The sequence below is a fragment of the Anabrus simplex genome, chromosome 7, assembly GCF_040414725.1.
Source record: "Anabrus simplex isolate iqAnaSimp1 chromosome 7, ASM4041472v1, whole genome shotgun sequence".
NCBI classification, from domain to species: domain Eukaryota; kingdom Metazoa; phylum Arthropoda; class Insecta; order Orthoptera; family Tettigoniidae; genus Anabrus; species Anabrus simplex.
The window spans coordinates 309,781,861-310,070,218 of NC_090271.1; the positions used below are offsets into that span (position 1 = coordinate 309,781,861).

Sequence of the window (288,358 nt, forward strand, 5' to 3'; positions counted from 1 at the left end):
TTAACGGACCGTTTTCGGGTACAAGTCCCACCGGACTTAACTCAAGAGCTGGTGCGTGTAAAGCGTATTTTTTACAACTTGATAACTACTGAAGATATTTGAGTCAAACTTTACATTAACATCCACCTGTCCAACGGTAGGTGTTAATCGTCAATAACATTTCATGTTCCCGGAATGGACTGGCGGTTTTTTAGGGAACCGAAATGATGATTTTACTCTTACACAATATATACAGTGCAAGACCAACCTGACTGGAAATTGACCAAACGTGATACTTTTTTTCATGTGCATTTTTTCGACAGGAGGATTAATAAGGGAGATATCATAAACGGTCCGTTTTTCAGGTTAAGTCCAGCGGATATAGCCCAAAAGGAGCAGGTTCCTTATCTATCTATGTAAATACAATCGTAACGACTGTGTGCCTGTACATTGACTATTTTGGCGAAATTTACGTACAGCTACACGTTTAAGGGGTAATAATGTCCATCTGCATATTTTTTTTTGTTTAGTTTCTTGGAAGTCCTCATTTTTACACTCCTCACCGAAAACCCAGATTGCGGCATAATCTGCCAGTCGAAGAAGGATATTGAAATTTGGCAACATTATACGTTTTATCCTGTAACGGATGGAAAACTTCCAAGGTCTTTAAATTTTTTCCTTTTTATCCCGAAGAATATCGAAATATGGAGGCAATTTTAATGATGGTGCAGACCTTCGGGAAGTATTATCACATAACGGATGGCACAATCCCCGTTCAATTTGGAGTGATCTACAACCTTAGTCTTACGACATTTTGTCGTATTTCTATCCCTTTTACGTTTGATTTTTCTCTATTTCTCGATGTTAAGTAAATTTGGACTTTTCACATACATAATTCATACCTTCCATCATTTATAGGAAAGACAGAATCATCAAACTCTACACGAAAATTGGTCCACCCAGTAGCCATATATGAGCCAAATGCTATGTATGTAGCTGTCACTTAATTATCCGAAAAGCAATGCAATGTGAGATAATCTTACACAAATTTTACCCTATTCCACGTTTCTAACTCAATCTGACCCATGAATAGATGATATATCATAAGACCAACAATTTAGGCCGCTAAATCCGGCGTCTTATGGTACAATCCTTTCTCGATATGATGTACCGTTTAGCAGCAGTTAATCTGTAAATGAAGGTCTGCAATATTGTAAACAAGCACATACTTTCGTACGTCGAACTATATATATTCAATGATGTCGATTTTGTAGCGATCGAGAAAAATTGTGTCTGCTATTGTAATCAGTACTCCCCACACCGACTTTGACTAGTAGTAGGAATGGGGTCCTTCTCCAATTCCTGTCAAGGCAAGAGAGCATGCAGTTTTGTTCAAAACTCCCCTTACCCGATTGTTTTTGGCTGTAGGCAAGCGTTCCCGCAGTTATAAACAGATGTACCCATCTAAAATGTGACTGGCATTAGGCATACTGGCCTGCTATTTTGATGGAAACTCACCAACTTGGTGTGACTGGCAGTAAGCTGGCTGGCAGTTGGAAAAGGGGCCTGCTGTCATTATAATGATAACTGCACAACTCAATTTTGACTGGTTGTAGGGAAGTTTCCTGCCATTATAATAAAAACTCCTCAATTAGTAATATGTCTGGAAGTAGGAAAGGGGGCTGCCATTGTAACGGATACTCCCCAAATCGATCGTGACCGCGCATTAGGCAATGGGGCCTGCAATTATAATGTAAACTTCCCAGCTCGATTGTGAATGGCAGTAGGCAAGTGAGACTGTCGTTATCATCACAAATCCGTAACAAGCACTTTACATTGGAAACAACGTATGGGGACCTCTCCATACTGTTTCTTGGATAACGCTAAGAGACATACTATTTTAAAACAATCTTATTTACTGCATGTACAGTATTTACTTCAATATTCGTATACAATGCAGAATATCGTAGCGAAGCACGGGTACATTTCGAATAAACGAGCTTTTAGTATAAAAGTGAATTTAAATATTTCACAATATAATGGAAGTCATGTATAAGTAATTAAGTTTTTAATACTCAAGATACGCTATAGTCTATATCTCAAATTTGGCATGTAATAGGTCGTAATATTAAACCTGATATGCCGTTGACGTCACTGCTACTAAATTACGGTGCACACAGTCCAATTACTCATAGTTTATTGAGTGCTACATCCGTGTTCGAAAGGTGTAATCTAAAAAGACCGTTCCATTAATTAGTGTGACGTTTAATTAAAAGTTAACTTCATTCAGGACATGCTTATAGTTAAATACTGTAATAAGGATAGCGATAACTTAACATTAATGTGAGCATGCTGATTGCCGAAATGGTTGTTAACGTCATGTCAATTACACCTCTGTTTATAGGTCAGAATATTCTCATAATTATTAATCACAATGGTCGATGCATTAAATCAAAATGATTTCAATGCATGTGCGATTTTCAAATGAAAAGTCACGCTCCCGGTATTTATTATCTCCACGTAAAACAGGAAGTGCCAGCCTTCTTCGTACCTGGAGGCTCCGGGTTCGACTCCTGCCAGGTCAGAGATTTTTACCTGGATCTGAAGGTTGCTTTGAGGTCCGCTCAGCCTTCGTGATTACAATTGACGATATATCTGACAATCAGATAGCAGGCCCGGTCTATAAAGCCAAGAAAACGGCCCAGAAAATTCGTCCTCCATATCACACGACACCTCGTAATCTGCAGGCCTTCATGTTGAGCAGCGGTCGCTTGGAAGACCATGGCCCTTAGGGTCTGTTGCACTATGGGGTTTGGTTTAACCCGGAAGTTCTATGGCCGTGATACTCGAGTCACAAAAATATCGTTGCTCCGACAATATCGGGAACCAAATATCGATTTATTATTATTATTATTATTATTATTATTATTATTATTATTATTATTATTATTATTATTATTATTATTATTACTATTGTACCGCTTTTCCCCAAACTTGCGGGGTCGCGGGTTTGAACTGTCACATACACGCACTCGTGGATCTGGCCCTGTTTTACGGCCGGGTGTCCTTCCTAACGCCAACCGTACATGGAGGGATGTAATCACTATTGCGTGTTTCTGTGGTGGAGTTAAACGGGGAGAAACGCTGGTAATTTCACGACTGAAATGGTCTAAATAACTTCAATGGTTTTAAGTTACGTTTCTTTCAATTTTAAGTTCTATTTCTACGTAACAAGTAACACACTCTCCTTTACATTACTACTACATCCCCTAAATACCCTCATAACAATATGAAGAGATGTGTACCCTTTATTTACAACCTCTTTAATGTGATTACCCCAATGAAGACCTGTCCTTACATTAACAACTTACGGTCACCCCACCATGTAGAAAATTGTTTATGCTATTGAGAGCTGAATCCTTGCATCTGCCATGTTTGTCCTGACTCTATTTAGTGTGGTCCACATCTTAGTTATGCCGTAGATGGATTGCGCTGGGCGGGTGCTCACTCAACAAGATGTGAAGAGAAATGTCTATAGCAATTGTTCAACCATATCCCCATTCCTGTACAGGGTCGAACTTATTAGTGTTAGGTGTCCTCGGAATTTTGAGAGCAGGGATGTGTCTTTTAGGACAGGCAGTTGACGGTAAGTGTATATCTTCTCGTACTCTCTGACGTGGTTGCTTATGGTTATGAAATCAGGTGGAATGTTATCTGCAGAACTAAGAGCTAATGAAGTGGTGTGTACTGGATAGCACCAGATATTAGAAGCATACTTGAGGACATAATATCCAAAACCCGCCAAGTCCAATTTCTCACATTTTCAAGCTGGATACGCCATTATGTGCGCAATGGAGAATTCTTTGTTTATATTTTATTATTCATAAGCCAATCCCGCCATTTTATGTTATAAATGCATGTAGAAATTGGCAGTTTCAAGCAATAACCGGCAAGTCCTTCGGGTCATGGCAAGCAAGAACCGCCAAGTCCACAGGAGCCAATGAAACTGCTTATCCATCTCACGTAACATAGTTCATAGGTTTTATTTCACAAAGGTTTAGCAGGTCGTAATATCACATACATTTGTTTGAATTACCAATAAATATATTAATAACATGGAAGATTGTTCTGTTAAAATAACTCCATGTCAGATCAAGAGAATAACACTGAGAAAAAACAAGCAGTGGAGTTACAGTTCAGGGTGAAATACATTACCGCACTGATCAATATTTCCCTAAAAGTATTCTCAAGAATGGAAAGAGGTTAGGAAACAATATTCTTCCAAATGGTGTCCATGTGAAAAAAGGAAAAGCTCATAGACATAGACAACCTACTGAAAAAGCGATAGAATGGAATAGCAAGAAATGCAGAGTCTCAAATTCTACAAGGACCTCAACGATGCTTCCAATGAAAATTTACCTGAATTAGTGGAAGATGAACCTGCCTGTGAAGGGAACGGGAGTGAATGTGTGCCTGATCTGAGAATTTAAAACAATGTGAATGGTTTTCGATTGTCAAAATCGGTAAACCATAACTAATTCAATTAAAACATTATTTAAGTCCATCAATACTTTATTAACGTCTGCATGTATTCAAACGACCCGTATTCAATTATTTGTATCCACAAATTCAACTTTTTCACAAATTCTTGAATCGTGTCCATGATGGACATTATCTTTGTAACATTCTTTTTGCTATTTGTTTTACGTCGTACCGACACAGATAGGTCTTATGGCGACGATGGGACAGGAAAGGCCTAGGAATGAGAAGCAAGCAGCCGTGGCCTTAATTAAGGTACAGCCTCAGCATTTCCTTGGTGTGAAAATGGAAATCTGCGGAAAACCATCTTCAGGGCTGCCGACAGTGGGGTTCCAACCCACGATCTCCCGGATGCAAGCTCACAGCTGTGCGATCCTAACCGCACGGCCAACTCGCCCGATCGTAATATTGATGTTCTTCTTTGAGCTGTTTGTCCTTTTAATACTCTTTATTTGAACTTCCACTTGCTTTTATGTCGTTCATATTAATATTCTAAACATGTGATGTTTCTATCAAAAATTAAGTTACTGGGCGAGTTGGCCGTGCGGTTAGAGGTGCACAGCTGTGAGCTTGCATCCGGGAGATAGTGGGTTCGAACCCCACTGTCGGCAGTCCTGAAGAGGGTTTTCCGTGGTTTCCCATATTCACACCAGGCAAATGCTGGGGCTGTACCCTAATTAAGGCCACGGCTGCATCCTTCCCACTCCTAGCCCTTTCCTGTCCCATCGTCGCCATGAGACCTATCTGCGTCGGTACGACGTAAAACAACTAGCAAAAAAAATTAACGACCGCAAATGTTAAAAACCATTCAAGATCTTTAGGGATTTTCAATCTTGGAATTACCAGCATTTCGCCCCAGTGTAGCAGTGGGCTCATCAGTTAGATTGCCACAACTTTCCAGACGCTGGCGGCTAGTGCGTCGTTGAGACGCCACTGCAAGCCTCCTTTGTAAGACAAGGAAGTGACGGTGCACTAGGGCAGATATGTACCTCCACTTATATACACACCTGTCTTTGTCTGAGCCCACTGCTACAATGGGGCGAAATGCTGGTAATTTCACGATGGAAAAGGTCTAAATAACTTCAATGGTTTTAAGAGATGTTTCTTTCGATGTTGTGTTTTATTTCTGCCTAACGAGTATTAAAGTACTTTACTATTTATATAGAGTAATTCAAACCGAGACGGCCTGAAGTTAAAGAATGGCAACATTTTATTTATTCCCATGGTTTTGTCACCAGCCAGGCCTAACCAATCGAGACCAATATTTTGTACCTCTAACCTGTCTTTCATCTCTCGCGATATTCAGTAGGTACAGTATGTATAATACGCCGACACGACGTAAGCATGTTCAGTGCATTATGAGGTCGTCGGAGTCACCGACATGTTGGATCTATAACCTACACTTTCATTTCTTCATTATATGAAGACAAATACACACATTCCATTCCAAAAGAAAAACCAGCTAAAAGTATTCTGCTTCAGCAGTGGATATATGGAAAAACAGCCTTACACGTAGAAGAAAAACAAGTATTTTTCAGAATATGCTTTTCGGCGTTAAGTCTGCAAGCCTCTGTGAATTTACTAATCGCCGCTACACTCTTCTATTATTTGCAAACATTGCTGTGGCCTCATTTAGTTCTATACCTCATATCCTTAAATCGTTGGAAACTGAGTCTAACCATCGTCGTCTAGGTCCCCCTCTATTCCTCTTACCCTCCACAACTATCTATCTAGGTATTCTGCCTTATGGCAGGTCTTGTCATGGGATGAACCTCTTCCACTGTTGCCTGTCCTGCGCCAAGTTTTTCATGTCCTAATATATATTTCCTTGGATATTGTCCAACATTTGATATTTTTTCCTTCCTCTTCCTCGTTTGCCTTTCGCCATTCCTTCTATTCCTTCTTTCAGTAAACAGTCCCTCCTCAAACAATGTCCGATCCAGTTCATTTTTCTCCTTCTAATGATTTGTAACATACTTCGTTCTTCCCCAACTCTTCGTAATACCTCCTCATTCCTTACCTGGTCTTCCCATTTCACTCGTTCTGTTCTCCTCCATACCCACATCTCTAGTGCCTCCAATCTTCTCTCATCTTTCTTTCTCAATGTCCAAGTCTCTGCACCATACAGCGCTATGCTCCAAATGTAACACTTAGCAAGTCTTTTCCTCTAATCTTTGTTTAGTGGTCCACAAAGTAATTTTGATTTTTTCCTAAAGCCTTCTTTTGCTATGGCAATTCTTTTCTTAATTTCTGTTGTGCAATACATATCATCTCTGATCATACTTCCCAAATACTTGAAGTTACTGACTTGCTCTATTTCTTCTCCCCCTATACAAATATGACAACTTCTACCTTTTCCTCCAATTATCATACTTTTGATCTTCTTCTTATTAATTCTCATTCCAAATTCTTCTAGTTTCATGTTGAGTTTATCTAACATTTGTATCATTTCACGTTCGCTTTCTCCCTTCACAACCATATCATCTGCAAATCTTATACATTCTACTCTCCTACCTCCAACACAAACTCCACTACTTCCATTAAAACTTTCATTGATTATTTCTTCGAGATAGATGTTGAACAGTGTCGGTGATAAAGAGCAGCCCTGTCTTACACCTCTTCCTAATTCAATTTCTTCACTCAACTCACCTCCTATTCTCACCCTTGTTCTCTGGTTTAAATACAAATTCTTTATTAGCCTTCTATCCCTCCAATCAGCTCCATGTTTCTTCAGGATTGTCATCAATTTGTCCCATCTGACACAGTCAAATGCCTTCTTAAGGTCAATAAATATAGCATAAACCTTCCTCTTTTTCTCTATGTACCTCTCTATCACCCTCAGAAGTCCAATGGCGTCTCTTGTTCCAACTCCTCACCTGAAACCAAACTGTTCTTCACCTATAAAGTTATTCAGCTTTCCATATATCCTTCTGTTGAGCGTCCGCAGTAAGACTTTGGCTGCATGTGAAATTAGACTCAATGCCCTATGTTCTTCATATTTTTGGCTGTTCTTTTTCTTTTCCATAGGGATTAAGATGATTTCACTAGTCCTTTGGCCATTTTCCTGTCATGTATATTTGATTACAAAATCCAATCAACTCCTTTCTTCCTTCGTTATTTAACGCTTTTAACAGAGTGCATTATTATCCTGGGTAACATATCCTCCTCCATTCGCGCCTCACATGAGCCCATCACCAAAGCCGGTTTGTAAGTACAGCTTCATCCATGGAATTCATTCCTAACTTAGCTCCTCATTCCGAGTACTCTCCCGCCATTTTCCCACCTGTTTGTACCAGCAACCATTCTCGATACTTTCATGTCCGTTACTTCTAGCTTATGAATAAGATACCCTGAGTCCACCCAGCGTTCACTCCCGTAAAGCAAAGTTGGTCTGAAAACAGACCGACGTAAAGATGGTTTCGTTCAGGAGCTGACTTCCTTCTTACAGAATACTGTTGATCGCAGTTGTGAGCTCACTGAATTAGCTTTACTGTGCATATCATGTGAGTGCGTATTTTATATAAACTTTATTGCACAGACGTTGTGCATATTAATACATTATTTAATACAGAGGTCTATGATTTATTTCACACGGTTTTTACACGTCACTACGTCGTATCGGTCACAATGTTTTCCACAGAATCCACATATGCACATCGATCGAGTCCGGGTCATGGTATGTCTTCGTCCTGCAGATTATGTGATGGTAGCCGTGGACTACCATGGAATTTACAAAGTATCTCAGCTCCTGGTTTGTGCCGGTCCATGCTCTGTTCATCATGGCCTCTGAAGAGTAGAATTCTGGCCATATCTCTTTTCTTTTTCTTCTCCCTCTCTAGCCGCAGTTTCTTCCAGTTGTCTGTGCAGGGCAGGTTGAATTTCCATCTCAGGTCCTATATTATAAATGTTTCTCTCGCTAGTTCGTACGCTAGTCTTGACTTGGTGTACTTTGAAATTCCGAGGGCTGCTTTCAAGAGATGCGTATTTTAGTTTTAAATGAATCCACCTGCTATTAATCATAAATCATATTGCTAAAAATCGTCACTTTTTAACCTGCGTTTTTATACGAAACACACACCAAGTGTCACATGTATTCTTACGTTCTATATTTCCATTTAAATGGTACCTCAACCATTCTGATCGATCTTTAGTTCCGGAGCTATAAGCCCGGATAAAATCTCATTATTTCATTGCACCAAGGTTCGAATGTATGCAAACAGATTTGATTGGTGCAGTCATGTCAAAATAATGATAACTGTAAAATTATAATACGGAAAGGAGCTATAATTTAAAGATATATTTTCACTTCTTGTTTTAAGATATAAATTTCAGAGTACAACCTTTGTAAATGTTGGGATATGGACCGTTGCCAAGATTGAGATCAGCCCTCAGAATGAGAGACCCGTGTACTGTTCACGTGATGAAGGGAAGTTCCACTAATTACCTTCAGCCACAGTTGTAGTCGTGTGTTTTCTGACAGTTAAGAACTTTACTCTGTTCAGACGCTAAATATACACCGAACTTTGTCTAACAAATGTATCAAAGGCGTCATACAAGGAAAATAGCAAGTGACTGCGTTAGAGAATAGCTCTCGTAAGAAACTCTACACCCAAGAAAGTGATATGAAGAGATGGTAATGGTTGTAACTTTAGCAGAAAAGCAAGTGTATTATCAACACATCGTGGCATTTATTCGGTGTAGAATAGGAAGGATTCCGACACTTTGAAAAATGATGTCATCGAGTAGTGAGCAGAACAGGACACTCCTGTCCCACAGCCTCGGATCACCTGAAATGTATTGTAATCCAAAATTTGTTTTAATACATGCATTCATTTCCCTTTTACAACATTTACAATTGTACTTATTAACTATTTCAATCAAATTTCTAAATTGTAATTTGTTTTTCTTTAAAGGTATTTATTTATATTTGTCCTTGACGTTAACAGAGTTACGTAGTCTAGGACAAACATGTGTCTTACTCTCCCTAAGTTGTATTAGTGCTTAAGGGGAGTCATCCCTGAAATTTTTAACTTATACAATTTATCTCTTATCAAAACTACACAATCACATATTAAGAACATACAGCTCCACACAAATTTTGGAATTGATTAGTTAAGTGGTTGCAATGTTATTGACAAATAATATTTTTTTTAGTGGCACAGTGTTCTTTTACGGGGGGCGTGGGGCTATAATATAGCAGACTTGTCTAACATACTCATTTATTTAAGAACAACTCCGGATTTTTCAGTCAGGTATAAACTATTGGAGATATTATTTTTCAGGTTTTCATTATTCATTCCATAGAGAAAACTCTAGTTTCGTGCTACTTCAGGAGTAAAGATATGAAGGTAATATTCAACTAATAATAAAATGCAGAAATTAATGTTTGTGGGTTACTGTAGTCACGTCCTAGTTCGTGAACCATGGGCAACGGCTGAGTGGCCAATTAAGTGGTCCTGAGAGTCGGGATACCAGTTGCTATGGCATGGGAGTGGGCATCTCGGACATATTCTGAGTCGTGGCCCTCCTTGTGTTCAGGCGGCTAGGACTATACAATTCACCGGTGGTCCATAAGCCGTTAGAGGAGAGATCCTCACTTGGGCTATATGCAAGTAGGGCAGCATCCTGCTTCATGAATTTACCGAGCTCAGAACACTTTAAGCAAGCCTCGGACCTATGGGAGTAATGGAGTCCCACTCCCATTTGACAGGCGAGGGACTCCTTGGAAACAACTTGGCGAACTAAATGGAATTCGATGGGGAACTATCAATATTAATGGGGCTTATGGAAGAAAGAAGGTAGAACTGGCTGAGTCAGCAAAGAGGATGCATCTGGATGTGCTAGGAGTAAGTGGTATTCGGGTAAGGGGAGATAATGAGGAAGAGATAGGAGATTATAAAGTGTACTTGACGGGTGTTAGAAAGGGAAGGGCAGAGTCTGGGGTAGGGCTTTTTATCAGAAATACCATTGCACGCAGCATAGTTTCTGTTAGGCACGTAAATGAGCGAATGATGTGGGTAGATTTGTCAGTGGGAGGAATTAGGACAAGAATTGTATCCGTGTATTCACGTGTATGCAATGAGGATGAAGTTGACAAGTTTTATGAAGCATTGAGTGACATCGTGGTCAGGGTCAACAGCAAGGACAGAATAGTGCTAATGGGCGATTTCAATGCGAGAGTTGGGAATAGAACTGAAGGATACGAAAGGGTGATTGGTAAATGTGGGGAAGATATGGAAGCTAATGGGAAAGGGAAGCGTTTGCTGGACTTCTGTGCTAGTATGGGTTTAGCTGTTACGAATACATTCTTCAAGCATAAGGCTATTCACCGCTACACATGGGAGGCTAGGGGTACCAGATCCATAATAGACTATATCTTAACAGACTTTGAATTCAGGAAATCTGTTAGGAATGTACGAGTTATTCGCGGATTTTTCTATGAAACAGACCACTATCTGATCTGTAGTGAACTAAGTATCTGTAGGCCTAGGGTAGAGAAAGTGAAATCTGTCTGCAAACGAATAAGGGTAGAAAGTCTCTAGGACGAGGAAATTAGACAGAAGTACATGGATATGATTAGTGAGAAGTTTCGAACAGTAGACAGTAAACAGGTTCAGGATATAGAAAGTGAATGGGTGGCATACAGGGATGCTGTAATAGAAACAGCAAGGGAATGCCTAGGAACAACTGTGTGTAAAGATGGGAAAAGGCGAACATCTTGGTGGAATGATGAAGTGAGAGCAGCCTGTAAACGTAAAAAGAAGGCTTATCAGAAATGGCTCCAAACAAGAGCCAAGGCAGACAGGGATTGGTACGTAGATGAAAGTAACAGAGCAAAACAAATAGTTGTTGAATCCAAAAAGAAGTCATGGGAAGATTTTGGTAATAACCTGGAAAGGCTAGGTCAAGCAGCAGGGAACCCTTTCTGGACAGTAATAAAGCATCTTAGGAAGGGAGGGAAAAAGGAAATGAACAGTGTTTTGAGTAATTCAGGTGAACTCGTAATAGATCCCAGGGAATCACTGGAGAGGTGGAGGGAATATTTTGAACATCTTCTCAATGTAAAAGGAAATCATCATGGTGGTGTTGCAAACAGCCAAGCTCACGGGGAGGAGGAAAAGGATGTTGGTGAAATTATGCTTGAGGAAGTGGAGAGGATAGTAAATAAACTCCATTGTCATAAGGCAGCAGGAATAGATGAAATTAGACCTGAAATGGTGAAGTACAGTGGGAAGGCAGGAATGAAATGGCTTCATAGAGTAGTAAAATTAGCGTGGAGTGTTGGTAAGGTACCTTCAGATTGGACAAAAGCAGTAATTGCACCTATCTATAAGCAAGGGAACAGGAAGGATTGCAACAACTATCAAGCTATCTCATTGATTAGTATACCAGGCAAAGTATTCACAGGCATCTTGGAAGGGAGGGTGCGATCAGTCGTTGAGAGGAAGTTGGATGAAAACCAGTGTGGTTTCAGACCACAGAGAGGCTGTCAGGATCAGATTTTCAGTATTCGCCAGGTAATTGAAAAATGCTACGAGAGGAATAGGCAGTTGTATTTTTGTTTCGTAGAACTAGAGAAAGCATATGACAGGGTACCGAGGGAAAAGATGTTCGAAATACTGAGGGACTATGGAATTAAAGGTAGATTATTAAAATCAACCAAAGGCATTTATGTTGACAATTGGGCTTCAGTGAGAATTGATGGTAGAATGAGTTCTTGGTTCAGGGTACTTACAGGAGTTAGACAAGGCTGTAATCTTTCACCTTTGCTGTTCGTAATTTACATGGATCATCTGCTGATAGGTATAAAATGGCAGGGAGGGATTCAGTTAGGTGGAAATGTAGTAAGCAGTTTGGCCTATGCTGACGACTTGGTCTTAATGGCAGATTGTGCCGAAAGCCTGCAATCTAATATCTTGGAACTTGAAAATAGGTGCAATGAGTATGGTATGAAAATTAGCCTCTTGAAGACTAAAATAATTGATGTCGGTAGGTAAGAAATTCAACAGAATCGAATGTCAGATTGGTGATACAAAGCTAGAACAGGTCGATAATTTCAAGTATTTAGGTTGTGTGTTCTCCCAGGATGGTAATATAGTAAGTGAGATTGATTCAAGGTGTAGTAAAGCTAATGCAGTGAGCTCGCAGTTGCGATCAGCAGTATTCTGTAAGAAGGAAGTCAGCTCCCAGACGAAACTATCTTTACACCGGTCTGTTTTCTGACCAACTTTGCTTTACGGGAGCGAAAGCTGGGTGGACACAGGATATCTTATTCATAAGTTAGAAGTAACAGACATGAAAGTAGCAAGAATGATTGCTGGTACAAACAGGTGGGAACAATGGCAGGAGGGTACTCGGAATGAGGAGATAAAGGCTAATTTAGGAATGAACTCGATGGATGAAGCTGTACGCATAAACCGGCTTCGGTGGTGGGGTCATGTGAGGCGAATGGAGGAGGATAGGTTACCTAGGAGAATAATGGACTCTGTTATGGAGGGTAAGAGAAGTAGAGGGAGACCAAGACGACGATGGTTAGACTCGGTTTCTAACGCTTTGAAGATAAGAGGTATAGAACTAAATGAGGCCACAACACTAGTTGCAAATCGAGGATTGTGGCGACGTTTAGTAAATTCTCAGAGGCTTGCAGACTGAACGGTGAAAGGCATAACAGTCTATAATGATAATGTATGTATGTATGTATGTATGTATGTATGTATGTTAATTCCAGTACATATTGAAACTTAAACAGAAAATTTCAAGTGAATTCGATAAGAAGTCTGTCGCAAGGAGCATTATATGCATAGCAAAGAGCTGAAAAAGTTTTAAAGCAGATTCAATCGATTGGAAGTTTTAAGAAACCTACTTACCTTAAAACTGCCCTGGGCTGTAAATTACTCCCTCAGAAGTCTTTCTCCCCTTACGCACAACGCAGGTGTACGACAAGGTAAATATATTACAGGGGCATTTTTGAGCTGGTAGTCCGAAAGAAGTTTGAAGCAAATTTTCGCTGACAGTAAGGGGCGTGGACGTGTTCTATATACGAGGAATCGCTGCCCTGTAAATCCGGCATTCAGAACTTTAAAAATGGCGTGATAACGGGATTTGAAAGAGGAAGAAATGGAGATTTTTAAGTTAAAATGTTTTGTCAAAAATCGCGACATTTTAGTCACGACTCCTCTTAATTGTGTCATCAGTCTTTATAGAGTTATCCTACAATTACAACATATATTTTGATTGAATTGAATGACTGGAAGAATGACTGAGTTGCTATATTAAGTGATGACGGAATTGATTTCATCAATGAATTGTGTTCGTGCATGAACGAATGAATAAACACTCTGCCCACCCAGTCACGGATAGCCACCAGCTCGGGAGAGAGCATTCGCGATTGAGTGGATGAAATAAACAACTCTAGAAAATGAAAAGTCCTCTCTCCCAGTCACGGATAGCCACCAACTGGGGAGAGAGCATTCACGATTGAGTGGATGAATTAAAGAATTGTATAAAAAAATAACAAAGTCCTCTCTCCCAGTCACGGATAGCCACCAACTGGGGAGAGAGCATTCACGATTGAGTGGATGAATTAAAGAAACGTATAAAAATAAAAAGTCCTCTCTCCCAGTCACGGATAGTCACCAACTGGGGAGAGAGCATTCACCATTGAGTGGATGAATTAAAGAACTCTATAAAAACAAGAAAGTCTCTCTCTCTCAGTCACAGATAGCCACCAACTGGGGAGAGAGCATAACGATTGAGTGGATGAATTAAAGAACTCTATAAAAAATAAGAAAGTCCTCTCTCCCAGTCACGGATAGCTACCAATTGGGGAGAGAGCATTCACAATTGAGTGGATGAATTACAGAAACGTATAAAAATAAAAAGTCATCTCTCCCAGTCACGGATAGCCACCATCTGGGGAGAGAGCATACACGATTGGGTGGATGAATTACAGAACCGTATAAAAATAAAAAAGTCCTCTCTCCCAGTCACGGATAGCCACCAACTGGGGAGAGAGCATTCACGATTGAGTGGATGAATTAAAGAACCGTATAAAAGTTAAAAAGTATTCTCTCCCAGTCAACTTGGGAGAGAGTAACATGAATGAATGAATCTAATTTAATGAATGAGTAAATTGGATCGAATGAATAATTCTATACTTGAATGAATGAATGAATGAATTGAATTGAATTGAATTGAATTGAATTGAACTGAATTGAATTGAATTGAATTGAATGTATAGGTGAATGAATGAATGAATGAATTGAATGTATGAATGAATGAATTGAATTGAATTGAATTGAATGAATGATTCCATGATTGAATCTTGTGACACCGGGTAGTGAAACGAATTAATTCAATGTTATTGTTTTTACGTCCGACTGACTACTTTTTGGTCGGTTTTCGGAGACGCCAAAGTGCCTAAGTACTGTCCCGCAGGAGTTCCTTTACGTGCCAGTAAATCTACCGACACAAGGCTGACATATTTGAGCACCTTCAAATACCACCGGAGTGAGTCAGAATCGAACCTATCAAATTGGGGTCAGAAATCCAGCGCCTCAACCGTCTGAACCATTCATCCCGACGATAGTGAAACGTAGGAGTGATGGAAGGTACGAATACGAAAGACTCGCTAGGTTTCACAAAAGAGATATAGTTTGGGTCGGAAAAGAGAACTGCAGCTGTGCAAGAGAGGAGAGGACTCAAACACAATTAGTGCATTTACATGTACGATTCAGATTGGTTTGGGTCCCGGCAACGCTATGTGAACGGGCACTCAGTCCCGATTGAGTCTCGAGGTCGATACTGTAAAATCTGGCATCGTATCGTACTGATATCGTATTGAGTCCCACGTAAACGCAGATCGTACTGAGATCGTATTGAAAACTTGTATAAAGAAATTGAAAACAAGAACATGTTTTTCGCATGGGAGTGGAATAAACAAAAATTAACAAGGAAAATATATTACTTCAGTTACAATTTGCTCTACGTCGCACCGAGGCAGATAGATTTTATGGTGACGATGGGAGAGGAAAGGGATAGGAGTCGGAAGGAAGCGGCCATGGCCTTAATTAAGGCACAGCCCCAGCATTTGCCTTGTGTGAAAATGGGGAAACAACGGAAAACCATCTTCAGGGCTGCTGACAGTAGGGCTCGAACCCACTATCTCCCCAATGCAAGCTCACAGCTGCGCACCCCTAACCGCACGATTAACTTGCTCGGTATATATTACTTCACTTTGGTTCGTTTTTAGCATAGAGATATTAAGAGACTACCATCACAACATGAGACTAAACATGATACCTTGGAACATTCGAAATTATCACGTCGCGATAGATTATATTGAAAGACTGATCAAAGAACTGGAGTCAATCTTGAGGCAATAGGTAACATCGATCTTCCCGCGATTCTTTATCGTTCATAGTAGGAGTAGGAGTAGTTTTGATAGAAATATTTGAGAAATTATTGTAGACAACCTAGTATTTTTCAGTAGGCCTAACTAAGGACACTTTTATTCTCCGTCCCGTGGAGTAGGGAAAATAATAGTAATCCACCAGCTGTAATAATCACATAACCACATTTCAGTAGAATTGTAGTGAAGATAAGATATAATATATTAGATAGTATCTAGCCAGTTATATACGTGTTTTTCTTCGTGTACGGCAATCCTTTCGCTACTTAAGTATTTAAATAAACTCAGTGTAGTGTACCGGTAGTGTAGATACATTGTAGTATAGATACAGTACATTTAGATAGGGCAGTATCTTGCCTGCTATATTCGTGTGTTATCTTTCGTGTGTATTAGACCGTAATACTAATAATAATTTGTCTAAGCATTTATCTTCGTTAGTAATCTTTGAGTACAGTAGTTCTTGCAAATTTCATTTCTGTTTGTGCTTAGTAGTGAGATACGGTACCGGTATTGTAATTAGGATACGTCTGAAAGTAGTTTAAAAATTACTGTAGTGTACTGTACAGTAGTATACGAGTAATATCCTATTAGAATTTAGTGTGCTTATTTTATTATTGTAAAATACACTGACTGACAGAGCAAATGCAGCACCAAGAAGGAGTGGTCAGAACTTTATGCCAATTGCAGGGTAGACTGACGTCACTGAGGTATGCTCATGATGTGAAATGCGCCGCTGTGCTGCGCACGTAGCGAACGATAAATGGGACACGGCGTTGGCGAATGGCCCACTTCGTACCGTGATTTCTCAGCCGACAGTCATTGTAGAACGTGTTGTCGTGTGCCACAGGACACGTGTATAGCTAAGAATGCCAGGCCGCCGTCAACGGAGGCATTTCCAGGAGACAGACGACTTTACGAGGGGTATGGTGATCGGGCTGAGAAGGGCAGGTTGGTCGCTTCGTCAAATCGCAGCCGATACCCATAGGGATGTGTCCACGGTGCAGCGCCTGTGGCGAAGATGGTTGGCGCAGGGACATGTGGCACGTGCGAGGGGTCCAGGCGCAGCCCGAGTGTGTCAGCACGCGAGGATCGGCGCATCCGCCGCCAAGCGGTGGCAGCCCCGCACGCCACGTCAACCGCCATTCTTCAGCATGTGCAAGACACCCTGGCTGTTCCATTATCGACCAGAACAATTTCCCGTCGATTGGTTGAAGGAGGCCTGCACTCCCGGCGTCCGCTCAGAAGACTACCATTGACTCCACAGCATAGACGTGCACGCCTGGCATGGTGCCGGGCTAGAGCGACTTGGATGAGGGAATGGCGGAACGTCGTGTTCTCCGATGAGTCACGCTTCTGTTCTGTCAGTGATAGTCACCGCAGACGAGTGTGGCGTCGGCGTGGAGAAAGGTCAAATCCGGCAGTAACTGTGGAGCGCCCTACCGCTAGACAACGCGGCATCATGGTTTGGGGCGCTATTGCGTATGATTCCACGTCACCTCTAGTGCGTATTCAAGGCACGTTAAATGCCCACCGCTACGTGCAGCATGTGCTGCGGCCGGTGGCACTCCCGTACTTTCAGGGGCTGCCCAATGCTCTGTTTCAGCAGGATAATGCCCGCCCACACACTGCTCGCATCTCCCAACAGGCTCTACGAGGTGTACAGATGCTTCCGTGGCCAGCGTACTCTCCGGATCTCTCACCAATCGAACACGTGTGGGATCTCATTGGACGCCGTTTGCAAACTCTGCCCCAGCCTCGTACGGACGACCAACTGTGGCAAATGGTTGACAGAGAATGGAGAACCATCCCTCAGGACACCATCCGCACTCTTATTGACTCTGTACCTCGACGTGTTTCTGCGTGCATCGCCGCTCGCGGTGGTCCTACATCCTACTGAGTCGATGCCGTGCGCATTGTATAACCTGCATATCGGTTTGAAATAAACATCAATTATTCTTCCGTGCCGACTCTGTTTTTTCCCCAACTTTCATCCCTTTCGAACCACTCCTCCTTGGTGTTGCATTTGCTCTGTCAGTCAGTGTATTTGTGTAGTACTGGTGTAGTAGAGGTATCCGTAGAATCTCGTACTAAAATACTGTTGTAATTAGGATAGGCTTAATTGCAGTTTGGAATTATGTAGTTCTTGTGTATTACTTTCGATATTCAGTAATTAACAGCAGTTTTTAGCCTGTTAGGGGTTGTAGGATAAAAAAATAGAGCACGACTAAGTAGTATTGTAGTGTAGCTGTATATTAATTACCTTATTGTGTGATCTTTGAGTACTATCCCAGACAATATATCTCTCCGTTCATTTATTTTTTGCAAATAAGTTATTTTATTTTTAATTTCATTTTTCCGTAAAGAATGGCTAAGGAGCGCGAGTGTACGAACTGTGGGTGTGGCGAGGCATTGAGGGGTATGAGGGAGGAGTTGGAAAGTTTGAGGGAGATAATTAGGATTCTCACAGAAGACAGGAAGGAAGATAGGACTCCCTCAAACAATGTACAGGTTACAGTAGGTGTACAAGAGGCAGGGGAAGGAAAGGGGGGAGTTGTAGAAGACAGGTGGTCTAATGTTCTAAGGGGAAGGAGATTGCAGGCTAAGGGCTCTATTCAGGATCAGAATTCAGGACAGGTGTCTGTGCGAAATCGGTACGAGTCACTCCAGGTAGAACAACAGAGGGAAGATGAAGGACAGGGAACTGTTAGTGAGATGTGTGGAAGTAGGAGGAAGAGAAAAGGTAGGAAAGGGAAATACAGAGTAGAGCATAGGAAAAGACAGGTGGAACAGGGTCATGGGAAGGAGAAAAGGGAGGAGGAATTAGCATCTGCAGCTATCAGGAAAGATAGGGCTGACCAGGAGGGGAGGAGATCAAATGAGGTGGGTAGGGTTGAGGCTCTGGTCATGGGGGATTCCATCGTTAGACACGTGGGGAAAGTGTGTGGAGGAAACGGAACCAGGGTAGAATGTTATCCAGGAATTAGGTTGAAGCAGATGTTGAGGAAAGTAGAAGAGAGGGAGGAGGGGAAGGAGAGGGTGGTAGTGTTTCACGACGGTACCAACAACGTAAGGCAAGCTGATATAAGTATCAACATAGTTGGAGATGTGTGGGATCTGGTAAATGCAGCACGGGTGAAGTTTAAGAAAGCTCAGATTGTTATTAGCGGAATACTGTGTAGGAGGGATACTGACTGGAGGGTGATTGGGGATTTAAATAAGACTACGGAGTGGGTATGTGGGAAACCGGGAGTGAAATTTCTAGATCCTAATGAGTGGGTAGGAGATAGGGATCTGCGCTCAGATGGCCTTCATTTAAACCGCAGTGGTACGTATAAGTTAGGAAATTTGTTTGGAAGGGTAATAGGGAGGTACATTCAGGGAAACGGGATGGCCTAGGGAGCGGTGATAAGGGAACAGGGAACTGGAAATCAAGTAGGGATGACATAAAATTGTTAGTGTTGAACTGTAGAAGTATTGGAAAGAAAGGAATAGAATTAAGTAATTTAATAAATATATGTTTACCAGATATTGTAATAGGAGTTGAATCATGGCTGAAAATTATATAATGGATGCAGAAATTTTCTCACCGCACTGGAGTGTGTATCGTAGAGATAGGATAGGAATGGTGGGAGGGGGAGTGTTCATTCTGGTGAAAGAAGAATTTGTAAGCTACGAAAAAGTTAAAGATGAGACACATGAAATTCTAGGTGTAAGGCTCATTTCTTAAGATAATAGGCAACTTGATATATTTGGAGTGTACAGATCGGGAAAGGGTAGCACTGACGCGGATTCGGAATTATTTGATAGGATAGTCAGCTATGTGGGAAACGACATGGAAAGAAATGTGATTGTAGCGGAAGATCTGAATTTACCAGATGTCAATTGGAAAGGAAATGCGAACGACAGGAAGCATGACCAACAAATGGCAAATAAGTTAATATGGGAAGGACAGCTGATTCAGAAAGTGATGGAACCAACCAGAGGGAAAAATATCCTGGATGTGAAGCTGATAAAAAAAGATGAGCTCTATAGGGAAACTGAAGTAATAGATAGCATTAGTGATCATGAAGCTGTTTTTGTGGTAGTTAAAAATAAATGCGATAGAAAGGGAGGTCTTAAAAGTAGGACTATTAGGCAGTGCCATAAGGCTGATAAAGCAGGCATGAGGCAGTTTCTAAAGAGTAACTATGATCGGTGGAAAACGGTAAATAAAAATGTTAACAGACTCTGGGAAGGGTTTAAAGAAATTGTTCAGGAATGCGAAAGCAGGTTTGTACCTTTAAGGGTGGTAAGGAATGGTAAAGACCCACCTTATTATAATAGAGAAATAAAGAGACTAAGAAGGAGGTGCAGACTGGAAAAAAATAGAGTTAGAAATGGCTGTGGAAGTAAAGAGAAATTAGCAAAGAAGGCAGCTAAGGATAACATGATGGCAAGCATAATTGGCAGTCATACAAATTTTAGTGAAAATGGAAGGGTATGTATAGGTATTTTAAGGCAGAAACAGGTTCCAAGAAGGACATTCCAGGAATAATTAATGAACAGGGGGAGTGTGTATGTGAGGATCTTCAAAAGGCAGAAGTATTCAGTCAGCAGTATGTAAAGATTGTTGGTTACAAGGATAATGTCGAGATAGAGGAGGAGACTAAGGCCAAAGAAGTAATAACATTTACATATGATAACAATGACATTTACAGTAAGATACAAAAGTTGAAAACTAGAAAAGCGGCTGGAATTGATCAGATTTCTGGGGATATACTAAAGACAATGGGTTGGGATATAATACCATATCTGAAGTACTTATAAGTACTTATTTGATTATTGTTTGGTCGGAGGAGCTATACCAGATGAATGGAGAGTTGCTATAGTAGCCCCTGTGTATAAAGGAAAGGGTGATAGACATAAAGCTGAAAATTACAGGCCAGTAAGTTTGACATGCATTGTTTGTAAGCTTTGGGAAGGCATTCTTTCTGATTATATTAGACATGTTTGTGAAATGAATAACTGGTTCGATAGAAGGCAGTTTGGTTTTAGGAAAGGTTATTCCACTGAAGCTCAACTTGTAGGATTCCAGCAAGATATAGCAGATATCTTGGATTCTGGAGGTCAAATGGACTGTGTCGCGATTGACCTGTCTAAAGCATTTGATAGGGTGGATCATGGGAGACTACTGGCAAAAATGAGTGCAATTGGACTAGACAAAAGAGTGACCGAATGGGTTGCTATATTTCTAGAAAATAGATCTCAGAGAATTAGAGTAGGTGAAGCTTTATCTGACCCTGTAATAATTAAGAGGGGAATTCCTCAAGGCAGTATTATCGGACCTTTATGTTTTCTTATATATATAAATGATATATGTAAAGGAGTGGAATCGGAGGTAAGGCTTTTTGCGGATGATGTTATTTTCTATAGAGTGATAAATAAGTTACAAGATTGTGAGCAACTGCAACGTGACCTCGAAAATGTTGTGAGATGGACAGCAGGCAATGGTATGTTGATAAACGGGGTTAAAAGTCAGGTTGAGAGTTTCACAAATGGGAAAAGTCCTCTCAGTTTTAATTACTGCGTTGATGGGGTGAAAGTTCCTTTTGGGGATCATTGTAGGTATCTGGGTGTTAATATACGGAAAGATCTTCATTGGGGTAATCACATAAATGGGATTGTAAATAAAGGGTACAGATCTCTGCACATGGTTATGAGGGTGTTTAGGGGTTGTAGTAAGGATGTAAAGGAGAGGGCATATAAGTCTCTAGTAAAACCCCAACTAGAGTACGGTTCCAGTGTATGGGACCCTCACCAGGATTACCTGATTCAAGAACTGGAAAAAATACAAAGAAAAGCAGCTCGATTTGTTCTGGGTGATTTCCGACAAAAGAGTAGCGTTACAAAAATGTTGCAAAGTTTGGGTTGGGAAGAACTGAGAGAAAGAAGAAAAGCTGCTCGACTAAGTGGTATGTTCCGAGCTGTCAGCGGAGAGATGGCGTGGAATGACATTAGTAGACGAATAAGTTTGAGTGGTGTTTATAAAAGTAGGAAAGATCACAATATGAAGATAAAGTTGGAATTCAAGAGGACAAACTGGGGCAAATATTCATTTATAGGAAGGGGAGTTAGGGATTGGAATAACTTACCAAGGGAGACGTTCAATAAATTTCCAATTTCTTTGAAATCATTTAGGAAAAGGCTAGGAAAGCAACAGATAGGGAATCTGCCTGTTGCCATTTCTTGATGGATGCAGTATTTTTGTATCCGTCTCTTGACACAGGCCAGAGCAAAGTGTAGCTTCCACCAAAGTCCCAGTCTCATCCATGGCTGTGACAATATGGAAGCTGCTGGGGTATGAGTGGTGCTGAGTAATGACATTTGGAGCACAACTAGTGTCTGAGTGTTATGAAAGGTGTTGCACATAGGATCAGTCGTGCTGCAGTAATACCTTCTGGTCCAGTGAGGAAAGCAATGGCAAACTACCTCACTCCTCATCTTGCCTAGTACGTCTCATTTGGGCTCTGCCATTGGTTTTTGTGGTTTTCCTATAACTGCACAGCCTTTGGTGGTGCTATTTGAGGATCCAACCAGCCTCTGGGCTGATGACCTGACAGACACAGACAGGGAATCTGCCACCTGGGCGACTGCCCTAAATGCAGATCAGTATTCATTCATTCATTCATTCATTATGTCGATCTTGCTTTCCAGATTCAGTGCGATACTGAATACCACATGTAAATAGGGATCGTATTTAGTGCGGTAAGAGGACTCAAATCGAGTTCAATCCCCATGTAAACGTAGTATATAAGAAATAGCTGGGGCTCCATGAATTCCACATACGTGTTCAAATTTTCAACCCATAGAGGACTACCAGAGGAGGCTACCTTAATTAAACCAAGTTTACGTAAATGTGTTCTGCATAATCAGATTTGAATATAACCATTTTCTTAGTCTGTCGAACAGATGAAATGAAATGGCGTACGGCTTGTAGTGCCGGGAGTATCCGAGGATATGTTCGGTTCGTCAAGTACAGGTATTTTGATTTGACTCCCGTAGGCGACCTGCGCGTCGTGATGAGGATGAAATGATGATGAAGACGACACACACACCCAGCCCCCGTGCTAGAAAAACTAACCAATAATAGGTAAAATTCCCTACCCAGCCGGGAATCGAACCCGGGACCCCTGTGACCAAAGGCCAGCACGCTAACCATTTAGCCATGGAGCCGGACTGTCGAACAGATGATACACATTTATAATACAGCAGCACAAACCTGAACAGCAGAACTATTTTCAAAAGACATCCGATTACCACAAAGGTCTTGATTCTTACAGTTTAGACGATAATAATGATAATTTCGTGTGGCTATTTCTAGCCGAGAGCAGCCCTTGTAAGGCAGACCCCTGATAACGGTGGGCGGCATCTGCCATGTGTAGGTAACTGCGTGTTATTGTGGTGGAGGATAGTGTTGTGTGTGGTGTGTGAGTTGCAGGGATGTTGGGTACAGCACAGACACCCAGCCCCCGGGCCACTGGAATTAACCAATGAAGGTTAAAATCCCCCACCCGGCCAGTAATCGAACCTGGGACCCTCTGAACAGAAGACCAGTACGCTGACCATTCAGCCAACGAGTCGGACATATTGTAAAGAAAGATTTTACGATTTGCTTTACGTCCGAAGGGCCTCCGTGGCTCAGGCGGCAGCGCGCCGGCCCTTCATCGCTGGGTTCCGTGGTTCAAATCCCGGTCTCTATATGTGAGATTTCTGCTGGACAAAGCGGAGGCGGAACAGGTTTTTCTCCGTGTACTCCGGTTTTTCCTGTCATATTTCATTCCAGGTACACTCTACAATATCATTTCATTGTATTTGTCATTCATTAATCATTGCCCCAGAGGAGTGCGACAGTCTTCAGCAGCCGGCATAATTCCTATCCTCGCCGCTAGATGGGGGCTTCATTCATTCCATTCCTGACCCGGTCGAATGACTGGAAACAGGCTGTGGATTTTCATTTTCTTTGCGTCGCACCGATATAAATATAAATAGATTTATTTAAAGTTAATTACAAGAAGGAGAAGAGGTCCCTTTGGCTGTGGCTAACTGCCACTTTAACTTAAATGTATAAATTAATATACAAAAACTAATAAGAATAATACATAAAAAAGCGTAAGATACATTTTCCTACTGAGGATAAAAATATAAGACTGAAAACTAAACATCTGGGTTTTGTTTTTGTTTTTTTGCTATTTTGCTTTACGTCGCACCGACACAGATAGGTCTTATGGCGACGATGGAATAGGAAAAGCCTAGGGGGCCTTAATTAAGGTACAGCCCCAGCATTCGCCTGGTGTGAAAATGGGAAACCACGGAAAACCATCTTCAGGGCTATCGACAGTGGGATTCGAACCCACTATCTCCCGGATGCGAGCTCACAGCTGCGCGCTCCTAACCGCACGGCCAACTCGCCCAGTAACTAAACATCTACGAGATTACAATATTACTTTTACCATTTCATAAACATAGACTATACTAACAAGGAAGAGAAGACATGAGAAACCTAAGAATTTTAATGCCGAGGATGAAATGAGGATAAAACTGAGCTTCTAAAATGTATTATACTGTATTTCGAACTATTTAATTAATTTGAATTGAGAAATGAATTATGAATCACCTCGCTGAAATGAGTGTGTTTCTATGTGAAGCAAATTGAGGGTTGAAAGTTATATTTAAAGGGACGAAATGGTCTTCCCCTTACAGCGTAAATGTATGTCTTATGGTGACGAAGGGATAGGAAAGGGTTAGGGATGGGAAGGAAGCGGCCGTGGCCTTAATTAAGGTACATCCCCAGCATTTGCCTTGTGTGAAAATAATAAACCACAGAAAACCATCTTCAGGGGTGCCCACAGTGGTGTTCAAGCCCAATGTCTCCCGGATGCAAGCTCACAGTTGCGCGCCCCTAACCGCACGGCCAACTCGCCCGGTAAAGAGAGAAAACACTAGGAGTAGTATAAGTGATTATTTAAAACAATAACTGAATCTTTTAAAATATGCTCTTTTTTTTTAGAGGCGTGTGTTGGATTCCAAGCTTTTTTCAAGATTCGCCATGTATGCTTTAGGCACACTGATTCTGCTTCCAAATAGCAGACCATCACGGACCAGATTTCTGGACGAATGTTACGTCTCTCACTCAGATATGGGATGCATTTTTCATAAATACTATTCTTTTCCTCGTCAACTTCACTGGCCTGAGATAAATCTCTTTCGAACCGGATGGTTATTATTAATGGAACCTAGTTAATTAATAAACAGTTTTCTTGTTCAGGTATGCAGTAGCGTTTTATGAATTTGTATGTTGTATTCGACACATTGATAAACTTAAAGGTTTATATAAATAAAATAAGATGTTTGTTCGTATTTTGGTCAGAACTATCATGACCAGAATAACAAGGAAATGCAATTTTTAAATTTCCGTCATGTCTTTTTATATGTTTGAGACGCATCACGGGAAAACGCTGGGCAGAATTCGATGAAAATCGGTATTTAAGACCTAGAGAGGAGGCAATATAATCTACATTATAAATAATTATATCCACGCTGGGTGGAATAGTAGTTTAGGGGAAGGTCTAAATACAAAATTATCAAGAATCTTCGTTAATACTGAACCTGTTTATAAATTCCCCACAACAGAAGTTGTAGAAAATAAAATGTTCCATCTTTCATGAAGTAAAAACTGATTTGAGGACGCCGGGTTGAGTGGCTGAGATGGTTGAGACGCTCGCCTTCTGACCGCAACTTGGCAGGTTCGATCAGGCCGGTGGAATTTGAAGGTGTTCAAATATTGTACGCTAGCCTCGTGTCGGTAGATTTACTGGCACGTAAAATAACTCCTGCGAGACTAAATTCCGACACCTCGGCGTCTCTGTAAACCGTACTTAGTGAGACGTAAAGCTAATAACATTATTATTATTATTATTATTATTATTATTATTATTATTATTATTATTATTATTATTAATTGATTTTAGGATGTATAATAGGCTAAAGGAAATATTTAAGATTTTTTATTTCATGTTGAGCTTACCAAAGAATAATTTGTAACAATGAAAGGAGGAATCTTCCACACCTCATACATATCATCGGTTGCCAGTCCTGACACTTGAACGTATTGCATATGTCTATCCTAAGTGGACCGTGAGCGGTCTATATGAGGTGCAATCTGGGGGTGTTATATCTCACCGAGTGAAACAACCTGTCTGAATATTGGCGTGCAGGTGCTGGGGAGTTGGATAACTTGAAGGTTATAAGTCGACATTGAAAAAGCAAGGCTTCCGTCTTAACCAGATGTTCATGAAGCAATCATTAAGGGCCATGTTTTCATTTGATGGTGGTAATAAAGATGATGATGATGATGATGATAAATGTTTGAATGGGTCAAAAATCTAGGTTACCTTCTACGTAACCTGCCCGCTTCTTACTCAAAGAACCCGTGTTCGATTCCCGGGCCAATCTAGGGATTTTTAATTTTGGACTGAAAGCTGCAACGTGATTCACACAGCCTCGTGAGACCAATTGAGGAGCTGTCTAATACGAGAGACAGCGAACCTAGTCAAGAGATCAAAATAACTGTCGTCACGCTGACCACCTAGTTCTTCAGTAGCTAAATCCTCTAACTGGGCAGTAGTCGTCAAGGCAAGCCAAGGTTGTAGCGCGCTGTTGTGCCACTGGAAGAAATATCGAGGTCAAGGATTGCGACTATTTATTGCTATATCTTTTACGAGCCGTCAAACACCAGAAGTTTGCCCTGTAATGGTATGGGAAGAGTCTGTCAACTTATTAAATAAACAAAAGTACAGGTCTAAATTGGTTTATGCGTCGTCTATAAACTTTCACACTACGTGAATAGCTCTCGAGGCTGAAGTGTCACTGTTCGTGGTCATTAGTTGACCAGTTGTTACCAACACAATAATTCGCTATTTTTGATGAACCAAACGTCTGGTTTTTATTTTTTCCTTCCGTAATCATGTATTTTAAGAAACTTATGGTTCTAGATTCATAATTCTAGTAGCCATATTTGTTAAGTCATTGGTTGTTGCCATTATTTAATTTATTTATTTATTTATTTATTTATTTATTTATTTATTTATTTATTTATTTATTTATTTATTTATTTATGTAAGTGGGTCATCTTTATCTTGTTGCAGAGTCATCTGGAGAAAATCCTCGAGCGCCCCAATAGGACCATGCCGGAACGGAAGCCGCTTTGTCGTAGGGAAGTAAGTGAAACTTCTTTACTGTCCTATAAAATATACAGAGTAGATGATATTTTACAATCGCATCTCTAATGCTCATTCTTTGTTTCTAGAGTAACAACGTCAATATCGAGGATATCTTCCAGTCGAAGGTGAGCATCACAATTTTTCACGGCTAGCAGGTATTATACATTATTCACTATATTTTTCTTGTTTATCAAGTGCAATAAACATTCTTATTATCTCAGTAAGAAAATAAAGCAGGAGTCGGTAGATGCGGAGTGAGTCTTGGCCCAGAAATGGCCACGGCTGGTCCGTGGTCAACAGCTCTGCTCTCCGACCGACCAACCGAGCAGATGAGGGGTGGCCGCGGCTCTACCGTAACTCTACGCCTCTGCATTCGGGAGACGGAGAAGGGCTGGACCCCACCGTCGACCGTCCTGAGAATGGTTTTCCATTCTCCTGCACTAAGGCGAATGACGGGACAGTATAGACCACGGCTTCCAACCCTCTCACTTTCTCCGCACATCTCCTTCAACGTAGCAAATCTCCCTGGACTGAGAGGAGGCCCGCCGACCCCTTCACGGACAGAATGAAAACGTTTTAGTAGTACTAGCATGACGAACATAAGACCAAGTGTGAGGTCCCGGTCGCGCCACTGCAAGCACTCAAGCGATTATATCCAACACGTGCTCCAGTAGTCCCGGCAACCCGGGTATAGAAAAGTGCGGGAGACGTTACTGTACGAGATATTTCAGTGAATAAGTCGAATTTTCTTTGCTTTCAGTTCCTAAATTCAGTTCACTGTGTGTTGACTACTTCAAGCATGTATCTTGTGTGCCTTGATTAATTTAATAATTCAACATGCCGTATTGTTTTGTGCCTGGCTGTAGGTCAGGCTATGGTAGAGTAGTTGAAGATATGCGATTTTTCACCACCGAAGGATAGAAATCAATTTGAAAAAATGGGCCAGAGCTATCATTATCTGAACTGCCAATTTTTCTTCAGAACGAAGGAAATCCAGGGAGATTTAAAATCTCGGACATTGGTCAAATCTTCAAACAAGCTTTCGAAAGTCCAGTAACCAACAAATTGAGTTGGTAAGTAGAGTATTATACCAATATAAATGGTCCGGTATTAGACATTATAAATTTTCAGATAAGTCATCAATTTTTGGTAAGGTGACGAAGTCTCTCATAGTGCATTGGCACTGTCGGTAGCTTCAAGTAGCCTACGCAGTGGCCTCCGCGGTATGCACTAGCCATGCGTCTTGGTGGGTGTGCTAAGTACCAACTGATGAGCCCAACTTAGCACACGGGGGCGAAACGCTGGCAACCAGGAATGAGTTAGCTGGAAAATTTATAATGTCCAATAACGGACCATTTATATTGGTATTATAAATTTACTCATTCGGGACAAACATTTCAGGTTCCCTATGGGAATCAACATCGATACCAAGTAGAGTATTACCTTTATATAGTTCATGCGTGTTTGTTTTAATATGCTGGGAGTTACGTGCTATTTACCTGTATGTGTAAACTCCAGTAACCTGCGCTTTCCGCAACATGATGAAGGCCGTAGCTCTTATTTCCATGTGTGTTTTGTTTTTTTTCGTTGTACCCTGCCGAGGTATTTTAATTGTAATCTCTGATTGTTTTTTAAAAGATAGTGAATATACTTATCAGTTATGGAGTAATACCATTCCTCTGGCATCATTCCTAAGACCAGCTGATCGGTACTGTGGAGCTTACTCACTCTAGCGCCTGGCGGGGCGCGCTTGAACTTGAGGAGTACTCACACTTGTTCTTATATTCGTCATGGTACTAGTAAAGCGGGATGCCTTACGCAACTTGAAGGTTGGTGCAGCGCCTCCTAGGAGGTGCTGGTTGGTTCACCCAGCAAAGATAAGAAATCATTGATCAAGCACAGTGACCCGGTGTTTTGTATTAGGGTGGTCTTTTCCTAATTCTCCGTAACCAACAGCACCCAGACTACCCATCGAAGTGCTGCTCTTACCCTAGGATTTGTTTTTACAATACCATTTGTTTTTACGTTGCACCGACACAGATAGGTCTTACGGCGTCGATGAGAGAGGAAAAGCCTTGGAGTGAGAAGGAAGCGGCCGTGGCCTTAATTAAGGTACAGCCCCAGCATTTGACTAGTGTGAAAATGGGAAACCACGGACATCTATCTTTAGGGCTGCCGACAGTGGGGTCGAACCCACCATCTCCAGGATGCAAGCTCACAGCTGCGCGCCCCTAACCGCACGGTCTTACCATATATTGCCTAACCGCGGAGATGATACGACATTCGATGTTAATGATCACATCGTTGGCTAACGCAATACTCTTCTCTCCGGTCTTCCCTCAAGTACTAGCAGTCAGTATTACACGTTAATTTAGCCAAGTTTTGCAGCCTGATGCCTTTTCTGACACCACTGAACAAGGAGGGTTTTATTCACTATTACGTTTATTCCATGGAGGTGGGTAATGTACTGTATACGAAGAGGGGGATGTCTTAAGACGAACACTCAAACTCGCTCCCCGAACCGGAGGAATTAACCAGACACAGCTAAAAATCCCAGCTTGAAGGAAGTTGAACACAGGCTACCTGACTATTTTTTTTTTTTTTTGATTTAGAGTTTAATGCTAGTTGCTAGTTGCTACTTTGCTGGGCTGAGTGGCTCAGACGGTTAAGGCGCTGGCCTTCTGACCCAAACATGGCAGGTTCGATCCCGGCTCAGTCCGGTGGTATTTGAAGGTGCTCAAATACGACAGCCTCGTGTCGGTAGATTTACTGGCTCGTAAAAGAACTCCTGCGTGACTGAATTCCGGCACGTCGGCGTCTCCGAAAACCGAAAAGTTAGTTAGCTCAATTGGTAGAGCAACCGACGCGAAATCGGGAGGTTGTGGGTTCGGATCCCACTGGTGTCTGGTTGGCCATTTTTGTTCTGTACTTAACATCTCTTCAACACGTACTAAATGTACGTAACACGACCTAATAGGTTGAAAGTAGGTTTCGATTAATTAAATAACATTATTAGTTGCTACTTGTTTTTAACGTCGTACTAATACATCGAAGGTTTTCGGTGATGGAAGGCTGGGAAAGGGCTACGATTGGGAAGGTAGCGGCCATGGCCTTAACTGAGGTAAAGCCCCAGCATTCGACTGGTGTGAAATTGGGAAACCACAGAATACCATTTTCAGGGCTGCCGATGATGGGGTTCGATCCACTATCTCCCGAATGCAAGCTCAAAGCTGCGCGACCCTAACCGCAAGGCCAACCAGTTCGGTTGCGCTTAATGAATCGTACAGGAGGCTACTCTGACTTAAATGTCCGAATATTCTTATCTGTAGTAAATTATCTGAATTTACGCAGCGTCTTAGACGTTTTAGCATGTTATTATTTATCAATAAAAATAAATGTCCTAAAAGACTCTTTAATTTAATTCCTTACTTCTTATTTCATAAAATCATGTTCACATTTACTCTCTTTGTATGCATTATAAGATGAGAAGAAGAAGAAGCAGCCCCCCCCCCCCCTTTCGCAAACTTTTCATAGGCAATGCACACATATTACCATCGCCCCACCTACTTCCCCTACCCGCTCCACGAAACAGAGTTATTTCCTACTCAATTTCTCCTCGCCCCCTAATTAGCTTAAGGTAACGGACGATAGCAGCTAAGTACACATAAAAGTCAATCATTTACTGAAGTAACAATAGAGGACTGATATGTTCATTATTTGCTCATAACTTCACCAATGTCCGCCTCTGTGGTGTAGTGGGTAGTGTGATTAGCTGACAGCCCCGGAGGCCCGGGTTCGATTCCCGGCTCTACCACGAAATTTGAAAAGTGGTACGAGGGCTGGAACGGGGTCCTCTCAGCCTCGGGAGGTCAAGTGAGTAGAGGGGGGTTCGATCCCCACCTCGGCCATCCTGGAAGTGGTTTTCCGAGGTTTCCCACTTCTCCTCCAGGCAAATGCTGGGATGGTACCTGACTTAAGGCCACGGCCGCTTCCTTCCCCCTTCCTTGTCTATCCCTTCCAATCTTCCCATCCTCCGACAAGGCTCCTGTTCAGCATAGCAGGTGAGGCCGCCTGGGCGAGGTACTGGTCTTCCTCCCAAGTTGTATCCCCGACCCAAAGTCTCACACTCCAGGACACTGCTCTTGAGGCGGTAGAGGTGGGATCCCTCACTGAGTCCGAGGGAAAAACCAACCCTGGAGGGTAAACAGATTAAGAAGAAGATGAACTTCAGCATTTCATAATCACTGACTAATTTACACAACTGAGCAATATTTCACATATTTATATGCATATTGTTTAAAGTGATTTCATAGAATCTGAGAAAGTTCTTGTAGAAAAATGTTGAGCCTAACCATGGATCGAAAGTTTCAGCCGATACGGCTCATCTATCTCACTAGTTCTAAAATATTTTAATATAAAAACATAACCGTAAGGGTCCGACTCATTGGCTGAATGGTCAGCGTTGAGGCCTTCGGTTAAGAGGGTCCCGGGTTCGATTCTCGGCCGGGTCGAGGGTTTTAATCGCCTTTGATTAATTTTTCTGGCCCTGGGACTGGGACTGGGTGTTTGTGTTTGTCCCAACACTTTCCTCTTCATATTCAGACAACTCACTACACCACTAACCACCACAGAAATACAGTACGCAATAGTGATTGCATCCCTCCACACAGGGTTGGCGTCAGGTAGGGCATCCGACCGTAAAAATGGGTTAAATCCGCATGTGCGACACAGTTCGCACCCGCGACCCCACAGGTATGGGGAAAACGTAGAAAAAAAGAAGAAAAACATAACTGTAAGGAAAAAGAGACTGCGATTAAACGTGTCATTTCTTTATGTTATTTTTTATTTTTATTTTCTGCTAGCTGTTTAACGTGGCACTGACACGTCGAATGTTTTCGGCGACGCAAGGGTTGGAGAGGCTTAGGTTGAGAAGGTAAAGGCCGTGGCATTCTTCTTCTTCTTCTTCCTCTTCTTCTTATTCTTATTCTTATTCTTACTTTATTCATGGGGTCTCTTTATAAAGTTCCTTTTTAGCGTCGACCTCGAAGATCTTTTGCTACCATCTGTTTTCCTTCATCCACACCTAGGTATACCTGCTCCCTTCATAAAGTTGCAGGTCCGCATTGGGTCTTCTCGGATGTTTCTTCTCTCATCGCCATGTAGTCCCAGTACGGAGATTCTGATTCTTCACAGCGTCTCACATTCAAAGAGTATGTGATCAGCTGATAAGGGACCGTGGCCTTAATTAGCGTACAGCCCCAGGTCTGAAAATGTGAAACCACGGGCTGCCGACGGTATTTTTATGTAAATATGCCGATGCTATATAAATGTTTACATAGTCTATGCGTTAAATGCTTTCGTATTATATTGAGACATATTGTTCTTGTTTTCTTCTAAACTCTTAGCTTGCTAATATGTATAAAACGTATCAGCTTAATTTGATATTTTTAGTATGTCAAATTTTTAAATATTCGTTATAAACAAGTAAAATAATAAGCCGTAAATAAAAATAAAGTAATTTAAATATTTTAATTTATTTCTTGTTGATGTAAAGTATTTTTTCGATGTCTTTCTTTCCTTCTTTCTTTCTTTCTTTCTTTCTTTCTTTCTTAATCCGTTTAACCTCCAGGGTTGGATTTCCTCTCGGGCTCAGCGAGGGATCCCACCTCTACCCCCTCAAGAGCAGTGTCCTGGAGTGTGAGACATTGGATCGGGAGATGAAACTGGGGAGGAAGACCAGCACCTCGCCCAGTCAGCCTCGCCTGCTACGCTGAACAGGGGGGATGGGAAGATTGGAAGGGACAGACAAGGAAGAGGGAAAGAAGCGGCCGTGGCCTTATGTTAGGTACAATCCGGCATTTGCATGGAGGAGAAGTGGAAAACCACTTCGAGGATGGTTGAGGAGGGAATCGAACCCCCCTCTACTCAGTTGACATCCGGAGGCTGATTGGACCCCGTTCCAGCCCTCGCACCACTTTTCAAATTTCATGGCATAGCCGGGAATCGAACCCAGGCCTCCGGGGAAGGCAGCTAATCACGCTAACCACTACACCACAGAGGCGGCCAGTAATTTCTTCCCTGAGCCTTAACTCACTTGCTCAGTGGTGCTCTGTGGTTTGATAAAGGGTGCCCAAGGGTAACTTAGGTACCATTTCACTTGCTGTCAAGTCTGCGCGTTATTCATTTGGAAGATCAAGCGTGTTCTCAGCGTTCATTACAGCGTTTGACACGCCGTCTCATTTAGCACCGGAAATCTTTGAGCGGTGATATTGAAACCAGTTACGGAATCAACCCCCCTTCAGAAGGAACTCTATAATGAGTTTCTGTACCGTGAGAATCCGCGGGGTTGTTACATATTTCTCTTTAACATTTGTTGTCATCAGTTGGACGCGAAGGACCCTCGAATCATCAGCAATATTTATTGCAATCAGAATGCTATCGTAAAGGAAGGTAGGGAATTCTCTGAAGACGTGGTAATGAAACGTGGTGTTAGACAGGATTGTGTCCTGTCTGCTATGTTGTTTAACCAATACTCACAGGAAACAATATAAGCAGCTTTAGCGGAAGAAAGAACAGGAATTTAAGTTAATGGAAAAACAATCAACAACTTAAGGTTTGCAGACTACACATTGTTGTTGGCAGAAAGCCTACAAGATTTTCAGCGACTGACCAACCGAGTCGTAAGTAAGACACGTGTTAGGAGCAAAACTCTGTCGATCCCCCGCCCTATAATGGCGGGTGTTCCCCATGGTGGAGTTCTCTCCCCGGTTCTTTGGCCGACATACCTAAGCAGACGCACGCGAAGGTCTACTTGTATGCTGATGATATGGCAATTGTCTCTGTCTCTTGGTAACCACCTGGAGCAGTAAATTACATCCAAGATGCCCTCTCCACTCTCAAACCGTGGCTTCGAAAGTGGAGAATCAAAATTAACGTTGACAAAAACAATGCAACTCTGTTTTTAAACGCACCAGTACTAACCCTCTCCCACTGGTCTTTTTTTGGTGAAGTGATCCGTGGAGAAATACAACTAAATACCTAGGAGTTATCCAAGGCAGAGGACCCACTTTCAATGACCATATTAATTCGATTTAGTCCCAAGCGAATAGACGCTTATCTGAAATTATACCCCTTATGAAAGCCGATCAAGGCCTTAATCTAGAAAACAGGCTCACACTGTACAAGACATCCCTTCGACCAATTCTAGAGTATGCCAGTTCGGTCTGGGGAATGGCAGCCAAAACCCACCTGGATAAGGTGCAGTGCATCCAAAACCGTGTGCCACGTCTCATCTCAGGTGCACAATGGTTTGAACGGAATCAGGACATCCATCAATCCCTAAAGATGGATGAGATTAGAACCAGAATAAAGAAGACGTCCCGGAAATTCTCTTCTGGACTAATCCACAAGCCCTATCCTCTCATCACTACGTTAGGCAATTATGATACCCTTGGCCTCCGCTATAAGCGACCCAAGGTCATTCTAAACTAGTCGCCCCTAAAAAGGGCGCAGGTCGCATTCTGACCCGCTCCGATTCCGTTCCAACAGGTCCCCTCACCTTCACATCAATGCAGCCCTAGTTGGACAAGTCATGAAATAGCACCCAAGACCCTTACAGGTCGGAGGGGTAAAATCCTCATCAGAAACGGCGCGCCCGTATTCTGTTTGAGACTTGAGGCATGGTGTCCCGAATACACCACCAAGAGAGCTTGATGATCAGTGGAGAGACAGTACAGCAAGTGACAAAATACAAGTATACAGGAACAAGTGTGAACTACAACATTGACTGTAATATAGAAATAAAGTTTAGGATCAGCCAAGCCAGAAATCCATTCAATAAAATGAGGAGAGTGTTCTGTAGTGGAGACCTTAGTTTAGATCTAAAAATTAGATTTTTGAGATGTTACGTATTCTCCACCTTGTTCTCTGGAGTTGAGACCTGGGCCATAAAGAAAAGAGAAATTGACAGATTAGAGGCACTTGAGTTATAAATGTACAAAAGGATACTGCGGTTGAGTTGGACAGAAAAGGTCACAAATGATGAGGTTATGAGGCGAATGGGAAACAGAAAGAAGTATTAAATACTGTCAAAATCAAAAGGCTGCAGTATCTCGGTCATGTGATGCGAGGAGAGAAATATCATCTACTGCAGCTCGTCATTCAAGGGAAGGTACAAGGCAAAAGAAGATCGGGAAGAAGACTCATTTATTGGATTGATAATATGAAAACTTGGTTGAACTGTTCCACTATCGAGCTGTTTCGCTCTGCATCATCTAAAGCAAGAATCTCAGTGATGGTAGCCAACCTTCTGAGAGGATATGGCACTTGAAGGAGAAGAAATTATTCTGTTAGACTAAACAGTGCTAAAGTTTGGCAACGGTGTTGTAATATCTTCTGCCAGGAGAGTTAGGGTTTACGGACTGCACACTCTAGTTGCCAACTCGTCTCAGTGACAGAGCAAACAGGCTGAAGACAAGGACGCGTACACCGTGTGGACTACACCTGTCAGCTGCAGGTTGGTTATAAAGAAGAGGAAATGATAAGGAGAGTTACGTAACTGAATGATCTTCTGTAGGCCTACTATTAACTCTTCAGTGAACTTGTATAGAATTACTAGCTAGTATTTAATTGCATAGCTCTTAACGTTACCCGAATAAAGCGATGGGGAAGTTAGCAAATGTCTTTTCTCATGTGAAGACTGGGTTAGGGAATTTTCATTGTAATGGTAGGCCCTCTTGCCTACAATCAGTCGCAATCAAGTTGGGGAGTTGTTATTATAATGGCGGACTGCCACTCTACACTAGCCTTTTTACACCATCAGAAAGACTGTATTAGTGGTTTTCCCAACTGAAATCAATATAGGTCATAAAAATGACGTCAGTAGGAATGTCGCGAATCGCGATTAAAAGCGATTCTATCATATTAACTACTCGATCAAATATAAAACTACCGGGCGAGTTGGCCGTGCGCGTAGAGGCGCGCGGCTGTGAGCTTGCATCCGGGAGATAGTAGGTTCGAATCCCACTATCGGCAGCCCTGAAAATGGTTTTCCGTGGTTTCCCATTTTCACACCAGGCAAATGCTGGGGCTGTACCTTAATTAAGGCCACGGCCGCTTCCTTCCAACTCCTAGGCCTTTCCTATCCCATCGTCGCCATAAGACCTATCTGTGTCGGTGCGACGTAAAGCCCCTAGCAAAAAAAAAAAAATATAAAACTGCACCTTATCTTCATCTAATGAATAGTACTATCCTGCCGATCTAACAGTCCAAAGTTCCAGAACTGGAATGATCAGGCCACAAACAGCCGTAAGTTGTGAACACTCCTCTGCCATTATTCCATTAAGTATGGACACTGCTCATTCTAATGAGCGCCTCAGAGTAGGTATCGAATAGCTGGAATACTATGATGAACCATTGTGTTACGTACCAGCAATATCAGAAAATGTATGAACCAGAGGAATGACATGCTAAAGAAGAAAGTTATCTAACTCCTAGCTATTTCCCGCCAATATTCAGACAGGCTGTTGTACTCGGTACGCAGCAGTAATGCCATCTATCGGAGATGAGTGGCAGCAGAACGAATAAAGAACATCACCACAAACGATGGTCAATGTAATGTTATTGTTGATGAATTTTATGAGCTTTCAATATTGTAGGCCTTCACATTTAGTTTTCTTCCGACTCTGAAATATCACTCTTATCATAACTGTTACGGTAAATGATCGGAAATTGCATTCTCTATAACTTTTGTTATGTAGTACTTTTCGATAGGATCAATAATAATTACATGTATTTCAAAATTAAATTTTAGGCACCTTCCCATAAACTACAATTTAATCCAGAGTGAATAAAATCATTTATAGCTTACACTGTGTGTAGTTTCTTATTCCCCAACTCTATATACCGAGTTTCATTAAATTCTGTTTACCCATTTTCTCGTGGCTTGGAGTTGATATGGACTTGGCAACAAAAATACAAATTCATGAATATATCTGTTATCACAGCCGATAGCCTACGGCAAAGATGTGTAAGGAATAAATGATCGGAAATTAAATTATTTAAAACTTTAGTTAAGTAGTATTCACCGACAGGACCACTAATAACATAAATATTTGAAAACTAAATTGTAGGCCTTCCCCTAAATTACCATTTCACTCAGCGTGAATAAAATGATTTATAGCTTAGATTGTAGTGGCTCGTTCCCCGACTTCACGTACCGATTTTCATTAAATTCTCTTCAGCCATTTTCTCATAATGCGCGTACATACATACAGACAGGGATGACGAAAAGTTAAAAAGTGCATTTCCTTGTTACTGAGGACAAGTCCGATACAGAAATACCATTCTTTTTAAATTCTGAGCAATGTACACACAAAACTCTTATTTTATATATATAGATAATTTCTACCAGTGGCCTGTTGCAGCAATAGCTGCGAACAAAGACCAAAAATAAAACTGATATTAAAGAAAATGAGAGAAAAGTAACGGAAAATATACTGAACTGCAGAAGACCCTTTGTTTGCTTTTGAACTGACGCTTACGTTGTGACTCCTTAAAACTTCCTGGGATTAGGTGAAGAACGTCTTCATATACGTTGTTTCAGTCATCATTGAAAGGTCCGGCTCATTGGCTGAATGGTCAACGCTGAGGCCTTCGATTGAGAGGGTCTCGGGTTCGATTCCCAGGCCGGGTCCGGAGTGTTAATCGCATCTCATTAATTATTTTGGCTCGGGGGCTGGTTGTTTATGTTTGTCCCAACACTTTCTTCTTCATATTCAGACAACGCACTACACAATCAACCACCGCAGAAACACGCAACAGTAATTATATCCCTCCATATAGGGTTGGCGTCAGGAAGGATATCTGGCCGTAAAACAGGGTAGAAGAAGAAGACAGTCATCACTGAAGGGACTTGGAATTGCTCTGTCGTTGTAAGTTGAAAAATGGAAGTCTATACAACTGCCGGAAACGTGACTTGCCAATCAATCGTTACTTATGAAGTCATTGGGAACCATTATTATATAATTTCCTATTTCAATTTTTATTTCATTATTTCATAATTGTAGCAGCCGTGCCACGAATTACTTTTCGGAACGTTTTGCTTGCATATTTGTTTTCAAGTGTAACCCTTTAATTTTTTGCCATATTTGAGGTTTCTGGATACTTGTCTCAATTAGCTAAGGTTTTCCACCTTTAGACACCACAGGAATAACTTGGCGAAAATTCCCCCATATGTGACAATCCTACCACTCATTTCTTTTCCACACCTCATAATATCCTTTAATAGGCAATCAATGCAATTTACTGCTAATGCAGGAATCATCGAAGCTTCATCAGTAATAATAATAACGGTTGATTTTCGCAAAACGTCTGCTTCTGAGCTGTTCCATTCAATGCAAGAAAGTGAACTTTGTTACTGGAACAGGCAAACCAAAAGTTTCGCAAATTGTCTTACCATAGAGAGACAACTTTCACAGAGCCCTATATCAGGCTGGCATAGACAGATCAGTGGAGACAACTTTCATAGAGCCATCTACTGGCGAACACAGTTAAATGCAACGCCCTAAGCATCCTATCATTCGAATAAAAAATAAAGGATTTATTGAAATAAATAATAATTTTTTAGTAATCTTGAGATGGAGACCTTTCTTTAGATGTAAAATACATAGCTGTTAGTATTGCAGTTTTCTCACAAGTTCAAATTATATATAGAAAATTATTTGCTCTATACAAGTGGGACGAAAAGGACCAAAGTAATGGTCATAAGCAAACATGTCATTCAACATGTTAACTTGACAGTAGGTGGCACGGTACATCACTGGAGCAACTCCAACGCTTTAAATATATCGGCAGCGTACTTGATCACAGCTGGAACAACGCTGTTGAAATTAGATACGGGATTGAACTCTTTCGTTCCTTTGTCCCAATCCAAATTCTCCTACTGTACTACCTTCTCTTCCTTGGCCTACCACTGCATTCCAGTCTCCCATCACAATTAGAGAATGAGCAAACTGCTGTGTAACAGGGACTGATCAATCTCCGTCTCCGTTTACTTCGGTGCTATGTATTTTCTGTCTTATTTTATGGTGCCGAGACTTGGGCCCTAACAGAGAACACAAAGTACTTGTATCTTTTGAGATGTGGTGCTACCGACGTCTGCTCAGAATATCATGGGTTGACAGAATGCGAACACTGAAGTACTACAACGCCTGAACAAAGAGCTAGAGGTAATGCACAACATCAAAAAGAAGACACTTGAGTACATAGGCCATATCATTCGAAATGATAAATATTAACTCCTTCAGCCTATCATCTTTCTTTCTTTCTTTCTTTCTTTCTTTCTTTCTTTCTTTCTTTCTTTCTTTCTTAATCTGTTTACCCACCAGGGTTGGTTTTTCCCTCGGACTCAGTGAGGGATCGCACCTCTACCGCCTGAAGGGCAATATCCTGGAACGTGAGACTTTGGGTCGGGGGGGTACAGCTGGGGAAGAGGGCCAGTACCTCCCCCAGAGGGCCTGCTATACTGAACAGGGGCCTTGTGGGAGGTTAGGAAGATTGGAAGGGATAGACAAGGAAGAGGGAAGGAAGCGGCCTTAAATTAGGTACCATCCTGACATTTGCCTGGAGGAGAAGTGGGAAACCACGGAAAACCACTTCGAGGATGGATGAGGTGAGAATCGAACCCCCCTCTACTCAGTTGACCTCCCGAGGCTGAGTGGACCACATTCCAGCCCTCGTACCACTTTTCAAACTTTGTGGCGGGGCCGAGAATCGAACCCGGGACTCCAGGGGTGGCAGCTAATCATGCTACCAACTACACCACAGAGGCAGACTTCAGGTTATCTTACAAGGTAAAATTAAAGGTAGGAGAAGTAGGGGAACGAGGAGAATATCTTGGTCACGGAAAGTACGAGAATGGTATAGGCTCAGTAACACCCCCCCCCCCCACCCCCCCACCCTCTCCAACTCTTTTCCGGGTTGCTGAGAACAAGAACCAGATCTCGCTGACGTCAGCCGACATCCAATGAGGATATGGTACAAGAAGAATACAAGTGGGCATAGTGACTAGTTATAAGGATCATAAGTTCCTATTTAATTCCATTGTGAAATATGTTTTTAACGGGTTGGCATTTTTTTGTTTGCAGCAAAACATCCACTTCACAACGGTGTTCGAACTACGAGCTGCAGCTAAGGAGGCACAGGTGTTCAGGCCAGGACAGGGGCAACTGGAGAACTCCAAACTTGCGCAAATCGCGCGCTATGTGGCTGCTACTGGACAGGTAAGCTCTCACAAGCAGTTCTGAAGACACTATGAATACATTTCCAAGATAGTGTCATAAAATGATATGCTGCGACTTTATTTCTTCAACTAGAGTCTAGGTGTTCCTTCTGTTGTGCGAGGGAAACGTGCTCCATTGAGAAATGGATTCCTTTAGTCGGGCAAAGGCTCACAATGATTGCCGTACTTTACGATACCATTACTGAAATAATTAATTTTCAGTCAACAGTACTAAAGAGATGAAGATATTTTAGCGGAACTTAGTGTAATAATAATAATAATAATAATAATAATAATAATAATAATAATAATAATAATAATAATAATAATAATAATAATAATAATAATACACTGTTCTGTATCCATACAATGCCTCTGACCCACATGCAAATCACCAAATATCCCTGCAGGAGAAAGAAAGGACATGGCGAGAGAAGACCCTCCACGGAAAATACTACAGCAATCTAAACCAACAGAGCATAGACAAGAATGCGTCGTGTATGTGGTTACAAAGTGGGCGCTTATTTGGGGAGACAGAGGGATTTGCAGTTGCTATACAAGACCAAGTAATAGCTACAAACAATTACAAAAAGTACATCATCAAAGACACCAGCGTACTCTCCGACAAATGCAGACGATGCTCCGTTCATCTCGAGACCATCGACCATATCACTGCGGGCTGCCCAATACTTGCCCCCGTAGAATACACGAGACGACACAATCTTGTCTCGGGAATCATACACCAGGCACTTGCTCAGGAAAACCAATTAATTCAGGAGCGTATCCCTTATTACAAGTACCATCCAACACCATTCCTGGAGAACGAGTCGATTAAGCTTTATTGGGACACTGCTGTAGTGACAGATAAAACAGTCAACCATAACAGGCCAGACATAATACTGGTAAACAAGAAAACTGGGACGACTTTCATTATTGACATCGCTATCCCCAATGACACCAATATTGACAGGAAGTACAGTGAAAAAATCTCCAAGTACAAAGAACTTGCAGAAGAGATAAAGAGGATCTGGAAGATGAAACTGGTACGAATAGTTCCTGTGATTCTGTCAGTCAACGGCCTCATTCCACATACACTTCACAAGAGTCTGCGAGAACTGGGTCTTCCACCGAACATCTACAGAATTATGCAACATTCTGTCCTCCTGTCAACATGCAACATTGTGCGATCGTTCTTCTCCCAAGAATGAAGATCCCGTGATCTACAGTTTTGTATATACCTGTACATCAACGTTTGTATTATAATGTGTAAATACTTTAATTATGTAAGGCACTTGGTGCATCCCGTGCCCCATTACTACCCATATTTCCTTGTGGAGAAGTGTATGAATAATAATAATAACAATAACAATGATAATAATAATAACAATAATAATGTCCGCCTCTGTGGTGTAGTTGTTAGCGTGATTAGCTGCCACCCCCAGAGGCCCGGCCCGGGTTCGATTTCCGGCTCTGCCACGAAATTTGAAAAGCGGTACGAGGGCTGGAACGGCGTCCACTCAGCCTCGGGAGGTCAAATGAGTTGGGAGGCGAGGGTAGATTCCCACCTCAGCCATTCTCGAAGTGGTTTTCCATGGTTTCCCACTCCTCCTCCAGGCAAATACCGGGATGTTACCTAACATATGGCCACGGCCAATTCCTTCCCTCATCTTTTCCTAACCCTTCCAATCTCCCCATCCTCCCACAAGGCCCCTGTTTACCATAGCAGGTGAAACCGGCTTGGTGAGGTACTAGTCATCCTCCGCAGTTGTATCCCCGACCCAATGTCACACGCTCCAGGACACTGCCCTTGAGGCGGTAGAGATGGGATCCCTCGTTGAGTCCGAGGGAAAAACAAGGAAAAGGGAAAGAAGCCTTAAGTTAGGTACCATCCCGGCATTTGCCTGGAGGGAAGTGGGAAACCACGGAAAACCACTTCGAGGATGGCTGAGGAGGGAATCGAATCTCCTCTACTCAGTTGACCTCCCGAGAATGATTGTACCCCGTTTCAGTCGTCGTACCACTTTTCAAATTTCGTGGCAGAGCATGGAATCAAACCCGGGCCTGAGGAGGTGGCAGCTAATCACATTAATTACTACACGACAGAGGCGGACAAAATTGAAACTACTACAATAGCACAAATAATAATCTAAACAAACACTGGAATAAAATTGAAAGAAACTAAATTATAGCCTAATACCGGAAAATGTTTAATGTTCTTACTTAGTAATTTATACAAATACTTTTTTTTATACCAGGTAGGACTGAAAATATAACTTCCTGAGTTTTTGTTTAAATTGATTAATAGTTGAAATATACTTCATAAGGTAGTTCGTTGTATATTTTATACAAATAATTATTTGTACCATAAGTTACTGTACCTGATTGACAGGTACAAATATTCAGATTTTTGCATGCGTCTTGCTGATGAATATTTCTATTATATTGTATGGTAAGATTGTTATGAATTTTATTTTGACATTTTTTAAATATAAATATGTAGAAACCAAATACAGAAAAACGTAACACTTGTCAGAGGGACAGTATTTCGTTTGAGGAAAGTCTTGTTGTGTGCTTAAGGTAAGTAAAAATGTTTATTTCAATGGAAATGTTTTATTGATTTCATTGACGAATATTCTTAAGCAGAATTGTAAAAGAAATGTTTTAATGAACATATTGTATGGATAAACAAACATACTACGCTTTTAAATCAGTGGTGATACCTTCTGATGCCTGAACACGTCTGACGAAAATCTGGCATTCCAGATCTTGGGCTGACGCGTGTCAAGATTATGTTCACCCGCATTGTGACGTCAGATGAGCACATGTCACAACACGACACATCAGGACAATCGGAGTGCTCCAATATAGGGACCTGCGAATGGCGAGTGGTGCGCTCTTGCGACTACCTCAGAAAACATTTGATGGGGTAAGCTGCAGGCCAGCGCTCGAGTTAGTTTTAGACGGTGTTAACTGAAAGAATGGAGAGTCGAACGTGTAAAAGTAAACAAAACTTTCACTCATCTCCCAGCAAGGAATTGACATTAACATTTACTGAAGGGGACTTCTCCTTCAAATTAAAATGAACTAGCCTCGTTGTGTTCAACCCTGTTTTATTATGAGACATAAAGTGGATTTTAAAGCATGGTAAGCCTCTCAACATTGGCCAAAAAAGAGAAAGCAATGTCTCCTCAACCCCTGAAAGCGTTTGGGACGAATACAATGTATCTTTGTTACTGTTAGTTCTCTGCATTGAAAACTTTGAAGTACGTCAGTGAGCAAAAAAGATAAAAGTGCATACACGTGCCCCTCAATGTGACACTACCGGTACCCGTAACGACATATTCCGAATTAATGGCAGATAATACTGAAAATAAAACCTTTCCAGTAAGGGAATGACAGTACACAGGAATTGCTCATGCCTTGAAATTTTCACAGTGATACTTCCTTTAGGAGAATATACAAACAGTTCACATAAGTTGGTTCAAAACATACATGGATATCTGCACTTGGGTGTAGTAGACGTGACTATCTACAATATTAATTTCACCTTGTTATGTCACATACAAATACGGTACATTGCTCCGTTTCTCTTGAATAATAGGCTTTACTTTACACGAAAAAGGACACTTAATTTCCAAGAGAGAAAAGCCATTGGGACGAAATACTATCCCGTCTGGACTCGAACACAGCAATGGCTGCTCTACTTTGACGCACACTCCCACCTGTTTTACAAAACAGTCGTTGAGTTTGCAGTACTCAGCTACCGCTAGTTGTTCAGTGTTCCAACGTACCTCGTCGCAGGTGTGTTAAGGGATGTGGAAATTAGAAATGACCTTGCAAGCTGATCATAATCACCACTTCTCAATATCTTAATCTGATGAGCTTGCTGGCTGGCAGACAAGCGTAATTTTCTTTGTTTGAACCATGCAGCACAGCGATATTGAAACCTTGAGTCAAATACAATTTTGTACATCTGTTCTGTTGTAACTGTAACATTTGCTATATAAAACAGTTACACATCTTGAGGCAAGAAATCGAGATAATTCACGGGTTTGATTGATAATCTAACTGCGGACATTTTCGTAACAAAATAGCACCGATGGACTGCATGGGTATTCTGATTTGTACTTTGTTCAGACACTTGATCAAATCCTCAATTTCGCTACGTTCTACAGCATCATCTATAACGTTTCGTAGAATGGAACTTGCCTCCACGTAATTTTCACTCTCACATTCGGCTTTAAGCATGTCAGTGAAGGCACACTCAATATGTTTTACTCGTTGGTACAAACAAGTTTTATTGAAAGTGGTTGATTCTGTTTGTTGAGCAACGTGGACGTATGGTTTCAACAGTTCTGCTATCTTCTCTCCTTTCGAATATAGATCGTTACGAGTACATTTAGGTTTATTTTTCGCATTGCTGCACTATGGTTGTTTTGGAGGAGTCCCTCTCGGAGTTAATAAAGGAACACAAAGCAGCAATGTGCTTACAGCGTTTCGACTGACCTGTTTTGCATTCACAATCACCGTCAACAATGTTCCTGTTAATGTCAATCTGAAAATAAATAAAAATATTTATAATGAAGAGTTAATTATCGCATCACCTTTAGGACTTAAATATTTTTGTTATAATCCTTGAACCATCTCATCATCATTCATAGCTTATCCCGCCTGCGCAGGGGAAGTACACTCAAGAAGAAGTTGTCGCCATGAAGTACGAGGTGGTTGACCTTCCTCACTTATTATTTATAAACTGAAAATCTGTCGGGATTTGAACCACAGTCGCCGGAACTTGAAGCAAGCCGCTCGCTACCTCCTTTATAATAGTAGAATAACTGATAAAAACTGGCTTGCTTTTCCTATGTTAGCTTTGCTGCTAGCCTCTGACTTTAGTGACCGTGGTTTGAACCCCAGTGTCACTGAAGTGCGATTTTCAGTTGAAAGAATTGTGTTTCGGGAAAGGCATCCGACTCTAAATTCATGATTACAATTCTTACAGGACTCAGTGTATGCAATGGCCCCGCGCAATGATTCAATAATTTATAACTAAAGTTATTGCGAATTAATAATTAATTAACAATTTTCCGAAATATGAATAAAATATAGTAAAATACCTTAATTTCAACGTTGTATGGTGGCTGATTAATACTCGTTTCCCTTAGACACTTGCCGTATATCTCTTGTCCTAACCTTTCCTTCACGTCAAAGACATGGTTACTGCTATTTAAATCTTCACCTTTCTTTAGCGTGGATTCCCGGAAATAATCTGAGTGTTGCACTGTCTGAAACCCTACATAAATTATAGCGGTCGCTGCTACAGTCGAAGCCATTATTGTCCGGTTTTACCTCTTTATTTTACAATCACAAGTCAAAGTTTACTGCCCTTGTTGTAATGAACTGCACTGTCAAGGGTCTCGTGAGTGCCCCAACAAACGACTGCAGCTGTTTCCGTTAGGGGCGCTAGCTACTAAAAATCTCGTGCGTGCACGGTCCCTCGACTGCATTAAATAACACGTCATACCACATGTTAAAACTGGTTAACATGAAACTTCAGTCACAGTGGGTATGAAGGAGACCTTCCCATACTGCAGTCTGCTCGCCTCGTGGCATGGGTTCTACGATGCACACGTTCGGCCCACGGACAAAACATTCCCCTGCCGATTACTGTCGATCCTCGAAGGGTCGAGGTCTAGGTGCGCCCCTGTTCAGTTTCTCCATTGCTTATGTTCAACCGCTCGTTTTTTTTATTTGAATTTCCTTCTTAATATTAACATGTATCAAAATTACATTTTTTTACAATATGTTGTACGTCACACCGACACAGAAAAGTTCCTTATGGGAACACTGTAAGTATCTAGGTGTTAATATAAGAAAAGATCTTCATTGGGGTAAGCACGTAAATAGAATAGTAAATAAAGGGTACAAATCTCAGCACACGGTTATAAGGGCATTTAGGGATTGTAGTAAGGATTCAAGGAGAGGGCATGTAAGTCTCTGGTAAGACCCCAACTAGAGTATGGTTCCAGTATACGGGACCCTCACCAGGATTACTTGATTCAAGAACTGAAAAAAGAAAGGAAAGCAGTTCGATTTGTTCTGGGTGATTTCCGACAAAGGAATACCTTTACAAAAATGTTGTAAAGTTTGGGCTGGGAGGACTTCGGAGAAAGGAGACGAGCTTTATCGACTAACTGGTATGTTCCGAGCTGTCAGTGGAGAGATGGCATTAGTTGACGAATATGTATGAACGGTGTTTTTAAAAGTAGGAAAGATCACAATATGAAGATAAAGTTGGAATTCAAGAGGACAAATTGGGGCAAATATTCGTTTATAGGAAGGGGAGTTAGGGATTGGAATAACTTACCAAGGGAGACGATCGATAAATTTCCAATTTCTTGAAATCATTTAAGAAAAGGCTACGAAAACAACAGATAGGGAATCTGCCACCTGGGCGACTGCCCTAAATGCAGACCGGGATTGATTGATTGACAGTCAACAACCAGGAGAGAGGATTTAATTAACTAGCAATTCCTTTCTGTGGGAAACCTTCCTACTTCCCTAAGATATGAAAATGGAAGGGATTTTCTCAAATAAAACAATAAAACATCATGTGGACTCTGAAAGCTTGTGAAGGATGCTTGTCGCTTAGACATTCACGTTACACTGTGTAGATGGAATACTAATGACGCTATTAAAGCAGGAGCCAACTTAAAGGAAAATCCTTTGCCTTCCGGTCAAGATGATTTCATAATTTAAACGGGCTGCAACGCACAGTGAAGCTATTTCCGTACGACAAAGCGAACGCCTCAGTGCAGATATTAAGTATTAACTTCTTCAGGAGTCTTGTATGGTCTGTATAACAAACCGATGTAAAAACATGTTCAGTGTAACGGATTAGCGCGATAGCAACTTTGTTCGCCAATCACTTCTAATTAAGGTTACCACGGCTCGATACTTGCCTATGTATTTGTCGCCTACATCTGTCAATGAACTTCGGGTATTTCATATCAAGTCCGCCTCTGTGGTGTAGTGATTAGTGTGATTGGCTGCCACCCCCGAAGGCTCGGGTTCGATTCCCGGCTCTATCACTAAATTTGAAAAGTGGTGCGAGGGCTGGAACGGAGTCCACTCAGCCTCGGGAGGCCAACTGAGTAGAAATGGGTTCGATCCCCACCTCAGTCATCCTCGAAGTGGTTTTGCGTGGTTTCCCACTTCTCCTCCAGCCAAATAACGGGATGGTACCTAACTTCAGGCCACAGCCGCTTCCTTCCCTCTTCCTTGTCTACCCCTTCCAATCTCCCCATTCCCCCACAAGGTCCCAGTTCAGCATAGCAGGTGAGGCCGGCTGGGCGAAGTACTGGTCCTCTTCCCAGGTTTTATCCCCCGTCTCAAAGTCTCACGGTCCAGCACACTGCCCTTGAAGCGGTAGAAGTGGGGTCCCTCGCTGAGTGCGAGAGAAAAACCAACCCTAGAGGGTAAACAGATTAAGAAAAGAAAGAAAACAGATAACAGTTGGGGATATTTACATTAACAACGAGCTCGTCGGCTCCAAGAACTCATTGGACTTAGAAGTCCTTAATCATGTACAAAATTAATCGGGAGAACTCCCAGTCGTTAACTGACATATGAGAAGAACACAATTGCTCCGAATAGGTACAATATTATAGGATTCTCAGCTCCCAGATACAATAGAGGCCAGCATCAATCAAGCAAACAGTTGCTATTTACATTCTCAGTTACACTCAGTAACCTCTAGGGCGATCCCACTTCATAGTGTTCATACACCACCGAGCTCGATAGCTGTAGTCGCTTAAGTGCGGCCAGTATCCAGTATTCGGGAGATAGTAGGTTCGAACCCCACTGTCGGCAGCCCTGAAAATGGTTTTCCGTGGTTTCCCATTTTCACACCAGGCAAATGCTGGGGCTGTACCTTAATTAAGGCCACAGCCGCTTCGTTCCCACTCCTAGCTCTTTCCTGTCCCATCGTCGCCAGAAGACCTATCTGTGTCGGTGCGCCGTAAAGCAACTAGCAAAAAAAAATGTTCATACACCGGTTGCCTCATGTTGCGCTGATCTATTAAAAAGTTGCACAGTGAGTTCAAGTAGTGTTCCCAAAGAGAACAAAAATGTAGACACGGTTACCCTAAGAGCTATAAAGAATAAACGGGGGCATAATTACCCATACTACAAGGCCTTAAGAATAAAAAGGAAAGGTTACACACAACAGGCCATTGACGAAAGGCAAAGAGGGGAAACACCATCACTCCTTAACGAACATTCTGGAAGAGATTAAGACCTAAGAACTAATCCCATACTAGAAAGGGTGACTAAAGTGGAGAACAAAAAATTCGAGACAAGATTTCCAAAATTTACAGGTTGAAAACTGTAGTCACCCAGCTCAAAAGTTGAAGGAGAGAGATCCAAGGGTCACTACTCGTGCTCCCTTACCTTAAATGTTTTCCCAGTAGAGAATATAAATAGAGTCCGAAGACTGCGCAAAGGCACTACATTTCAGCTCAAAAGAAAAGATTACACATTAGAATTTAAGAAAACTGCTGAAACATTCCCTTCGAATTACCCGCCAACACAATCACATGTTTAGGTAAATTCTGCCATTACCTTACAGCGCTGGATCTCCTTCAAGCCGGCCGCATCCTGCCTCCTGCCCTCCGTTAAGTCTCGCCCTCAATATCCGGAGTAGATCAGACAAGACTGCCCTAAAGTGCTCTCCTTAAATAGCTCCGTATCCAGTATTCGGGAGATAGTGGAGTCGAACCCCACTGTCGGCAGCCCTGAAGATGGTTTTCTGTCGTTTCCCATTTTCACACCAGGCAAATGCTGGGGCTGTACCTTAATTAAGGCCACGGACGCTTCCTTCCCACTCCTAGCCCTTTCCTATCCCATCGTCGCCATAAGACCTATCTGTGTCGGTGTGACGTAAAGCAGCTTGCAAAAAAAGAAAATAGCTCCGTAGGGGGAAGTTCAAGATTAAATTAAAATACAAAGCACTGGTAGCCTAAATTTCCATACACACCCCCGGGTTTGACTGGCTAGAGAACTTAGTTACAGGCACGTTAGATGCAGATTACATTAGAGGAGAAACCATGTGAAGTGTTGACAATTCCGATACCAGTACATAAAGAATAATAATCAAAATGAAGGTTCAGCAACTGCAACAACAAAAATATCTTCATCAATTAATTTATGTTTAATCCAACAGATATCGCTAAAGAATAGATGGCAGAGCCATCTAACCATCGGAGAAAAAAGTTTTAGAAATTTTCTAAAAGTTCGTGTTCACAGACATAGATGGCCGTAGAGAAGGAGCGCGATTTAAATATCCAGAGAAGGTGTACCCCTGGTACAATAATAAAAGCGTGTGGCTTCCAAAGAGGCTTAGTGCAGATCTTTCGAGCTAACACCGTATAGGCGACTGCATGTCTGTGGGGATGGAACCCTACCTATGATGAATTCTAATGATGAAGACGGCACCAAAACCCAGCCCCCGAACCATAGGAATTAACTAATGAAAATTAAAATCCCTGACCCTACCAGAATCAAACCCGGGACGTCTCGGATCAAAGGCCAACATGCTAACCATTTATCCATTGAGCCGGACATAAGGCAGTTTATCATCTGTAATTCAACAGACATATTTACATAAGCTCTGCATCATAATGGTATTAAGAGCAACTGTACTTACAAAACAAATTAATAATAAATAATAATAATAATAATAATAATAATAATAATAATAATAATAATAATAATAATAATAATAATAATAATGTTTTACGTCCGACACTAATTTTTGACGGTTTTCGAAAACGCCGAGGTGCAGGAATTTTGTCCCGCAGGAGTTCTTTCACGTGCCAGAAAACCTACCGACACGAGGCTGACGTATTTGAGCACCTTCAAATACCACCGCATTCAGCCAGGATCGCACTTGCCAAGTTGGGGTCAGAAAGCCAGCACCACAACCGTCTGAGCCACTCACTCCGGCAAACAAACAAAAAATAAACTGCTGAACCACATGATAGCAATGAAACAAAGGTAACTGCATTGAGTTCGGAGTATGGTTCATACAGTACATAAAAGGTTTCATAATCAAAAAATAAGGTTCCTAGAAGGAAACCATAATTTAATTTCATCGATTGCAGATGTTAAAAGTCTGCCTCCGTGGTGATTAGCTGCCCGGAGGTCCGGGTTCGATTCCCGGCTCTGCCACGAAATTTGAAAAGTGGCACGAGGGCTGGAACGGGGTCCACTCAGCCTCAGGAGGTCAAGAGGTAGGTTCGATTCCCACCTCAGCCATCCTGGAAGTGGTTTTCCGTGGTTTCCCACTTCTCCTCCTGGCAAATGCCGGGATGGTACCTAACGTAAGACTACGGCCGCTTCCTTCCCTCTTCCTTGTTTATCCCTTCCAATTTCCCATCCCCCGCAGGGCACCTGTTCAGCATAGCAGGTGAGGCCGTCTGAGTGAGGTACTGGTTATCCTCCCCAGCTGTATCCCCCGACCCAAAGTCTGAAGCTCCAGGACACTGCCCTTGAGGCGGTAGAGGTGGGATCCCTCGCTGAGTCCAAGAGAAGAACCGACCCTGGTGGGTAAAACAGATTAAGAAGAAGAGGAAGAAGAAGAAGCCCACTGCTACACTGGGGCGAAACGCTGGTAATTTCACGATTGAAAAAGCCTATGTCCGCCTCTGTGGTGTAGGGGTTAGTGTGATTAGCTGCCACCCCCGGAGGCCCGGGTTCGATTCCCGGCTCTGCCACGAAATTTGAAAAAGTGGTACGACGGCTGGAAAGGGGTCCACTCAGCCTCGTGAGGTCAACTGAGTAGAGGTGGGTTCGATTCCCATCTCAGCCATCCTGGAAGTGGTTTTCCGTGGTTTCCCACTTCGACTCCAGGCAAATGCCGGGATGGTACCTAACTTAAGGCCAAGGCCGCTTCATTCCCTCTTCCTTGTCTATCCCTTCCAATCTTCCCATCCCCCCACATGGCACCTGTTCAGCATAGCAGGTGAGGCCGCCTGGACGAGGCACTGGTCATCCTCCCCAGTTGTATCCCCAGACCCAGCGTCTGAAGCTCCAGGACACAGCCCCTGAGGTGGTAGAGGTGTGATCCCTCGCTTAGTCCGAGGGAAATACCGAGATTAAGAAAGAAAGAAGTAAAGAAAAAAAAGTTTAAAAACTGAAAGATCTTAAAAGTTTTTAGGTTCCATAATGTTCCAAAAGAAAATTCTCGAACGGAGCGTACTTCTCCAACTAATTACAAAGTGAGTACTGTTGAACATACTCTTCAACATTAAGTTAATGTTCTGTCGAACCTATTTCCAATGTTCTTACATAAAACCATACTGGAAATTAATAGAGTAAAGGGGTATACTGGCAATCAGAGCAGAAGAGCATACAGGGCTACGAGCCCGACACATACACACAGGCATTACAAGCACTTACCCCATTTATACGCCCAGTCCTTGCCGCAAGCACCAAGCTTTCATTCAACATTCATTCAAAATTTTCAGTGCACTCCGATGCTCCCAACCCACCAACCTTAGATTCGAAAGGAACTCCTAACGAGACAAATAATCCAAAAATGAGAATGAATCACTGGACGCAGCCACCACCAAGAGAAAGGAAGGGGAAGGAACAGGAGAGAATAACCAATAAAGAAATATAACCGACGAGCTGTTACCGCGGCTTCGCTCGCGTGGATTTCGTAATTACATAAAAGTAATCGTTCTTCGGTACTGCACTATTGTACATATGAAATGATTAGGATGCCGAACTTTAGATTCCCAAATTGGGGCGGCTATCAGGTGGATTATCTCTCTGAAAATCCTTGAAGTATAAAAACTCGCCGAAAAATGTAGCTTCATTCTCCCCAGAACCTCTTTGTACACCACGTTTGTGGTATTGCCTTATGGGGCTAAGATGATCAGGCTACTCGCAGAGCAAACTCTGGAACATGCGAGATGTGAGAAAGTCGTCTCTAGACTCGAAAACAAAAAATACGTGTTTATTTAATTTTCAAGGAGATTCCAAATACCTATTTCCATTTGTGTAACATCTTCAGTTTTTGAGATATAAATATCCCCAAAAAAGAATTCAACCTCTTTTCTGGTCCTTTTCACCCCCCTAATTGGACTTTCTAACAAAACAACGTGTTTCTTTATTTTTAAGGAGATTCAAAATACCAATTTTGACGTCTGTAACATTTTTTGAGATATAAGTATCCCAATTAAAGGATTCAATCCCTATTGCAATCCTTTTCACCCCCCTTAAGAGTGCAACCTTATCAAGAAAAGCACCAAACAACAACGAAAACCAAACTCAATACTTACCATAAGGGCAGTAGCACCAAATACGAAGCGTGGAGGGCAAAATAGGGAGTAAAAGGGCAGGATCTTACGTTAACATTTGACAGGTTGGCAGGTCAACATTGTTAACTACTAAATGACAGACGAAATAAAATTGTAAATAAGATGTTTACTTAAAGAGAAAAAAAAACAATTCATAGCATTTATGGTTAAATAAACACTTTCTTTCAAAAAAAAGGGTAAATAACTTTCTTTCAAAACACTTAACATTTAAATAAATGAACTGAATTCATTAAAACTAAATGGTACTAACTCAGACCAGTAGCAGAATTATAATACAGAAGAGGATTACAATCTTATTAACAAATGCCTTTTGTAAAAAAAAAATATTATTTTTAATTTTAATATTAGACTTTAAACTTTAAGGTATAGCATTGTAAATTAATTACTGGCCATAGATAATTAACTTGTTGCAACAAGGATTCAATCTTCCTTTTGTCAATCACTAGGCAATACACACCATACACACAAACCCGAAATATGTGGCAAGCAGAACCAAAATTACAAAATAACTTAAAGAAACGAACCAAAAGTTAATAACTAGGAACCAGAAAAATATTCCCCAAATTCATACAGTATTACAAGGGGAGAAAAAAAATGATGTTCCACAATGTAAAACGAACAACCACACACGCTAAAGGTCCACTAGCAACTCACGACCCAAGCTATTAAAATTTCATTTAATAATAGGCAAAGCCTGCCAAAATTTTAGCGTTTACCAGATAATAAGTATTTAGGCTAGTGACGTAACAAAACTACGTAAGAATAAGGAATGTGAGCGTTAATCACCCCGAAGTTCATGAACCGGGCAAAGAAATTTCAGATTTCTACAACCGAGGAGTACTGACATGACTAATAATAATAATAATAATAATAATAATAATAATAATAATAATAATAAATTATAATTACATGTATCATGAGATTAAATTCATAGAAGGTGGCATTTCCTATAAAGAATAATTTTACATAAGACCAAGATGGTCGTTATTAAATTTACTTCGAGGCGGCCTTGGAACCACAACAATGAGCACATGAGAGAAGACCGAACGCGGGAGATATCGGCAAGAAAGGACTACATAGCAACATGACACAATTCGGAAAATCACACTAAATACGATACAATCAGAGTACGCATTTCAAAATCAGAGAAAACAGGCAAAGAGAGAAACACACCGAGCAATAATAATAATAATAATAATAATAATAAAATAACAATACGAACAACCAAAACAATACGCACACCGTATATGGAGCAGAAAACCAAAAACGTACAACAATCTCAATAACAGCAAGGAAGGAATGACATAAAGCACATATGCTCACCGCGAGTTTCCAATTCGCCTCGTAATTAAATTTACATATCACTTTTACATGAGAATTTTATCAATAGTGATTTAAATTTTCCAGTCGGCTAGTAAATTTCCAAATACCGGGTATAGAGTTCAAATTCAATTCACACTACATTGGCGATAACTCGAGGTAGGCCTAAAATTAAATAACAGTGATAACGTTGGTTCGTTAACGGACAAGATAATGTTTTTGAAAATTCCAAGACGACGGTTGTAAACAATGTCTCCTCCAAGTAATCCACTGAAGTACGCGTTGCTCCAAGATAATTTTTGAATAAATATTACTTACATGCTGGTGGTTTTATATCCAAATTAGTGCAATCCTTTATCACAACTTACACCAGACACATGTTTTCAGAGGTAACCTGCCTGCCTTGGCACGCAGGCTCACAGCCAACACTCACATAGTAGAAATAAAAGAATCACCAAAATACAAAGTTACTATCACTAGTGGAACATAACAAGACAGAAAACGTATTCAGGCCATTGCCTATTCTATCTCCCGTCTAACCGGGAGTATCTAACTCCATTTCGCCAGTCTTCAAAGTCTTTTAAGGAACAAGGCTAATGGCGTCCAACTCACTGCTCGGTCAGAACAAGACTTCTTGCTCGCTAGTTGACGAGACAGCAAAACAACTGCAGAGCGCTCCCTTCAGGAGAGACACTACGCATGCTCAAGTCAAGGATTAGCTTATTGGGCCAATAAGGAAAATCAAAATTATTGACGTAATAATGGATTTTAAATGCATTTTAAATACCCACAGTACCGGCACATAATTTAACGGCAGTTCAACAATGGCCGATAATTGCAGATAAAAGTCCCCACACACAAATATACATGTCCAACAAATGAGGGTATCGTAAATTATTGTCTCAAAGAGGATTTACCGAAAACAAAAAATTACGTGTTTCCTTTTCTAATGGAGATTCCATGTACCAATTTTCACGTCCTTAAACTGTTAAATTTTGGAGATAGAGATATACTCATTTTAAAAATACAGTCCCCTTTTCACACCTTAGCAAAGGAATATCCAAAAATCAATGTATCCCGAAAATTTCAATTCTCTATGTCCAGTAGGTTTGCTCGGCGATGATGAATCAGTCAGTCAGTCAGTCAGTCAGTCAGTCAGTCAGTCAGTCAGTCAGTCAGTCAGGACATGTTATTTTATGTGTATAGAAAACAATATGCTCGTCCGTCTCTGTGGTGTAGTGGTTAGTGCGATTAGCTGCTATCCCCGGAGTCTCGGGTTCGATTCCCGGCTCTGCCACGAAATATGAAATGTGATACGAGGGCTGTAACGGGTTGCAGGGGTTCGATTCCCACCTCAGCCATCCTCGAAGTGGTGTTCCGTGGTTTCCCGTTTCTCCTCCAGGCAAATGCCGGGATGGTACCTAACTCAAGGCCAAGGCTCCTGTTCAGCATAGCAGATAAGACCGCCTGCGCGAGATGCTGGTCCTCCTTCCCAGTTGTATCCTCGACCCAAAGTCTCACGCTCCAGGACACTGCCCTTGAGGCTGTAGAGGTGGGATCCCTCGCTGAGTCCGAGGGAAAAATACAACTTCAAGTGCCTGTTGAGCGTGTTTGAACTACATATAATATTCCGGATGTTATTCCTTGCTATGCAATGTTTTGAGATTATAAGTCATGGAAAATACATTCATGACAATACCCATTTTACAATTTGTTTTATTAAATGTTAAACAGTTATTAACTATCTACTGGGGGATGAAAACACACGTAGGCAATCGCCAGAATCCCTAGGAGCGCTAAATGTAGGTGGCCACGGATAAGAGAGGGAGTGATGGCATTACTTCGTTATGACTGTAGCAAAGATATGTCCGTTGACGAGTTGCCTATATAGATATTTCCATTATTTCTTCACAAACCATCCCGATAACCCTAATATAAGAAGGTCAGATATTATTTTAAAGGCTTAAGTAGCCTATCTTAGCTTTCTATATCTCTCCAAGCTTCTGTGAATGTTGCTACCGGAAAGCAAGCAATTTAGTACTTTAAAATGACAATTCCTCTCAGCTATTTATTTCCACCTTTAGGGTGCTGCCTGTTGCAATTCGAGGGCCCTAAGTGCTGAAATCAGTAACGGAGAGAAGTGCTCAGGCAATAATCACGGTCCATGCAGTGGTGTGAGTTAATGATGTTACGTGCACCAGAGAGCAGACAATCCAGCTAATGAAGCTCAGCACAATGACTTAACCTGACTTACACAACCGTTCAGAGCAAAATTAAACGAGCTTCTGCGCGGCGACCGAAGAGGTCGCGCTCGTAATCAGTGAATATCTCATTACTGCACAAAGCCAAATCTAGTGGGTACTATGTCCCAAGATTGTGGATACTTAAAACGCTCGGAGATTGATAAACTAACCATGACTAAAGGGCAGGCTACATCACTTTTGTTTATCAGCCAATCCAGTACAACTCAAATCAAACACAAGTTCTCCTGTAAAAAAAAGAATCCATAGTTGTAGCCCTTCAAGCAAGCAACTCAATGTTGAAAACAGCCTAGGGATATGATCAAGACTAAGTGGTATGTTTCGAGCTGTCAGCGGAGAGATGGCGTGGAATGACATTAGTAGACGAATAGGTTTGAATGGCGTTTATAAAAGTAGGGAAGATCACAATATGAAGATAAAGTTGGAATTCAAGAGGACAAACTGGGGCAAATATTCATTTATAGGAAGGGGAGTTAGGGATTGGAATAACTTACCAAGGGAGATGTTCAATAAATTTCCAATTTCTTTGAAATCATTTCGAAAAAGGCTAGGAAAGCAACAGATAGGGAATCTGCCACCTGGGCGACTGCCCTAAATGCAGATCAGTATTGATTGATTGATTGATTGATTGATCTACGAATTTTAGGTAAATAAAATAGAATGAAGAATGAGAATATATTCTTTATTTAATGTTGCGATTCTTTCTTTATTTATTTTATTTTATTTATTTTATTTATTTCTAAAATTTACAATCCTTTTCTTAATGATCGTTATCCGGTCAATTAGATTAGCAGCTTGCCTTTTTCTACCACTAGGAGCGCTAATGTGAGTCAATGCATTGTTTCACTTAAGCAACACTACGAGCGCTAATGTGAGTCAATGAAGAGTTTCACTTAAGTCCTTATAACTATATTCGGTGTGGATATTTTTCAAAAAATCAAGAATCTCCTGAGAGCATCGAACCAAGGAACATATTACAGAAAGAATTATGTAAATAAGTTAATTTGGCTAGGATTTGAATAAAAAAAGAAGTCGAGTAAAGAAACAAGCAGTTTTCCGGAACTGCATTTAGGCAGGAAGTGATTTTCGAAATGTGTTTCCTAGTTTGATACAGCTATCCAAGACTCACAATTTTAAACCTTTTTGGTCCCTTTAGCTCTTTAACTTTCGGCACAATTGAGGAAATTGCTTAATTTTCCGTTGTTGCTTTTTTTTTTTTCTGCTGAAAAATATTTTCAACATTAAAACTGACGGGGATAATTTTATCGCACGTCACTTGAAGGATTTTCTCGAACTTATCATTCAATAAATTCCCAGTATTCTTATAGAGATATGTTGGTTAACAGTAGATGCAATACTGGTAATGTCATTAAATCTACTCAGGCAGGTCAGATTCAAGGAAGGCCGCACTCTAGACTGGAGTTAGAACATAACAAGCGTCTGTTGGATAATTCACTCGTCACTTCACCCTCTCAAAACTCGTCTCGCCGGGCTGAGTGGCTCAGACGGTTAAGGCGCTGGCCTTCTGACCCCAACTTGGCAGGTTCGATCCTGGCTCAGTCCGGTGGTATTTGAAGGTGCTCAAATACGTCAGCCTCGTGTCGGTAGATTTACTGCCACGTAAAAGAACTCCTGCGGGACTAAATTTCGGCACCTCGGCGTCTCCGAAAACCGTTAAAGCGTAGTTATTGGGACGTAAAGCAAATAACATTATTATTATTATTATTATTATTATTATTATTATTATTATTATTATTAAAACTCGTCTCGTCGCCATAAGACCTATCTGTGTCGGTGCGACGTAAAGCCCCTAGCAAAAAAAAAGCAAAACTCGCCAATTTATCATATTTATATACAGGAAAGCTTGATCAATACGGAATCGCAATGAACCAAAAAACAATCCGAATTAGACAAGTTTACATTATAGTAAAGAGTTATTTAAAATATCATTTACAGCTTACCTGTATCTGCCTACGCATGACGCTCGGCTATCTGCATTAATGTACGTAGTAGTGTAGTACACTGATTTCTTAATTATTACTACTATTACTCTGCTTTATTACTACACACGGAATGATGCACAATACATATTTTGGGCACTATGACAACACTACATTATACTACTTATTTCAGAATACTGAATATACACTCCTTAAACTTATTTCAATCAGAACACACTATACAGTACTTCACAACACTAAGCTTTCTTCCAACGGGCGAGTTGGCCGTGCAGTTAGGGACGCGCGGCTGTTCGCTTGCTTCGAGGAGATAGTGGGTTCGAATCCCACTGTCGGCAGCTCTGAAGATGGTTTTTCCTGATTTCCCATTTTCACACCAGGCAAATGCTGGGGGTGTACCTTAATTAAGACCACGGCCGCTTCCCTCCAACACCTAGCCTTTCCTATCCCTTCATCGCCATAAGACCTACATGTGGCGGTGCGATGTCAAGTCACTAACAAGAAAAAAGCTTTCTTCCACAGATCAAGCAGAGAAACTTGTTTCTTCTTTATAATCGTGTCCTTCTCAATGCAGTCCTGAGCTGACTACATTAGTTCAAGAAGAGTGGAAGAGTTTATGTAATGGCAAATTGTTTTACGTCACAAAAGCACTGTGGGCCTGTTCGTGGGCCAGGATCTTGATCTTCTTGCTCGTCTCCTTCTTCTTTCGTTTCCTCCTCTTTCTCGGCCTTCCTTCCTGCTAAGAGGGCTCTAGCTGTTTCGAAAATGTGATGTGTCGTAAGTTCTTCATCACTTCGAATGAAGTTCTCTGACTCGCAGGGAACGTGTCTTGCTTGACACAAGTTGGATATTGCCGATGGGTTTTCAAGCACTTCATTCGCTCCACTATCCGTATTATGATTCTCTCCAAACACGTGAATCGATTTGTCCAAACAATGACATTGATCATACCAGTACCAGAAATGTGCAACTATTGTTCGTAGGACTACATGGGTTCGTAATATTTTTCTCGTTGTACAAGTAGATTTTAAAGAATTCTGTCATTTTTCGTTCCGTTTCCGCGTTGAGGACATTCTGCGTTATTCAAAAGTATGAACATCCCCGGAGTTCCATTAAAAGAAAGGAAACGCGTATTTTTTGTTTTTGACAAATCCTCTTAAGGTGGGTGAAAAGGACCCTAAGCTTCGCTGGAACCAAGAAAATATTCCGTAGTAGACAAGTTTCCGGTTTATTCAAGTTCCGTTTTGAGCACGTTTTACTGTATTTGAAAACTGTCTCCCATTGGGGATAGTCCCATCGGTGTCAATACAATCCCAAAATAGTTTTTACAGTGAATCATGTAAAAAAGAAAAGTATTTTATGTATGTGATGCACTAAAATTTGGCACGATTTCGTCTCCTCAAGATTGAGGTAATCCAAATTTCTTCCACACAGCACGATCAAGAAGTCTGTCTGATGTCTATATGTAATTTATCTTTTTTACGGTTCTTCTGCATAAAACAAACAATATTGATATATGTTTTACAATGCAAAATGTGCTATTTTGATATTCATTGAGAAATGTACCTTGTTTTGGGAGCGATTTATATGATATATTGGTTTGTTTGGTCTTCAGTAGGGGCTGCCTGGCCGAGGCGGTAGAGGCGTGCTCGGTTCGCCCGGAAGGACGTGGGTTCGAATCCCCGTCAGGAAGTCGTAAAATTTAAGAAACGAGATTTCCACTTCTGGAGGTACATATGGCCCGGAGGTTCACTCAGCCTACACCAAAAATGAGTACTAGGTTAATTCCTGGGGACAAAGGCGGCCGGGCGTAGAGCTAACCACCCTACACCATCACGTGCCGAGGTTACGAATGGTGGAAGCCTTTACGTTCCACTCCTCCAAGGGCCTTCATGGCCTGTGCGGAGATGACTTTGCTTTGCTTTGCTTAGTCTTCAGTGTTTATCTTCTTGACAACTAATTGTTTAGTCATCATTCTTACCTTTTATAATCTGCCATGTTTTATATTTTATCATCATCGCCATCATCTGTTTACCCTCCAGGTTCGTCTTTTTCCTCGGACTCAGCGAGGAATCCCACCTCTACCGCCTCAAGGGCAGTGTCCTGGAGCTTCAGACTTTGGGTCGGGGGATACAACTGGGGAGAATGACCAGTACCTCGCCCAGGCGGCCTCACCTGCTATACTGAACAGGGGCTTTGTGGAGGGATGGGAATATTGGAATGGATAGGCAAGGAAGAGGGAAGGAAGCGGCCGTGGCCTTAAGTTAGGTACCATCCCGGCATTCGCCTGGAGGAGAAGTGGGAAACCACGGAAAACCACTTCCAGGATGGCTGAGGTGGGAATCGAACCCACCTCTACTCAGTTGACCTCCCGAGGCTGAGTGGACCCCGTTCCAGCCCTCGTACCACTTTTCAAATTTCGTGGCAGAGCCGGGAATCGAACCCGGGCCTCCGGGGGTGGCAGCTAATCACACAGCTACACTACAGAGGCAGACTTTATATTTTATTATCAGTTAAATATGTGTTATTGTGCTATTCTAAACAATATACTTCGTTAACATTGAGTAAATTATCGATAACTACATACAGTATGCTAACCTAGTCAAGAGCAGCCTACGGCACAGATATATCTGAAAATCGCTGGTTGTTCGACCTAAACTTTTTTCAACGTAAATTGTTCAGGCTAAATTAATCTTACTTCTGTGTTCCTACATTCTCTGTTCTATATTTTTGTAGTAGTCGTGTCTATTGGACTGGTATGAAACAGTTTGTGTTTGTATAAGATACGTAAGCACTGTATAGATGTATACTTCGATTACTTGGTGAATTTCCTGCAAATAATTGTGTTAAAGGCCCACCCCAGTGCTGTCCTAACCCTCTTTCTTTTCCGTGCCACCGGTGTGTCGGAATGTGAAAGCTCCATACCTAAAAAAGGACGTGAAATTGCTTGTAAATATTATATATGGAAGATAATAAATATGTCAATAACTACTCCAATAACCTCTATTGGCTTTCCTAAGAGCAATGTAGAAAGCAGATATCAGAACAACAATCTACGATCTGCGGGCAGCAACACTCTAGGCTTCATTCACCGTAACAATCGGGACTCAGGGTGACCCGAAGCGATATGAATGGAAGATGAAAAAAACTTCCTTCGGGTCAGCGATGGGCCGATCAAAACTAGCAGTATGCCTCGATCCTTTGCTTCAATTGCAATACCATGTTGCCATTAGTTAACGGAAATTCGTAACTAGGACGTAATTACTTACTTCGCAATTCTGGGAAGTTCGCACCGACGGATAAGAGTAACATGTTTCGAGGCACATGGTGACCCGAACCGCACGCAGCGTGTTAATAGCACTTTCCTAGGATTAAACGTGTGTTGAAACTTAATATTGCATTATTTATAGGTATGATTTATGTGAAATTTAACCTCGATCACCGTGAATGAAATGGCTTTAATAGTGATTACGTGACCAAATTCTCTCCTGTGGAAATTAGTTGAACATGCTAGGATCAATGTCATACTTAAACTGCTCTTTTAATACGCCGCTGGATTGTGGATTAGAATTCACTCACGGTAACCTCAGCCTGTCGTAGAAGGCGACTAGAAAGGGAAGCTGAGTGACTTCCGAGATAAGGAGTCCTTCTCCACCACGCCATCGGCCTCTTTGGAGGGTGGATGAGCAGGTGAAGGTTCAGGGCAATCTCCTGTCCTTGGAATGGGAAACCGTCCCTAAAGGCGGAAAATCCTATAGGTCAACAACATGAGGATATAGAAAGCTTTTCTTTTGCTAGTGAATTTACGTCGCACCGACACAGATAGGTCTTCTGGCGACGATGGGATAGGAAAGGGCTAGGAGTTGGAAGGAAGCGGCCGTGGCCTCAATTAGGGTACAGCCCCAGCATTTGTCTGGTGTAAAATTGAGAAACCACGGAAAACCATCTTCAGGGCTGCCAGCAACGGGATTCGAAACCACTATCTCCCGGATGCAAGCTCACAACTGCGCGCCCCTAACCTCACGACCAACTCGGTGATGTAGAAAGCAACGAGAAACTACTACATTAAAGATCGTAAGAATATCCCATGTATATTAGCCATGGGGAGTTCTGATGATAAAGTTGATTCTGCTGATCAGGGAAATAGGAAGCCAAGATCCGGCTGGAGTGGGAATAACAGCGAGGCGTCTCCTGTCGTCATGCCGTAAAATCCTCGCAAGGAAAATAATATATTCCTTTTTGGCACATGGAATGTAAAAACATTGCTCAAACTGGGAAGATTGGAGGAACTAAATAATTCAGTGATATTTTTTTTGCTAGGGGCTTTACGTCGTGCCGACACAGATAGCTCTTATGGCGACGATGGGATAGGAAAGGCCTAGGAGTTGGAAGGAAGCGGCCATGGCCTTAAATTAAGGTACAGCCCCAGCATTTGCCTGGTGTGAAAATGGGAAACCACGGAAAACCATTTTCAGGGCTGCCGATAGTGGGATTCGAACCTACTATCTCCCGGATGCAAGCTCACAGCCGCGCGCCTCTACGCGCACGGCCAACTCGCCCGGTAATTCAGTGATAAAGAACAGATTAGATGTTCTAGGTGTATGCGAAACAAGATGGGCCGCCAATGGTGACTTCAGATCTGAGGACTTTAGAATAATTCATAGTGGCAACAATAGAACCGGAAGTAGTGAATTGAAAATCGTGTTGAGAGGTAAATGGTTCCACAACTTTGAGAACACTTATCATATCAATAACAGAATCCTAATGGTGAATGTAAAAGCCAGACCAGTAGACTTGGTATTACTGCAACTGTATTTCCCCACTACAAACAGTAAGGATGACATTGTAAAAGAGATGTATGAAAACATCAAAGAACTATTTGAAACTGAAAATAAGAACTCCAATGTTATTTCAATGGTTCTGTAGGTTCAAATGAAAATGTTCAATACAGTGATAAATTTGGTCTGGGAAAAACAAATTCAAAAGGCTGAAGACTGTTAGAATCTCGTGAGCAGTACGAAATGGTTATATCAAACGCATGTTTTGAGATTCCCAGAAGAAGACTTGGAAAGCCCTGTAGATACAATAAGACACCAGACTGACGATATAGTGGTTTAACAGATATACAGAAATCAAGTGAAATTAAGTCATAGTTATCCAGGTGCTGAAATCGACAGTGATCACGCTCTTGTTACAGATAAATGTGATGTCAGATTCAAGATGTTCCAAACACTCAGACAGAAAAATTGGTACGTAAATAAACTTCGAGATTCTAGTGTGTTACAAACATTCAAGGATGCTACCAAAGTGAAGAAATGTAACTTGGGAAGAGATGATATTTTTTAAAAAGTGGCTTAGAAATACAGTAGCTGCTACAGAAGTCCTCGGTAGAGCAAAATATTAGAACCAAGAAAACCATGGATGACCTCACATATTCTAGAGCTCATTGAAGAAAGGGACAGATTAAGGAAAATAACATTTGAACAACTCAAAGAATTAAAAGCTTGATAACAATGAAATGCCGACTAGCCAAGGACAGCTGGGTGAAAGAAGTAAGTGGAGAAATCGAAAATGATTTGAAGATTGGATATTCTGATAAAACTTACTTTAAGATGAAATCTCTGGGCTACAAGAAAAGAACTAAAATAAATGTGGTAAAAAACAAAGATGAAAAACTGCTCTTTCAAATTGAAAATGTAAGTGACCTATGGAAAGAATACCTTGAAAACATATGATGGAGAAGATATTGCCAGTATTGAAGATTATTTGGAGGATGTGAAATCAGTTCAAGAAGTCGACAGATGTCCGCCCATTAATACTGCAGAGTTCGTGGCAGCACTCTCTAAACTAAAATAACAAATCCACTGGTGTAGGTGCCATTCCAGCAGAACTCTTGAAAAACTGTGATGATACCATGAAAAACGGTTTGTTTGAAGTGATTATTGAATACTACGAACAAGGAACCTTACCAACTGATGTTATTAAAAGTAGAACAGTTACACTCCCAAAAAAAAAAAGCGAAATTCACGCGATTGTTCGAATTATAGAACATTAGTGATCCTTTTTCACGCTTCTAAGAGTTTACTTATCATCAAGGCAGATTTAGGAGGAAAATAGAACAACAATTGGATAACGATCAATATGGCTTTAGAACACAGAAAGGAACTAGGGATTACATGAAATTTCGGAAAGAAGTCAACAGGAAAACTTACGTAACATTTATTTACTTGAAAAAAATGCCTTCGATAATGTTGAGTTGAAATTTCTTTTTCAAGTAATGGGGAATATGGGACTTGACAGGAAAGACAGGCGCCTTATACAAAGCTCAAACCACGGAAGTTAATATTAATAGGTACTACAAGAGAAGAAAAAATTAGAAGAGGAGTATGATAACAAGGTTTCCCACTGTCACCATTTATCTTTAATCTTTTCTTATAAAATGCAGTTAGAGAAATGAAAGAGAATACTAAAGGGGTAAATTTTAATGGTATTCAGGTGCACAATATCCGCTTTGCATATGATAGTGCTATCTTAGCTAATTCGGGAAGGATATGAGTAAGAAGTTAAGAACATTCAACAAATCCTTAGAAAAAATTAAACTAAACACAAATATAAAGAAAACAAAATCCATGATAGTAAACAAAAAGAAAAACTAACATTAAATAACACACCGATAGAACAAGTCACTCATTCTCTTATTTGGGTGTGTTATTTCCTATGAAAACAGGTTCCTTTTGGAAATCAAGAAAAAAAAATAGTGGTAGCAAAACAAACCTTCCGAAATAAGAACAACTTATTGCTAAACAACCATCTCAGTTTGGAGACAAGAAAATCATTTCTCGAGATTTTTATTTGGAGTGTGCTACTGCATGGATGCGAAACCTGGACGTTAGGGAAACAGGAAGAAACAAAACTTTAGGCTGCAGAAATGTGGTTTTGGAGAAAAATTGCAAAAACAAGTTGGATGGATAAAAACAAATGACCTTGTTTTAAAGAACGTAGAAGAGGATCTATGTTTATTAAATACGATAAAGAAGAGGAAAATAAAGTTCATTTGACACGTACTCAGACATGACTCTCTTCTCCAAACCATCATTGAAGGTAAAGTACTGGGGAAGACACCCAGGGGACGACCAAGGATGCCATACATCAGGAACTCCGTCGGTGAACGGGCATGTGATTCATACAGCAACATGAAGAGGCTAGCAGAAGATCGTCAGATGTGGCTACAGCGACAAGGCATTGCCTTTAGTAGATGATGATGATGATGATGATGAGCATAAAAATAAACTTATCCAAACCATCGTATTTCCCATACTTAATTACTGTGATATTGTTATGATTGATACCACCGTGGAACAAACACTGAAACCACAGAAGCCAATGAACTCGTGTATTAGGTTTATATTATCAATTACATTTTCAGTACACTTAACGAAATTCTCTCCTAGTTAAAACATCGGCAAACTCCGATATCTTCATGTTGCGACTCTAATTTTTTTCGACAATTGAATGAATCAAAACCTCATTATCTGTCCTCAAAGTTTAATTTCCTCTCTTCCTCTCATTAACATGACACGTGATCAACTTCTTCACTTACAATAACTGTGCATTGTTCATCAACATATGACCGCTCCGTGCATGTGTTCGGTGCAAGTCTATGGAATTCCCTTCCAGTTAGTGTTAGGAATAGTACATTTTTTTAGCTTCTTTTAAGTGGTCTTGCCGAGATTACCAATTAAATATGCAACCAGCTTGTATGCATGTTAGTATGAATGTGGGTAGGATTTTCGATTATTCGCTTATCACAACTGCGCGCCCCTAACCGCACGGTCAACTCACCCGGTAAAAAAAAATTCTATATTAATCTGAAGAAAGTAAACATATGGAATTTGACATAGTATGAAATATTGTTTCATAACTGAGAGGGCAGGACATTTTTTGTCCCTCGTTCAAATGTAGTGACATTACAGTACTCCGCCATTCAACAACCTTGTTTGAAGCTTAAGGTATCCCAGTTTTTAATGCATGTTTATAACCAATAATCCTCTCTTGAGCTCCTTTACTTTCCAGAATGACAATCTCTTTCCTAATTAAGTTGTTAATCTGAAAAGTTATGTAATTAACTTCATTGCTAATAGAATGTTGCTTAACTCTTTGTCAAAGCTGGTTAAAAATCTGAAAGTAATACGAAGTTCTGCCATTGTAGTTGAGAAAGGAGGTGCACACAGTGCGGTGGTAACAGCCACGCGGGATAGCTTCTTATTACAGCAACTTGATATTTTTAGTGAAACCATTAACAGAAATTCCAAGTTACTAGCTTTGAAAATCTGTACTTTAAAATATCAGAGACATACCGGTATTCTTGTCCATGGATTTAAATGTATTTCTTTCCAAACTCGCAGGGGATAATGCTTTATATGGGTTCTTCTGAAATTAAGTTCAATTTTAGGTATGAAATTTATACAAAAATGTATATTCAGATATCTTTGTATATTTACCTTTAGCTCTTTAGGTTGGTAGAATGAGAAATAACACGCAAATGACCTAAATAAAAACTTTGTTTAAATCAATATTTTGACATTTGAAGAGGCATGGAGGTAACACTCTTGAACATAAAAGTGACGAGTGATCCATTTCACTGATCAGCTTCAGACTCGGCTTTCTGACTCACTGTTTCGTGCTTTTTCCATTAAACATTTAACTGTTTACTTCTTTTCCACCTAACGCAGTTCTTCTTTTTTTAATTTCCTCTGGTTATAGTTCGTGCAGTCATCCGGATGATAATGGGTTCAAACCCCACTATCGACAGCCCTGAAAATGGTTTTCGGTGGTTTCCCACTTTCATACCAGGCAAAGGCTGGGGCTGTTCCTTAATTAAGGCCACAGTCGGTTGCTTCCCACTCCTAGGCTTTTTCTTGATCCGATTGAGGCAGGATGCCATTAAGCATATGAGCTAGACGTTATTCCGCGTATGTTTACCATTTTTCTCTATCTCCGTAAGCTCCTTTAAAAATGGACGGCCGGGCTGAGTGGCTCAGACGGTTGAGGCGCTGGCCTTCTGACCCAAACTTGGCAGGTTCAATCCTGGCTCAGTCCGCTAGTATCTGAAGGTTCTTAAATATGTCAGCCTCGTGTTGGTAGATTTACTGGCACGTAAAAGAACTCCTGCTGGACTAAATTACAGCCCCTTGGCGTCTCCAAAAACCGTACTAGTAGTTAGTGGGACGTAAAGCAAAATATTATTATTATTATTATTATTATTATTATTATTATTATTATTATTATTATTATTATTATTATTATTATTATTATTAAAAATGGACTTGCCTGATGGTTCCAACCATCTCCCCGAGAGTTTGTCCGCAAATTTGCTAATTTACTTTCTGTTCTACTTTTGATGCCATTACTTCTGTGAAAGACAGAGGAAAGTAAGCACGGTAGTTAAAGAGGTATCCTTTAAGTACTGTTATTTGGTGATACATGAGATAATCTCGGAACTCAATGATCAGCGATGAATCCAAAACCTCTAGAACAGGGCCACTCAAACGCCAAAAATCTCACGCGTGCGAACAGCAGTGCAGAGTTCCTGGGCGCAGTGCATCGATCCCGCTCGGCTCGGACCAACGCTTCGTCTCTGGGCTACTCGGCTAAGCTCGGCTCAACTCGGCTCGGATTTGGAGCGCTACGGAGCAAGTGAGGAAGAGGGAGACAGGCGGAACGAGCGAGACAGGCGTGGGGAAAGAGAGAGACAGCGCTATTGCTCCAAATCGAGGAGTGGGGGTCTGCACTCTGTTCAACCAAGCGAAGTCGTCTTTTGCACCGCACCAGGCGCATGCACCCTGAGAGACCCTGCTCTAGAAGGAGAACTTCCCCATTCAGGAACTCCTTCTCGTCATATATACTGAGGATGATTGCCCAGTTAACTGTATCTTAACACAATAACTACCACCTCCTCCTCGTATTTAAAACTGCTTACTGATTTAATCTGTTATAACTAACAGGCGGCACATTTATTTACAAAATTCCCTAACCATTCTGTACGCAGACAGTAGGGGAGAGTCCTACAGTACCGGCCACCTTAACTCTTTCTCTTATAAAAAATAAAATACTCTACAGTATGAGATTTTCATACAATAATCTTGTACTTTACTAAATGCTTTTTCAATGTAAGGATATGATTTCCATAAAATCTTACCAAAAGTTAATAATATTTAAAAATACAATAAAGCTTAATTTCCAAGGACTACAAAAATCTTCTTCCAGTACCGGCCAGTTACAATTTTCTAAGATATATATGTCTAATACATTACTAATAGTAAACAAACACAGAAAGAACTCGACAACACATAATTATTGGAATTGACATCCACTAATTTCAAGTTTGGTTTATTTTTTGCAATAATTACAAATAAAATACAAAATATTCTCTTAATCTACACATCCAACATGCGCCCAGTCTTCGCATTTGGTACACTGCACCCATTCTTGATCCAATGACTCACAACAAATAATGCATACTGTGTCTTCTTCCATTTCCTTAGTATTTACATAACAATCGTAATAAAACTGCTTTCCGGCAGTTTTGTTTTCTTTGTTGAATTGGTGAGGTACTTTTGAATGCTCGGCCAAAGCGAATGCTAATTGTACATTTTTTTTTTTTTTTGCCCAGGGACATGAAGATTTTCTAGATCCTTCATATAAATAACCAGCTGATTTTACATATCGTAATAAAAGGATTTTTTAATTCCTCTCATCTGAGGAGTTAGATCCACAGCCACCACCCACTCTAAGTGCTCTCGGACGATCTCCTAACGTACTTCTTGGCGCACAAAAAGCCTCAGCAGCTTGCCTTGCAGTCATTTTGTTAGAAATAATTGAGTTCAGTGTCATCTTCATCCCGTCCTCGATCCACTTTCATTTTATTTTACCCCCTTTCTCTGTCATTTCACTATGGAAAGTGATAAGAAATGGATATAATTTTATTTCTTTAAAAGTCCTATTGGCCGGTACTGGAAGACATTCTCGTGAAGGAACTTCCCCAACTGGATATTGTTTAATAGACGATGTCGTGAAACACTTACCAGCTATAGCGTCCTCAAGGAATGTATATAATATATAAGTAAAAACAAAATCAACAACTTACCTGGAAATAGAGTACCTGGGGCTTGAAAATAACTTTTCGCGCGCGATCGTAAGCCGGCCAATGTACAACACTCACATCTCACACAAGACTTAACGCTAAACGAAACCCCCAAAGTGTGACACGCGGGAATGTAGGATCCTGCATATGCCACCTGTAAGCTACTGCCATATAGCACCTAAAACGAGAACCAGCAATGGCCGGTACTGTAGGACTCTCCCCTATTAGCTTAACATACAGATCTCAAGACCTCCAGACTAAGGCACCAAACTGAAAATGAACAGTTCTTCCTCTTAAGTCGAATACTGTAAAGTAGGGTACAAACATACCAGGTGTATGGTGGTGTATGCCACGGCCGACTTGATGTGTCGCTCTAGATAGCTCCAGCTGTGTCCGGTTTCACTAAGCGATGGCGCCAGCGAACAGTATGCGGCGTATGAATTTGACACATACGTCAGTTTATTCGTCTCACATTAACCTACCAACACACACAAGTTCAGTCCGCCAATTACTAGCGTCTTTGTTGTATCGTTCAGTGATCATGTCGATGTTTAAGCCTGAAAAAAGAGCATTTGCGGCACGCATTGCTTTTCTTATTTAGTCAAAAGAAAAAGGCTGTGGAAAGTCATCGTTTGCTGGTAGAAACATATGGTGAACACGCTCCATCGAGACAGATAGTTACTCCTATAAATATTCGGTCACTCTGATTTTTGATACACTTTTATTGGATAATTATTCTTACACTGTAATGATAATGTATTATACAACGAAACATGTAGGAAAATATAATACAACGTTATAGACACATCGTGATGTAAGTCAAACTCTTCTGGCAGTCATTAGTACGCCATCTGTCGTACATTTAAATATAAGCAATAATTCCAATGCCGCCTCAAGAATATTCGGCCATTGTACAAAAAAGCAACATAAACTCGCATAATTCACAACCCTGTTACACATTCAGTACTTTGTAGGTCCACCATCATGTTTTATGACCTCTTCCAGTCGATTCGGCATACTGGCGATAACTTTCTTGATATAATCAGGGCTTAATGCCGCCCATTCTTGTAACAGTCTCCTCTTCAAGTCTGTGAGGGAACTTGTCGGCAGGAATTGCAGAGCTGCCTTCATTTGACTGCACACATTCTCGATGGGGTTCAGGTCGGGTGATTGTGGTGGAGTCTCCAAAACCTTCGGGCAGTTGTACAGCAGCCACTCGCTGACAAGTTACGACTTGTGCTTGGGGTCGTTATCTTGGTAGAATTTGAAAGTACGCTGTGTACCAAGTTGTTCCGCAGATTGTCGCAAATTGTTTTTGAGGACAGCCAAATAGCCCTCCTTTGTCAAAATATCTTCAGTGAAACTCAGTGCACCAACCCTGTTCGATGCAACACATCCCCACACCATTGCACTTCCTTCACCATGTTTTACCGTTGCTTGTAAATTGCTTGTTTTCAGTACCTCGTGACGTTTCCGCCACACCAATTGATTTCCATCGGACCCAAACACGTTGAACTTTGACTCATCAACAAAGAACACATCCTCCCACCAAGCACTGGGTTTGGTTACGTAGGTTTTGCGAACTCTAACCGCTTCTTTTCATATACCGCGCTAATGAATGGTTTCCTCCTAGCGCTTCTCCCAAGTAACTCATTCCTTCGCAGTGCTCTTCGCACGGTTGCAGTACTCACTTTCTTTCTACACTCCTCTAAGACAGCTGCTACCACTTTCTGAGCGCTAATTTTTGGATTTCGTTTCCCATTTCGAAGCACAAACCGCTCCTGTCGTTCTGTCAGCCTTCTTGGCCTGTCTGTGTGAGGAACCGAATCAATTCTGTCTTCATTTTTGAATCGTCTGATTATACCCAACTATTATTCTGCTATGTTAAGCATCTGCGATATCTTTCTATGCAATTTCCCTCGAGCATGATGGAATATCACGAGCTGACGTTCTTCAAACGTGGTATTGTGTTGTCTTTTGCACCCTATTTGATGCCTGTCCGCAACACTACAGCGAATGACTTCGGCACGATGGGTCTTGCGGCACCGCATTTCTGAACTGAAAGTTTTGCAACGCTATCTGCCCTGTCTCTGTCAATGAACACAACGGCAATCCTGGCCTTTCCGGGTGACCGAATATTTTTGAGGCGTGTCATTTCACCCATGTGAGCAATATCTTTTCTTTTACAGCATAATGTAAATCAATGCTCCCTGATTCCTCTTCGGCATAAGCAACCACATGTAGTTCCATTACTTAGACACGTTTGGTTTCACTTCCTGCTCATGGTTGCGTTGTTGTCATCACTTTTTCGCGGATTTTATCAGTGGCCGAATATTTATGGGAGTGACTGTAGTTTCAAAAATTTAAACGTGGTGATTTCAATGTGAAAGACAGTGCGCGCTCTGGTAGCGGTATTGTGTATTATGAAATCTTGAAGCCCGGCGAAACCGTTAATGGACAGCGCTATCGCCAACAAATGATTAATTTAAATCACGGATTGATCGAAAGACGACCGGAATGGGCCAGAAGACATGGCAAAGTGATTTTGTTACACGACAATGCGCCGTCTCACACAGCAAAACCAGTCAAAGACACCTTGAATTCACTTGGATGGGACATCCTTCCGCACCCGCCGTACTGCCCCGACCTGGCGCCATCTATCACCTCTTCGCATCAATGTGGCACACGCACGCAGAGCAACACTTCAGCAATTTCCAGGAAGTTTGAACATGGCTCGACGAATGGTTTGCCACAAAAGACAAGCAATTTTCATGGCATGGTATTTATAACTTTCCTGAAAGATGGGCAAAGTGTGTAGAAGACGATTGCCAATATTTTGAATAAACAAATAATGAAATTCCCTTGAAAATTACGTGTATTCTCTACCACGAAAACCAGCACAAACGTATGCATACAGCTAGTAACTCTACTTACAAGAAGTCATATTGGCCTGAACCGCAAAGTGTAGTTACATAGTATCGCACTGTGGTTGAGTGAACAAGTCTGCATACAAATTCATTCAGTACGTCCAACAATCGCAAGCGCTGTTTTTATCACCTCCACAGTTCCGTTTATCCACGGAAGTCACTTCCATGGAGATGACCGATTTCCTTCTTACCTCCAGCACAATATAACCTCTGCATGGCTTTGTCTTGAGGTTTTCGCGTAAACTAAGAATGTGCATAAAATGCAATAAAATTGATAAAACTGAAAATGTAAAAACAACATACATTATTGAAAACATGGAGGTGACAGTCAACATACAGCCTGTTATCCCTACGTATTTTTGTAACCCCCCGCCCCCACATGGCACTACAGCCCTTGAAGGGCCTTGGCCTACCAAGCGACCGCTGCTCAGCTCGAAGGCCTGCAGATTACGAGGTGTCGTGTGGTCAGCACGACGAATCCTCTCGGCCGTTATTCTCGGCTTTCTAGACCGGTGCCGCTATCTCACCGTCAGATAGCTCCTCAATTCTAATCACGTAGGCTGAGTGGACCTCGAACCACCCCTTAAGTCCATGTTAAAATTCCTGACCTGTCCAGGAATCGAACCCGGGGCCTCCGGGTAAGAGGCAGACACGCTACCCCTACTTCACGGGGCCGGCGTATTTTTGTAAAAGGCAACAATAAAATATATCTTACCTAGCAATACAAAAATTCTCACACAAAATAGCTTAATAGTATTTAGAGTGATGGTTCCACGGCTATGTTGATAGACATGTAGTTCTTTTGGGATAATGAGTGTAATTGGACTAGACAAAAGAGTGGCTGAATGTGTGGCTACATTTCTAGAAAATAGAACTCTGAGAATTAGAGTAGGCGAAGCTTTATCCGACCTTGTAATAATTAAGAGGGGAATTCCTCAAGGAAGTATTATTTATGTTTTCTTATATATATAAATGATATGAGTAAAGAAGTGGAATCAGAGATAAGGCTTTTTGCGGATGATGTTATTCTGTGTAGAGTAATAAATAAGTTACAAGATTGTGAGCAACTGCAAAATGACCTCGATAATGTTGTGAGATGGACAGTAGGCAATGGTATGATGACAAACGGGGTTAAAAGTCAGGCTGTGAGTTTTACAAACAAGAAAAGTCCTCTCGATTTTAATTACTGCGTTGATGGGCTGAAAGTTCTTTTTGGGGATCATTGTAAGTACCTAGGAAAGATCTTCACTGGGGTAATCACATAAATGGGTTTGTAAATAAAGGGTACAGATCTCTGCACATGGTTATGAGGGTGTTTAGGGGTTGTAGTGAGGATGTAAAGGAGATGGTACGTAAGTCTCTGGTAAGACCCTAAGTGGAGGAGTATGGTTTCAGTGTATGGGACCCTCACCAGGATTACTTGATTCAAGAACTGGAAAAAATACAAAGAAAAGTAGCTCGATTTGTTCTAGGGTATTTCCGACAAAAGAGTAGCGTTACAAAAATGTTGCAAAGTTTGGGCCGGGAAGACTTGGGAGAAAGAAGACGAGCTGCTGTACTAAATGGTATGTTCCGAGCTGTCAGAGGAGAGATGGCGTGGAATGACATTAGTAGACGGATGTTTGAGTGGTGTTTTTAAAAGTAGGGAAGATCACAGTATGAAGATAAAGTTGGAATTCAAGAGGACAAATTGGGGAAAATATTCGTTTGTAGGAAGTGGAGTTAGGGATTGGAATAACTTGCCAAAAGGGATGTTCAATAAATTTCCAATTTCTTTGCAATCATTTAAGAAAAGGCTAGGAAAACAACAGCTAGGGAATCTGCTACCTGGGCGACTGCTCTAAATGCAGATTAGGATTGATTGATTGATTGATTGATTGATTGATTGATTGATTGATTGATTGATTGATTGATTGATTGATTGATTGATTGATTGATTGATTGATTGATTGATTGATTGATTGATTGATTGATTGATTGATTGATTGATTGATTGATTGATTGATTGATTGATTGATTGATTGATTGATTGATTGATTGATTGATTGATTGATTGATTGATTGATTGATTGATTGATTGATTGATTGATTGATTGATTGATTGATTGATTGATTGATTGATTGATTGATTGATTGATTGATTGATTGATTGATTGATTGATTGATTGATAAAAGAGTTTTCTTTTACGTTTCGCTGTGACTTTGCTCTGTGTCTTCAGAGGAGATGTCATTGTTAGATAAGTCTTCGTTTGAGACAGACGTGGTTTCTCTTCGCAAAACTTAAAGAATTTCTTTTTGTTTTCTTTGACACTGCATAATCCCGAGAGATGATGATGCCTGGCTTACTACCGCTCTCTCTAAACACATGTCCATCTACCAGTAGTCCTTTTACTGAACCAGCAACGCAATTCTTTGGAGGTGTCCCAATTACCCTGGACACTACTTCGTGGAATTTGCATGAAGGAATTTGATATACTTTTCGTTCAGACTTACACTGACTGACAGAGCAAATGCAACACCAAGAAGGAGTGGTCAGAACTTTATGCCAATTGCAGGGTAGACTGACGTCACTGAGGTATGCTCATGATGTGAAATGCGCCGCTGTGCTGCGCACGTAGCGAACGATAAATGGGACACGGCGTTGGCGAATGGCCCACTTCGTACCGTGATTTCTCAACCGACAGTCATTGTAGAACATGTTGTCGTGTGCCACAGGACACGTGTATAGCTAAGAATGCCAGGCCGCCGTCAACGGAGGCATTTCCAGCAGACAGACGACTTTACGAGGGGTATGGTGATCGGGCTGAGAAAGGCAGGTTGGTCGCTTCGTCAAATCGCAGCCGATACCCATAGGGATGTGTCCACGGTGCAGCGCCTGTGGCGAAGATGGTTGGCGCAGGGACATGTGGCACGTGCGAGGGGTCCAGGCGCAGCCCGAGTGACGTCAGCACGCGAGGATCGGCGCATCCGCCGCCAAGCGGTGGCAGCCCCGCACGCCACGTCAACCGCCATTCTTCAGCATGTGCAAGACACCCTGGCTGTTCCAATATCGACCAGAACAATTTCCCGTCGATTGGTTGAAGGAGGCCTGCACTCCCGGCGTCCGCTCAGAAGACTACCATTGACTCCACAGCATAGACGTGCACGCCTGGCATGGTGCCGGGCTAGAGCGACTTGGATGAGGGAATGGCGGAACGTCGTGTTCTCCGATGAGTCACGCTTCTGTTCTGTCAGTGATAGTCACCGCAGACGAGTGTGGCGTCGGCGTGGAGAAAGGTCAACTCCGGCAGTAACTGTGGAGCGCCCTACCGCTAGACAACGCGGCATCATGGTTTGGGGCGCTATTGCGTATGATTCCACGTCACCTCTAGTGCGTATTCAAGGCACGTTAAATGCCCACCGCTACGTGCAGCATGTGCTGCGGCCGGTGGCATTCCCGTACCTTCAGAGACTGCCCAATGCTCTGTTTCAGCAGGATAATGCCCGCCCACACACTGCTTGCATCTCCCAACAGGCTCTACGAGGTGTACAGATGCTTCCGTGGCCAGCGTACTCTCCGGATCTCTCACCAATCGAACACGTGTGGGATCTCATTGGACGCCGTTTGCAAACTCTGCCCCAGCCTCGTACGGACGACCAACTGTGGCAAATGGTTGACAGAGAATGGAGAACCATCCCTCAGGACACCATCCGCACTCTTATTGACTCTGTACCTCGATGTGTTTCTGCGTGCATCGCCGCTCGCGGTGGTCCTACATCCTACTGAGTCGATGCCGTGCGCATTGTGTAACCTGCATATCGGTTTGAAATAAACATCAATTATTCGTCCGTGGCGTCTCTGTTTTTTCCCCAACATTCATCCCTTTCGAACCACTCCTTCTTGGTGTTGCATTTGCTCTGTCAGTCAGTGTATTAACAGCAATGGCGGCTCGTGACAAAATTTTCAGGGGGTTCAGAGCAACATATCTGTTAAAGTCTCAAATGTACCAAAGTGGAATGCAAATCAGTACAATAAAACGTGCTTAAATAATTTCACTAAAAGTTCCTGGTGTTCCTTCTCCACTCATAATGTGCTGGAACCCTTACAACCGAGGATGCATTTTTTCCGATACATCTGTGAATGTACAACAAAACTAATATTATGACTGCCGAGACGGTTGAGGCTCTGGCCTTCTGACCCCAACTTGGCAGGTTCGATCTTGGCTCAGTCGGCTGATATTTGAAGATGCTCAAATACATCAGCCTAGTTTGGTAGATTGACTGGCACGTAAAAGATCTCCTGCTGGACTAAATTTCAACACCTGGGCGTGTCTGAAAACCGTAAAAGTAGTTAGTGGCACGTAAACGCATTATTATTATTATTATTATTAAATTAAAATTACTACTATTAAAATGTTTTTATTCCGTACCCTGGTGGTGCGCCTCCTACAGGGTGACGTCTTCTCTTATTTTTTTTTTTTTTTTTTACTACTTGCTTTACGTCGCGCCGACACAGATAGGTCTTATGGCGACAATTGGACAAGGAAGGGCTGGGAGTGGAAAGGAAGCGGCCGTGGCCTTAATTAAGGTATAGCCCCAGCATTTGCCGGGTGTGAAAATGGGAAACCACGGAAAACCATTTTCAGAGCTGCCGACAGTGGGGTTCGAACCTACTATCTCCCGAATACGGGGTACTGGCCGCACTTAAGCGACTGCAGCTATCGAGCTCGGTCGTCTTCTCTTAGACCAGGAGATATCCTGCGATCCTGTGAGAAAAACGTGAGAGAGGAGCGACCGTGTTGTATAAAAGGAACTGTTGATGTATTTCACCATTAGTTTTAGTGAGGAGAATGGAAAACCACGGAAAATCATTCTCAGAACAGCGGACAGGAGACCAACCCCACCGCCTCCCGAATGTACTGTAGATCTGAAAAGCCACGGTAAATCCGTGGTCGAAGCTACTGATCTCGGCGAAAGTAAAATTCACAGCAACTTTGCTACAATGCTGTATTGTAGTGAATATTAAGAGATGCGAACATTATTCTAGGTTTTATATGGCAAAAAATTCACCTAGGTATGACAACAAGCATAAAAATAATACGTACTGTTACCACGTTTACCGGTACTCAAATCAAGTTCACTGGAAATGATTCTCCACCCACAATGTAAAGCAAACTTCTTCCCGCGATTACGAACACCTGTTCAGAGTTACCTACTGGCTAAATCGTCCGGCAATGCACCGGTAATGCAGTAGTAACTTCTGTGAGCTGTGGCCAGCAGTAACAGGGGAGGTGGCAGAACCTTGTGGTCAACCGTAATACTATCTCTGGTTTGAGGGTGGCTGTGTAGAGACGGAAAGGTACATAACCTCACCGTGCTCCCCACTCATGGGTTATCTGTGCATAAACCATGACGTAATCTGCATGCGCATGCGTATAGTCGTCAGGCTTGTAGCACAACCTCAGTGTGTTTCCTGCATTTTCAGTCAAAACGAACAACTGTCGATATAAGTCGAATGCTTGGGCTCGATTGATGAAATCAGGTCGAAACAAAGGAAACGATTTTGAATTATCCATGAATGCGTGAATATGCATTAGAATTGGGTATTCACGTGCTCATGTGCTCCCGAGAGTCCACCGCCACTGATTAAAAGAATATTAAATGAAGTACTTTTTGTTTGTCTATCCCTTACTATCGTTTGCTAATACGCGGTCGAGCATAAGGTGAGATTAATAAATATGCCATGTTCTACGGCCGGATGTCCTTCCTGACGTCAACCTCGGCTGAAGAGGTAATGATGGTGAATGAAATTGGGTGAAGAGATGGGAAAGAATCGGCTGTGGCCTATGAATTGGAATTGTCCCGCCATTTGCCTGGAAGCGAAAATGGAAAGCCACGGCCAATTCCTTCCCACTCCTAGCCCTTTCCTATCCCATCGTCGCCATAAGACATATCTGTGTCGGTGCGACGTAAAGCAACTTGTAAAAAATGATGATACAGCTCCAGCATTTGCCTGGTGTGAAAATGGAAAATCACGGAAAACCATCCTCAGGCCTTCCGACAGTGCAAGCCAATGCAAGCCCACAGCTGCGCGTCCCTAACAGCACGGCCAACCTGCTCGGTGACCTTATTGTCACATCCTGTATATTCCTTAAGAACAACTTTCAAAAGATGCTACATGAAACGTCTCAGTTCCAGGCGCAACACTACGGCGAGATAAGCAACCACGCTGGCGCTGAGCCAGGACTCCCTTCGCTCTAGAGCAGAGGTGCTCACGCTGGCCATCCCGTTCCGCGGGCGCCTAGCACTGTAAGTGGGCGGGCAGGCAGGCGATGAGCGCAGCGTATGCTATTCAACCATAGTGACGTCAAGATTGATCACTGCCGCGATACCCGAGTCGGAAAAGGAGGCAGAAAACAATGAAAGAAAGAGGGCAGAAATCCGCGTCATTTTCAATTTACCATGTAAGAAATAAGTTACGTATGTCCATTGCAGTTTATGTATTTTGACCGGATACAATACAGAGTCAGGCCTACAACCTCAAATATTTGATAATGTACGTAATGAATTACAATTTTCACTATTACATTTTAAGAGGTGCTTTAGAAACAGTTCTAATATAATACGGAGTTAAGGTGGATGAAATGAAATAGCGTATGGCTTTTAGTGCCGGGAGTGTCCGAAGACATGTTCGGCTCGCCAGGTGCAGGCTCTTGATTTGACTTCCGTAGGCGACCTGCGCGTCGTGACGAGTATGAAATGATGATGAAAACAACACACACACACGCACACCCAGGCCCGTGTCAGCGAAATTAACCACTGATGGTTAAAATTCCCGACCCGGCCGGGAATCGAACCCGGGACCCCTGAGACCAAAGGCCAGCACGATAACAGTTTAGCCATGGAGCCGAACTTAAGGTGGATAAGCTGTGGCTTGTGGTTGTTTGGGTTTAAATTATCTGATAAACGCACCAGCAATCCAATCATGCTTACCGGGAATAAAATCAATGAGGTTATTTATTAGAAGGCATACTGTGCATCTATCTGGTAGATACATTAACGTTGTTGTTGTACTTTAATCTTCGAGAGTAGCCTAAATATCTATGTTTTCACTCGTGTTGATCCCTCCGGGCGAGTTGGCCGTGCAGTTAGGAGCGCGCAGCTGTTAGCTTGCATCCGGGAGATAGTGGGTTCGAACCCCACTGTCGGCAGCACTGAAGATGGTTTTCCGTGGTTTCCCATTTTCATACCAGGCAAATGCTGGAGTTGTATCTAAATTAGCCACGGCCGCTTGCTTCCCACTCCTAGCCCTTTCCTATCCCATCGTCGCCATAAGACCTATCTGTGTCGGTGCGACGTAAAGCAACTAGCAAAAAGGAAGTGATGATCCCCTTCGCCATTTAGAAGCTAGGTATTATCACCGGACGCCTGTTAAATTTTAAATATTATTTTTAGAAATTCAGTGAACATGGAAAGTCGCACAACACTACAACACTGTGCAACATCATTGTTGTATTATGTAATTATATTACCTTTTGCTTAATGAATAACAGGGATTTTACTTCTTTCTCAATGAAAATACTGTAATTCCCATACAAGGAATTGCTAATCGTAGCCTGTACTCTTAAAAGTGTCAGTTTTCTTTGAATGAATACATATTAAAAAATAAAACTGACTATTTATGTCGAGCGCAGTATAAATCAATCCGGAATATCTTGAAAAGGACATTTTTTGTTGTTACGATTATAGAGTTTTATATAAATAAACCGAGCTCGATAGTTGAAGTCGCTTAAGTGTGGCCAGTATCCAGTATTCGGGAGATAGTAGGTTCGAACCCCACTGTCGGCAGCCCTGAAAATGGATTTCCGTGGTTTCCCATTTTCACACCAGAAAAATGCTGGGGCTGTACTTTAATTAAGGCCACGGCCGCTTCCTTCCCACTCCTAGCCCTTTCCCGTCCCATCGTCGCCATAAGACCTATCTGTGTCGGTGCGACGTAAAGCAACTAGCAATAAATAATGTTTCCCAATCAGCACTTCGCTGGGGAGTGGAAGGGAGGTTCGTAATCACAATCGAACGTAAATCTCCCTCGTTTCCCTGCAAAGTGTGTCAGCTCTCTCGCTTCACTGCGACATATGCTTGCTACGTAAGCTGCCCGCATTTACGTCACGCCAACTCGGCCTCACTGGGCTAGCCTCAACGGGCGCCCAGCTGAGCACCTCTGTTCTAGAGCATATTTTTTGTTTTATTACATTAGCGTAGGCTACGTCTTCAGGTAAAAATTCTTTGCATGCCTAATTTGCCAAGGTTTAATGACAACGGCTAGACCACGGCAATAGTCATGTTTCACTATGCCGGTAATATTACCACTTCATCTACAGCATTGGTTTAAACGATAAGCAGTTGGTTGTAATGAGCTTGCTACACATTCCTAGAAAATAAAGACGGTTCATAAAATGTTAATTCTCTCTTTCCCAGTTCACTGTAGCTCAAATCTGCCCCATGTGCGTCTCACAGCTTCCTCCTGAGAGCTTAAGTGAAGACTTATCTGAAGACTGCAATAATCTGTGATGGAGTGTTATATCTTCAGTTTTATGGCCACATTAATGGTCTTCCTCAATAATTGAACATACCAGCCACACCGAAGTGACAATAACTTTTCTTATGTCCAATTCGCGGTATATCAAAACCGACATAACGATTCCAATGAATTTCATTATGATGTCACCTTCTCAAGATGTGTGCTGTGGAACGAACGTCCTTACTGCCACCGCGCTGCCGTCTAGCAGTTATATAGTTTTATTATTATTAACAAATACATCGCAATTGGCAATGGCAATGATCACTTACTGTAGTGTGATAATAAAGTAAGGTTAAAACATAAATACCCTACAACAACAACCAAAGTACAACAAGCAATCCCATGGAAATAAAACATTACAAGAAATGCTACTAGTTTAATATTCAAAGGGGGTGGTGGTAGTTATTGTTTTAAGAGGACGTACAACTAGGCAACCATCCTCTATATAACACTAGCCAGAGAGAGAAAAATGGAAGGGATCCGACAGTTCGAAAAATGAAGGTATTGGCCAAAGGAAGACAAGGGCCACGAAGGGTGTGAAAATTAAAGACTCCCTAGGCCTCGAGTGCGCTAATGCCATCGAGATCGGAAAAGAACAAGAGTTGACCAAGGGAGGTCGGATAGGATAGATGAAAGTGAGGGGCCTGGCACAAGTAAGTGGAAGCAATGCCAGGACTCAGTTAAGGACCCCGTGGTCTCCAACTCACGCTGAGAAGTACAGAATCCCTGAGGCCCCTTTTAGTCGCCTCTTACGACAGGCAGGGGATACCGTGGGTGTTATTCTATCATCCCCAGCCACAAGGGGATTTATTATTCAAAATCCAGCATCGTCATATACAAATTCACACACAACTTAAGTATTTCCAGTGCTTAACACTACGGCTTACAATACCGTAGGTTCAGCTTACTACTAGCTTACAATTACAACATTGTTATATACAAATTCACACGAAATTTAAGTATAGATTGAGCTTGCTACTAGCTTAACATAACAAGTTATAATAAAGTTAAAACAGAATTACCCAACAACAAAAACAACAACTACAACAACAAGGGTACAACAAGCTATTCCATAGAAAGAAAATATTACAGGAAATATTACTAGTTTAACATTCTAAATCCAGCAGAAAATCACAAATTCAGTGTCCGTCATGTACAACTTTTACTTTTCACTTTACACTAGCAATAATGATCTTAAACGTTTTGATACCGGAAGGGAATCTATCAAAGGCTGCCGCAGGTAATTATTCCAATCCCTTATGGTCCTGTTTACGAAGGAAATCTTGCCCACATCCTTATGCTGGTTTCTAGCCCTAATTTTTGCTTCTGAGCATTTCTCGATAAGTACGAGGGAGGCCCACCTATTCCTAATACTACTCCAGGCAGCCCTTTCCGTGTAGCTCTTATAAATACCACATAGACGAGCTCTAATTCGTCTAGATTCAAGACTTTCCCAATTAATGGTATTCCTCCTACTCCCGTCTACGAAACGCGCCGCTCTTCTTTGAACTTTTTCTAGGGAATTTATTAAACCTACCCTTTACGGATCCCAGCACGCACATCCATATTCGAGAATCGATCTTTCCCAACATTTATAAGCTTTACTTTTGGCATCAGAATTAGCTTTCTTGAGATTCCACATGAAATGATATGGCGTATGGCTTTTAGTGCCGGGAGTGTTCGAAGACATATTCGGCTCGCCAGGTGCAGGTCTTTTGATTTGACTCCCGTAGGCGACCTGCGCGTCGTGATAAGGATGAAATGATGATGAAGACGACACGTACACCTAGCCCCCCGTGCCAGCGGAATTAACTAATTATGGTTAAAATTCCCGACCCTGCAGGAAATCGAACGCAGGACCCCTGTGACCAAAGGCCAGCAAGCTAAACCATTTAGCCACGGAGCCGCATAGTAAAATGTAACGATCTCCAGGATTTCTTAACATAATTTTCCACTTGCTCTGATCAGTTTAAGTCTGTTTAATAGTAAGGCCTAAGTGATGGGGTTGAGTGGTTGAGATGGTAGATTGCTGGCTTTCTGTTGCCCTCAAAATGTCAGATCAGTCCTAGCTCAGTACAACAGTATATGAAGGTGCTTAAATACTCGACTTTCTGTCAATAGATTCACCAGCACGCAAATAAACCTCTACGAGACAAACTTTCTGGCACTTCTGTATCTCCGAAAACTAGTGGACGTAAACCCAATGACATTATTTTATGGCGTTTCAGCCGAGAACCATCAAGAATGGCTTCTCAGCAAGGCGGTTGCCGTCTGAATCCCAGGCAATGTAATGGAAAGTAGCGTCTCGGTGGTTCGGATTCCATGAAAAGCTTGAGATCCCAATTATATATTCATGTCATAGACAGTACCATTAAAATACAAGCTTGTTATAGCTTCTGTTTACTTACACTAGACTCCTTTCTTTCTCCCTTTTAATCCGACATCTACTGCTTATTCAGAGGCATAAATTCGAAACACACGAACGCATTTTAAACACAAGAGCATGGTAAAATAGAAATTCAAAAGTCCATGTTTAAAATTAAGTTACTTGCACTGATTGTTCACTTACATGATTTGAAATTACCTTTTGACCCATTGCACGTTACTTTGAAATCAAACATTATTTCGAAATTTGTGGTGTATATTTTCCAAACTGACATCAGTTCACAAATGTGCGTGAGCACGAGGATTCTGAATTCTAAATGAAAGCCAAATTATTAGAAACAAACAGAATAAAATGATAGACTACAATGTTGTGAATAGCACATATCAGAATCTGTAAAATGTCGAGATCTATGCATAATAGATTTATTTATTTATTTATTTATTTATTTATTTATTTATTTATTTATTTATTTATTTATTTATTTATTTATTTATTTATTTATTTATTCTCCGCATCCAGCAATGACGTCTGCTGTGCGTACTTCTCAAAGCGTACTGTGGGATCCAACAGAAGACATTTGTTCTCCTTAGACTTAGGACATTAGTAACTTTGTATAGGGTAATTCCGGGAGAGTTGCCCGCACTTTTTATGTCTTTTGTTATATCTCGGTATATTTACTTTAAAAATTCTTGCAAATTCATCGAGCATAATTCGAAAACATGTACATTTGATCAGGGATGAACAAAATATTGGCAATTGAAAGTAAATGGGAGAAAGGAGTGAACAAAGGAATTGTTGCATCTGCGGCGTCTCTCCCTGGATCCCGGTATAGATGCCGACTTTGCTCGGGAGAGATGCCGCGAGTAAAATAATTAATGACAAAATCAAATTTAAGCCAATTTCTTCAACTTTAATATAACCGAACACTAGAACGTACTACAAGACAATTATATCCACATAATATAATCATTCAATGGAAAAAATCTATCTGATAATTTACAACATTAAAATCATATTTTAATTTCGATTTACTATAAATGTGCATGTGCAATGGATTCTTCACTGTGTTATATAAAACCCCACGGCACTTAACACCCTTGAAATGGCTCTGGCCTGCACAGCGACCGCTGCTCAGCCCGAAGGCCAACTATCAGGGAGAGACGCCGCACCCTCCTGTTTTCATACCTCAAGGCTATCATGGCCCAAAATTAGCTTACTCTCAACTACAGTTACGTTTCTGACGTCTACTATACTAAAAACGTCTGATTTAAGCATTTGAAGCCAACTTAATATACAATAAATTAACACACGCAAAAACTTTGTCAGGAGGAAACATGTACTCGCCTCATGATATCGGCTATAATTGGCGTAATATACGAGCAAATTTCGTCACACTCGCAGACAGTAGTTCTTCCTTAGAAACTGAAAAACCACACATATTGCCATCTAGCTGTAACGATGGGAACCTTTAGCTACAGTGTATGCGGTATCTCTACCGGGGCTTCATCTGTCCCGGATTTACCTTATATTAGTAAAAGCAAAGTCATCACCGTACAGGCCGTGAAGGCCAATGTTTCATATATACAGGATGGTCGGAAGAAACTTAGGTAAATGAGTGCTGAGGGATTGGTCATACTGATATTTCGCTATCTCGCGTCGTTGTCATTGTATCAGTTGCTGAAGTTAGCCAAACAGATCGCTTCGCGGGCGAATTCAATGGACTTTGCGAGGCGATATTGCTAAATCTGAACGTGGTTAAACACCTGCTTGAGAGCACGAGAGAGAAACCGAGTGCAAATAGCTGCTCGTCCAGTCATCCAGTTTGGTTGTCTTCCGACAATGAGAGCTTCAGTGGCATACTCCGTACAAGTCTATGAATCAATCACTACTGATCTGCATTTAGGGCAGTCGTCCAGGTGTCAATTCCCTATTTGTTGTTTCCGTAGCCTTTCGTTAAATGATTGCAAAGAAATTGAAAATTTATTGAACATCTCCCTTGGTAAGTCATTCCAGTCCCTAACTCCCCTTCCTACAAATTAATATTTGCCCCAATTTGTCCTCTTGAATTCCAACTTTATCTTCATATTGCGATCCTTCCTACTTTTAAAAATACCACTCAGACTTACTCGTCTACTAATGTCATTCCATGCCACCTTTCTACTGACAGCTTGTAACATACCACTTAGTCCAGCAGCTCGTCTCCTTTCTCCCAAGTCTTCCCAGCCCAAACTTTGCAACATTTTTGTAATGCTATTCTTTTGTCGGAAATCACCCAAAACAAATCGAACTGGTTTTCTTTGGATTTTTATTCCAGTTCTTGAATCAGGTAATCCTGGTGAGGGTCTCACTCACTGGAACCATACTCTAGTTGGGGTCTTACCAGCTACTTATATGCCCTCTCCTTTCCTTACTACAACCTCTAAATACCCTCATAACCAAGTGCAGAGATCTGTGCCCTTTATTTACAATCCCATTTATGTGATTACTCCAATGAAGATCTTTCCATACGTAGGCCGCTCCTAGTGGACTTTGACTGAACTAAAAATCACCGTAGATAAATTTTCTTTGCCGAGAGAGAAAAGCAGCAGAAAAAAGTAAAGATGGAGTGAGCTGTTTTTGTATATTTGTGTAACGATAATTGTGGTGTAAAATAAAAGTGTAGCTAAAGCGGATTCAGTGTGTTGCGTACTTCACTACATAACTGGTGACCCCGACGTGATTCAGTGACGGAAGTGCGCAATAAACATCGCGAAGTGCATAAGTGTAGTGTAAGCGTGAAGAACAATGGATGAAAACAACACAACGGGTACGCCAACGGCAAACGTATCTCATTCAGGGCACATGGTGGGTAAATGAGTCCAACCACACCATTCAAGAAGAAGAAAAAGCAGAAGAAGAAGACACATGGTGGGTGAAGCTAACAAGGTAAGCATCAAGATCCCTCCTTTCTGGATAGAAAAACCTGAAATATGGTTCTTTCAAGTGGAATCTCAGTTTTCTATCTCAAGAATTACCCAAGAGGCCACTAAATTTAACTACCTTGTGTCTCAGCTCGAACCTAAACATTTCGAAAACATTTGGGACATTATCAAAAGTTCGGAACTGAATAAATATTCCGCGGCTAAAGAACGCCTTCTAAATATCTTCAAGGAAAGCGAAGATAAACAAATAAAACGCTTGGTAACAGGCCTAGAATTAGGCGATCTGAAACCTAGTCAGCTTTTAAGGAATATGCAGTCCTTAGCAGGCGTGAATGTTTCCGAAAAAGTGCTTCGTACCTTGTGGCTTGAGAAATTACCGGACTCTTTCAAACATGTTCTAATCGTATCTGACGAAAACTTGGAAAAAATCGCAATTATGGCCGAAAAAATCATTGAAATGAATCCCTGCAGTAAACTCTACAGTGTGGAAAATAGCGGTACTGATGCGTCCGTAAGTAACGACGCTATCACGAAACTCTCTGCACAGATAGCCGCCCTAGAACAACAGATAGCTTCAATTCGCACTTTTAGGCCACACAGTCGAAGTTCGAGCCGAAACCGAAGCAAAAAGAAGTACGATCCAAACGGAAAGTACTGTTACTACCACTTCAGATTTGGTAATAAGTGCTTCCCTGCCAAATGCAAGCCTCCATGCTCGTGGAAAAATTTGGAAAACACCAAACAGTAGTAGAGTTGGCAGCAAGCTCCACTGCTGAAAGTAGTAAGGATTTCTGTAAACACCGTTTATTTGTACGTGACAAAAACACGGGTTTGCACTTCCCAGTGGATAGTGGAGCCGATGTTTCAATAATCCCTGTCACTTCCAGTAACAGAAGCTGTGACACAGATTTTAAATTATTTGCAGCTAATGGCGCAGAAATCCCAACTTATGGACTTAGAACACTGAGTATAGATTTGGGACTCCGTCGACAATTCCAATGGCCTTTCGTAGTAGCTAAAACTGGCAAGGGTATATTAGGTGCTGATTTTCTGAAAAAGTTCAACTTATTGACCTAAATAAAAAGCCGTTAATTGATGGCGAGACTAAACTCTCTGTCATGGGTGAAGTAACAGCTATCACAGCTGATAATGTTGTTAGCACAATGTCAAATGCACAAAAGCTTGCCGATCTCTTATCCAGTTACCCAGATTTAATGAAACCAAACTTACTACTTACTCAAATCAAACACGACATTCAACACTTCATCCCAACTGAAGGCCAACCAGTATATTGCAAGCCCAGGCAGCTGGATCCTCGGAAGCTACACATTGCTAAACAGTAATTCCAGCTTATGCAAAACAGTGGAATTATTCGACCATCAAAGTCGCAATGGGCTAGTCCTCTCCAACTGGTCCTCAAAAAGGATGGAACTTTTCGACTATGTGGTGATTACAGACGACTGAACGTACAAACTATCCCAGACCGATATCCAATTCCTCGGATTGAAGATTTTCAACATATTTTGAGGAGTAAGAAAATATTTAGCAAGCTCGACCTCTTCAAGGCATATTTCCAAATCCCTGTAGCAGAGGAGGACAAACCTAAAACCGCTATTATCACTCCGTTTGGGTTATATGAATTTAATGTGATGCCGTTTGGACTCCGTAATGCACCATGCAGCTTCCAACGTTTCATTAATGAGGTATTTAGAGGCCTAGACTTTAAAACGGAACTTTCACCCCATCAAAGCAGTAATTAAAACTGAGAGGACTTTTCCTATTTGTGAAACTCACAACCTGACTTATCATACCATTGCCTACTGTCCATCTCACAACATTATCGAGGTGATTTTGCAGTTGCTCACAATATTGTAACTTATTTACTACTCTATACAGAATAACATCATCCGCAAAAAGCTTTATCTGTGATTCCATTTCTTTACTCATATCATTTATATATACATATAAAAAACATAAACGTCTAATAATACGGCCTTGAGGGATTCTCATCTTAATTATGACAGGGTCAGATAAAGCTTCGCCTACTCTAATTTTCTGAGATCTATGGAGGTCTACGGAGGTCACTCTGCGGTATATTTTCCCATTCTTCAATGAGGGCCTGCGAAAGTTCTTGGAGAGTGTGTGGTACAACAGGACGAACACAAACACGACTATCAAGGATATCCCACACGTGCTCAATGGGATTCAGGTGTGGACTACCGCTCGCTATTCCTTCACTTGAATGTGAAGCATTCTCAAGACGTCCCTGGTGTCGCTCGCTAAATGCGCCCTGGCATTGTCGTGCATGAGAAGGAATTCAGGGCCAGCATGGTATGCAGAAATCATCACATGGTCTAACAAGATCTGACTGACATACTCCCTGGCGGTAAGGTGACCACGTATGACGACAAGATCTGTATAGCTGTCGACACTAATGCCGCCTCAGACTATCACTGAACCTTGTGCTCACCAGAGCCTCTCCATACATGTACACGAACTTTGAGTCAGGGGAAATCGTAACTCGTCGCTAAATAACACAGCTCTCCAGTGGCGGAGTTGCTAATTGACGTGGTTAGAGGCGAATAGGGCAAGCAGCTTGATGTTGCCGAGTTAAACGAGGCACACGATCAGTTTGAGTGGGTCCTAAGTTCCTTTTTCGTAACCTGTTCCTCACAGTCTGATCGGAGGCCCCGTTGCAGTTCTCTGGCACTGGCAGTACGACAATGCCGTGCAGAAATTACGCGATATCGGTCGTCCTTTTGGGTTGTGTCATGTCGACGACCTTGTCCAGCTCTCATTGTGAAACTGGCTTGCCTCATTGTATCGATCCCATCGAAGTCCTCGGCAATATGACAGAAAGTCCATCCTTTCTGGATCAAAACAACTGCTCTTGCGACTTGTATGTTGTTAAAATGTCTCATTGCATGTGCTCGAAGGTAAACGAGCTCCACAAATGAAAACCTCAGTCAGTTTACCTCCCTACGACACACTACTTTGTTTTGAGGGATTTCGTGGCAGTGCAATGAAGACCTTAGAGACAGATGCTTCTTGCTTTGAATGCACAATGTCCATGAAATAAAGTCACACGTACCAAATGTGTCAAAAGCACTGAAGCCTACCAGACGTTCAAATACGTTCCGCTAATCCTTTTGGACAGTGTATAATCCCTAAACGATTTTTTTAATTGTCCTCTGTTGGAAGCGGCATCAAGTTGTCAGTGAAAGTGGCGTCTACATATTCCGAAGAAAACGATGAAGGCCAAAAAACAAATTAAAAACATGTTTTAGTTATGTTTGCTTACACCATTGTGTTCGACCCAAGGTTCCCGAATTTTCCCATACCTACATTTAACAGCTTAGTACACCCCTTGTAGGACGCATCTGAAGTACCTTTGAATTTCTACCTGAAAATAGTAAAGAACCGACGAAGACCCAACAAGAGACGCAACATACCTGGTCTCCTTTATTTTGGCTCAGTACCAAATTTATTGAGTTATTTTGAAAGAAAATAGGATGATAATTTGTACAAGAATTTTTTTTGCTATTGGCTTTACGTCGCACCGACACAGATAAGTCTTATGGCGACGGTAGGAAAGGAAAGGGCTAGGACTGGGAAGGAAGCGGCCGTTGCCTTAATTAAGGTACAGCCCAAGCCTTTGCCTGGTTTGAAAATGGGAAACCACAGAAAAGCATCTTCAGGGCTGCCGACAGTGCAATTCGAACCCACTATCTCCCGCATACGGGATACTGGCCGCACTTAAGCGACTGCAGCTATCGAGCTCGGTATTTGTATAAGAATGAGTACCCCATTGTTGTAGATACCTTTCGATGAGTTTCACCAAGTATCTCCTTGGTTAGGCAGACGAAGAGAACTTGGTGTGTGCTGTGCGTGTGTATACAGTTCAACTGATTACACAGGATGCAATTAAGGAAATTACCCTCATAATTAGCATAAGGAGTGACGGTTAGTGTTGAGAAGGAGTTAATGGATGAAGGAAGCAGAGAGTAGTCTAAGTGAGCCCTAGATACAGTGGATGCGACTTGAAAGTTACTGGCTGCACTTATGACTTTTAATTACGTAGGATACTAATCTATTAACCGCAGAACACAAAGTATCGTAATTTTGACTACAGCTATTTGGCAGTAATGCGTTATTTGTAATTATTTCGCGCACCAAATTATTGTCCATTGTAGCAGCTTCCTAGCTCATCAGAGAAGTTGCCGTGATGTTCTCTTATCCTCATTTTGTTCGTTTATAAGTAAAGAAGTGAGAGTGAGAATCACGTCGTAAATAGTACGAGCTTTTGTATTAACGTACTACAATTACAGAAAGGTTCGTTTTTATCTCATAGTATGCAGCTTATGTTTGTGATATATAATAATGATCTAGGGAGTTTTAGATTTACAGTTAGACCTAATGAAGTGGAAGCTGGATCCAGTGGCACAAGGAGGACAATTTACCACATATCCATCTAAGACGAGGTGCATCACATTGCAGTCAAGTTGGCGGGCTTATAGCAAACTTAGTGAATATCAGTGTACGAATTGTTTCCGATAAATGAAGTTGTCGTGTTCGATATTTTTGTAGACCTTCCTCAAGCAGAAGAGGGTCGCCATCCTAATGAACATAGTTATTTCCAAATCAATTTTTTTTCGGAAAGACGCAGTGTTACAGTGCACAATTTCATCAACCTCTCAACTTTGACTTTGATATTATTCAATTGACTGGGGTATGAATGATGCACACAGCCATTCCTTGTGATTAATGGTGTGAAAATGTCACTCAAAGGTTTGATTGGTGAAGTGCGACTGCTTGTCGACTAATATTTAATAGCACCTTCTGGCTCCGTGAGAACAGCGCCGGGAAACTACTTTACTCCTCATAATCCCGGTACGCCTCTTCAGTACCGCCTAGGTTATCTGTGACAGCAGGCTGACGGTGGATCTAACAAGCCTTTGGGATGGAAACACAACATACATAATAAACACTTGTATCTAATCATATACAATTAGAAATCTCGCAAACTAAATCTCAAAGGCATGAATTCGGAGTGTGGAGGTGGTCCTGACTGAAGTCTTCCAAAATTCGACCAATATTACCCCGAGCAAATGCTGAAATGATTTCCTTTATAGTACTACAAAGTATTTAGCCTATTGCAGATTGAAGTAATTGTATTTATATACCTTAGAAAAGTAACAACTGCAGTCTCGTCGTGTATGGAATAATGTCTACTTCTTACCCAGAGGACCCGGGGCCGATTCTCAGGTCGCTCAAGGATTTTAATGCCAAACTAAGGGTTGTAATGGCTTTCACTAAAACTTGTTCGTCTACTAATGTCATCCCACCATCTCTCCACTGATATCTTGGAACATACCACTTTGTCAAGCAGCTCATCTCCTCACCCCCGAGTCTTCCCAGGCCAAAATTTGCAACATTTTTATAACACTACTCTTTTGTCGAAAATTACATACACCACAAACGGTGCCGTTTTTTCTTTGGATCCTTCCTGGTTCTTGAAACGAGTAATCCTGGTGAGAGTTCCATACACTGCAACCATTCCCTAACTGAGGTCTTACCAGTGACTTATACGCCCTCTCCTTTACAACCTTACTTCACCTCTGAATACCCTCATAACCATAAAACCTTTACTTACAATCCCGTTTATATGATTACCCCAATGGAGATATTTTTAATATTAAAACATAGGTACTTACAGAGTCCCCGCGACGTATAATCACTCCGTCAACACAGTAATTTAAACTCAGACGGCTGTTCTTCTTGGTGACTTTTCATCCTGTTTATCAACGTGCCTAATTTTTGATTCCAGTTATTTACTCATATCATATATACTGTATATATATGCAAGAAAACATAAGGGTCCAATAATACTGTCTTATTATTATTATTATTATTATTATTATTATTATTATTATTATTATTATTATTATTATTATTATTATTATTATTATTATTCTAGGGACCGCGAGACAATTTCAATGCTTCATCCTTTGTTGTTCTTTTTCCTCCTCCAAAACTTCTTTATCTGCTCACTATGCCTCCTTTTCCTCTGCTCAGACCATTTTTAGCCTGTTTCCTTTCCCTCGCAACCTTAGAATCTTTCCACATTTAACACTTTATTTCAAAAAAATCTCTCTCTCTCTCTCTCTATCTCTATCTCTCTCTCTGTTGCTTCTTCTTCCCTTGTGTTGTTTCTTTACAAATCTTCCTTGATTTCATGAATCCAAGTTGTTGTTGATTTCTTGTTCCAAAGATATTTCAAGATCTGTTTGGTTAACCTATTGCCATCTGTTCTGTATAAATGTCCAAAAAATATCAATCACCTCTTCCGCATTGTATCTGTTATGTTTTCTATGTTCCGGTATATTTCATAATTCTTGATTTCCAAAATTCTGTAGTTCTTAACGGGCCGAGTATTTTAAACCGCAGTGGTACGTATACGTATAAGTTAGGAAATTTGTTTGGAAGGGTTATAGGGAGATACATTCAGGGAAACACGGTGGCCTAGGGAGCGGTGATAAGAGAACAGAGAACTGAAAATCAAGTGGGGATGACATAAAATTGTTAGTGTTGAACTGTAGAAGTATTGTAAAGAAAGGAATAGAATTAAGTAATTTAATAGATATATATTTACCAGATATTGTAATAGGAGTTGAATCATGGCTGAGAAATGAAATAATGGATGCAGAAATTTTCTCGCGGAACTGGAGTGTGTATCGTAGAGATAGGATAGGAATGGAGGGAGGGGGAGTATTCATTCTGGTGAAAGAATAATTTGTAAGCTACGAAAAAGTTAAAGATGAGACACATGAAATTATAGGTGTAGAGCTCATTTCTAAAGATAATACGTAACTTGATATATTTGGAGTGTGCAGACCGGGAAAGGGTAGCACTGACGCGGATTCGGAATTATTTGATAGGATAGTCGGCTATGTAGGAAACGACAAGGAAAGAAATGTGATTGTAGCAGGAGATCTGAATTTGCCAGATGTCAATTGGGAAGGAAATGCGAATGACAGGAAGCATGACCAACAAATGGCAAATAAGTTAATATAGGAAGGACAGCTGATTCAAAAAGTGATGGAACCAACCAGAGGGAAAAATATCCTGGATGTGGTGCTGATAAAACCAGATGAGCTCTATAGGGAAACTGAAGTAATAGATGGTATTAGTGATCATGAAGCTGTTTTTGTCGTAGTTGAAAATAAATGTGATAGAAAGGAAGGTCTTAAAAGTCGGACTATTAGGCAGTACCATATGGGTGATAAAGCAGGCAAGAGGCAGTTTCTAAAAATTAACTATGATCGGTGGAAAACGGTAAATAAAAATGTAAACAGACTCTGGGATGAGTTTAAAGAAATTGTTGAGGAATGCGAAAACAGGTTTGTACCTTTAAGGGAGGTAAGGAATGGTAAAGACCCACCTTGTTATAATAGAAAAATAAAGAGACTAAGAAGGAGGTGCAGACTGGAAAGAAATAGAGTTAGAAATGGCTGTGGAAGTAAGGAGAAATTGAAGGAACTTACTAGAAAATTGAATCTAGCAAAGAAGGCAGCTAAGGATAACATGATGGCAAGCATAATTGGCAGTCATACAAATTTTAGTGAAAAATGGAAGGGTATGTATAGGTATTTTAAGGCAGAAACAGGTTCCAAAAAGGACATTCCAGGAATAATTTATGAACAAGGAGAGTGTGTATGTGAGGATCTTCAAAAGGCAGAAGTATTCAGTCAGCAGTATGTAAAGATTGTAGGTTACAAGGAAAATGTCGAGTTAGAGGAGGAGACTAAGGCCAAAGAAGTATTAAAAGTTACATATGATAACAATGACATTTACAATAAGATACAAAAGTTGAAAACTAGAAAAGCGGGTGGAATTGATAAGATTTCTGGGAATATACTAAAGACAATGGGTTGGGATATAGTACCATATCTGAGGTACTTATTTGATAATTGTTTGGTCGGAGGAGCTATACCAGATGAATGGAGAGTTGCTATTGTAGCCCCTGTGTATAAAGGAAAGTGTGATAGACATAAAGCTGAAAATTACAGGTCAGTAAGTTTGACATACGTTGTATGTAAGCTTTGGGAAGGCATTCTTTCTGATTATACACTGACTGACAGTGACAATGCAACACCAAGGAGGAGTGGTTCGAAAGGGATGAAAGTTGGGGAAAAACAGAGACGGCACGGACGAATAATTGATGTTTATTTCAAACCGATATGCAGGTTACACAATGCGCACGGCATCGACTCAGTAGGATGTAGGACCACCGCGAGCGGCGATGCACGCAGAAACACGTCGAGGTACAGAGTCAATAAGAGTGCGGATGGTGTCCTGAGGGATGGTTCTCCATTCTCTGTCAACCATTTGCCACAGTTGGTCGTCCGTACGAGGCTGGGGCAGAGTTTGCAAACGGCGTCCAATGAGATCCCACACGTGTTCGATTGGTGAGAGATCCGGAGAGTACGCTGGCCACGGAAGCATCTGTACACCTCGTAGAGCCTGTTGGGAGATGCGAGCAGTGTGTGGGCGGGCATTATCCTGCTGAAACAGAGCATTGGGCAGCCCCTGAAGGTACGGGAGTGCCACCGGCCGCAGCACATGCTGCACGTAGCGGTGGGCATTTAACGTGCCTTGAATACGCACTAGAAGTGACGTGGAATCATACGCAATAGCGCCCCAAACCATGATGCCGCGTTGTCTAGCGGTAGGGCGCTCCACAGTTACTGCCGAATTTGACCTTTCTCCACGCCGACGCCACACTCGTCTGCGGTGACTATCACTGACAGAACAGAAGCGTGACTCATCGGAGAACACGACGTTCTGCCATTCCCTCATCCTAGTCGCTCTAGCCCGGCACCATGCCAGGCGTGCACGTCTATGCTGTGGAGTCAATGGTAGTCTTCTGAGCGGACGCCGGGAGTGCAGGCCTCCTTCAACCAATCGACGGGAAATTGTTCTGGTCGATTTTGGAACAGCCAGGGTGTCTTGCACATGCTGAAGAATGGCGGTTGACGTGGCGTGCGGGGCTGCCACCGCTTGGCGGCGGATGCGCCGATCCTCGCGTGCTGACGTCACTCGGGCTGCGCCTGGACCCCTCGCACGTGCCACATGTCCCTGCGCCAACCATCTTCGCCACAGGCGCTGCACCGTGGACACATCCCTATGGGTATCGGCTGCGATTTGACGAAGCGACCAACCTGCCCTTCTCAGCCCGATCACCATACCCCTCGTAAAGTCGTCTGTCTGCTGGAAATGCCTCCGTTGACGGCGGCCTGGCATTCTTAGCTATACACGTGTCCTGTGGCACACGACAACACGTTCTACAATGACTGTCGGCTGAGAAATCACGGTACGAAGTGGGCCATTCGCCAACGCCGTGTCCCATTTATCGTTCGCTACGTGCGCAGCACAGCGGCGCATTTCACATCATGAGCATACCTCAGTGACGTCAGTCTACCCTGCAATTGGCATAAAGTTCTGACCACTCCTTCTTGGTGTTGCATTTGCTCTGTCAGTCAGTGTATTAGACATGTTTGTGAAATTAATAACTGGTTCGATAGAAGGCAGTTCGGTTTTAGGAAAGGTTATTCCACTGAAGCTCAACTTGTAGGATTCCAGCAAGATATAGCAGATATCATGGATTCTGGTGGTCAAATGGACTGTATCGCGATTGACCTGTCTAAAGCATTTGATAGGGTGGATCGTGGGAGACTACTGGCAAAAATGAGTGCAATTGGACTAGGCAAAAGAGTGACTGAATGGGTTGCTATATTTCTAGAAAATAGATCTCAGAGAATTAGAGTAGGTGAAGCTTTATCTGACCCTGTAATAATTAAGAGGGGAATTCCTCAAGGCAGTATTATCGGACCTTTATGTTTTCTTATATATATAAATGATATGAGTAAAGGAGTGGAATCGGAGGTAAGGCTTTTTGCGGATGATGTTATTCTCTATAGAGTAATAAATAATTTACAAGATTCTGAGCAACTGCAACGTGACCTCGATAATGTTGTGAGATGGACAGCAGGCAATGGTATGGTGATAAACGGGGTTAAAAGTCAGGTTGTGAGTTTCACAAATAGAAAAAGTCCTCTCAGCTTTAATTACTGCGTTGATGGGGTGAAAGATAAAGTTGTAATTCAAGAGGACAAACTGGGGCAAATATTCATTTATAGAAAGGGGAGTTAGGAATTGGAATAACTTACCAAGGGAGACGTTCAATAAATTTCCAATTTCTTTGAAATCATTTAGGAAAAGGCTAGGAAAACAACAGATAGGGAATCTGCCACCTGGGCGACTGCCCTAAATGCAGATCAGGATTGATTGATTGATTGATTGATTGATTGATTGATTGATTGATTGATTGATTGATTGATTGATTGATTGATTGATTGATTGATTGATTGATTGATTGATTGATTGATTGATTGATTGATTGATTGATTGATTTTCGGTATATTTTTTCTTTCCAGGACTTCTAATTTATTCAGCTTCTTATTTCATACCAGACATTCACTCGCGTATAGGCATTAGTGCTAGGCTAAACAGTTGCTATTATACAGCGGTTGCCGCCGAAACAGTTGTGCGGAGACAACCGTTTTATAAAACCGTTGCAAAATAACGTACAGTATTCCTACCGATATAGATAGAAATGTGCTAGTGTATCAACCTCGGCAACGTCTCACGACTTTCCCTGTATCAGCCAGTCAGTGATCCGTAACATTCTATAGAATACAATTAGAAGTTGACATAAAATAAGTGGATTTATTTACGTATTTCATGTCATGCAGCACAACATTGGATAACTAAAGATTACAATGTGATGAAGAGCGCAATTTTCCAACCACCCTGAGCAAAAAAAAAAAAAAAAAAAAGTCTTACAAAACGGATAACAGCGTTTTCCTTGGATGTATAAATTCTGAAATTTATAAACAAAATATAAAACATTCCATCGTACATTGTGTTAATATATGTATTCGATCAGATGTGTTTCCGGAGACCCAGAAATGCCGGAATTTTGTCCCGCAGAAATTTTTTAACGTGGCCGTGAATCTACCGATACCTACTAGGCTGACGTATTTGAGCACCTTCAAGTACCACCGGACTGATCCAGGATTGAACCTGCCAAGTTGGGCTCAGAAGGCCAACGTTCTTTCGTCCGAGCCGTTGAGAGTGTGTTTGCCATTACAGAGACGGAATTGAAGTCGTGTGCTTTCGTATTAGTTTTAAATTATAGATGTTGTGGCATCTAAAGATCCATTAGTTCTATATTTCACGACCAAGTGCAGTGCAATTAGAATAATCAACAAGATTAACTCAAAGTATAGTCAGCTAATTGTACGTTGCAAAACTCGAGCCACTGAATCCGGCGCAGCACTGTATTCTCACTCTCGGTGACGTTAGTCGCATCAGCCAATAGTAATGCAGCTCTTCGGAATGGCCTACCTGATCTGTGAGTTATTCTACTTACATTGGAAAACCCTATTTTTGAGAAATGTAATAATTTCGTACGACTGTTTTGTACACATACTCTTTGTGAAACTGTGAAACGGCGCTGGCAAAGAACGCAACAACAGAGCGGCACTACAACTGCAAACTGTTATATCCTTGCAACTGTTTCATTCATCAACGGTTGTGTTCCCGAAACGGTTGCGATAAAACAGTTGCGTAGTATCTGGTCCAGCTCTAATAGGCATTTCGGTTTGACTACAGTACTGTGTTGTAGTGTTGTATTTTGATGTATTTAGATAAACATTTTTGTTGTAGATATTCCTAGTTATACCGTATGCTCTTTCCATTTTGGGTATCCTTACTTCTACAGCGGATTTTTCAAAACCATTTTATTATTATTATTATTATTATTATTATTATTATTATTATTATTATTATTATTATTATTATTATTATTATTATTATTATTTGCTAATTGTTTCAGATTCTCAACATTGGTGACGTGTCTTCGTGGATGAACCAGGAAGTCCGAGAAGATGAGGACGGCTTCGTTGCCAAGAGCATTCTCTGTATGCCGATCGTGAACGGTCAAAAAACAGTAATCGGAGTGGCACAGCTCATCAATAAGGTACAGTGAAACCGCAGTTATACGCTTTTCAAATGACATGGCTAAAATAATGTCTAAATGACAAAATGTGCAAGTACAGCGTACAATATCCGAACATGAAATGGAACAGTTTCACAGGACACTTGTATTACACTGATGAACTGATTACCATTCAGTAGGCACTCACCAACCCCATGATTCAAATCGTATTATGTAAAACGGTAGGTATTTGGTTAAACACATCGAACAGTTAATGATCTGTTGAAGGCGGTAAAAATGCTGCTTAGCTGTGAAAAAACACCATGAAAGTGAGTTTGCAAGAGCTCAAAATATTTTAATGCCCGGCTGTAATTCATCGTTCCGATAAATTGCTGCCGTCTCGGTAGGCTATTACCAGTGGTGATTTAACAAGCAGTTCTGTAACACAAAGACATACCTACATGATAATAATACATCACACTCACATCATATTGATAGAAAACTCCATATTCCTCTTTGATTGCCTGAAATTTGCTGACCAGCTCGTTTCTCCTTTATTCTTGAATCATCTGTCGGTCAGTCATTCAGTCACTAAATCAATCAATCAGTCAGTACTGATATGCATTTCGGGCTGTCGCCGAGGTGGCAGATTCCCTTTCAGCTGTTTATCTAAACATTTCTTAAATTATTTTAAAGAAATTGAAAATTTATAGAACATTACCTTTCGTACATGATTCCAACCCAGGGGCGGCTCCTTTAAGGGGGTTGCGAGTTTGTACAACTAACAGTTTTTTTCTGAATTCCCGCTTCTCTTACTAGAACATTATTTTATAGTCTTCATTTATGATTCTCTGTACCTGGCGTCCTGTTTTGTTATGTTTTAGGTTTTCGGAGATTCCAAGGTGCCGGAATTTTGACCCGCAATAGATCTTTTACATCACATTAAGAAGATTGTTTGTATTGTTATGAGGGCATTTAGGGGTGGGAATGTACATAAGAGGGCGTGTATGTCTATGGTAAGATCCCAATCAGAGTATGGTTCCAGTGTATGGGACCTACACCAGGATTACTTGATTTGAGAACTGAAAAAGATCCAAAGGAAAGCAGCACGATTTGTTCTGGGTGATTTCCGATAAAAGAGTAGTGTTACGAAAATGTTGCAAAATTGGGCTGGGAAGACTTGGGAGAAAGGAGACGAGATGCTCGACTAACTGGAATGTTCCGTGCTGTCAGTGGGGAGATGGCGTGGTATGGCGTTGGTAGACGAATAAGTTTGAGTAGTGTTCTAAAAGTAGAAAAGATCGCAATATAAAGTTGGAAATCAAGAGGACAGATTGGAGCAAATGAGGAATTAGGGAATTAAATAATTTATCAAGAGAAATGTTATTTGAAATCATTTAGGAAAAGACTAGGTTAACATTTGATAGGGAATCTACCATCTGAGTGACAGTCACTGGTGATTGATTGATTGATTGATTGATTGATTGATTGATTGATTGATTGATTGATTGATTGATTGATTGATTGATTGATTGATTGATTGATTGATTGATTGATTGATTGATTGATTGATTGATTGATTGATTGATTGATTGATTGATTCCAAGTTAGGAATGAACTCGACTGATGAAACTATACATATAAACTCTTCGAATGGGGTCATGTGGAGCGAATGGAGGAAGGTAGGTTACCTACGAGAATAATGGACCAGCCACAGAGGATCAGAGAAGAAGAGTAGACTAACACAATGATAGTTAGACTCAGTTTCTAATGGTTTAAAAATAATAGGTTTGGAATTAAATAAGACCACAGAGCTAGTTAGAAATAGAGTATTATGGAGACTTTGCTTTACCTTACTTACTGTACTAGCATCCTGCGAGAATTCTTCTTCTACCGCTTTTCCCACACTGTGTGAGGTGGCGGGTGCGAACTATGTCCCGTTTGGGAATTTCACCCTGTTTTATGGTTGGATGCCTTTCCTGACGCCAATAGTATATCGAGGGATGTAATCACTATTGCAGTTGGTAGTGTGTTGTGTTGTCTGAATACAAAGAGGATTGTGTTGGGACAAACACAAATAACCAGTCCTCAAGACAGAAGAGTTAATCATGCATGATTAAAAATCCCACGACCCGGCCGGGAATTGAACCCGAGAACTTCTGAACCAAAGGCCTCATTGCTGAACATTCAGCCAAGAAGTCGGACACCATCCTGGGAGAATACAGATCCTAAATATGTGAAATAATTTACCTGTTCCAGTTTTGTATTCTCCGCCCTTAGGTTTCTTCACTACCGACACCATTTCAGTCTTGGATAGGCGAATTTTCATACCGTACTCGTTGCACCTGTTTTCATCACAATCTGCCATTAAGATCAAGTCATTGGCATAGGCCAAATTGCCAGTAGAACATTTTCACCTAACTGAATGTCCGCCTCCATAGCGTAACGGTTAGCACTATTAGCTGCCGTCCTGGGTGACCCGGGTTCGATTTCTGGTACTGCCAGAAATTTACGAATGCCAGGAGGGCTGGTATGTGGTTGAAAGAGTACATGCAGCTTACTTCCAATGGGAATGTGCCTGAAAAGAGTTGTATCACCTCAGGATGAGGACATGAGTTTACTTTACCTAACTGAATCGCTATTATTATTATTATTGCCTTAGAGAAACAGGAATCCTGGCATACTCAAGGAGAAATAGGAAAGAAATGCACCATGAAACTGGCTTACGGCAAACGAATGGCACAATGGCAGCAAAGATGTGAGGAAGATGCACGAGGGAAATGGACTAAGCGCGGTGTATTTATTGTAATGATGCTGCCGATGTACTTCACACCGTTTTTGTATGTGAGCACGGGTCTACACAAAGAAGACATTTAGAAGTTGAACAAGGAGAACTAACACCAGAATCTATTGTTCTAGTGTTGTTACGGAACCAGGAATGTTGGGATTTGATAGCTGCATATGCAGAAAGTATCCTACGACAGGAAAAGAGGGATCTGGATGCTCATGAATGTCAGTAAAGGAGAAAGGAAGAAAGAAGAAGCCTAATAGGGTAAAAGCATAATGACGCCCTGAAGTAATGCAAGAGCGGTTCCGGAGTGGAGATGCACATCATGGTAAAAGGGTGTGTGGTGTTTAGTGGGTAAGCATCCCACATGCTTGTGGAGTGCAAACCCTTCTCAAGTGTCTCATGAAAGATTTTCCATACTCCATCGTAAAAATATATATATATTCAAACCTCTACCCTTCCAGCCTTTGAAATATGGCACCAGCAAACATCCCAGGGTCGCTATATGGGTGATCCCCAGAGACATCATCGAGTAGAAATAACTAATCTTAAATTACTAAGCAGGAAGGATAAGAGAGAAGAAAATTAAATAAAAAGATATGAATGCGAACTTTTGTTGCAAAACAAATTTATTAAAGAAGAAATAAACTTCGGCAAAATAAAAGACGAATATAAAATAAAAATGAATAACACTTCTATATACAAATTTGTCACTCACGCACTAGATCAACTGAAACCCTTAATAATTTATCCATTATAAAATTGATCTAATCCACTTAATTATTTATTCCAATCAATCACCAATGGTTTCATTTATTGAATTTTACAAGTCAGCCTAATTTCAAACTACAGTAAAACAATTCCAATCCTAAATTATTAACATAAAACAAAAATCTTTTCTCATAAACTCAAAATCCAGATAAATGCATATCAAGTGATTAATACAGTATTACATCTCTTAACAAATTCATTGTGACAACATCATTACAATAAATACTGCCGACGTCAATTTAATTAATTCATTCTTTTAATTACAACCTATCAGGTCTCGTTATTATTTACTTATTAATATTTTTCCAAAAATATAGTTGACCTGTGTTATCTACACCAAATTCACTTGAGTGACATTTCAATCCAATAATATACTTACATTTCTTCTATACATGAATTGTTTAATCGATATTAAATCATAATCTTCTCTCATGGCTTCATACTTTCTGTCTACAAACACCTAACATGAAACGGATCCAGACCGACAAGTATATCTGACGTGACTACTACGGACTACAATCTCAAGACAGATATTAACTCCACACATACATAATCAGCTGTTTCTCTTTACATTAAATAAACACAGACTTGTAGCGAAGGGCCCTACAACTAACACAAAGTCCCCCAAAAGCTGATCTACACTGAGTCTACAGCAGTAGAACAGAACCTCTGCTTCAAAAATGACACTCACATGAAATCAAATCCACAAATCAAAAACATTACAACCACGAATCAGAATTTACATTGCCATAATGTACAATAAACACAATTCACATATCCCAACAGAATAAATCGTCCATCAATAATAACCATCAGGAAATCCCAGATCCATTTACCTGGTCGGGAGTCGAAGTAACGACCATCAGGAATGTGACATTACAGTGGCCTGAAAATCCCTACCTTTAATTGGAGCATTGCAAATAATATTGAATCTTTAAATCTCTATGTGCTGTTACCTAACTGGTCAATATGAATTAACTAGTAAATTACATCGTAACTATCCTTTGATGACCCTATTTCAACGGGGTTTATTCTTTAACACAAAACACAGAGCGGTAGAGAAATCTTATCTGGAAACTTAACCACATTTATTTCCCTCACACCTTCAAAAGTATATCTGTCAACACAACCAATATCTCCATGTCCTTGATAATTCATATAATTCCTCTCAAATCATACTCCACATAACTTAGCCTTCACTGGCTTATAATCTCAATTTTTCCTTTGCACTCAGCATTTCAAAATACACAATATCTAACATATAATCCACATATCCACTGGTTCAAATCTCACCAGGATTCACGTCATCATTCTCATTCATCGAGAACACCTAATTTCTTTGCCTGCAATATTCTTAATAGTACGGTACCTCATTCCATATTATCATTGGTTCACTGCCTACCACTAGCGTTTTTAATGTTAAAGAGCCTTATCCCAAACTAAGCTCGAAACAAATTACAAGATTACAAGATATAAAAAAATATAAAGTACCTCACAGCACATTATCATTAGCCTGATAAAATCAAATTACTTATCGATGAACACAACTCTAAATATTCACTTTAATGTCCATAGCTGGTCACTGGTTCATATCCGCAACATAATATCAATGAACTTTCTCGAAGATTATGAATATTCATGCAACAAGGCACTTATTATAATTTACATGCCCCAATAACTACTAAAAATGTACTAAATGCCATCTATCCTTATCACTATATTCACACACATGAGTATTATTTCAGAAGATCGCATGCTTATATTATTATAGAAGATCATATAACACAATACGCGCTTATAAAAATTATATTAAAAATCACAATAACATCAACACACGCAAATCATATATACAAAATACTCACTCCCCCAAGGCATTAGTACTATAAATGAACTATCTAACCCTAGCTAACCCTTGCTACATTTAGAATAAAAATGAAATTAACCACCACATGCAAGAAAATATTATTTACAAATTTATATAACAACTGATCATGCATATGTGAGTTATATAAAATCAGAATATACTCACCTTAGTCCGGTTTTGTTCCATGTTCAGCCACACACCATCTCGGCCGTCAGGTCGGCCCACTGATATTGGGCTCATTCGATCATGACGGTGGCATTACCGTCTGTGAAAATTCTCTTCTTGAGGTCCGTGTCCTTGATACAGTTTACGTATGGCATCACACAAATTGTCTGCACACATTTAATACACTGAACATACAAAAAGAAAAATGCAAGTTAATTATATTACAATTATACACAAATTAACAATCTTCTCACTCGCGTAAAATTCCCATAACAGTTTGATTAGAATTATATCTCAGCAAGAATCCACGCTTCCATGATAAACTGCACTGCAAAGCATCCTACAACTTCATTTAATTACGTTTGTTGCTGCTCGGGGAACAGGTTTATCGGCACTCGATACTTAATATCTCATATCTATGGCGATTTGAATATCTAAATTCCCTTATGGGAAGGGAATAAATCCTGCGGATTAAGTTCTGCATTAGCAAGTTAGTATTCATCAAATCAAGTGTCCGGCTCCATGGCTAAATGGTTAGCGTGCTGGCCTTTGGTCACAGTGGCCCTGGGTTCGATTCCCGGCAGGGTCAGGAATATTTGCCATCATTGCTTAATTTCCCTGGCATGGGGGCTGGGTGTATGTGTTGTCTTCATCATCGTTCCATTCTCATCAAGATGTGCAGGGCACCTACGGGAGTCAAATCAAAAGGCCTGCACCTGGCAAGCCAATCCCTTCCAGGGATTTCCCGGCACTAAAAGCCATACACCATTTTATCAAATCAAGAAATGCTCAGGTCCAGGTTTCTCTGACGGTGATCACATAGACATGCCTGAACCATTCCAAAGTAAGTAGAGAAGTGCGTATCTTCTTCACCACTTGGCGTTCTTCCATCCGCGTTCCTCGTGGCACAGTATCTGGGGAATCCCCTTACCAGTTTCATCATATCCTGCTTTCAGTAGCCACATATTTAAATTAAAAAGGTTTGCCAGGATATTTCAACTTAATTTTTCCAACTATGTAAAGGTCTTATTTATCTTTTATAATATCTTCTTGTGGATTTAGGCTAATATCGCAGCACATTGACATTGGTGTCCCTGCTGCTGCTTCACTTAGCTCCTCGCGTGCTATCCTGTGAATTGCTGGTTCAAAAATTCTGCCAACTTAAATATGGATATCTCTATCACCTAACTCTTACACATGTCTCTCTAGAGTGGAAGATTCCATTGCCTTCTCTCTTATGCAATACTGGACTTATAAATTTAGCAAGCTGATTACAACATTCATCCAGCTTCCCATACAGACTTTGCCTCATATAATATTACTTCTATACAATTTTTACAATTACATGCCAATAAAATGAACCAATTGGGTTCAATATATGTACTGCATTATTACAACAGTGATCTTGTAGCAGATTCCAATCTCATTGATATTTGGTGGGGCTTTCAGTTGGAACAGTGTGTACTTCACCATCTTTAAGTCTTTGTAAATATCCTATATCAAACCTAAGTGCTCCACTAACCCTGCAAAAGTAGGGAAAATGACATGAAACAAAAGCTCAGTGCTCATCAATTGTTAGTAGTTACTTCTGAATTTAAGTGTGAGAAAATTCTAAGTAATATATTGATGCAGTACCTACCAGTATTCCATTCTTTTATAACAGCAGAGATCAAATTGAACAAACAAAAACGGTAAAATTTTATTAATATTGTTGAATGTATGCTAGAATATAAATTTCAGACAAGACAAATTATGACTTACTTTCATTTAACTACTAATGAGCTAATGATTTTTTATTTCATATTTTGCTTCCAGGCAAATGGTACCCCTTTTACAGACTGTGATGTTTCCATCTTTGAAGCCTTCGCGATATTTTGTGGATTAGGGATACATAACACGCAGATGTATGAGAATGCCTGTAAGTATTTCTTTATTTATTTATATATTTAAATATCAGTCACTCCATAAATTATGAGTTGTGTATCTCGAAGTAGCCTAATACAATATTCCAGTGTGGCAGATGGCCTCAAAGTAAGGAAAGTAAATTCTTATAAGGTGTTACAAATGTTCTAAGTGACTTACCTTAGCAACCTGATCAATACTGAGTAGAAAGACAAAATTCTTACACACGTTCACGAACATGTCAGTTGTAAAATTCATGACAAGTAACAAAAGAAAAGATGCTTCACAGTTCGCTACATTTATTAGTAACTTATGTAATGTATGGTATGTAACGATCTCAAATACTGTATATCCTGGGAAAAAAGTTCATGGCATAATATCAGGTGATTTTGAGAGCCAATCACAAAACACTAAGTTAAGGGGCTGAAGAAACCATTCCCAGGGTGGGAAAATGACATATAACAACATTCCAATGGTGTAGAGTTCCCTGCAGTCACTATTTGTTCCATGACATAAATAAAAGAGACAAGTCCATTATGTTTGTAAGTGAGTTAGAGTGAGAACAGAAAGGAGACACAAGTGCAAAAATAAAAACATAAAAGGTTGAGGACAAAACTTTACATTTTCACACCCATTCATCTTCATAGGTTGACTCCCTCCTCATTCTATTCCATTTTAAGTCCTGTGAGCTAGACATGCAAGTGTCCCTGCCAGTTTTGTTAAAATCTAAAACAGATTTTCTCATACCGGTAGTTTCATTTTTTTTTTATTTTATTTTTTTTTTTTTCCGTATCTTTGTACATTGCATTGTCTGATTTCTTCTAGGTAAATTGATGGCAAAGCAAAAGGTTGCTTTGGAATGTTTATCATACCATGCAACTGCTTCTGCAGAAGATACAGCCAAGCTTAGTCAAGATCAGATACCTTCAGCAGAGTCCTATAATCTATACAGGTAAGGTTACGTGGTGTAAGTCCAACGTTTTAATCATTCTTTGATATATTAGACATGTACAATTACATGAATGTCTGTCAAAGTATAGAATTCTGTCAAGAATGCTTTCATGAGACAGAAAAATAATATTTTGATCTGAAACCACATATAACAACTTCAGCCAAAAGTACACTTCGTGAGTTTCCCTTTAAATGTGCTATAATGTTGTCTGTGAAGTCTGTTAAATCTTAAATTATTTTACATGCATATTTAAGTATTACCATGCAGGTATGTACTACCATTTCTTCATCGTAGAAACATCATAGTATCAATTACTTGTTTTGTTTATGAGTTCTTTAAAAATTACATTTTTATGAACAATATAAAAATAATTTACAATCATGGGAGTGTTTCTTTCTGATGTACTTAAAGTGAAACCAAACCATAGGTCACTCCCAGGTCAAAATAATGGAAAAAATAATTCTTGTTTGTCTTACCCTCTAGAATAAATAGGGTTATAACACTATGTATCGAACAGTTAAGGTTATATCTATGAATTATTGACCAGTATTTTTTTCCAGTATAGAACAGGCTTCTGAAGTAATTGTAAAACCTTATCGGAACATCCATTGGTTGCAACTAGCTTGTTCAGGCTTTTTAAATGTATAATTTGTAGGCTTGAGGCGCCCTTAAAATCAACAGTTTTATTCCTTCATATATCAAACGGTCTGCATTATATATCGATCAGTAAGATCTTGTTTATCAATCATTATTTTTATACATCAAATGGAAAGGTTTTAAATACTGAACATAAATATTTATTATAAATCACTTTATCTTTAGACATTATATGATTGTAATAACATGAACAAAAGATAATGATCCTTAAATATAAATCACAAAAGTAGAGAATGCAATATTAATGCATATTAAAATGTCCTGAGAAACACAAAATTCTGTTTCTTATCTTTATCCTTCCACAGAGAGTGGAACATGTCTTTAGTCTTCCTTGTTTCTTTTCTTTCTCTTCAATTCTTCTCGGTACTCCTTCGAAGATAACGTGTATGTTTTCCTTAATCTAAACTGATGAGGTTTTTGTGGTACTTGAGGAACTTTGAGAAAATGTTTGAAAGAATCCTCGCTACTACTTCAGGTGGGTGAGCCAGCAAGTTCTGAAGCAATTTCATGCTCATTCAATAATTTTAGCTTGTGAACTTTTACTCCACTCTTCAAAATGACGGCACCAGGAAGATCCTTCTTGGGGAAGGTACATACACCTCTAAACATTCATCATTCCACGTGAAATCATCTCTGCTCTGATCACCATTATCTTCTGATGAACTGTCTGTCATCATTTCATTTCATTCTGATTAGCCAATATTGTTTCACGTGTAGCATTGTACTGAGTTGTAACACTTTTCCAATAAGCATACAAATCTGTTTCACTATCATTCTGTTTTTCTGCATCATGTCTTAGTTTTTCATTGAACTTATTGAGAATACAAGAAGCAAGAACTGGAAGTGGAAAGGGATGAAGAGCTGCCTTCGTCACTCTCCTGCTGTTGTCTTCCCACTGGTATTTTCAAAATATCTGCAACACATTTTGTGTAGTCCATAGTGTTGGGATCTAGTGGATAGAGACCACACTTATGAAAGGTGCTTTTCACAATATCTGGCCTAACAGCATCCCAAACTTTCTTTATCATGGGTGCAAAATTTACCTCAGTTACTGATGCACAGTGAGTTTGTATTTTTTCATCTTGAAGAGCATTTTCCCACATCTGCTGGTTGCATAAGATAGGTGGCGTTAGGGAAAAGGTGGTACAATATCATTCCATGGTCATGACAATATTCACTGACTTGAAGGGATAAGTGACTCCCGTGTCCATCAAGAACTATTTTTTGTTATTTGCTTTACATCACACCGACACAGATAGGTCTTATGGTGACAAAGGGACAGGAAGGGCCTAAGAATGGGAAGGAACCGGCCCCAGCATTTGCCTGTGTGAAAATGGGAAACCACGGAAAAACCATCTTTAGGGCTGCTGACAGTGGGGTTCAAACCCACTATCTCCTGGATGCAAGCTCACAGCTGCGCGCCCCTAACCGCACGGCAAAATCGCCCAGTCCATCAAGAATTAGAATAACAGGAAATGTAATTTTCTCTACCTCTAGCCATGACCTAAAGTGTTGAAGGTAGTTCAGAAATGTTGGGGCCTTCATCCAGCCACTTTCAGTTTCTCATAGATCCAAGGCTCAGCTACACTATCTCAGATAAGTTGCTAAAGTCGTATGTTGCTATAGACGATCATTGTTGGGCCACAATGCCTGTCAGGACAGAAATTTCTGAGCACTGTTATGCCTTCTTTCTCTTTGGAGATTGCCATAATTTGAAACTGTTCCCCTCTGACTCTAAGGTATTTTCATGAAACCTTATGGAACTGAAAATTTGTCTTGTCTGCATTGAAGATCCTGTATGGGTCTTTCATAATTGATCTTACATCCTCAGATTCCAGGTAGCATGACAGTCCAGCAAACCAACCACATATTCTCTCTTGCGAGACAGCAGCCCTCCCCTTGCTAATGGTTTCAGCCTTGTTCTGAGACAGGGAAGGATGCCATCCCATAAAACATTTTAACCAGGTTTTACCAGATCTTTCATACTCGAACAGTGTGCTCCTTCCTGATGACTGCACAATTTGCTGAAAAGTGTCAAGTAAATTCTTTTCCTTCAACGGAAATCCTCTCTTAACCATGTTGATTACCCATTCACTAATGCGCTCTTCTTCTCGTGGACTCCGGCATGGCTTCCGGCCAAGGGCAGTCCGAATCTTCTGACTTCCAGATAGTTTGTTGGTTAATGTTGTTAAAGGGACCTGGTATGTTTTAGATGCCTACCTTTGGGACATCATACCGGACTTAACCTGTTGAACAGCTTCAGTCAAGGCAGATTATGAATACTAACACCGTTTCACTTTTTCAACAGGTTGAACTTTGGCTTTTGGTACATTTCCCCCATTGGGCCTCTTCATTTTGACCATTGTCAAGCTCTGAGCACTAGTTAAGGAAAATAAGCAAAAACTGCAAAAACGATCATTTTCTGCTTTCTAGTTTTAAATAGCTAAAATGTAATAAAAATGTATTTTTTCAAAGAGTGTGGGGTAACTTCCCCCTCACACCCCCTCCTGTCACTGCCACTTCATTTGCTGATAACGAGAACCCTTGGAAAGTGACAGGATTGTTAAATAAAGTGATTAGCACAACGTACGGCATCAAACAGAGACAAGACATTGTAAAAGAAATCTAACTATACAAGATGAGGTTCAAATTCAGGCCCTCTCAAGTTACAGATAAACGCCTCAGCAGTCATGACCATGGAAATCTGGATTTTGGTGCTAAAAAAAACAATACTACAAATTAAAATCATAAAAAGCCCATTAATTTTCAGTGGCATTTGATATTAAGGATTGTTTTTATATTAAATGAACCTCATTTATCGAACGTCGTTTCGATATTATAAATGAAATGAAAACCTACAACCTGTTTTCCAGTCAGTAACCAGGTCAGGGATGGAATGAATGAAGCCCCCATCTTGTGGCGAGGGTAGGAATTGTGCCGGCTGCTGAAGCACTCCTCTGGGGCAATGATTAATGACTGACAGATGAAATGATAGTGGAGAGTGTTGCTGGAATTAAAGATGACAGGGAAAACCAGAGTACCTGGAGAAAAACCTGTACCGCCTCTGCTTTGTCCAAAACAAATCTCACATGGAGGGACCGAGATTTGGACCACGGAACCCACGAGTGAGAGGCCGATGTGCTGCCACCTGAGCCACAGAGGCTTGCTCGATATTATAAAATGGGAGTCAAATATTGAACAGTATTTTATTTTAGAAATAAATATGAAGATAGGTGAAAACTCACAACACAAAAATTAATAAACATGTATGTATGTTAATATAACGTATTATTTAAAAGATATCTTCTGAAGACACTATTTTACTGGCAAAAACAGGTAATCACAGGGACACTGCCCCTTAGTAACAATACAGCGATCTTATTAAAATCCTGCCAACTCCAAAGTTCTGAGACTTCCCCGCGCTCACCAGCACGGTAACGACTTTGACCTATCGATTGACACAAACCTAAGTTTGGAGGGGTGAATTTAGAAATCTCAGATGTTGTATAAGTGTATCAATATCCTTATTTTGTAACAAAATGTGTGAAGCATTTGATATTTAAAGGACGTTTGATACATAGTGCCATTACCCTATGTTAACTGAACTAAGTTTGGCTAATTTGATTTCTTTTATTATTCATAAACTGAAATTTAAAATACATTTTAAAATTTCTTTTTGGCATAAGTATGCTTTTGGGCTGGGGATCTATCCAGAATTAGTATCATCAATTTTGCTTGGATATAAAACCATCACCGTGGTAACCAGTGTTTGTCTGTCTATATTAAGTCTTCATCATTTTCTCCCTCACATTATTACCATGCAACAGAACTCTGCCTTCCATGTACATTACAGTAGGTATAAATGGTGCCATGTTTTAAATGTATTTCCATTGTCTGGCGTTTTGTCTAGGGTCACAGTAAAGCCCTTACACATGGCAACGTCACTGAAGGCAGCAGCATTTTTCTCATAATACGTATCTTGCCAGTATTTATGGTCATAAAATTGTGAAATCAGCAACTATTTTGTTGGCTGTAGATCTTGTGACATCATCAATGTCCCACTCCAGTCACCTGGGTGTGGTTAACAAGCCTCCTCCACACCTTTCTACCCTTCCACTTTTCCTGCTCCATTACTTCCACCACATCCAATCCAGCTTCTCTAATGTCCTTCCAAATCTGATCCATCCACCTTCTTCTCAGTCTTCCAACTGGTCTCGTTCCCTTAACTTTCTAATTCTCTTTTTGCAACCCGTTCCTTTCCCCTTCTTTTTACATGTCCAAACCATCTCAGTCTTGCTTTCTGTATGTTCTGTACTAACAGTGATATATTTAGCTCTTCTGTGATTTTAATAATTATAATTCTATCTCTTCTTGTCTTTTTAACCGATGTTCTTAAAAATTTCATTTCTACTGCTTGGATCTTACTATCTTGTCTCTTATTAGTTACCAGCAATTCTAGTCCATTGGTATGAAATACTGTTTATATAATGTTAATTTCGTTTTCTTGGGTACTTTGTCATCCCATAAAAGCTCTCTGACTTGATGATAAAATGTTGTACATTTACTTAGTCTGTTGTTCATTTCAGGGTTGATTTCATTATTTCCATTAATAATCCTACCCAGATATGTAAACTGTTTTACATTCTCTTACCGTTCTCCATCTATGTTCACTTGGCTTCTCTTTTTTTAATACCAACAAAAATGGTCCGTTATTGAACATTATAAATTTTCCAGCTAACTCAATCTTGGATGCCAGTGTTTCGCCCCAGTGTGCTAAGTTAGGCTCATCAGTTACGTCTGGTCAGTTCCTCTCACTCAAAGGCTGGGTGTTTATGTTTATCTTAATTAGGGAAAATCAGATGTCCCTATTTTCCCAGGACAGTCTCATTATTTTGTCTTAAGATGCCAAAGGTTTTTTCCAGTATCTTCCAGTATTCTAACTAGTTCAGGACAAATATTTCAGATTCCCAATGGGAATCAACAAATATATCTTCTCTCTTTTTTTTTTTTTGACATGGCATGGGAATGTTTTGTGCTTCATCAGCTGACATATTTTTAGACATAGATCATGATTCTACATATTTCTTTTGATTTATCAGAATTCGTTATCTCCCATTGTGGGTGGAATGAAAGGATCTGTATCCCCAGCATGTCATAAGAGGCAACTAAGAGGGGAATGACCCAGGAATCTGTGGTTGTTCTCTTGACTTCTAAGCCCAAAAGGATATTATAAGTCTATGCTTCCCCATGTAGCAGAGACATTTACAAATATCATTCTTGTTTCAGTTTCAAGTTCATTGACTTCGATCTGACTGATGAAGATACATGCCGTGCCACTGTACGGATGTTTTTAGAATGCAACCTGGTGAAACAGTTTCAAATTCCATATGATGTAAGTCTTCTATGCATTCATTATATAATTTCAAATTTCTTAGGTTTTAAATTTTTAGAGAATTGTTTCTGACAACAGAAGCAATGGGAAATCATATCAGTTCCTTGGCAAAAAGTCAGCGTATTACGCTTTGATTGAGAAGGCACCTGGTTTGATTCCCAGCTGTGCTAGGGATTTTAATTGCGTCTGGTTAATTCCTCTCACTCAAAGGCTGGGTGTTTGTGTTTATCTTAATTAGGGATCTCAGATGTCCCTATTTTACCAGGACAGTCTCATTCTTTTGTCTTAAGATCCCAAATGTTTTTCTCCCAGGCTGCTAAATATTCAAATGTATTATAATACTTTTTAAATTTTAAGCCTAATTTCTTTCTGCTTATAAGCAAAGCTGACAAACTGTGACTAATTTAAAATGCTTGCCGCTAGGTCAAGCCATTAAACTGTTGTTGACACATCAGGAAAATATTGTTAGGAAAATGTTTATCTATTTGAATAGTTTATTGGTGCTGGTAGCATAAATGAAGTGCTAGAAACTACTTTCATCTTCCAGAATCTGTTTTGACCAGAGAGCAGTTTGTATACATGCATCCAACACAAATGCATGTAGATTAAATAAAGTTAAGAATTCTGTTCATTGTTTTACATGTTCAAATTCCCAACCATGTCTTACTGACCCGTTGAAGGAACAGTTTCCCTTTTTAAAGTAAAGTGGTTCAAAATTAGAATGTACTTCTGTTGCACCATGTTTAGCATTGCTCATGAAGGGAAAGCTGATATAATGGATCACATAAGGCCCAAAACTAGCAGTGAGGATACGAATTGTACAGGCTGTTGAAGTCTGTCACACACCTCTGGGGTAATCTATATATATAAAGTAACTTGTCCTGACTGACTGACTGACTGACTGACTGACTGACTGACTGACTGACTGACTGACTGACTGACTGACTGACTGACTCATCATCGCCGAGCCAAAACTACTGGACAAAAAGGAATGAAATTTTGAGGATTTTGAGGTGCTCGCTAAGGGAGGATTTTTGGATATTCCGTCGCTAAGGGGGTGAAAAGGGGGTGTGAAATTTCAAAATGAGTGTATCTATATCTCAAAACTTTAAAAGTTTACAGATGTGAAAATTGGTATTTAGAATCTTCTTTAAAAATAAGGAAACCCGTATTTTTTTATTTTCAGAAAATCCCAATAGGATGGGTGAAAGAGGGTGAAAAAGGGGTTGAATGCCTTTTAATCAGGATACCGGTACTTATATCTCAGAAACCGCAGACATTACAGAGCTGAAAATTGGAACTTTTGTTCGTTTTTAAAAATAAAGAAGCACGTATTTTTTTGTTTTTGGAAAATCCAATTAATGGGAGGGTGAAAAGGGGGGTGAATTTTTGAAACGAGTGCATCTATATCTCAAAACTTTTAAAGTTTACAGATGTAAAAATTCTTATCATTAAAAATAAAGAAGCACGTATTTCTTTGTTTTCGGAAAAGCCCAATAGGAGGGGTGAAAAGAGGTTAAAAAGTGGTTGAATGCCTTTGAAGAGAATACTTACCTCAGGAACTGAAGATATTACAGACCTGAAAATTGGTGTTTGGGATCTCCTTTAAAAATAAAGAAACACATATTTTTTGTTTTTGGAAAATACAATTCATGGTGGGGCTGAAAAGGGGGTGAAATTTTAAAATGAGTGTATCTATATCTCAAAACTTTTAAAGCTTATAGATGTAAAAAATGGTATTTAGAATCTCCTTTAAAAATAAAGAAACATATATTTTTTTGTTTTCGGAAAATCCCAATAGGAAGGGTGGAAAAGGGTGAAAAATGGGTTGAATGCCTTTAATGTAGCTACTTATATTTCAGAACCTGAAGATATTACAGACCTGAAAACTGGTGTTTGGGATCTCCTTTAAAAATAAAGAAACACGTATTTTTTTGGTTTCGGAAAATCCAATTAATGGGGGGGGTGAAAAGGGGTCGAATTTTTAAAATGAGTGTATCTATATCTCAAAACTTTTAAAGTTTATAGATGTAAAAGTTGGTATTTAGAATTTCCTTTAAAAATAAAGAAACATGTATTTTTTTGTTTTCGGAAAATCCCAATAGGAAGAGTGGAAAAGGGTGCAAAAAGGTTGAATGCCTTTAATGAGGCTACTTATATTTCAGAACCTGGAGATATTACAGACCTGAAAATTGGTATTTGGGATCTACTTTAAAACTAAAGAAGCAGATATTTTTTCGTTTTTGGAAAATCCAAATAATGGGGGGGGGGGTGAAAAGGGAGGGGTTAATTTTTAAAATAAGTGTGTCTACATCTTAAAACTTTAAAAGTTTACAGATGTAAAAATTCTTCTTTAGAATCTCCCTTAAATATGAAGGAAAACATAATTTTTTGTTTTCTGTAAATCCCAATAGGAGGGGTTTAAAATGGTGAATAATTGGTTGAATGCCTTTAATGAGGATACATATATCTCAGAAACTGAAGTTATTACAGAACTGAAAATTTGTATATGGGATCTCCTTTAAAAACAAAGAAAACATATTTTTCTGCTTTTGGAAAATCCAATTAATGGCGGTTAAACAGGAGTGACAAATTGGGGTGAATTTTTTGAAAGACTATATCTACAGAACATCTGAGAAACGTAAAATGTTGCAAACATAAAAAGTGTGTATTTGGAATCTCCTGTAAATGTAAAGAAACATAGGTGATTTGTTTTTGGAAACTCCACTTAAAGGGAACAAAAAGTGGTGAAATTTTAAAATGAGAATTTCTACAGTATATCTAAAAAAAGTTAACATGTAACAGAAGTGAAAAATTGTATTTTTTATCTTATTAAAAATAAAGAAATGTGTATTTTTAGTTTTCGGAAATACCACTTGGTTGGAAGGGGGGGTTAAATTGACTGAAGATAGTGTTGATTTATTTTAATTAGGCTACTGATATCTTAAAAATGAGGATGTTACAGACGTGAAATTTGATATTTGGAATCTGCTTTAAAAAGTAAAGAAACGCGTATTCTCGGAAAATCCAATGAGGGGGTGTGAAATTATTGAAAAATTAATTGACTTAATTGTATGAGAATACTTGCATCTAATAAAAACTATATTTGTTACAGGCATGAACATTGGTATTTGGATCTCCTTTAAAATCAAAGAAAAACGCGTTTTGGTGGGGGGGATTAATCTTGGGGGGCGGGAGTGAAAAGGAGTTGAATCCTTTCATGAGGACACATAAATCAAAAACTGAAGAGGTTAGAGTCGTGATAATTGGTATTTAGAAGATCCTTTACTATTAAAGAAACGAGTTTGTTGCAGGAAAATTCACTTAGGGGGTGGGGAGTGTGAAAGATGTGAAAAAAGTGAATTATTTTTATGGGGATACTTATATCTCAAAAATGAAGGTTATAGACGTGAACATTGGAGTTTGGAATCTCTTTTAAACATAAAGAAACACGCCTTCTTTTCATTTTTGTGGGGGGGGGGGGGAATGAAACTAACGACGGTGGGGTGTAAAAGGAGGTTAGACCAATTGATTTTACTGTTTATTCATTCCATTCCTGACCCTGTCGAATGACTGGAAACAGGCTGTGGATTTTCGATATACTTATTCTGATCATAAACCGATCATTTTTAATCTTTCCTGGGTTCGTTTTCCAGAGCCATCTTTTGCTTGGTATTCGGGAGATAGTAGGTTCGAACCCCACTGTCGGCCCTGAAAATGGTTTTCCGTGGTTTCCCATTTTCACACGACGCAAATGCTGGGGCTGTACCTTAATTAAGGCCACGGCCGCTTCCTTCCAACTCCTAGCCCTTTCCCGTCCCATCGTCGCCATAAGACATATCTGTGTCGGTGCGACATAAAGCAACTAGCAAAAAAAAAAAAAAAAATCTTTTCCTTGGGAGAACGTTCTTAGATTACAGTAGATTCTCCTGGCATATAAATAAAAATTAAAAACATTTGAAATAAACGATAGGAATGAGACTGATTGTCCAATTATTCACCTCTATAATAAGGTCAATAATGCACGGAAGTATGTCATTCGTATCGCCAGAAATTTCGCGTACTTGCCTACGCGCGACAATGGTGCTGGTCACAATGTCAAAAATGACAATGGCAGAAGATGGAATTTACCACCAATTTGCGGTCTTGCATCTTGCTGTGGGATCCAGAACATCTATAGTAATAATAATAATAATAATAATAATAATAATAATAATAATAATAACAATAATAATAATAATAATAATAATAATATTCTGGACCGTCGTCAAATGTGAGGACCGCGCTGGAAATGGGTCTGGACGGGTAATGACTACAAATGCAGTCCGGCCGCGGGTTCAGTACTGGCAAGGCACCCAAGAAGACACCACGCCGAATCTCCTCAAGAATTTGATCCATATTAAAAATGCTTATAGGAAAAGATGGCAAACATTTATGGATCGAACTGACCGGGTGGAATACGTGGTCCTAGCCCGGGAAGTACGAAATCGATTGCTGGAAAGAAAGATTGAAAAATGGGAGGGAACTTGCCGTAATCTCTCAGAAAACGAGTCAGATCTCGAATTTTGACGGATTATATATAAATCGATATCCATTCAATTATAAATTTCAGTATAATACCATAGCGAAGCACGGGTATCTTGCTAGTGATTAATAAGTGACAAATGAAATTAAATGATAATGGGAGTGTGTCATAGGAATGAAAGATGACAAGGGAAACCAGACTACCCAGAGAAAATCCTGTCCTGCCTCAGTTATGTCCAGCACAAATCAAATGTCACATGGAGTAACCAGAATTTGAACCACAGAACCCAGCGGTGAGAGGCTGGTGTGCTGCCACCTGACCCATGGAGGCTACAAGATAGCATAGGATAGAATATCATTTTTGTCATTAAACAGCTTACATTGTAAGAGACCCTGGCCAACAGCCAGAAACTATATATGATGATGATGATGATGATGATGATGATATTGTAAGAGACAAAGTCAAACAATCCACGAATATTATGTGAGATTTTCAGTAACAAGCAACCTTTCTTCCTCTTGCTGTTTCTAAGATCACAGATACGAGTCTTTCCACAATCTGTGATACCACAGGTTTTGAAGAGAAAAAAAAAAAATTGATCTTCTGCTTGGAAAACTTTCCATTTGCCAGACTGGAAAGTTGCTGAACAGCAAAATAAAGAACTTGTGAATCTTTGTAAATGAAGTTTTGATGACAGAAGCTACTTTAAATAGTACTGCAATGAAGAACATTCAGTAATGGACTAGCCAGTAATTAAAATTGTTTTCATTAATGCAATGGGTTTCCTTGGCATTGCATTTTACCTTGGAAAAAGAAACTGTATGTGACAAAGAAATTAAAATCATTTTTCCAGAAATGATTCTCTATAAAGAAAATCCTTTTGATCAACATATTCATGAAATTGTATGCCAGTGAAGAGAAAATTGGTGAAGGGAATGTCACAGACTAAAAGACTGAGGCTAGATGGAGGGAAATATTTACCCATTTCAAGAAAGAGAATATAGCTTATCGTGAATTAGAGGAAATTGTCAGCTTTTACCTCACATGAACAATATGTTTAACAATACGAATCATAAGAATATTTGCACATAGAATGTAAATTAGTTCAATAATACCTCTGTTGTATCTGAGCTGCTTTTCTTTCAATTTTTTCCAGTTGTTGGATCAAGTAATCCTGGTGAGGGTACCATACACTGAAAGCATACTCTATTTGGGGTCTTACCAGAGACATACATGCCCTCTCCTTTACATCCTTACTACAACCCCTAAATACCCTCAAAATCATGTGCAGAGATCTGTACCCTTTATTTACAATCCCATTTATGTGATTACCCCAATCAAGATCTTTTCTCATATTAACACCTATGCATTTACAATGATCCCCACAAAGAACTTTCACCCCAGACACTCAAGAACTGGAAAAATCCAAAGAAAAGCAGCTCGCTTTGTTCTGGGTGGTTTCCGACAAAAGAGTAGCGTTACAAAAATGTTGCATAGTTTGGGCTGGGAAGACCTGGAAGAAAGGAGACAAGCTGCTCGACTCAGTGGTATGTAATACCAATATAAATGGTCCATTATTGGACATTATAAATTTTCCAGCTAACTCATTCCTGGTTGCTTGCGTTTCACCTCAGTGTGCTAAGTTGGGCTCATCAGTTGGTAAATAGCACACCCACCAAGGCGCATGGCTAGTGCATACCGTGGAGGCCACAGGCTACTTGGAGCCACCAGCAGTGCCCATGCACTATGAGAGACTTTGTCTCATTACCAAAAATTGATGCCTGCCTGGCCATCGGATGATATAGATGTTGATTCCCATAGGGAACATTAAATATTTGCCCTGAATGAGTAAATTTGTAATACCAATATAAATGGTCCGTTATAGGACATTATAAAGTTTCCATTTACTCATTTGGAGCAAATATTTCAGGTTCCCTATGGGAATCAACATCTATATCATACGTGGTATGTTCCGAGCTGTCAGCGGAGAGATGGCATGGAATGACATTCGTAGGCGGATAAGTTTGATTGATGTCTTTAAAAGTAGGAAAATCACAATATGAAGATAAAGTAGGAATTCAAAAGGAAAGTTGGTGCAAATATTTGTTTATAGGAAGAAGAGTTAGGGATTGTAATAAGTTACCAAAGGGGGTGTTCAATTAATTTCCAATTTCTTTACAATCTATATATATAAAATAAGAGTTTTGTCTGTACATTGCTCAGAATTTGAAAATAATGGTATTTCTGTATCGGTCATGTCCATAGTAACAAGAAAATGCACTTTTTACATTTCCGTAATTTCTCTGTCTGTCTATCTGTCTGTATGTATGTATGTACACGCATCACGAGAAAACGGTTAAAGGGAATTTAATGAAAATCGGTATGTGATGTCGGGGGATGAGCCTCTACAATCTAGGCTATAAATCATTCATTTTACTCACGCTGAGTGAAATGGTAGTTTAGGGGAAGGCCTAAAATTGAATTCTCAACTATTTATGTTATTAGTGGTCTAATGAAAATCGGTATGTGAAGTCGGGGGATGAACCTCTACAATCTAGGCTATAAATCATTTTACTCACGCTGAGTGAAATGGTAGTTTAGGGGAAGGCCTAAAATTGAATTCTCAACTATTTATGTTATTAGTGGTCTAATGAAAATCGGTATGTGAAGTTGGGGGATGAGCCTCTACAATTTAGGCTATAAATCATTTTACTCACGCTGAGTGAAATGGTAGTTTAGGGGAAGGCCTAAAATTGAATTCTCAACTATTTATATTATTAGTGGTCGTATTTTAAAGAAAATAGGTGTGCAAAGTTGGGAAATAAGTTGCTACAATTTCAGCTATCAATAATTGTATTTACGCTGCAAAAAATCGTAGTTTAGGGGAAGGCCTAAAATGTAATTCTCAAATATTGTTGTTATTAGTAATCCTATCTTGATGAAAATCGGTATGCAGTCAGGAAATAAGTCACTATAGTCTAGGCTGTAAATTATTTTATTCACGCTGAGTGAAATGGTAGTTTGGGGGAAGGCCTAAAATTTAATTCTCAAATATTTCTTATTAGAGGTGTAATCGATGAATGCTACATAACTAAGGTTGTATAGTATTAAATTTCCTATTATTCATGTCTTATACATTGTTACCTTACTGGCTATGATCACAAAGATATTCATGAATTTGGATTTTTTGTTACTAAGTCTATATCAGCGCCGAGTAACGAGAAAATGGGTAAACAGTATTTAATGAAAATCGGTATGTGAAGTCGGAGAATAAGAAACTACAGTTTACGGTATAAAATATTTTACAAATTACAGAGTCGAAAGAAAACTAAATCTGAAGGCCTACAATATAGAAATCTCATAACATTGATCAACAATAACATTACATTGACCATTGTTTGTCGTGATGTGCTTTGTGTCTTCTGTTGCCCCTCATCTCCGGTAGATAGGATTACTGCTGTGTACAGAGTATTTTTTATTTGATTTACGTCGCACCGACATAGGTTTTATGGCGACGATGGGATAGGAAAGGGCTAGGAGTGCCTTAGGCCTTAATTAAGGTACAGGCCCAGCATTTGACTGGTGTGAAAGTGGGAAACAACGGAATACCATCTTCAGCGCTGCTGACAATGGGGTTTGAATCCACTATCTCTCGGATGCAAGCTCATACCTGCGCACCGCTAACCATACGGTCAACTCGCCCAGTCGTACAGAGTGTAACAGCCTGCCTGAATATTGATGGGAAGTAGCTGGGGAGTTAGATAACTTTCTTCTTTAGCATGCCATTCCCCTGGTTTAAAAATTTTCTGATACTACTGGTACGTAACACACTGGATCATCATAGCATTCGGGCTATTCAACCCCTCTTTTGAGGCACTGATTGGAATGAACAGTGTGCATATTTAGCAGAATAATGGCAGATGAGTGTTCATGGCAATTTGCGGCCTGGTCATCCCAGCCCGGGAATTTTGGACTATTAGATTGGCACCTCAATCTAACCGCAGCACTGTTCGTTAAAAGTAGTGAAACATGTGGCTTTCCATCTGATCGAGTATTTTATATGATAGCATTGCTTTTAATTGCTACATTCATACTCACGTTTTTGTAATGACCTATGTTGATTTCAGTTAGGAAAACCACAAAGTCAGTCTTTCTGAGAATCCCGTAGCGAAGCACGGCTACATCAGCTAGTCATTTAATAAAAGGCTAGGAGAACAACAGATAGGGAATCTGCTACCTGGGTGACTGCCCTAAATGCAGATCAGTAGTGACTGACCAACACAGTAATTAAAACTGAGAGGACTTCTCCTATTTGTGAAACTCACAACCTGACTTTATACCCTGTTTATCATCATACCATTGCCTACTGTCCATCTCACAACATTATCGAGGTCATTTTGCAGTTTCTCACAATCTTGTAAGTTATTTATTACTCTATACAGAATAACATCATCCTTGAAGAGCCTTATCTCTGATTCCACTTCTTCACTCATATCATTTATATATATAAGAAAACATAAAGGTCCAATAATACTGCTTTGAGGATGTTCCCTCTTAATTATTACAGGGTGAGATAAAGCTTCATCAACTCTAATTCTCTGAGTTTAATTTTCTAGAAATATAGCCACCCATTCATTCACTCTTGTCTAGTCCAATTGCACTCATTTTTGCCAGTAGTCTCCCATGATCTACCCTATCAAATGCCTTAGACTGGTCATTGCGATACAGTCCATTTGATCTCCTGAATTCAAGATATCTGCTATATCTTGCTGGAATCCTACAACTTGAGCTTAAGTGGAATAACAACTTAAGAAATGCGATTACTTTAGGAAGTTTGTTTAAAAGGTTAATGGGAGGAACATTCAGGGAAACAAGGTGGGCTAGGGAGCAATAAGAAGTAAGGAGATGAACAGCTTGATTAAGCAGAATGTTCTGAACTGCCAGTAGAGAAATAGCATGGAATGACTTTAATAGATAAATAAACTCGAGTGGGGTTTTTAAAAGTAGGAAAGATCACAATAGGAAGATAAAGTTGGAATTCAAGAGGACAAATTGGGTCATATATTCATTTATAGGAAGAAGAATTAGCCATTGGAATAATTTATCAAGGGAAACGTTTGATGAATTTGCAACTACTTTGATATCATTTAAGAAAAGACTAGGTAAACAACCCCCATGTGGGCTACTGCCCTAAATACAGATCAATGGTGGTTTATTTATTCCCATTTTCACACCAGGCAAATGCTGGGGCTGTACCTTAATTAAGGCCACGGTCGCTTCTTTTCCACTCCGAGCCCTTTCCTATCCCATCATCACCGTAAGACCTATCTGTGTTGGTGCAATGTAAAGCAAAATTGTAAAATAAAAATATTTATTTATGTACCGACCGACCGACTGACTGCAAAGAACTAATGAATTTGTGCTGCTGAAAGTATGGAAAATGTAGTACAATGTTACTGTAAAGGTGCCAACCTGTAGATGAGTTGATAAATAACCTACAGGTACCTTGTTCTTTATATTTCTAGCCAAAATATCACAAAAAATTCTCAGTTTAAACAATTCATTAATAAATCCACTAACTGATACCTTGATTTTTTAAATGGGATTAAGGTGCTGTTTCAAAATTGGTAATGCACTTGAATGAATGAATGAATGAATGAATGAATGAATCAATCAATCAATCAATCAATCAATCAATCAATCAATCAATCAATCAATCAATCATCAGTGATTGCATTTAGGGCTGTTTCTCTAGTGGCAGATTCCCTATCAATTGTTTGCCTATCTTTTTCTGAAATTCTTCTTAAGTTCTTAACTTAGCCATCCTTACTACAACTCCTAAATACTCTCATAATCATGTGAAGAGATCTGTAATCTTTCTTAACAACCTCATTAATACAATTACCCCAATGAAGATCATTCCCTTCATTAACACCTAGGTACTTACAGTGTTCCCCATGAGGTCCTATCACACCACCAGCACAGTAATTAAAACTGACAGGACTTTTCCTCTTGGTGATACTTACAACCAAACTTTTCATCTGGTTTACCATTATACCATCATCTGCTGTCCATCTTACAACATGGTCTCGGTCCCCCTGCAGTCGCTCACAATCCTGCAACTCATTCACTACTCTATACACTATAACATCATCCACAGATAGCCTTATCTGTGATTCCAGTACTTTAGTCATATCATTTATATACATAAGGAAACATAAGGGTCCAATAACACTGTCCTGCAGGACCCTGCTCTTAATCATTGTAGGATCAGATAACACTTCACCTACTCTAATTCTCTGAGTTCTGTTTTTTAGAAATTTATCCACCCATTCAAACACTCTTTTGTCTAGCCCAATAGCCCTCATTTTCATCAGTAATCTGCCATGATCTATCCCATCAAAATCCTTGGATAAGTAAATAGCTATACAGTACACTAATAATTTTGTGTGGCTATTTCTAGCCGGGTGCAGCCCTTGTAAGGCAGACCCTCCGATGAGGGTGGGCGGCATCTGCCATGTGTAGGTAACTGCGTGTTATTGTGGTTGAGTTTAGTGTTATGTGTGGTGTGTTACTTGCAGGGATGTTGGGGACAGCACGAATATCCAGTCCCCGAGGTAAGGGAATTAACAATTTAAGGTTAAAATCTCCGACCCAGCCGGGAATCGAACCTGGGACCCTCTGGACCAAAGGCCGGCACACTACCCAGTAAGCCATGGAGCCGCACTACATTACACTTGACCTCCTGAATCTAAAATATCTGCTATATCTCTCTGGAATCCTACAAGTTGAGGTTCACTGTAATAACCTTTCCTAAACCCGAACTGCCTTCTATAAAACCAGTTAGAAATTTTGCAAACATGTCCAATATAATCACAAATAATTCTTTCTCAGAGCTTACAATAAACACGTCAAGCTGACTGGCCTGTATCCGCATTATGTTTGTAACCCTTTCCCTTGTACACTGGAGTTACTATTGCAACTCTCCATTCATTTGGTATCACTCCTTCATGCAAACAGTAATCAAATAAGAATTTCAGATATGGCACTATATTCCAATGCATTCATAGCCTTTAAAATGTCCCAGATATCTTATCAATTCCAGCTGTCTTTCTAGCTTTCAACTTTTGTATCTCTTTGTAAATGTCTTTATTATCATAGGTAATTTTCAGTAATTCACCAGTATTACTTGCTTCCACTGTCTGGATATTATTATTATTATTATTATTATTATTATTATTATTATTATTATTATTATTATTATTATTATTATTATTATTATTATTAAATGAAAAGCACACAATGTGCAAAAACAAATTTTTGTACAGATGGTCAACTATGCTAATGCCATTCTTATTATTGAGGTTGTCCTCATTTTGCAGTTTTGTGCATGGTATATTTCACAATGATCATTGCACAGGTTACATATACAGTCATCGTTCAGCTGGTGGAAGTTTTTGGTTTGGCAGAATCTGTGGTGAAATCCATGAGTGGTGATATGGCTGTCTTGAACAGTAGCATTGCTGAACCCAATGATATTTTTTGAGGTTGTTGAATGTTGTAGATGGCTTTTATTGCTGCGGCTGCTCTCTTTTTTTTTTTTTTTTTTTTTTTTTTTTTTTAGGATGTTAGAGTAGTTTGGAGGGTGACTCCAAGGTACTTGAATTTCGGCACTACTTCTAGAGGTTTGTTGTGCATGGTTATTGTATTTTTGGTGCATGTTTTCCTCCTTTCCTAAAGGTCACTTGTTTAGTTTTGTTATGGTTTATTTGCAAACCGTTTCTTTCTGCCCATGATGTCAGCCTGTTAAGGACCTCTTGGAGCTCTTCTATGTTTTTTGAGACTATTGAAACATCATCTGCATAAAGTATAAGCAATGCTGAGGTATCTATGATTATTTCTGTGATGTCTGCTGTCAAATGTTGAATAAAATTGGGCTGATTGGGTCACCTTGTAGGACTCCGTTTGTTTGGGTTATGTTTTTGGATAGGGTTGTAGGGTTATGTTGTCTGATATTTGGACATAGTTATATTTGAGGATATTTGAGATTATGATTGCTATTGGATGGGTAGCCCCTATTAGGTAATTGAGTTTCCGGACGAGTGTTGCTCTATCAACAAGGTCAAAAGCCTTACGATAGTCTACAAAGACTACAAAATATTTCTTTCCTGGATGCCTCAATGTATTTTGGACTTGTTCTATTAGGTATTTTACGGCATGTAGTGTGCTTCTTTCGGAATCCGAATTGATTTTCTGGTATCTGGGAGTCTATTTCTTCTGCAAGCCTGATTGTTAAGATTTTCATGAAGATTCTGAATGATGTATTTTCGAGGTCTATACCTCGATATGAATCAGGATTGTCAGTTTCTCCTTTTCTTAAACATCATTCTGATTGTTGACAATCTCCATTGCTCTGGAAATTCCCCAGTGTGCATGCATGTGTTGAATAGTTCTACCCAGTAGTCTAGCATGACAGGTAGAGAGAGAGTCTTTCAGGTGTTCTGTGCAGATGCTGTCTGGGCCAGGGGCCTTTCTATTTTTTGCTGCTGTTATTATATTATATATTTCCTTCCTTATTATGGGGATGTGATTTCCCTTCATTGTTACTGAAGTTAATTCAAAAGCTCTTGATCGGTGTTGGAGGTTGAGAATGCTTTTGAAATGGTTTTCCCATGACTCCATTGAGATATTATTTGTTGCTGAAGTTTTTGGTTTCCTAAGCACTAGGAATGGGTCATTTTGGGCGTTTGCAGCACGTCTCCTGGCGTCTTCCTCATTGTACTCCGTTCTTGTTTTCTTGATTAGTGATTTATATTTCCTTCTTTGTTCGGTGTATTGGGCCAGGTGACTCGGGCTCGATGTGTTCTTCGCTCGATGTAGTGCCAGCAGGGTCTTTTTCCGTTCATTGTAACAATCTTTATTGAACCATGGTTGTGATCTCCTTACTTTCGTGTGAGTTTGGCATGATTAAAGGGTTCTTGTACACATTTCCACTGCTTCAGTTAGTTCATGTCGTTGAACTAATAGCCTTTCTTTATCTATTTCATCACTGATATGTCTTAGTTTCTCTGGATCTAATTTCCTGGATATTTTCTTCCTTGGTTGTATTGGCAATTGATCTTTATGAGTGATTTCAAAGACTGTCGAGATTGGTACATGTTTCCTAATCGGGGCTATGGCTGAAGTCCATAATGCTTTTTGACTGAATTTTTTAATATCTGTACCTCTGTAAAAGACTAAATCTATGGCGCTGGTTCCATTCGAGGCTATGTATGTTTTCATGTAGGGACTATTAACATGGACATAGCCGGCTTCTTCCAGTGCCACTTTAATCAATTCTGTTCTGATGGTTGGTTTGTCTATTCTTGCATTTAGGTTGCCTGCAAAGATTACTCTATCATCTGTTTGCATTTGTGACTAGGCCTCTGTAATTCTTTCGATTGTGTCCTCTGCTGACATATGTGGTTGAACATACATGCCAATGATTGATAGCAGGTTGGTCATTACGATAATTGTGTTTTCTTCTTTTATTATTTGTTTTATTTTCCCTAAGTTCGGTTTGAGAAAGATGGAGACCCCTCCTGCTGGTCTTGCTGTGGTCTGACGGGCGAATTAATGAATTCCGTAATATCCTTGAATGTTGAAATCCTGAGTTAAGAATGTTTCTGTCAGTGTAATGGCATTGTAGTTGCTTAATGTCTCTATTGGAAAGAGACGCAGAGCGTTTTTTATGCCTTCAATGTTCCATAGGAGCATATGTGTATATTTATTGTAGTTCTCCTCCTTCAGCACCATGGTTTGCTCTCTGAAAACGAAATCTTCTTACGATTGTTCTATTTGGCCAGAATTCCGGTCATACAGCATCGTCAAGGAATTTGAAAGGGAAACGTATTTTGAAGGCGTTGTTTTCACTTCGTGTGTGAAGTTCTTCGCAATGGATATTATCTTTAATTCCATTTTTCTCTAGGTACTTATTAACCTTCTCTTCTGTTGCGTTTCCTTTCAGATTGCCTAGGTAAAGCCATGCCATTTTGTCAGCAGCTTGTAGATCATCTTCTTGAACCCTTGTCCCTCTGATGGTTTGTGTGTTTTATTTTATTTATTACAATTGTCCATTCTGTTTCTCCTCTATAGTTATGATCGTTATCCCTTCCGTCTGTTTTGTTATGGAGTTCTTCATTATCCTTGTGAGTAAGCACTGCATTCCTATTCAGGGTCTGCATAATTTTTTCTTCATTATTCATATTTATTTTATTCGTTATGAAGTCCACCATATATTTTACGGTTTCTTTTAAATCTGCTAGATCCTTAGTTTCATTGCTCACGGCTTTGTTTTGCTGAATGAGCAGGGTTGTCCATTCAAATAAATGCGAGCTTTGCATTCTGCCGTCAGATGGTGAAGTTGGTTGTTGTTGCTGTTTGTAGGTTCTTGGTTCTGGCCAGGAAATGAAGCTATGTGTTCCGAGGTCGAGCTACCTTCTCATGCTTGGGTGTGGCCGCTAGATGGGAGTAGCTGCCAGTTGGAGTTACTTGTAGGTTCTTGATTGTGGCCATCAGATGGTGCTAGTTGTCTCGGAATCAAACTGTCTTCTCCCTCTGATACGTCTTCTCTTTGGTATTCCATAACCTCGCTTTCCGAATCAATCATTTCGTTGTTCTTGTCCTTCACTACATCAGTTAATCCATCAAAGCAGTTTCTCAGATCGCTTACCGATTTTAGTATGTCTTCTTTCTTCTCATTCTTAAGGTAACTACCTGTTTCTGTAATATTAACTATCATTTTGAGAGCATTCTCAATCCATGTTCTCATCTGGTCCGCCATGTTATAGTCAACTACTTTTACATACTGCTGACTGAATACTTCTGCCTTCTGTAAGTCCTCACACTCCCCTTGTTCATTACTGATCCCTGGAATGTCCTTCACGGAAGTTAAGAGAAAAAGGAAAATTTCTTGTAGACTTAAAAGGGAGGGTCCAATCTAAAGTCTCTTTAAAATTTCATGTACTTCTAGTTGAAGAAGACAGAGTTGTTTTATAGGTGTAAGTGTGTTACTATGTGTCAGGATTATTTTGACACTAGAATGAAAGAAAACTGTAAAATTTGTTGCTTGGTCTTTTACATGGTTTAGAAGTTGTGTCATCTCAATTATTATTATTATTATTATTATTATTATTATTATTATTATTATTATTATTATTATTATTATTATTATTATTATTATTATTATTATTATTATTATTATTATTATTATTATTATTATTATTATTATTATTATTATTATTATTATTATTATTATTATTATTATTATTATTATTATTATTATTATTATTATTATTATTATTATTATTATTATTATTATTATTATTATTATTATTATTATTATTATTATTATTATTATTATTATTATTATTATTATTATTATTATTATTATTATTATTATTATTATTATTATTATTATTATTATTATTATTATTATTATTATTATTATTATTATTATTATTATTATTATTATTATTATTATTATTATTATTATTATTATTATTATTATTATTATTATTATTATTATTAACTGTTGATGTTCTTTCCTTTTACACCAATACTCCTTCATTCTCTGGCTTGCTTTTGATTGTTTCTCATCCGAGAACACCCTTCTTGTTCTCCTGGGTTTCTCTACGAACAGATCCATTACCTCCACAGTTTACCTTCTGAACACTGTTTTGTAATATCTCCCTCCTCAATGCTACATGTTTTAATATCCTGATGAATTTCTTTCAGCCATGGTACTTAGGTCTTTCTTCTTTCCTGGAAGATGAGGATCTTATTTGCTAGGCATTCCGGTCCGTTTCTTCTCAGGTGTCCATAGAAAGTCAGTTGCATTTCGCTTACCGAGGTTGAAATGCTCTCGCATTTTTCATACAGCTCTTGATTTGATCTCAAATGGAAGGTAAACTCATTTCTTGTTGCTTTCTTCAGTCACAGAATTTTTCCTCAGAAATTCACACTCTTTCTTTTCTATTTCAGTAATCCCCTTTCTGGCAATTATCTCTGTTGCATAGAGGCATTCATGTTTCACCACAGTATTGTAGTGTCTGAGTTTGGCTTCATAGGAGAGGGATTTGGACTTATAAGTTTCCTGGCATAGTCTGAATGCAATTTCCATCTTCGTTGCTTTTTCTTTGATAGCTGGCTTCTCGTTGTTGTTAGGAGTCAGGTTCTCCCCTAAATATTGGAATTTGTGGACTCACCTTCTGTCACCATACTTGATCTTCATTGTCCATGTTGGTTCTTTGGGACCTATGTTCATGTACAGTACTTAGTATTCATGTAGTAGTAGTTGTAATAATAATAATAATTATTATTACCTTTATTTGTCATGGTGAATAATGATTATGGAGATGATGGTAGGAAAAGCAAGTTTTAATTCAATTCCATCAACAGTGCTATTGTTTATGCTACCTCTCTGGCGTAAAGTGATATGCAAATGAAATGGCATATGGCTTTTAGTGCCGGTAGTGTCCGAGGACATGTTCGGCTTGCCAGGTGCAGGTATTTTGATTTGACTCCCGTAGGCAACCTGAGCATCATGATGAGGATGGAATGATGATGAAGATGACACATACACCCAGCCCCCGTGCCAGAGATATTAACCAATGATAGTTAAAATTCCCGACCCTGCCGGGAATGGAACCCGTAACCCCTGTGACCAAAGGCCAGCACACTAACCATTTAGCCATGGAGCCGGACAAATAATTTGTATTCATATTTGTTAATGTTTATATTTTTGCTTGTATTGTCAACTTGGGTGATTATGGTCACAGAGTAACTAAGTTCAAAAACTAGTTAAAAGTAATAATAGGCCTGTTTATTCAATACATTTTTGAAACCAGTTTCTTTTTTCAAAAGAAAATTCTCAGTACCAGACAGATTTCTCTCTTTTTATGTGAATAACTTCTAAAGTACATTAGTTTTTTTAGTGTGGTCACCCCTGTTGACAGTATTAATGTATGATCAAAAATATCCAGGATGTCTCTAATACAGTGAAGATCTAGGTCCATAGTAATCATAATATATTGGCATAAACCATTTTTATTTGCCATTTTGTTCACTTGTTTCTGAATCAGTTTGTTGCCTATGCATTGAGAAAATATAAATATATTAAAATGATATTGAAAGTGAACATTTCCAGTTTGTTCAGTAAGATTAACACCATATAGAGACATAATCTAACTATCCAATAAAAGGTAATTTGGTCTTCATTAGTATTAAACATGGCAAAACAAACAAGAATTAGAGTACGTGTGCGAGCAGGTGTTGTGCCGCTGGGTGCTGAGTGTCAAGAAGAACTACCGTCCTGTCAAGTACCATAACTGGAGGCACGCGCTGAATGTTGCCCAGACCATGTTCGCCATGCTCAAAACTGGGAAGATGGAGCGTTTCATGAAAGATCTTGAGGTAAGTGCTGTCCTGGAATTATTGTATTTCAGTTTCTTCCCTCAGTTGCTACCTAATTTGAATATGACTGATATCATGAGAATCAGTTTTCAACCCCATGATAAGGTATGTTACAAGTTTCTGACAAGTCTGAGATTAGTATCAAACAAAAACCACTTTTTCCTTTGCAAAATTCAAATGATCATAAATATGTCTCCCGGCCATGGTCATCCATCAATGGACCAGCCATAACACATAGTCTGCATGGTTGCTATGATTACACTTCCATCACATATTTTGTCACGTCACTTTACACAAATTTTCGGATGACCCTGAGCCATAAGACACATGTGTGTCAAAATTAAGTTTCCGGTAGGGAAACATAATCCATTTTGCCCGATTGCAGAAACAGGGTGTATGAAAACTTTACGAATGAAAAAAATGAAATGGCATATGATTCGTGCTGGGAGTGTCCGAGGACATGTTCGGCTCGTCAGGTGCAGGTATTTAGATTTGACACCCATAGGTGACCTGCGCATCATGATGAGGATGAAATGATAATGAACATGACACATACACCCAGCCCCCGTACCAGCGAAATTAACCAATGATGGTTAAAATTCCTGATCCTGCCGGGAATCGAACCCGGAACCCCTGTGACCAAAGGCCAACATGCTAACCATTTAGCCATGGAGCCGGACACTTTAGGAATAGTTTCCTCTTACAGGGAGAATATAAAAGCGGGTATGACAAAAATCAGGTACGACAACTTTGTCCCCCTGTGGGTGGGGGCAGTAGAATAACACCCATGGAATCCTCTGCCTGTCGTAAGAGGTGACTAAAAGGGTCCCCAGTTGTTCTGAACTTGGGAGCGTGCGTTGACAACCACGGGACCCTTAGCTGAGTCCTGGCACTGCTTCTACTTATTTCTGCCAAGCTCCTTGCTTTCATCTATCCTATACGACCTCCCTTGGTCAAGTCTTGTTCTTTTCCAACCCTGACAGTATTCGGTATCAAGGCCTAGGGAGTCTTTCATTTTCAAGTCCTTCGTGGCCCTTCACTTTCTTTGGCTGATACCTTAATTTTTCAAAGTGTTGCATCCCTTCTGTTTTTCCTCTGTGATTAGTGTTACTGTATATAGAGGATATTTTTGCCTAGTTGTACTTCCTCTTGAAACAATAATCACCACTATGACAACCTTGGCCCAGGAATGCATACAGTTATCTGATAGTAGAATGTTAATAGAGAGTCTGTACCATCACTGCCTCTGCTCACGCGCTGAGGCCAGGTGCTGGGCCTGCACGGAGGGGGGGAGCAGCAAAGCCACTGACCTGAAGGCCACACGTTGACGGAAGGAATGTGCTACACCTATTATATTTTGTTTTGTATTTTTTACTTAAGGTTAATGTGAGAGTGAGCAGGTAACCGTGCTACACCCAAGCTCAACAAATGGTGTTGAACTCTATTGTCTGTAAATGAGTGATCAATTCTTAAATTCTTATGTACAGAATTTTTTTTCCTACCTATTTACCTAATATCATTTATCAGCGTTTATTTTTGTTGATTTGGGGTCAGGAAGGGCATCCAGCCGTAAATCATCATGTTGGATAATTGCCTCGTCAACAGATTTTTTTTTTACAATTTTTTAAAAATTAAGAACCAGTATTAGGTTTAATGGTCCACCCAATCAATACACTTCACTTTACAAGTGAAAACACCTTCGATATTAAAATATATTATACATTCTTTGGTACATATCTCGTCTAATTTAAGACTTCTTCAGCCATAGCGTCTTGTAACTTTTAAGATACATCATTGTTGCAATCTAATAATTTAAAAATGGATGAACCCATGTCCTTTACAAAATGTCAGAAAATACACTAATAACAGTACACACTATTTTTCCATAAAACTGTCCATCACCTTCTTGTAAAAATTCTTCACATGTTAAAATTTGATTCTAAATGATATGTCTTAAAATTTGACATGTGGTGCCAGTAGCTTCAGTGTACTCTCTGAGGGAGATTTGAACATTGGCCTTGGAATAGGAAAATGGGACCTTATCAACATCTTGTGTTTTGAAAGAAATCTTCTTTAGAATTGAAGCTTTCAGTATTCTTCAGTTGATAAGGTCCCATTTTCCTATTTCAAGGCCAATGTTCAAATCTCCCTCAGTCAGTACACTGAAGCTACCGGCACTGCATGTCAAATTTTAATGTGAAGAATTTTTACGAGTGTTTAAGTTTCCTTTTTCTAATCCACTGTTGAAAAAATCTTATTATAAAATTATTTTCCTCTGTCAGTTTGAAGATGTTTTTGGAAAGTGTTTAGACTTCGAAAAAATACGTTCCAGATTTTCTACTGCTTCTTTTCCTGTTTTTGTTTTAAGTGGAACAGCCCATGCATACTTTGAATAAACATTAATTACAGTCAACATGTATTTATATCCACTATTAAGTTTTGAAAATAGTGACATATCAACAAGATGAGCCTGGTGAAGTTCACCTTTCCCCTAGCTAATTACACTCTATCTTTCAAAATTCTTTTGAAGTTGAGCTCTTTCACCATTTCTTCTCTGATTTTGTTCATAAAGTATGGGTACAAGAATTTGTTCTGTGTCGTCTATTTGTTTCTTAAACTGAAGTCTGTCTACAGCTAGTTGTTACTAATTGCTCTTTCTGTCCTCATATTCAATTTTGTATGCTACTGTTATATCCTTAGAGAAACCGACTACTTTAAATCTGTTTGCAAATGGAACTTCCTCCCACACAGTGTTCATTTACATAATAAAGCCCAATTTTTGAAGTTCTTCTTCGATTAACAAAATTTCATTATGGTGTGACGAATGACCTGCACTTCTAGATGCTATTAACTTTTTCAGTCTCTCTACTAGTTTGTTTGTATCATTCCAATGAACTAAGTCTATCTTATTATTTTGTTCATTTTTCCAGCTCCTAGTAACGTTACTTTTGTTCCTCTTCCTGCATGTTTTTATTTTATTACAGGCTTGTTAACACTTTGAAATTTTTTATTTCATTTTCATTATTTCATTATTTCATTTTTTTATCATTCTTGCATCTTCTATTAATGGGTTGATAATTTTTTGAAATTTGAGCAAGTTCGTTCTTCTCAGTTGCTTGTCGGCGGCACACTGTTTTCTGTGCACGTTAGTGTAATTTAATATATGAGCGTATGCTGCCAAATCATTATCATTATACAAGTTTGTGTTTGGATCTTTCTTAAATATCAATTCAAGTAGACCTTTGGTTATAGGATAGTTGTAATTGTCAGTTATGAGAATGTTATCATTTAACACTACTTTTCTACTCTCTAAATAGTGTTCTCAGTTAACTATTCATATCCCAGTTATTCTATCAACTTTGTGTCTTAATTGTGGGTTAAGATAATTTTGCAGGAGGGGTGATATTTTTCCCTCTTTTTCCAGAGCTTCTTCGGAGTTTTCTTCCTTGTTTTCTTCATCACTTTTATAACTATTTAATTTTCGATCTTTCTTTGCCTTTAAAACTGCAAGCAACTTCAGTTTGTTTAATTGTTCAGTTATTGGTTTAAATTTTTCTTCTAATTTTAACTGGTTTAATGCCATATCCGCTTTGAGAGAGTTATATTTTTTACATCTTTTCTTAATCTAGTTAAATTATTCTTTACAAGACTTTTTGCCTTAATGTTAACCTGCATTTTTCCTAACTTAAGTTCAATATCCAGTGTTTTACTCATATATAATATATTCAAAGTCTATATTGAGTGGAAGATCATTAGTATTCCATTGCTCCGGATTTTTAAGGTGAAATTGAATTTCACCATTTTCCTTTACAGCAATTGGTGCACCTTCTAATTTGATTGGCTTGTTCACATGATTTATCATCGCATATACCAGAGAACTAGGTGAAACTGTTAATGGTGTTAGTGTACCTGTGTATGGAAGCTTATATATAAGAATGCATATTGGAGATTGCTTTGAAGGTAGACTACTATTTTGTAAAATATATTTTCTTGGTTTATTCTGCACATCCTTTTTTATCATTTCAAACTCTTCTTTTGCAGTAGCAAACGCTTCTAAATACTGACTGTTGACAACATCTTGGTCATGGATAGGATAATCAACATTTATAATTAGTTTATTCTTCATATTTAATTCTCCATTAGATTCAACTGGTAGAAAATTTTTACAGAGTTTAGATAAGGCAAGGTTTAACTCATCAACTTCTCTCCGCACAGCCACACACTGTTCTTCAAAGATTTTATTTGCAACATCTTTTTCATTCAATGGATTATGTACCAGTACGTTAGTAATTCACTTATTTTCCATACTTAACGTGCCACCCGCATCAATGTTGAGATTTTGTTGTTTGGTTATTGCATTCTTCACTTATATGAGTTCTTCTCGCGTTGCTGAATGTTCTTCCAAGTATGCTTTATAGATCGTATTGGTCGAATTAATAGGTTTGCCGATGTTTTTTACTCATTTATTTTGCATATTTATTGATCCTGAAGTAGCTTACCTTTTATGTGCTTTTCTAAAAATAAGAGTGATATTGCATCTTGTTCCTCTTATGGATCTCCTACACCCGATATTCTCTTCTTGTTCATGTTCAGTTTATTATCAATTGGAGGAACACGATCTTCTACGATATCATGTACAAGCGAGTCAACATATCCTGTGTGTGCTGAACGTCATTAACTTGTTTCTTTAAAGTTAACTGCACATTATTCTCATTTCCATCAGGATTGGTATATCTTTTCAATTTAAAATTCAATTATAATGTGGATATGAAAAAATGCGAGTTACATGACGTTTAGCTGGAACTAAGCCAGCAGCCACACTCCATGCAAAGCACGTTTCTTGTTTCTAATTGCTGAAGGCAATGTTAGACTACTCTGCAACTTCCCCATGTGAAAACCAACATATTTATTAATGTTTATCCTCAATTCACAAATTTGTAGCTGAGACTGAACTGAATCACGAGCCTTGAAGTCTGTCCACTTTTTCAGGATTGGTTTAGTTATATGCTCATTGTACCACTCTCTTATATTCGTACATTAATTAATTTCTGCGTACCAAGCTTGATAGCTGCAGTCGCTTAAGTGCGGCTAGTATCCGGTATTCAGGAGATAGTGAGTTCGAACCCCACTGTCGGCAGCCCTGAAGATGGTTTTCCATGGTTTCCCATTTTCACACCAGGCAAATGCTGGGGCTGTACCTTAATTACGGCCATGGCCGCTTCCTTCCCACTCCTAGCCCTTTCCTCTCCCATCGTCGCCATAAGACCTACCTGTGTTGGTGCGACGTAAAGCAACTTGCAGAAAAAGAAAGAATTTCTGTGTTCTTAGTATGAAAATAATTGCTTGCGATTTAATCGTAAAGAATATGTTGTGTGCACAGAAAAGTATTTACTTTCAATGCTTGTGTATTAAGTGCTTTCCTCACATATTTATTAAAGCACATGTAAGATTTATCTGGGAACTCTTCGGGAAGTAAGAAATCATTTTTAACATTTACTACTGCTAGTGTGTACACTCTACGACTAAAGGCTTCCTCACTTTGCTTATTCTGTAAAGCAGACAGATCTATCTGAAGAGTTAGCATTAACACTGCGAGCGTGTAAGTAAATTTTTAAAATCCGATTATGCAATTTCCCTAACTTGTTTAGATTTTCAATCAACTCTAGCTGAGCAGCTTCTTCTCGCTCCTCGCTAGGTTCAAACTGATACAAAATTCATAGAGATCCATTTACCTAACTCATAAACTCACGAATGCGATCAAACGCTTTATCAAAATGAGTTTACATCCTTCCCTCACCATCATCCGTCTGTAAATTAATGTTTAATTTTCTACGTTTGCTCGAAGGAAACTCCATGACTAAAATGTGGTCACAAATTACATTCTGGTGCTAAATTTTTCTGTGTTCTCAAGACAACTCCAACAGTTGCTGTAGCAACAACTTATCAAGAATGTACAATCCGTCATCACACAGTATAACCAGCTCACTCCCTACTACATCTAGTGAACAGTGAACAGCTTTGCTTGGAAACTCGTTCTGAAGTTTACCTAGCAATGCATTCCCGTAATAAGAAATTTTAGTTGACTCATGTGAGAAAAAGGAAAAATCAATTTTGTACAGTTCGTCAAATGTGCTGTAACTAACAAATGGTAAAAAAAAAATGTTCATAAATAAAAAATTTGGTGAAGAGAAATCTCATTACAGCAGCTGTTACCTCCTGCTGGCTTTTGTAAGCTTTACTAAGGTTAGTAACATACACTATGAAACTAAAGAGAGCACACGCTCTGTTCCATAATGTTATACAATTGCCATTCAGTTTTTGGTGTTGCTCTGCGCTCAGCTGTCCCGCTTCAAGTTGATCATCCTGTCCACTTGCATCGACTTCCTCCCCTCGATGTATTTGTAACTGATGACTCTCTATGTTAGGATATGCTTGGTTTTCTGATCCAGCCTTAATTTGCACCTCCCTCCAGTTCATTACAGCAGCACAGACCTGAAATGAAGCAGTACATACTACTTTAAAATAACAAAACAATTATGCAAATAAGAATTAAAAAGTTGTATCTGAGAAAGAATAAAAACTTCTGCATAGTTACTTTTAAAATAAATAAAGAAATTATTGCCATTCTAGTGTAGGAAGCACACTTGATGATATCCCTTCTCCATGCATTTATACATCATCTTCAGTTTATTTTTAAGTATATTTATTTCTTCTAATTCTTCCATAGAGTTTTGCAAATTGAGCTGGTAAGAAAACACTTACAGTTTCCTCTTCTTCACCCTCAATATCAGCTACTATTTTCCTTCCAAAATGTGTTTCCACTGTTCTCAGTTCTTTCACCTTAAAAGGATGGTTAATTTGCAACTTGCTTAATTCTCTGTTATGAAACTGAGGTGCCTTTGCTATCTTATTCAATTTCAGTAGCATATCCATTACTTTAATTTTTTTTTTTTTTCAGAAATAGGAAAATAAACTAAATAAATGTCAACTCACTTACTGAAGAAGAAAGAAAAGTAGTATTAGAGAAGTTCTCTTCCTTTAACTAGATGATGGTTAGCAAGCCGTGCTCCACTCCTTAAATACTCCCTGCCCTACCTTAACTTCTCACCAGTCAGGTGGAGTCGTCGCTTGTTAACCTTCACTCAGAATTACAAGTCGCCACGAACATCCTGTTCACCTTTCACGCGTAGATAACCTTCAACAAGCTGTGAAGCAGATCTAGCCTATGGAAACCTGCACTGCACCTCTCCGTGTTTTTTCCTCACCCACAGGCTCTAGCAATCATGAACTTGAACAAAATATGCAGCAGGATATTCGATTACTTGAAACATGGCTTAATTCCAACCGATTAACTATCAATCTAACAAAAACAAACTACATAAATTTTCACAAACCTTTATATGTATTAAATTTGGATAAAAATCTGCTTTTCTTCAATCAAAGAGTAATGAAAGTGCACAGTACTAAATTCTTAGGACTGATTATAGATGAAAATCTGTCGTGGAGTAATCACGTGGAGACTCTGTAATAAAATTATCCCTGTGATTGGTATCCTCAGTAGATTGCGATATAAGTTTTCTCGTGGGTTGTTGAAGGGTATTTACTATACTCTTATTGAAAGCCACATCTCTTATATGATACATGTCTGGGCATGCTGTAATAAAGAATTATTTGGAAAGGTAGAGGTCCTTAGGAAGAGAGCACTAAAAATAATTTTCAAACTGCCCATTCTGACACCGACTAAAGATCTGTATAAATATTGTAATATATTATCACTTCCAAACCTCCGCATAAAGGCTTCAATAATTATGATCTATAAAATTCAAAACAAATTAGTCCGCTCAAACACATCAGTAATTACCAATTCACAGATTCATAATTATGAAACAAGAATTATTTATAATATTCACTACAATCAGATTCATTCCACTAGTTATGGTCAAAACTCTCTTTGGCATTTTTCTATAACTATGTATAACTCGCTTCCAAAAAATATAAAAATGTTACCAACTTTATCTATCTTCAAAAGTAATGTAACTAAATACCTGAAGTAGTATGGTAATTATGGTTAGGAAGCTTTGTCCTATCTTATCTCTTACACCATGTTAAATTATATACTTACTGTATTTTATTTTGTAATCAGATTGTGAATATAGCTGCCATTGTCATTTATTTGTATTGCACCAAGAAGAGCCTTGGCTCAGGTGCCTATATTGAAATGAAATGAAATGAAATTCTTGCATAAAGTAACATCCTGTTCATCTTTCACGGGTGAGTGAGCTTCAACAAATCCAGTCCCATGGTCACCTAGACTGCACTGCGTCTGCAATAATCTTCAAGAAGAAATTGGGTCTTATATAAAGACCCCTGTAGTTAACATTCTGCACACACATAGCGCACAGCACCTGGCGTCAGTGTGTGAGCACAGGCAGTGGTGATCCAGACTCCCTATTAACATTCTACTTCTGATCTTTAGTAACTCTGGTGCATCCGGCACTCCCAACATCGCTGTACTGTTAGAGTGAATACATCTGTAGCACCAGCTGGAACACACAGTTGTATCAGGTCTAATGTTCAAAGCAACCCCGTCCTGCCTCTGCTCATCTTCACACTGACTGCTGAAAATGATCAGAAATGCCTGGTGTAATGCATACTGCTGCCACAATGAGTGCATGAAGAGTTGATTCGTCATCAATAGCAGTCGAATACAAGACAGACTTTACGTGTCCTCAAAGGTAAAAGTCCTGGGGGATTAAGTCAGCAAAGTATGGGGGCCAAGCAAAAATTGAATAAATCTGCAATTGTTCTCGAAGTCTGCTAGTATGTACTCACATCAAAGAACATACCAGATGTATCTGACTCAACCAACCTGATAAATCAGCTGTTGCTGATCATGCCTTAACACTTGGTCATGATGTCTTGTTCCCAGAAGTGGATGTTCTTGCCCGTATAAAGCAATATCCCCAAGAATTATCAGGGAGGCAGTTGAAATACGTAAACACACAGATAATTTCAACTGCAATAGAGGCTACAACCGCAGTGAATCATGGCTTCCTATTATCAGAACCATTAGAGAATGATGATTTACTCTTGTCTATCGTTGTCTGCAGCATGGGAATAAAACGGCGTCCCTTTTACATCTTAGGGCACCATTTTAAGTTCCTTGTTGCTTTCTCCTAGCAACCTTTAATGCGTCGTTTCATTTCTCGGTTGTCTCCTGATGAAGAAAGGCAAGGTTCCTTTCAAAATAAAATGGCATATGGCTTTTAGTGCCAGGAGTGTCCGAGGACAAGTTAGGCTCGCCAGGTGCAGGTCTTTTGATTTGACTCCCGTAGGCGACCTGCGCGTCGAGATGAGGATGAAATGATGTTGAATATGACACATACAACCAGCCCCAATGCCAGCAAAATTAACCAATGATGGTTAAAATTCCCAACCCTGCCGGGAATTGAACCTGGAACCCCTGTGACCAAAGGCCAGCAAGCTAATCATTTAGCCATGGAGCCGGACAAGGTTCCTTTTGAAACATGTAGAGTGTGTTTATAATTAATTACATGGCATAAGCCCAAAGTATACTTCATGAATAGTTACACAGGCCGTGAAAGTCTAAATGATAATACGTATAACAAATGTCTGAACTGTGTTATTATAGATGGCAAAAAATCAGAATGGTTTAGAATAGGCAAAGGAGTTTGACAAGGAAGTGTACTTTCACCAGTGTTTTTTAATATAGTGATGCACAACATTATGAGGAATGTTTGCCAAGGGTCAACAGCAGATGATATGAAAGTCATAGCATATGCAGGATGTAATGATATGCGAAGAAAATGAACAAAAATTTGAAGAACAACTAAATACCTGGCAGAGGGCAATTGAAGAAGCAGGCATAGCAGTGGCGTATACTGAGGGCTACCGAGGCTATCAGTGAAGCCCAAGCCTCAAATGAGAACGATGGAAATCTAAATCTTATTGTAATGTAAGCATCTGACACATTCTTCCATTTACAAAACTTGAAAGTATTGAGAAAGAACGTCGCTCGTATTTCTGAGAGCAAGGCATCGGAGACTAACACCGCAGCCCAGGCCTTCGGCCCACTCCCCTCGACCCGCCGCGCAAGGCTTGCTGGTGAATGTCGCAATGGTGCGGGGAACGAGGGGATCCTAACCTTGAGCTGGGCTAGGCTTCGGTCCGTCAAATCGCCGCCGCTAACAAAAGAGAAAGCGGTGGAAAGAGAAGGCCCAAAGATTCAAAGTTCTCCGGAAGTGTCCGAATTGATGGGATTCACCCATGTGCAACAGTATCACGAGTTTGTTTTTGCATGTGCAGGACATCTTACGGGTTGCTTAAGGTTGGAAATTATTGATATATTTCAGTTGATCTCAGAACAATTTTAGTTTATCTGAAGTTATAGTGTTTAACGTGACTGTGACCTTGTGATGTTACTTTTGTGAAATGGCTGAACCGTATGTAAGTTGTTGGATAATCCATTCTCGCAACTGAAATATGAAGATAAATTGCTGATAATTAAAACTGATAAGCCTACCCCACCTCTTATACAGTTACAGTATGAACAGGAGGAGAAAAACAAGAATCCATACAAAGGGGTATTTCAACTTAAGTAAGTATGAAAAGTATTTGTGGTTATGTGGCTCATGCGAACTTCACAAACTTTATTGTTGGCCATGCTTATTGTTTGCAACTGAGAAAATAATAATAATAATAATAATAATAATAATAATAATAATAATAATAATAATAATAATAATAATAATAATAATAATAATAATAATAATAATAATAATAATAATAATAATAATAATAATAATAATAATAATAATAATAATAATAATAATAATAATAATAAATCAATCAATCAATCAATCAATCAATCAATACTGATCTGCATTTAGGGCAGCTGCCCAGGTGGCAGATTCCCTATCTGTTGCTTTCCTAGCCTTTTCCTAAATGATTTCAAAGAAATTGGAAATTTATTGAACATCTCCCTTGGTAAGTTATTCCAATCCCTAACTCCCCTTCCTATAAATGAATATTTGCCCCAGTTTGTCCTCTTGAATTCCAACTTTATCTTCATATTGTGATCTTTCCTACTTTTATAAACGCCATTCAAACTTATTCATCTACAAATGTCATTCCACTCCATCTCTCCGCTGACAGCTCGGAACATACCACTTAGTCGAGCAGCTCTTCTTCTTTCTCTCAATTCTTCCCAACCCAAACATTGCAACATTTTTGTAACGCTACTCTTTTGTCGGAAATCACCCAGAACAAATTGAGCTGCTTTTCTTTGGATTTTTTCCAGTTCTTGAATCAGGTAATCCTGGTGAGGGTCCCATACACTGGAACCATACTCTAGTTGGGGTCTTACCAGAGACTTATATGCACTCTCCTTTACATCCTTACTACAACCCCTAAACACCCTCATAACCATGTGCAGAGATCTGTACCCTTTATTTACAATCTCATTTATGTGATTACCCCAATGTAGATCTTTCCTTATATTAACACCTACATACTTACAATGATCCCCAAAAGGAACTTTCACCCCATCAACACAGTAATGAAAACTGAGAGGACTTTTCCTATTTGTGAAACTCACAACCTGACTTTTAACCCCGTTTATCAACATACCATTGCCTGCTGTCCATCTCACAACATTTTCGAGGTCACGTTGCAGTTGCTCACAATCTTGTAACTTATTTATCACTCTATAGAGAATAACATCATCCGCAAAAAGCCTTACCTCCGATTCCACTCCTTTACATATATCATTTATATATATAAGAAAACATAAAGGTCCAATAATACTGCCTTGAGGAATTCCCCTCTTAATTATTACAGGGTCAGATAAAGCTTTGCCTACTCTAATTCTCTGAGATCTATTTTCTAGAAATATAGCAACCCATTCAGTCACTCTTTTGTCTAGTCCAATTGCACTCATTTTTGCCAGTAGTCTCCCATGATCCACCCTATCAAATCCTTTAGACAGGTCAATCGTTATACAGTCCATTTGACCTCCAGAATCCAAGATATCTGCTATATCTTGCTGGAATCCTACAAGTTGAGCTTCAGTGGAATAACCCTTCCTAAAACCGAATTGCCTTCTATCGAACCAGTTATTAATTTCACAAACATGTCTAATATAATCAGAAAGAATGCCTTCCCAAAGCTTACATACAATGCATGTCAAACTTACTGGCCTGTAATTTTCAGCTTTATGTCTATCACCCTTTCCTTTATACACCGGGGCTACTATAGCAACTCTCCATTCATCTGGTATAGCTCCTCCAACCAAACAATAATCAAATAAGTCTTCAGATATGGTACCATATCCCAACCCATTGTCTTTAGTATATAATAATAATAATAATAATAATAATAATAATAATAATAATAATAATAATAATAATAATAATAATAATATCCGCCTCTGTGGTGTAGTGGTTAGTGTGTTTAACTGCCACCCCCGAAGACCCAGATTCGAATCCCGACTCTCCAACGAAATTTGAAAAGTGGTACGAGGGCTGGAACGGGGTCCACTCAGCCTCGGGAGGTCAACTAAGTAGAGGAGGGTTCGATTCCTACCTCAGCCATCCTCGAAGTGGTTCTCCGTGGTTTCCCAATTCTCCTCCAGGCAAATGCCAGATTGGTAACTACCTTAAGGCCATGACCGCTTCCTTCCCTCTTCCTTGTCTATCCCTTCCGATCTTCCCATCCCCCACAAGGTCCCTGTTCAGCATAGCAGGTAAGGCCGCCTAGACGAGGTACTGGTCCTCTTCCCAGTTGTATCCCCGACCCAAAGTCTCACGTTCCAGGACACTGGCCTTGAGTGTAGAGGTGGGATCTCTCGCTGAGTCTGAGGGAAAACCAAGCCTAGAGGACAAACGGATTAAGAAATAATAATAATAATAATAATAATAATAATAATAATAATAATAATAATAATAATAATAATAATAATAATAATAATAATAATAATAATAATAATAATAATAATAGTAATGCATAGCCTCTGGAAAGGCTTGATGGTGACCTGATGAAATGAATGGTGAAGACGTCATAAGCACCCAGTCCCCGAGCTAGGGGAATTAAAGAGTACGATGAGGCTGATTCGTTGGCTACCATCTACATTGATCAGGTGTTGAGTATTGGCAGTAGCAGAGGCTAGGTCTTGTGAACCATCCTTAACACAGCAGGCTACTCCGATGGCTATTAGCTGCAACTCAAAACCCTTAAGGCTTGACGTTCACTAAACCAACTATCGAAACTGGGTAACCTAAGTCTAGTGATAGCCCTTGTCTTGATTGCAGCATACGCCACTGAGGCATAGAAATAAGTTTAATAAAAAGTGAGGTAATGAAAATCAGTAGAGAAAACAAAAGATTGAAGGATGTTAGGTGTAATGGAATTTTTTTTAAAGGAGTAGATGCTTTTAATTGCCTAGAAAGTAAGCTAGCTGGGAAAGGAAACATCAAGGAAGAAATTTTGGAGAGGATAGGAAATTGCTCAAAATTTTATTACTGTGTATCAGACATAATTAGAAACTGGAAAGTATGTACCAAAGCAAAAATCATTATATATAAAACGTATTATTTCCCAATATTGACCTATGGAGCAGGATGTTGGACTTGGACAAAAAAAAAAATCTGAGTAGATTACAAGCAACAGAGATGCACTTTCTGGGAGGGATTTTGGGTAAAACAAGGAGGGACAAGATAAGAAATTAAACCATATGAAACATGCCACAGATCAACCCTCTAAAAGAAACTATGGAGAGAAATAGGCTGAAATGGTTTGGCCACGTCAAAAGAATGGGACAAGAAGGATTACCAAGAAGAGCTCTGGAATGGACAAAATCTGGAAAAAGATCAATTGGAAGACCACAAACAAGATGGAGGGATCAGGTGGAGGATGACATAAATCAGAGAGGACTACAGTGGCAGACAGTGATGAACGATAGAATGTGGGAAAAAGAGAAGATTGGAAGAGGCTCTGTGAATGACCTGCACAAGCAGAAAGGTATCAGGAAGAATAATAATAAGAAGAAGAAGCAAGATCTACATCCAGCAAAATGGTTGGTAATTTAGCACGCAATTTTATGGCCATAAATATTGGCAACATACATATGAGAAAAAGTTCAGCTACCTTCAATGATGCTACCGTGTGTAAGGGGCTTTCCTGTGACCTAGACGAAACGCCAGTCAAAGACAGTGGAAACTCACTTAAAACATGGTGCACGTAACCTACAGTATATAGAAGGCAGAGTTCTGGCACATGGTAATAATGTGAGGAAGAATGAAGAAGATGATGAATATTTAGTACAGATAGATGACGAACACTGACTGCGTGGTTACTATGGTGTCAGTTTTCTGTCCAGGCAAAATTGTCTGCACTATAGTTCCGTTTCGACTTGACAGTTAACCGGAAGTCAGAGATTGGTGCCAACTTGTTACGACTACTAACAGCTGATTCACGACACATAACACGAATGGAAATGTATACATTTGAATATAAGTGCAGAATCAATTATTATTTATAGCAACATTCATAACTCACATAAGATCAACAATAACGCATGACATATTTAGGATAAGACTATAAGATAAAAAATAGATCAATGCTCAAACAAATCAAACTTGAAATAATGAAGTGAAATTTCTATTCACCATGTAGGAGAGCTCGGGTTGCTGATAGATTTAGTTTCTCCTAAGGAAGGAAATATCCTATGGAGCAAATACACCACTCATATCCGAGTCACTATTGGCATTGTCGTCATCTGTTGAGGTTTCACACTCCTGGCTATTTCGTCCAACTAGGGCTTTTTGTTTCACAAGATGCACAAGATCCCCCCTTCCTTATGTTATCACGATCCGAAATATTGTGCTCCTTCAACCACTCAATCAACTCATTATTTCTAGCCGCCATTGTTGGTGCTTTGTCAAGAATAACTGAATGAACTGACAAAGAGCGCTGAAAGAACTGAGCACAACACAATAGACAACTCGTGATTACAGAAAACAACAGATTGACAACACTGGCAAGTGGAACTAGAGTCTAACACACTCTATCAGAGAGATCGGCTGCCTATGATTGGCTGTTTGTTAATTCACTTAGCCTCCGCCAAAAGGCAGCGCTCAAATGTCAAATCAAAACTCATAAGAACTGAACTATAAATTGATGACGCTAATTCCAGACAGACCTCCAACCCAAAAACATATCCATGTTAAAAAAAACCTTACAACAAATGTATACTTGCAAGCAAAATGTCTCATCCATATAGAAATGGCAGTTTAGGTCGGCAATGAAATGTTGAACAGCCCCATCTTCTTCAGTGTCAACACTTTTTCTCTTTTGCATGCTTCTAGCAATATGCTTGACAAGTTACTTATCACTCCTCCAAAAGATTGTTCTGGCAGTCACATAATGTTTACTCAACAAAGGCTACTTCCAACAAAATGGTAGTTCTTTAGGCCTTTGAAATCATGAAATTACCAGCGTTTCACCTCAGTGTGGTACTGGACACATCAGTTGGATTCTCATACGTCTCCAAAATGCTGACAGCTTGTGTGAGGAGAAATGCTGGTAATTTTAAGATTGAGAAAACCTGAATAGCTTGAATAAATTTGTGCTTGTTATCTGTTTTGCATGGAAAGTTCAAAAAACGACTTATGTAATTTTCTCCACTACACAGAAAAGCATATAATCCTGGATATGTTTAATTGGACTTAGAAGATGAGAGAGCGAGTATAGATTCTTTGGTTGCTCCCCTTAGTAGCCTTGTACGACATGCATGAGGTACAGATAATGTATCCTTTCTTTCCACCCGCAGGGGAGATAAAGAGTTCCAATAAATCAAAAGAAATATGTAGCATCAAGATCTACATTCCAAAAATACGGCACCGGGCAAGTTGGCTATGCGGTTAGGGGCACGCAGCTGTGAGCTCACACCGGGAGAGAGTGAGTTCGAATCCCACTGTCGGCAGCCCTGAAGATGGTTTTCCTTGTTTTCCCATTTTCACACCAGGCAAATGCTGGGGCTGTACCTTAATTAAGGCCATGGCTACTTCCTTCCTATTCCTAGGCCTTTCCTGTCACACCGTCGCCATAAGACCCATCTGTGTCGGTGTGACGTAAAGCAAATAGCAAAAAAAGAATACGGCAACTGATCCACCACACAACACTCCCATGCTATGTCACAAGATAGCCTCACCTATAAAATCTAGATCCAATAAAATGGTTGCTAATTTAGCACACCATTTTATGGCTATAAATATTGGCAAGATACATATTATAAGAAAAATTCTGCCACCTGTGGTGAAGCTACCATATGTAAGGGGCTTTCCTGTGACCTAGACGAAACGCCAGTCACCTCTACAAGGTGGAGTCCCTAATCATATCACATTGGGTTGTCCCTCTCTCCTTATTTCCTTCACTCATAGCAAATTTCACTAAGAGTGGCTATTTCTGATCCCTACCACTTCATTCTACACTGTTGGTAACATTGTTCTTTGGTTCATATTTGTTTCTCTGGATTTACTTCTAGCCCGTCATAGACAGAAGCAGTAATGACTGGTTGGAGTCGGGTGTTAGTTACGTGAATGCGGAAGCCATATGGAAGGAAAAGTACTATTTTGTTCAATGGGTATAGGGTAGATTTTCAGCATGCAAGCAGACATGCTCCATCATACTGCATGAATAATAAACATACATTCATAAGAAATCTACTTCAAGTGTGCGCTAAATACCCTCGAGATTCTGTGAAAATTAAAGTATGAGCAAACACTCATTCCATGTTAAGCAACTGAAACAGTCAGTTTATGTGTGTTTATATTCCACCAGGAAACAATATATTTTGATTTTTATATGCCCGAATACTTTATATCTTTGGAGTTAACTCAAGTTCTTTCGTATACTCTCCTCCTGGTCATAATATAACAGCTGCAGTAGCTTAGCTGTTTGAGCTACTAATGATGTGCAAGCATGTTGTTTATGCCAATCCTAAGGAGATTGAGAGAAGCAGCTTCTCATTTGCATTTCCACATGAAGCAGAACATCAGCTAGCTTGATCACAGACCAATATGCTGACATTCCTGGTGCAATGAATACCGTAACTGATACATTTTAAGTTTGTTATCTAGTGGACTTGTTTAAATTCAGTTTACTTTCTAACATCTGAGAAGTTCAATCCTGTTAGCAAATATATCTCCCCTGTCACACAACAGTTCAGCAAAAGTTTGTACACAGCAAATGATATATTTAAAAAGTTTTGAAAACCAGAAGCTAGTTTGGTTTAACGCAAGTTTGTTTTTCTTGCTACCTTATTTATTGTTTTGTTTGTGCACAATGAATAGGCCTATGCCTGGTGCAGCTGTTCTACAAACCATTGAATGCATGCCACAAGATAAATTATAATTCAATACAGCAATGATTTCATATCAAATGAAAAATACAGGGATCTCACAATGATATGAGGAAATACAGTATATCAACTGAACAGGAAGTTAGAAAGGAATGTGGCTATGGTCTATGAAATATACATTTTCCCTTAAATAAACTGAAGAGAAAAAACATTTTAAGAATGACTGACAATGGAATTTAAGCCTCTTTCACTCAAATCCATGCCTAAAAGAAATAGGTTATTCTTTTGTCTCCATATACAGTGTATAGAACAGAATATGTTACATTTTTATCATTGTAGTTTACAATACCCAGAATTGCTGGTATGTTTGTGTCACGCTCTGAATCATCGAGGGACCAAAAATACCTTCCAAACAAAGACAGAATCTCCTCTCGCAATTCTCTACTCGACCAGTACAATCATTTGCTGACATCGTAAAATAGTTGTAACAAATTTCTTGAACAGTCAGTACGTAAATATCTTGCATGTGAATAGACTTTGTAGCTAATCACAAACAGACTTGCCCAAAATGAGAACATTTGACTTCAAGAAGTTTACTTGATAAGCAATGAGTTTTTAATTCAAATGAATATTTTTATTTTTTCGACATGTATTCTGATACACTATCATATGTGTTTGATTTGTCAATTTTACAGAAACTTGTATTGTTTGTCTAAGCACCAGGTCAGCGTGTTGAGAAATGAGGTTTTGGATTTTGCAGATCTTGGGGCTTTTGGTCGCATGTTTGTGTCATGATCTGGATCACCGAGGGACCAACAACGCCTTCCAAACGAAGACAGAATCTCCTCTCGCAATTCTCTACTCGACCAGTACAATGGAGCATCACCACTTTGATCAGTGTGTGATGATACTCAACAGTGAAGGAAACAATATATTCCAGGTGAGTTGTTCATTCTGTCATGCATTACAATCTTTACAATACAGGATGAGAGAGAATGTTGTTCCATGTTCACACGGGATAGCAGGGTATAAATGAAAATTATTTTTATTTCTCAGATATACTGTAGTGCTATGATGGTACATTGTAAAAACCAATACTTTTATGCAAAGTAGTACAACAAGTAAAAACATACACTTCAGTACAGTGGCTTGCTTCTGTAAGCTGTAAGTCACACCACTGGTGGTGGTGGTGATTATTGTTTTAAGAGGAAGTACAACTAGGCAACCATTCTCTATATACCACCAAATAATAATATGGCCTCAGCTGCTGTGTGCAAACATTTCAATTTGATGCCATCTGGCTGTCTGCTCATCAGTTTCAATGTTCTGTTTTACTCTGGGCCTACTAAATGGCAGACTGAATAAACCAAAACTCTCTTGGGCATCTATGGCTGAGATTTAATTAATTTTGATGGGTAGACACCAAATGTGTCACCAGAGATCTTTTACATGCTGACATCATACGACATGGAGTGTCGAATGGACTTTTTTCTGCCCTTCAAAACTCTGACTACCTCTGCCAGGTTTGAACCCGCTATCTTGGGATCCGGAGCCAACACTCTACCACTGATCCACAGAGGCAATTAGAGAGGAAAAAAATGGAAGGGATTTGACATTTTGAAAAATGAAGATATCAGCCAAAGAAAGACAAGGGCCATGAAGGTGTGAAGATAAAAGACTCCCTAGGCCTCAAATGCTCTAGTACCGTTAGGTCAGAAAAGAACAAGACTTGACCAAGGGAGTTTGGATAAGATAGATGAAAGTGAGGAGCCTGGCACAAGTAAGTGGAAGCAAGGCCAGGACTCAGCTGAGGGCCCCGTGGTCACCAGCCCATGCTCCCAAGTTAAGAGCCCTTAGAGCCCATTTTAGTTGCCTCTTACGACAGGCAGGGGGTGCCATGTGTTATTCTAATGCCTCCACCCACAGGGGGATGTCACACCAGTCTGAAGGGCAAGCAACCTGTTGTGACAAACACAGCACACCTGAATGAATGGTAGAATGAATAGCAAGCACATGAACTAGTTATGTAACATGATGTTTACGAACACTTGCTGTCTATCATAGACGCAGATACCAGTGCCATGGTTGTTTGTCTAAAGGTAATCCATGTGCACAAACTCTTGCAATGCATGTGACATAAAGCAAAACATTCACTTTACTTCTTCTGGACAATGACAGAATGCTTATAGATGTACCATATTTTAGCAAATATATTTTTCTATACTTACATCCCTCACAGTTTTTGTATCTCTTTTCCTTACAGCCTTTGTATAGTGGCTGTAGGATAGATTTAATCAGAACAGATTTTGAGTAAGTTTTGAACATCTGGACTTTTTGGAATTTAAAAAAAAATTCTCTTATAATAACTCATAACATGTAGTAGGTATGAGACTGAGGAACAGAGATAGACCAGAATGATATTCAAGTCTGTTACAGTAGCAGATAGTGACTTTTAGACTAAGGGAAGCAATAGCAATGATTGCTGAGACAGCTGTGCGTGGGTCCATGCTTCTTTTAAGGAACCATTTATATTCAAAAACATAAAAAATTGTACAATACTGTGTCATATAGCAAACCCACTGAGGTTCAGTTTCCTAAATAAAGGATTACTCACGCATTGATATGGTGTGTATTCTTGATTAAACAATCTGATCACTTTCTCATGCCCTTGAAATTTAGATCTATTCTTCTCTCTTTCCTTCAATCAATCAATCAATCAATCAATCAATCAATCAATCAATCAATCAATCAATCAATCAATCAATCAATCAATCAATCGATCGATACTGATCTGCATTTAGGGCAGTCGCCCAGGTGGCAGATTCCCTATCTGTTGTTATCCTAGCCTTTTCTTAAATGATTTCAATGACATTGGTAATTTATTGAACATCTCCCTTGGTAAGTTATTCCAGTCCCTAACTACCCTTCCTATAAATGAATATTTGCTCCAATTTGTCCTCTTGTATTCCAACTTTATCTTCATATTGTGATCTTTCCTACTTTTCCTACTTTTAAAGATGCCACTCAGACTTATTCATCTACTAATGTCATTCCACACCATTTCTCCGCTGACAGCTCAGAACATACCACTCATTACATGTTACAGATTTCATATTTGGTCCGTATTGAAATGTACGTCAATTTAAGATATTACTAAAATTTATTAGGATCAACCTATTCAATAAAATATAATTTACAAAATTAGGACTTACATCCTATTAAATTAAAATTTGAAGGGACATGTTTCGCCCTTTAAAAAGGGCATCATCAGCCTTTTTACACTCATACTTAAAGATAAAAATCAGGATCCTGATTGTCATGGTAAAAAATATAAAATGAGAATATAAGATTAGAGTGAAATTATACAATGTGAGAAATTGTTATGAGTTCTTAAATAATAATTTACAATTAAAACTTCATTTAAAATGTTTGTGAAGAAAAAATATTTGAAGTTGGTATGATATTACACTAGTGATTTAAAAACTGATTTTATAAATTAGACAAACTAGGCCTTAACCACATAATAACAAGAAGGTCTATGGCTGAAGTTGCCGTATCAAAGTTCGAGTGAAATTCGGCTAGAAGCAACTTGATTTACATGTTGAAGAGAAGGTTAATGGAACTTAGTAGCCGCTTGAGATGACATTGAAATTTTCTTGTTGAAAAGTTGTGATGTTTAACTGTAGTATGGCGCTATGTGGATTATAAAGTTGGATCCAACTAATACATTAGTCTCGTTATTTACGTAGTGGGTTCGCGGTCTCCGTAATCTTGTTGAAGGAGATATAAAGAGTTCATAATTGAATGTTGTCGTATAGATCTTTGTTAACTTGTATACTGAAAGTTAAATGGGAACATTCTTACTTGTTGTTGGCTGTAGTTTTGAATATAGACTAACTATTGAAGAATATATGGTGAAGAATCTGTAATGAAAAGAGAATGAAAGATATGAAGTTTAGAGGAAAAAACGGTTAATTAGGCGAAATGATGTATATTCAATTACTTACATTCTCGATTTTTGCAGTATGAACTGGTTGTCTGTATGGTCTTGGAACGAGTAAGATTTGAATGTCGTGTATTGTATCTGTGTGGAACTGAGGGAGGGGGGTGTAATGGAGGAAAGGAAATGGGCGGGGCGTTGAGCTTGTGCGCTATTGGCTGTTGAAGATGTGGAATTGAGGAAGAGGGGTGTGATGGAGAAGAGGAGGTGGACGGAGGGTTGAGCTTACGGGCTATTGGCTGTGGAAGATTAGCAGGGGCGGGGACGGAGGGAGTTACCTTTAAGGGGAAGTTGGGATCTTTATTGGAAGTTAGTTTAAGATTTTTAAGGATTTTATTTAAATTTGGATTTAAAGATTGTAACAAATTGGGTAAAGTCTCATATAAGGGATTTCTTATTTCGACGGGATCATTAAGATTTAGATCTTTGTTGTAATGTTGATCCAGATATATGTAAATGTTTTCTAATTCGTTCATTAATTTTCCTTTTCCTACTATTTTGATGATTGTTAGGTCCTGTTCGATAGTTGTGAAATGATGACCTGTATCTTTCATATGAGAGCTCATGGCTGAAAATTTATTATGTCTATTGGCATTATAGTGCTCCTGGTATCTAGTAAGGAAGCTCCGGCCTGTTTGCCCAATGTATGATTTTTCACATTGCATGCATTTGAGCCTGTATATGCCTGAGTTTGAGTAAATACTATTGTTTATGTTAAGTGTATTGTGATTAAAAAACAAGCTGCAGTTGGTGTTTGTCGTCTTGAAGGTAATGTTAATGTTTTGTTTTATAACTCTTTATAACTCCTTCAACAAGATTACGGAGACCGCGAACCCACTACGTAAATAACGAGACTAATGTATTAGTTGGATCCAACTTTATAATCTACATAATGCCATACTACAGTTAAACATCACAACTTTTCAACAAGAAAATTTCAATGTCATCTCAAGCGGCTACTAAGTTCCATTAACCTTCTCTTCAACATGTAAATCAAGTTGCTTCCAGCCGAATTTCACTCGAACTTTGATACGGCAACTTTAGCCATAGACCTTCTTGTTATTATGTGGTAAAGGCCTAGTTTGTCTAATTTATAAAATCAGTTTTTAAATCACTAGTGTAATATCATACCAACTTCAAATATTTTTTCTTCACAAACATTTTAAATGAAGTTTTAATTGTAAATTATTATTTAAGAACTCATAACAATTTCTCACATTGTATAATTTCACTCTAATCTTATATTCTCATTTTATATTTTTCACCATGACAATCAGGATCCTGATTTTTATCTTTAAGTATGAGTGTAAAAAGGTTGATGATGCCATTTTAAAGGGCGAAACATGTCCCTTCAAATTTTAATTTGATCGGATGTAAGTCCTAATTTTGTAAATTATATTTTATTGAATAGGTTGATCCTAATAAATTTTAGTAATATCTTAAATTGACATACCACTCAGTCGAGCAGCTCATCTCATTTCTCCCAGTTCTTCCCAGCCCAAACTTTGCAACATTTTTGTAACACTAGTATTTTGTGGGAAATCACCCAGAACAAATCGAGCTGCTTTTCTTTGGATTTTTTCCAGTTCTTGAATCAAGTAATCAAGTAGTCCCATACACTGGAACCATATTCTAGTTGGGGTCTTACCAGGGACTTATAAGCTCTCTCCTTTACATCCTTGCTACAACCCTCTAACATCCTTACTACAACCCCTTCCAAATTAATTGATTACTAGATCGTAGAATTCCTCCTCATTTTTAGCCTGCTTCAGTTTTACCAACTTTTTCAAGAATAATAATTATTCTTCTTGTCTGTTTCACCCTCTTTGGGGTACGATAGATCAATCAATGGTTAGTGAGTCATGTTTTCCTGTCCTCCCAGTACTTTTTCATTCTTTCAGATCTTGCCTTCCTCTCTTCTTCAGAAATTCTGTATAGTCGCTTGGGCTTCACCCTGTCCTGAAACCTCATTTTTCTTTGGTTATTTTCTTTGCAGATCCATCTACAAGCATCTCTTCTGTAATTTGGAATTCTTGTAGGTCCTTCTCAGTTTCCTTAAACCAGTTCGGCTTGATATTCTTATTACGGAAATAGTCGAAGATTCTTTTGGTTATCCTTTTCGGATCCATTCTTAGGATGTGGCCATAGAAGTCAATTCTCCTTTTCCTTATTGTGTCAGAAATCCTTTCTGATTTCCTATACAGAGTTTCATTGCGGATGTGTGAAAGTTCGTTATTATGAAATTTGGGGCCTAGAATTTTTCGTAGAATTTTCCTTTCCTTTATCTTTAACTTTTCCATTGGACCATGCATAGTTATAGATAGAGTTTCTGCAGCATACAGGGCTTCAGGCTTGACTACTGTATTATAATGTCTGATCTTGGAATTCCAGGAGAGGGATTTTTTGTTATAGGTGTCTTTCGTAAGCTGGAAGGCTGTTTCTATTTTGGGTCGCCGAGATTACATTGCTTTCTTCTCAAGACCATTCCAACTGATCCATTCACCAAGGTATTTGAAATCTGCGATGATCTCTATTTTTTGTTCCCCCACTTTCAAATATTTTGGAGGATTCTTAATGTTGGTTATTATTTTGGTCTTTCCAAAGGCGATTTTGAGACCTATCTTCTCTGCTTGCTTCAGCAGTTCGAAGGACTGCTCCTTGACTTCCTCCCACGTCTCAGCTAGTAAGGCCATGTCATCTGCGAAAGCTAAACATTTGATCTTGATACCCTTGTTTACCGATCCCAATCGAATTCCACCACTAGTTGTCTTATCCCATTCTCTGACTACCTTCTCCAAGGCACAATTGAACAGTATGGGGGACAGTCCGTCACCCTGTCGGACACCAGTTTTCATCTCAAAAGGAGCCGACAATTCTCCCATGAATTTGACTTTGGAAAATGTATTGGTGAGAGTTTCCCTGATGAGGTTTGTTGTTTTGTTGTCTAGACCGAATTCTTTGAGTACAGAAAGGAGACTTTCCCGGTCTAGTGAGTCATACGCCTTTTGGAAGTCAATAAAGGTGATGACGTATGTTTTTGCCCTAGATTTCTGGTATGCCATGAGATTTTTAAGGTTCAGGATTTGTTCCGGACAGGATCTCCCCTTTCTGAATCCCGCTTTATATTCACCCAACTGATGATCTAACTGTGGTTCTGTCCTATTAAGTAAGGCCTTTGAGAATATCTTATATGTAATATCCAAAAGTGATATGCCTCTATAGTTGTTGGGGTTCATTTTATCCCCCTTCTTGTGGATCGGGTGGATGAGGGCCATCTTCCATTCTTCTGGAATTCTTTCTTTGACCCAGATTTCTTCAAAAACTTTTTGTAGGGATTCTATTGCTTCCTTGTTGGCATTCTTCCAAAGTTCGGCTGTGATCTGGTTTCCTCCCCATGCTTTGTTGTTTTTAAGGCTCGAAATGATCTTTTCTAGTTCCTCGAAGGTTGGCGGCTTTGAGTCAGGATTGGTATTTGTTGGGACATTAAATGTCATTTTTTCTACTGGCTTTTCACAGTTGAGGAGATTTTCAAAGTAGTCAGTTAGTATCCCGCAGTTATCAGTGTTGTTATGTGCTATATTTCCATTCTTGTCCCGTAACTGTATAGTCGGTGGCTTGTACTTCGTTGTTCTCTGTTTAAAGATTTTGTAGAAACTTCTTGTCTTGTTTTTGGTGAAGTCGTCATCTATTTGAACAAGCATCTGGTTTTCGTAAGCCTTTTTAATTGTTTTGAATTTTTTATTGACCATCTTTTTGGTATTCAAGAAATTTTGTCTATTGCTTTCCGTTTGTTGCGACTGCCATTTGTGCCATGCTTCCTTCCTTTGTTTCAATAGATCGTCACATTCTTCCGACCACCAAGCATGTTTTTTGACTTTCGTTATAGGGGCAAATTTTCGGCTTTTGATAATAAGTTCTATTTTATTTGATCCCAATTTTGTTTGTGTATATCCTTTGTCGCAAGATGGTATTCTTTTGAATTTAAAATTTTCTCTGGGTCATATCGTTTGCTTGTGTGTTTAAGGACCTTTTCTCTCCTTCTGGGGATGATTTTGATCTTTATCTTCGACATGTAATGGTCCGAGTCTAAATTAGCTCCCCTGAGGACTTTGACATTTTGTATTTCCCTATTGAACTTCCGTCTAATAGCCACATAGTCCAGTTGAAATTCACCCAAGTTAGGATTTGGTGAGATCCACGTTTTTTGTTTTCTAGGAAGCTTTTTAAAAGCTGTGGATTTCAGTATCATACCGTGGGCTTGGCACAACTCTATAAGTCTGCCACCATTTTGATTGGTCCTGTTATGCGCTGGGTATTTCCCGACTACATGTCGATACTTTCTCTCCTTCCCTATCTGGGCGTTGAAGTCTCCCATTAGTATGATGTTGTGTTTTTCAGGTACCCTTTGGATGACATCGTCCAACTGATCCCAAAAGAATTCCACTTTCTCCTTGTTCTTTCTGTTGTCCTCATTTATGGGGGCATGGGCATTCACAATAGTGTATATTTTATTGGTAGATTTGAAAACCAAAGTTGATAGTCTTTCAGATTGGGACTCAAACTGGACTATGGAATCCAGGACATTCTTGTTTATTATGAAGCCAGTTCCTAGGTGTGGCATGTTTTTCATGACTCTTTGACCAACTTTTCCCTTGTATATCCTGAACCCATCAGAGTCAAAGTTGTTTTCATCTATATATCTGGTCTCCTGAAGTGCCGTTATGATAATTCGATGATTTCTGAGAGTGTACGTAAGGTGTTTTAACTTTCCAGTTTTAAGAAGAGAATTAGCATTGAAGGTGGCTATGAAATTCGGGTATTTGCATTTGATTTTGTTTGAGATTTCAAGACGCTCCGACTCGTCTTTGTGTAACGCTGCAGACTTCCCAGAATCCGAATGTCTGCTTGTGCACAACGGTGCACCTGAGGTAATTTGTTTCACATTACACTTTCCCATGAATGATAAACATGAGTTTGGGGTAACTACTTGAGTCACCAGTTTACAACCAAGGTTGTGAGCCCTGGAGGTTTCTTCCAGCCGCCCCTAACCTGGGGTACAGACGCTGACCTCAGGCCACCCAATCTGGGAACAAACGCCTGGGGAATTTTATGTTCTTCAACCAATTATTATTATAGTTTTGTGTGGCTTTTTCTAGCCGAGTGCAGCCTTTGTAAGGCAGGATCTCTGATAAGGGTGGGTGGCATCTGCCATGAGTAGGTAACTGCGTGTTATTGTGGTGGAGGATAGTGTTATGTGAGGTGTGTGAGTTGCAGGGATGTTGGATACAGCATAAAAACCCAGCCCCCAAGCCACTGGAAGTAACCAATGAAGGTTAAAATTCCTGACCCAGCCGGAAATCGAACTTGGGACCCTCTGAACCGAAGACCAGTACGCTAACCATTCATCCAACGAGTCGGACAACAGCAGTGATCTTAAAATACATTACTGTTGTTTATTTTGTGAAATTTTCTATAATATGTGCAGCCATTACATTCGCTTCTGTTCAAAAGCGCGCTAAATGTTTGTCTCGCGTGGGATCTAGTCTAATCAGCTGCGTTCTTGCTATGTGCTTACTCGAATGCTTTATAGTGTTTAGAGACCAGAAACTGTATATTATATCAATGTGAAAAATAGTAATTACGGCGAAGAGTATATTTGACTTTACAGATGCGTTGCACTTTTCTTATGTGTTTCATGAGAGTACTTTTCAGTTATAATAATGGCTTCTAAACGACATTGGGTTGAAGAATTACATGTAGATAGCTTGCGCTCCCTTGTACATGACATGTTGGAGTTTGGCGACGAGGACGATGAGTTCAGAGACTTCTATTCAGATAGTGAAGATAATTCGTTCCTTGGAGAAGAAGGAGGCATGAGTGATACAAAGGAGCATTCTGGTGCTATCATAGTGAACAGTCGCGGGTTTGAAAATGGCACTTCAAGTGACGTCAGTGATGATAGGGAGAGACAGACAGACTCAAATGGCAATGATATGTCAGGGCCTGTTATGTGGGTAGAAAATGGACAGAAAATTAATAGATTTCCAACAAAATTAATTCCTGGAGTAAAAGGACAGTTCTTGGAAGTAAAGACTCCAGAGAATATTTACAAACTGTTTGTGGATGAAACTATCTGTCAGTAGGCCTATGTTGCTGAGCAAACTAATATTTACACTCAACAGAAAATTCATGGGAAAACACTGATGAGCAAAATGAAATGAAGGAGTAGGGAAAAATTCCGGATCCCAACAAATAGGGATGAAATGAAACTTTTATTTGGGCTATTGCTTCTTCAAGGGATTGTCCACAAACGTACGATGGGGCATTACTTTTCTTGTAAGAAGTTATCAGTCATGCCCATATTTTCCGAGAGTTTTCCTTCTATTGAAATTTATCCATTTTTCTGACAGTGAGGCATACGATGGGCAGATGCCTCCAAAACTATACAAGGTAAAGCTAGTCTTCAATCACTTTGTGAAAATGTTTCAGAACGTTTACAACCCGGATTACCTGCTATCCATAGATGAAAGCCTTCTCCTTCTTCGCCTTTGTTGGAAGGTCTACAATCCAAAGAAAATGTCCTGGTTTGGAATGGGAGCGAAAATGGGCTATGTGTGGAATATGTTGTGGTGCACTGGAAAATCAACATAACTCAACAATGAAGTCCATGGCATTGATGTATCACACTGTTCCAAGCTGAAGAGAATTGTGTGAACCCTGGCAGGTAATCATGCTGGCCCTGCGGTATAAGGGTAGTGTGCCTGCTTCTTACCCGGAAGCCCCAGGTTTGATTCCCGGCCAGGTCAGGGATTTTTACCTGGATCTGAGGGCTGTTTCGAGGCTCACTCAGCCTATGTGGTTACAATTGAGGAGCTATCCTACGGTGTGATGGCGTGCCCGGTCTAGAAATCCAAGAATAATGGCCGAGAGGATTCAACGTGCTGACCACATGACACCTCATAATCCGCAGGCCTTTGGGCGGAGCAGCGGTTGCTTGGTAGGCCATGGCCCTTCTGGGCTGTTGCGCCATGTTTGTTTTTCCCGGCAGGTAATCTTCTGAAACAAGGATACCTGATAGGAATGGACAATTATTATAGCAGCCTTGCTAAATGACCTCGATACTGACGCAGTAGGTATAGTAAAAACAAACCAGAAAAATCTCCCTAAGGAAATTATGGGTAAAAAACTGAAAAAAGAGAGAGGTATCGGCTGCTTATCGAAAGAAACTCATGGTTCTAAAATGGAAGGACAAGAGAGATGTTTGCATGCTCAGTAGTATCCACGATGCAGTAATGCAAACTGTCCTTATCAGTGGAAAGTACAAAACTAAAGGGAAACCTGTAGTTTACATTGATTACAATGATTCTATGGAAGGCGGGGAAGGAGTCGATCTTACCGATCAGTACGTCATTACCAGGGCCCGGATACATATGCACTAAAAACTCCAAAAATATGCATGCACATATGCGTTAAAAATGTTGAAAATATGCACGTAAATATGCACTAAAAATAAAACAAAATACATTTACCACACGTATTATTTAATTTTAATTCAGTGTTGAACTGACAAAAAAGAGTTTTTGAATATTTTCAGGGGTCAATGACTTTCTGTTGTCGGACAGAATTAATTTGTACCTTGAAAATGATTGTTCTACACTGACAGACGTAAGTGGGCAATACTTTTACACTGGAACTGACTGCTCGGAACATTCTTATAGCAAAGACTGCCTGATTCCACTTATGCAGTTGCTTACGGATTGAAACTTCTTCAGTCCTGTGTTTGAGTCCAACACCGCACTGAGTTTCCTTTTAACTTTTTCTCTAGTTTCAACATGGATACCATTTAAAGAACTTAATAGTATTTTGAATTAACTGAAGGGATTTCTGTAGGGGTGCACCACGACTTTCTAGGCCCTTAATCGCCTTCAAAAGTGACGAATTATGCCGATGGATAAAACTGATATCTTTATATAAAGTTTCAGATTCAAATGCGCACTTTGCTTCACGGACACGCAGAGTATGATTATCATCAATACCTTTAACTACATCTTTCACTTGATTAAAGTTCTCCTGGTAGAACGATACTGCGGAAAACCAAGTTCCCCACCTTGTGAGAACAGGTTCCGGTGGAAGAGAAACCTGAACAGATGAGTTTTGTACAACTGTACACGAGATGGTGCTTTTAGAAACAGTTTTTTCCCACTTGAAATTACTTTGTCGACAGATGGAAAGACGATACGTACCTCTTCTGCAATACGATTCAATCCATGGGTCAAACATGTGACATGGATGAGATTTGGAAAAAATGCTCCGAAGATACTGACCAGCTTTCAACACATACGAAGCTGTATCTGTGACTAAAAGGCGCACTTTGTAACAATCACTCTCCGATTCACTAGGCCACACGAATCGGTTGTTTCATCTACCGATATCCAGACACGGTTCCCTCCTATGTCATATTGTATCGAAAGACGATAGAAAGGTGCCGTGAAAGTACATAAATAGTTCTTCTTAAGGGTAGATTCATCTGGTATCCTTTGATTAGCACAATACTTTTCAAGAAACGAGTGTGGATGTAGATTACTCAAATTATGCAGTGGAATGTTGCTGCATACAAAAGCTTTACAAATACCAGCGGGAAATGTAGTTTGTACAATGTATTGGATATCAGACGGTTTGGCATAACAGCAGGCTTCATAGCCTGAGCCACGCCATGTAAAATAAATAAATAAATAAATAAATAAATAAATAAATAAATAAATAAATAAATAAATAAATAAATAAATAAATAAATAAATAAATAAATAAATAAATAAATAAATAAATTAAATAAATAAATAAATAAATAAATACGTACATAAATAAATAAATAAATAAATAACATCACACCGTGTTTTCACGTCGATTAAATGTAGCTGTTGCGTATTCTTGCTCTTTTGATTTCAGATGTGAAGTTCTTTTCGAATGCTGTTCAATTTGAAATTTTTTAATCACATTTTACACTCTTGTTGCACACTTGACAGTATACTACATCACCGTCATTTGTATAGTCACTATTGTCTGATATCCACTGTTTAATCAAAAAAGACCTAGAGCCCTCATCTTTAGGCATTTTTACAGTTTAATCTGGAAAAATACTGCAATAGACGACCAGCAAGTTAACAGATGAACGTACTTGTTTAATCAAACCTTGGGAGGCTACTGTAAGGAGAAAGGATTGTCAGAAAGGAGGAAATAGCTGTTGTGAAATGGGTTATTATCCGTCTACTTGCTCTTATTGTGACACTGAAAGCCCTTTCCTTGATCAGGGGAAGGCTTCTCGTGTTGTCAAGGGATGTACAACCTATAGAGTTCATTAGATTTTTCATTTCCTTCAGAAATCTTAGATAATCGATAACACATAAGAGAAAAATATACCTGTATATGCACCAAAGTTCAAAAGATGCACTAACGTTCAAAATATGCTTTTGCATATGCGCATATGCATTTTTAAAATATCTGGGCCCTAGTCATTACATACTCCACAAAAAGGAAAAGGATCAAGAAATATTACCAGAAAATGTTCTGGCATCTTCTAGACCTTGTGGAATTCATTCATTCATCATTTTCCAACAATGTGGAGGTTAATTCAATCACCTGCAGTTCAGAATTCACCTTACTGATAAAATCTTTGAGAAGTACACAGGATCATCCCCCTCTGAAGCTATGCCTGTCCTTTCACATAGAACACTTCCTGCTGCTCCCACAGAAAGATTCAGTGGTAGGCATGTTTCTGATGTGAGTCCACCATCGGGAAGAAGACAGCATGGTGTGAAGAGCTGTGTGGTGTGTCTGTTGAAAAGGGAGAGACGTGAAACCATCTACAGTACAGGTGGAGTGATTGCGATGTCGCTCTCTGTACAGCTCCGTGTTTCCATGCTTGCCACATACAAGAAGTGTAAACAAACAGTGAGTGAGGTGCAAACTATGTAAATAATTAGTGAAATCAGTCCTGGTGTGTAAATTTATTGTGGTAAACAAGTAATAATCATGAGAAGATGATTAGAACCAGACTACAAATGCCTGTACTTAACGTTCAAATTATTACTGAGACTGCAAACACTGCATGAAATGTATTTTATCTCAACTGCGGTATTTATTTTAGAAATTTGTAGATTAGTTTATGACAAAGTGTATTTCCAGTGCACACTTTTTATCATTTTCCTGAAATTAATATGAAAATTAAGATATTCCCAGAAGAAATTTATATTTGTAACTAGCTGATATACCCGTGCTTCGCTACGGAATTCTACATTGTATACAGAATTGTATGTTAGGTAGAGTACACATTGTGAGCAAGACTGTATTAAAATGCATAGCTCTTAACGCTGCCCTGGAAACGCGACGGAGGAATCACAGAACGTCTTTTCCCATATGAGGACTGCGTTAGGGAATTTTCATTGTAATGGTAGGCCATAATGGTAGGCCCGCTTGCCTACCATCAGTCACAATCAGGTTGGGGAATTGCATTATAATGACAGACACTCACTCTCCACTTGCCTATTTATATCCTCAGAAAGACTGTCTTCGTGGTTTTCCCAACTTTAATGAACATAGGTCATTACAATGACGTCAGTAGGAATGGCGCGAGTAAAAGCAATGATTTCACATGAAATACTCGATCAAATGAAAAACCATACATTTTCTCACTTTTAACGAACAGTACTACGCTGCCGATCTAACAGTCCAAAGTTCCAGAGCTGGAATGACCAGGCCACAGACAGCTGTGATCCGTGAACACTCTTAGTCTTTTTTCAGAGGGGGGGTGTCAAATAATGGAGAGTCACAGGGCAAAAACTATGCCCTTTTACTAATCTGGAGTACCCGATGAGTCGGAAAGTCTCAATTCAGTACACTGGTGGCGGAAAAATCTATCTGACTTGGAGGCAATTTTTTCCTCCAAGCCAGGGGAGAAATCCTCTCTTCACTGATAATTTTGAATTTAATGAATGTAGAATTTAATAAAAGTGAAGAGGAAGAAGTTCCTTTTGAGAAACGGCTCTTTTCAGGGTTGAATTTTGAGTTATGTAATGAATTGTGGTACTATAATTTGGAATATGCCTAAATTGTAATTCTAGACCAGGTCATGCTACTACTACTTCTACTACTAAGTGAGCCTCTGCCTTAAGAGTGCACACTGCTCATTCAAAATAACGCGTCAGAGTAGGGATCGAAGAGTTGGAATACTATGATGAACCAGTGAGCTGCGTACCAGCAGTACGATATCAGAAAATGTGGGAACCAGGGGAATGACATGCTAAAGAAGAAAGTTTTCTAACTCCCCAGCTATTTCCTGCCAATATTCAGTAAGGCTGTTATATTCAGTACACAGCAGTAATCCCATTTATCGGAGATGAGCGGCAGCGTATGAGACAAAGAACATCACCACAAATAATGGTCAATGTAATGTTATTGTTGATCAATGTTATGCGCTTTCAATATTGTAGGCCGTCACATTTAGTTTTCTTCCGACTCTCAAATACCACTCTTATCATAGTCGGTGCGGTAAAATTGAATAAAACATAAATGGTCGGAAATTGTATTCTCTATAACTTTTGTTATGTAGTACTTTTCGATAGGACCAATAACATAGGTAATTAAAAATTAAATTTTAGGCTCCTTTCTCTAAACTACAATTTCATACAGGGTGAATAAAATTGTTTATAACTTAGACTGTAGTTTCTTATTCTCCGACTCTATATACCGACTTTCATTAAATTCTGTTAACCCATGTTCTCGTGGCTCGGCGTTGATATGGACTTGGTAACAAAAATACAAATTCATGAATATCTATGTTATCAAAACCAGTACGGTAACAATGTATGACATAAATGATCGGAAATTTAATTCTATATAACTTTAATTATGTAGTATTTATCGATAGGACCACTAATAATATAAATATTTGAGAATTACATTTTAGGCCTTCCCCTAAACTACCATTTCACTCAGCGTGAGTAAAATGATTTATAGCCTAGATTGTAGTGGCTTAACCCCCGACTTCACATACCGATTTTCATTAAATTCTCTTCAGCCATTTTCTCGTGATGCATGTACATACATACATACATACATACATACAGACAGACAGACAGACAGACAGACAGACAGAAATTACGGAAAAGTAAAAAGTGCATTTCCTTGTTGCTATGGACATGATTGATACAGAAATACCATTCTTTTCAAATTCTGAGCAACGTACAGACAAAACTCTTATTTTATATATATAGATATTCAGAAGCTAGTTACGAGACTTAGGTCGTTCTAATTCCAGAAATAAATAAAAATCTGCAAAAATTAACAAATAGGTGAAAAACCCATCTCTATATCAGAATTAAGATATATGTAGTATTATTTATCAAGTATTTCAAAATTTGGAGCGTTTCTTGGATATATTTGATTTCTTTCGAGTTACGAAAATTCGTCCCCACTAGAGTGGAGTTTCTCTATCGCGTGCTCCCCAGTTAACGGGTTAACAGTTGAGAACATGCAGATAATAATAATAATAATCGTATGGCCTCAGCTACCGTTTGCAGACATTTCGATTTGACGCCATCTGGCTGTCTGCTCGTCAATTTCGACGTTCCGTTTTACTCTGTCTGCCATCTAGCGGACCTAGAGTAAACCGGATCTCTCTTGGGCGTCTATGGCTGAGATTTAATTAATTTTGTCGGGTAAATACCAAATGTATCACCAGAGATCTTTTACATGCCGACATCGTACAACATGGAGTGTCGATTGGACTTTTTTCCGCCCTTCAAAAATCCGACTACCTCTGCCGGGTTTGAACCCGCTATCTTGGGATCCGGAGGCCGACACTCTACCACGGATCCACAGAGGCAGCTAACATGCAGATATATCACTGGTGTCATTTCCTTATTTCAATGTTTATTACAGTGGCAATTCTATCAATCCATTTTTATTTTTTTATTTTTGTTGCTAGTGACTTTACGTCGCACCAACACAGAAGACAGGTGTTATGGCGATGACGGGATAGGAAAGGGCTAGGAGTGGAAAGGAAGCGGCCATGGCCTTAATCAAGGTACATCCCCAACATTTGCCTGGTGTGAAAATGGGAAACCATGGACAACCATTTTCAGGGCTGCCGACAGTGGGATTCAAACCCATTATCTCCTGGATGCAAGCTCACAGCTGCGTGCCCCTAACTGCATGGCCAACTTGCCCGGTCAAATAATTTTTAACATAGCCTACTGTATTTTGACAAAAGATGAATTTTTGAAAACGGATCTCTAAAATTTTGCTATGTTTTTTCAACAGTGTCAGGAACTGAGTGCAATTTCTTCTGGTAGCGGAGTATTCATCTTCCACAGGTCCTCTGCAAAAATTAACAAATAGGTGAAAAACCAATTTCTATATCACAATTAGGATATATGTAGTATTATTTATCAAGTATTTCAAAATTTGGAGTGTTTCTTGGATATATTTGATTTTTTTTTTTTTTTGAGTTATGAAAATTCATCCCCACTAGAGTGGGATTACAACTTCGGTTAAACATCACATAACTTTCCTATTATTTTCAACTTGTTCAATATGCTTCACAGTCTCTGGTTTAAGCTGTTGGTATAACTGATTGTCAATTCTTGTGGAACCAAATGTTATCCCTTTCAGACCTGAAAGAAAAATGGCGGTGTGAAATTTTGTTTATATGTCATAAACTGACTAAAATGCTCTTACATACATATATTTTTAGTTTATTCCACAAAATGAAAATTAACATCTGAGTAAAAGCACCCGCACAATTGTGCATGTCGGAACTTAATTCACTACTTACAAAAAAGAAAAATTACCTCAGTGCATGTGAATATACATATGTACATGATCAGATGTTCTATTTTACAGTGTGGAATAATTTTAAACAATGAAAATTTTTTTAAAAACATAAATATATATTACTTTTTCTACACTGAGGACGAGTTTTGCTTTTACAGCCCTTTTGGCGGCCGCACCTTGTCGTCAGACCTGAAAGAAAACTGGAGGTGTGAATTGTTGTTTGTACTTCAAAATATTACGTGTTTACAGTTTATTTTACAAAATAAGAACTATCGTCTGAAAAACAGCACCCACACAATTGTGCATGTCAGGACTTAATTCACTACTTATAAAAATTATAAAATAAAAGAATTCAGCTCAGTACATGTGAATATACACATTTACATGATCAAATGTTCTATTTTACAGTGTGGAATGATTTTAAACAATTACTATCTTATACATTACAGTTCTCATATAGAGTATGAGATCTGCTTTCACACTCTTTTGGTGGCACCACCCAGCACTCTCACATGCATTGTCACTAGGGAAACCTAACCCGCACAATTGTGCATATCAACATTCAAAACTGGTATTACGTATGATGTAAGTTCACAATTTATGTTCGCTAAACAATTATCACACTTCAGTAAAGCTTCTAGATTAATATGAATGCAATAAATAAATAAATACTTACTTTTGGCATTACTGCTTTCCGCCATCTTGCCAATGAACTGTATTTTTTTGAACTCTTCTTCCTGCCCCCCGGTGGTCAAGCGCTAAATAAAAACAACCGAAGTACATGCTGCGTGTCCAGCACAATCACTGCAGTCTGGTCTAACACCAAGAAAACCTCAAATAAGCTCAGACATAAATAAAATATGAACCTGCATAAATTAAATAAATTAATACCAATACATTTTATAAATGTTACTCCAGCAACGAGAACAAGTCTATCGACCATAATGACAATTATCAACTGCAGAAAATATTCAATACTGTTATGAAGTTTTAATGACAATTATACAAGTTAAGCAACAGGAATCAACACAACTAGCCAGATCTCAAAAGTTTTTTTATTTTATTCTTATTTTTAAACAATTTTAAAAGATGTTCACCAGATGAGTTTCGCCAAAAAAATGTTAGACTGAAGAAGATTTTAGACAAAAAGTGTTAGCTTAAGACATATTTTTATTGTTGTGTGACTTTTAAAATGTTATAAGATTATCAATTAGTTTTATAGGAGTAATCTTGAACCAAAAGAATTGTTTTATGATCTTATACAATCTTAGATTAATGGTAGTTTGGCTGATGATGCTCACGAAAAGGAGCGAAACATGTACCATATAAACATCATAATAAATATGTAAGTTTGTAATATATTTTTATTGTATTGAAAAGGTGGCAATTGGCAAAACTAAAGGAATTGTATCACATGTGCAGTGGAGTCTGATTGACATATAAACATCGTTGTGCCATAATTTCACCGGCAGGACGACCCAAAGGAGAGCAGGCCAGGGATCTGGATATAAATGTAAGGTCCTACCCAGAGGTTTAATGTCAAGACCCAATTCCAAACAGCTTGACAACAACATTTATTCACAGGCAATGGAAAACAAACAAATTCGGAAGCGCTTGGAAATCAACATAACTAAAGGAGGGTTTTAACCCGTTTCCATTTCTCATCCTCGTACAACATAGAGGAATTCCACTCCTCCAATAAATGGTTTAACATAAAGTAAGCTGCGCGCCTTGGTACAAAATAAATGTCTGACTAATCACTACAGCGCTACAACGTATATACAGCTCACCAGTTACAAGGAAAGGAAAAATCTTCTATCAGTGAAGGCACAATGACACGCGTACTTCCTAAACTACACGTCCAGAACATTCTGGAATCTTTCTCTCATTTTCGTGAGCTTTTATCCTCATGATACAAGAAACATACACCACCTTAAGTTACTCTCACAAAATATCTCGGCACCAAGCCGTCCCTTATCAAATTACAACCAGATGCATGGCGTTACATATCCGTACAAGTTCCTAGTTTCAAGTTCCTCCCATCATCCTACCAACACATAGCAAGCCAGTAGATCTTACCTCCCAGCCCCCCTCACGGTCCTTGGTTCAACGAAAGAGTAGTGCTCTCCACCAAGAGCAGCAGGTAAGTGAGACGGTCCACCGCCTGGCGAGCCACACCGGTTCGCCGGTAGGGGAAGGACCCACAACCAACGTCAGCACGCCCCCTCTCTCAGAGAAGCCGGGAGGGGGTAAGTACACGCGAGGGAGCATGGCAGACGATCGACATACGAAAAGAAATGCAAATACGAGGGACGCCCCAGGACGGAATGAATTCCTTGTCCATGGAGCCATAAGTGAGGAACAGGGAGAGAATACATTTATTACAAAATATCAATGCCTAGGACATTCAGAAATATGCACAATTAATAGTAGTAAATTTCAATGAGCTCACTAGGAGCACTGCACATACCAAGTCCTTTAAGGCGGGAGGAGACCAAACACACGGTTCAGACCTCCCCCCCTAAACACCAACCCAGGGTTGGCCAAACTGTTTTCCCCACACAAAGTTCAGCCGCGTAAAGTTCATTATCTTGGATACTTGCTGGATATACAATAGTGTTCTTGCTTTACAATAAATAACTATATACGAAAGTAACCTCTTGCTGCACATAAAAATGAAGAAACGAGTCTTTGCCCAGATTATATATAAAAATTAACATTCTTGCTGTTCACCAAAATGACGTAGCGAGTCCACGATTATCTCTGAATTTACATTCTTGCTGCACATTAAATGAAATAGCGAGTTCTTGCCAAGATTAGCACTGAAATTACTTTCTTACTGTACACCACAATGAAGTAGCCAGTCTTTGCCAAGCCTATCCGACTTTACATTCTTGCTGTACATAAAAAATTACTTTCTTACTGTACACCACAATGAAGTAGCGAGTCTTTGCCAAGCCTATCCCGGGATATGGCAAGATTAAGTTCAATGAAGATGTCCCCAGCAATCGCCAGGGGAAGGGTGGGCCACCAGGGCCGGCCACACTCATAGCTGGGATACAACCCAACTAAACATTGAGCGGCATGCATGCAGGACAACGGCCACAGTAGCAGACCGTCTCGGAGCCTCCTTAGGCAAATCAGACGCTGGAAATCACAATCCTTCTGAACTCGGTAGCCGTAAGACACGGCGGCTGGAGTTAATGATCGCCAGGAATCGCAGCCACGAGGGGCCCTTCTCATGGAGCAGTGGGCGTAGGTGGATACTCCAGTCCACTGTAAAATAAAGCAGAAGGCCAGCAAAGATGTCGAAAGATATCCATCCACCGGTACAGCGTACAGGGGGCCAAGGCAGTGTAGGTGACTGGACCGGGGGGGCATGGGAGCAGTACGGGTATGATAGGACTCCGGGAGGACTCACATTAAATCATTCATAATAATAAATAGTACATCCAGATTTGTTTTTTCTTAAAAAAGGGAAGGAACAAACTTAAGCTAACTAAGGGAAGAGCATATCTACGACAAGAATGGAAATGCGTCAAAACTCCCCAGATAACCAGGTTAAAGCTTCATTCCACATGAAACCAAGGTACCCGTAGCCGAGACAGACTGCCACGCAGCCGTACCCCAAAAAAAAAAAAAATGCTAAGCAGGCTTTACCTGCGAAAGATGAATTCGGAAGACTCTCTCCGTCTCCGGATCCTTTACCAACAAGGTGACCGGCGTTAAGAAATCAATAATTTCATACGGTCCGCGGAATCTAGGAGCGAGCTTCCCGGAAGGCACAAAATTCTTAACAAAAACATTATCTCCTACAGCGAGATCGGTCGGTCGGCGCCCCTCATTGTAACATTCTCTCTTCTTCTCATAGGACACCTTGAGGTTTTCCTTAGCCTTTTTCCAAACTGCCCTGATGTTAAGGGGGTCAACCCTTTCTGGTAACAGTTCATCAATGTTCCAGAGATTACTGAGTGGAGAGTTGGGAACGAAGGAGAACATAAGAGACACAGGAGAAAACTGATGCGCTTCATGTACAGCAGAATTAAATGCGAAGGCAAGCCATGGCAACGAAGTGTCCCATCTCAAAACATCGTCATGATGGAAGGCGATGAGAGCGGCCCGCAAATTGCGGTTGACTCTCTCTGCATAAGAGGGTTGGGGGTGGTACGGAGACGTTGTCACATGCGTAATGGACAGGCTAAAGCAAAACTTTCTGAACAAATTCGACGTGAACGCCCTCGCATTATCGGACACCAAGTACTGGCTCGGACCAAAAGAAGAAAATATGGTTTTTAAACACCTTATGGTGGACTCTGCCGTGGCTAACCTCGTCGGAAAAAAACAAGAAAAACGAGTGAAGCCGTCGACACAAACAAATATAAATCTATTGCCGTCCGTCCTTGACTTGGGGAGGGGTCCTACATAATCTATAAATAGACGTTGCATGGGTCGCGTAGCCTGGGTAGAAGACAACAGGCCGACCCGAGTATTAAGGGCAGGCTTGCTTATCCTACAAATCTTACACGCTTTCACCAACTCACGGACTTCAGCATCCAGCCCCTTCCAAATAAAGTTTTCTCGAATTTTCTCCCTGGTCTTAAACACTCCCAGATGACCAGCTAAAGGAGTTTCATGGAAATATTTAAATATCATAGGTACTAATACCGACGGAACAACAACTTTCATCTGGTGATCAGAGCGGGAGGGACAGCAAAGGACACCATTCCTTAACACATATGGGTTAACAATCTTGCCTTCTTTCAACTGCTGGACAATAGGGCCCAAGATAGGATCTTCCGCTTGGAATTTAGCAAGATCATGGTATAACAACGGGGCATCAGTCAAGATTGCTCCAGCAAGGGGTAATGAAGTTAGGACCTCAGGGTCAGAAGAGTCATCATCCTGAATAGGCTGACCAGTGAACATGCGGCTAAGCGAATCGGCCACAACATTGTCCGAGCCTCGAATGTGGCGTACATCGAACTGAAACGCCGATATTCTTATGGCCCACCGAGCTAGACGGCCCGTTTTCCTAGGCTTACCCAGGACCCAGCTCAACGCTTGGTTATCGGTTTCAAGCTCGAATTTTACATGTTCTAAATACATTCGAAACCTCTCTAAGGCAAACAACACAGCCAAACCCTCTAACTCATAGACTGAATATTTACTTTCAAGAGGAGTCAAGGTCCTGGAAGCGTAAGCAACAGGTCGTCGGCCCAGGTCGGATTCCTGCATTAAGACAGCTGCAACCGCCGAGGCTGAAGCATCGGTCTGAACAATGAAGGTTTTTGAGAAATCGGGCATCGCAAGTATCGGAGCATTAGCTATAGCCAACTTCAGATCCTCGAAGGCCGCTTGTTGTGAAGTACCCCATTCAAACTTCACCCCTTTATGCCGGAGGGCGTTAAGAGGCCCAGCACGCTTAGCAAAGTTAGGGATAAATTTACGGAAGAAGTTTACCATCCCGATGAAGCGGGCGACGCCTTTAACGTCCTGCGGGGGTCTGAACTCATCAATGGCTCGGGTGCGAGACTGGTCGACTGAAACTCCATTAGATGACACCATATGTCCTAAAAAGGACATCTGCGGCTTGGCAAAGGAAACCTTGGACAATTTAACCGTCAGCCCAGCGTTACGCAGTCTAGACAACACTTTGCGCAAGTGGTCAAGGTGCTCCTCAAAGTTTTCCGAATAGATCACGACATCGTCGAGGTAATGATAAAGATAACTGAATTTAATATCCGAAAACAACTGATCTAGAAGCCTACTAAGCACCGCAGCGCCAGTGGAAATGCCAAAGGGCAAACGACAAAATTCGTAGAGGTTCCAGTCGGTTGCGAAGGCTGTCAAATGACGGGACTCCTCTGCCAAAGGGATTTGATAATATGCCTGGTTTAAGTCCAGGACGGTAAAATACCTAGCCTTTCTGAACCACGAAAAACAGGAATGCAAGTCTGGGAGCGGAACAGATTGCAATATCACCTTCTTATTCAATGCCCTATAATCCAAAACAGGACGGTAACCTCCCTGAGGCTTAGGCACAAGAAATATGGGTGAGGAGTAAGCTGACGTGGAAGGCCGAATTATTCCCTCATGCAACATGTTATCGATGATCTCCTTCAATGCTCGCATTTTTGGGGGAGAAAGACGATAGGGCGGACTCCTAACAGGAATAGAATCGGAGACCTCTATCTTGTACTCCAACAAGTTAGTCATCCCCAATTTTTCCGTAAGAACCTCGGGAAAGGCATCACACAGCTCCCTAATGCGCTTGGCCTGATCCTCGGGCAAATGGCTAAGATCGCAGCCCTTTTCGTCCTCAGAGGGCACCACGGCAAAAGAAGAAACCGACTTAGACCGCAATACAGGAATCCGAACATCACGACAAAATTTGAACCAGCAGGACCCTTCCTGCATATCCAAGACCAAGCCTGAGTAAGCCAAAAAATCTGATCCAAGGATTACAGGACACGGTAAATCCTTGGCCACATACAAAGGGAATTTCCATGAAAAATTAGCAACACGAATCTTACACTTCACAACTCCCAAAACCTCAACCCTAGAAGAATTAGCAGCCACACAGGTAAAGGAATCCGGGTGGACGACGGGAAATTTACACACAGATTTATGCAGACCAAACCACTTCTCGCTTACAAAGGAAACAACACTTCCAGTATCTAAGAGTGCCGTCACTGGCTCATTATTAATCTCGGCCTTGACAAATGGGGCTACCCCCTTATTCTCGGTCGTTATCTGCAAACATTCGGCAGGACAGGATGACACACGTTCACCTGGAGTCGTACAATGCTTTTGACTAGGCGACGGCGAATTAATGAGCCTGTCCCTGGCCTTTTCCCGGTCTAGTCAGTTACCTTTCGGCCCTTTCGTGCAATCCCTCGCTACATGACCCGGGGTCCCACAGCGAAAACATACAACCTTCGAATCCCTAGGCGGCACCTTGGTACTTGAACCACGGCTAGGTCCTGGTGCCTGAAGAGATCGAGAAGGGCACTTATTACGGAGATGATCAGAAGCGCCGCAACCAAAACATCTTTTTAACGGGGCGGGTTTACGAGTAACAGCACGCTCAGAAACACCCCGGCCAGAAGGAAGGTCAGGATCGCGAAGCGAATCGGCATGACGAATGCCCTCCGCCGAGACGACCATAGCTTCCAACTCGGCAAAGTTACGAGGCTGAGACACAAAACACAAGCAAGAACGATACGACGGAGTAATTCCTTCCACGATAGTCGAAACCACCTGCTCCTCCGTATAATCAAGTGCGAATACCCTGGCATAAAATTTAATGTCAGAAATAAATTCTGATAAGGTCTCATTTAAACGTTGCACTCTAAAGTAGAATTGTTGCACCAAAGAATTAAGAGCCCTAGCGGGGATAAAGTGAGTTAGTATATGGGCATGAAATTGATGCAACGATAATTGTTCCGATATTGCATTAACAATCTTATCAGAAAGAACGCCAACGGTATGCGGGTAAACGACCTGTAAAATCTGTACATGCGTCAAACCGAATACTTGAGCGTGATCCAAGAATTCGACAAGAAAACGAAGAAATGCAACCACATCACTCGCCGAATTCACCGAATAGCGAGGGCTGTCTTTCAGCATGTTATTCAATGGGTGAGGAATACTCGAAAATGGTGAAACTTGCGGAGACAAGGGTGGCTGTTGACTCGTAGTCTGTTTTGAAGAGCACTCTAAAGATGAGAAATGCGGCTCGGGGGAAGTTCGCTGGCCGTCAGACCCAAGGTCAGGAGTAGTTTCAGTTTTGACAAAAATGTTGCTTACAATACTTTGCCTTTCCAGGGACAATATGGTTTTGCTATTGTTGATGATGATACAAATTCTCTCGAATATCCTCGCAAGTCTCCATTTTCTTCTCCCGCATACGCCTTTGAAATTCGTTTTGGTTTTCTTTAAGTTTTTCGTGGTTTACTTTTATTGACACATTAGGAGAGAGTCTCTTCTTGTTTAGTGGTAACGGCTTGAATTTTATGCGGGTCAAGAAGTGATCAGAGTCAAGATTGGCTCCTTTCCGTACTATCACATTCATAATTTCTTTAGTGTTTCTCCTTGAAATTGCATCATGGTCCACATGGTCCAGCTGATATTCACCTAAGTCTTTCCATGGGGTGCACCACGTTTCCTTTTTGGCAGTCTTTTGAAGTACGTGGACATTAATTTAAGATCAAAAGTCTCACATAAGTCAATAAGTCTCTTTCCATTCATATTTGTTCTGGTGTGAGCTGGATAACCACCTACTATTTTTTGGAACTGATGTTCTTTCCCGACCTGCACGTTGAAATCACCCATCACAATTTTGACATGATTGCTTGGCGTCTTTAGCAATTCATTCTCCAATTGATCCCAGAATAATTCCATCTTATCAGGATTTTTTTCTGTCATCTTCTCTTATGGGGGCATGTGCATTGAATAATGTGTATCTCTTGTTTGCGCATTTCAGTGTTAGAGTGGAGAGTCTATTAGAAAGAGAAGAGAAGTCTGTTAAGAAGTCAATAACTCATTTGTTTACACAAAATGCTGTGCCAAATTGCTGTAGATTTCTTCCAATTTTCAGTCCAGTTTTACCTTAAAGATTCTGTAATTTTCTGAATCAAACATATTAATATCAGTAAAACATGTCTCTTGCACTGCTATTATTAGGATATTCTGATTTTCCATTTCATCCAAAGTTCGTTTTAATTTCCCCGTCCGAAGTAGAGTCTGTATGTTGATAGCTCCAAAATAGTGATGTTTCTTTGTCCGTAAAATTTGTTTTAGGTTAATCGTGTTTGTCGTTAGTATGTCATCAGTCTGGCTACCAGATGGCTCTGACTCCATCTTGCATGTTGGTATAAGCTCCCCGGAATCCGAAGGCTTGTTTGCGCTGCCTGATGCAACGGTGGATTTCCATTGCTGGGGTAGTTTTCCTTCAAAGTGTTTCCATCATGCATTGTGTTACCTCATGGTAATGCTTGGTGGGACAGATTACTCTGTCCGTGGTTAGAACTATGGTTGTTAGCCGTAGAGCCAGTTCTTCCGCCCTCATAGCCATTGGGAAATATCCTCTTCCACCATCGAGACCGTTAACTGCAGTCCTTTTTGTCTCAGTTGATTGCAGGTGTTTATTTGGCTAAGCGTTATTCACACCTGTCCTGCATATCTACAGGAACATTCCCTACCAGCTATATGGGACATGCCGTGTCGAGGTTGAGGGCCCCCTCCCCAGTGTCTTCCGTGAAGTTATGCCAAACACCTACTCAGTTCAGTGCCTAACCCCCACAGAAGCTGACCAGCATGGCTTGTGACAAGATTGTATTATAATCAGATTTTTTAAAATACAACAGTGAATTAAAAAGTAAGTTACACTTTCATGTTATGGCCATTTATGAAACAACCTACACATATGTAACACGGCTATGACAACATACAATGTAAGTTCACTTTTCCACGTAGTGTCCAAGAGACTGTAAATATTTTTCGGAACAGTCGACCAACTTTTCAATTCTGGATGCGTAGAAATCACCTCCAGAGCTAGGTAACCACCTGGAGACAGCTGCTTTCACCTCCTCATCATTTTGGAATCATCGTTCACCAAGATCCTTTTTCAGGTTACAGAACACATGATAATCGCATGGTGCTAAGTCTGGACTATATGGAGGATGTTGCCATACCTCCCACTTAAATCGCTGCAGCAGCTTGGACGTTTGGCGGGCCATGTGAGGTGTTGCATTATCATGCAACAAAATCACACTAGTGCTCAATTTTCCCTGCTGCTTTTCTTTAATTGCCTTGTGCAACTGATTCAACATTTGACAGTACAAAGCTGAGTTGATTGTCGTGCCTTTTGGCATAAATTCCACATGCACCACACCCTCCATGTCAAAGAACACTGTCGCCATTACCTTTCCTGCTTAAGGCTGGTCCTTGGCCTTCTTTCTAGTGGTGATGTGGTATGCACCCATTCCATCGATGTTCTCTTTGTTTTGGGGGTCAAGTGGTGGACCTATATTTCATCCCCTGTGATGATTCACCGCAGAAATTCATTGCTCTCCGGAGAATACCATTGCAAAAATGCCAGTGACGATTGGAAACGTTGCCCCTTGTGAACATCAATGAGCAGATGTGGGACCCATCTTTGACACGGTTTACGAAATCCAAGGTGCTGGTGAACAATGGAAAACACACTGCCATATGAAATGTTCAGCATGCTGGTAATTTTCTGCAGTGTTGTGTGCCGATTCTCCCTAATGACCCCATCCACACGGTCAACATTTGCAACGGTACTGGAAGTTGCGGGCCTGCCTTTGCGCTATTCTTCCGTAAGATCCGTGCGTCTGGCACCCAATTGCTTACATCACTTTACAATACCTGGGCAAGAAATTGCACGCTCACCATATACAGCAGTGATTTCATGATGAATGTCTCTGCAATTAAGCCGTATAGCCCATAGAAATCTGATCATTGCATGTACCTCCAGTTTGGAGTGAACATCCAGTTGATATGCTATTGAGACTAGCCCACTCTGCACACACACAACAGGATGGGATATCACACCAACCTTCCTATTGGACGTGTTAGTGGTTACTGTAGCTTGCTCCACATTAGCCACGACACACAGCGTGCTCTCACGGCGAGCTAGTGTAACTTACTTTTGGATTTGCCCTCATAATAAATGTATCATACAGTATGTTATTTAAAACATAAGAGTTATGTGACTCACCTTGTAATGGATTTGCTTGATTTGATCCCTTCCACTTGTCTTCATTTCAAATGTTACACTCATTGTTCTCTCATGTTTTTACCTTTTCTGTAGAGCAAATTTCAAAAAGGGCTACTGGCACTGTTGGCCCTTCCAGCATTGACCTTATGAAGATAATGGGGATAATATATTTCACAGAAAGAAATGCCATCAAAACATAAGCATTTATTTGAGACTCTTACAATATTTTATGTTTACAGACTCTTTCTCCAGAAGATTATCGGAATGTGATGACGACAGTGGAGAATGCCATAATCTCCACTGATCTGGCCATGTACTTCAAAAAGAAAAGTAGTTTCATGGAACTGGTAGAAAATGGAGAGTTTGACTGGCAGAGTGAAGGTAAAAAGGAATGTAAGTAAAAGTTATCCTATTATACTAAATTCTTCTACTGAAATCAATATTACTTATTTTGTTATTTCAATATAAAATGCTAGCTAACTGGGAGTCATTGTACAGTCCTATACAAATTAACTGAAACACAACAAAACCATACACATCTTTTTTTTTGCACTTATTCATCTAATACGTAGGGTAAAGGGGGCTAAGAGTTCGCAGCGTCTAAGAATACGCATAGTTATTTTCGTGTAGTTGGGAACACTGCAGTTCTGTTTTGACGGTCGTGCAGTGAAGTTATTAGCGATCGTGACTGTATACCAAAAGTTTTTGGTTTTATCTCGAGTGGTTTGATTTCTACAGATAAATATCATATTAGTACATTCTATTAAACTTTTTTCTTGGTTCCTTACTTAACTAGCATTAATTTTTAACACATACCAGGGGTAATTTCAGTCCATCATGAAGTAGTGCACTCTATAGCCTCGCTGATCGTATGCATGCTGTCTGCTTGTCTGACAAATGGTGCGATCTAGCGATGATTATTTAAAACTGTTGCAAAGTGGCCAAGAGTGCGCACTGGTTGGAAGCCCAAGAGTACGCACGAACTCTTACACGCTCGTCGTGCGTACTCTTTGACGCTCGCCTTGTTTAGGGAAGGAAACGATTGAAGCACTACCTTTTTCACTCACCCTAATGTCAGATACAGGCTATATGGATGCTGATCTCTTTGCTAATAACTGGTTTCCACATTTCCAACATGTTCGGCGTCAAATGATGACCCGATGCTTTTGATCCTCAACAACCACAGTTATTGCTCACTACAAGCAGTAGAATTCTGTAGAAAGAACAATATAACACAGCTTTCGATTCCTCCACACAACACTCATAAGCTTCAACCTTTGGACAGGTGTTTCTTTAGGCCCTTAAAATCTGCTTATGCAGATGAAGTAGACAATGGTAGCCAATCCTGGGACATCTATACGCAAGACTGTCATAACCAGTCTCTTCAGAAGAGCCTACAGTAAAGTTGCAACAGTTCCTCTGGCTGAGAAATATTTTGCTTGCACTGGAATATTCCCCTACAACCCAGATATTTTCACAGACATTGATTACACATCCAGCCACAGTGACAGTGATTCCAGCACAGTGTGTGACCTCGGGAGAAAGTGAGAATTCATCACAAAATGTTACGCCAAAACAGCCCGGAACTGCACCTCATCAGTCGAATTCTCCACCACGTAGCTCACTAGACAGGATTTCTGTTCAAACTCAGACAACACCACCTACAGTTCCTGCTCGTCAAAACTCTGAAGAATTCACAGAGCGGGTCAGTGAGCGGCCTTTATACCCCCTGCCCAAACGAGCGGACGAGTCGACAAAGAAAAGAAGAGATTTGGGTCTAAGGTCTGAAATTCTTTCTGATTCCCCCTACAAGAAACAGCTCGAGACAAAATTAACAGCAGCAACGGAAAAGAGTCGGATAAAAACAAAAAGAACTCTGAAATATTCAAAGCAAAGTAGCACCGATAAACCAGCAAGTTCTCAACAGTCAACATGAGGAACAGCAGAGGGTAATGAAAAGCGAATTACACCGAGAGAGGAAGAAGAAACTTATTGCGCTGGCTGTGGTGAAAATTTCGCCGAGGAATGGATCAAGTGTTGTATTTGTGATCAGTGGTGGCATGAGGAATGCTCTGGTTATGAAGGGATCGATGCTTTCGTGTGTGATCGTTGCACTTAGATGATTTCTTAAGTGCGAACTCTTAGACGGATTCATCGCGTACTCTTACCCGACAGGTCTGCCAAGAGTACGCAAATACATATTTCATTATTTTTGTGATTTTACGATTTTTGTGCCATATTAATAACACTTTGATACTGTATATATGTAGGCTGATAGACAATGTATATTAAGTCAAATGTACATGATGATTATTCCAAACATTAACAATTTATAAGTGATCTTGTGTATAGTGCGTACTCTTAGCCCCCTTTACCCTACCTTTAATGTTTATTAATAGCTAATGTGTTCTCCTTTCTGTTTTATAAGTTGCTGTAAATGTTTTGGCATAGAGTTCACAAGCTTCGAGCACATATTTTAAGTTAATCATCATGAAATCACACTGTAACTAGAGACTCTTATCATGCATATTTTTGTGAAACAGTTAAGTTTTTGAGTCTCCTTTGGCAAATAGCTTAAATGTTTCCTATTGGATTAATGTCAGGGGGGTTCCATGGTCACATGAATATTGTTCACATTGAAGAATTTCTTTACTTTCTTTGAAGTGTAACATGGTGCCAAATCTTGCTGAAAACTTCCATCACCATCTGGAAACCTCTTCTGCAGTTCACCAACAACTCTCCAGTATTTGTATGCCAGATTAAAGAGCACCTACTGTAGTAACAAACAATGATGTTGTAACATGTTCCAGTGTTGTGTGGAATGATGATGACTGCCTGTGATGTAAGTGCCATTGCCAAACCATGGGAGGTGCAACATAAAGTGGCGAAGATGGTGGCAGATGAGTTCTTTGACCAAGGAGACCTGGAGAAGCTGCAGCTGAACCAGCAACCAGTGGTAGAGTGTTCAGTCTTTTTTACCTTCTATTATATAGTTAATATTGACCTCCCATCTGTGTATCATTGTCTAAATTACATTTACAGTATACAGTGCTATCCTAGAACATGACATGCCGAGTTGTTTTCTTACTTAGACTCCTCGAGAACCTTGACGATCTGAATTTCATTCTCTCAACTCCATCTTTTCCATTGATCAGCATATTTCATTGTTTCAAAGTAATGAATGTCATTAACTGATATGCAAGTTGTCATTTACACCACACAGACCACACGCATGTCCTAATGATTATCATATGAAATGCTAGAATTTAGAACCTATAAAAGTTTGTTTTCCCTGGTCCATTAGCATTTTTGTGACAGAATTCAATATTACTTACCCTATCTCCTGTCTTAAGTGGAATTTTTCCATCTTCCTCATTTTTCTGGAAGTTATAAGAAAGATATGTGCTTTTAACAGCACTGACACCGGGCAAGTGGGCTGTGCAGTTAGGGGTGGGCAGCTGTGAACTTGCATCCAGGAGATAGTGGGTTTGGACCCTACTGTCGGCTCCCTGAATGTGGTTTTTCTGTGGTTTTTCCATTTTCACACCAGGCAAATGATAGGGCTGTACCTTAATTAAGGCTACGGTTGCTTCCTTCCCACTCCCAGGCATTTCCTATCCCATTGTCGCCATAAGACTTATCTGTGTTGGTGCAACGTAAAGCCAATGGTAAAAAAAAAGTGCATTCTTTTATGCTTTTACACTTATTTTGTAATATACCTCTCCTGACACTTAATGGCTCTTAGGAAAGCTGACACATGATCTGCCTCTGTTTCTTGTATAGGCTATCTCAAATGATTGTCCAATTCTCTTTAGGAACATTAATTAATCTGGTAATCACTAACGGAGTAGGTAAGACAGCAGAGATTTGTACACTCATCAAGTTTTCCTGGCAATGTTGATGCTTTATGGAGTTAATTCATGTACTTTTATGTCCCATGTTATTGCCACCGATGTGATGGGTCTAGCACCATATTTTTGACTGGTGGCAAGACTCAGAACTAATAATTGTTGTGCCATAATTTGCATGTGCATTGCTTAGTTAGCATTTCTATGAAATTTCAGACTCTTACAATCATTACAGCTCGTGCTGTGTAATGCTGAACACCATCAGTTTAATTGTGGACACCCAGTACATACATACAACAAATTATGAAGTGACTTATGATTTTTTTCCACTGAACACACATGCAGTAGTGGCAGTTAGGAGGGGCGAGGGGGGTGGGGGCAAGTATGTAGTCAGATACTAAAAGACATTTTAATTGTATAATCACGCTGAACTTCTATTTAATTGTAATACACGTGTAATTATTGTTCCTTTGGTGAAAGTTTTAGTGTATAGTAATATATGCGCACTTTTTAGCGATAGATTTACACACTAGTGCTGAATCGGTTGACTTCGGTTATCTTCGAGATTCGTATTGGCAACCTATGAAACACAAACTAAGTATCGCTTATCATCGCTGTGCGACATCTGGCGTACACTTTACGTACTCATACTGTTGTTTTTTACACAGCAAAGCCAAACAATAGAATTCATGCTAGGAACATGTTTCGCATCGGGAAATATGATATAGTATTATATATTGTGTGTGTGACACAGTTGTTGGCGTTAAGATAATAAAGGTTTAGAAAATTCATATCGATCTATCATATTATCGATTCAATTCAGATTTAATTTCCATTCAGTTGGCAGTATTTACCGGAACCGGAAGTGCTCTCTTCTTACTCCGGAGATTTAATTTCCATTCAGTTGGCAGTATTTACCGGAACCGGAAGTGCTCTCTTCTTACTCCTCACCGAGTACAAAAATCTATCACTAAAAAGTGCGCGTACAGTACTACTATTACTGAACTAACGTTGATAGACTCAACCTTTATGTCTCTATCAAAATTTGCTCAGAGAGCATTAAAAAATTACCTTCTTGTAGCTTTTTAAAAAAAATTTGATATCCTCTCCTTCCTCCCCACACCTCCACCCTCCGGCTAATGTCCTCAGACCCAGGTACTTTTTGTTGTCTATACATTTTTGTGCCCCCTCCCCACTTCTAACTCCCAATCGCCACTACTGCACACGTGCGTCTAGCTGGTGACAGATAGGGTCACACTAGCTGCTAGGGAATCCTCTTACTAATCTCAGCATCCAGTAGAGAATTCTCCATTAATTCACTCCCCAGGTATTTGAAAGTCTCCACTACTTCCAGGGGCTTGTCTGCAAGTCTAATCTGACCTTTCCCTTCTTTCTCCCCTCTAGCCATAACAAGAGTTTTATTCTTTATTTTCAATCCACATTCTTTGATCTTCCCATTCACCACATTCTCTTCTTAATGGGGGCTTTTTTCAATCTTTCCCACTTTCAATTTTCCTATCACAACTCTATGATCTCCACCAAAGGCTTCTTCAGGCATGGCGGTAACATCTATAAGGTTCTTCCAGTGTTCTTTCTCTATGATTATATAATCAATCATGGTCTTTGTTCATCTGTCTCCCCAACCATACCTTGTAATCTTCTGACTGTTCTTCTTCCTAAACCAGGTGTTTCCAACAATAATTTGTTTCCTCATGCAAAAACCCACCACCAACTCACCTTCTGGATTTACATTTCTATATCTAAAGGGCCCTTTCAGTTGTATGCCCCACTTGCACAGATGAACATCTAGAGAACTTTTTAGAGGAAGTGGACAGATAGAAGATAAGGAAGTGCTATTGATGGGAGATATAAATGCACAAGTTGGAATGGAAAGACAAGGAAAGGAAGATGTTGTTAGGGGTCTATAACAGTTCATAAGCTTTCTAATAAATTTCAGGCCATGGGTAGTGTTCAGTCTAAGAAATGTAACAGACAGCGCAGGGTTCACAATGAAGAAACTTAGATGACAATGGAGGATTCCCACCAAAAATCATTTAGATATCTTTCACAACAACCAAGCATTTCTTTACCTGTGGATGTGATCAGTGGCAATCAGAATACATTGAAGAAAAGGCTATTCACATGGCTCATTAACAATTATTACAAAGTAGATCAACTTATAAATTTCCATTATAATATTTAAATCAACGAGCACACTATTCCTCTCTACTAAGAAACCAACCTTCTCCTTAACCCATGCCCCTCCTTTCCAGCTTCTTGTTTAGGCCTATTACACCAAATACAGAAAAACAGTTCATAAAGTTACTCTAATTTAATATCACCAAAATGTTAATGGAGTAAATGATATTCACTAAATGCCATGATGTACATAATCTAGCTATTGTATTTTTGAAGCCCACACACAAGTTTACCTTATGTGGGATTCACATTGTATCTTATACTACTATCTTATACTACCTTTGTATGTATATGTAATATACTGATTGTGAATAAAAATGTATGTAAATGTAAATGTATGTCTTATGTCTCTTTGCAAAGAGTTACTAAAGTATTGAAGATAAAACCACATAGAAAAACTGTGGCAAATGCTCTTTAAGCAGTGATCCTGTTTTTAAGGACACAGTTTGTGAATAGAGTCTGAATGATTTATACAATGGAGAAGTAGAAGCATATTTAACATTTTTTCTCTGACAAGGCCTGGTTCCACCTTCATGGTTATGTGTATACACAAAGTATATGTTACTGAGGTGCTGAAAAACCTGATATTTTACCCATGACAAAGAAACTGGTGTGCGCCATGAGCTGTGAAAGAATATAGGACCTTTTTTTCCCCTTTTTTCGAGAAAACAGTTGATTCTGCCAGATACATGAATTCAGCTTTGCTCCATTCTTCCTTATACAATTAACTGACTGAGAGTATATCTTGTCTTTTCTTCAATCCACCTCCTAGCAGTAGGGGTTTTATACATGTTTTAACTCGTAAAAAATATATACTACTTAATATTTACTTTTGATAGAATACAAATAGTTATATTATTACTGTTTGGAAATATATATGATGTAACATTTTATAAAGTGACTGTGAATTATTATTCATAACTTTATTTTCAGGCCATGATGGATCGAGAGAGAAAGGATGAGTTACCAAAAATGCAGGTCGAATTCATTGATATCATCTGTCTTCCTCTTTATAAGGTAAATTTTAATTTTATGATCTAATGACTATAGTACTAACTTCACATATTATTAAGTGTATGTCATAGAAAGATACATTGCTGTGTAAAATACACAGAATTATGCATAAAACATACTCAAAATTAATGTATTACTATTAAAGTTCCTACGCAGGTGCCACATTGACAGGGTCACCATGGTAAGCCCTCAGGGACCACTCGTATACAATATGCTGGGTGGTCTGTCTCTCAGCAGTACAATCACACTCGAGAGATGACAACTTGCTCTATTTATGGAGTGCATCAGCACACATACCATGGCCGGTCCGAATTCTATTAGTTGGTTGGTCTCTGAACTTTGAATAGAGGTGGGTTTCTCGATTTTAGCTTGCTGGACTGTTGGTCAGTGATGTCATTATGAATAGGTAATTGTGGATTTTCTGCTATCTTGTGGAAATCTCTGAGCTGAGCATGAATTTGACGAAGATGCGAAGGAGCAATCTAACACAGAACAGCAGGTCACCGAGTTCTGGTGTAGGTTTATGAATGGGAAGACTTCATGATGCCAAGGTTAAGTACGTTACTCTCTACCTTCAGATTAGTTCAGCATATACCAACACCACCCCTAGATGATCTGCAGCATCATGTCCAAGCCTGGAATGACAGATTTAGCAGGTTTGGTCTACGACTTAACATCAGAGTACTTGGTGATATGCCAAAGTGACAGTTCCAAGTCAATGGCAAGTATCTACTAAAGACAAAGTCTTTCAGATAAGTCGGGTCTCTTCTGCACGGTGATACCAATGTTTGTGAGGAAGCAAGAGAGAGTGTGAATGCTGCATGGATGCACTAGAGGGAAGTCACCTGTGTGCTCTGTAAATGGTGTATGTCAATACACATCATATGAAAAATATACCGCACAGAAGTCCTCTATGGAACTGAGGGTTGGCCAGTAATCAGGAAAGTGGAACACCGTACACATCATAGAGATATGTATGCTGCAGTGGTCTATAGACGTCTCATGCCTTGACCACACTCCACATGCTGTCATCAGATAGGGAATTAGCATCATCCTAATTATGGACAATGTGCAAGGAACATCTTCAGTGGTATGGTCATGTCCTGCATGCCGCACTGAATACCATAGCTAATGGTGCTTACCATCTAGAAGTTGACAGACATATTTAATTTTTTTACAGGTATGTTATAGTGTTCTAGGTGTTATATTTCATGCTTCAATAGACTGACAAACTTTTAAGTTATATTAACTGAGTTGACACCAAAAAAGGACAGCTTCCTTCTTTACAATACAAAAAAGCATGAAGCTTATGAATTTAAAATCAGACAATGCATTTCATTGAGTAAAATGGCATTCCTAACAGTGGACCCTGAAACAGAGTGACAAATGATTAAATGATGAAGAACAAGGCAAATACTGAGGCTGTACCTTTAAGGCCATGGCCACTTCTGTCTCATATCTAGGCCTTCCCTATTCCATTATCGTCATAAGACCTATCTGTGGATGTAAAGCAAGTTGTAAGATGATGAAGGACAAGGTAGTTTCATGAGGGGACTGGAAAACTGAAGTGGCACTGACTGCGAATCAGCACATTCACCCTCACTACTTGTCAGCACACACTTTGCTATGATCTCTAGTGTAGGGACTAGTTCCATTGATCAAGTCTCCCTCCAATGTTTTAGCAAAGAATTACCGTAGCACATTTCCATTCATATCAAAATAACATTTTACAGTATTATGAATAACTTATGGCATTAGCAAATTGCAAAAATATTATGTAGTTGAAAACGTGCATTAAAAATTTAATATCTTACAATGAGATGCCACTAATTAAGAATGCAGAGAACAGACACAAAGAAGCTAGCCCTGTCCTCAAGTAAAATCAATGTAACATGAACTCCTCCAAATGGCAAAGGGAGGTATGATTTGTGCTAATAATAATAGTGTGTGGCCCCTGAAGAGGCCTGGTGCAGGTCTTTTGAGCTGACACTCTATAGGCAACATGCACATCTATGAGAATAAGGCCCTACCTGTGATGAATTTTAATGATGAAGTCAGCATACACACCCAGCCCCCGAGCCATCAGAATTAACCAATGAAGGTTAAAGTTGCTGACTTGGCTGGGAATTGAACACGGGACCCCCTGGACCAAAGGCCAGCACACTAACGAATTAGCCATGGAGTCAGAGTGAGGCAGATATGGACTTCAGCAGTGCTCATACTTAGGAGAAGGAAAATGTTGATTTTATTGTTAGATGCTATGAGAAAATTAACTGCAAAGACTTATTATAAAATATGTTCTGGAACTAGACTAGTCAAGGTAAACCATTTATGGTATACTGCTGCCCATAGTAGTAGAATGTAATTTTCCCATATCAGCCTGCTTTTGCCCTTTCTTTCAACTTTAACTGCCAATGCAAGCATTAGCACTGTGTTTCTTGTTTCATTATACATTTATTATTAAAAACAAGTTGCAGTGTGGGAGTTCCAGTAAAAATGCATAGAGCTGATTTCCAATAAGCACATAACTTTTAAACAGACATGTAGCTGTCAGGGAACCCCAGTTGGCTTCAAGTTTGTCTCATCTTACCTGTGTCAGATTCTTCCTGCCATCTTTCTTAACGGACTTCCCTTACTTAAATCTTGTTCTTTCCTGAACCTAATGAAAATAGGCTTAATTTTTCCCACTTTTCATGACTTAACATTTCTTTAACTCATATCCTCATGTTTGATGGTTCAGTGCTTTTCCTTCTCACTAAAATGAAGCTTGGTAAGTCTTCATTGTACAACGCTCACCAAACTATAACTGATGAGAAGTTCTTAAGAAATTTGTCCATATACCTGGTTAGTTTGGCAGTTAAAGCTCCCTTCAAAGGTGAAAACTTTCTCTTAGTGATCACAATCCTGCAATGTTCATTGTTGGTATATTGTTAAAGGGGCTATCTTGTCTTGATTATAATTATCTCTTTTTCTTTTGACATGTATTCATCTGAAGGGATGTTTGTACTGAAACATTGTGCAACAAAAACAGCCTATTGCTCTGTGACTGTGAACCACAATGTTTGCATCTCATTATGAATAGTTGACAAATTTAATTTTAGAATAACACCTTTATTTTTCTCAGAACACTAATTAAATTTTAGACACACGTAGCTTGGACCTTAGAAATACATTTCACTATATCACATGTTCAATGTGGTCTCCAGTGCGGCAGACAACCTCTTCGAGATGAGTACCCATGTTTCTGATGACTTTGCGGCACAGGTCTTCATGAATTTTACTCCAGAGCTGCACAATCCGAGCACGCATTTCCATGAGGCTTTAAGGTCTTGAAGCGAATAGTTTTCTTTCAAATAGCCCCATAAAAAGAAATCACAAGGATTTAAATCTGGACTTAAAGGAGGCCAGAAGAATTTGCCATTATTGTTGTACTGTGGGTACCGGTAACTATAAGACATTACACGATCACCAAATACTCCCCTCAAAAACTCAAGAACATCATTAGCTGTGTGAGGCGTTGCACCATCTTGCATAAACCATTGCTATGAATAGGGAGTTCTGTAGTGAGAAGTTGAGGCATGAATTCATTCTCCAGCATGTCCTTGTATTGATGTTCATTAATTGTCTGACTAAAGAAAAAAGGTCCGGTTAACCCATGACTTTTTCACCATATGTGGGTTTTTTTTTCATGAATAATGTCTGGTTTTACTGTAGTCCAAAACTGCACATTTTGTTTATTCACTGCCCCGTTGTGATGAAAATAGGCTTCATCAGAGAACCAAGTGTTAAACAGTACTTCGTCTGGCTCTGTCTGTGTAATAACACATTCAACATGCTGCTCAAGGTAAACTTCCCCAGAACCACCTAATATCTAGTGAATAAGTGTCACTCACATAGACAGCATACAATAGCACAAATTCACTTATCCCGGATGTACACAGACTGAACTATATAACGAAAAGTCAGAATTTTAAGAATTTTATATTACAGCAATCAATTGTAACATAATTTTAACTTATCTCATGTATCATTAATGTAATGTATTTTATTATGTGTTAAAATGTGTTTTAGATGTTTTAGGAATATATATAATTGTTTAATTTGTACTTAAGGCTGATGATGGCACATAGATGCCAAAACTAGTACCATTTGACATGTGATTGGACCACAATAAAACGTCATTGTATTGAATAGGTGGACCTTTAAAGAATTTTAATTAATTTACTGTTATTAATTTACTGTAAACAGTACTTCATCGTTATCTTGAGTCTGTGAATCAAAGTTGTTTTATGTACATACATGATTACAAAACTTCTACTGACTATAATCAATTTTAAACTTCTTATTCAGTGTACGGGTAACTGGTCGATTTGGAGTCTCCCTCTTCCAACTTCGATCGTCCGAAGTAGGAGAGCCGAGACTTGGTTCATCCTGAAATACTAGCATGCATTCCTGTATGTGTAGTTTAAGTGTCTCATAATATCCTTTTAACCATGTGTACTCGTGCTGATTACGCTGTTTCATCATTTTTTTTTTTTTTTTTTCAGCAGCATGTGCCCCTTCCCTCATGCACTAATTTCATTTTTTTCTCCCACAAGCTTTTTATAATTGTGAATAATTTTGATAGTTTCCCTAGCCTTCTCCATTCCCTGTTTATTAATTTGACAAGAGTATAGTACTCAGATTCTCTTTCCATTTTATTTATCTCTTCCGCTTCCAAGTATTTAACCCGTAATGCTCTTGTACTTTCACACTGTCTCAAGAAATGTGCATTTCCTAACTCCTTTTCACACAATAAACATGTATTTGCAACTTCTGTAAATGCCTTATTTTTATAAACTCCCATCAACCACCATATCATTCCCCTGTATTCTCTTTTGGTTAATTTATCATGTATTATTTTCATACCTGGGTATATATTCATGAATTCCTCCAGAGTTCTCCTATTATTACCCTCAGCTCTTAGCCTTTGTATTTCTATATCTGCTACCCTCTGTGCTACTCTCCCACAGACTTTTCTTTCTTCTAAATCGTTGTCCCAATAGTTCCCCATCCCAATTCCTTCTAGTATTTTCTTTAAGTTGCCCGCCCAGTACCCATCCTCATACCTCATTTGGTGTCGGTAAGCTATATCTAGAATTTCTCCCCCTCCTCCCCTTTTTAACCTAAACCAATATTTTATTAATCTCTTAATTATATCCACTTTTATATTAATGTCAGTACACATTAATCTTGCTCCACTATTCGCTGTACATATTGGTAAGCCTGTAATTATTTTAATAAATCTACTAGTGACTGAATCGAACATTACTATTTCCTTTTCTGTGCCCCATACTTCTGAACCGTATATCATTTTAGATTTAATCACAGCGTTGTATACATTTCTTTGTACCCTAAAATCAATATTAGGCATCCTGTTATCTAATATTCTTATACTAGCTAGGGCTGCTGTACCAATCAGTTTTGCTCTCTTGACGTGTTCAGACCAATTTCCATTTCCTGATATGATAATTCCTAAATATTCTAACTTATTAACTACTTCCAGATTTACTCCTTCAAGATACCATTTTTCCTTTTTTGCTAATTTGTTCCCGTTTTTGCACACCATTACTCTAGTTTTCTGTGCGTTAATTTTCATATTCCACTCTTTACAGTACTTCTCGATACCATCAATACTTTTTTGCATTGCAACTGGCGTTAGTGTGAACAGGAGTATGTCGTCAGCAAAGACAAGACCAGGAATATCCTGATTTTCTAAACACGGCAGTGCTAATCTTTCCTCAACTTCAAATTCTAGTATATCGTTAATGAACAATAAAAATAAAATCGGTGACAATTTACATCCCTGTTTCAAACCCATTTTAGAAATAATATCTCCTACTACTACTCCTTCTTTGACTCTCACAGTACACTTTACTTCAGCATATATCTTTTCTATAGCCCTTATCATTTTACATGACACTCCTACTTGTCTCAATCTAGTAACGACTGCCCCCCTGTTCACAGTATCGAATGCTTTTTCTAAATCTATTGATGTAATATAGAGCTTTCCACGTTTTTTCTTTACATATTTGTCAATAAGAGTTCTCACAATAAAAACATTATCTGGTGTTGTTCTCCCTCTTCTGAAGCCACTTTGAAATTTCGAGAGGATTGAATGTCTCTCTGCCCAGTTCCTTAGTCTATTTGCTAGTATACCCGTATATACTTTCCCCAATGTATCTAATAAGGTAATTCCCCTATAGTTTCCTGGATTTAATCTATCCCCTTTATTTTTGTATATAGGGCATATAATCCCCTCTTTCCAAGCTGTTGGAAATATCCCTTTCTCGAATATTTTATTGAATATCTTTGTCAAAATTTCCAACATGCCTCTTCGTTCTCCCACCTCTTTCCGAAATTCATATGTGATACCTGAAATAGCTCCTGATTTTCCCTTTTTGGCTCGTTGTAACAGGTTCCTTATTTCATGAGTCGAAATAGCCTCATCTAATTCAGGCAGAGTGACACTCAAACCCCTCGAAACAGTAATCCCCTCATGCTGAGCTCTCCATGTGTCTTCTTTATTCAATAATTTCTCGAAATACTGGACCCATGTACTATAACTTATATTGGTCCCCCCAGAGCCCGACTTCTTCTTGGTTATTTGATTTATTTTATCTCATACTTTCCTACTGTCATTGTCCTTGCACTTTTTATTTATATCTGCAGCCAACTTTTGTTGCCATTCCAACTTCGTCTTTCTTAACAATTCTCTGTATTCTTTCCTTTTTTTACAAAATTCGTTTCTAGCTACTTGACCACCACCCACCCTGTATATCCTAAGTGCCTTCATAACTTGTGACTTTTTCTTTACACATTCTGTATTATACCATCCACCTCTTATCTGCGTTTTACTTAGATTTTGCCTCATACCTTTTCCTGCAATTCCTATTAAATTTTCTATCCTGGTTAGGGCTTCCTCCACTCTATTCTCTTCTATCAATTTTACAATACCTATTTTCCAAATCTCAAAATTTTCTCCATTGAAGTACTCTCTGAATTCATTTCCTAATTCTTCTCTCCAACGATACCTAGCCATTTTCCTCTCCTGTACGCTATCGTAAACGATCTCTTGCGCTCCTATCTCTTGAATAATTAATTTTATAGATACTGGCATATAATTTGCCTCTGCCCAATCCTTAATGCTTATCTCTTTGATAATTTGCAAACTATCCCTACAGCATACAATTAGGTCAATTGTACTGCCCCCATTTTCTACTATATAGGTTAGTTTTCCACTCTCATCTCCAAACCACCACCCATTCAATATATAAAGCTCCTCTACCGCGCATAACTCTAGTAGTTTGTCTCCATTTCTGTTACATTCTTTATCCTGGCTATTTCTATTAACTAGTAATACCCCGTCCTCAAGTTGACTATAAACTGGTTTCTTGTCCCCTATCCTCGCGTTAAGATCGCCCATAATAATAATGCTTGCCTGATCATACGTACTTCTCATTCGTCTAATTTCTGTCGCTAAATAAAATTCTCAAAAAAATCATTCTGCGCAAATGGGGAGCTCAAAGGTGGATTATATATAAAAGCTATACATATTTCATTCCTCCAATTAACCCTATCTAATATTCTTATCCAGATTAATTCCTAAAACTCAGATTCTAACCGCTGTATTCTATCTTTTAAGTTGTTTTTGATAACCACTGAAATTCCGCCCGATATGTTATCTTGAGTCCATAAGGTGTACTGTAATCTCTTCTGTCTGTGAAGATCTGTTAGCTTGTGTAGTACAGTCATTTTGTACAGGTACAATCGAAGGTCACCGTGAAATAGTCTTTGAACTGAATGGCGTCATATTCCACTTTCTCTTGAAGCTCACCGTATTGATTTATGCGGGCTGCGCTGCATGGCAACACTCAGTGCAGCGATGTTTACAAGAGACCAAACTGCTGGTGCATGTGGTTGCTTTTCTTCCTTCACACTGCCTTGTTCTTTAAAGTTTTCTGTATAAGCGAAGGATGGTGTTCCTTGCTGGTGCCCACCTAGTGTGAAATACAGCTCGAAATTTTCTTTGTGTCGCCGTAACACTTTTTGATTCGCAATAAAAGATAACTGTTATGGCGCGCTGCTGAACGAAGAGTCGGCCGTGGTCGGCCAGGGCAGAAATCTCACTGGAATGGAGGCATTTGGAGACAAAGCAGCACCTATACAGTTATTTCCATGAAACAGGGAAGGTGTGTGCAAAATTTGAACAACGTAGTACATAAGTTGCATTTTATATTTGCTTTTCAAATGTGTCAACTATTCATGTGCCACCCTGTAGCTACTGTCCTTGACTCGATGGCTCACTTGTTTGAATAAAATTAAGTTGGAGATTCCACATCTAAGTTGGCAATGGATTGGGGTATAGTGCCATACCTGACCTACTTGGTTACTGTTTGCATGAAGGAGTGATACCAGATGAATGGAGAGTTACAACAATAGCCCCAGAATATAAAGAAAAGGGTGATAAATTTAAAGGGAATAATTACAGGCCAGTCAGCTTGACATGTGTTTGTAAGCTCTGGGAAAACATTCTTTCTGATTAATTTAGACACATTTGCAAAATTACTAATTGGTTTGATAGAAGGCAGTTCAGGTTTAGGACAGGTTATTCCAGTGTGGTTCAACTTGTAGGATTCCAGCAAGATTTTAGATTCAGGGGGTCAGTTAATTTGTTTGTTTGTTTGTTTGTTTGTTTGTTTGTTTGTTTGTTTGTTTGTTTGTTTGTTTGTTTGTTTGTTTGTTTGTTTGTTTGTTTGTTTGTTTGTTTGTTTGTTTGTTTGTTTGTTTGTTTGTTTGTTTGTTTGTTTGTTTGTTTGTTTGTTTGTTTGTTTGTTTGTTTGTTTGTTTGTTTGTTTGTTTGTTTGTTTGTTTGTTTGTTTGTTTGTTTGTTTGTTTGTTTGTTTGTTTGTTTGTGACATGTCCATGCAAGTGAATGATTATAGCAACAATGTTATAATAGTTCAAAATTCTCCCACAAGATGTAAGCATTACGACAGACCTTCGGAGTTCAACACATGCAGTTGGCCATAAGGAAACAGTGTGACTATCATCAGGTGAACAGTAGCGTTCCACACCACAACAATGGACTCACAGCAAACTTAAGCAGTTAAAATGACTTTGAGAGGGGTTGTATAGTTGGCCTCTGAGAAGGAGGTTGATCATGTAAGCAAACTGCTCAAAGACTTGGAAGATATGTTGCAATTGTTCATCAGTATATTTTGTGGTGGCAAAATGAAGGCATACACACTCCCAGACAATGTATGGGACTGCCCTCCCAGACCACTGCACGTGAAGTCCGGCTCATTAGGTGGACTGTAGTGGCAGAGCGTACAACCTCAGGAACACGCTCTGAGCTAGAGCTGCAGCTGAAGTCTCTGCCCAAACCACTAGAAATCGCCTACTGGAGGCAGGTCTCCGACCATATGTTCCTGTGGATAGATTATTTAAGGGGCAGTTAAATGGAAGCTGAACACCCACTACAATGTGACCATGGAATGGTTTTATTCAAAAGTAATTTTCAAAAGCGTTAATACATTTATCCCTTGAGAGATGAGGCAATCCATTCCAGTTTTGTAGAAAGAGGTAGGTCGCTGACGGTTCCACAACCGCACCCACTCTTGCACTTCCTCTTCCAAATGAAACCGACGTCCATGAAAGCTTATGTCAGCACATTACTGGGTCCACTAGTGTGACCGCCTTGGCCCCAGCCAACGTAAGTTTCCCAACAGGCCACAGCGGCACAGCGGACACCAGTGTCCGCCTTAATTTATTCTAGTTTTTTATGTTAATTTTTACTTTTGCGTTAAAAGCATGGTAGAATGTTGCTACTGTAACCCCAGAGAGCAAAAATACAGTTTTGGCCCACAAAACAAAATTTCAAAATTTTGTTTGGCACTCAACGTGTTAACCAATATTAATAATTTATTTATTTGGATATACCCCTTGACCGCTGTATGGAAAATGTGTTGCCATATTACATGCATCTTCAAATCATTCATGTAGTTTCATTACCAATATTCTCCCAACAAAGTTCACCTGCCTATCATAATTTCTTGTCAGCGCTGCTTTTTGCATTTCTCACAGTGTGTTATAAACCTGAGAAAAGAATACTTTTTCCATCAGTGACATTTACTTGTTTCAGGTCTTGTCTGATACTTTTCCTTGGATTCAACCTCTCTACGATGGGTGTTCAGTAAATCGACAGCACTGGCAAGACCTGGCTGAGAAAGTTGAGATGGGTCTTACGTGGATAGATCACGACACCATCGATAAGCCTGTTGAAGAATTCTCAAGTAAGTACTAAATTACAGACAATCTAATTATAGACCAAAGATTTCTACAAAGGAAACTTTTCTCAGTGTGCATCCACCTATTCAATACTATAGTCAACTATTCAGTTATAATTGTATAGAATGATGTATGCTGAGCAAAGTTTTCCTTTGTAGATTTTTTTTTTTTTTTTGTAAGTCAATATGGAACAAAAAGTGGAATACATTGTTGTAATGACAATCTAATTTCAAATACTGGGGAAAGAAATAGAGCTAAAAGGATAAACTGAATTACTGACTGATAGATGGTAACAAATCCAACATACATTGGTTTCAGAAACTAGTGGAATAAGGAAATAAGTATGAATTAATTCCTATTTTTTGCTTATTGTACTAAATTGCAAGCAACCATTCTATACTAATGATTGGAGATTTTCTTTCAAAGGGTGGGAGGACCCTACTAAAATACTGGCCCAGAAATTACCTAAAAACCAAAACTGATATTTTTGTGTTAGTAGACAATCCAAACTTTGTTGTTTATAAGCAGTCATTTTAAAAGGTCACATGTTGAAGTTTAAATCACACCTGTGGTTTAAAAATTTTCAGTGTTAAAATATAATGAATCATATAATCTTACTAAAATTTATTCTGGTTAATGGTAGAAGAAGTAAATAAAATGGATGTGGTATTTTATACTCAAAATAAACGTTCAATGTATGGGGTTGCGTTCATTACATATATCACATATAGAAGAGATGTTACATACAGAACAAAAATGGCCAGCTGAACAGCTGTACTGTACTGTACTTTCAGTTTTGCACTGTATGCTGTATCTAATTGAGTTATGGTTGCCTAAGTCATATTTGTTCTGTTGGATATGATCTAAGCTACAGGTCTGGTACTACTGCAATCATAACTGTAGAGTATTTTGTGGGTCAGGTCAATGAATATCTAATTTTCATGATTATGTTGAACTTTAAATAAAGTTTCAGTGTATTAGATCGTATTCAGTACATACCAAAGAGATGTTAAGTACAGAATAAAAATCATCAACTGTACACCGGTAGGATTCGAACACACAACCTTCCGATTACATTTCAGATGTTCTATCCAATTGAGCTATAGTGGTTTAAGTTATATCTGTTCTGTTCGAAAGGACCTAAGCATCCAACATGAAATTAGAATATTAGGGTTTGGATTCCACTGGTGCCCAGTTGGCCATATTTGTACTGTACTTAACATCTCTTTGATATGTACTGTATGTAACTCAAAAGCAAGTTCAGTATAAATATTACACTATAATATACCTGTAAAAACAGACAAAGAAACAAAGAATGATATGTTTCATTCTTAAAAACATCATCAGATTCTATCAAGTCACAGTCAATATTTGGACATATTTATGTTTATGTTAATTCATTTATAGGAAAGGGAGTTAGGGATTGGAATAACTTACCAAGGGAGATGTTCAATAAATTTACAATTTCATTGAAATCATTTAAGAAAAGAGTAGGAAAACAACAGATAGGGAATCTGCCACCTGGGCAACTGCCCTAAATGCAGATCAGTATTGGTATTGATGTCTGTCTAAATCTGTATTTGGAGCAGAGACAAAGCAGGACTTCATTAAGATAAGTTCCAAATTTCAAATTCCTAGGTTTTTAGGCAGAAATAAACATAAATATTGTCCGGCCCCCATGGCTAAATGGTTAGCGTGTTGGCCTTTGGTCACAGGGGTTCTGGGTTCGATTCCTGGTAGGGTCAGGAATTTCAACCATAATTGGTTAATTTTGCTGGCATGGGGGCTGGGTGTATGTGTTGTCTTCATCATCATTTCATCCTTAGCATGATGTGCAGGTCGCCTACGGGTGTCAAATCTAAAGACCTGCATCTGGTGAGCCAAACTTGTCCTCAGACACTCCTGGCACTAAAAGCCTCCTTCCAGCGGGCCAGGTAGGACTTTTGTGAACAATATGACTCCATCGGTTCCTGTCATTATAAAGTTCCTCTCCTTTCACATCCTGCACTGTTGTTCTTTTCTCGATAAGGTCTGCATTTATTTGGTCCAGCCACCTTCTTCTGGGACGTCCAACAGGTCTCCTTCCAGGTACTTCCTTTTCCAAGTATTGTCTGGAGGTTCTAGTCTCTTCCATCGTTCGCACATGCCCAAACCATTTCAACCGTGCAATGTATAGTCTTTCTTCTAACATGCAGGTCACTTGCATGTCATTTCTAATGCACTAATTTCTAATTCTGTCTCTTCTTGTTTTTTGCATAGCAGATCCCGGTCTCTAACCCATATGTCATGATTGACTGGAGGTAAGATTTGAACATTGTTTGTTTGGCTTTTATGGGAACTGTTTTGTCCCATACTAGATTTCATACCTGATAGAAGAACATGGAACCTTTTGTCACTCTGTTCTGGATTTCCAATTTAGCACTCCCCTGGTTCAATACAATACTTCCAAGATAGCTGAATCTTTCTACATATTCAATTCTCTCTCCATGAAGTTTGCAGTCAAATTTGCTGGGTGTTCTACTCAATTTCATTGCCACTGTTTTCTTCTTACTCACAGTTAACTTATATTCCTTAAATTTGTCAATCCAGCAATCTAATTTCCTTTGGACTTCTTGCTCTGTTTCTCCCCAAATGTCAACATCATCTGCAATCACTAATGCATTCAAATCTCCAAGTTCTGAAGCTTTAATTTCTTTAATGATTACATACATGAATGCAAGGAAAAGTAGTGAAGCTAGTGCACTGCCTTGTTGTACACCTCTCTTTGTTTGGAACCATTCAGATCTACCATTCCCTATTTGTACACTAGGCCTACTTTCACAGTTTTCATATAGCAATTAGATCTTACGAATTAGAGAACTTGGAGCCCTTAGTTTGTGCAGACATTCCCATATTTTGCTCCTTGGAACGCTGTCATAGGCTTTTTCTGTATCCAGGAACTATCAGATCTTTCCCATTTTCCCAGTATTTTTCCATTAGTTGTCTAATGGCAAAAAATAGGTCTATTGTTCCTCTGTTTCCTCTGAAACTATGTTGCTCTTCTTCAAACTGATGTTCTGTCCTTGTTCTTAATCTCTTCACTATGATCTTTTCCAGTATCTTAAGACAGTGTGGTAGCAGTTTGTACACTTTCTTCTGCTTCCTTTCTTGAATACTGGTATGATCAATTCTTTTTTCCATTCATCTGGTATCTTATTTTCTCTCCAGATTACTCTCAGTGTTCGATGTAGCCACTGAAGACCTTGTATGCATGCCACTTTGATTATATCTGCTGATAATCCATCTACTCCTGGTGATTTTCCTCCTTTCATAATTTTCAGGGCATTTTCTGTTTCTGACCACATAATTGTTCTTTCTCCATGTTTGATAGGTTCATTGTTTTTGTGCTTGTCTTCTACATTGCCATTTAACAACTTTTCGAAATAGTTTCCCATTTCTTCTCTAATGTTTTCTATATTCCGGATTAGGATTCCATCCTCTGTTTCAATTGCTTTAATATCCTCTTTGTCTGATCTCCCACTCTTAAATATTCCATACAACATATTTTGATTCCCTTTTGAGTCCTCCTCTAGTTTTTTGTGTGAACATCTCCCAACTCTTATCCTTCTCTTCCTTCACAATTCTCTTCACTAATAATTTCTTATCTCTATATATTTGTTCAGGGTCAGTTATTTTTTGGTTATCTTGTGGTAAGACACCTTGCATTTGTTTTTTCTTCTCAACATCTTTATGTTTCTTTGCCATATTTTGGTCTTTAATAGCTTCTCTCACTCCACCAACTGGTCCCTTTCTTCTTTCTTCCTCCTCTTGTTTTGCCACATACTTCTGCTACACTACACACTAATGTTTTAAAATGGTTCCATTCCTCCTGTGCACTTTTTGTTTCATTCTTCGATATCTTTTCCATTACTAACTCTTAAAAAGCTTTTTAATTTGTCTCATCTTTCAATTTCCAATCTTTTATTCTTGGTATTTTCTGTGTACTTGGTGTTCGCACAACCTTATAGTTCAAGACAGCTATTAGTAGCCTGTGATCACTGTCTAAACATTCACTGGGAATAACTTTTAAATCTCTCATGCCTTCTCCACTTTTTCTATCTTTATTACATAATCAATGACTGTTTTAGTTCTTCCATCCAAGCTGTATCTGGTTATTTTATGGCTGTCTTGTTTCTTGAAGAAGGTGTTTTTTTATTATCATGTTATTTCTGACACAGAAATCTAGGACATTCATGCCTTCAGCATTCCTTCCCCCATATCCAAAGGGTCCCATTACCTCTTCATAGCCTGTTTTATCTACTCCAACTTGGGCATTTAGATCCCCTATTATCATAATATTATCCTCTTGTACATGATCCTCCAATTTCTCAAGGAACTCCTGCTTTTCGTCATCATTACATCCTATCTGCGGAGCATATACTTGGATTATTGTGAGACTGTTACTGCCAAGTTTTACTCTGGCTTTGATCATTCTTTCATTTATATATGTGATATCTGTTATGGCTTTAATATCTGTATGTAGCACAAATCTAACTCCATTCTTTGTTTCCTTGTTACCATGCCAGTATAGCTTCCCTCAGTTTCTTTGATTTCATCCCCTTCCATTTTGTCTCACTCATTCCTAATATATGAATCTTTCTCCTTTCCATCAGGTCGACTATCTATTCACACTTGTTGGTCAGTGTAATAATATTCAGGGTTCCTACTCTCAATTTGATTTCTTGGTAAGGTCTATTCCAGTTGTTATATCTTTGATCGGTATATCTTCTTGCATTTTCAGGATAAGCATCAGCCTTCTTAGGGTCATCATTAGTTCCTGAAGTGCCAGAAGTAGAGTATTTTCCTGGTATGTTCGATCCAAGGCTTGTCCGTACATTGAAAGCAATCAAACAATTACTTCTTTACTGGCTCGCTGGGCCTAACATGAAGGATTTTCTTTTGGGGTTTATTCCCTTAGCCTTTGAGGATCTCTCCTCATCCCGCAAGGCAGTGAGTGCCATCTGTAGTACTCCAGAGGATGGGTTGCCTCTACCGCCAGCTCTGCGGTACCGAATCATCATCTCCGCCTTTGTTGCCATTGACGTTTTCACCCATAACCCTGGGTACGGGTTCCGTGATATACCCCACGGGACTGGGTCCCTGTCTGAACTCAGCCATCCTATCACTCCGGCCTACTGGAGTGTAGGATGCCCGCCCCTGAGACGTGGACATGTCAGGCAAGAATTACTCAAGTGGGGGACAAGGGAAGGTGGCCCTGTCTCTCTTGAGCCAGGTTAATGGTTGTATATGATGCTACAACCAAAGGCACTATCACCTCATCCATCCTTTTTAAATACCTGGTCAAGAGATCCAAGGAAAATATGCTGATGACATCACCACAATAGACTATGCTACCGTGCAAAAATTGCAATGATATGTCATTTTGTTTCAAAGATATTAACTTTCAAAGAGTGTCTGCAACCATCTACTATAGGTCACGCATGAGATTTGTAGGGCACTTTGTTCACTTCCATATTACTGCCTACTAAAGAGAATTAAATAAATGTCTGCTCGCTCCAACAACAGCAATCATCTGCTTTGTACTGTATCAATGAATGCTGAGGGGAACCGGCAATAATGCCAGTTAGGGATACTAACTCTGTTGCAGTCATTTTAATTCTGAATCAGAAATTAATGTAATGGAGGGCCTTCTTCCGTAGTGTAGGGGTAGCATGCCTGCCTCTTACCCGGAGGCCCCGGGTTCAATTCCCGGCCAGGTCAGGGATTTTTACCTGGACCTGAGGGCTGGTTTATTGTTCTATGATGCGATTTTATTTGACGTAGATAAATATCACACGAGAACACGTTCACTTCCTTATGTAAATTACTTTAGTTACACTGTACGTCACAACACACAATTATACACGGTAGCAAATGACACTATATACAACACTCAATAGCGGAGTACCCTGAAGTCGATTCTGACAAGTACAGATATCAACAACACTGACGCGCGCACTATAACATACTCTCTCTTGAATTCACCGCCTCACTCACTTTACTTGAGTCCAATACTCTGACTCCACCTCGGAGCCCAACAGTCACTCCCAGTCCATCACTTGCCTGAGTCCCAAGAACTAAGAACTGAGAACTAGCTTCACTGACTGACAGCTCAATATTTATACTACTCGATCAACCATCTAGAATGATTGACTTCTGGAAGAGTTCTTACAACACTCTAATGGAACACACTCGAAACATCGATCGACCAGCTAGTCAGATGGGTACTCGAACATTTGTCGACTATTTACTAATCCATATAGAAACTTCTACAACATTTGTAATGTCTCTACATGTATTTGGATAATAAAACCTTACAGTAAGTTTCCAGAACCCTTCATATATACCAAATTATAGTACAATAAGTCTAACATACGAACATTATAGAATTTTCTACCGCTTTCGACTAACTAGATTTTGAGGTTACACAATACTTATTTGAGGTTATACAATTTTATACTACATATTTACAGGGAAACAATATACTAGCCTTGTTTAACACTTAATAAAAGATAATTTATCATTAAATAAACTATAATTAAAATATATTAAACATACTAATTGAATTATGATGTCGTACCTACAACAGGTTTGAGGTGCACCTAGCCTACATAATTAGAATTGAGGAGCTATCTGACGGTGAGATAGCGGTCCCAGTCTAGAAAGCCAAGAACAACGGCCGGGAGGATTCGTTGTGCTGACCACACGACACCTTGTAATCTGCATGCCTTCGGGCTGAGCAGCGGTCGCTTGGTAGGCCAAGGCCCTTCAAGGGCTGTAGTGCCATGGGGTTTGGTTTGGTTTTTTGGAGGGCCTTCTTTCAGTGTGAATTACTCAAAAGTAACTTATTCTAGAATTCAAAATGACCCCTGTGCAACAGTTTTAATCTGACTGCCTTAAAAGGTTGCACGCATGTGCATTCATATACCTATATAGCATTCATAATTTGTAGTATCAATTTTAATAATATTTGATAATATTCAGAAATATTTTGTATTCAGGTATGAAATCAAATTTTTATGATAGAAAAGCACACACAGCTACAAATAAAAATGTTAAGAAATATGAGGATCACACTGAAACCAGAAATAATACATTTTATTCCTTCAAATTTTCTAACATACAATTGTTTCAAAATGAAACATTTTGAAAATTAACCAATTTTTAAAATGACATAACGTTGGAAATATTTGCTCTATTTAGCTAAATGTTGTTTTCTTTATTAGAGCTGTATTAATTAAGTCATAAAAGTTTGTATCATTAGTACTAGAATTACAGAAAATATGGTCCTCACTTAACTCTTGCAAATTATCCAACTTCGAAACAGAATTCGACTTGAACCCTTTTCTATAAAATAATTAACTTAAATGGGTGAGGCTGATATATTGTTTGAAATAAAAATCATCCACTGCTAATTGTAGGCCTCTTTCCTCTTCTTTCAGCCAGTTCAGAACCTAAGGATATTGAATTTACTGTCACAACTTTAAATTGTGCACACAGTTTGGAGAAAAAGGTAAGTAACTAAGCATTCATGATGGAATATTGTATTTAGTTAAGTAAAGTCCATGTTTTCATTGTCTCCTCAGTAAAAGTCCTGAAGTCTGAATGTGTGCTATGAATAAGAATACTATTACCTCCCCAATCCTTCTCAAGTACCCGGTCAAGAAAGCCAAGCGAAATGTTGTGGCGAGTTCCACCTTCTTAGGAAGGAACAACTTAGCCTGGACCGGACAGTGAGTGGCATCACTGAGTTAGGGCCTTGCCTTTTCCCTCACAGTGAACCAATCAGCAGAGAACCGGCCACACAAATTAGTCAGCTTCTTCTACAAGTACTGGCGTGGCTACATGATTACAGCGTGGGACTCACTTGACAACTAGAGCTTTCCATCTCCAGAAGTTTCTACTGTCTGAACTGTTTTGAAGGGCCAGTCTGGCTATATAAGGAATATGAGACTTGCCTGAGTGGTTCAGTTGAGCTCAGTCAGTGAGCAAGCTCATTTGGAGTTGAGTGGAGAGTTCAGTGTTCAGTGTGAGTGAGTGTCACTGGGGACAGCGACAGCCTGAGTTAAGGAGCGGATCTCTGGAGTGTTCTGTCCGTGGAACTGAGTGTTATTTCTGCCTGTCTGTCATTGAGGAGTTGAGTCCCTTGGGCCAGCTGCTGTATGGGAAATCCTCGTCTTGCAGGCATCATACACATTACGCATGATGCAGTTCTAGGCACTCTTCAATGTCCCCACCATTTCAACATTCATGTGCGTGCAATGTTATCTGTGCAAAGGTCAATGTTTACAAACACTCACTGTGTGTCAGAGACACAGGCACTAGTGCCACGATTGTTTGTCTAACTGCTGGTCACCAATGTGAAACATGTTTACAAAACATGGCCACTTGTGAAATGTAAAAGAAAATACCGACTTTTCTTCATTCTGGACAATAACAGCATGTTGACAGCTGTACCATATTGTAACAAATATCCCTCACGTTTTTGGTATAACTTTCCCTTATATTCTATATATGGTATATACACAGTGTGACAGTAAGATAGTTAAATTTTCAGGACACATTCCTCACACGTAGAAGAAGAAAATACGTTACATGGACATGGGTCTGAAAATGCTTTATTTCGATGTTAGAACTCATTTTCTACAATTCCACATTATGGGGAAACACACAGGAACAGAACATACAGTTTAAATGTTAAAAATACCCTCTGTTAGCATTGATACATGCATCAACTCACCATCAACTCATCGAGGATTCAATGTGGCAGCGAGTTGATACGTGCATGAACCTGCCATCAGCTCATCAAGGATTCAATGTGGCAGCAAGTTGATACGTGCATGAACCTGCCATCAGCTCATCGAGGATTCAATGTAGCAGCGAGTTGATACGTGCATCAACTTGCCATCAGCTCATAGAGGATTCAATGTGGCAGCGGGTTGATACATACATGAACTCGCCATCATCTCATCCAGGATTCAATGTGGCAGGAAGTTGATACATGCATGAACTCGCCATCAGCTCATCCAGGATTCAATGTGGCAGCGGGCTGATACATGCATGAACTCACCATCAGCTAATCGAGGATTTAATGTGAGGGCGAGTTGATACATGCATCAACTCGCCATCAGCTCATCGAGGATTCAATGTGGCAGCAGGTTGATACATGCATCAACTCATCATCAGCTCATCCAGGATTCAATGTGGCAGCGGGTGATACATGTATCAGTGGTTTTGAACACTCCTTGGAAGAAAATGTTTCATGTGCTACGCCATTAGTTTCTTGTTAGTTTCCCATGATTAATGGACTATGTAGAGTTGTAAGGTAGAAAATGAGTTCTCATCATCGTTGGCATTAACTCATTTCCGAGTGATTAACTTCTTCCAATAATTCACTTCTGTCTGTGGATGTACTTTTGATGGTTGAACAGACCAATTCTAGCATGGAATAAGCATCCACACATATTGCACAGAATTGTTGAAGGAGGGCGTGACTGTGTTGCACGGAGTTTTCGTCCTTCTCTACTGGCATCTTCACATCTGCATCATTCCTTTTCAAACGGATTGGCAGCAGCAGGGATGGTCTGGCACCAAATTATATGGTCTTGAGCAAGCGTATCCCAGGTTTGTGGATTGAGACCTGTTGTCTTCATAGTGTGCTTAACCCCTCAGCGTCGCAGCCATTTAAATAGCTTCCTACCCCGCGGTCGGATGAGATTTCAACTACGCGCGACTGATATACATCGATTCACTTAAAGCGTTACTACAAGTATAAGAGTAGCCCGATTTTCACGAAATTTGGAATTCCTTATGACAGAACTATGTACATGCAGATAATTACGTAATTGTTTCACATTTCATTAGTAATTTAGTTCCGTGTGATAGAGTTCGAAGCACTCTTTGAGACAGGGACTCAAGTCACACTCCTGGCAGCAGTACACTGACATCTTTTTTCCGCCGTGTTTTGAACACAGAATACAATGTCTCTGAGGTTTGGATTTCTCACTCTTCGGTGCTAATTTCCTGATAAAATGCCTTTCCTGCAACCTTGGAACTGTATTATCTGATGCGCGCCGGCCTTGAATATTTCGTTCCCCTCCCTCCCGAGCGTATTTTGTAAACAAACCTTTCACCAGCTGCTCCGATAAGGTACCCCTAATTGCTCAATATTTGTCTCTGTGACCTGTGTGAGTATTATTAGAGAATTTAGCAATCAGAATTCACCGTTGAAAACTTCTCTTTGACCTGTATAATTATCTATAGTCTCTTACACGAAATTTCCAAGTACTGTTTCCTCCTCATCGTCACTCTCATCATTTACCACTGCTACATCATCTATTTCATTATCACTGCTGCTTATACTGTCACTACTACTTCCGACTAAACTTTCATCTGAATTATACAATATTTCAAGCACGTTACTGTCAGTCAAACCACGGCTGAGCACGGCGCGTCACACGGACTGATGAAGCTGCAGCGAGATCGAAAGCAGCAGGACGAAACTGAATGAGGGGAATAACATTTATGACGAAACAAACCAACTCGATACGTATTTCAGATAAAAGGTCGAGACAACGTCTTTCAAACGAGATATATACCATGAACAACTGGTTCTCGTATCGTATGACAAAAAGCAGCACTAACTGATGCCTACACAGAGCACTCGTGGAGAGTTACGAAAATATTACAAGCTGAGAAATAAAGACAAATATAATAAATAAACCGCACTCCCAATGTACAAATAGAGCAAAGAACATCACACAAAAAGACAAACTTCTCAGATCATCATTTATTTATTTTATTCTGTGGGAAAGAATGAAGCAAACAGACTTTAAAAAACGCAAGAGATTAGTGCTCAGACTTATTTGACAAATAATTATCCTTGCGAAAACAACTACATTATAACGATTTTTCAATTCTTATTTACAACACTGATAAACCCGAAACCGTCTTCTTGGAAACAAAACAATTTGCATATCAGTAACTCCAAAACTCTTCGCGCTATAGCCGTAAATGTGAAACCATGTATGGGTCTATACCACGTATAGAGGTCGGCGGCTACGGAAGAAAAGAGGGTCTATACCACGTATAGAGGTCGGCGCTGAGGGGTTAAGCTTGTCCTTGTAGTGCCTCATGGGGACTCCATGAGGTCTGGTGCTGGAACAAAGTTCACCATACAAGATTTGGCGTGGAAATCTGGTATCACTCAACCAACAGACATGGCCAATCCATCTAAGCTGATGATAAATGATGGATGATTCTATGCTCTTGGCGTGCGCTTTCTCAAGAACATCAATGTTGGTGATGTGGTCTTCCGTTTTGATCCTAAGGATGATCGAAGTTTCCGTTGGTGGAAGCGCTCAAGCTTTTCCAAGTCATGTCAGTAAAGGGTCCAAGTTTCAAAAGCGTACAGCAATGTTGTGATGACAACTGTATGGTACACCATGTGTTTCTTCTTCGCAGTCAGGTCTTTATTTATGAACATCCAGTGTGATAGTCATCCAAATGCTGCATGGGCAGCACCAATTTTTTTCTCCACATCTTGCTCGCAGTTACAGAAAGGATACTACCCAAGTATGAAAAGTGGTCTACCTGCTCCAGTGGAATATCTGAGATAGAGATGTTGAAATGTGGAAGGGTTGTGACCAGGTGAAGGTTGGGTGAGGACCTTGGTCTTTTGAACATTAAAATGAGTTCTAACACATAAATAAAGCATTTTTATACCTATGTCCATATAACATACTTTCTTCTTCTATGTATGAGGAATGTGTCCTGAAATTTTGTACTACCTTATTCTTATACCCTGTACATACACTACATGTTGATGACAGATATATCATGTCATTACAATATCCATAAATACACTACAAATGAATAATGTTACAATTGTTTCAGACAGGAGATTCTGGTTCCAGTTCAACATTGTCATCACGTCCACCTCGAAAACTCAATGGGAATAGTAGCACGGGAGTCGTCATGAGTCGATTTTCCAGCTTACGCCGTGGCCGGACAATAGGCAAAGCAGTAAGGGACCGTCTGAGCAGCTCCCTCTACAGCTCCAGTAGTCGAGAAACTCCATCAGAATCAGAGCTCATTACAGCTCCAATACTGCCAGAAACAAATCGCAACAAGCCAGTAGCAGTGACCAAAAAAGCAAAGCAAAACAAAGCCAGGAGTAAGTTATGTGAAATTCTGTGAGAAGTGACAGCTGAATAAACTGAAGGACTAACGAACATCATTCAACTTGCTTCCAATTTGATGTTGGTTGTTATAAATATGGCGTAAGAACAATTCATAGGTTTCCTGTCTAGTGTATTAAAAATAAACTTCTCGAAAATCAAATTGTGTTCTTAAAAAATTGAACTAAAAAAGTGTAGGAGCTGAAAGAATTACATCTCCTACCCCTGTAAAGTGGCTGTGGTTATGAACCTAAGAGTATATCAAGTTAAAAACCAGTTGGTAAGTACTTTAACCAAAGAAAAGTAGGCAATGAAAAGTCAGGCTGAACAGACGGGTGATAATTTAAAAATATGTAAATATTAATTATAATAAAAATAAAAATAATAATTTAATAAGTGAAAGAATATTAACTGTACTGAATAGAAATAACTGCAATGTTATTGTTAAAAAATGTGATAATTTGTAAATGATTTTAATAACCATTGGTATAAATATAAAATATTAGAATGGTACTATTGAAATGTACACTTCCATAAACATCTGAATTCCTTCTACTTCTTTTAATATCACACCTGCTGACAGGTTTTAAGGGCACCTGGGATATATTTCTTGAATATACTTCCATATGAGAGTTCAAGAAATGAATAGTGTGTCACACACAACCTACAAGTATGTATGTTTTGCTTTTTCCTTAATTAAAGAAGGAAAGGTAACATTTGGTGAGGACACATTTTTATAAAACACAAAGCCATTATCATCTTAAATAGTTTATTTGAAAGTATTGTCAAATATATAAGTGCTTAGTAGAATTTAAAAATTCTGATGAAACCTAGTCTCTCAAATCTATCAACTACATTGAAAGCAAACAAAAATAATTCACTGTGTAAAGACAGTATCATTATTAAAGTACTTTAAAATAAACCATTAATTACACAAGTTCACTATACTCACTTAAGTAAATAATTCTAGATATTCATTAAAATTACCTGATTATGCTGTACCTTTATGCAAAATTATTTGGGATAACAATCTTTAATGAAATGTAAGTATAAATGATAATGTATACAGATTATCATCATCGACACCAGTTTCCCTTGTCCAGCTCCTGCTGGTTGGAATGTTCATGGCACCTTTCCATCTTCCACTATCCATACTCCTTAACTGTGTCCAAGTCCAGGTTTCTTCTAAAATGAAATGTAAGAATGAATGGTAATGAGTATAGATTAATTCTTTAGCAATCCATCAAGAGGTCTATTTGAAAGTTCTCTCTTTATTTAATGATTTCAGAATCATAGGCAGAGATATAAACTGATTTGGGGGCACCTAGTCCTTTGAAATCTTCCTCAGAAAGAAAAATGTAAATTCCATATGTTGCATGATATGTCTCATTCCTTTTTAAGCCTTTACGGGCGGTGGTAATTCATGGCTGTAGGCTGTGAAAAAAAATTGAAAAGTTACAAACTGCATGCAAAATTTCAGAAAATTTACTAAGACAATGAAAATATATCCACATTAACCACATACCTTGTTTAAGAGCGGAAACCCAAATATCGTCTCATAAGTTTTCACTGGAAGTATGACACAAGGGACTTTCCATAATATAATCCGACAATGGTTAACTTTAAGTACACATAATGTCTACCCATCAATCCCATTTCCTGAAATGATCGGGGATGAGGTGAGGTGAATTTATATTGCGCGTTTATCCCTTTCAGACCTGAAAGACTTACTTTCGGCACTACTGCTTCCTGCCATCTCGCCGATCAACTGTGCTTTTTAAACTCTTCTTCCTTCGCCCTGGCGGTCAAGCGCATACTAAAATCAATTGAAACACACGCCACGTGTCCTGCACAATCACTGCAGTCCGGTGTAGCGCTGAAAAAACATCAAATACGGTCAGGGATAACTAAAACACGAACCCGCACAATTGTGCGTACTCGGTCTGAAAGGGATATACGACCAAATGCTCTTCCCGATGTCAACCTCAGTTGAGGAGCTAGGAAAAAAGCAAAGTCACCTCCGTACAGGCCATGAAGGCCCTTGGAGTGGTGGAAGGTAAAGGCTTCCACTATCCTTAACCTCGGCTCTTGCTGGGGTAGAGTGGTTAGCTCTAAGCCTGGCCGCCTTTGCCCTCAGGAATTAACCTGGTACTCATTTTTGGTGTAGGCTGAGTGAACCTCAGGGCCATATGCACCTCCGGAACTGGAAATCTCATTTCTTAAATTTGTCGAACCCATGTCCTTCCAGGCGAACCGAGCACACCTTTACTGCCTCGGCCAGGCAGCCCCAGTTGAACTAATGGAGATGAAATGAATGATGGTGAATGATAAGTAGGTGGAAAGAAATAACTCTGACCTAGAAATAGGAGCTGTCCTGGTATTTGCCTGGAAGTGAAAGTGGAAAATCATGGAAAGTCATTCTCAGGAAAGTGTGACGGCGGAGATCAAACTCGCGCATCTCCCAAATGCAGAGCCGTAGCGCGGCTACTCCACACGGTACACACTAGTCCACTGTTATGATATATATATATATACATACAGAAAGCTACTTTCAGTGCTGAATTGGTTTCATTTTGTTTCTTTGTTTGTTAAAAAGTGGAAAAGCCAAAGGACAGTCATAGAAGTTGAACCCATACTCTGCACAAATAACATGAATAAATATTCTATATGGTGTGTTTCAGTATCAAAGTGATGTATCCACAAAGACACACACACATTTTACACTATTTTATTTATAGACTATATAGAAGACTGCAACAGATGCATGTCAACTACCAACCCAACAAAACCAATTCACATACTTGACTTCAAACACTCGGTTAACACGACTTCCACACAAGTCTCATTAAAACAACTCAAATCTATCCTCAAGACTGCCTCTTTATATATGTTGCCTGGCCAGGCTTCTAGAAGAATATGACATAAAATGTTTTCTCGTAAATTCGAGAGTCTCCAATAGCCTACTTACAATGTAAGGAACTTTCTACACAAATCTAGTCACACTGCATTGTTCTCGACTTATTACAATGTGTTGCACAATATTGCAGTGGATTATACACCATATATACAGGTAATAATAAATTATATACTATTAATTACATGTACTTACATTAAATAAAATCATACTAATATATATACAGAAGATGTTTCATGACATAACCTCACAAATAATACAATCATGATTATAACAAATAACGTTTGTACACAACTATGTAAATAATGATGATGATGCTTGTTTTAAGGGACCTAACATTGAAGGTCATTGACCCCACGTAAATAATAATAATAATAATAATAATAATAATAATAATAATAATAATAATAATAATAATAATAATAATAATAATAATAATAATAATAATAATTGATGTAAACACTTCATAGCCATACCTCACAAGTTGTAATAATAATAGTAGTAATGATAATTCAAGCTCAATATTTGCATTATTTACCCGTGGGTTAGAGAATATTGTTTCCAAGTTACATTAGTCTGTTACACTTGCGTAAAAAGTTTGACAACAGCATTGGCCCTTGATCAACATTATGAATGGAAATAATAGTCATAGTTCCGGGAATCTTATTACTAACATTAGACCCATTCTGTCACTGCTAGTGTCACTTGTGTGGTTGTTGCTCTCAGGTGAGCTGGAGAAAGAATTTTCATCTTCCAATCACATACATTAAAATCTTTGTCTGTATCATCCAATATTGGCTTATAAATATCACTAATCTGTTTTTACAAAGCCATTTCACTGGAAAACTGTGAAAATACGTAATAAGTACATGCATGATAAACTGCATCATGCAATGTGTGTATTATGCAACTCTCGCTAACAGGAAAAAAAAATTGCAAGATACTGAAGGGATCTACAAGGATATTTGTGTACTTCCTCAGCTAGGAAAGCCACGAAATTTGAACGGAACATATACTGTATATGTTTCTGCCTGCAAAGAGTTACATGGAAAAGAATTTAAAATTTGTTTTTTTACCTCTTGGTCATAAAGTGATGGTATTTACTGTTGTCAAGAGCAGGAGCAGTGTCTAAATTCATGCTCAATTCCACATACTTTGGAATGTTTGTACTGTAATAGTACTGGTATCAACATTGGTTATTTGAGCAGAAGTACCCATATTCTTATTGCTAAAAATAGTACTGTACTGTTCAATTTCTTCTTCTCATGGCAACCAGGTGTGTAGCTTAATTGCTTAGGCACTCACCTCCTGTGTTTATAACAAAGTATCAAATCCCAGCATAGTCAGTATAAAATTTAGGTTTTCTTAAATGATAGAGATGTTTTACTTAAATTATATAGATACATGCCACTAGTATTCGTGGTGCATTCAAACTACTTTAGACCACAATTAGTTTCAGCATTGTTAAATATCCTGCTTGGTGTTTTTCTGTTACAACACTAATTGTGTATGACATTTCTACATCAAGGACTGAACTAAATCAATCTTTACAGTGAATCTGGAAATTGCTATATTCTTTCTCACAAGTTGCTTTACGTTACACAGACACAGATAGGTCTTATGACAATGGTGGGATAGGAAAAGGCTAGGAGTAGGAAGGAAGCAGCCCTGGCCTTAATTAAGGTATAGCCCCAGCATTTACTTGGTGTGAAAGTGAGAAAGCACGGAAAACCATCTTCAGGGCTGCCGACAGTGGGATTCGAACCCATTATTTCCCGAATGCAAGATCAGAGCTGTGTGCCCCTAACCGAATGGCCAACTAAATATTCAATTAATGATGTTTCACTACACTATAATTCCTTGGGGGGGGGGGGGGGAGGGGGTCCCCATATATATCAGACAGATACATGTTACTAGAAATATGTACCTCTCTTCAGGTTTATATTAGACACATCTGAATCAATAGCCGACGATTTCTGATTCACTCAGAATATTACATGCATTGTAGTGTTAGTTCGATGCACAATCACTATCCATCTAATACTTCAGTCTATACATATTCTGGTCCTGCAGTTAGTTCCGAACCTTGTGTGTACACTTATGACACTGATACACTGTTGTAACATTCATTTAGCAACATATCGTCCGGCTCCATGGCTAAATGGTTAGCGTACTGGCCTTTGGTCACAGGAGTCCTGGGTTCGATTCCCGGCAGTCGGGAATTTTAACCATCATTGGTTAATTCCGTTGGCACGGGGGGCTGGTTGTATGTGTCGTCTTCATCATTATTTCATCCTCATCACGACGTGCAGATCGCCTACGGCGTCAAATTAAAATACCTGCACCTAGCGAGCTGAACATTTCCTCAACACTCCCGGCACTAAAAGCCATATGCCATTTCATTTAGCAACTTGTCCGTATTACCAACTTGCTCTCACAAGCCTTACTATAGGATCATTTAACTGTACAAAGGCACTGTCATTCTTTCTTTGTGGTATGGCACAATGCTCAATATATTTGCAACAATGCCTGAATAATATTGCCACACACCTGAATTGAAATCTGCAACCCTCCTGTGAACAAATTTTAAACTGTTATGACTATGATGACTTAATTTTTATTTGCTTGGAAAAATCTTGTCACACGCTGCAGTTTGGTATTTTCAGTTTCCAGCCTTACGGATATTGCTTTTTCATTCCCATCAGTGTGATATTAATGATCTATTTGAATCCTAATAAACAGAGTGAAGTTAATGCATCCTGTAAATAGCAGTTCTTTAAATCTCCCTATATTAACCCGAGTGGTGGTTCACCAAGCCCGTGTATGGGATAATTGTCTCGCTCCGCTCTCAAGTCCACAGTCGGCTCGTGACAGGCAGATTTTAAAAGCATTTTATTTTATTTGTAATGCATATTCGGTGAAATGCTTATTTTTAGCACATTTCATCCTCCTTGCACAGGAGAGTTACAATACTTGTGTTAAAAACAGCTGAAAGAAACTGAAAGAATTGTCCACGAAACTTTTCAATCCAGAATCAGCTGCATAGAACTTACATTTCTTCGGATGCAGGTTCTACTTTTTACAATTTAGTTTTCTGCTTGGTGGTTCAGGCACCTGATCTTCATCCTCACTATCTTCATCTTCAGTTGAATCACCGAATTAGGCTGACCTTTTAGGCGACGAAGCTGTAACAGAACTAGAAAACGTGCTTGAAGTTGAAGGTGTGATTGAAGCCGTTCCATCAGCAGAATCAGATAACAAATCACTATTATCGTTATCTTCTTCAAAGTCACTACCCAATATGAGGGCAAGAGCTTCCTCCGCAGTATATATTTCCTCCGTCATCAGGCCTTTCACAATTTCAAAGTGATTGAAAGCTAAAAGAAGCACAAGCAAATCAGCACAGGGGAGCAACTAGGCATGAAGTGAGTAGCATACCGGACACATTGCTTTCATCTTCACCCTGGTTACTCCTTCATAGGTTATGATTTTCATTTCCATGTTGACGTATAACTAATATAATAGAGTTTGAGGGATGTTCCACCATTCAACACATTGTAAAATATATTAAATTTATTGGGCGAAAACCGGTTTCGACTTCCTTGGAGTCATCATCAGTTCTTGTTGAAAATCAAATCAAGGGGAATCCGATAACAATCATCATTAGTGTTGTCTACATACATCTCGATTGGTTGACATAAGACATCATGATAAAAATGGCGATTGCCTAAAAACACATCAATGGGTTGCAAAACATACACCTTGAATTGTAACATATACATGGTATACAATAAATTTAATATATTTAACAATGTGTTGAATGGTGGAACATCCCTCAAACTCTATTATAGTCCTGACGCTCAACGTACACCCAAGCGGTATCTTCTGATCTCAAAACTTGGCCCACCCTGGTAATAATGAGGGTTGACAGTCTGCCCGCCCTAGTGATAATGAGGGTTGACAGTCGGCTCCTTTCCTCTGAACACAAGAGGCGCGTGTCGTTTAAAAGGCAAGTGAGCTCTGTCAAAAGCAAGGTTGTCATATTTTGCGTCGATTATTTAAACATGTTAACATTTAATTTATTCTAAAGTCAAAATATAAATATAAAAACTGGATAATGAACCACAGCACGAACCAATATCGCAGAATAATTTGTTTCGTGCTTAATCCATGCGGTGGTCACAGATGTTGAAAGAAAGAAAGAAAGAAAAAACAGGAAGAAGGCATTGGCAAATAAACTCGACAAAGACTAAACGTAAATTGATACCAACGTAGGCCCATTAAAATATTAATTTTATGCTGCTAATATCAGTGTCTCGCTTTCAGTAAAGAAATGAAAAGTGCAACAATTTTTTACAATTTGTTTTATGTCGCACCGACACAGATAGGTGTTATGGCGACTATGGGCTAGGAAAGGTCTAGGAGCGGGAAGGAAGTGCCCGTGGCCTTAATTAAGGTACTTCCCCAGCATTTGCCTGGTGTGAAAATGGGAAACCACGGTGAACCATTTTCAGAGCTCCCGACAGTGGAGCTTGAACCCATTATCTCCCCGATGCAAGCTCACAGCTACGCGCCCCTAACCGCACGGCCAACTCGCCTGGCAAAGGAAAAGTAAAATCACGAACTAGGGACTGGGATAATAATAATAATAATAATAATAATAATAATAATTGTCCGCCTCTGTGGTGTAGTTGTTTAGTGTGATTAGCTGCCACCCCCGGAGGCCCAGGTTCGATTCGCGGCTGTGCCACGAAATTTGAAAAGTGGTACGAGGGCTGAAACGGGGTCCACTCAGCCTTGGGAGGTCAACTGAGTAGAGGTGGGTTCGATTCCCACTTCAGCCATCCTGGAAGTGGTTTTCTGTGTTTTCCCTCTTCTCCTCCAGGCAAATGCCGGGATGGTACCTAACTTAAGGCCACGGCCACTTCCTTCCCTCTTCCTTGCCTATCCCTTCCAATCTTCTCATCCCCCACCAAGGCCCCTGTTCAACATAGCAGGTGAGACCGCCTGGGCGAGGTACTAGTCATTCTCCCCGGTAGTATCCCCCGACCAAATGTCTCACGCTCCAGGACACTGCCCTTCAGGCGGTAGAGGTAGGATCCCTCTGAGTCAGAGGGAAAAACCAACCTTGGAGGGTAAGCAGATTAATAATAATAATAATAATAATAATAATAATAATAATAATAATAATAATAATAATAATAATAATAATAATAAATATCGGAGTATATAGTTCGGACAAAAAATAGCCAGCAAACTTAGCTACTTTTAAAACAAATGCAGTATTTACCTTACCTCTATTTGTCGTCCTCGTCATTGTCTGCTAGGTGAATTACAAATCTATCTTGGTTGCTATCCGTGTCGTGTTTCATGTACTTCTCTTCTGCCTTAATGGTGCTTCGAACACAAGCAGACCACCTCTCAGGACCGATCGTTCCAGCTCCTTCACGAAGAAGTTGACACACACTAGCACTCAAAGTTGGCGTAACATTATTTTTCCTAACATATGTCTTCAACTGAAACCAGATCATTTCTTTAAAGTACAGTGATATGGAGGGAGTCGCAAAACTTCGTGTCCACGTGAGGCTGCGATCTCCTCTACAGCGTACCTTTTACTGATATTGGCTGATTTGATTTCCTGCAACATAACTGCCTTGATGGGTACAGGTTTTGGCACGGGAATGTTATTGTACTCCATAAACTTAATAATGTCCTTAATATTAGTGTTCATGGAAGGAAACCTAATCAGCTGCTGCGAATGATAGCTTGCGTTGTCCATCACGATTACACATTTTCGGTCACTTGGTAGGTTCTCTAGAAGATGAGACCTAAACCAGTTTTCGAAAACTTGAGCTGTCATTTCGTCATGGCTATCAGCTTTGCAGTCTCCAATGTTTTTAGCCGATAAATAAAGGCAATTCTCAACCCAGCCCTCACTGCCTCCAGCATGCAATACCATAATACGCTTGCCCCGCGATGTTGGTGCTTTGAGTATGCAATTACAAGTTCCATCATCCCACCCTTTCTTCACAATGTCATGAGTATCGTACCAAGTTTCATCTAGATAGACAACTCTGCATCCCTCGGAACGCAACTTCCGGAGACGCTCTGTGAATTTATATCGCCAAGCTACTATTCTAGCAGATTCCATTACAATCTGTTTTTTCTTCAGAATACGGAAACAAAACCCAAGTTTTTTCAACAGCTGTTGTAGAGTAGTTTTTTCATAAGGAAAGCCACACACATTTTTCAAATGTTTTAACAGTTCCTGTACGGTTGGTGACTTACCTTTAGTAAAGAATGCATATACCTCGCGTCTCACCAAGTCACAGCAAAAATCATCAATTTTATTAAAGATAACCCTATTATTACCACACTTTTTCGGAGTTGTAGGTCCCCTCTTTACTATTTTACTTACAGTTTTCCTGTTAAGTTCAACATTTTAGCTGTCTCAGAAATATAACCCTTGTGAACGTTGTTCTTCATAACGTATTCGTATGCGTTATATACCAGCCATTGACTTTGCTTACTTAAAGTTTTAGTCGCCTTTCTTTTCTCCACGGAACGACTACTACCCAGCTGAGTATCACTCGCGGGCGCGGAACCACTACTGCTCGGCTGAATATCAATTGTGGGCATGGAACCACTACTACCCGGCTGAGTATCACTCGTGGACACGGAACCACTGCAGCTCGGCTGAATATCACTCGCGGGCGCGGAACCACTGCTACCCGGCTGAGAATCACTCGCGGACACGGAACCAGTACTACTCGATCGAATATCACTGTTACCGGTGCTCGGTTGAGGATCGTTTGCCTGCACTGGCAGATTTAATTCAGGATTTTCTGATGCAATAATTTCCAGGTGTGATTCCCATGGCCTCCACATTACTGCGTGAAGCGAAGTGAAAAACAACACACTTCACAAATATTAATTAACGAAGCAAAGAAATAATCCAAAACTTTCAAACAACGAACAAAGTAAGTGTGAATTGTCTGAGCTAAAAATAGAGACTGACGTCTATTTAACAAGAGGTGCATTGACAACAGAGCTGTGAGGATTTCTGAAGGGGAATGCGAACTTCCGTTTTAAAGCCCACTGCCATCATAAATCACCCCCTGCTAGGCCCGTAAGTGGCCAGGGTGATCAAACGTTTGCCGAACTCTTTGAATGCCGCTGGGTACGGGTTGAGCGTCAGGACTATATATTACTGGTTACTCCTGCCATCTGGTGATCATAGCCATAGATTCCCAAGACAGCCACGAGAGACCTCCAAGGCCTAACTTCCACAGCAGTCTATCGTAGTAAAACAGAAAACAGCTGAAAGACACCCAACTTCTACAGCAGTTGACTGGCTATGAGGCACAGCTCCAGCACAACTGCTACAGCAGTCCATTGGGTGCATGGCACAACTCCCTCATGACTGCTACAGCAGTCAACTGAAGTGAAAGAGTTAAGTTCAGTCATTTTCACTATCTCCAGCTTGGTTGATGTAAAATGTAAGATTAGCCAGAAAGCTTACCTCAGATGAGCCAACCTAATCATAAAAGCTGCATTAAAATTAGCAAATGTGTTTGTAGCTTGATGTACCTGCATATTATAGGCAAGATAACTCATGCCATGTACTTAGAACAGGCGCTAAAGATTATACTTTTCAGATGATGACTTTGATGTTAGACTCGGTCATTCAAACAGTACCTCTCAAGAAAATCATTCTACCTCTGCCTATATTCAGAATGAATTTTTAAAATGGGAGAGGTGTTATTTGGAAAGTCTCGATACTTGTACTGTCCTATAAAATGTAAATGTTTAAATGAATCAATAAGTTTTTGAAAATTGAGATAAACAATTTGCTAAAACAGGATGTATATAAAATAGACTACAAAATTATATACAATCTGGACTATCCTAATGCTTTGTTACTTCACTTGAACAATATTGAAAATAAAAAATTGCTCTCATTTCTACAAAATGAAAATTCCACAGACACACTTAGTGATCCAGAATTATAAGAATTATTAAACAATATGGAAAATAGCAGCAACAAAAATGTGTAAATTATTTTACATTCATGGTAGATGTTGGTAGACACATGTGGAATCACAGCTTCCAGGTCCCAAGGTATTTGCCCTTTGTGTTCCCACTGCATGACAGTTGTCATGCTTAATGGCTACACTGTACCTTATTCTTCAGGTATTCTTTTCTAATGACACCAACAAGAAAAGTACAATTCAAGCAGTGTTCACATAAAAGTTTTGAAGTTCAAATGTAACAATGAAAGCAATCTTAGAAACAAAATCTATGTAATAATAAAAGAGAAATTCTTAGTTTGAAATCAGACTAGGAGACAGAATAAAATAGTAGGTTTTTATCAATTAGAACAATGGGACCGGTACCATGATACTTGTAACCATGAATTAATATCACTGCAATCTTACCCAGTATTGCTTAGTTTTCATTGGAAATCTGTGCAAAATGTACAGAACAATAGATCTGTATACAAAAAAATGTTTAAACACCTTGATTGGTCTTTATTGAAATTTTAAAATTTAACCTTCTGTGCCTAGTATATGTGTAAAATAGGATTAATTTTCAATATTCTAGCTAAATAATTACGTATGTTTACCACAGTACTTGTAAAAACTCATAATATAGATCTCTCAATCCTCAGCCACACTTGGATCCATCAAATCAAATTCGAAGAATGTTTCCTTATAAGAATCCTTCATCATTTGACACCATATTTCTGCCTTCTTGGAAGTCTATGAAATTAGATAATATTATTATCGGCACACTTTATCTTGGTGCCTTTGTGTTCGGGGTGAGGAGTAAGGAGGGAGCTGTCCCCGTTCCGATATTGCTGCCAACTGAATGAAAATGAAATATGAATTGAATCGAGAATATGATCGATCGATATGAAGTTTCTAAACCGTTATTACCTTAAGCCAACAACTATGTCACATACACATTATATAACATTTCTCAATGCAAATCTTGTTCCTAGCATGAATTCTATAGTTTGGCTTTGCTGTGTAAACAACAACAGTACTAGTACGTAAAGTGTACGCCAGATGTCATACAACGATGCTTAAGCGATTCATAGTTTGTGTTTCAAAGGTTGCCAGTACGAATCTCAAAGATTACCGAGGTCGATCAATTCAGCACTAGGGTGTAAATGCACCAAGATAAAGTGTGCCAATAATACTTGGTACTCAGGTCTAGGGAAGTGCCTACCCTTAACATTATACAGTATAACACCTTCTTCCATCCTTCCCATCCTGCAGCAGTAACCTGCTTTCAATGATGGGCTCTGCTATTCTTTCTTTATCTTCCACCAATTAAGACTTCAGCCAAAATCTCTGGATTTGTTTGATGTTTCCTTCCCCATAGTGTGTCCACTCAGTGAATTCTTATCTAATAAGTTTTCACTCTCCATCCATTTTGTATACATATGTTTGTTACAAATACTAGTATTATTGAAGGAATAATTCAGTACAGGACTAACAGAGAAATTTCTTGTTTGTGTGCTGTTGCCTGTCCTTCCCACCATGACAAGGGAAGCTTTATTACCTACCTAATTATAAACATTACATTTTAAGAGTGGTAAAAATGCTGCTCATTTACTCCTTCTTTATTCCTTTCTTCACTCAAGTACTGTTAATAATTATTTTAATTTCTTGTAGCACAGTAATAGATTTAGAAGTTAATTTTGTTCTTTACAATCAGAGAATAGAAAAATTTGATCAATTCTAGATACCTTCAACCAGTAGCGGTGAATGGGGTGGCAAAACAACAAAAGTACCTACATGTGTGGGAAGTAGCACAGGGGGAAGATTTTGATTCAATACCATACAATAAAACTTTAACTAAAGGAACAATATTACACATGTATTACAATTAAATAGAAGTACGGCAAAAATGCATCAATTAAAAATCTTTTAGTACTTGACTACACACTAAGAAACTAAGGCAAAGGGAGACTGCCTGAGAGTCCATGGCCTTGGAAAAAAGTATACCCCTGCTACCCCTCCTCACAGCACGCCACATGCTGTGGCACTATACAAAATTGGATAGCTACGACGAACACCATTTTGTGCACATTTCCACTATTTAATAATTAAAGAAAATAAAGGAAAGAATTATCTGGTAAGACAATAGGGCTTGTACAAATTGTTTTTTAAAGTCTTATTAATTCCTAGTTTCTGGAGGATAAAATGGAAAGTGCGGGTGGGGGAGGCAGGGGGGGGAGTCACCGCTACTGCCTTCAAGCTCAAAAGGTAGAGACAAAAGCCCTCAAAGGAGTAGAAGGTAAAAGCTTCTGCTATTCATAACTCTGGCACTGTATAGGACAGAGTAGTCAGCTGTTTCTACTCCAAGGAATTAGCCTGGGACTCATTTCTGTTGAAGGCTGAGTGATCCCCAGAACCATGTTCCTCTCCAAGAGTGAAAGTCCCATTTCTATATTTTCAACTTCCTGATAGGGAATTGAACCCACGTCCTTCCAGATGAGCCAAGCTGACCTTCAGCACCTTAGCTACGAAGTCCTTATTTTCAGCATCAACCAGTATTTAAAGACCTGATGTGTAGTTATACCTTCTAGGCTCAGTAAGTGATTTTTAGATGAACACAAAAATTATAACATTAGTTCAACACATCTGCAACTTGTAGTTTGCCACCCCAGTTGACAGAGAAATTGTATAACTTCTGTAATTTAACAATATTTAATGTAGGTATTAATCAACAAAATTATAATTGTAAGCCAAAATTATACATTTCATTGCTTCCATTGTGGCATCCTTCAACTGAGGGAAGTTTTTGTGAATAAAAAATTATTTTTATGCCTAATGTTGAAAACTAAATAGAGAAGTAACAAAGCAATGACTTGCTATCACTGTTACATTTGAATAGCTTAATGAAGCTGTAACAGAATAATTTATTCAATAATGATTAATTAAATAAAATGCAAATTAATATGGTTGGGTAATTTTTTAATGAATAAGATTTTATTTCTCTTAATCTCAAATAAATAATTTTAACATAATCTTCAATGTTTGAATAATACATAAATAAATTGTATCATAAGAATATGACATTAAGGAGCCTGATCATACTGCACAATTTGCACCATTTTCTTTTATACAAGAGGTGGCGGTGCTGATTATTGTTTTAAGAGGAAGTGCAACCAGGCAACCATCTTCTATCAACATTAATGAATGAAAACCTACAACCTGTTTTCCAGTCAATGACTGGGTCAGGGATGGAAAGAATGAAGCCTCCTTCTTGCAGCGAGGATAGGAATTGTCCACTGGGGTAATGATTAATGATTGGCAGATGAAATCTAATGCTAGTGGAGAGTGTTGCTGGAATGAAAGATAACAGGGAAAACCGAAGTACCCGGAGAAAAACCTGTCGTGCCTCCGCTTTGTCCAGCACAAACCTCACATGGAATGATGGTGATATGAACCACGGAACCCAGCCATGAGAGGCCGATGTGCTGCCATCTGAGCCACGGAGGCTACATCTTCAATTAACATTAATGAGAGGGAAAATGGAAGGGATTCATTACATCAAAAAATGAAGGTGTCGAGCAATGAAAGACAAGGGCCATGAAAGGCAAGAATATGAAAGACTCCCTAGGCCTCATAAACCTAATACCATTGGGGTTGGTAAAGAACCAGAGTTGACCAAGGGAGGTCGGGTAGGATAGATGAAAGTGAAAAGCCTTGCACAAGTAAGTGGAAGCAATGGCAGGACTCAGCCAAGGGCGCTGTGGTGGCCAACCCATGCTCACAACTTAACATTACCTGGAGCCCCTTTTAGTCACATTTTATGGCAGGAAGGTGATACCGTGAGTGTTATTTTACTGCCACACCCACAGGGTTTTTTTATACATGATAGAAGACGGTAATTAAAGACATAGGATAATAAACAATACATGTAAATCATTTACCAATATTGTGTCCGGCTCCATGGCTAAACGGTTAGCATACTAGCCTTTGGTTCAATGGGTCCCGGGTTCGATCCCCGGTTGGGACAGCGATTTTAACTTTCATTAGTTAATTCCTGTGGCTCGAGGGCTGGGTGTTTGTGATGTTTTCAGCATTAGATTTCATCCTAGGTAAGGCTCCATCTTCACAGACGAGCAGGTCACTTATACAGCATCACACTGAAAGACCTGCACCAGGCCTCTCCGAAGGCCACATGATATTATTATTATTATTATGATATACCAATATTGTATATCAAATGTTATATTCAATCTATGTAAACTGCATGAACCTCTACTGAAACATGAGAGGGAGGCAGGTGTTAGTGGGTGTGAGAGGGAATTTGTTTTTTGCTAGTTGCTTTACGTCACACCAACACAGATAGGTCTTTTGGCGATGATGAGATAGGAAAGGGATAGGAGTGAGAAGGAAGCAGCCGTGGCATTAATTAAGTTACAGCCCCAACATTTGCCTGGTGAAAAAATGGAAAACCACGGAAAACCACTTTCAGGGCTGCCGACAGTGGGGTTCGAAGCTCACAGCTGCACATCCCTAACTGCATGGCCATCTTGCTTGGATTTCTGGAAATTATTAAGTTCTTCACAGATCTAACTCTCAAGACAAATGTTGTCACAATCTTGTGCACAACTAGAAGATCAGCCATGGTACTGTATGTTTCTTGTATTTAATATTTTATCAGACCTAATATTAATGATTATCAAAATATAATTCACTTCCTACAACAAACATAAGTTTTCTTTAGGTTCAATTGTTTCTGAGTAAAGTGCACCTGCGAAGAATTAACACAATACCATGTGCTCATTGTTCCTTTGAGCACCTGTACATTATGACTAACTTGTCACATAGTGTAGACCTACTATTGCTCAAAATTAGGATACAGTTAAAAGATATGGGAAACTGTCAAAACATACCATAATTTTAAGTATAATTTTTCCCACAAATGTAAGATAGATCAGCAGTCCGTGAAGTTTACGAGACCTTAAACTTTGGGAACACTAGTGCATAATAACCTTACATCATCTGACTTTTCAATTGTTGAATTATTATAAGTAGAGATCTGTTAGTTTACAGTAAGTTACGTTCCTTTCAAGTTAAAATATATCATTGCCTATAACTTCCAATCTGACTTAATTGTGGGCACCGTAATGTGGGGAATACCGTCAATTTTCTTGGTGATTTTAGTGTAACTTTCCCAGGAATGGCTACAGTATTTGATAGGAATTAAAAACATAACTTAATAGCTTACATTTTATTCCAAATTTGAACTACCAATAAATTTTAATTTTTAAGTACAAAATGAAGATACTAAAGTTATGAACTGTAAAAATTAAAGTATGTTTAATTATAACTTGAGCATCCATGGCTCAGGCGGCAGTGTGCCAGCCTCTCACTGCTGGGTTCCATGGTTCAAATCCTGGTCACTCCATGTGAGATGTGTGCTGGACAAAGCGGAGGCGGAACAGGTTTTTCTCCGGGTACTCTGGTTCTCCCTGTCATATTTCATTCCAGCAACACTCTCCAGTATCATTTCATCTGTCATTCATTAATCATTGCCCCAGAGGAGTGCGACAGGCTTTGGTAGGCAGCACAATTCCTATCCTCGCCACTAGATGGGGCTTCATACATTCTATTTCTGATCCGGTCGAATGACTTGAAACAGGCTGTGGATTTTCATTTAATTATAACTTACCATTATTTTGGCAATGAATTTAATTTTTTTCAGCTTTCCATAAAATAGATCAAAAATATGTTTCATGATTGGTGTAACCCTATGGTATGGGATAATACTGATCATATACTTGTTTCGCATTCTAAACTGTATAACATCATCATTGCGGTTATACCGATCAATATTTTAAGTTTTTAAAAATATTACTGATGGCTCAATGGGATGCAGCAGTGAAATTTACTTAATTAATTAATTTGTTTATTTAAGAACAAAATGATAGTCTAATACAGAAAACATAATGAATAACCATAATAATAAATAAGTGGATTACTATCTTTATTTCCTTATATCTATAGGAATAACCTTACATAAATTAATCAAAAACAAGTTTTCAAATTCTGGATATAAATAGTTGGCAATCATCATTGAGATGCTCTATATTCAAGCTGAATTCCTTTTGTATTTGTGAAGGAAAACCTTCCATAAGAGCAAGATATCTTAGGCACTTTCCTCACTATTTTCTCCTTTTTCCACTTCTGCAATATCAGGCTGTCTGGAAACACAAAAGTGATCATAACATTCTTTACTACTTTCTTTCTCATAAAACTGACTTCATACACTAATCCTCCTAAATCTTCTTCAATTTTTCCTATAAAATATCAAACTGCCCTTTTAGTTGGAAATCTAACTATTACAAAGTCTCCACCAAATACAAGCATTTCTTACCCAGTGAACTTTTTATAAACTCTTCCCATGATTGGTGTTATCTTATAAAATTACAGAATGTTATAGTTACCAAACCAAACCAAACCAAACCCCATGGCACTACAACCCTTGAAGGGCCTTGGCCTACAAGCGACCGCTGCTCAGCCCGAAGGCCTGCTGATTACGAGGTGTCATGTGGTCAGCATGACGTATCCTCTCGGCCGTTATTCTTGGCTTTCTAGACCGGGGCCGCTATCTCACCATCAGATAGCTCCTCAATTCTAATCACGTAGGCTGAGTGGACCTCGAACCAGCCCTCAGATCCAGGTAAAAAATCCCTGACCTGGCCGGGAATCGAACCCGGGGCTTCCGGGTAAGAAGTAGGCACACTACCCCTACACCACGGGGCCGGCAATGTTATAGTTATATAAATATATAATGTTTATATTAACTGAAAAACACAACTGAATTCATTTTACACCTCATGAGCGATCCTAGATCATTTACCTTCTGAATGCAGCAAGCCTTGCTGTGCAAAAGAAGTAATTCTTGTAACTTTAATAATACAGATTTCCATCTTCACTATTGGAGTTCTTATTTTCATTAAATAATGATGAATGCACACCGTCAATATTCATTGTTGTCGGCGAATATTTTTCTTTTGTAGAATGCCTGCACTTGGACCAGATAAAAACCAGGGGTGTTCAGGAGAGTTACCTTTTTGAAAAATAATGCAAATGATTGGTGTTACCTCACTATATCAGTGTTACCCTAGTCTACAGTACTTCAGACATGATTCATCGAATGACCGTAGCAAATTAAAAATTTTGTTTCCTCTTCACCAACAGAAAATTTTCTGTAGCACGATTTTGTCAATCATACAAGAGAACATTACAACTTGTGTAGATAATTACTCAGGCTTTCAAAAACATTTTATTTCTATAAAATATAATTAATTATAGCTGGCCCCATGGTGTAGGTATAGCATGCCTGCCTCTTACCTGAAGGCCCTGGGTTCGATTCCCGGCGAGGTCAGGGATTTTTACCTGGATCTAAGGGCTGGTTCCCACTCAGCCTACATGATTACAATTGAGGAGCCATATGACTGTGAGATGGTCGCCTGGTGGGCCATGGCCCTTTGGGGCTGTTGCGCCATGGTGTTGGTTTTATAATTAATTACAACATAGCAAGCTGAATTTTTTTCATAAATTCTATGACTGAATTTATTTTATCGACATAATTATTTATTAATCCAAATAGAAGTAAATACAGTTGACGTTTAGCATAAGTTTTGTATTAACAATCACACACAAGCAAAAATTTTTTTCTGACTCCTAGCTTACTTGAGGGCTCACATTCCAAATTACTAAATGCATTCAACATATCTGAAATGATATGTAATTCCAGGTGCAGTCCATTATTATGATTATTTTTGTTGTTGAGTTGTTATTATAATATTCAGTATTGTAACTGAATCATTTTATATGAATTTTGAGCATATTTTAAAAGCTAAAACAAACAAAGAATGTAAATTTCATTTCATTCAGATATTCTTCATTGTGTAGGGCCTATCAGTATGGTATGCACAGTGCCTATATGGTAGCTACTTTGTTATTTACTCTGGACTTCTTGTCTCTTCATTCAAGGCACTCTATCATATAAATTCTAATAACATACTCTAGAACAAATCTTGAGCAAAACTTGTGTAAGTTTGATTTATGATGTTTAAATAGGTGACAATAATAAACTGGAGCCTATCAAACAAAACCCCAACTTTGAAAATTTGTGTATTCAGTGACAATTTACCAGTACCTACAGTATTAATTAGAGTCTGGTTTACAAGTCATTTTCTGAATATGATGTCCAGGATTTTATAAATAAACTTGTATTGTTGTCATTGATGTATGGAAACTCCTTTTTGGCCAAATACCTCCATCCTGACATTGGTCAGATTCTAAACAAAAACTAACTTATCTGTAGCATACTGGTATGGTGTCTCTTTCTAGTTTCCAATAGATAGAAAAGTAGGCTAAATCTTTTTATACCAATTGGTTACATCAGAAAAAACTGTGAATCTTTCTATTCTAAGGCATAGACGGAGCCTCTAGTTAGAACACATTTTCCTAAGTTTTGTTACCATCTGATACAGTATCTGTTTCTGTGTATATCTGAAAATGGTGTATTGATGTTTTGATCTCGCTAAGGCATGAACTATTTCTTGATCAACACTACTGATCTAAACTACATAAGCCTGTAATTCAATATTTTTGGCTACTTATTATTGTCTTGTTTGAATACCGGTACCAGTACTAGAATATACTGAAACTCAATTACTGGTATGTTTTGAGATTTCTACTTATTCAATAAAAACAGAAGAAATTACCCAACCAGCATATTTACACTAAGGCCCTATGATATTCCATTGTATGTATGAAATGTGGTTTGTCATTGACAGGCAATAAATATAATAACTTAATGAAAATTATCCTAAAGTCAGATATCAAACAAAATTTTATTAATGTACAGTACATGATCTGTACAAGAAGTCACAAATACTATTATTACCATATTATTATTAACAGTATGAATTGTTCACAGTAAATAACTCAGCTCTCATCTAAAAAAATTAGCACAGGCACGCATATTTACTCATCCACATATGAGAATCAACAATGCAAGTACCAGTTATATAATAATTTCATTAACAAAAATCACTTTGCAAAATGTTCAATGACTTCTTGCAGATGATGTTTAATTTATTTCACTTTTAAAAAATGCTATGTTGTGAGAAAACCAGTGTTACTCTTATGCAGTAGTAACATTATGGAATAACATTGTACAGTTGAAATTAGTGTAGAAAATTCACATTCCATTGTAAATGCATTAATAAAGTGGGATTGTAATGAGTTTTTTTATGAGCTGCATGACAATTTAGAAATTTGTAATGAGGGAATTTTGAAAAGTTAACATTGTTTACTCAGTGCAGTTTTGTGTAATTTCTTAGGAAGTGGCTGGAATTGTGAGTGAACAAAATAAATCCTAGTGTCATCTTCATTTGTAAATGAAATGAATCTTTTACCTATGCTAATGTCCTTATATGCATCCAGCTGAGACTACGTCTTAACCCTGAAATTTTTTACACTAGAACTCTATCCCAGTCTAGGTTCAGTAGTCTTGTACATAGGCAAAAATGCTGCACACATTTATGTATGAGAATGTACGTAATGTCCACTTTATATAGCCCATTCTTCTCTCTCCTAAACTACAGCAGTTAATAGCAATTATTAAACTACTATGCAGTTAAGTAGACTGATGCTGGCTGACTTATACTTAAGATTTAGCTTTCAAAAGAACAACTCTAACGGGTTAATAATTTTTCAGCAAACACTGTAAAAAGTTAATGGATGAAATTTCTCTTCAAGACGTAATTTGCGACAATTTGTGTGGAGACATCACAGGTGGTGATTATTATTGTTTTGAGAGAAAGTACAACTGGACAACCATCCTCTATCAATGCTGATCAGAGGGAAAAGATGGAAGGGATCTGACACTTCAAAAAGTGAAGAAAGACAAGGACCACGAAGGGCGTGAAAATGAAAGACTTCCTAGGACTCAATACCTAATACTGTTGGGGTCAGAAAAGAACAAGAGTTGACCAAGCAAGGATGGGTACAATAAATGAAAGTAAGTAGAAGAACTGCCAGAACTGAGCTAAGGGCCCTGCAGAGGCCAACCAACCCTCCCAAGTTAAGAGCCCCTGGGGACCCTTTTAGCTGCCTCTTAGGACAGGCAGGGGATACTGTGGGTGTTATTTTACTGCCCCCACCCACAGGGGGTTGGTGTGGTTTCCTTTGCAAATAAAACATGCTGCTTGTTCCTTAGGTACCTTGTATTCAGAGTGATAATCGAGACCATCATACCAGTTGCATTGCAGAGGGTAATATGTGTGCATGTAGCAGCAAAACTATAAAAGGCAATTAAAACATTGGATTATGAGAGATGGGCTATGGTGAATGGGGTACCATAAAATGAGGTGATTCTGATCAGATAGTGTGAATTTGATCATTTATGTATTTTTCTACATTATGAAATGTTACCACGGCACTGTAACAGTCCGATTGCTGATCAGTGCTTGAGTTCTAAATGAACTGGTCTGCAATAATGGTAATGAAATAATGGTAATGCAAGATATAGCAGATATCCTGGATTCAGGAGGCCAAATGGACTGTATTGCGATTAACCTATCTAAGGCATTTGATAGGGTAGATCATGGAAAACTACTGGCAAAAATGAGTGCAATTGGACTAGAAAAAAGAGTGACTGAATGGGTGGCTATGTTTCTAGAAAATAGAACTCAGAGAATTAGAGTAGGCGAAGCTTTATTTGACCCTGTAATAATTAAGAGGGGAATTCCTCAAGGCAGTATTATTGGACCTTTATGTTTTCTTATATATATCAATGATATGTGTAAAGAAGTGGAATCAGAGATAAGGCTGTTTACGGATGATGTTATTCTGTACAGAGTAATAAATAAGTTACAAGATTGTATCGGCTGCAGGGTGACCTCGATAATATTGTGAGATGGACAGTAGGCAATGGTATGATGATAAACAGGGTTAAAAGTCAGGTTGTGAGTTTCACAAATATGAAAAGTCCTCTCAGTTTTAATTACTGCGTTGATGGGGTTAAAGTTCCTTTTGGGGATCATTGTAATACCTAGGTCTTAATATAAGGAAAGATCTTCATTGGGGTAATCACATAAATATGATTGTAAATAAAGGATACAGATCTCTGCACATGGTTATGAGTGTATTTAGGGATTGTAGTAAGGATGTAAAGGAGAGGGTATATAAGTCTCTGGTAAGACCCCAACTAGAGTATGGTTCCATTGTATGGGACCCTCACCAGGATTACTTGATTCAAGAAGTGGAAAAATCCAAAGAAAAGCAGCTCGATTTGTTCTTCTGGGTGATGTCCGACAAAAGAGTAGCGTTACAGAAATGTTGCAAAGTTTGGGCTGGGAAGACTTGGGAGAAAGGAGACGAGCTGCTCGATTAAGTGGTATGTTAGAAGTTAGTATTCTCATTTTGGTTCTGTATTGAAGATGACGTATATCACAAATATTATTATAATATTTATAATATTTATTGAACAGGTGCCAACAGCCGTAGCCCTGTTGAAACACCGGATCCTGTGAGATCTCCGAAGTTAAGCAACATTGGGCGTGGTCAGGAGTTGGATGGGTTGCCACGCGCTGTTGGTGGGGGGTAAGGGAATGGAGGAGCGGAAAGGAACTGGCCACCCTACCGCACGTAAACTCTGGCTCAGGAACACTTCTGCGGAGGTTCAGACCTGCCTTCGGGCAGAATAACTCTTACCTTACCTTATTCAACAGGTGGATCTATAAATATTATAATAATATTTGTGATATAAGTATGCTTCTGTTGTGATTTCTGTTGGATGTTTATGGCTTATTTTGATGTGCTGACCTAGTGTTGGTGTTATTTAGTAGTTTTACGATCTCTATTTGCTGTTATTAGGGTTATATTTGTGAAAGTTTTACGCCCTAAGTGACAGCCATATTGGATTTCCCACAATCATTCCATAGATAACACTAGATAGAACGGCAATTTATTAAATCTATCTATAGTCTCTTGCCCTAAGTGTCAGCCATCTTGTCCGATTCAGCATAATTGCCATAGAAACCACGATTCACATAGGAACTTCACACTACATATCCGGTGTTACCTAGACCACAGAATCTGTTATGATATATGGAGTAGACCGTACAGCTAGTGTCTCAACGCCGAATGTTGGGCGGCGGGAAATAACCCGACCTTTAGGGAGGGATATGGCCCTCAGTGGAGGAAATGCCACTGGAATCTATAATGACGGAGGGCAGCAGCTTCGCCATTAGTGCACGTTGGCGTCAGCCAAGGTACCGGCTGATACGGTGATGTGACACACATTTGGGAGCGTAACCATAGTGGTGTAAGCGGTCTCAAAACTGTGCGAGGAAGGCAACGGGAAACCACCTCGTATTTAATCCCCAGGAAAATCTTTAGCATGACTGGAAAACATGAAACCAAGGCCCCCAGTCCCCGGCAGCCCTTCAGTGGGCAGGGGGTGCTAAGAATCTCCGGGCCAGTCATGAGAAGGATAGCAACGTGGAATGTTCGCAGCTTGTTTCAAAGTGGAAAGACTCATAACGCCATCAGAGAGATGGAGAGACTCAAGATCGACGTTCTTGGCATTAGCGAAATGCGTTGGCCTCATTCAGGAAAGTGTGTGGTCAGTGGTTATCAAGTATACTATTCTGGTAATGACGATCCTCGCCATCTTAATGGCGTGGGTTTCATTGTACATCGAGATATCAGTAAGTCTGTGAAAAATTTTATTCCAGTATCAGATAGGGTATGTTTAATACAGCTTAATGCACGACCAATTTTAGTGAATATCATCCAAGTATATGCTCCAACATGTGATGCGTCAGACGTTGATGTCGAAGATTTTTACACGAAAATCGAAGCAGCCCTGTCATATACCAAACCATCTGAGATAAACATTGTGATGGGCGATTTCAATGCTAAAGTCGGCCATGGTCGACGGGCTGATGTAGTCGGTGACTACGGATTAGGAACAAGCAATACTCGAGGTGATCGACTGGTCCAGATGTGCCAAGAGCAGAGCCTTATTATAGCAAACACGTATTTTCAGCTACCTCCACGTCGCCTCTATACGTGGACCTCTAATGCTGACAACAGTATTAGGAACCAGATTGATTACATCACAATTAACAAGCGGTTCAGAAATTCCATCAAATGTGTGAAAACATATCCAGGTGCTGATATCAACTCAGACCATAGCCTACTGTTTGCTTCCATGAATCTCAGGCTGAAGAAATGTCATTTAAAGGGGAGTTTTAGTCGGATTGAGATTCAGAAGCTTCAAGATCAAGCACTGAAGGATGAAGTTCAGTCAGCTCTACGTGTAAAACTTGCGGAAGTTCAAAACAGCGTTAATATAAATGATGTTGAAGGCACTTGGAATCACATCAAATGTGCAATTAACGACGTAAGTCAAGTAAAATTAATGAATGCTGGAAGAAGGAAAAACAAGCCATGGATGACAGAAGAAATCCTGAAACTGATGGACCAGAGAAGGTCTTTTAAAAACAAAGATCCTGTAAAGTACAAAAGTTTGCAGAATTTAATACGACAAAGAATAAGGAACGCAAAAGAACAACAACTCTCTGAGGAATGCAACGAAATAGAATTAATGAATTCCAAACATGATTTTTTTAACATGTACAAGAAAGTGAAACAAGTAACTGGTGCATATAACAGGAAGGGTAGTGGAGTCCTCCTTAATAAGAATGGTGACATCTTAGCGAGCACAGAAGAGAAACTTAAGGAATGGATGGAATATGTACAAAATCTCTTCTTGGATCGCAGAAATGTGGATCATGGTGTTTGGGCAGACGATGGTGTGGAAATCACACGTGCAGAAGTAGAATATGCCATAAGAACAGCGAAGAATGGGAAGGCTCCAGGCCCTGATGAGATGTATGCCGAGATACTGAAACTCCTTGAGAAAGAAAAATCCCTTTCATTATTAGTTGACCTATTCAACAGTATCCACCGCAGTGGAACCATTCCTCGAGACTGGCTCAAATCGACTTTCGTAATATTGCCTAAGAGAGCCAATGCAAAATTCTGCAATGAATATAGAACAATTAGTTTGATGAGCCACGTTCTGAAAGTATTCCTAAAAGTCTTGCATGCGAGAATTTATCATAAATGTGAGGAGAATATCGGAACCTCGCAGTTTGGCTTCAGGCATGGTTTTGGTACTAGAGAGGCATTATTCAGTCTGCAGATATTAGTCCAACGGTGCCGAGATGTCAATGTCGATGTTTTTGCTTGTTTCATCGATTACGAGAAGGCTTTCGATACAGTCCGCCATGATGAACTTATGAACATTCTTCGGGAATTAGGACTTGATGGACGGGACATTCGTATTATTGGTAATCTCTACTGGAACCAGTGTGCTGGCATAAGAGTTGATGGTCGTGTCTCGGAAGAAGTGTCAATTATGAAAGGAGTTCGCCAAGGCTGTATTCTTTCCCCCATGCTTTTCAACATCTATTCAGAAAAGATTTTCCGAGATGCTCTTTACGGAAAGACTCAAGGAATTGTGGTTAATGGTTTCATCATAAATAACATCAGGTACACCGATGACACTGTGCTACTTGCAACCAATCTCCAGGATCTACAGGAACTACTTAATGCTGTCACTGAAGCCAGCAGCGCAATGGGCTTGAAGCTTAATGTAAAGAAGACCAAGTGGATGGTTATAAGTAGGAATGAAGATGGCATTCGAGGTAATCTCACAACAGCGAAGGAACAGATCGCGAGAGTGGCAACATTTAAATACCTGGGATGTCACATCAATGATGACTGGGACCTTACTCACGAGATCCGATGCAGAATTGAGCAGGCCAGAACTTCTTTTCAGAGACTTAGGAAACTTTTGACAAGCCGTGACCTTTCCATTTCACTACGGACACGACTACTCCGGTGCTACGTTTTCAGCATTCTGTTGTACGGCGTTGAGGCATGGACACTAACTGAGACCATGTGCAAGAGATTGCAAGCATTTGAAATGTGGACGTACCGAAGGATGCTTAAGATACCTTGGACAGCTAAAATGACCAATATAGACGTTTTGCACCGTATGAACAAAGAACCAGAAATTCTCACTACCATCAAGAGAAGGAAACTAGAATACTTTGGTCATATGATGCGGAACTCTAAATACCACCTTCTGCAAGTAATACTCCAAGGGAAAATTAATGGAAAACGTGGTCCGGGGAGAAGTAGGACATCATGGCTCGGCAACTTGAGCCAGTGGTTTGGGGTGACAAAGCTTACTCTGTTCAGAACAGCTATGAACAAACAACAGATCATGCTACTGATCGCCAACGTTCTGCGAGGACATGGCACATGAAGAAGAAGAGAAGAAGATATAAGTGGTATGTTCCGAGCTGTCAGTGGAGAGATAGCGTGGGAGGACATCAGTAGACGAATAAGTTTGAGTGGTGTCTTTAAAAGTAGGTAAGATCACAATATGAAGGTAAAGTTGGAATTCAAGAGGAAAAATTGGGTCAAATATTCGTTTATAATAAGGGGAGTTAGGGATTGGAATAACGTACTAAGGGAAATGTTCAATAATTTTCCAATTTCTTTGTGATCATTTAAGAAAAGGCTAGGAAAACAACAGATAGGGAATCTGCCACCTGGGTGACTGCCCTAAATGCAGATCAGTAGTGACTGATTTGATCTGATTGATTTGCAGTGCACAGTACCAATAACTGTCATTATAAGCAGATATTTCTCATGTGTGCTGCACTCGTGAAATAAATATATCAGTCTGATAACTTCTGCTGTTTGTAAATACCTCAGTTTCAGGTTGAAGGTATTTTACTCTGGGCTGGATCTTAACATAATTGCTAGATTATAGCTATCAATTGTATATTCATGATAGGGGTTATCATCATTAAGAGATTATGATGGCATACTGGCAAAATGGCATCATTATCATTTAGAATATGGCATTAGACAAGGAAGGAAAAAAATATACATGCAAACTACTGTATATACACATAATAAAAGGTAATAATAAATAATATATATAAAAAATCTATGGCACAACAGCCCCGAAGGGCCTTGGCCTAGGAAGCGACCGCTGCTCAGATTACGAGGTGTCGTGGTCAGCATCACAAGTCCTCTTGGCCATTATTTTTTGCTTTCTAGACCAGAATATATAATGTATATAAATATTAACTAATAATAAAGCCTCCGTGGCTCAGGCGGCAGCCTCTCACCGCTGCGTTCCGTGGTTCAAATCCCGGTCACTCCATGTGTGAGATTTGTGCTGGACAAAGCAGAGGTGGGACAAGTTTTTCTCTGGATGATACTATGGTTTTCCCTGTCATCATTCATTCCAGCAGCACTCTCCAATATCATTTCATTTTATTTGTCATTCATTGATCATTGCTCCAGAGGAATGCGACAGGCTTCGGCAGCCAGCACAATTCCTATCCTCGCCGCTAGATGGGGCTTTATTCATTTCGTTCCTGACCCACTCGAGTGACTGGAAACAGGTTGTGGATTTTTTCATTAACTAATAATAATATTAACAAATAAAACATACAAATAATAAAGTATATGTTAATGAAATGACACAAAACAAAGCAATGTAATACCTAATGTCCAGTCTAGCTATCCACTCAAGGCTGGATGGTTTGGTGCGGCGCTCCACAATCACAGGTTGGGCTTGAATGCTTAGCCCATTTGTGTAGGTTGTACACATATACTCCACGTCCTGTTTGGATATGATTGAGACTTTTCCACACATGTCTCAGGAGTTCAAAGCCCTTGGGTTTCTATATGGGGTCGATAAGTTTACACTCCTCTGATGGAGCACTCTCAGTCCAGAAGTTATGCCACTTACCATCAATGCTGAAGTTACTATCAGCAAGCAGTTGGACTGGTTGTAGGGGTGGATTTCTGAAACGAAGCTCATTTATTGTCGAATGTGGAATGTCATCATGAATTGGAAGTTTGGGACTGTTCATTATTTTCAACTATTCTTAATGCAGAGGAGGCAATATGTCTGAGTGTTGGGAACCAATATCATGGAGTAGTTCTTATGCAACCAGAGATGATTCCCATTGCTATATTGAGCTGCGTGTCGAGAGAGCTATGTGAGAGCTATTCATCAATCAATACTGATCTGCGTTTAGGGCAGTCACCAAGGTGGCAGATTCCTTATCTGTTTTTTTTCCTATCTTTTTCTTAAATGATTTCAATGACATTGGAAATTTATTGAACATCTCCCTTGGTAAGTTATTCCAATCCCTAACTCCCCTTCCTATAAATGAATATTTGCCCCAATTTGCCCTCTTAAATTCCAACATTACCTTCATTTTGTGATTTTTCCTACTTTACAAAACGTCACTCAAACTTATTCGTCTACTAATGCCATTCCATGCCATTTTTCCGCTGACAGCTCAGAACATACCACTTACATTAAAAACCATCACTCTCATTTTTGTTCCGTATTGAAAATGGCGATCTCACTTAGTTTACAAAAGGAGTATATTTATTACCCCACCTATTCAATACAATTAATACACGTTATGTGGTTAAATAAACATAGAAATTCTAAATTTTAAGGGGACATGTTCCGCCCTTCTTTTATTGGGCATCATCAGCCTTGTTTAATCTAAAAACAAAACATTATTTAGAAGAAATTAACATTTATAATTTATATAAATTGAACTGTGATTTCTTAAGGTTAAAAACACTAAGGAATAGTAGTTATAAAATGCAATGTTGAGACATGACATATACAACACATGTTAAAATCATTGTAAACAATTTTAAAATCTTTATCCAACAGAAAATTTGTGTCATATAAAATTCTAAAAGCAACTCTTGTCTGGCACTGAAGTGGATCTTCTTCGTAAGAAAATTCGAGCCAATGTTAGCTTGAGGCAATTGTCAATACATGTCTTCAATCGACTAGATTGGTTGAAACGTTGAGGTTGGATTTTGTTTATTTTGCGAACGGGAGCTAAAGAATATTGGCCAGGAGAAAAGGCGAATGTTTTAAATTATCTTATTAAGTTGGTTGATCCATAAATTATCGTAATATATCGTAATATAACCAATGCAAAAAAGATGTTGGTGTGCTGGTTGAAGCTGCATTTGAGATGAGTATATCTGGTATTTGACAGGTATGTTTGACTGTCTCGTGAAAGTGTAGTCCCTTTAGAAGATGTAGAACATCGTGGAAAAGGACGTGGTTATATTATTCTCCACAACTATGTCTTTCTTGAAGATAAAATATGATGTCGCGCGACACTTTCACGAGACAGTCAAACATACCTGTCAAATACCAGATATACTCATCTCAAAAGCAGCTTCAAACAGCACACCAACATCTTTTTTGCATTGATTATATTACGATATATTACGATAATTTATGGATCAACCAACTTAATAAGATAATTTAAAACATTCGCCTTTTCTCCTGGCCAATATTCTTTAGCTCCCGTTCGCAAAATAAACAAAATCCAACCTCAATGTTTCAACCAATCTAGTCGATTGAAGACATGTATTGACAATTGTCTCAAGCTAACATAGGCTCGAATTTTGTTACGAAGAAGATCCACTTCAGTGCCAGACAAGAGTTGCTTTTAGAATTTTATATGACATAAATTTTCTTTTGGACAAATATTTTAAAATTGTTTACAATGATTTTAACATGTGTTGTATATGTCATGTCTCAACATAATATTTTATAACTACTATTCCTTAGTGTTTTTAACCTTAAGAAATCACAGTTCAATTTTTATAAATTATAAATGTCAATTTCTTCTAAATAATGTTTGTTTTAAGATTAAACAAGGCTGATGATGCCCAATAAAAGAAGGGCAGAACATGTCCCCTTAAAATTTAGAATTTCTATGCTTATTTAACCACATAACGTGTATTAATTATATTGAATAGGTGGGATAATAAATATACTCCTTTTGTAAACTAAGTGAGACATACCACTTAGTCGAGCAGCTCGTCTACTTTCTCCCAGTTCTTCCCAGCCCGAACTTTGCAATATTTCTGTAATGCTACTCTTTTGTCGGACATCACCCAGAAGAACAAATCGAACTGCTTTACTTTGGATTTTCCACTTCTTGAATCAAGTAATCCTGGTGAGGGTCCCATACAATGGAACCATACTCTAGTTGGGGTCTTACCAGAGATTTATATACCCTCTCCTTTACATCCTTACTACAACCCCTAAATACACTCATAACCATGTGCAGAGATCTGTACCCTTTATTAACAATCATATTTATGTGATTACCCTAATGAAGATCTTTCCTTATATTAAGACCTAGGTACTTACAATGATCCCCAAAAGGAACTTTCACCCCATCAACACAGTAATTAGAACTGAGAGGACTTTTCCTATTTGTGAAACTCACAACCTGACTTTTAACCCCGTTTATCATCATACCATTGCCTACTGTCCATCTCACAACATTATCGAGGTCACCCTACAGCTGACACAATCTTGTAACTTATTTATTACTCTATACGGAATAACATCATCCACAAAAAGCCTTACCTCTGATTCTACTTCTTTACTCATATCATCTATATATATAAAATAAGAGTTCTGTCTGTACATTGCTCAGAATTTGAAAAGAATGGTATTTCTGTATCAGTCATGTCCACAGTAACAAGGAAATGAACTTTTTACTTTTCCGTAATTTCTGTCTGTCTGTCCGTCTATCTGTCTGTGTGTATGCACATGCATCACGAGAAAACGGCTGAAGAGAATTTAATGAAAATCAGTATGTAAAGTTGGGAGATGAGCCACTGCAATCTAGGCTATAAATCATTTTATTCACGCTGAGTGAAATGGTAGTTTAGGGGAAGGTCTAAAATTTAATTCTCAAATATTTATATCATTAGTGGTCCTATCGATAAATACTACACAACTAAAGTTATATTGAATTAAATTTTCGATCATTTATGTCTTATACATTTTTACTGTACTGGCTATGATAACACAGATATTCATGAATTTGTATGTTGCTAAGTCCATATCAATGCCGAGCCGCGAGAAAATGGATAAACAGAATTGAATTAAAATCGATATATAGAGTTGGGGAATTAGAAGCTATAGTCTAAACTATAAACAATTTTTTTCACCCTGGACAAAATGGTAGTTTAGGGGAAGGCGAATATAATTTAATTTTTAAATACCTATGTTATTGGTCATATTGAAAAGTACTACATAATAAAAGTTATAGAGAATACAATTTTTGATAATTTATGTTTTATTCAATTTTAACGTGCTGTCTATGATAAGAGTGGTATTTCAGAGTCTGAAGAAAATTAAATGTGAAGGCCTACAATATCAAAAACGCATAACATTGATCAACAATAACATTACATTGATCATTGTTTATTGTGATGTTCTTTGTCTCTTATGCTGACACTCAACTCCGATAAATGGGATTACTGCTGTGTACCGAGTATAATAGCCTGACTGAATATTGCATGTTGGGTATTCAGCCCGAAGGCTGGTTTGATCCTCCACAGTTTCGCCAACAGCTGTCATAGATAACCTAGGTGTCACTGAAGAGGCATATTGGCAGGAAATAACTGGGGAGTTAGATAACTTTCTTCTTTAGCATGCCATTCCTCAGGTTCATACATTTTCTGATACTGCTGGTACGTAACACGCTGGTTCATCTTAGTATTCCAGCTATTTGATCCCTACTCTGACATGCTGTTTTGAATGAGCAGTGTGTACACTTAAGGTAGATGCTCTCTTAGTAGTATGGTAGTATGATCTGGTCTAGAATTACAATTTAGGCCTACTGTAAATTATAGCACCACAATTCACTAAATAACTCAAATTTCAACCCTGAAAAGAGCTGTTCTTATGAAAAGTTTCTTCCTCTTCACTTTTATTAAATCTACATTCATTTTATTCCAAATTAGCAGCGAAAATGGGGTTTCTCCTCTGGCTTGGAGGAAAAATTTGCCTCCAAGTCAGATAGTTCCCCCCCCCCAAGTGTAGTGAATCGAGATTGTTCGACTCATCGGATACTCCTAGGAATCAGATAAATAAACGGGCATAGTTTTTGCCCTGGGACTCTCCACTATTCAAGACGAAGTGTGTTCACGGATCACGGATGTCTGCGGCCTGGTCATTCCAGCTCTGGAACTTTGGACTGTTAGATCAGCAGCGTGGTATTGTTCTTTAAAAGTGAGGAAATGTGTGGTTTTTCATTTGATTATTTCATATGAAAGCAATGCTTTTAATTGCGCCATTCCTACTGACGCCATTGTAATGACTTATGTTCATTTCAGTTGGGAAAACCACTAAGAGAGTCTTTCCGAATATCTAAAAAGGCACGTGGGGAGTGAGTGTCTGCCATTATAATGTAAACTCCCCAACCTGATTGTGACTGACGTAGGCAAGCAAGCCTACCATTACAACGACAATTCCCTAACCCAGTCTCCATATGAGAAAAGACGTTTGGTGACTTCCCTGCCGCGTTTCTAGGTAACATTAAGAGCTATGCAATTTAATACAATCTTCCTCACAACGTGTACACTACCCAACCTAGAATGCTGTATACAAAGTAGAATTCCGTAGCGAAGCACGGGTACATCAGCTAGTTTATACTGTATATAAGAAAACATAAAGGTCCAATAATACTGCCTTCAGGAATTCCCCTCTTAATTATTGCAGGGTCAGATAAAGCTTCGCCTACTCTAATTCTCTGAGATCTATTTTCTAGCAAAATAGCAACCCATTCAGTCACTCTTTTGTCTAGTCCAATTGCACCCATTTTTGCCAGTAGTCTCCCATGATCCACCCAATCAAATGCTTTAGACAGGTCAATCGTGATACAGTCCATTTGACCTCCTGAATCCAAAATATCTGCTATATCTTGCTGGAATCCTACAAGCTGAGCTTCAGTGGATCCACGCCAGAGCACGATATTCTGCCACAGAGAACAGAAAGCTGATCACAGAAATTCAAATTTGGTGCTGCAGAGTTTATGAATGAGGTTATTTTGAGTGCATAATTTCTGAGACATAATTTCAAGATGTGTCTTAAAAGATACTATCCAGAGTCACTCCAAGATATTTTTGGTGACTCTGGTAGGGAAGCATTACATTGTTCATATAAACTTCAAGTTCAATCTGCTTCTCGGGCATTTAAGTAGAAGCAGCTGACCTCTGTTTTGGGAAGATTTGGCCTCCATTGGGTGAAATATTTATGGTTTGCTGTCATCAGTTAGAGTGTTAACAGCAATTTTGAAGTCCTAAATTGAAAATCCAAGGCCAAGTCATCAGCATAACCAAACTTCTTTGCACTGATTTCATGTAAGACCAAAATATAAAGGTTGAAATGTGCAGGGGATAATACTGAACCCTGAGGTAAACAACAACATTTGGAAATCCATGAAGAAGTAGGATGTGTTTCCACAAATGGTTCCACAAGACAAGCTGATATTGTTGTCATCGACCGGGCAAAAGGTATATGTATGGCGATCGATCCCACCGTAAGATTCAAGGAAAATGAACAACAGCCTCGCTTAGTGTGTGAGGAGAAAAAGGCCATATATGAACCATGCCTTGAGGACCTCAGAAATAAGTACGAAATTACAAAATGGGAAGTCATTGGCCTTATGATTGGTGCTAAATGGACAATTCCTTAGGATAAACTGAACTTCATAAGAATTAACAAAATCCCGGACACTATTATTCAGACAATAGTGGACTCAGCATTGAAAAATTCATTGGCCTTTATAATACACCACTTGTACTACTTCCTAACTTAAAGAACCATGTAATGGATTTCCTTTCTCAAATAAAATCTGAAAGAGATAATCTACCTGATGGTGGCAATAGTAATCTTGGGTTATGACTCAAGCCCTGCTTAATACAAACATCATATAAAATAAATATTATTCATATGAACTGATTAAGAGGCTGATCTTTTGATTCCCTAATTGGGGTGGCTATTAGGTGGACTATCTCTCTTGTTTGCTTTTGAGATTACGTGGATTACTCTAAAGTACCTGTCTGAGAGCACGATATTGATCAGTCTCAAAGTGATTTGGAAGGGGATCACTCTGAACAATTTACACCGAAGTCCTTTTTGCCATACCATGTCGTCGGCAGCAGTGAGGTGGACAAAAACTACAGATGTCCTTAATACCCTGCTTTGATATATGTTAGGCCTGAAACCAGTTTGCTCCCCTGGGATGTTTTCCAGGATACTTGGGCCTATCCTACTCAGTAGAAGTCTTTCCAGAAGTTTATAGCAACAACTGAGTAGTGTTATTGAGAGATAACTCTCTTCTTTATCCAGAGGTTTGTTCAGTCTTAGAGCAGCAATTACTTTGGTAATTTTAAGAACTTTTGGCAGGCATCCCACTGGATGGATGTATAAAACTTGATCAGCCATATCCTTCTTCTTTCCAGATTGTATTAGATATTCAGGGTGTATCTCATCAAAACCAGGTGGCTTCTCTGTTTTCAAGTCACTGAGAGCTGTTTCTAGTTCCTCCATTATGAACTCTTGAGAGAATTCTATGCCGTAAGATATAATTTGCCGTAAATTAGCAAATTCTTTCTTTACCCTTTTTTAATTATTTTTGTCTTATGGGACAGTAGACAGTAAGACAATTTTGCTGGCTATTTGATCTGATGAGTTGGATTGATATTTCCATATTGGTGGGCTGCATCCTCCAAAATTCTTCAGTAAGCTACAAGACTGTCAACTTGATTTCTTAAAATCCAGGCTCATTGTCATCTTTATCCATTTCTCTATTCTTGCATCATTCAATTTTAGTAACAGGTCATGAGCTAAATCTGGATCACCTTTTTTTCTTGTAAGATTCATAAAGTTCTTCACATTCATTGTTCCAACCCGGAATATATTCTTTGCAGTATCCCCTTGGTATATACTTTTTTGCAGTTGAGATTACACCACCAACCATTCTGTCATAATTTTCAGGTGTTGCTGGGATCCATTGTATTACTTTATCTAGATCCTGAGAGAACATTACCCAGTTTGCCTTCTAAAAGTTCCATTTTGGCCTATTCATTCATTCATTCATTTTTTTTTTTTTTTTTGCTAGGGGCTTTACGTCGCACCGACACATATAGGTCTTATGGCGACGATGGGATAGGAAAGGCCTAGGAGTTGGAAGGAAGCGGCCGTGGCCTTAATTAAGGTACAGCCCCAGCATTTGCCTGGTATGAAAATGGGAGACCACGGAAAACCATCTTCAGGGCTGCCGATAGTGGGATTCGAACCTACTATCTCCCGGATGCAAGCTCACAGCCGCGCACCTCTACGCGCACGGCCAACTCGCCCGGTCATTCATTTATTTATTTAGCTTCCATAAACTGCACAATTACATATTTTGAAATATGCCAACAGTATAGGAGTTGTCGAGTGATTTCTTAATACTAACAATAATATATGCACAATAATAAACATTTTGAAAAAGAAAAAAAAAAACAGAAACACTAAATACCTCAATGTTAGGACAGCACATCTTAATTTTTTTAAATAATAGTATTAATAACCAATATGACAGTATTCATCGTGAGTCATTACTTAAAATCCTTAAAGAATTTGGGTTACACCAGAAACTCACTAATCTCGTTGGTGTTACCTTCAAGAACACTAGAGCAAAAGTTAAATTCTGAGGAGAGTTGTCTGAATCATCTGAAATCTGGACTGGACTTCGACAGGAGGATGGTCTCTCACCAATACTGTTTAACTGTGCATTGGAGAAAGTTGTGCGAGAATGGTCTAAGAAATGTCAGCCAAACATCAAGATTGGCAAAAATATCAAACTCAATTGTCTAGCATTTGCAGATGACCTTACGATACTTGCAAGTAGTGTGGAAGAGGCTAAACTACAAATTGAAGAATTAGAACGAATAGCAGCAAAAATTGGGTTACAAATCTCCTTTGAAAAGACGGAAATGATGCCATCCTTCAAAGTGGAAACATCACCTATCACACTGACTAATAACACACAAATTAAGGTTGTTAATAAATTTAAATATCTTGGAGAAATTATAACTTGGAACTTAAAAGAGAAAATATCAATTGAAAATAGAATTACCAAATTAAAACAAGCTCAACACATTACTTGGCCAACATACAAGAAGATATCTCTCTCGATAAATTCAAAATTTAAACACTACAACTCCGTTATTAAGCCTCAAGCAACCTATGCTAGTGAAGCCTACAGACAAATTACAGAAAATAAATAGACGAATCATTAGAACAATTCTAAACAAAAAAACACCAAGTAGATGGACAATGGCGATTACTACCTAATGAAGTTGTATACCAGGAGACTGAGTCTGTAATAGATACAATACGGAAAAAAAGAGTTGCTTTTTTCTGTCACATATCATGACTACCAGAGACTAGGATACTCAAACATTTATGCAACTACTTTTGGAATAGTAAAACTAAAAATCACTGGTTCAAAGAGGTCCAAGAAGATTTAAATGAATTAGGCTTGACAATTCAACAAATTGAAAACAGAGAAGAGAAGAGGATCCTGAGAAATAACGACGTGAGACTTAAACTGAAGACCTATATACGCAAACAGTACAACATAACTGATGAAGAATGGGCAGCAGGTCAGAGAGAATGAAACATTTCTGGGAACAAAAGAAGAAATATCAACCAAATTTGTAACCAATATTCATAAGACTTGACTGTATATAGATTGATTTCAGTGCTCCAATGTGGGCATAAAATAAATAATAATAATTTTAAAAAAAACAATATTTACAAGACAAAATAAAAATCTATGAGTGTGGTGTTAATAATACATACATAATCAATGTGACATTAACATATTTTTAAGGCTATATACTAGATATTAAGAACATTTACAAGTTAATAAGTAATAGCATCATTACCAGCACTTCATCGTGTATTCTTCTGTACTATAGAAGCAGGTACTCAGCAGGAGATTTTTTAAAGCTCTGGTAAATGAACTGACGGGACTAATATCTTTAATCTTATTTGGAAGCTTATTTGGAATCTGATTCCAACAGAGTCTACATGTCTCAAGGCAATGGTTTTACTCTTGTGCTCGATAAAAATATTATTTCTTGTTCGCGTCTGGTGATTGTGATTGTCAAACTTTTTTCTGAAGTGATCAATATTTTTTTTCACATGTGGAATGCCTAGGGATGAATCAAATTATCGGGATCTGTATCCCTATTTTGTACATGATTGGATGGTATTGACTGCATGAGAAATTTCCTAGGACTATTCTGGATATGTGTAGAGGTTTATGTTTGAGGATTTCGCATTAAAGAACATAGGTCTGGGCAGGGGCATAATGAATGTGGTACAGGCCTGCCTGCCAAAATAAAAATTCAGGCTCCCTCAAATTAAATGTAAACCTATGAATGATTTAATACAAACTGAATTACAGTAGGTAGAAATAATGCAATATTTTGTCAAGTTATATACACAAAGAGATTATTTGTTATCATAAGATTATTTTTAAAAAATGTTTAATAAGTTTTATTTGACTTCCTCCATGGTTTAACGGCTAAGCTGCAAAACTGCCAACCATGCACCACTTAGATGTTCGTACTTAACTTTAATTGGTTTCACTTTCAGTAACTTCAGGACTACACTCTGCAACTGATACCAAAATTTTTGTTATAATAATTTATTTGATCCGCCTATTACCATTTCTTGATGGATGCAGTACTTTTGTATCCGTCTCTTGGCACAGGCCAGAGCAAAGTGTAGCTTCCACTGAAGTCCCAGTCTCATCCATGGCTGTGACCATATGGAAGCTGCTGGGGTAGGGGTGGTGCTGAGTAATGACATTTTGAAGTTTACAAAATCATAATCACCTCAATAGCAAGTTGAAGGGGAATGAAAGTGCTTCCCACCCTTTATTTCCTAAGTCAGACTAAGATGTTTTAAGTTTTACATGGCCAGTTTGGGACAGTCTGGTGCAAAAAGGAATTGGACAGGGATTAATAAAAATGATCATGGCATTGTATAAGGAATGTTGTAGTTGCGTGCAAACACAAGTTGGCAGGACAAGTTGGTTCAAAATAACTAGTGGACTGAGACAGGGAAGTGTTCTGTCACCAATCCTGTTTACAATAGTAATGGATGACATCATGAGAACAGCAAAAGCAGCATATGGAGGAAGAGAAATGAACATGATGTTATTTGCAGATGATATTGTGATTTGGGGAGAAGATGACAGGAAGGTTCAAGAACAGTTGAATGTGGTGAATGGGAAGATTGAAGAATGTGGATTGAAAATAAGTGTAGAAAAGAGTAAAACTCTTGTTATGACTAGAGGGGAGAAAGAAGGGAAAGGTCAGATTAGACTTGCAGACAAGCCCCTGGAAGTAGTGGAAACGTTTAAATACCTGGGGAGTGAATTAATGGAGAATGCTCGACTGGATGCTGAGATTAGTAAAAGGATTCAAGCAGGAAGTTGTTTCTATCATAGTGAAGGAAACATGTTATGGAAGCAAAGGATACTATGTACAAGATGTATCAACAACTTACGGAGCAGAAACTTGGACAATGACAAAGAAGGATGAGAGTCGAATACAGGCAGCCGAAATGAAATTCTTGAGGAGTATGATACAGAATAGTAGAAGAGACAAAATAAGGAATGAGAAAATCCGGGAAGAAATTGGAGTGGAAAAAATGAATGATAGAATAGAGAAGAGCCGACTAAGATGGTTTGGGCACATAAAGCGAATGAGCAACGAAAGAATGCCAAAAAAGGTGATGGAAATGCAAATCCAAGGAAGGAGAGGCCGTGGACGACCACGATTGAGATGGAAGGATACCATCCAATGCAGCATTATAGAAAGAAACCTGGACTGGGACACAGTGTTGGAGGAGGAGTGGTGGAAAGACCGAAGAAAGTGGAGAGGAACCATATTTGCCCCTACCCGACTACAGCTGGATAAAGGGAAATGATGATGATGATGATGGCCAGAGTTACGTGAAGAACGGATATTGAAACCTTCCCTTCAAACTAGCATTCTGAGACTATTACATGATTAAAAGATGTCTGCCATTACCTTGAGTTGCTGGACCTTCCAGAGATGGACAGGGCAAGCCCTCCCTTGCCTCCTCCACAAACACAATCTACTGCTGGAGAGATCAAAAGATAATATGGCCCGAAAGGTCCCAGCTTTTATAGCAGAGAGGAAAGTTTCAGAATTCTCTGGGCCGAAGCTCTGGACACACCCTCAAATATCAAATGAAATTAAAATCTCTTTATTTGCAAATGAGGTGTCTACCTCGGTGGCAAATGGTACACTAAAATACATTATTGTCAAGCACTAAATTTTAAATTAACAAGAGAAGAAAAACAATTTTTCAAGAATACAATAATATACAATTTATGCTAACAATTTTTTCTATTAAACAAACAGATCATCCTTAATAAATTTATATTGTTTACAAAATTCTACTTATAATATCTCCCATACTTACAAACATAGTCAACTCATATACAGTATGTGGAATTACTTCAAATAATACTATGCAACTGGTATAAGATTAAAATTTACATTGCATTTATTTACTTTTTTTTTTTTTTACCCATTTTGGAACCTAAGTAGCATAACGACCTGCTGCGTCTTAACAAGAGCCCCCTTTTGCCACCACTTTTCAGAGTTCCTGAAGGGCCTTCACAGCTACCATAGTGGTCCCAGGGCCCTCGAAGTCCCCTCTGTACTTCACCCCTACAGGCAGTCCCCTACTTTGGCTGTCCAAACTCCTTAGACCAGGGGATGGAATTAATTTAATCACCCACATTTTTTATTTACAATATCCTGCACTGGTCGAATGCCCTCTAACATTTCATTTATTTTCCCTGTTGCTGTTTATTCTCTTCTTGAATACCTGTACAGATTTTGGAAAAGGATCAAAAACTACCCCTGGTAAACTGTTCCACTCCTTCACACCCTTCCCTATGAATGAAAATTTACCCCAGTCGCTTCTGCTAAAATTCCTTCTGATTTTATACTTGTGGTCAGTTCTGCCAATATAATTATTTTCCAACTGAAGCCTCTCACAGATTTCTCCCCATGCTTCTTCTCCTGTATAGGCTCTATATAATCCTATAAGTCTAGTTTTCTCCCTTCTCTTACTTAAAGTTTCCCACCCAAGTTCCTCTAACATTTCTGATACACTGCTGTTTCTCCTGAAATCTCCCATTACAAATCTTGCTGCTTTCCTCTGCACACTATCTATTTCTTTTATTAGGTATTCTTGGTGAGGATCCCAAACACTGTTTGCATATTCCAATAATGGATGAATCATACTTAAGGGTAACTTTTTTCTTTTAATTCTTTGTTGCATCCTTTAAGTAGCCTCATTATGACATGTAATGATCTGTATGCTTTCCCAACAATGTCATCAACATGACCCTTCCAGTGCAAATTACTTTCAAATCTCACCCCTAAGTATTTGCACTTGTCATCTTTTGGGATAACTACCTCATCCAAAGTATATTCAAACTCAGTTTTAAAGCTCCTGTTTGTAAATGTTGTAACAGTTGATTTGCCTCCATTAACCTTCATATTATTTTCTTCAACCCACTCTTGGATACTTTCAAGATCCCTTTGTAATTCTGAACAGTCCTCAATGTTATTTATTTCCCTATAAACAATTATATCATCTGCATACAATCTTATTTTTGATGTTATATTGTTCCCTAAATCATTTGTGTATATTAAGAAAAGTAACGGACCGATTATACTACCCTGTGCGATTCCCTTCCAAACTTTCTCTTCCTGTGATATATTATTTCCTACTTTGACTTTCTGAACCCTTGAATTTAGAAATGTTCTTATCCAACGTATAACCCTTACGTCCAATCCTATTCCCTCCAATTTCTTTAATAATATTCCATGTTCCACTCTATCTGTTGGAATTAGTGATGGGCGATATTTCACGAACTGTGATTTTTTCACTGATATCAATAAATCACGAGTAACGACTGTTACTTTCTACGCTATCACTGTGATCAGCCGTGATTTAAAGATTTTACTTCAAGTGATCACCGTACGCCCTCTTAACTCATATACCGAACTAGAATGTTGCTACCTAAACTGTGACTGTGATCAATGTTGTGATCAGTCGTGATATCACGACATGTGCTGCCGCAACGGTATCCACGCGAAGCGATGCGTTCAAGCAAATACAGTAGAGACTACTGTATTTGGTTCAGTAGAAGCAGTAGAAACAGCATCGCCATGATAACCAACAGTACGGACATTTGTTGATTTCATTTTTTAAGGACGTCAACATATCGTTCAGTATATAATGTATTTGTAGGAATTGAGCACATTCCTCCCGAATATATTAATAACTGAAACACTTATAATCCTCGGCATCGCTTGCAATATCAGTTTTAGGAAATTATCAGTTGACTCGCAGTGTATTTATAAGCGCGCGTTTAAAAAAAATCGTGGTACACGGGACTCTCCTAGAATAGTAACAAACATGTATTTCTGCTGTATTTTGGAATGCCCGGGGGCGTATTGTCACTGGAGCTCAGTACTAGGAGGCAAGTTGACTGAAATGACGTTTTCTAGAAAAAGGAAAAACAGTGACCTGTAGCAGTCCTTTAAAGAAGTGGATGAAAACTTCACATTATGTAATATGTGCCAACAGAAATTGTCTTAAAAAGAAGTACTTCAAATCTGAATAAACATTTGGAATGCAAGCACCTCTCACTTGCTTTGCCAGAAAGCAGTAGTCAACAATCGGCATGTATCTGATGACACAGACCTGGGATTTTAGACTCTAAAAAAATGTTTTAGGCACCTAAAATGGCCTTTTAAACAAGTAAATAGTTTTTTAAAAGAGAATAGGCCTATAGGTACTTCAAATATGCTTTAAAAATAGGCAGGAAATAGACTTTAAAATATGACAATATAGACCTACACTGCAATGTGATTATTCTTTTTTTACGTTAAGTACAGTAATGTGGTATAGGCTACCCTTTCTAAATAGGAATAGTTGCAAAATGAAGGCATAATTAAACAGGCGTTTATTACAAACAGCTATGGATTAGGAAACAAAAAATTTTCATCAGTACTGTACTAAAATTAAATTAAATACGGAGTACTGGTATGCGTATTTATTTGTGAGGAACATTCCTACTGCACTTTTCAGTCGTAGTTTGCTTTACAGTACATAACAATAATCGTCTCCAAATTTTCCACAGTCAGGCTGCGTCTTTGGTCTGTTAAAACAATTTTAAAAGCAGAAAAAATGTGGTCTACACTCACAGATGTTGGAGGGGCATAGCAAAATTTACCTACATTTTTCAGTTCAATTTCACTAGGTAGGTCTACTTTTCCCCATCCATTATCTGATGTACCCTTTCCTGCACTGAATTACCTAGATTCTTCTGCAATACACTAGCCCACCTGTCTTTTATTTTATCCCTTACTTTACCCCTAGTACTTTGTATAATATTCTCAGCTTCCTCAATTATAAAATATATCTGTTTGAGACTCTACTTTTTTTCTATTTTTGTAATGATTGACTGGAAGAAATGAAAAATTTGCCTGAATATATGCAATGTCTCTCTGAACACTGGAATAATCCTTTAGCAAATCTTTGCCCATACGACACACATGCAGAGTTGTCTGTTAAAGGCATATTGTCTATCACAGATGTTCCATATAATACAGGGCAGCTTCCATTGAGGAACCCCAACGGCTGATGATTGGCTGTGGTGGAAAAGAATAGAGGGGAATTTCTCTCAGAAGATGGTTACCTATTCTTGATGGAAGCTTACAGAACACTCTCTTCGTTGTTTAAATCAGATTATTTACTGCAGGCAACTTGGCCCTAACTATTTCTGTGAGTCTGTGCAAGGCATGGGCCATGCAAGTAACATGAACATTAAAGAAGAGTAGAAAGTTTTAACGAGAGGTAGAGTAGCAATCATGTAGGAAGCAGCATTGGAGACAAGGAGAAGGTCTTCATAATCATCAACACTCCCAGGATACAACAACTGGAACCCCTTGTTGATGATGTACACAATGCTTTGCTCTATTTTCTGAAGCTGCTTAGAACAAAGGAGAGCAGTAAATGCCAATTGGGTTCAACTTTTCCTACTATAAGATTAGCAATGTACCTGCCCACAGAGTTGCTGGTTATGTCCACATACAACCCTATGTAAGGACTCCCAAATAACCTCTGTGACTGGCAAAATTACCTCCTATATCTAAGTACCGTAGTTTTTCTTTAATGTAGATGTTGAAAGTATGTGTTGGTGTATTTCTGTAAACAAATCTCTGAAAACATGACTATGCACAGAATTCCAGGAGATATTTTCAGCAACTAGGGTTCTAAACATATGAGCATAGAAACTACTGTGGATTGTGGGAGGTATACTTTGTGTGAGCAGAGTCTGTCCAATGTTACTTTTCATGGTTGATTTTGCTTTGTGACTCGCACTATCAGCATGCTCTTGTGAAATCTAAAACACAATAATGTGATGAAAATTACAGACTAAGATAAGGAATGGCTAATGAATAAAATTTGTAAGTTTGAATTATTTCATTTAAACCGCTACCGTATTACTCTAAAGTTAATTAAGAACAAGAACACTCCAGGCCTCGAAAGGTCTTGGCTTTCATTTACAGCTGCTGCGCAGCTCTAGGCTTGCAGATATTAGATAGATAGCCGTGTGGTCAGCACGTCACATCCCTCAAGTGTATTGCCGTGCCTCTGAGACCGCTGCTCATTGTAGCTTCCCAATTGCCCTCACGCAGCTGGGTCAACGCCTGTCCATGCCTTACATTTTTCTAAATTACTGCCGGTACTGGTATCTAGGGAAAGGTGCACTGGTATCGTTAACCTTACATTAGGTGGCTGAGAATAGTCATTCATCATTATATTTTTCACTTGTGCCAGATAAATGTGTAGAATTTCATTTCCTAGCACATACCATTGCCTTTGCTGGCAGGACCTAGTGTTTACAGTCCACTATGTCTTCTGGTATGGGCTAGAGTAATTTTGTTACTTTCATTGATCTGTCTCTGTCTTATACTTGGCTTTGACAATATGAAAGTGACTGAGGTATGAGCGATGTTAGTAATGCCATTCCTTCTGCAGCCAGTCCCTGCTATGAATGGTGTGAAAATGTTGCTCATAGGGTCGGTTGGTGCATGCATTTCAGTGGGCTTGGCAGACTGATATGTAATAGCAACTTCTGGCTCGGTGAGGAAAGCAACGGGAAACTACCTCACTCCTCATTTCCCTAGTACGCCTCTTCAGTGATGCCTAGGCCATCTATGACAGCTGCTGGCAGAGCTGTTGAGGATCCAAACAGCCTTAGGGCTGAAGACTGAACAGCACATACCAAATAATCGGTTACAGTATAAAACACGACTGTTGCCAATACTGATCCTATTTTTTCCTTGATATTGGTTGAACTTCGGCATGTCTACAAAAAACGAATGTAAATAATAAAATGATTATGTTTGTACGCCTAGAAGTAAATTGGCAACGATCGTGTCTGTAATGCAACCAAAATGTAGGCTGTTTATTAAATGCAAAACCTTAGGTCGGTGGCTGATTTTCTTATAAATGTTTACACAGAGATAGCCTAGCCACAATAACAAGGCAGTCTCTTGATCACAAGCTACAAATACAAGCAGCATGGACGATGCGGTGATTGTGATCACGTCACGACTAAAAATCACTGATATCAGAAAATCACGGTATCGCTCATCACTAGTCTCGAGTACCTCGAACCGAACGAGAGTTTTGTCCGTCATCACCTTTTATGTAACTTATTGTATAAGTTCCTTTCAATAGATTGGAACTTCCAAAAATTGCGTAGGGGTCTCGCCAAGAACAGGCGGACACCCGTTTCTTTACCCTAGCCAATAAAATTATCTTAAAGGTTGGGAACGTCAAAATTTATGCCGTGGTAAAAGCCATAATCTTACTGGTAATAATGTCGGAATTGCTAATAAATATAATTTATTTCTTCAATTCAAGCTCACACTTCTTGTTTTTATATAGTAAGATTTTTTTTTCACCATCATATGCAGTTAGTTTACTCAGTTAATATTATCTAGTATCGCAGATTTCTGTAATCAAGTAAACACGGCACCGACTTAACGCCAGAAATCAGGCCACCGTCGCCACAAGCGTCTCGGTATAACACTGCGATAATACGACCTGGCCAATCAGAATGCATTCTTGAAAAGTATGGCCGGTGGTGGCCTCACCCTTTTACGAAAGTGCTGCCATCTGGTATGATTTGTAGTAAATATGACAATTGATTAGCAATTGGTTTTTGCGTAAGTGGAGGGAAAAGTTGTTGTTTGAATTGTGTTTAACATGTGGTCAATACGTTCGGGTGAATAATTTTTAATATTTGTTTGAATTGCGTCAACACATGGTCAGTGAGTTCATTTGGATCATTTCTAGTGTGGTCAATACCTTCATTTGGATAATTTCTGCTATCTACACGATGCAAAATTAAAGAGACATAAATAACAAGTAGCCTACACAAGTTGTCATGTGAATCACTAAAGCGTGGGCGGCTTAATGGAACTGGATTTACTTGTAAATTTTGTAGCTGGGACACATCCAGCGAACGAGAGTTACGGGGACATATGAGCATCATACATTCAGTGAGAAGATTCAAATTTCATATAGACTGTCCTGGTAAGTGCTGACGATTTCCATATTAGTAGTTGAATAGGTTAGAGGTAATGGATATGTACAGTATGTTCTTACTCAAAAGCCTGTGTGTGGTTTTTTTTTTTTTTTTTTTTCTCAGTGGTGTATTGTCCGTATATCACTGCGAATCACCAAGAGTTGAGTCAGCATGTGTTGCTTGACCACAGTGAATTAATTCTTGAAGGATGTTCTATCACAGAAATGTCTTCAGTAACATGAAAGGTGGGAAGAATGTTCAACTATTGTACCATAATAGTTATGCAACAGATCTTCATATTCATATTTTTGTTCACTGTATCTAGTGTGGAGATAGTTGAATGCATAAATGTTCATTAAAGTTTATTAAGGGTAGGCCTATTCCATGAAATATCACAATCTGCTACAAGCTACATTTTCCTCACATGTTCATTAAATACCAGTACCAATATTCTTTAAATCAGTATAATTTTCTGTTCCTATTAATAGCTCCATTAGGCCTAATGATGCTCAAAATGTACTCACAACCAAAATTCATGCTTTCAGAAAGATTTTCCTTAATATTTTCAGTATTTATTTGAAATAAATTATTTGCATGAGGAGAAGATTCCCTTAGGGTGAAATCTCATATTTCATTAAAATTGTTATACTGGCACTAACTACATTTTATCATTATTTGAAATCTCAAGAAGGGTACCTATGGTTCTTGCTGAATTCATTAAAGTATTATTTTAAGAAATTTTGTTCAGACTTATCTAGTTCTAGCAGTTACAGCATTATATCCATGGAAAGAATGTGCGCAAAATTCCGAACATATTAATCCATGATGCAACCCTACATTTTAAATTATATGTCTGTTTTGAGTACAGAATGATTACTTCCCCCTGTGAAATATATTTGTTGCAAGGCTGAAGTGGCCGGAGTGAATTCTGATTTCCATTTTAGAATTAGCATAGGAAGTCAGTGTGTTGATATCACACCGATTGATCTAACGGAAACCTGCATTTTATGTAATATTTCATCATTATTTTCATTCTTAGATAAAGTAATTATTTTAATTTTCAGGAATAACTTAGAGATGGGAATGTTTGCATAGTAAGATTGAATACCTACTTTCCTTAATCTTGTCTATAATCTGTCCTCATTTGCTCCATTCCACAGTTCTTGACAAACTGGATGTTTAGGCTACATCTTCTATAATCTATTTTGTTCACAAATATGGTTCCTGTGGGAGTTAAAGATCTGTTTTATCAACTTTTAGATTCAAAGAAAACATTGACAGCACCACCAATACCATTAAATTATCTTTGTCTTTCCGAAGTGGCAAGAAAAGTGCTCATTTCTTTGCCAGAATCTGCGAGGTATTTACATAAATTTATGAAATAATATTTGTTACATCCTCATGTAATTCATGAACTTTCTCTGAAAAAATTTATACTTTAATATCTTTTGAGGTAACTGCTAAGGAAATTGTCATTGTTTAAGAAGCCTTTCTCGTGGTCAGTCGAGATTTCTTCTGAGGATGCAGAGCACAGTTTTCTGCGAAACATTAAGAATTTTACCTTATTTTCTTGACACGGCATAAGCCCAAAAGCCTATACAGCATCATGTCTACAATTTTGTCATACAGTAAGCTTACTTGAAACTCTGGAAAAGGAAATTAAATAGCGACTGGTTTGTTCCAGATGTAAAGAATTGCATTTTGAAGAATAGAAGTATAGTTTTCCGGAAAATAATATATAACCACTACTTTTTTTCCAAAGAAATAAACCTTTTGTTGGATCAAGTTGCACAAGTCTTGGTGAGTGGAGTCAATAGTAGCACTTGAAGAGTGATTTCTAGCTTCCATGGCTCAGGCGGCAGTGCGCCAGCCTCTCACCGCTGGATTCCGTGTTTTAAATCCCAGTCACTCCATGGGAGGTTTGTGTTGGACAAAAAGGAGGCAGGAGAGGTTTTCTCCAGGTACTCCGGTTTTCCCTGTCATCTTTTATTCCAGCAACACTCTCCAGTATCATTTCATCTGTCAGTTATTAATCATTGCCCCAGAGAAGTGCGACAGGCTTCGGCAGCCAGCACAGGTCCTATCCTCACCACTAGATGGGGCTTCATGTGTTCCATTCCTGACCCGGTTGAATGACTGGAAACAGGCTGTGGATATTCATACTCGGGAGTCATTTCCAGTAAATTTTTTCTGAGTAATTCAGTGCTTGGATATACTGATCAGCTGTTCAGGCTGGGCTGGGTAGCTAGGGCAGTAGAGCACTGGCTTTCTGAGCTCAAGTTGGTATGTTCAATCCTAGCCCAGTCCAGTGGTACTTGAATTTAATGGTGCCTTTTGAGGATCCAACTTAACAGACAGACCATAGTCAGAGGTATTTATCAAAATTATCTGAAGCTCACTTAAAATTCTCAAGTTCAAAGTTTGTTTATAGAAGTATGCACGGAAATCACATTTTTATGTTGAGATAGTCATTTTTAAAATACAACAGTGAACATTAGATCAGCCTGCCTGGTGGCCATGATCGTTAAGGCATTGAAGTCTAAACTGTCTGACACCGAGGTTAGCAAGTTCGAGTCCCGTTGTCAAAAAAAATTTTACCATCAGAATGTTGGCTGGCAGGGTAGGGGAGGGTGTGGTATACAATTTATAACCACTGGATTGCTTGTCAAAAGCCTGGATTAAATTCCAAACCTCTCTGCAATGCTCATATGGAGTGAGGGCATATGACGCTGTTGATAGTGATCCATCCGTCGGATGGGGACGTTAAGCATTGAGCAGACCTTTTGGTGCTATTCGACAGGAGTAGGCTACGTGCCAGCATGGGTTTCACCCTCTCCCTTCCTAGTATCATATATCACATCATTCATTTCATCTCATTAACTCCTCTGATGAGGTTGACGTCAGGAAGGGCATCCAGTCATAAACACCCGCCACGACAGATTCATCTCACCTCACCTCATACCCAACCCCGTACAGAAACGGGACACGGGTTGGCCAAACAACAATAAACATTAGATCACCAAAACAGTACTCTACAAACAATGTCCAAACCTTGTCCCGTTTTATCCACGGGGTCAGGAATACGGTGAGATGAATCAGTCGTGGTGGGTTTTTATGACCGGATGCCCTTCCTGGCGTCAGCCTCATCAGAGGAGTTAATGAGATGAAATGAATGACGTGATATATGATAGTAGGAAGGGAGAGGGTGAAACCCTGTGCCAACATATAGCCTACTCCTGTCAAATAGCACCAAGGGGTCTGCTCAAGGCTTAATATCTCCAACCAATGGACGAATCACCATCAACAGCGTCATATGCCCTCACTCTATATGAACACTGTGGAGAGGTTTGGAATTTATTCCAGGCTTTTGGCACGCAATCTAGTGATTAGAAATTGTATATCACCACCTCCTCTACCCTGGTGGCCAAAATGTTTTCGATCAAGGGGACTTGAACCGGCTAACCACGGTGTTAGACCATGCAGACTTCAACGCCTTAACAATTATGGCCACCAGGCGGGAACGAGTACTCTACAAACAAGTGTAGTAAAAAAAAAAAAAGTAAATGTTTAATTTGTTGTAGTTTGTGAGTTTTTATGGAATGACCCTTACCATAACACAAGTTGAGCTGTGCAATAAGTTTATTATTATCTTAATGTTAATAACTAGTAATTCAATTTTTCTATTCTTTTCAAGAATTTAAGGTATGGAAATCAAAGGAAAAAGGGACACTCAATCCAGATATTTTCTAACTAGTCCACCAAGACATAAGAGGACATCGACAACTACCAAACCAAACCCCACGGCACTACAGCTCTTGAAGGATCTACTTATTTCTGTCATCACAGTGGATTGGTCAAAAGAAGAGGAAAGGGAATACGGCATATGAAATTTCAGGGTTCGTGTAAAATAAATAAATCGAGTGTGCATGTTATTTACAATAATGTACATTTTGGACATCGCAGAGGAGTTGGACATATCCTGCTGTCAAAAGAAGAGAGAGAGAGAGCAGATTGCTGGCCAGTTGGCTCAGAATATTCCCTTTGACACTGTTCTGAAAAATATCACAGACAATTTAGATACTAAGCAGATTACTAGGCTACACCTTCTGCAAAGACATGACCTGAGTAATACTGTTCGTGATTTTAGATTAGATAGTGATTAACAGAGTCAGAAAGATGTAGAAAGTGAGTGCACTGGGATGGATAGGTTAAAAGAACAAGGTAATGAGTATGTCCGGTTTGGTAAATTACAAGGGATTTCCAACCCAGAATACGGATTGACAGAATGATTTTGTATTAACAATTATGACTGATGTGCAGAAAGTAATGCTTGTGGAGTTTGGGAAAAAAAATCATTTGTATGGACAGTACTCATGGGACAAATGCTTGTGACTTCTCACTTACAACATTATTGATGTTAGATGAATACAATGAGAGATTCTCTGTTGCATTCTGTTGCTCTAATCGAACAGACTGCAATGTGCTGAAATGGCTTTTTTTTTTTTTTTTTTTTTTTTTTTTTTTTTTTTGTCAAATAATCAATATCTGCAATTGATTTTCCTGTGCAGATACTGATAACTGATAATTAGGCTTCATTCTCTAATGCATGGGTTGAAGTCACGGGTGGCCTTTTGAAGAAACTTCTATGCATGTGGCATATGGATAGGGCTTGGAGAAAGAACATTTCCTCTAAAATTCATGGTACACAGGCATTCAAAGCAATTGTGTAACAAACACCTAAGGATGTTGTTGCAGTGTGAAAACGTAGTTGAATTCCACAGTGAGCTCAACAACTTCCTAGATGCTTGTGAAAATAATGACACATGTAGAGAGTTTGGTGTGTACTTCAAAAAGGAATATGCTAGTAGGTGTGATCAGTGGGCCTATTGTTACCGATTAGAAATGCACATACCAGTATGCATTTAGAAGTCTTCCACCAAGTCCTAAAACAAGTGGTAATGAAAGGTCTTCGAGTCAGTAGGATGGATAAGAGCATAAATGCTGTGATGTCAGTGGTAAAACACAAAGTGTTTGATAGGTTGCTAAAAGTAAATAAAGGAAAACTTAGCAAAGCTGTGCAACATATAAGGCAGAGACACAAAAACAGTCCACAAATGTGTATTGATGATGTGACAGTGGAAAGTTCCACTTCATGTAAGGTTGAAAGCAGGAGGACAGATGAGTTTTATAGTGTCAGGAAAGAATGTGTAACAGGTCATTCATTCTGCTGTCCATTGATTTGCTCTGAATATAAAATATGTATTCATCAGTATCCATGTACATGCTGTGACTATTCTTTGCATCTACAATATGCAAACATTTTCATTTGGTTTTGAGGAGAGCCTATTGTACTCGTCTGTCCTGGAATTCCTGAGTTCTTCAATTATTTTGAAAATTTTCCCTAGGTGCAACTTCATGCCATGTATATTTTATTTCACTTATTCATGGTAGTTTATAGTTTACTCAACATATCTGTAAATGTATCTTCATTCTCCTTGAGTGAGTCAAGATTATTTTCCAGTTTAGACATGTTTTTTACAGTATTTTAAAATGAATCATTCAGTATATTTGGCACAATGGCTACAGGCTCCTTTGTTACCTTCCTAGCAGTTTCATTATTTCAGCACAAGCTGCCATGCATTTATTTTTGGAACTAATGAATTTGTCATTGGCAATTATTTTTCATTTTTCAATGCGTCTTCTACATAATTATTTAATAGCATTGTACCTTTCTTTGCCTTCCGAAATACCCTGCTTAGCTTTAATGTAAAACAGTACCAATGAGTTCTTAATGGCTGCAAGATGAGGAGTGTATCATTTTGACATGTTTTCTCATGTACCACTGTATTAATATTTTAATAAATGAATGTACATAAAAATAATGAGTTGACATTTATTGAAAAAATAATTCCTACATATTACTGTAAAATGCAGTTGGTGTTTCAATGCTGATAATGATCCTGCAACCATTAAGAGGGAAATTCCTCAAGGCAATATTATTGGACCTTAAATAATATGAGTAAACAACTGGAATCTGAGATAAGGCTTTTTGCAGATGATGTCATACTGTATAGAGTAATAAATAAGTTACAAGATTGTAAGCTACTGCAAAAAGACTTTGAAAATGTTGTGAGATGGACAGTAGGCAATGATATGATGATAAATGGTGTTGAGTCAGGTTGTGAGATTCACTAATAGGAAAAGTCCATTCCGTTTTCATTACTGCATTGATGGGGTGGAAGTTCCTCATGGGAATCATTGTAAGTATGTACGTGTTGATATAAGTAAAGATCTTCATTGGGGCAATCACATAAATGTGATTGTAAGTAAAGGGTACGGATTTCTGCACATGGTTGTGAGGGTATTTAGGGGTTGCAATAAGGATGTAAAGGAGAGGGCATATAAGTCTCTGGTATTACCCCAATTAAGAGTAAGTTTCCAGTGTAGGCCTATGGGACCTTCAACAAGATTATTTGACTCGAGAAATGGAAGAAATCCAAAGAAAAGCAGCTCGATTTCTTCTGGGTGATTTCTGACAGAAGAGATGCGTTACAAAAATGTTGCAGAATTTGGGATGGGAAGACTTGGGTGTAAGGAGACTAAGTGGTACTTTCTGAGCTGTCAGCGGAGAGATAGTGTGGAATGACATTGGTAATCGAATAAGTTTGAGATCAAAATATGAAGATAAAGTTGAAATTCAAGAGGACAAACTGGGACAAATATTCTTTTATAAGAAGAGGAGTTAGTGATTTGAATAATTTACCATGGGAGATGTTTAATAAATTTAAAAATTCTTTATAATTCTTGAAGAGAAGATGAGTAAACAACAGACAAAGTATCTGCCACCTGGGCAACTGCCCTAAATGCAGATCAGTGGTGACTGATGCGAATGACAGAAAACATGACTGACAAATGGTGAATAAGTTAATCTGGGAAGGACAACTGAATCAGAAAGTGATGTAACAAACAATATAGAGGGAAAAATATTCTAGACATAGTGCTAATAAAACCAGATGAGCACTATAGAAAAATTGAAGTGATCATGAAGATCATTTCTGTTGTAGTTGAAAATAAATGTGAGAGAATAGAATGCTGCAAGACTATTAGGCAATATAAGGTTGATAGGAGAGACAGAGGGGAGTTTAAAAAAATTAATTATGATTAGTTAAAAATGGTGAATGAAAATATAAACTGACTATGGGATGGGTTTAACTAATTGTTGGGGAGTTTGAAAACAGGTATGGTATTTTTCTAAAGTGGTAAGTAATGGAGACCCACTGTATTATAACAGAGGTGCAGGTTAGAAAGAAATAGGAATATATGAGGAAGTAAGGAGAGACTGAAAGAACTTACTAGGAAATTTAATTTAGCAAGAAAAGTCAGCTAAGGTTAACATGATGGCAAGCATAATTGACAGCCATATGAATTTTAGTGAGTACTGTACTGTAATGGATGGGTATGTATAGGTACTTTAAGGCAGACGCAAGTTCCAGGATGGACATTCCAGGGAAAATTAATGAACTAGGAGAGTGTATATGTGAGGACTTCCAGAAAGCATAAGAACTCAGTTAGCAATATGCAAAGATAGTTGGATGTAAGATGAATTTCCAGGTTGAGGAGGTGACTAATAAAGGCAAAGTAGTGGAATTTACCTATTATAATAAAGACATTTTCAAAAAAGGTACAAAAGCTGAAAGTTAAAAAATAAAAAAAGCAGCTGGCTTTATTAAGAATTCAGGGTAATTACTAGAAATATGCTGCCATATCGGAAATATTTGTTTACTGTTTGTAAGAAGGAGCTCTAGCTCCACTGTATAAAGAAAGGGGTGATGAACATAAGGCAGATAATTACAGGCCACTCTGCTTAACATGTGTTGCATATAAGCTCTGGTTTGATAGAAGGCTGTACACGTTTAGGAAAAGTAATTCCAGTGAGGCTCAACTTGTAGGATTCCAACATGATATACCAGATAATTTAGATTCAGGTAGAATGGACTATATGTATCCATCCATGGTCGTCGTGGTGGTGTTTATTGTTTTAAGAGGAACTGGGCAACCATCCTCTATTAACACGAATCAGAGGGAAGAGATTCGACACTTCGAAAAAAGAAGGCGAGGGCATGAAGACTGGTAAAGTGAAAGTCTCTCTAGACCTCAAAAACCTAATACCACTGGGGTCTGAAAAGAACAAGAAATGACCAAGGGAGATTGGATAGGATAAATGAAAGTGAAGAACTTGGTGTGTAAGTAAAGGGAAGGAATGCCAGGACTCAGCCAAAGTCCCCACGGTCGTCAACCCGTGCTTGCAAGTTTAGAGTTCCTGGGCTCCTTTTAGTTGCCACTTATGGCAGGCAGGGGATGCCATGGGTGTATTCTATTGCCCCCACCCACAGGAGGTATTGATTCAAGGATTTTGACAGGGTAGATCATTAGAGATTACTGACGAAAATGATGGCTAATGGACAAAAGAGTGGTTGAATGGGTGGCTAAATTTCTAGAAAGAACTCACAGAATTAGAGTAGTTGAAGCATTACCTGATCCTGAAATGGTTATCTGGAATCAAAGATAAGGCTTTTTTTGCTAATGATGTTACACTGTATGTATTAAATAAGCTGCAGGTTTGTAAGCGACTACAAAAAGAGATCAACAATGTTGTGAGATGAACAGGAGACAAGGGTATGATGGTAAATGGGATGAAAAGTCTGGTTGTAATTTTCACAAAGAGGAAAAGTCCTCTCAGATTTAATTACTCTATTGATCAGGTGACAGTACCTCATGGGGATCACGGTCTAGGTCTTAATATAAGGAAAGATCTTCATTCATGAATGAGATAGTACATAAAGGTTACACATGAGGGTATTTAAGGGTTGTAGTAAGGAGGTAAACCAAAGGGCATATACAATACGTCTCTCGTAAGACCCCCAATCAGAGGATGATTTCACTGTGTGAGACTCCCACCAGGATTACTTGATACAAAAACTGAGAAGATCCAAAGGAAAGCAACATAATTTCTTCTGGTGGTTTCCGACAAAGGAGTAGTTTTTGAATATGTTGGAAAGAAAAGACCTGGGAGTAAGGAGACGAGATGCTCGACTAAGCGGCATGCTCTGAGCTGTCAGCGGAGAGATGGAGTGTGACGGGAGTAGCCATAAGGGGCGGGTTTACTGGTGGTAGAAACCCCATGGAAATTTTATAAAAGAAAATAAACGGAAACTGACTATAAGCACGTGAAAGTCGATTCAATGGGGTGGATATTTTTAACAATCATAGACATAATTGTAAAACCAACAGATATCTTGAATATGTCTTCTAAGAAGCCTCGAAAGTACCATTCGCTGTAAAACTGCTGAGCTTGATCGTATTGTTTTTTCTGTATTTTAATGTAAGATTCTGTAGTGTACTGCAATCTGAATATCAACGTAATTCATTTGTATTAATGTATGATGACACTCAAGCATGCACAAGCACCTTAATTATGTTCTATCATAATTTTGCACCTTTAAGCCCCCTCCCATAAGTTGATCTGCTACTGGTGTGTAATGGCATTAGTAGACAAATAAGCTTGGAGAGGAGCTTTTAAAGGTAGGATAGATCACAATATGAGGATAACGTTGGAATTCAAGAGGACAAATTAGGGAAAATATTTATTTATAAGAAGACAAGTTAGGGATTGGATCAATTTATCATGGGAAATGTTTGATAGATTTCCGAGTTCCTTGAAATCATTGAAGAAAATACTAGGTAAAATGATAGGGAATCTTCCAATTGGGCTACAGCTCTAAATGCAGATCATTGACCCTGGGCTTAATAGAACCCTTGATAATTCATCAATGAAATTATAACACGTAAAATTTCTGCTAACCAAGCTTGAAAGGTCTAATAAATTGTACAAAAATACAGGTTATGCAGTTGTAAATATGAATAATGAAAGCACCGACACGAATTCCTCGAAGTATAGACAGTCCCAAAAGCAGATCAATGATGATTGATTTCATAGAACCCTTCATAATTCATCAGTTATATTATCATGTATAAGAAACACCCCTAACCTCGTTTTTTTCTGCTAACATAGCTTGAAATGTCGAATACCTTATGCAAAACTATCGGTTACGTAAATCTAAACTTGGATTTCTGTGTAACAACCTGAAATAATTCCATAATTATTAATTAGGACTATAAAAACACGGCATCGGTTTTCTGAGCAACTCAACCTGAAATCATTCATAGTAAATCGAAAAAAGAATCGTATCCTTTCGTATTCGAGTTTTAATTATTACTATGGTAAATTTAATTCTTCTGTTTTAGGTTATCAGACAAACGTATAAGTGGCATAAATAGGCTGGATTCGATCACTGATGCCCTTCTCATCAGCTGATCATCGTAAACAAACTAATCGCGAAGTCGCCATCACCAAAGCAAGGAATTATGGGAACAAAAAGCCAACAAAAAGCGGCCATGGCCACAGTCTCTGCGAGAATACGTTGTGATTGGCCAGGTCGTATTATCGCAGTGTTAAACCGAGACCACTGCCTGCTCGATCTGCATCCGATGGCTGCTTATACTGCCTGCTCATTACAACATTTTAACATGGCACTAAATGAAACACTCCGTTTACAAATACCCACAGCAGGTGGCAGCACCAACCGGCTCCAGACCTGTCGGAATGAAATAGCGGGAAATAGGATAGACTGTACTTGTTTTCAGTGAAAATGGTGTACTGCTGCGTGCCTTTCTGCAAATCAAAAGGGAAACCAGAATGCCGTGATATTTCATTCCATGATATACCTTCAAGTACGGTACACAATTGCGTCGAAAGTGGTTAAGTATTATATCCAGGGAAGGAAACAGCAAGGGAAGTAAATGGATTCCTTCTGATTATTCCGTGGTTTCCAGTCTACATTTCGTAAATGACGATTTCAAAGTGACCAGCAAAACGCGAAAATTAAAAACAGGATCTGTACCCAGCCCTTTCCCTGATTATCCAGCTTATAAACAACCGCTAATTTCAGCGATGATTAAGAGAAGGGATTCAAGCACAGAGACGTCTAACAAGAGCTCTTCAAACACCATTGCAGAAAATGGTAAGCGTAAGGTTTGAAGTATTACATACTAAGTAATATAATATCTGGGGACACTGTACTGTTAATGTGAAGGTACAAAACAGAATAATATGCTGTCATAGATTCCATTGTCCGCCTTTGTGGTGTAGTGGTTAGTGTGATTAGCTGCTAACGCCGGAGGCCCGGGTTCGATTCCCGACTCTGCTACGAAATTTGAAAAGCGGTACGAGGGCTGGAACGGGGTCCACTCAGCCTCGGGAGGTCAACTGAGTAGAGAAGGATTCCCACCTCAGCCATCCTGGAAGTGGTTTTCCGTGGTTTCCCACTTCTCCTCCAGGCAAATGCAGGGAGCTTCCTTCACCCTTCCTTGTCTATCCCTTCCAAGGCCCCTGTTCAGCATAGCAGGTGAGGCCGCCTGGGCGAGGTACTGGTCATCCTCCCCAGTTTCATCCCCCCGACCCAGAGTCTGAAGCTCCAGGACACTGCCCTTGAGGCGGTAGAGGTGTGATCCTTCGCTGAGTCCGAGGGAAAAGCCAACCCTGGAGGGTAAGCAGATTAAGATTGCATTACGAGTCTTTTGCTAGCAGTATAAAATCGTGTCAATATACTGCTCTTTTTATTACTATTATTATTTACGCAAGTAGGGCCTATTTAGTTAATTGGTTAATTCCAGTGGCTCGGGGGCTGGGGTGTGTGTGGCATCTTCAGCATTAGAAATCATCCTAGGTAGGGCTTTCATCTTCACAGATATGCAAGTCGCCTAATAGGCCGTCTATTATTATTATTCCCTGAGTATGTACTTGATTTACTGGAAGATTTTCGTGAGCCCCCTGAGTCAGCGTGTGTCACTTCGGAAACTGCTTACCAGGGATTAGTGTGTGGGTATTTAGTGCGTGTAATCGAAGAAAAAACAGAATGCAGCACGTGCTTGAATAACGTTTCTACCTCATTTAATTCATCCCCATTGATAGCTGCGTTAGCCCTAGCAACGATTTATTGGCCTAATTATGAGGCTTCAGAAATTTGTTGAGGCGGCTCTACCGTACTGCAAGAAATCTGCAAGTCTGCTCCAGACTATAAAAAACTATGTTCTACCTTCTTTGTGCCAATGTAAGTTTTTAAAGTGTTTTAGTAACAATAAGCACCAGGAACTTGTGTCAGAAACTGTGGTGGCCAAAGTCGTGAAACCTCTACTTAGTAATGTAGAGAAGTACCATACAGACAAAGTTTCCAGGTTTTCTTGTTCGTCAAAACCTCTTTCTCGAAAAGTGCTGAAGCTATAACTCTCTAGAGCACCACTTTATACGTAAAATTCTGTAATATTTCTCGTACTTTCAGATTTTAAATTTTGCTGGTATGCTTATCTAGTTGTATTCACGCGGTAAATGGGTACGTTTGGTGCTGCCATCTAGCGGCAGATTGTTTGTAAGCCGTGTTACACGTTTGAGTATGGAATGAGCAGGCAGTTTAAGCAGCCATCGGATGCAGATCGAGCAGGCAGTGACCGAGACGCTTGTATCGTAGCCTACTCATAAATGAGTGGATGAAAAACTGCCTGCTCGATCTGCATCCGATGGCTGCTTGAACAAATGAAGAGGTATTGTATGGACCGCTGCGATCACCGCGACATCTTGCGGTGAACTTTTTAATCTTCAGCTGTGTAGTGGCGGAAGGAGGGTGTCTTTGAACAACTGTTTTGTCTTGTCTTGTCTTGTCTTGCGGATATTTATTTGGGAACCAATATATTCTTTCCCAGTCACGAGCCCAATGAAATTTTTCACTTGTATCACAACAGCACACGTTTACATTATTAATAACCAGTTTTAGCACGATTACACTTAGATAGATAAACTGAAAGAAGCACTATGATATCGTGTATATGTAAGTTCATAAAAGTAGTAAACTATCTGCACTGGTCGAATACACAGATAACCTATTAATCTTGAGTAATAGAAACGTGTTGCACTGTACAAGATTGGAGAGTAATAAAACTCTTGGCGCGAGATCCACTCACCCGGAACATAGAGAAATGCCACTTCACCAACATGTCGGAAAAAACAACTGAAAATCTAGATCGTAATTACAATTTGATGTGAGTGTTATCAAGGTATTCGTTTAAGATAGCAATGATCTTAGGCGAAGGTTGATACAACAAAGCTGAAAGTCGTGTAGGGAAAGGTACGTGGACATTAATTAATGTCTGTATTAAAATGGCCTGTTGGCGTGCATATTGGGGGCAATGAAAAAACAAATGGTCACTATCGCCCTGAGGTTCGCCACAGGAACAAGTTGGATCGTTCGTAATTTGAAATCGAGATAAATATACCGGGGTTAAGGCATGATTAAAACGTAGTCTGATGATATTAGTAGTGTGACGTCGTGTATACGTACCATTTGCAAACCACGGAAGTGTGGGAATATTCGGTTGAATTTGATAGTAATAATGGCCTTTCGTACTAGCTGATAAACGCCATTTTGTGCACCATGTGTGTTTAGCTTCATTTTTGATATATGGAAAGAAGTCAGAAATCGGGATTTTGATTTGTAATAAGTTCGCGGTATCTGCACTGGCTTCTTTTGCTGCTATATCGGTCATATTGTTGCCTGCGTGTCGGTTATGCCCTTTAATCCATATTAACGTTATAACAAAACCGGATGTTTCGAGTTGTAAAATAAGGTGTTTAACTTCGTAGACATATGTATTTTGATTATGGGCGAAGGATTGGAGAGCTTGTAATACACTTTGAGAATCGCTGAATATATTTATTTTTGTGGATGGTAACTGTTGGACATATAAAAGAGCTTGGTATATGGCATATAATTCTGCGGTAAAGATAGTTAAATTATTAGGCAACGGATATTTAAAGATAGTTTGTGTTTGTGGATCATAAAATGCTGCTCCGACTCCATTAGTCGATTTTGACCCATCAGTAAAAAGGTGATAATCTGGTAAGGTTATTGAACTTTTAAATTCCTTAAGCGCGTATAATTTGGGATGAGGTGAATACATTGATTGTTTTAATGAATCCGAAGGTGCAATGATAATAGAAGGACGGAATGTTTGAATATCATAGTCATATGAATACAAATTTACGCGTGGTGTGCGAAGTATAGTTTCAGTAAGATGGTGGAGTTCAGCATACGCCATATATATGGCGGGGTACTGATGATAAGGTGGAGGACGCTGTTGATAATATTCATATAATAATTTTAATTTAGGTACGATAAGGGAGTTCGATCTGCTAATATGTTTAAGTAGGAATTTTTTTGAAATTTTTACCCCTGTAGTTTCTACTAGTAAAGCGTTAGTTGGTGTTGTTCGGAGGGCACCCACACTGATACGTAATGCTGAAAATTGAAGACGATCCAAAGCTAGTAAACTGTGTTTAGCGGTCAAATCAATAATATGGGCGCTATAATCAAGTATGGACCGAATGGTGGCACGATATAGTTGTATTGCTGACAAGGGGTCAGCACCCCATGCACGTTTCGTTACCGTTCGTAAGATAGTAATATAACGATCAGATTTCCGAATTAAATACTGTATTTGGGGTTGCCATGTAAGTCTTTGTCGATATATATGCCTAAATATAAGTGTTGTGGGACAAAGGGGATGCTATAGCTATCAAAGTTAATAGGGCTTTTATCAAAGGTTCGTTTATTTGTAAAGATCATCGCTGCACATTTAGCGATTGAAAGTGAAAGTCCATGGGTTGTTAGCCACCGAAGGACTAAACTTAAAACGCGAGATATTGTGGTTCTACAATGATCAATGTTGGAGTGAGAACAATAAATAACATAATCATCCGCGTAAGCTAGAATTCGAGCGTGTGGAGTCACAATAGATTCGAGATCTTTCATATAAAGGGCAAACAAAATTCCACTTAGTATCGAACCCTGTGGTAATCCAATTTATGTATAGCGGCTTTCAATTGTGTGTTGAGTTGATTTAATGGTTAACCGGCGATTGGTAAATAGTTGATTTAAAATAGAAAGGAATTTGATGGGAAATCCATAAAGAAATAATTTCTCCCAGAGAATATGCAATAACACAGCATCATAGGCACCTTTAATATCCAAAAAGACTGCCACGGTAGATTGTTTCCGCCATTTTGCCAATAAGATGTCGAGTAGGAAAATAATGATAGGTTCCTGTGTACTATTACCACGTCTAAAAGCGAACTGATACTTAGGTAATAGCGAGTGGTATTCCAATAACCACGCCATTCGTTTCATGAGGATTTCACAGAAGACTTTCCGTATACATGATCCCAAAACTATGCCACGAAAATTTGCAGGTTCTGTAGGTCGTTTTGTCGGTTTCAATATAGGAGTTATGAAAAAATCGTTCCATGTTGTTGGTTTGTGTAATGTCTCAAGAATACTATTATAATGTTGTAGTAAATAAACTTGGGCGTGAGGGGGTAGGGCCCTGAGCATGAGATAAGTAATTGCATCAGGTCCTGGGGACGAGCTATTAACGGTACATAATACGGATTGTAGTTCGTTATATGTAATTGGCTTTAATAATGAAGTAAAAGCACGAGAATTGTCCTGTGAGGTGGGTAGAAATGGCGGGTTTACTGATACTGGGGTGAGGGTATATAAAAAATCTTCTAAAACTTGTCGCGGATAGGAATAATAAGCTTGGTATTGGAATGTTCGCGTTATCATGCGGATCACGTTCCAAAATTTCGCTGCTGGTAATTGAGGAGTTAATGTAGAAATAAAAGACTGCCAAGCTTTTCGTTTTTTTGCATTAAAGACAAGCTTTCTGCAATATGCTTTCGCAATTGGAAATAATGCTGCTGAGTCATTGATTGGCGGTATTGTTTAAATAATTTTTTTCGCTGTTGAATGAGATAATGACATTCTTTATCCCACCATTTTATTTCGTATTTATGTGGGTGGGTCGTCACGTTAAGCGGTCGACACGGATTTAAATATTGGGTTAAATAAGGGAGTAAGGTTAGAAAGGTAATAGGTGACTCGTGTTCCTGCTGCAAGATATGATTGAGATATGATTGATAGTTTGAAATATTGAACTTTTTATAAGATCGGACATTACGTATACATGAAGGTGTCTTAAACTGGGAAATTATTGGGCGATTACCATATGTTATAATGATGGGGAAGTGGTCACTGGTGTAGGTATCAGATAATGTGTGCCAGGTGGTGACAGGGACCATGGTTGGACGACATAATGTAAGGTCAACGGCACTGGGTGGAGATCCAGGCGGAGTTAAACGGGTCGGAGAACAATCGTTTAAAATAAACAGATTCTGATGATTTGAGGTAGCAAGTAAATTGGAGCCTTTTATTGTATCTATGATACACCCCCATTAAGTGTGATGGCAATTGAAATCACCGAGAATGAAAAGGTGTTGGAATGTTGCAAATTGTTGGAAAAATTGCGTCCATTGATTCTGAGTAATGTAAATGTGCCGGGGGGGGGGCAATAGATATTTATAAAACAAGTATTATGGTGTACTATCCCTACTGCATAAGTGTGTGGAATGAAATATTGCAAAGGGAATTGTGTAAAGGGTAATGAAGTTTGTACACATGTGGCGACTCCATCAAAACCGTTACCATCGTATCGGAATACTTGATAACCTCGTAATCTGAAAATGAAATGTGGTTGGAACCACGTTTCTTGTAAGCAAATAATATTAGCTTGCGTTTCGTTTATTAATATTTGTAATTCATATCGTTTAGAGGTGGCACTTCGACAATTCCATTGGAGTATTGTAATCATGCAAGAATGTTCATGATAGAATCTCGTAGTTTATATAATACATGGTGAATCTGAGGCTCGTGGCTCATACTTTGAATTAACATTACCAGCAATTGGTGGATTTCTTGTTGAAGTCGTTCCTTGGTAGGAGGATAGCTTATGTCTTGGGGGGCTGCGGAAGGTTGCTGCCCATTAGATGGTGACGAACTTGATGGATATGATAAGTGCAGAGGTTGTTGCATGGCACTCGTTGACGGGAATGAATTTACTGGAACCAAAGGTTCATTTCGCAGGATGGCCATGTATCCTTGCCGATCAAAGCCTGGCTCGGGTGTAGGAGGGGGAGATTGCATGATGACTTGAGTAAACTTACGTTTACGAGGGTTTGGTGTCGGAGGAGATGAGGGATTCGATGGTAGTGGAGGGAACTGATGTTCTTGTTGTTCGGAATGGTAAATTGGAAGGGCAATGCGAGCTTTAGCCTCGGGAAAAGACAGGTATTCAGTACTCATTAACCTTTTAATGTTAACTTGATACTTGTGTTCAGGACAAGTTGAGGAACTTGTAACATGATTTTTCTTACAGTAGGCGCACTGCGCGAATTGCTCAGTACAAGCCTGGGTTTCATGTTGCTGCGAACATTTCCCACAACGGGCGTTTTAGGCTTGACATTGCCGAATTGTATGTCCATAGCGCTGGCATTTACGACAGCGAATAGGTGAAAAGATGTAAGGTTCAACTGCCATATACACCTTATATAAGGCTACATGGGATGGGAGCGTTTGAGCCCTGAAAACTATTTTTATAGAACCTGTAGGAAGGTATTGGGTTTCTCCATCTTGAATTGCACGACGATTAAGACGTTGCACGCTTTTAACCGGTGCCTCAGATTCCAGATACTGTAAAATTTCATCATTCGATAGGCCTTTCTCAACTCCACGAATAATTCCTACTCGTAACACTTGTGAAGATGGAATATAGGCTTTAATTTTGAGGGTTTCAAGCATGGGGTTACTCAAAAAGGCATTGGCTTGAGAAGCCGTATGGAAAGTGACTTGTAGTCTATTGCGTCCCTTACGTTGGATAGATTTGACGTTGAGCTTAGTTTCATAGAATCGGCGACCAAGTGCCATAGGGTGTAAGCTGCCTATGTTTTGATCGTTAATAGATTCAACGAATACAAAGAAGGGTCCATGATGAAAGCGATTATAATATTCCGGGGGAGAAGTTACTGGGGACACCTCGGATTGATTGTTAAGTTGTTCTGGATTAGAACGGTCTGCCACTTCCGTACTACGCCTCTGTTCAGTAGTCTCAGATGCCTGAGAACCTTGCTGTTGTGTCGTATGACTACGTGAATCAGTTATGGATTCTTCATCCATGGGGACGACAATCTCACGCTCCACTCGTAGATTATGCCCGGCTACTTTCAACGTTCCGCCACTGTCGGTCTCCATGACTTCTCACTCCTGCACCACACTTAAGCAAAACACAAGTGATTACCACTACCGCGCACCACTGACTCGCACAACTAAGGTAGTGTACCGTACAACGGTCACTGCGTGACTGGAACAACTGTTTTCTAACAAGCCTTTCGGTATAATAGTGGTGGGCTAGCGACGGAATCGAGTAGAATCGAGTAATGTGCTCTTAGAATCGGTATACTCGACTCCAGACTCGAGTCCAAGCATACTAGTGTCGCTAGCAGTTCCCTCTTAGCAGTGATAGTGTGCAGTTGAGTGGACAGTCGCTGTGACGAGGTAGCGTGGACAGTATTGAGTAGTGATTCTACGAGTGTAATTCGTACGTTATGGGGGAGCAAAGTGGTGGCGAGGAGTCTCCTGATCCTTCAACCCTCACAGTTGCTCGGGAAGAGACAGTTCGAATGGAACAGGATGAGGATGATAGTTCAAGTGAGAATCGTGGTACAGTGAGTAATTCGAATACAGCAAATGCGGCTGTGAATAATGAGACTGGTGCTTCGATTTCGAAGACTGAGTCGCAGGAACTTTACCCTAGTACTCATTATGGACCCTTCATTATTTTTGTGGAGTCCACAGCAACAGGCAATGTCGGTAACATGCATCCTATGACCTTGGGTAGAATTTTCTATGAGAAAAATATTCCAGGAATAAAATCAGTGGCCCGCAAGGGACGAAATAAGGTACAAATAGAATTTGTATATGCCGTACAGGCAAATTCATTTTTGAAACACCCTTTATTAGTTGAGCTTAAGCTACGGGCATACATAGCGAGCTCTAATGTATTGCGGGTAGGAGTCATCAGGGGAGTAGAGAAGACCTTGAAAGAGGATGCTATATTAAAGCACTTAAAATCTACTGCTGCTATAAAATCTGTAAAGCGTTTGAACCGTAGAATTGTTAACGAGGAAGGAACTCAGTATGTCCCTACTGGATCTATAAAAGTAGTTTTTCGTGCGCAGAAACTTCCACAGTATGTGTCATTATATCAGGTGCATTTAGAGGTGGAGCCATATGTTTTTGCTCCCATCCTCTGTAAAAAATGCCAACGGTACGGTCACGTTGATAAGCATTGCAGAGCGACAAGTCCAAGGTGTGGGAAATGTGCATTGCACCATACTACGGCGAACTGTACGGAAACTTTCCTGCAATGCGTGCATTGTCGCGGCACCCATTCAACTGGAGATGTTGACTGTCCAGCTCACCAACAGCAAGTCAACATTAAAAAGATCATGAGCAATCAGAACTTATCGTTCAAGGACGCTGTACAGAAAGTTCAACCTAGTGAATATAATGTAGTAGACAATTCCCAAAATTTTCCCCCTTTAACTGGGGAGGAGCAGACTCCTACACAGTCGAATCCCCGTAAGAGAAAATTTACACAAGTAATTTTAAAATCACCGAGATCAGTACCAGCCTCAGGATATGATAAGGATGGTTATCATAATTTGGTTCGAGAGATTCCCCGTATGGAGATGGTAGCTTCAAGAGTTACACCTGTTTCCAATGGCGCAAGCCAGCGGATGGGGGCATCTTTGGACGAACCTGTTGCCACAAGTAGCGCCTCAATGGCGCAACCGCTTTCGTCATTTCATAGACAAAGAGAACATCTTCAAAGTGGTCTTTATCAATCTATTCAGCAATTGGTACAATTATTGGGTGATCACCCCGCGTTAGCCCATAATGTATTCCGGTTAAGGGACAAGGTTTGCAGTTTCATTCAATTCTATGATCAGAATCACTCAATGGAACGCTAGAAGTCTCATGAACAAACGTCATGAGCTATTTAAATTAATTCAAGAAACAGTACCTCACTTTTTAGCCATACAAGAAACTTGGTTTAACCTTCAGATTCGCATTGCGTATCCTAATTACAAAGTTTTACGTAATGATGGACCCGGTTACGGTGGGGTTGCCTTTTTGGTCCACTCGTCCGTGACATATAGCATTCATTCGAATATTCAGGCCATACCCCATACATATGTTATAGGATTATATTATATGCATATTTTACTTGTAAATATCTACTGTCCTCCTGAAGTTTCCATTAATGAGAGACAATGGAACCAATTCTTTCTACAATTTACTACCGAACCATATGTTTTTATTTTTGGGGATTTTAATCTTCACCACACACTGTAGGGAGGAAATTTGGATACACTTCAAGGTACGCAGTTCCTAAATGCAGTAAATAACCATGCTCTTGCTATTTTGAATGATGGCTCTCCTACGCGTTTGACTGCGCCTTCTGCCCCTCCTAGCGCAGTAGATTTAACATTGTGTAAGCGAAATATGGTGTCTATCACTACATGGCATACGTTGAGCGATACTTATTCTAGTGATCATTTCCCTATTGTTATTTCTTATGGTGTAGGCAGACCTATTTCTCCACCGCAGCACACATTTCAAAATAACATTATTCGATCTTTGAGGAAATTTAAACCGCAAATATATACCGCTTACATTGAGGATGCGTTACAAAAAATACCGGAAAATAATTTTTCATATCAAACTTTACTGCAGATTTTAACAGATTATATTAATCTTCATCACCCCATCATCGTTTCACCCCCTTTATCTTCTAGGAAACCTGCTCATGTTAAGTGGTGGGATGAGGAATGTCATTTACTGATTCAAACCCGCAAAGTACTTTTTCGACAATATAGGCAGCACGCAACACCTGAAAATTACTTCCGGCTCAAACGACACATAGCACAAACTCGCAGAATTTTCCATCAAAAACGTCGTGTCGCTTGGAGGGAGTTCATATCGGCCTTCACGCATCAGGTTCCAATTGCAGACTTGTGGAATGCCATCAGGGCAATCACACGAGTTACGCAGCACTCCCCTGCCAAGACCATCCCAGGTCAGGTATTATCTGATTTTCTTGTTAGAGAGACGCCAGATTTTGTTGTACCACAGTATGTTCATTCACAAGACCCACAAGACGCACGTTTTTCCGTATTGCTGCAACCCTGCGATTATCAGGCATTAGAGGCAGTACTACAATCGTGCTCAAATTCATCCGCAGGTCCAGATAATGTATCATATCAAATGCTCAAATTATTACCTATTAGAGCAAAGAAGGCATTATTAAACAGGTATAATGATATTTTTCGCAATTATAGTACACCGGTTAGTTGGAATGATTTTTTCTGATTTCCATTCTTAAAAATAAGCAGTTACCCACTGAGGTTAGTAATTATCGCGGTATAGTACTCGGTTCGTGCCTCCGTAAAGTCTTTCTAAAGATCTTACTTCGAAGAATCATATGAGTATTAGAATACTATAACTTGACGCCTCGATATCAATATGCCTTTTTTAAGGGACGCAGTACATCTGATGCATTTAATAGTTTTGTTATCGATTTGCTATTAGCTCGTCATAGAAAGTATAGTACCATAGCATTTTTCCTTGATATTCAACGGGCTTATGATTCCGTACCTTTGAACATATTATGGGAAAAACTTGCAACTCTAAAGATTCCTTAGGGATTTATTATCATTCTCAGACAACTTCTGCCTTATCGAACACTCAGATTTAAATCGACACATTATACAATCCAGCCCCGGTAGGTAAGTAATGGGTTACCACAGGGCGATATTCTGAGTGGTATTCTTTTCGCTCTTTTTATGAAAGATTTCGAAACGGTCATTCTCCGTCATGCTCGACTACAGGCGTATGCTGACGATTTTTTGCTTTATTATACACATGAGAATTTACAGCTCTGTAGACAACATATTAGTTACACGCTTCATGAAGCTAGAACATGGTTAGAAGCCCATGGGTTAAATCTTTCCATAGCGAAATGTCGAGCAATGATATTTACACATCACCGAACCTATGACCGATCACCACTTTCCTTTGATCAGTATGAAATCCCCGTGGTTAGTCACCATAAATATCTTGGGTTATTTATCGATCAGAAACTTACATGGAAACATCATTTTTTATATTTGCGTTCGAAAAGCGAACGGTATATTCAGGTAATACAAGCTGTAACCCGTAGGCAATGGGAGGCAGATCCAGTTGTGGTGCTATCCTTGTACCAAACCACTATTCGATCGATATTGGACTACGGATAACATATTTTTGACTTGGCATCGTATACTAACTTGAATACTCTTAACATTTGTCAATATAAAGCAATACGCTCCTGTATTGGAGCTTTAAAGTCCACACCTACCAATGCACTTTTAGTCGAATCCTGCGAAGCTCCCTTACATGTGCGTAGAAAAATACTTGCTACGCAATATTTACTTTAAAATTTTTCTTTAACAAGTCATCCTTTAATTCCGAAGTTACAGTTACTCTCGGAGTATTATTCTTTTCGGCGTCAGGGTTTACGAAGATTGCCAGTTGTGTTTCATGCTTTTACTACATTGAAGTCGAAACAGTATACATTAATACACAGCGTTAACTTAATGCCCTATACCTTACCCTATCCGGTTTCTTATTATAAGCCTCAAATAATATGGCCTACACGTAATGGCTCTACTAACGTTACTTGTTTGCAGGTGACTGAGATTTGTCCTGCTAAAGGAGTGAAACTTTCCAATATTCCACGAAGCATAAACATTTTTACAGATGGAGCAAAGAACATTAATGGAGTTGGGTCCGCTTATTATATACCTTCTCTAAATGTTAAAGAACAATATGGTTTGCCTAGTGATTGTTCGATTTTTACGGCGGAGCTATTCGCTATACAGCAAGCTTTACTTTTTGTTCAGCGTCAGGGATATACGCGCGTTACGTTCTATACGGATTCGCTGAGTGCATTACAATCTTTGGTCTCGTATGATTCATCCTATAATTGGTATGTATACAATGTCAAGAGTCTCCTTTATATGCTTGACAACTTCGGTAATTACATAACTTTAGTATGGGTACCAGGACATGTGGGTATCGAGGGCAATGAAAAAGTAGATTGTCTTGCAAAACAAGCTTCTCGTCTTCCTGTTCCGAATACTAACAATATTGTTCCTGCTTCTGATTATGTAGTTGTTATCCGACAGGATGGACGTCAAGAATGGCAGAATTACTGGCGACAGACTGCACAAGTCAAAGGTAACTTCTACTATCATTTACAACCAACACTATTGGTTAAACCATGGTTTATACGAGGATCATATTCTAGACGCCATATTATTAACATCATTCGGTTAAGGTTTAATCATGCCCTTACTCCACAATATAGATATCGTTTTCATTTAACGCAGGATACAAACTGTTCGTGTGGTACAAATATTATTAATGGCGACTCCAACCACATTTTATTTGAATGTTCTTTATATGCCAACCCCCGTAAAAAACTTATGACTAATCTCAAGCGACTCAAGCAGGTTTTTCCAACCAGTGTTTCTTGTTTGCTCTGTAATCCTACAGTCGAGATTATTAGAGTGCTAAATTTGTTTCTAGATGAAGCCAATATCGTGTTATAATTCTGTCCGCAATATATGGTGAGATTTTCTCATGCTTTTGATGGTTTCATTTGAGTGATTCCTCATATCATTAGTGTATTACTTGAGGGTGCTATTTCGGATTATCAGAGTGTGTGAAACTTTAGAAGAAGTGTGATTGCAAGATTGGAAGCTTCCCGTATGAGAACAGTGTGCTCTAGCAAACTAGGGTTATTATGTGATATAGTGAAGAATAGTGTTTTGTGTTTTCTACTTGCAAGATCAAGCATCAATTATTGAACTGCAGTTTTCATTTATACTAGTGTTTTTATATGAGTAAGAGAGTATTGACTGGGTGAAATGTCGTAGACACAGCCCATAAGCATCAGCAAGCAAGCAAGCAAGCAAGCAGTGTCGCTATCTGTGGACATGTCTTAGAACTATAATCTATTGTACTGGATTGCATGGCATTCAGGGTCACTGTACTGTATAATTAGCGATTTATACGAAATAAACAACCTCTTTATTGACAGTCGCCATTACATCCAAAGCATAAACAACAATCATCTTCTCTCTGATCTTACAACACACACATCGATCTCCTGTATATCGATAGTACACTACATCACTCCCTTTTTTCTTTTTCTTTTTTTTTAACTTTAAATCGTAGTCTGACAAAAATCCTGGGGGTTTCCTCTCCCGTTGACTTCGTCTCGGTCCCGATTCTTGACTTCCTTCTTCTTCTTTCTTCTCTGGTTGATATTCTTCTTCTTCTTCTTCTTCTTCTTCTGGTTCCTCTGGTTGCTCTTTCACACTCTCTGACTCGTCCTCAGACAACAGCTCATGAAAAGGCCGGAAGAAGGTAGAGTTGCGAGTTATTTGTCTACCATCCGAAGTCTCTACTGTCACAGCGTTGCCATTCTTCTTGACGACTTTCAAGGGTGTGGGTCCAAATGTAGTTGAAAATTTGTTTACTTTGGGGTTACGCATCAAAACCTTGTCGCCCTCTGATAATTTATTTTCTCTGGCCCCACGTCTAATGTCCGCGTATTCTCCCTTTTTAAACTTTTGAATAAGGTCTCGTTCCACCACCTCCTCTAATATTTTTTCTGTCTTGTATGGGGCCAGACCGGGAATTTTGTCCCTCAATTTTCTGTTAAAAAATAACTCCGCCGGACTAACTCCTGTAGTCTGGTGCTCATGGTTCCGGTACATCAGTAGGTACTTGTTTAGCTCTAACTCCCAATCTAATTTCATGGCATTGGCAATCTGTAGTCGTTGAGTTATCCCTAGGTTCAGTCTTTCCACTGTGCCATTTGCTTGTGGGTGTAACGGGGTAACTCTGTGGTGATGAATTCCACACTGTTGCAGGTAATTTTCCGTCTCTGCGCTAACGAAGTTCGTGCCGTTATCTGTTGAGAGAACCTCAGGATACCCGTATCTTGCAAAAATACCATCTAGGGCCTTTATTATGCTTTTAGAGTCAGTACTACTTAGTCTTGTTACTTCCATGAAACGGCTAAAATAATCTATCACGATCAATAGTTGTACCCCATTAGGGAAAGGACCCAAAATATCAGCAGCTATTCGTTCCCAAGGCTTTTTAGGAATTACTGTCGGAGATATTTTTTTGGGTTTCTCGGGTTTACTGGTAATCTGACAACCCAGACATGTTCTCACTGTCCGTTCCGCTGCTTTGTCCATTCCAGGCCACCATACTTTAGATCTGAGTCTGTTTTTCATTTCCAAAATTCCCGGATGACCCTCGTGTGCCAAACTAAGGACCCTAGTTTGTAAACTTTTCGGAATTACCAACTTAGTTTCTTTCAGTAATATATTGTCCATGACGCATAATTGTGACATCATCGCCCGAAATGGAAGGAGGTCAATGTCATTACGATCCCAACACCCTGTTAGTAAATGTGACCGGACCTTTTTTAGAGTGGGATCAATTTTTGAAGCTTCCTCTATTTCTTCCAAAGATAATGCAACTGGTGCCAAATACGTAGCCAAATTCATCAGATAATTGTCCTTCTCGGCTTCACCGATTGAATTCTCACTTAACCGTGATAAAGGATCTGCTATTTTATTTTTTCCCTTTACATACTTAACCTGGAAGTCAAAAGATTGGAGTCTCAGAAGCCAACGTTCAATTCTCGCGCAGGGTTTTGATCTAGGCCCAAAAATTACCTCTAGTGGTTTATGGTCCGTATACAGGCAAAACTGCTTACCCGTCAGGAAAATCCTTAGACGCTCACACGCCCAGACAATCCCAAGTGCTTCTTTCTCCGTCTGAGAGTACCGTTGTTCGACATCCGACAGGCTGCGACTAACGTAGCAAATTATGCGTGGGATCCCTTCATTGTTCCGTTGTATCAGCACCGCACCAAGTCCTTTTGGGTCAGCGTCTGCCATCACTATCGTTTCGTCCTTGGGGTTGAAATATCCTAAAACTGAACTAGATGTAAGTACTTTTTTTATTTTATTAAAAGCTTCTTGGTGTACTTGTTTCCATACAAACTGTGCAGATTTATGTGTAAGCTGTCGCAGTGGTTCTGTCATGGTTGACATGTTCGGAATAAATCTACTTACATAGTTCAGTAGGCCTAGAAAACCTCTCAGCTCAGACACATTTTGTGGTCTTCTGCAATTCTTCAGAGCCGCCACTCTGTCTTCGGTAGGCCTAATGCCATTAGCTGATATTATGTGACCCAAGAACTTAATTGAAGTTTTACCATATTCACACTTTTCCTCATTCAGTTCAATACCGTGCTCGCGAAAAACTTCAAGAACCTTTTTTAATCTTGAATCATGTATTTCTTTAGTTTCCCCATACACCAGAATGTCATCAATAAATACGTAAACTCCTTTAGGAATCTTGTTCCTTATCAGATGCTCCATTATCTTTTGGAACTCAGGAGCTGCCCGATTCAAACCAAACATTAGCCGTTTGAACCTATATAAGCCTAAATATGTGCTAAATGTGGTAATCTCCCGTGAGTCTGGATGCAGCTCCACATGGTGAAAAGCTGACCTAACATCCAACTTTGAAAAGTACTTGCTTTCACTAATTTCAGGGTGTAGGTCTTCCATGGTTGGTAGTGGATGACTAGCCTTTAGTACAGCTTTATTTGCCATTCGCATATCGACACACAATCTAACGCTGTCACCTTTTGGAATTGGTACAAGAGGGGAAACCCATCTTGACGGTCCTTCAACCTTTTCAATGATGTCATTTTGCTCCAGCTCAAGGATACGTTCTGCTATTTTTTGTTTTAATGCCAATGGCACCCTCCGCAGAGGTTGAATAACTGGTGGGACTTTCGGATCGATTGGTAATTTAAGCTGAAAATTCTTTATTTTGCCCACCCTCGATGTGTCACAAACCACCGTCTGGTTAACGTGCTCAGAAATTTGTAATATTCCTAGTTTTGTAGCCGAGGAACGTCCCAAAATAGGTGGTCCCCTACCTTTAATAACTACAACAGTGGTACTAATTTTTCTATTGGAATGCGTTATGTCCGCCTCGAACTCTCCTAAAATATCCAACGGATCGGTTCTACCATAAGTGAAAAGTCTTTTCGAACTATTTAGTAATTTTACTTTATCGGTTACCTGCTTCCTTTCAAATTCCTTCCAAGTTCCTTGGTCAATAACATCGCAAGTAGATCCTGAGTCAATAATAAAAACGAAGGGTACCCCTGACAATAGGCAAGTGGTCTTCCCCGTTGTCTCCCTTTTTTTTTCGTCATTTGTAAGAAAGGTGTAGTCTAAATCACTACTACATCCAGGGCCGACTTCATATTTGACGTTGCCCACGTAAGAAATTTCGTCATCAACATTTGACTCCCCCGATTCTAACGTATATGTCCTTTTTGTTCTACAACACTTCCGATGGTGCCCCGTTAAATTACAAGCCTGGCAAACTTTGTTTCTTGCAGGGCACTGGGGGTCACTTGCTAAGTGATTTGTTTCCCCGCAGCGATAACATTTCCTTTCTCCTCTATTTTGATAACTATTATAACTAGTTTTCGGCGGAGCACCAGTGTTTTTGCCACTATTGGAAATAGTTCTTTGTGAAATCCCATATTTCTTCCTATTCGACATACTATACACCTCTTGCTCAGAACCGTCGTCCTTACTAAAATGTGATGTCTGTATATTTATCATTTCGTGAGCCCGTCCAATGTCAACCAAATCGTCTACTGTGACAGAGGATTTTTCCAATATTCTCTTTCTGACTTCAGCTGATTTACAACCCTCTAAGAACTGGTCACATATAAACATGTCCTCTAATTCTTTTTTTGTTGTGGTATCTTTAAAATCACATTTGACAACTTGTTGACGCAACCTAGATATAAAGGCGTCAGATGTTTCACTAACATCCTGTTTCATAGACTTCATAATATGCCGCTCAAATAGCGGATTGCTTTTCGGTAAAAAATGTTTATCTAACAATTCTAAAGTATATTCATGCACAGCCTTACCTGTAGGAATAGTGTTGTGTTCAGGGATGGAATAAAATATGTCTTGCAAGCCTTCTCCACCCGAATGTAGGTAAATTGCCTGTTTTCTAGCAGAATCTGTTATTCCTTTTGCGGCAATATATAGTTCGACCGAACGTTTCCATTTTTTCCATCTAGAAGCAAGGCTGGTGACATCTCCATTTACATCGAAAATTGGTATAGGGCTAGTGCTGCTTCTTTCCATTTTAATATCTTCTGAAGGTTTAGTTTACGGATTTAACCAATGGATTTTACCGACTGCGCCAATGTACTGTATAATTAGCGATTTATACGAAATAAACAACCTCTTTATTGACAGTCGCCATTACATCCAAAGCATAAACAACAATCATCTTCTCTCTGATCTTACAACACACACATCGATCTCCTGTATATCGATAGTACACTACAGTCACCCACAGAACATTTTTGTGATGTGGATTGCAATATGTTTGCTGCTGATCATTAGTTTTATTGAGTCATCGGTCGACAATAATTTGATTACTACGATAATTATTATCATCATGACTTACTAACAAACTGTCAACTTGAAAGATAGACACGTGGACCGAAGATGAGCGTGGGATGGGGACAATTTCCACACTGTGTACCCCACCTTTTCTAATGTCGATAACGGCAGCGTTCTATTATTATTGCTATTATTATTATTATTATTATTATTATTATTATTATTATTATTATTATTATTATTATTTGTTTACCCTCCAGGGTTGGCTTTTCCCTTGGACTCAGCGAGGGATCCCACCTCTACCGCCCCAAGGGCAGTGTTCTGGAGCTTCAGAATTTGGGTCGGGGATACAACTGGGGAGAATGACCAGTACCTCGCCCAGGCGTCCTCACCTGCTATGCTGAACAGGGGCCTTGTGGAGGGATGGGAAGATTGGATGGGACAGGCAAGGAAGAGGGAAGGAAGCGGCCGTGGCCTTAGGTGAGGTACCATCCCGGCATTTGCCTGGAGGAGAAGTGGGAAACCACGGAAAACCACTTCCAGGATGGCTGAGGTGGGAATCGAACCCACCTCTACTCAGTTGACCTCCCGAGGCTGAGTGGACCCCGTTCCAGCCCTCGTACCACTTTTCAAATTTCGTGGCAGAGCCGGGAATCGAACCCGGACCTCCGGGGGTGGCAGCTAATCACGCTAACCACTACACCACAGAGGCGGACTATTATTATTATTATTATTAGTGTGCAGCCTGGAAGTAGCCCCCAGGGATTTGTTGATGGCTATGAAATATTATTCCCGCTACGTCCTTGTACAAACACGTGTAATAATATTGTGCGAAATAATGACAATATTACTGCCAGATAATTTATTGCAAAGATACATGTGTAGGGCGTTCAGAAACATATATGTGCTGTAGTATCACTTATTGTTATTGTCCGACTCGTTGGCTGAATGGTCAGAGTACTGGCCTTCTGATCAGAGGGTCTCGGGTTCGATTCCCGGCCGATTCGGGAATTTTAATCGCTCCTAATTAATTCTCCTGGCTCGGGGACTGGATGTTTGTGTCCGTCCCAATACTCTCCTCTTCATATTCACACAACACAATACACTACAAATCACCACAGAAACACGCAGTTCGGTTAGGGGCGCGCAGCTGTGAGCTTGCATCCGGGAGATAGTGGATTCGAATCCCACTGTCGGCAGCCCTGAAGATGGCTTTCCGTAGTTTCTCATTTTCATACCAGCAAATACCGGGGGTGTACCTTAATTAAGGCCACAGCCGCTTCCTTTTACTTCCTAGGCCTTTCCTATCCCATCTGTCTCGGTGCAACGTAAAGCAAATAGAAAATGAAAAAAAAAGTACTGCTTACATCCCGCCGCTATTCTTCGACCTTCGCTCAACTTCTAAAGACTACACTCGGTTTTGTTCCTTTGCACAGTCATGTGTTGCAATGATAAACGTCAAAACGGAGAGTGTATTTTGTTCATTGCGTTCAATCAGCTGTTTAGCTAGAACTGAATAACGTTCTGTCTGATGATTTGCTTCTTGTACATACATCACATTCTGGATGCCTAATCTTAATACCCTACGTTATATCTGCCGAAAGTATGATGTAAATATAAACTATTCACCTGTCCCCTCGGACGACTGTAGGCATATCGGGACAGTGAAAAAAAAAAATGAAATGGCGTATGGCTTTTAGTGCCGGCAGATCCCAAGACGGGTTCGGCTCGACAGTGTAGGTCTTTTGATTTGACCCCGTAGGCGACCTGCCCGTCGTGATGAGGATGAAATGATGATCAAGACAACACATACACCCAGCCCCCGTGCCAGAGAAATTAACCAATGATGGTTAAAATTCCCGACCCTGCCGGGAATCGAACCCAGGACCCCTGTAACCAAAGGCCAACACTCTAACCATTTATCCATGGAGCCGGACACCGTGACAGTGATTTTCAATAATGATGGTAATAATAATAATAATAATAATAATAATAATAATAATAATAATAATAATAATATTATATATATATATATATTATATAATTATATATATATTATATAATTATAATATAATAATAATAATAATAATAATAATAATAATTATTATTATTATTATTATTATTATTATTATTATTATTATTATTATTATTATTATGTTATGAGGTTTACGTCCAACTACATACATTTTTATGGTTTTCGGAGATGCCAAGGTGCCGGAATTTAGTCACCCAGGAGTTCTTTTATGTGCCAGCAATTCTACCGACACGAGGTTGACGTATCTAAGCACCTTCAAATTCCACCAGACTAAACCAGTATCGAACCTGCCAAGTTGGGCTGAAGGCCAGATAAGCTCTACTATCAATATTAGAATATAAGGCATATTCAGTGGAGTGGGTGAGAGACGCCGTGAACGGATATTTTCATACTTTATTATGCGTATATAGTTGTTGTATTATCGTTCGCAAGTCATCATCAAATTCAGATTATTTATTTTGCTCACTCATTAAGAATATTTATATCGTACAGGTCTATCGCAATCCCATAAAACCTCAGCTTCATCCATCCAAGAGCGGGCGAGAGAGCGAACGTGTGACGTCATGCTGTCATCGAGTCTTCGCAAGCGAAACGAGTCCGAGCCTGGACTCGAAAGAGTCGAGTACCGCGATTCCAGGCATCACTCGCGCACATCACTACGGTATAACCAAGACATTCTCAACCAAGACCGACTACAAGCTAGAATACGAAATAATACGATTCTTTTTGCGTTTTACCACGAATGATTTCAGGTTTAGTTATTCAGAAAACCGAAGCTGTGTTTCTATATTCACGTTAATAATACTTATGGAATGATTTCAGGTTTTTACACGGATATTAGAGTCACTACTCTTATTTGTCGACATTTACAATTATGTACCGTTACCGTAACCTTTAGTTTTGCCTAAGGTGCCATGGGCGCCCATAGGATAGTTTGTAGGGGACGGCCTAGACCTGGGAGTATGAAGTATTTTTAATGTTTTGGAAGATGAATGGTGACTTGTATTCCCCGCTAGAATACCACCCACGGTATCCCATACTACTTCTACGTAATACCGACTTTTAAATCATTTTCTAGAAAGAAAAACACCTGACTACATTAGATTTCTTTTTTTTTTCCTTTCCCTGACAGCTAATGGGGGCCGCGTCCCCCATTTGCCCCCGGGTATGGGCGCACTTGGAAAGGTGCTAGACATTTCAAACTATATTAGCAGAAAAAATTAGGATTAGGGGTGTTGTTTACTCATTATAATATAATACTGATGAATTATGAAGGAGCGGTTGCCTGGCCGAGGTGGTTAAAGGCGAGTTCGGTTCGCTCGAAAGGACGTGGGTTCGAATCCTCGTCAGGAAGTCGTAAAATTTAAGAAGCGAGATTTCCACTTCCGGAGGTGCATAGGGCTTCCGTGAAACACTTCCATCTGTTCCTGTTGTTGGCTAACCTCTTCATTTCATTCCAAGTTTTTCCCACTGTTAGACAATCCTCTTCGATGGTCTTTTTTCCAGGTCTTATTCGGACGTCCGCGCTTTCTAGCGCCTTGGGGGTTCCAGTCGAGCGCTGCCTTTTCAATAGCTCCAGCGGGCTTCCTTAAAGTATGCCCTATCCAACGCCATTTTCTCTCCCTTATCTGCATTTCAATTGGCTGCTGCTTAGTTTCTTCCCATAGATCTTCATTTGAAATAACATCTGGCCATCTTTTGTTGATGATACGTCTTAGACAGCGATACACGAAGACTTGCAGTTGTTTGGTCGTCTTCTGGGTAATTTTCCACGTTTCACAGCTGTAAAGCAGAACAGACTTAACATTTGTGTTAAAAAGTCGTAACTTAGTTTTTCTAGAAATGTTTTTGTTTCTCCATATAGGATACAATTCAACAAAACCACCATTCGCTTTCCTGATACGACTCTTAATGTCTTCTTCTGCTCCTCCAGTCGTAGTAACCATACTCCCAAGATATATGAATGAGTCTACTTCTTCTACCTCTTTATCATCTATAGACAGTTTATCATCAATCTTGGAATTGACCCTCATCTCCTTGGTCTTATTAATATTTATTTTAAGTCCAGCACCTTCTGCCTCCTCCTTCAACCGCTTAATCTTCTCTTCCATATCTCTGAACCGTTGATCCAGTAGGCAGATGTCATCTGCAAAAACAAGGTCTTCTAACCTATCTTGTAAGCCCCACTGGATCCCCCTTTTCCGACCTCGATACACTCTCCTGAGCACACTATCCAACAGAAGTAGGAAAAGCGTCAGAGAAAGAATACAGCACTGTCGAACTCCCGAGGCCACATCTATTAGCTCAGTAAGATCTCCCATATGCAGAACCTGACATTTATAACCCTCGACATATCCTTTATAATATTCAGAATCTTTTGTGGTATACCATATTCTTCAAGTGTTTGCCACATAACTCTTCTATTTACACAGTCGAAGGCCTTCTCAAAATCAATGAAAGTCAAGTAGAGGGTGTTCTGCCATTCTGCATTTTGTTCCAAGGTGATTCTCACAGTGTTTATGAGATCGACACAGCTACAGTGTTTATGAAAACCAGCCTGTTCCCTTCTAAGGCGCAATTCCACAACATCCTTCACCCGCTCTAAAATGATCCTTGAAAGCACCTTACTTGGTACCGACAACAATGTAATTCCCCTCCAATTATCACACTTAGTAATATCCCCTTTCTTTGGTATCTTAACAATCAGGCCTTTCTTCCATTCAGCTGGTAGCTTTTCTTCATTCCAGATCCTTTCCAACAGGGGATGCAATAATTTTGCCGAGGTCTCAATATCTGCTTTAAGTATTTCTGGCGCGATAATATCCATACCGGGTGCTTTTCCAGTTCTTATCTGTTTCAAGGCCTTCTCTATGTCTGAACAGGTTGGAGGATGAAAATTTCTTCTTGGGTCACTATCTACTAGTTCCATTTGTTGGTTACCATTCTGTTCATAATTTGTTCCAGCAAACGAAATAATAGAAAGCTTGAAGAATATTAATCCATTTTCACGGGAAAGTAGAAGTTACGCGAATTTGAGGAATTACTATCATCTCAACTGCAGTAAATAGAATAACAGCAGCTTGAAAATTCCTTTTGTGTGTGTTTATGTGAGTGCATCATGAACGATCCTCCTGACACGGGTCAGGTAATTAACGCTGCCTTACAAGCATGCTACAGCAACTCTCCATCGATGATTCCAGACTTTACTTTAAATGCTAAAATTCCTCCGAATCCACATCAACTTCTGTCGACTCAACAACCTTTTAAAACCTACTCAACAGAGATGCAAGGAGCATCTGCCGCATTACTTCAAAGAGGTCAGGTACCAGTATCTATTGCATCGGCACAACCAGCCAACAAATCAGGTAATTCTGACTCTGAATTTTTAAGTGAATTCAATCCCCAGTGCAAAAAAATGCGTCCTAGTGGAAGTGAACCCCGTCCTACAGAGGAGTCTGACATGATCCTTGATGTCACAAACAGTTCCGGTTCAACTCATACCACGAATAGTTCTAATGGTGCAGATGTGGGAGAAATAAATACTTTATCCTCATCTGTAAATCAGCCCAACACTAATCAAAGAGTTATATATCGCAATAGTAGCGAAAATAGATACAATCCCAATGATCATGGCCCTTTCGTTTTTATCGTTGAAAGTGTAAACAAAGACGTAGGTAGTCTCCATCCAATGGCGCTTGGTAGGCTTTTATTTAACGAGCAGGTCGTTAGCGTCAAAACATCCTGGACATAAAACCCATAGGGCGAAACAGACTTCGAGTTGAAACCACTTCAGGAGCAGTGGCAAATCAACTAGTGGAAACAGAATTTTTTAGTAAACAAAAACTAGAAGCTTACATTCCGTCTAGTGTTATTCAAAGACAAGGTTTAATTAAAAATGTCGACCCCTCACTTAGTGAAGATGAAATATTACGGGAGATACAAACCCCGTTACCAGTTGTTCGTGTAAAGCGCTTCAGTAAGGTTATTCGCGGGGAGAGAAGGCCTATCCCAGTTTGTCTGTTAACTTTTCGGGCACAACAACTGCCAGCATATATCCACTTACTCGGAACTAGGTGCCCAGTGCAACCATTTGTGATGTCTGTACGATTATGTGAACGATGCCTCAGATTCAATCACTCTAGCCTGCAATGCCGAAGTGCTCAACGCTGTAGCCGTTGCTCAGGGCCTCACGATATTAGTCAGTGTTCAGATTTAATTACTACCTGTTGTGTTCACTGCAACGGAGCTCATCTCTCCACTGATAAAAACTGCACAGAATATAAAAAGTGGATTTCTGTTCGGGAACTTATGGCATTTAACAATATCTCTCAAGTGGCTGCACTTGATATTTATAACAACAGAGCGTACGCGGACTCAGCGGCACGCCCACCAGTTAATTATCAAAATCAGGTGGAATTTCCCCCGCTACCTAATATTTCTGCAACCTCTAACATATCAACAGCAAGAAACTTTCCAAAACAATATGAGCCCTTGACACCAAGTGTTACAGCAGAGCCACCAATGAAGGAAGTTACCCCATGGAATATCACACAACAGATCTCTCCCCATTCAACATTTAACCAACAACTCGACCATCCACTCGCCTCTCAGCGTAAAATTTCAGTTCCTGTAAACTCGTCAAGACGTCCGGTACAACCTTTCAAACCCCATTTCCCACCAATTTCTCAACTGGCCTATATTCCTCCACATTTACCTGTTACTCCGATTACTCACAATCCCTACCCTCCCCAACCCCATCGCGTAACATCAAATCCTGCTCAAAACAACGAACAACTCATTGAGCATATATTCAATATTATTATGCTCATCGTAGGTCAGCTCCAATCTTCAGCATCCAGCAACATTCATCCAACAACAATCCGCGACATGATTACCAATATTTTCGCCTCTGAAAATGGCCTTTAAAATCTTACAGTGGAACGGCCGGTCGGTGATCTCGAACAGAGGTGTTCTACAGCGTGAGATTCAAAGCCAAAATGCATCCATAATCGCACTATCTGGGACATGGCTACTTACTTTACTGATCCAACTATTTTCGTCTCAACCATCTGACTCTCTACAACCCATGGCGATCAAGTATATTCTGCGACAGATTTTCCAAGCTCATAATGGCATTTAAAATTCTTCAATGGAATGCACGATCGGCTATTTCAAACAAAGAGAGTCTAGATAATACACTTCACAATATAAACCCTCACGTTGTTGTCCTGTCAGAAACATGGTTCAAACCTCAAAGATATATACATTTTCGCAACTATACCATTTTAAGGGAAGACCGTGATGCTGGATATGGTGGCGTTGCTATTCTGGTACACACGACATTATATTACAGACAGCTAACTATCCAACGTAGTGTACCATCGCCATTTCAACTGATTGCAGCTAGTATACAACTACCTTCTAGAACTCTTACGATAGCATCTGGATATTGCCCACCGAGAACAGCAGTCACCTTGGATATTTGGCAAGAAATCATGTCGCAACTTCCTCCCCCACAGATCATCTGTGGAGACTTCAACGCTCACTCCACAGCATGGGGTTGTCCAACCACCGATCGCTACGGCAATGAAATAGTCAATATGGTCGAACATTATAATT

The 288,358-nt window shown here is 39.4% G+C and overlaps 1 protein-coding gene across 1 annotated transcript; it reads left to right on the forward strand.

The window, feature by feature from the left end:
- The first annotated feature begins 27,126 nt into the window (after positions 1-27,126).
- On the forward strand, positions 27,127-207,747 carry Pde6 (phosphodiesterase 6). Its single transcript, XM_067151772.2, has 15 exons — positions 27,127-27,183; positions 27,273-27,311; positions 40,332-40,466; positions 98,284-98,427; positions 105,789-105,891; positions 106,701-106,827; positions 112,771-112,876; positions 130,710-130,853; positions 148,991-149,170; positions 177,044-177,197; positions 179,615-179,760; positions 183,785-183,868; positions 194,049-194,199; positions 201,676-201,746; positions 206,129-207,747. The coding sequence occupies exons 1-15, from the start codon at positions 27,151-27,153 to the stop codon at positions 206,429-206,431; spliced, it is 1,920 nt and encodes a 639-aa protein (XP_067007873.1). The 5' UTR covers positions 27,127-27,150; the 3' UTR covers positions 206,432-207,747.
- The last annotated feature ends 80,611 nt before the right edge of the window (positions 207,748-288,358 follow it).

Bases quoted from the DNA above. Each gene is read 5' to 3' on its own strand.
- Pde6 (XM_067151772.2), top strand. From the start codon at position 27,151: ATGCCGGAACGGAAGCCGCTTTGTCGTAGGGAA. The intron at 183,869-194,048 runs GTAAATTTTAAT...TACTTGTTTCAG, and splicing joins TCTGTCTTCCTCTTTATAAG to GTCTTGTCTGATACTTTTCC. The intron at 194,200-201,675 runs GTAAGTACTAAA...CTCTTCTTTCAG, and splicing joins GCCTGTTGAAGAATTCTCAA to CCAGTTCAGAACCTAAGGAT.